Source organism: Pelodiscus sinensis, chromosome 3, assembly GCF_052426305.1.
Source record: "Pelodiscus sinensis isolate ZL-2025 chromosome 3, ASM5242630v1, whole genome shotgun sequence".
Lineage (NCBI taxonomy): Eukaryota > Metazoa > Chordata > Testudines > Trionychidae > Pelodiscus > Pelodiscus sinensis.
The window spans coordinates 44414657-44703014 of NC_143054.1; the positions used below are offsets into that span (position 1 = coordinate 44414657).

The 288358-nt window shown below is 43.4% G+C and overlaps 1 protein-coding gene across 18 annotated transcripts; it reads left to right on the top strand.

Moving 5' to 3' along the window:
* Positions 1-11263: 11263 nt before the first annotated feature.
* On the top strand, positions 11264-169854 carry MLIP (muscular LMNA interacting protein). 18 transcript variants are annotated; one of them, XM_075923625.2, is made up of 17 exons: positions 11287-11434; positions 49664-49961; positions 66684-66842; positions 69545-69931; positions 77102-78733; positions 87282-87353; positions 96047-96112; positions 96202-96285; positions 96385-96444; positions 99838-99882; positions 104177-104221; positions 129198-129323; positions 142820-142996; positions 157172-157225; positions 161547-161708; positions 167987-168020; positions 169223-169852. In XM_075923625.2, exons 4-15 carry the CDS (start codon positions 69671-69673, stop codon positions 161703-161705), a joined length of 2781 nt encoding a protein of 926 aa, XP_075779740.2. In that variant the 5' UTR covers positions 11287-11434; positions 49664-49961; positions 66684-66842; positions 69545-69670; the 3' UTR covers positions 161706-161708; positions 167987-168020; positions 169223-169852. The 18 variants fall into 18 exon arrangements, 16 of the variants coding, with proteins under 16 accessions (XP_075779734.2, XP_075779732.2, XP_075779730.2 ...); XM_075923626.2 differs by lacking the exon at positions 49664-49961 and adding an exon at positions 16578-16618 and having other exon boundaries at positions 11304-11434; XR_012902553.2 differs by lacking the exon at positions 49664-49961 and having other exon boundaries at positions 11266-11434; positions 161560-161708; positions 169223-169847.
* The last annotated feature ends 118504 nt before the right edge of the window (positions 169855-288358 follow it).

Genomic DNA, 288358 nt, shown 5'->3' on the forward strand with positions numbered 1-288358 from the left:
TTTCCACCACAGTTTTCTTGTTGTTTTGCACTTTGAAATTAGGATAATTTGCTAGTGATATGAACATTAATTTTCATTAATTCTGGAACATGAGCATTACTACACAATCTGTTAGTGCTGTAATAATGCCTATATCAGTTCCATAATCTTTCTATTATGACGTGGGGTAGACAGACGTTGGCTGAGGAAATTAAATTTTATAAAGTAACATTTGTTCTCTTTCCCTCTTGTGCCACACAGCTTGTTTCTTCATAGAAGCAATCGTTGTTTCTCCATAGTGACATAGTCCTTACTGAATGCACAATGCAGAAATAATATTAAAAGCTGGCTTTCTACATTAGGCAGTGGTTTTGCAATCCAGTATGTGAGATGCAATTTTTATTAGTATTGAATTATGTCTTCCTGGACTGCAGGGAATAGGAGAATATAGATACTACATAGTTATAAACCAATAACTGGTAGCAGGAATGAACTCAGCTAATCAAGGGAGTTAAATGGAATAAAATGGAATTCTCCTGAGAACTATATATATTTCCACTATCTTGCTCTGCTGCAGGCAGTTGTACTCTTAAGTTCTTCATTATATATAATTTCTTATTGCTTTCTCAAATATTCAAGAAAGGCAGGGTGAGTATATGACAGTGTACATTGTGCACATCATTTTCTATATTTTCAAAAGTGGCTTTCAATTTTGAGTGTCACAAAGTTTTATTTGAATGTTCCTCTTGTGCTCTCTTGAGCCTACACTGACTTCAGCTGGTGTTATGGGTCTGTGAAAATGAGGCTTAGTTTACACTAGGAGTTTAGATAGAATTTAGCTGCATAAAGTCAACTTTTTTAAACAATGAGTCCACGCTACCACACCTTCTCTGTTGACTTTAATGGCTGCTGAAGCTGATTTTTGTACTCCTGCTTTTCATGAGGAACAACCCTAAATTCAACCTTGCATGGTTCAGTTTATGGTAGTGTAGACCCAGCATTGTGAAAGTCAATGTTCTTGGCTTCCGGGACAGTGTGGCCATTTGACTGCTCTGGCCAGAACTTGTGAATCTACTGCTCTCCAGGTGAATAGGAAACTCTAGGGGAAAGTTTGAATTTTATTTCCCATGTATACAGTGTTGCAAGCATACCTCAGAGCAGACAGGACACTTGAGGAGCACACGTGGCTGTGAATTCCATGAGCTTGAGTTCCATGAGACTCTTGGTGTTCAAATTATTTTCCACAAAACAGAAGCAATCAAATAAATAGAAATGCTTAAAATGAATATCTTTATTTGGTTATTTTTAATTCAGCTTGCAAAATTCAGATTGCAATGTGGAGACTTTTGATCTGGTTATGAACATGGATATAATTTTCCTTCTAATGGTTGCAGTGACGACGAGTTAACAGATGACAATTTTATGGATTTTGTCGTATAACATCACTGTATAAGTTGTTCTGGTATACATTGGTTCTGCATTAACGTCATAATAAGTCTTCTCAATTCCTGCTCTTACATCGCGGAAAAAACCCGCAAGCAATTTGTGCAAATGGAAGTCAGCCACGGGAAAAAATTCCCCTCTTTACATTGTTTCACTATACATCCACGCTTTTTGGAATGTATCTTGGATGTATAGCGGGGGCGCCCTGCATAGGCGCACAAATCTAATGTATTATGCATTAGACAGAACCATAAATGTGAATGTCCCTTTAAAAAACATGAAAGGCCACATCTTGAATCCCTTACTTGGGTTTTGCTCATGCAAAATTTTCATTCACTTCAACAGATTTTGCATGTATAGTAACTAAATAAAAAAATAAGAGCCAAAATCTGCCACTGTGACTCATGCTGTGTTATCCTCACTCATTTGAGCCACTGTAGAGAAATGATGGGCAGAAATAGGCCCAGAATAAAGCCTTTAAGTCAATACCGATATAACAATTGCCTAGTTCATACACTGAGGCTACGTTTAGACTGCAAGCCTCTTTCAAAAGAGGCTTTTTCGAAAGATACTTTTGAAAAAGCCTCTTTTAAAGAAGAGTGTCTAGACTACAACCAGTACTTTCGAAAAAGCAAGCTGCTTTTTCCAAAGAGAGCACCCAGGTAGTCTGGATGCTCTCTTTCGAAAAAGCACAGTTTGCATTACATAGCGCCTTTTTTCGAAAGAGCACTTTTGAAAAAAGGCATTATTCCTCGTAAAACAAGGTTTTCCGTGGTCAAAAAAACTGCTACGTTCTTTCAATGTACTTTTGAAAGAATGTGGCAGCAGTCTAGATGCAGAGGAAGTTTTTTCAAAAAAAGACTACTTTTTTTTGGAAAAAACCCTGTAGTCTAGACACAACCTTACTAGTTAATGACCACATAGACCAATTATTGACAAACTGGCTCTTTGTGGAGCACTTGCTGGTTGTCTGTGAACAGCTAACTCCTTGTTTCTAGCTGCAAATTCCATTAAAAGATAATTAAGAATGCATTAAATACCTCTCATGTGTTTCCCTTCTAAGCAATTGTTATGTCTATCATAGGGATGTGATTGTGAATGAGAGGAGTGATTGGGATTTGGGGGAGGGGACAATCTCCATTTAAATGTGGTTCACGCTGTGAAGTAACTTAAGTACAGCTGTTTATGGGAGCAGTTGCTCTATTAAAGCAATAGATGTCCAGTGAAAAAGGGCTTCTTTGTTTCTTAAATGTTCTTACATCCCAGTCAGAGCATATACACTTGGTTTCTATTGACACCGCTGTCTGTAAGTAGTCCACTTTCAATCAATAAACTAACCAGTAATCAGAATGGCGTGCTCTCCTAGTGCCTTCAGTGGAACAAGAGCAGCCTTGGAAGGGTCTGTTTAATAAAGTGCAATAAATAACCATTGCTGCATCATTCCTAGAATCAATACATTCTAAAAGATTCTCTGAGGAAACTTGTCAGAAGAGCCATGTATACATTGTACGTAGTGCCTATATGCATTCATTTCTCTGTACAGGAGGTGGGGATTTATACCGTATGTAATAATTTCCCTCTTTCATCATGCCTGTTCTCTCTCCCTCCCTGGAGTATTTACAGAGTAAGCAGGTTCAGAGAGTGACAGCAGCAGCTGTTAGTGGTGCTGTAGAAATGTGGAGTGTGACCTCTTGCAAGGATTAACTTACCACCCTCACATTCCACGTCAATTGAAAGGTAAGCCGCCTTAGTACATAACTGCAGGACACTTCAGCATGTGTTTCATTTCAGATGAGAGAATGTAAAATACATGCTAAAAAAGCATCAGGAATCTGGATGTTTTGTACATATGCAAAAGACCTAGCATATACATACAGATATTTTCTGACTTGTCCTGTTTGTAGAGGAACAATTGCGAGAAACCAAAAAAAAAAAAAAAAGAAATTAGAAATTTTAACTTGTAATTTCTTCATGATTGCAGAGATAGATGGGTAGATCTCTGAGTATTGTGGTTTTTTTTAACTTTTGAATTTTTAAAATAGTTATATTTCTTTTCAAACCTTAAGAACTCTTAAAATTTCTGCCTTAATTGTAGAATTCTTAACTGATACATATGATTTATTATCTGCATAAGATAGGTGTCAGGATTTCATATTGGTGTGTTTGGACACAATCATAAGACAGTGCCCTGAAGTTAAGGGACAGACTATACATGTAGGACACACATTTCACACAACCTGGGAAGCCAGTGTTGCAGCTGGGTGCATGACAAATGTAAATAATACAAGAAATAGGAGTATTATGTGAATAAAAATGATTCAATGTAACATGGAAATTATTGTTACTAACCTATTTTGTTTTCCAAGCAATGCAGACTAACTGAGCATGGAAAAATATATATCTCATTAAATTGTCAACCTATAAATTCCTGCTATTTAGAGACTGCAACAATTTTTTATCCCTTCCCCCTCCAAATATGGAGTGTTCTCTTGGCCTCCTGCTGTGTTGCTCACATTTTGGTGCCATGTGCTGAAAAGAAAAGTGACTATTAGAAGTACAATGTTTATAGTGTGAAAACATTACTGGAAATAGTACAATAATTTACAAAGTCCATAAAATACATATTACTCCAAACCCCAGGAGGAGTATTTTTCTTTATAAAGAAACAATAGGAAATATAAAAAAGTTGCTGATACAGTATATTAGAAAATCCTTCGCATGATGGCTTTTCATTATATGGACCAAGTTCTCTCCAACCCCTGAATAACCCAGGAAAGAGAGAAAAGTGCTTCTATATCTATACAGGGTCCAACTCCTACAATCACTACCACAGTGATGAAATCATAGAGCCACAGGGTTAGAAGGACCACAAGAGTCATCTAAAAAAAGTCATGTCAAAATGTAGGATTTGTTGTATCTAAAATATTTAAGATAGATGGCTCTCAAGTCTCCTTTTGAAAACCTACAGTGAAGAAGATTCCATGACCTCTGTAGGCAGCCTATTCTATTGGCCTACTTTGCTCACGGTTAGGAAGTTTTTGCTGAGATTTAATTTAAATCTGCTTTGCTGTAGTTTGAACCTATAGCCTCTAATTCCTGCCCTCTCTGGCAAGAAAGAACAACTTTTCTCCAACTTTTTTATGGCAACCTTTCAAATATTTGAAGGCTCCTATCATGTCCCCTGTTAATCTCCTCTTTTCCAATCTAAACATACTGACCTGGACATAGGAGACAAACATGTTGAGAGTCCCTGGGTTAGGCTAAAAGGGATAAAAACCAAGGGTGATGTCACGCTAAGGGGTCTACTACAGGCCACCTACCCAGGCGGAAGAGGTGGATGAGGCTTTTTTTAAACAATTAACAAAATCATCCAAAGTGCAGGATTTGGTGATGATGGGGGACTTCAACTATCCAGACACATGTTGGGGAACTAACACAGCAGGGCACAGACTATCCAATACGTTCTTGGACTGCATTGAAGACAACTTTTTATTTCAGAAGGTTGAAAAAGCTACTGGGGGGGAAGCTGTTCTAGATTTGATTTTAACGAATAGGGAGAAACTGGTTGAGTACAGGCAGTCCCCAGGTTACGTACAAGATAGGGACTATAGGTTTGTTCTTAAGTTGAATTTGTACGTAACTCGGAACTGGCTCCAGATTCAGCCGCTGCTGCTGAAACTGACCAGGAGCTGACTACAGGAAGCCCGAGGCAGAGTTGCTCTGCCCCCAGCTTCCTGGAATCAGCCACTGATCAGTTTCAACAGCGGCTGAATCTGGAGCCTGGGACAGAACAGCTGGGGTGCTGCCCTGTAGGTCCCCCCCAGGACCAACCCAGCAGCACCCCAGCTGCTCTACCCCAGGCATCCACAACAAAAGCCTGGTCTGCTGGGGGGGGGGGCGCACTGTAGTCCTGTAGTCAGCCGCTGGTCAGTTTCAGCAGCGGCTGAATCTGGACGCCAGTTCCGACTTACATACAGATTCAACTTAAGAACAAACCTACAGTCCCTATCTTGTATGTAACCTGGGGACTGCCTGTAAAGACAACAGGAAAGTGCTCCACTTAGGAAGGAACAATCAGATTCACACACACAGAATAGGAAGCAACTGTCTAGGAAAGAGTATGGCAGAAAAGATCTAGGGGTTATAGTGGACCGTAAGCTTAATACAAGTCAACAGTGTGTTGCTGTTGCAGAAAAAGAGAACATAATTCTAGGATGCATTAACAAGTGTGTTGTGAGCAAGACATGAGAAGCCATTCTTCTGCTCTATTCTGCACTGATTAGACCTCAGTTGGAGTATTGTGTTCAGTTCTGGGCACCACATTTCAAGAAAGATGTGGAGAAATTAGAGAAGGTCAAGAGAAGAGCAACAGAATGATTAAAGGTCTAGAGAACATAACCTATGAAGGAAGGCTGAAAGACTTGGGCTTGTTTAGTTTGGAAAAGAGTAGATTGAGGGGGGACATGATAGCAGTTTTCAGGTATCTAAAAGGGTGTCACAAGGAGAAGGGAGAAAAATTGTTGTTCTTGGCCTCTGAGGATAGAACAAGAAACAATGGGCTTAAACTTCAGCAAGGGAGATTTAGGTTGGACATTAGGAAAAAGTTCGTAACTGTCAAGGTGGTTAAACACGAATAAATTGCCTAGGAAGGCTGTAGAATCTCCATCTCTGGAGATATTTAAGAGTAACTTAGATAAATATCTATCGGGGATGGTTTAGACAGTACTGGGTCCTTCCATGAGGGCAGAGGACTGGACTCGATGACCTCTCGAGGTCCCTTCCTGTCCTAGTATTCTATGATTCTTCAGAATTTTGTTTACTTGACCATCTTTGTCATTTACTGCTGGTTCCTTTCTATACAGTGGTGACCAAAATTGTACACAGAACTCCAGCAGAGACCTACTCAGCACCATCTAGATCACTACTATTACTTCCTATGACTTGCACCCTATGCCTCTGTTCATGCAAACTAAAATTGCATTTGCTGTTTTAGCAGCAGCATTGCAATGCTAAATCATGTTGAGGTTGTGATCCACAACTCCCAGATCCTTTTGAACAATGCGGCTGCTCAGCCAATTATCTTCCATTCTGTATATATGCATTTGTTTTTTCTTCCCTAAGCGTAGCACCCACATCCACCAACAGGGAGGGGCAAATGGGGCAGTTGCTCCAGAACCTGGTGATTCAAAGGGGCCCAGGACTCCTGGTTACTACTGCGGCAGTGGCAGCAGCTGGAGCCCTAGGGCCTTTAAATTGCTGCTGTAGAGCAGTGCAATGTGCTCCACATGGCTCTGGGGCCGGAGGAGTGGGGCCATCACCACACTCTAGTTAGTGCTAAGGGTTGGCTGCTCTGGCCCCACTCTTTCTGCATGAGGCCCTGTGCCTTCCAGGGTGCAGAGCCAGAAGCTCCCCTCCATGCCTTGCTGGGGGCCCGCAGAAGCTGTCAGCCCCCGGTAGCACCTTACATTTATCTTTGTTGAATTTCATGTTGTTGTCTGTAGCCCATTTCTCTAGTTTATATACGTCCCTGTGAATTTTAGCTCTTTCCTCCAAACTGTTAGCAACCTCCCACCCCAGATTTGTGTCATCTGCAAGTCAGATCAGTGTTCTCTCAATACTTACATCCAGGTCATTAATAAAGATCTTAGATAACACTTGATCCAGAACAGACACCTTGCAACTCCACTTGAGACCTTCCAATCTGGCATCATTCTTTGTTTTGTGTTTTTTAACCAATTATGTATCCACTTAATGGAAGCTCTATTAAGCACATGTTTTTTCAGTTTACTTATCAGAATATCACATGGGACTGTGTAAAAAGCTGAAGTCCAGGTATATTATGTTCATCGCTTTCCTTTTATCCACCAAACCAGTTACTCTGTCTAAGAAGGAAATCAAGCTGATTTGGACACAGATCTTCCCTTATGTTTTCCTTCAAATCATACAGAGCCTGAGATTCCCTGGGACATTTTGTTTTCATTTCAGCAGATGTGGGAATCCCTCCTCACTATTTCTTGAATTTCTCTCCCCTTCTGGTAGCAGAGTCATTTAGGACCATTGATCCTGATGCTGCATCTGTGCCCTCCTACTCATCCTACTCATCACTTCCAATGTGATGGCTAGAAGAGGTGTTAACTTCTACTGACTTACCCAGAGTTTTATGCAACAGGTCACCAGGGGAGCCATTGCACTCTGGTCCCATCACTATCTCCAATGCAACCTGCTTCCACTCTGTAGCCAATAGAGAGTTAATTGAATGCAATACATGGAAATGAAATACATGATTGCATTTTTATAGGCAGTGGAGGAATAACTGCAGAAAAGTTTTACATTCTGTTATTTTTACCCTTTTTTCCAGGTTTTTTTCTACACTTCCTTTGTATTCTTCTGTTTAGTGCATGGTAGATCCATCTGCATCTAGAGAGATCCAACTGTAGTCCCCCTGGAGTGAAGCAAAAGTGGTAACAATATAAGATACACCAAATTAATAAAAACAGGAGAGGGGGCTGTCTTAAAGCCCAAATAAAGTTTAAAAGACGCATCCACAACCACAAAACAGATGTAAACCGTCTGCCAGTCTGCTTCCATGGAGCCCTATTCTCCAATCATCTTTCTCAAAGTGCTCTGCAGCTCAGTGGTAATTTTGGGCCAGTTCTAAAGCCGATTGAGGTCAATAGACAGCCTTCTACTGACACTATTGGGCTTTGAACTGGACTATTCCTGATGGTTCTGTATTGGGGTAGAACACAAGACAGAAATACAGGGGACCAAGCTTTCTCAGAAGCTGGTTCATGACTAGTGCACTTGCTTTCTGCATGGATTAGGACGATCATAAACTTGGATGCCTGCGCAGCAAGATGCAGCCTGACTTTTTATATTTAACTTTCCTGTAAGAAGCAATAATACATTAAAATACACACTCATCTCAATAAGGGGAGGTATTGAAAGGAACAAGCTCTTCTCAGCTACAGAAAGTGCTCGTACATCATGTGTGCATGGGGCAGGTAGATTTGATGATCATGGGAGTTATGAACATGAGTTAATGCTCAGAAGGAAGCATATGCTATTCTTGGCTGTATTTGACAGAAGGTAGCAGGCATCCTGAGATCCTCTGCAACTGCACTATGTCCCACTCAGTAATATAGCTATAATATTGATTACATGTATAACTTGAATGTCCTGTGTGAGCAAATCCAGACTTTTCCAGAATAGCCTGAAGGTCTGTCATGTAATATATCACTTAGATCCCTAATAAAGTATGTCAAACTTCATCTCGCCTAGGAGCTGATCTTGAACCTGACATAAAAGTCAACAGGAAAGTTTCCATGAACTTCAATAGTCTTTGGATCAGGGTAGTGTGATAATTTATTGCATCTCTATTTAGACCATGTTGGCCTAAGTCTTGTTTTACTTTAGCAAAGGAAATCAGGAGTAACTCCATTAAAATAAGTGGAGTTATACTCATTTAAAACTAGTATAAATAAGAGGAGAAACAAGTTGCCTATACTAACAATGCAGCAAATAAACACTTAAGGGCCAGATTCTCAGTTTGTGTCAATTGGCATAGCTACACTGAAGTTACACCTCCCTCCAACCTGTGCTATGCAGGTAACTTTCTATTCTCTGCTTTGCCTCTACTTTATATTGGCTTTTTTTCTGCTTTTGGGGACTTGATGCAGATTTTCTGTGAATTTGGGGGAAATTTGATTCCCATCCACCTGTGTATCGTTAAAATAATAACTAAGTGACTACAATACTAAGGATATAGTGATATCAAACTATGGTTCCAAGGTAGAGTCTATTTTACTCTGTGCATTGCTGCACATTTATTTTATTTTCAACATGAGAGCAAAATATTTTTAACTTGCAGTAGTTTGTTTACTTTCTTTAATATGAGGGTACTTCAAAATTCCGGATTATAAGTAATGGAGATTGCAGCTTTTCATCTGTGGGAATTTTTCAGAAAGCAAATGGTACAATTTTCTAATCCACTTGGCTCTGGAATGCTCAAATTAGAAAATGCCTGGAAGAGAACAAGGAACATTGTTGGGCTTCTGTGTCACTGCTCCATGGGAGGATTAATGACTTTGGGCAACATTCACCCCTCTGCAACAATGTAATATAAGCCACTGTTTAAATCCCACTTAAGCACTATTTTGATGGCATAAGTGGTGCATAGGCCTTGTGCTAGTCCCTCTGCCTAAGGAGAAGAGAGGTGAGATAGGAACTTTAGTACTTTTCCCAATCAAGAGAGGGCTGATGCTATTTTTTCCGTATGTTTATGCCACTTATTTGTGATTTTTTTGGCCTTAGCTTCCTTGGAAGAATCAATGAGAGGTTGTTGATTTTTTTTAAACTCCCATTTTTTTTTCTGCTAGTCCTGCCCTGTAAATTTGTGTGGTTCTTTACATTTCCCTAGCTTCACTCTTTCACCCACTTCTACAAAGCAAAGATAAGAGATAACAAATAATCATAAGAGATCACTTTTTCTTTGTTATGAACAAAGAAGGAAAAATATCAATTTAGACAATTTTTATTTGAAAGGTTTTTTTAATATTGTAGTGATTTCTCTCCCCCCTTTCCCCCCCACATTGCTCTTTCCTTCCCATCTGAAGATCACATATGTACCATTCACAACAAAATGTAAGCAATACAGGAAGAAATATATGTTTAGCTTGGCATACAAGCAACAATTCCACATAGCCAAAACTAAGTTTTTACTAAATAAACCTGCTTCTGATTCTTAGTGCTAGTGCTTCAGGCAAAAGAGGAAGATCCTCTATTAGCAACTGAAATTACCTTAATATAATCAGAGCATATGACACCTAGAATGTCAATACAATGAAGGAAAGTTTAACTTTTCTGATACGTCTCAGAGCCATCAAAGAATCTATTCTGGCTTAGTAGCAAAGTGGGGTGTGTGTGTGTGTGTGTGTGTGTGTTGTGTTTTTTTTGTTTTTTTACACCTTCATGTTTGCAATTGGACTTTTCCCCGTTAGCTGCTAGGAATTACAGAGCAAACTGTGCATGCGAATCAGTCAGGAGATATCAGCAAATACCTAGTTGATGTAGCAACCAGTGGTTGTGTTGTAAACCTTAGAATCTACAGCACAGCCAAGGAGAGAGACTCCTCCTACTGCAGTTTCTAATATTGGACTTCTGACTTTATCATCATGAACCCGCGCCAGGTTATTCTTCTATAGTTAACTCACTTTTAAAGCCCATCTCCCTGGATTTGTAATAGGCTTTAAATAAACTATTTTATATCTACACTGAACAGTTCTTGAGTGCATTAATAATTGAAGCACAGATATAATACTCTGATTTTATTTCTGCATTTTAGAAGATCACGACTATATTTAATTTAGCATGTCCTATTATTAGAAGGAAATGAAGAGAATACATCTTAACATTAAATTCTAGTGGGACGGCTCAAAACCAGACACCGGTAACTGAGAAAGATCAATGGATAAACTTATGTATCCTTTTTCAAATGTTGCTCTGGTTACACTCAATGTCTATGTAACACCATATCATACAAGCTGATCATTTTTATCATATTAATTGGCTAATAAGCTGTGCTCTCAAGAATAAGTTCTATTGTGATCTAGCTGTTATTTTCAAGTTCCTTTTCAGGGAGTCCTTAAACACAAAGCTTTCTTTGTGGTGGGCCAGGTAACGACAAACCTGTTACAACAGTGCTCATGTTAAATAATTTGCTTTGATGCCAGAATAACATTTATTTATCTGAGGCCAGCTGCCTGCTTTCTCTCTAGGATTCTATTTGTGAAGTTTCTGTGTCTATAAATGGAAACACTAGCTAGCCAGAAATTATCACCAGTGCTGCCTGATAGAGTTCTGTGTCTCAACTTGAAAAGTACTGTGATACCTAATATGTAGTCAGATTAAATCATTTCTGCCCAGGATCTGAGCCTTTTTTCCCTGGGACATGGCATTAGAAAAACATGAAAAAGAAATCTCAGCAAAGCGCACCTTAAAGGAGCAGTTGACGGTAAGACACGTTGAGATTTCTTCTAGAAACATTTTAAACTTACTGCTGAGGAGGAAGGGCAAAGAAGTTGTTGAACCTTAGAAAGGTTCCAGCAATATTTTCATGCTTCCTCTAACTAGTGACCTTGAAGATTAGCAGGTTCAGTGGTGTCTGTTGAAATTAATTATGATGCTATCTTTCAGTGGAATGATGGAATTCAGTGACATTTGTATAGTCACAGAGTGCAAAACTAATTTAGTATAATTATATATCCCAAATCCAGGCCTCCATCAGTTTTCTTCCAGGGTTTCTTTATCAGAGTATTTTCATGCCCTCACAATTTATTTTATTTCACTGGAAACTTGAAAACTAATATAAACTAACGCAGTTGAACATAAGAAAAAAGAAGGGTCAAAAATGCAATTTTATTTTAGAGTAACACAGTTCTACATTGCAAAATAGAACTTATTAATACTAAAGGTCATTTCCCAGGCTTCATTAAAGTGTTAGGTTGTTCTTTATTTTGCAAACTGATAAGCTGTACTTAGCGTAAGTGATTGTCACCTTCTTTAAGAAACAAATCCGCAAGCTACTGTGATGCTAAGAGCAAAACAATACTATTCTTGCCCTATGGTCTATTATTTCACTTCACAATAGGTTAGATATTACTAATGTTTAAGAATAACTTATTTCTGAAGTAACCCCATTTAAATGAGCATATATGTCAGTTGATATGTTACTCAATGAGAATATTGGTATTGGAATCTGACCCTAAACTGGTAATTACACCTAGAACCTGATTGAGACGGGGTAGGTTGACAAATGAGTCTAGGAGACCGTGAAACAAAATATTAACTAATTTCTCCATCTCAACTGTTACAAATTTTTGGGGTAGAAAATTAATGTTTCTTTAAATAGATTATCTGAAGGAATTTTCAGATAACATTGATATTAGTATTTTGTAAAAAAGCTACTCAATCAAAACAGTTTAAATTTTCATTGGATGAATTTATTAACACTTCAGAGTGCAAGAAATGCTGAATCTCATGGTAAGATGCATGTAACTTAAAACGTATCAAAGGTTAAAGCAATTGGTAATTCATACAAGCTATAGGAAAAATATGACTCAGTTCTAATTTTGTATGGAAAAAATAGTATGAACATGTAATTAAAGATTGTAATGTAATGCATACACACAAAGACGACCAATTAAGTTTGCCCAGGCAACTTTAATTCTGGCATTTCCTCACTTTTAAGGCATGACTTTGCAATCATTATGTTTTCCTAATGCAGTTTTTCATGTGTAATTTCCTAGATTCTTTTTAAAAAGCAAAGCAAACTGAAAAATCCAAATTCCATTATGTGGAACCATGTTGACCTCCGTGTGGGTCAGCCACATGGTTGGATCCAAAACACAGATCTTTACTAACAAAGTAAATGATAGAGGATAACAGCCTACTATTTCTGTGTGGACCAGACACTAAAGAAGGATTCATGTTACAGCGATTTTCTTAGTGAGTGTCAGAAACATTTGGTGACAACAAAGAACGGCGAAACTCCAGAATCTTGTGCTCTGTTCAGGTTCGGGAGGGAACTGTGCTGAAGTTGTCACAGACCCTTCTGCCTGTTCCCTCTAAACCTGACCCATTCTGCTCTTGTCACCTTAGGCGTACCTCAGCCCTGTCCCTTCTGTTTCATTTCCATCTCTTCATTCCAATCCCAGGCTGTTTGCCTACCCAGTTCTTATCTCCCAGTCAGGACTCCCTATTTAATTCCCATTCTTCCCTGCACCATGTTCCCAGTCTAAATCTCTTCCTTTTGTAATCCCCCTAAGGCTTCTCATCTGGTCTGAGTTTCTACTCCTTGAAACAAGCAGATCAGCTCAATTTCCAAACAATTATAGAAGCCGTGCCAGTTTTTAATCTAAATATAATGGATAAACATTATAGTCCATGTCTTCACATATTTGTCTTCAGTGTGTAGTGAGTGTGTGAGCTATGATTAATGTTGTCTGAGATACTAATTCTGCATTTTAAACTGAGAGTGCACTGCAATGGCTTATGCTTTGCTGATTATTCTAAATATTTCCACCCATGTATTCACTGTGATTACAACAAAGATCTGATCACAGATTTCTACAGTTCTGAGAAATTTTCAGTGATTCCCCATTTTCCAGAAACTAGTTCATACTCAAGCTACTGTATGTCTCCAAGGTGTACCTTCACTGTACATGAAGGCATCACTGTACATGAAAGCGTCATTGCTTTCTGACACTTCAATAAACAGGAATTATTGTCTCCTTTCACTTCTGGAGTCTGGCTTTGTTGCTGATTCAAACCATCCTGTGGGCCAGATCACCAGCTAGTGTAAATCAATTTACACTGAAAGTGTGGCTTGCTTACTCTGACCACTGAGGATCTAGTCCTACAAGTCTAGCCACCCCTCCCCCCCGAAAAGTTCTCTTTGTAAATGCCTCATAAATATAAGGCAGTCTCTGCCATTTCACTTAATAATTTCCAGACTTGATTTTAAAGAGCTCCCCTTATCTTGGCTCACTAGAAAAAGTATTTTTGTTATCAAGGTCCCTGGGAGAATTTTTTTAAAAGCTGACTGTGGGAATAGAAGGTTATGTTAGTTCTTTTTTGTGGATGGTAAAGTAAAATAAGCTGTATACTGATATTCTAGAAAATCCCTTTATCTCTGTTAATATTCAGTAGATCAGCCTAACCAGATTCCTGGAGCTATCTGTTTACACTTGTGACTTTATATATGCTCCCAAGGCTGAGGCTTTTCTGGAACACCCCTATTGAGATGAAGGTAGATATTGAATTCAGAATAATCTTCCTTTTTCTATTCCTGATTTCTCACTTACTGATACAGGAAGAGCTCTCCTCCCAGCTGTTTGAAGGGCTTTTATTATATTTCACATTTTATCTATTTCTCATTTGAAAAAGTGTAGGAAATTGACACTGGCATTCTTAACAGAGAACCTTCAATCTTTGCCCTTCCATTTTTCAGGTTTATAAAACACATTTGACTTTTAAGGCAAATTAAATAATGGTAAAGAAAAGAAAAGTCACAAAGTGACAACAAATTAAGCCAAACCAATATGCAGAATGGAAAAAATAGCATGTGTTGCTTGATGAGGCATTAGGCTTACGCTTTGATGATGTGCTCTATATAGAAAGGACTGAAGGATTTAGGGTAGAGAATAATTTATTTTTCACAACTCGTATTTGGATTCAGCTAGAGCGGAACCAATGATTTAAACCAAATCCCCAAGTTACTATTCTTTGATAGTGTGAACTGGAGTTTGCTATGACTCTACTGTATAGATTTCTACACTTACATTGTCAATGTATCTGCTTGCAGAGGTCTGTCAGATGGGCCTGAAAAACAGTGGAGTTCCCTAAACTGCTAGCTGTGTAGGTACTCCCCTATTAGCAAAATGATTGCAGTCCCACTTCAATGTTTCAGGAACAGTGGGGAATCTGGAAAGTCAGGCTATGTATTTAGGAGTGAGAAAACTGGGATAATTCTTGATAGTATAATGGGCTGTAGTTTTGCTGATCAACTTATTTACTACTTTCCTCCAAACTTCATCCCCTCCTATACTTTAAATTGCTTCACTGACTCCTTGGGGCACTGAGCCTATTCTGTAAATTGTAATTGTTTCCACAGCACAGGTGAGAACCTAGTTATAAGAATCCTCATGAAGACTTGAGGCAACATACAAGCAACAAACAGCCACAATTAGTGGGGGACCCAGATCCTGTTGCCAGTTAACAGAGGACAATCTCTTTATGGAGTGCAACAAAAAAAACCCAGGGATCCTCCATCACAGAAGAGAGTGCCACACACAGTGGAATAATGATTTACAATTTGGTAGCATTTGTACATTGCTTGCCCCTTCCCTTTATCCTACACTCTCACCACTCCTTTCATCTTTCCATCAAAATACTCCTTACTGTCCCAAGTCTGTCACACTTTGACACCCTCACTTCCATCATTCCTTTTAACCTTCCTCTACCTCCAATCAAAACAATGATCAAAATAAATTGTGCCAGATGTTCATCTATATATTCTATTCCATATCACTTTTCCCCATCTAGTATGGGGACCTTGAGGCTTCAAAATCTTAAGGGTGCAGCTGTTTCCAAGAATGCACTTCATACAGGGCTTAGCATATAAGGGCCAGATCCTGATGGGGTCTGTCTTTTGCTGCTACCATTAACCAGTAAATAACTCTAGTCTGTGTACTCCATCAACGTATGCCCCATCAGCTGAACCTCTTTTCCAGCTTATCTAAATGTAAATAGTGTAACCAAGTAGCTGTACTGGCTGGGTCTGTGTGTGGTACAACTACACAGTCCCTAAAAGATGCAGTGGTTCTCCCACATGGGAGGGGCGCTTATTCAGAGAATAACCCTAGGAAGAAGTTCTGAGGCATGGTTCCTGCCTAGGGAAAGCAGAAGTATTTTGGAGTCAGAAAGGGAGCTGCCTCTACCCCCTCTTCCAGGAGTAGAGATTCTGTTACTGAGAATGTTACCTGTGTCATCCCTCTGGGAACTCTGCTTGAGTTAACCCACCAAGAGGGAGATTATGAGGCCACACAAAAGAGCCATTGCAGGGCTGCCCCTTGTCCCAATGGGATATCATCTTGGCCTTTGGGCCGATCTTATGAATTGGTACAGCAGGCCGTGTAGGTGGAGAGGTGTCAGATGATGGAATGCTTGTGCTCTGCATTTGCTCTTTTCTCTCCTGCTTGCAAAGGGAGCAGTGGCTATGACCAGATGATGTACAAAGCTGTAACTAAGATCAGTTTGTTCAGGAAAGATGGTAGTGGATGTGGTGGTGGTGATGAAATGACAGCTTTGCTAAAACTTTTTTATTTTCTGAGCAGGTCTCTCTTTTTGGCTTTTCTCTCACTCTGTTCTACTTGGGTAGGATTTAAGAGTGGAGCTTGTAGAAAAACGTTGTACCCTCTGTCCAGTCTCAGTTACTTTTACTAGATGTCTTACTGAGTAGGTCGCATTGTTCTGAGAGCTGTCAGCGACCCCCTTTCACAACAAGAACTGCAGTGCTATACTGTCAAAGCACAATGCATATAAGTAATTTCCCATTCAGTACTAGGGCACTGCTAAATTTGTCATCTTTCTTTTAGGGGCTGCTGCGTTAATATTGAATCAATTCTTCAAACACTCCGTAAGTTGTTAGCCAACAAAAATATATTTTGATTTTGAACTAGAGACTTCTGTTGTAGATAATGTTTATTATTATTTATGTTAACACTGGTAAATCCCACATGTCTTGAAAGGAGTCCCATTAAAGTCTCTGGAGCTGCTCTGAGTACTAAAGTGAGCAGTGTTTGACCCTTAGATTAAACTTCCAATATAATTTTTTAGGAATTTCCATGGTCCCAGTGTGATACTAAATTACTGGTGCAGAACAGAGCATGAGCTCATAAAGGAAACTATGATGAGGACTTAACCTAAAATCATTCTGGATTATTTTGGTAACATTTAAATCTATTGGATTCAAGCTAAGCCATAGCCAGATACAAAACTACAAAGGGAAGGGAAGCTGGAACACAATATAAAATGTACAATCAATTTCATTGTCAAGTTGACATGTACAATATATAATAAAAGTCGACATTGCCAGTAAGCAAGCATGCTCTGGAAAGCTGGAGAAATTCAGGTTTCAATTAACTGGAACATTACATATAAAGGAGATAGAATTAAAGATCTTACTGTTCCCAAAACTTTCAATGTCCAGTAGGTTGTTAGTGGAGGGTTAGGGTTTATCTACACTAGTTTTGTAAGTTGAACTAAGTTGTGCTACTTCAGTTATGTAAGTTGTATAACTGAAGTCAACATAACTTCATTGACTTAAAATAGTATCTACACCAGGGGTGGGCAATAATTTTTTATGGGGGCCACTCTGGCCAGAAGAATTACCTAGGTGACTCCTGGCCAGCATCCCAGCATGTTTCTCAGGCAGCCTCCCTGTCTGCTCCGTCCCACACCGTGGCTGCAGGGACCATGTGGGTCTGTGAATAAGAGCTTGAGGGGAGGGGCGCTTTGCATGCTGCCTGTTCTCCCTATAAGTTGGCCGCCCAGGAGAGATTCAAATGCATCCCTGCTTGTTAGCAGGGTGCCCACAGTGTCCACAGCAAGCAGCATGTGTTTCTACTGGTAGCACAAATCTGCATATGCCTCAGTGCACATAACATTTATGTTGCATGTGGATGGAAAAAATTAGAGGGAACACTGGTTGTGAACTACCTTGTTCCAAAGAAGCACAATTGTCTTGGTGGGTGTGGGGGGATATTTCAGACCTTCTTAGGCTCCTTCATGGCCCTGCCATATCCTGCCCCAATAAATGGCAGAGGAGAGGGTCCTCCAAGATGTTCAGAATGACTCTGGCTATGTCTACACTACAAGGTTTTTGCACAAAAATGGCTGTTTTTGTGCAAAAACCGGCGGAGCGTTCACACCTCAAGTGTGTTTTTGCATAAGAAAATCTACAGAACAGAGGGCTTTTGCCAGTAGAGTTATTCCTCTCTTCACAAGGAATAACTCCTTTTTATGCTACAGCTCTTGTGCAAAAAGGCAGGTATGGACACTCCGGAGGGGTTTCTGCGCAAGAAACCCCTATTGGAAAAAGTACAGGTGCTCTGAGGCCATTCTGTGAATGGCAATCAGAGATTTCTTGCGCAACAGTGTCCATGCAGTGTGGATGCTCTCTTATGCAAATGCACATTGCTTTTGCAATGCACTTTGAGGTCTGGATGCACTGTTGCACAAGAAGTTTTTGTGGAAGATCTCTTCCATAAAAGGCTTCTTGCGCAACAATCTTGTATTGTAGACAAAGCCTATGTGGGACACAGACAATCAGGGCCCATCTAGTCGATATAAGAAGAGTTTGCAGGGCCATCGTTAAGTAAGTTCCTTGTTAGAGCTGAGGAATGTGAAAAGATGTGGGAGCTGCAGAACTTGGATGGGGCAGTGCTGCCAGAAGCTGTGGAGTGTGAGGAGCTTGAGCTGTGTGCAGGAACTCCATCAGGACAAAGCCCTGAGATAAGGGTGAAGATGGCACAGGGGCAGGGGGAAGTGGTCCAGGAATGAAAGCAGTGGTGCAACTTAGCTAATGAGACCAAAGAGATGCTTCTGAGAGGTGTGCGCGCCCCATTACAATGAGTCACTGAGGAAGATGTGATCATTGAGGTATTTGGGTAGATACCTCTGAACGGCTTTGAAGATGGGGACCAATGGCTTGAGCTAACAGTGAGGGTGGACTGAGAGTCCAGGAGGGAACTGAGCCATCCAGATGGCATACTCCAACTGTCCTGTCTGGCCCATTCTGTGGGCTGCTGTGCTGCACAAACTGGAGCTTCTGCATTGCTACCCCTGGGAGCCCCTGAGATTAATGAGAGATAGTAATCCTGTCAAGAGGTGTTGAATGTATGGGTCCCTGTAGTCGGATTATCATCTCAGAGGTAGGAGTGAACTTTACTAGCAAGCTGCAGGTGCCAAAATGCTTGTCACTGCGGATACTGATTGTCTATGGTCAGGGATGAATCAAACAGGGACCAAAGTTGTGCACCATTTTGACAGATGAGGGGGAGATTCTTTTGAAGAAAGGGGGAGGATAGAGACTGTGCGAGTGCTTGAAGTGTTTCCTCTTTCATCAGCATGACTTTACTCTTGCCTGAGTTGGGTTAAAGCCAGCTGCCAGATAGTCACTGGTAGGCTTTGTGAACTCCTTGAGATTGTTCTGGTTGCACTGGTAGAAAAGGAGAGCTACAGATGGCATCATCAGCACATGCTTGGCAGTGGGTTCTGTATATTGGCACCAAGTGTTCTCATAGCAAAGTTGAAGAGGAGGGAGAGAAGAACAGATCCTAAGGGACCCCACAGGTGAGGCATTTCAGGGATGATCAGCAGTTGTATATTTGCCATTCTCTGGATTCACTTGGTGAGGAACGACTGCCCTTGTAATTCTGCACCATATGCTTTAGCACAGTCATACAAGTGGAACAGGGACACATTATGAGCCACTATAGTAAATGCTGCAGATATTTTGAGTTGCATTAGCATTGACTCATAGCCTGGGCTGTGTGCGGGTGTACTCTAAAACCTGATTGTGAAGCACTGAGAATGTTGGTAAATGTCATGTCTGTCCAGAAGATTTTACCTGGGACTGTACAGCTGGAGGTAGGGTGATGTTTTCTGTATGCAGTGCTGGCTTTTTGAGGGTTTGTCGAATAAATAATTGAATTTTTTTTAAAAAGGTAGTTTTCATATATTCATAGAGTTCAAGGCCAGAAGAAATCACTGTGAACATCTAGCCTGACCTCCTGTATAATGAAGAATGTCCCCAAAATAATTCCTAGTAATTTCTTTGATAAAGAAACCCAATCTTGATTTTTTTTTTAAATGGCCTGTGTTGGGAGTATCCACTACAATCCCTACTAAGTTGCTCCAGTGGTTAATTACCTTCTCCTGTTCCCAAGCCCTCTTCAGCTATAGATAATAAAACCACACCTGTCATACAGATAAACTCTCAATATAGCTCCTGCATAAACAGATCGCCCCACTTTTAAAAGTGCCCTTTGACTGGAAAAGCACTCAGCAGTACAGTAGCAGTTGCTGCAAGTCTGTCAGTGACACACGCTGCTGAAATGAACTTTTGGAAATAGCCCTTGTGACAGTAAATGAGAGAAGAGAAGGGAGATGATTAATGAGAAGGGAAGGTGCAATCAGGACTGTCAGAGAACTGTGTGTTCACTGTAACATTTATTACATATAGCACATGTGGTAAAAATATTTTCCATATTCTCTTTGCAGCAATTGTCAGATACTGAACTATGTCAAGCCATTTTGCCAAGATTGTTCCCACTGGGGGAGAAGTTTAACAAGACTGGTATTTAGGATAAAGTTAATTTTAAAGGCTGTTTTAAACTACTAGTTTTAAAGGTCCCAAAGTACTTTAAAAACTTGACAAAACTGTATATCTATTTTGCACATTTCACTTCCTGTCTCTTGATGTGTGTCCCAAGATAATTTTTAGACAGCAGTGCTCCTAACATTTCTTCTTAGAAATGGATTGACACTGATTCAGAAAGATAAGACAAAAGTGGCGAGGAGTCCTGTGGCACCTTATAGACTAACTGAAGTGTAGGAGCATAAGCTTTCGTGGGCAAAGACCCACTTCGTCAGATGCATGTCTTTTCCGCTTTTGCAGATTCAGACTAACACGGCTACCCCTCTGAAAGACAAGACGCAGATAGACAGAAAGGAAGTTTTTCTTTTTGTCAGATTAAACATAGGCAGCAAGGCAGTCAGCCACTATGAGCCTCAGGGTAAGGTGTGGGGGTGGGGTGGCTCTGCATCCCTAAAAGGGTGGGATCTTGGACAGAAAGGGGTGGGCTGAGGGCAGTCAGCCCATAGCACCATCCAGACTTCCCCTTTATTCAGCTCTGGTGAGGCCACATCTACAATACTGTGTCCAATTCTGGGCCCCGCACTATAGGAAGGATGTGGATGCATTGGAGAGGGTCCTGCAGAGGGTAGCCAAAATGATTTATGGCCTATGAGGAGAGACTGAGGGATTTGGGTTGGTTTAGTCTGCAGAAGAGAAGAGTGACGGGAGATTTGATAGCAGCCTTCAACTTCCTGGAGGGTGGTTCCAAAGAGGATGGAGAGAGTCTGTTCACAGTAGTGATGGATGACAGAACAAGGAGCAATGGTCTCAAGTTAGAGGGAAAGGTCTAGGTTGGATATTAGGAAAAACTGTTTCACTAGGAGGGTGGTGAAGCACTGCAATGAGCTACCTAAAGAGGTGGTGGAATCTCCGTCCCTAGAGATTTTTAAGTCTCGGCTTGACAAACCCCTGGCTGGGTTGATTTAGTTGGGATTGGTCCTGCCTTGGACAGGGGGCTGGATTTGATGACCTCCTGAGGTCTCTTCCAGCTCTATTGTTCTATGCCTCCCCTCCAGCCCTCAGAGGCTCACTTGGAAGCCTCTCTGATTCTTGTAGGTGCCTTAGCCAACCATTTTAGGCACCACTGATGTTCTTTCTCAAAGCCACTGCTAAGCTGCCTTCAACCCCCTGATGGTGCCTAAGTCTCCATGGTAACAAAGTTTCTCTTGGGAGGCATTTGCAAAGACATGCAAGTCCTGATGTTGTCTGTAGCAAACAAGCAGCTGACAGCTATGGATAAGTGAAAGGAGAGGGCACATTGTACATTCTGTGTGATTACACTATATCATGCAAAGTCTGGGGAAAGAGGCCAGCAAAAAGTGGAGATGTATGAAAGGTCAGGTGGACAACTGCCCCTTTTGTCCTATAGCAAATGATGCCTCTACTAAAGTCCCTGAAGCAGGATTCTCAAAGTAGGTGGAGGAATACTATCTTGCCTCTGGGACCTGATCCTGTCAGAGTGCTCTAAACATGCCTAGGACCTGGTACACATCAGACCCTGCAGCAGTAAGACCAGATGCAGGGCCTAGATAAAGGTAGGTGTGTGTGTGTGTATGTGTGTGTGTTTAGAGGGGGGAGTAGCAGAGCACCTCCACAAGAGACAGATCAGGTCACAGGAGAGAGAGACTGAGCATGAGCAGTATCATGTGTGAGCAGGAGACAGGGAGAAATGGTTTCAGTTGCTTGAGTATGAGCTATCTAAGACACGTGCATAACTCCAGGAGAGGATTTATGGCTGAGGATCACAGGTGGAACAAAGTGTCTCTACCTAGCCCATCATCCTGGGGCACAAGGTCAGTCACTTAGGGTATGTCTATACTACAAAGTTTTGTTGAAAAACAGCCATTTTTCCAACAAAACCTGAGTTACATCCGCACTGCAATTGCATTCTTCCAAAAGTAAACTGAAGGAACAGAGGTTTTTTTTCCAGCATTGGTAATCCTCTTTCTATGAGGAGGAAGCCTTTTTCCGAAAGAGCTCTTTTGGAAAAAGGCGGGTGTGGACAGGGAAGAGGGAGTTCTTTTGGAAGAAGAGGAAAGAGGAAAAAGCACAGGTGCACTGGTGGCCATTCCATCCATAGTAATCACAGCTGAAATGCGAGATAGCGTCCATTCAGTGTGGATGCTATTTTTTTGAAAAAGTAGATCACTTTTTCGATGTGCTTTTGTGTGTGTATGCTCCCTTTCGGAAGAAGTTTTTTCGGAAGATCTCTTCCGAAAAAAAGTTCTTCCGAAAGAAGCCTGCAGTCTAGACATAGCCTTAGGTGCCCAAACTCCTCTCTTCTTCTTATCCTCTTCCTGCTCTCTTCCTTAGCATTTCACTCTTGACTGAGGCAGCTTGCCACTTAGCTTCCCTTCCTTAGGTATTGAACACTCCCAGTACATTGCATGTGGTGCATGGGGGCCTAACTGAGGGCTGAGAATTCCACTAGGTGGTCAGTGCCTCAGAGTCAGGTGCTGCAATGCTGAGCAGATCAATACCTAAGTAACTTTAAAGATCTGGGCCTAGATATCCTAACTTAATAGACACCTTTTACTCTAATCTCTTGGCTCCTCATTTGCCCAGCTATAAAATGGGGATAATAATATCTTCCTGCTTTGTAGGGTTCTTGTGAAGATGAATTCATTAGTGTTTATACTATGATGAGCACTGTAAAAAAGCTCATGAAGAAATTATTAATTCTGATTTAAGAGCAGGGCTTGGATGGTGTGTAGTAAATAAGACCAGTGATCAAACATGGCATGCTTAGCTATCATAGTACTCTAATAATATCACATGATTCCTACATCCCAAAATTAATTTTTATTTTTATTCTTGGTCAACCCATTTTTGTAAGAACTTACTTCTTCATTTTAAAAGCATGTATGATCATTTGAAGTGACAACCAAGTTTAGGTCATAATACATAATTTGTAGAGACTGAATCCTTGTTGCATATTTGTATGTAATTCTGTAAATGAATATGGAATGACAACATTTTCTACTACAAAGCTGTAGTTTGTGTCTGAGTTTAAAAAAATAATTTTTAGAAAAATTTGAGAGACTTAACAGCACCCTTGTCAATGAAGTAGAATGAGGCTTAAAGATGCCAATAGCCTGCTTTTCTTATTCTTAGGTATTAAGAAGCAGTTTGTTTCATTAGTGGTCTCTAGTTAAAATGTCAGCACTGACCTCATCATAGTATCTAATGCTAACAGTATCTTGGATCAGAGTTATACGTTTCCTTTCTTAAATACAGGGAAAGGTATTAAGTCATGCTGGGAATAATAATTGATTACAAAGTGAGTTATACCCCCATTGCCAAATACGAGACCATATAATGGTGGTAAAGTCATTCACAGTAGAATTTTCAGTAGTGCTTCCAAAGCCTACCAGTTCCACTTGAGATCACCACTGCACTCAATGAACAGCATTTAAATGGTGGAATCAAATCTAAATTTATTTAACAACACACAGAGATTCAAATAGTAGTAAGTAGAAGTTATGAAAACAAATAGCCACACACAAATTAAAATTATAAGATGCAACCTTTTCCTCAGTCCCACTGCTATTTCCATTGCCTTTGACTTTCTGGGATGATCTACCCAGGGCCGGCTCAAGCCATTCCTGCACCCTGGGCGGCGGGCGTGCGATGCATGTGCGGCTCCACCCCTGGGCACACTGCTCATGCGCAGCCCTGCCCTTCTGGTGTGCTGCGCACCTTTCAGCTGCTATCAGGTGCTCAGCACCTGATGGCAGCTGTAAGGGGTGCCACGTGGCCGGGCACGCGGTGTCCCTTTCAGCTGCCATCAGACACCCCCCATAGGTTGGCGCCTCGGGCAGCTGCCCGGCTAGCCCCCGCCTTAATCCGGCCCTGGATCTTCCTTTGTTAGCAGCTTACCCAGATGAAGTGGCAGATGGAAGCAGGCATCAATCCTTCATCCATTAACAAAAGAAATCTTTATTCCATTTGTAAATAATTTACATAGAGTTGATAAATAATTACTAGATTTTTTTAAAATGGGGACTCAATTGTTAGAGTCCAATCAATCAATAGCTATTTATAAATGTGGCTTATACCCATCTATAATACCGTCAATTGATATCCTTATAACTGTCTATTACATACAAATCATGTCAGTAAAATGCCTTGACCTCTATTAATCATTAAATATTTATAAACCAATCACAAATCCTCATTGTAAATTGTGACATTCTGCACTGTGCTATATATTGCATGGGAGGTTTACTTATATGGAGGGAAATCCTGGCCCTGTTGGAGGCCACGGATGTTTTGTCATTGACTTCCTTAGGGCCAGGAGCTGCTTTGTTGTTTGGAGTGATTCTGAATAATTATACTTACAAGTTTGCCTTTGAGTTACACACATCATCACTCTTTTCCAAACTGAATTTTACACAAGACTCATCTCCCAACCCTTTGGCATCCCAAATATGGAACTTGGCTGCATTATTTATGTGTCTTTCAGACTCTTCAGACATTGAGGGGTTTTTTTTAAGCATGATGCTTCTTCTTCCAGAGACTCCAAAGATAGCTTTGTCTAGTAATAAATGTTCTCTTGGGCCTTTGAATAACTGCTGAGTACAACCTAGCCCTGTGTGAGGAAAGATGTCAACCTGGCAAATGAACAAGGAATATACTGCAGTATAGACTCCCTTCCAGAAATGAATAGACGGTTTACTTTACTATTATTTCCATTATTAATTTTCCTTTGATTTCAGTTTATATTCATCCTTTGTTGCTGTAATCTCATTGCTGAAGTAGTCTTCTCACTCATCAACACATTGTCACCAAGCAATATATCACATTTTTAGGTGAAGCTCAATGTTCCATTTCTTCTGCAAAGTGCTTGGAGAAGTTTGTAGCACCATAGTTCACCATACAGTTCCACTGTGTATAAATAATTAAATTGAGCTAAAGGTTACAAGAAGGGGTGACACTACCAGTTCCTCCTACCCCAACTATTTTGCACTGGTTAAGATGTGCTCAGAGCACAGCTACTGGATAGGTCCCTGAAAGTGAGATAGGTGGGGGAATGCAAAGCTTTGTGAAATCTGTTGGGGCTTAGGTATAGGTTAGAGGCCAAGCTGCAGCGTAGATTCTTTGGGAACTTTTGTGGTGGAATCTTAGGCAGCAAATGAGTAGGGGAGTTGTGAATGTCAATGACTCCTAAATGTTGGATTTAAAAAACTAAAGTGCTGGTCACTGAATTCCAGCCCTAGTTTTCCCTTCTGCTTCTCAGTCATTAATAGAGGCTCTGTAAGACTCAGTAAGGCAAAGAGTGAGAAAAAGGGTCCATTTTCAGTCTGTTACAAGACTTCACTCTTATTATACATCTTGGCTGCATCTGGATTGGCATGATTTTCCTGAAATACTTTTAACGGAAAAGTTTTCCGTTAAAAGCATTTTCGGAACAGAGTGTCTAGATTGACACGGACGCACTTTTTGCAGAAAAGCGTCCATGCCAATCTAGACGCGCTTTTCCGCAAAAAAGCCCGGGTCGCCATTTTCGCGATCGGGGCTTTTTTGCGGAAAACAAATCTGAGCTGTCTACACTGGCTCTTTTGCACAAAAGCTTTGTGCAAAAGGAACTTTTGCCTGAACGGGAGCAGAATAGTATTTCCTCAAGAAGCACTGATTTCTTACAGTAGGAAGTCAGTGCTTTTGCGGAAATTCAAGCGGCCAGTGTAGACAGCTGGCAAGTTTTTCCGAAAAACAGATGATTTTCCAGAAAAACTGGCCAGTCTAGACACAGCCCTTATGTATCAGTTATTTCAATACAACGGTTCAGTGATGGCTCATGATGTAAATAAGGAGGCTGTGCAAGACATGAGATACTTGTTGACACAAATGGCTCTGAGATGTCCATCCAGAGTGCTCGAGTGCTGCTTTGGTTCGGGTTTCATTATTTTATGCATACTTTTTCTAACCCATGTGGCTATTTTAGTGCATGCAGGCAATTAAATCTGATGGAAACTGCATGGCTAACTGACATGATTGCTCTGAAGTGGAAGAGATGGGGCCAGTTTCTAGCACACATTAAAACACTTTAAAGAGCACTTGTTTCTTTACTTTCCCCCTCCTTTCGTAGTAGTAGGGCTGCAGCAATCCAGTCACAGACTGAGTCACACCAGAAGATTTTAGTGTATTCCATCAAAATAGGCTGTGGAGATGTTCTGCTGCTATTCTTAGCGGTTCCACACCCTGTGCCCAAAAGGATGGAAGATGAGCCTGTTGATGATGAGTCAAACTGGTGACAAGCACGCTGAATAGTATCAAGAAGATATTTGGCTTCTACACCAACTACTGTTTAATGAGTAAACAACTCTATTAAAATAACCAACAGGGAGTAGAGACCCAGACCAATCTGAGGATAAGTTCAGCATAGGAGAATCACTGTGGGGAGTAGAGCAGATGTAGCAGACTTTATGCTGCCCCTTCTTAGGCTGTTCCCAGGTAAGTATGTTGGGACAGAAACCTTTGTTCTCCCTGTGTCCAACACCAAGCCTATTTTGGACCGACCTCAGTCCAGTCTGTTTAACTCACCTGTTTTGCATGAATGAACGTGCATAGAATCATAGAATCCCAGGGCTAGAAGAGACCTCAAGAGGTCATTGAGTCCAGCCCCCTGCCCCAAGCAGGACCAACCCCAACTAAATCATCCCAGCCAGGGCTTTGTCAAGCCGAGACTTGAAAACCTCTATGGATGGAGATTTTACCACCTCCGTAGGTAACCCATTCCAGTGCTTCACCACCCTCCTAGGGAAATAGTTTTTCCTAATATCCAACCTAGACCTCCCCCACTGTAACTTGAGACCATTGCTCCTCGTTCTGCCATCCGTTACTACTGGGAACAGCCTCTCTCCATCCTCTTTGGAACCTCCTTTCAGATTGCTATCAAATCCCCCTCACTCTTCTCTTCTGCAGACTAAATAAGCCCAAATCACTCAGTCTCTCTTTGTAGGTCATGTGCTCCAGCCCCCTAATCATTTTGGTTGTCCTTTGCTGGACCTGCTCCAGTGTGTCCACATCCTTTCTGTAGTGGGGGCCCCAGAATTGGATGCAATACTCCAGATGTGGCCTCACTAATGCCGTATAAAGGGGAATAATCATTTCTCTAGATCTGCTGGCAATGCTTCTCCTAATGCACCCTAATATGCTATTAGCCTTCTTGGCTACAGGGCACACTGTTGATTCATATCCAGCTTCTCATCCACTGTAATTCCCAGGTCCTTTTCTGCTGAACTGCTACCTAGCCAGCTGGTCCCCAGCCTGTAACAATGCTTGGGATTCTTTCGTCCCAAGTGCAGGACTCTACACTTGTCCTTGTTGAACCTCAGACTTCTTTTAGTTCAATCCTCTAATCTGTCTTGGTCACTCTGGACCCTATCCCTACCTCTCCTCCTAGCTTCATGTCATCCACAAACTTGCTAAGGGTGCAATCCATCCCCTCATTCAGGTCATTAATGAAGATGTTGAATAAAACCAGCCTTAGAAATAATCCTTCGGGCACTCTGCTAGAAACCAACTGCCAACCAGATATCAAGCCATTGGGCCCAACAATCTAGCCAGCTTTCTATCCACGTTACAGTCCTTTTATGCAATCCATTTTTCCTTAACTTGCTGGCAAGAATATTGTGGGAGACCTGTATCAAAAGCTTTGCTAAAGTCAAGGTATATCACATCTACTGACTCCCTCATCTCCACAGAGCCAGTTACCTCATCATAGAAGCTAATCAGATTGGTCAGACATGAGTTGCCCTTGATGAATCCATGTTGACTATTCCTGATCACATTCCCCTATTCCAGTTGCTTCAAAATGAATTCTTTGAGGATCCCCGCCACGATTTTTCAGGGACTGAGGTAAGGCTGACTGGTCTGTAGTTCCCTGGATTGTCCTTCTTCCTTTTTTTGAAGATGATCACTACATTTGCCTTTTTTCCAATCATCCGGGATCTCTCCTGATCTCCACGAGTTTTTCAAAGATAATGACCAAAGGCTCTGCAATGACATTTGCCAACTCCCTCAGTACCCTCAGATGCATTAAATCTGAACCCATGGATTTGTGTATGTCTAGCTCACGGGTGGCCAACCCATGGCTCATGAGCTGCATGAGGCTCTTCACCCCTGAAAGTGCAGCTCACAAAGCCTCCCCCATGGCTCGTGAAGCCTCCACTTGCACCCCTACAAACAGCCCCCGGCTCCCTGTGCTCACCGGGTGCAGGGAGCCGTCCTGCACGTCAAAATGGCATTGGCAAGATGGCGGCGACCTTCGGGAGCCTGATGTGGCCAAAAGGCTAACCCGCAGAGGGCGGAGTAGGGGTTATTTTTTTTTGTTTTTCTCAACAATTCTGGTGTGGCTCTTCACATTTTTTCCACCGCTGTTTTGGCTCTCTTCATTTAATGGGTTGGCCACCCAGGTCTAGCTTTTCTAAATAGTTCTTAACTTGTTCTTTCTCCACTGAGGGCTGTCCACCTCCTTCCCATACTGCGTTGCCTAGGAGCTGACTTTGTCTGTGAAGACAGAGGCAAAAAAAAGCATTGAGCTTTTCCCACATCATGTGTCATTAGGTTACCTCCCTCATCCAGTAAGAGCCCCACACCCTCTTATTGCTAACATGCCTGTAGAAACCTTTCTTGTTATCCTTCACACCCCTTGCTAGCTGCAATTCCAGTTGTGCTTTCGCCTTCTTGATAACTCCCCTGCATTCTCAAGCAATATATTTATACTCCTTATTCATCTGTCCAAGTTTCCACTTCTTATAAGCTTCTTTTCTGTGTTTAAGCTCACCAAGGATTTCCCTGGTAAGCCAATCTGGTCACCTTCCCATATTTGCTTTTCTTACTGCACATCGGGATGGTTTGTTTCTGTACCTTTAATAAGGCTTCTTTAAAATACTGCCAGCTCTCCTGGACTCCTTTCCCCTTCATGTTAGCATCCCAGGAGATCCTGCCCATCAGTTCTCTGAGGGAATCAAAGTCTGCTTTTCTGAAATCCAGGGTATGTATTTTGCTGTTCTCCTTTCTTCCTTTGGTCAGGATTCTGAAATCTACCATCACATGAGCACTGCTTCCCAGGTTGCCACCCACATCTACTTCCCCTACTAGTTCCTCCCTCTTTGTGAGCAGCAGGTCAAGCTGCACATGTCCCCTGGTCGGTTCCTTCAGCACTTGTTCCAGGAAGTATTCTCCAAAAACTTCCGGGATTGTCTGTGTACTGCTGTGTACACACAAGCCACTTCTCCCCATCCCTCACCTTGTCACAATACCCAGTCAAAGGCTATGTCTATGTTTTGGGGCTTCTAGCAACAATACATCTCTATTGCTTCAGCTGTACAGTTTCCAATGTAGGTGCTCTTTGCCAGAGAGTTCTCCTGCTGGCATAGTAAAATCACCACAGCTGTCCTGCTGACACACCCTGTCCACACTAGTGCTTCTACCAGTGAAATGTATGTTAACTATTTGTGAGGTTTTTTTCACCCTCCTAACCCAAAATATGTGGCTGACAAAAGTGCTAGTGTAGACAAAGAAAAACCCTCTGAACACATAGTGCAAGTTTATGGGAAGATGTTATTAGGCCTGGTTTTAGGTGTGGCTCCATAAATGTTCCCTTCATCCACCATATATGAAGTGTTAACATGCATTTTAGTAAAGTTTTAACTCAACCCATAACAAAGTTTCACCCAACTCTTAACAATATTTTTAAATGGCTTCAAGTTTTTTTCCACTAATCATAGACATCCCATATCTGGGAAAAATTAAATGTCTACTTAGGAATTTAAAGAAGGTTTTAAGTACAGTTGCTGTAAAGATCACAGAGAACTTTGATTAATGCTTCCTCATTTGTGTGTTCTCCCTCCTTCCTTTTAACCTTTTCTATTTTTGTCCCTGTTGTTGACAGTCATTCTGTCCCTTTCTCCAATGGGATGGCAGGTGAACATTATCCACAAAGGCAGATGCTGCTGCTGGATCAGTGAGGAAAGGTTTCTGTGAGAATAAAAACAAGACTATTCTTTGCCTCTGAGAGCGTGAACATTATCTTGTATAACCCACAGTGGCCTGCTTTTGGCTCTGAGTTTGACAACCCAAATCCATTTCAAAGCTTTTCTTTCTCTAATGGCACAGGAATTAATTGCTGCAGCAAAGGGTTGGCAGAAAGTGCTACTTACATTTTGATGTCAAGTCTTTACTAAGCCTAAGCTAGTTGATGTCTTCTAGGGTATTAGGAATGATATTTTAACTTTAATTAGTTCAAAGTGCAGCAAGGGTAGAGGGATAAGTGATTTAAGTACATTGCAAGTTATCTAATGTTATCCCCTGTTCAGTTGAGTCATCCAGCAAGCATCTAAGAATCTCCAACATTAGCAGAAATCTTGTTTGCAGATTGTCATTTTGTGCATCTACTAGGGTGTTGGCATCCCCTTGAGCAGCTAATGAGGAAGTCAGTTTTACTTCTGGTACACTATTCAGGTGTTCCAAGGATATCCCTCCTCCAAAAAGAGAGAGAAATAATTTATTCATGCCCATTTCTATCCAGCTTAGTTGCTAAAATATAAGGTCTGAGTCATGAAGTTCATATCTCAAACTGTATCCAAACTACCCAAGGTCCAGTTGGGCTCCATCATATAGAGAAGGGTGTGAGATCACAAGGTGATGATCATTTAGATTTACTGTTATGATTCAGGGGCCTTGTATTATAATGATTTATTGAAAAATCGGCAAGAGTTCTGTGCTCACCATTTCAATCAGAGCACTAGTGAGAAGATAATACTTTAAATATTTATGGTGCCTTTCCTCCTCAAGGATACCAATGGTACTTTTCAATGTGTGCTATCTAAGGATGTGTCTAGATTACAGGGTTTTGTCAACAATGCCTGTGTCTACACTACTGCCGAGTTCTGTCGACAGTAAGTCAACAGAATGCGGCAGTTTCGTTGATGGAGTTAAACCTCATTCTACGAGGAATAACGCCTTTTGTCCACAGAGTTCTGTCAACTAAAGGCGCTATTGCATCCACGCTGTGCTTTTTCAAAAGAGTGTGTCTAGACTCTCTTTGGAAAAAGTGGCTTGCTTTGTCGACAGAACTGGCTGTAGTCTAGATGCTCTTTGTTGACAGAGGCTTTGTTGACAGTATCTGTCGACAAAAGCCTGTAATCTAGACGTACCCTAAAGGTTTAGAGGAATAACCAAAAGGTTGGAAGTCAGTATATCATGAACCCTGTCTCTACTAATAATTTAGAGCATAGCTTTGTACAAGTCACTTCACCTTCCTGTACAGTGGAATACTACTTTCACAAAGATCTTAATAATTAGTCACAATGGGTACGTCTAGACTGCACGCCTTTTTCAACAGAGGCTTTGTCGACAGATGCTGTTGACAAAGCCTCTGTTGAAAAAGAGCATCTAGACTACAACCAGTACTATCGACAAAGCAAGCCGCTTTTTTGAAAGAGAGTTTAGACACTCTTTCAAAAAAGCACAGTTTGCATGCAATAGCGCCTTTTTTCAACAGAGTACTATTAAAAAAAAAAGGCGTTATTCCTCATGGAGTGAGGTTTACCGCCATCAACAAAACTGCCGCATTCTTTTGACTTACTGTTGACAGAACATGGTGGTAGTGGAGACGCAGGTATAGTTTTGTCGATAAAAGCCCACTTTTGTTGACAAAACCCTGTAGTCTAGACACACCCAATGTCTGTCAAGTGATTGTAACACATTGAATAAAGCCGCATGAATACTAGCAGAGTATTTGATCCATAAATAACTATTATCTGTGCTCACTTTTATTGCCAGTTTTTAAACTATTTAGTTCACCACAGAAATAGTTACCTTTGGGTCAGAATGTGGGTGGCAGCTGTTTAAGACTGAATATGCACAATCTTTTAGTGGGAAGGTAAGGATACTATAGACAAATGAACCTGCAAGGAAAATTTAGAGTGAAATATTGTCTGGGTACCAGGGGAAATATTCTTACTATTGTGAAAAATGCCAATATTTTCAATAGGCATGATTTTTAATGGTGACCACCATGGTTTTAAAACTTTTCTGAAAGAGCTGAAACTGTGACACTCTAATAGTTCCATCAATTTTCTCTGATGTTTTTTATCCTTTTCTGTTTATTTGTGGAATATTTTTCTTTCATAGTTTTATTATAGTTTATATTTATGCCTACTTATGCACCTCACTTTGTTGAATAATTCATACTGATAGTTATGGAATCAAGTTATGTGGAAAAAACTATAGGTATTATGTCCTTATTAATAGATTATAAGGCCAGAAGTTGGAACATCATGATAGCTGGCCTCACTACATTACACAGGCCTAATTTCCATTAAAGTTATTTTATAGGAAAACATTCAATCAATGGTTATAGCCTATTTTTTATTTAAAAGTTGCCAATGGTGGAGAATCCATACCAGTCTTTAGTAAATTGTTCTTTGCTGTTTAAAAATTGGGCCTTATTTCTTGTCTGAATTTCCAGTTTTTTGCCTTTGGATCTTGTTGCACCTTTATCTGCTAAACTGAGCAGCTATTTATCCTCAAATGTCTATTCACAATTGAGATACTTACTGGAATCAAGTCACACCTTAACTGTCTCTTTGTTAAGCTAAATAGATTGAGTTCTTTGAGTCTATTGCTATAAGGTGTTTTCTAATCCTTTTGTTAGACCGTGTCTGAATCCTGCTTATTTGGACACAGGTTCCACACTTGCACCATATCTGTATCACCATGAATTAATCAAGTCAAAAAGAAATGGCTGAAACAAGTTTTATTTAACAAAATACTAAACTTAGAAAACAAACATAAAATCTGGTTGTCACAAATGAAGCCTGGCGTGAGGCCAGAACCCCAAATAGGAAAGTTTTAAACAGTCTTATCACTGTCTCAAAGTCTGGAGAAAAGAGGCAGGTGAATATCTTCAGGCTGAGAGAAGGAACAAGGTGAGACAGGACACAGTTGCAGAGACCCATGAAGGTAGACAGTCTTCTTGCTTCTGGTCTTCTTTCCTCCTTTCTTCTATACTTGATGCGCCATCCTGCGTGCAGTGTGCAGACCAGAGGATGAGATGGTATGTATGCATGGACGTCTGACTGGCCCTGCTGCAGCCTCCTAAATAAAACAAATAAACTGTGCCAGTTGTTAGCCTGTGAAAGTGGATTGCTGCACCCCAAAAGGCTGTCAGCAACCAGGCTGCCTTCTGCCCAGAAGGCCTACAAAGCCAAACAGACTGCTAGCTGTCACCTTAGCACCACTGAGGTGTGCTGATGACATGCACGCAGAGAGCCCTGAGGAGTGGGTGAACTCCCCTTATGATCCTTCTGGTTACTGGGCAGATTACTGTCATGTGACCTATTTTTCCCGCCTTTTCTCTTTTTTCTGCTCTTTTCTGACAGGTGACCAGAAGGTTGGCTGCCATCTTAAAGAGGAAAACAAAATGGAAGAAACATTAAAAAAAAAAAAACCTGGCCACCCCTCCCCTCAACATTTAGATCATTCTTGTGGCTCTTCAATAAACTTGCTCCAATTCATCAGCTTCCTTCTTCAACTGTGGACAGCAGAACTGGACAGTATTTCAGCAGTGATTGTACCAGTAGCACATTCAGATGCAATATAACTTCTCTGGTCCTACTCCATTTTCTCCCATTTACACATACAAGGATCTCATTAATCCCTTTGGCCACCGTGTTGCACTGGGAGTTGATTACCCATCGTGATTCCCAATTTTTTCTCAGAGTCCCTACTTCCCAGGATCGAGTCCCCCATCCCATGAAGTATGGCCTACACTCTTTGGTTTTATATGTATGAGTTTACATTTGGCATATTGTTTGCTCATCCTTAGATTTCCAACATATAGTTAATATTATTGATACAATATATTCAGACTTCTGTAAAGCATTTGACTTGATACTGCACAACATTTTGATTAAAAAGTAGAGGATACAAAATCAACACGGGGCATAGTAAATGGATTAAAATTTGGCCATCTCCTAGCTCTCAAGGAAATCTGGGCCCCTTTCTCTGACATGGGCTGTGCAACTCCTTCACTCACACCCGCTGCTTTGATCAGACTGTGGTATGATGTTTGGCTTCTCTCCTGTTCCTGCCACTTCCAACCCTTCCCTCTTCTCCCATCACCCAGATCTCCTCTCCTTTTCCCCTCCTTGTTGCTGGTATTTACGATTTCCCTCTGCAATTTCAACACTTGGTTCTCTTGCTTCTCTTCTTCTCACTATCTCACACACTCATGTTGCTGATCCATCTGATGCCTTAGTTTCATGTTTCATTGCCCTCACATCTTTGCTAATTTTCATCTGTCGAGATGAGCTCTACTGCTGAATCCCCACCATGTAGGATGCAACACTCTTTGAGGAAGAAAATTGCCATCTATAATACTTAAAAATTCTGGCGCATGAGACCATTTTCATCTGTCACTTACCTATAACTCCACAGCTTTTTTCCTGAACAATAGGTGCATAAGGAGCCGGTTGTTCTCGGCCCTACTGTAATCTGGTGGTCTATAGCAGATATAAACTAGTGCCCTGTCCTGTACATTTAGAACATTGATCCACAAGCATACAAGCTTATTTTCTGTGTTGTCTGACTCTGAAACAGGCCGTGACAATTATGAAATAGAATGCTACTCTCCCCTGCTTTGGTCCACTCCATCCTTCCTAAATAGGTTATAACCATTGATTTTAACATTCCTATCATGTACATCTTCCTACCAACTTTCAACACCAATTACAGTAAAACTCCATTGGTCCGGCATCTGATGGTCCGGCACTCCTTATGGTCCGGCACCATCAGGAACCTGGAAGTGCTCCGCAGCCGGACCATTGGAGCTGCTCTGCCTCCAGCTTCCCCTATTCAGCCGCTGCTAAAACTGACCAGCGGCTGAATCGGGGAAGCCGGAGGCAGAGCAGCTGGGGTGCTGCAGGGTAGGTCCCCTAGCTCTGCCCCTGGGAGCTGCGGGACCAACCCGGCAGCACCCCAGGCGTCCCCGATTCAGCCGCTGCTGAAATTGACCAGCGGCTGATTCCGGGAAGCCCGGGGCAGAGCTGCTCTGCCTCAGGCTTCCTGGAGTCAGCTCTTGGTCAATTTCAGCAGTGGCTGACTTGGGGACGCTTGGGGCAGAGCAGCTGGGGTGCTGCTGGGTTGGTCCCTCACCGCTGCTCCTCAGCGCTACTGGATCAACCCAGCAGCACCCCAGCTGCGCTGCCCCAGGTGTCCCCAAGTCAGCCGCTGCTAAAATTGACCAGCGGCTGACTCAGGGAAGCCCGAGGCAGAGCAGCTCTGCCTCAGGCTTCCTGGAGTCAGCTCTTGGTCAATTTCGGCAGCGGCTGACTTGGGGACGCCTGGGGCAGAGAAGCTGGGGTGCTGCTGGGTTGATCCAGTAGCGCCGAGGAGCGGCGCTGCGGGACCAACCCAGCAGCACCCCAGCTGCTCTGCCCCAGGCGTCCCCAAGAACAGCTGGGGTGCTGCCTGGTTGGTCTTGCCGCGCCAAGGGTCGGCGTTACTCCGACCAACCCGGCAGCACTCCAGCTGCTCTGCCCCAGGCGTCTCCGATTGAGCTGCTGCTGGTCAGTTTCAGCAGCGGCTGAATCAGGGACGCTTGGGGCAGAGCCGGACTATCGGAAGGGGGGCTATGAGAGGTCTGGGGTGGCATCCCCCCCCACCCAGACCCCTCATAGCTCCCCCTTCCAGTAGTCCGGCATATTTGATAATCCGGCACCCCCTGGGTCCCAAAGGTGCCGGATTATCGGAAGTTTACTGTACATCCAATTTGTGCTCATATTACAGTTCCTCTTGTTTATTACCTAAGCTCCTAGCATTGGTGCACATGCAACTGAAGAATTTATTTTCTTCACATCCTTCAGTGTGGTCATTAATTTAGTTTTCAGCATTTTTATTTTTTTGTTAAATGAATGTTCATTTCACTTTCCCCTTTTGTTATTTCCTTTGATGTCCTCGTGACTCCTCTAGCCAGCCTGTCCATCACAAATTGGTTTCTCTTTTGCTGAGGTGAAGGCCATCCAAACTATACTGACTCTTCTTCCCATAGAAGCAGGGCCAATGTTCCACAAAACTTCAAACCCTCCACCATTTACCTACCTAGTGATTCACTCCCAGAATCTTCTGCCCATCATCTCCTGTCATGAGACCTGAAAGATCTCTGAGAATATCACTGGACATTCTTTTCCTTCAGAACCCTTCAGAGTTCCCTGAAGTAATTTTTATGTGAACTATCCTGTGACATTGATAGTGCCAAGATGTATCCCATGACAGTTTCATTAGTGTTGATATTGCTTCTGAATCTTTACCCACAGACTTTTGAATCTTTACCCACAGACTTTTAAGTTTGGGGATAATAAAACATTGTTATACCTTTTGGGAAATGAAAGTACAAGAAAAATGCATTAAATATGCCTAGGGTGAGGGTGACTCTGCTTGAAACCACAGCCTGGCAGTGCTGGGTACTGGGATCTGGACAAAGTTAAAGAGGGGACTTCTAATTTCTGATGAGAATTTTTTTTGGCATTGCAGATAGCAAAAGCCTTGTTCTGGGTCCTTATACAAGAGGTCAGAGGTGAAAGTAAGTGGGTGCACGTTGGTGTGCAGATCCAGCAAGAACTGGCTGAGCCGTGGCAAAAGGCAGCAGGGAACTATTGGAAGATCTGGCAGGAACCCAGATTGCAATAGGACAGTACCTGTATGAAGTGTTAAGTTAGCCACTGCAAGTAGTGTCTGTCTTGCTGAAGACTTTACAAATACACCTTTTGTGAGTAAGAGGGGGTTTACAGGCTGTTTTTGCTCAAGTGGTAGAGGGTAGCAACATAGCTGAAGAGCTCATGTCATTTCCCTCTGTCCAGCAATCAATAAAAGCTGTGTTTGTTACAACTGGGAGATGTGCTAGTGTCAGAACAGGCCAGACAGCACTTCCCTTGGGAGCTGGAGCTGGTCCTGCCCAAACTTGGAATTTGCCAGCCCTGGACAATAAACTGAGTGGGATCATGGGGGAGGCAGGAGAGGTGTGAAGTGGCTACTGCAGGAGTTCATGGACTTGTTGAATGCTATACATGTTGATGGACTGATGCCAAGACACACTGAGAGTGGGAAGACCTTCACTTAATAACTATATACAGAAGTTGTTGATTAATTATTACCAATTTTCTCAAGTTTATTCTGTGCTCTTTCCTCTCTCCATCCTCCCCAAAATTTTCTTTGCCTCTACAGCACACTTAGTACTTGAGCGAGGGAAGTACTACCTATCAAAGGCTGCTGCAGAGGATTTATTTTTCTCAGATTTCTTGGTGGGGACTTGTACTGCTGCTGTTTAAGTTTGCAGAAGGAACACCTGAATAATTGAACCCAGTCGTTTTGCTGTTGACAACATCTGACAGAAGGGCTGCACACATTTAAAAGTCAATTATTTCCTTCTTCATGGACTGTGTAGTCATCAGTGTCTCAATCCTGAAAAGAGATCAATTCGTGCAGCCCCCTTCTATCCATATGTAGTCCTGCTGATGGCTTTGCCTGCCTCGGAATGGTCACATATGCTAATTCATTTTGGGTATTCAGGATGTCAAGCACAACTAAATGCTAACTTGACAGCAAAGAGAGAGAAAAAAATTGTGCACCAAAGAGTTCATGTAATTGATCACATTTTCAACTGTTTTTCCTAAACTTTTCTGTTTGGTGGCTGAGGGAGTGATCTGCTTCTTGCTTAGTTCTTGGGAATGACTTTCTATTTTTAAAAGATGGAAAGAGATGTAGAGAAGAAATCCAAATGCTAATGACATGTTTCACACAGCTAATATACAATTCTCTCTCAGTAATAACTTTTTGTAAGGAAACTTATCAAAGTAGTTAACTAAAGTTCTGCGCTACATTAGATCAATTGCTCTGTTTTCCTCAGAAGTAGACTGTGCATACCAAATACTCCATCAAATATTTAATTTGAGCTATACTGAAAAATCTGATATTCATAAATATGGGGAACAGAAAGATGTACTATTTAGAGGCTCATCACTTACTGTTAAATTAAACTATAACTTTATATCCCAAACCCAATAGTGAAATGCAAAACCCAGGCCCTGAAAGGCATGTTGGACCAAATTCTCAGATGGGATCAATGGAATTATGCTAGAAGAGACTCTGGTCTATTATTTGTGGCTTATTTTCCATTTCTGTTATAAAATGGAATGCAGAGCAATTCAACGTTTACAGAAAGAAACATGAAAACAGTCTGGCAGATGGGATGCTTTTGATAAAAGATGTTTTTGTTGCACCCGGGGTACTTGGTGTACAAATAATCACCAAGAGTACCCTTCCAGGAGAGCACCTGAGACATATGAAGAAATGTGTTGCATTGTTTCCTAATGCAGTAACGGGTCTCAAAGCTCCTAGCTAGACTGTATTGTACATGCACAGCATCTCAGTGCCATACAAATATTAATTAATTCTCACAGCACACACATGATTAAACACATTTTCCTACATGAGAAACTTGTGCATTGAGGGGTTTTGATTAGCCTAAGGTTATGCCGTGAGCCATAGGCAGGAATAAAATCCTGGAATCTTAGCCCGTCCTCCCTTGCTCCAGGATCTGAACCATGCACTTTTCATGTGTTACCATAGTAGAAGAGCCTATTTAGTAATCACATATAACACAACTATCTCATTCTCTGCATCAGTTCATCTGTCCTAGAACTTGTCTGCTTTGCTCTACAGTTAATTCACATGTAAGAAAATCAAGTGTCCTTGGTTGTACTCTTTTGTAATAGACTGATTTGAAAAAATAGTGTCCCCACTGTGCAGAGGGAAACATTACATAACTCACTAGTAATTGCAAAACCAAAATATGTGAGGTAGTATTGGGAACAGAAAATGCCACCAAAAGCTAGTAATTTGCACTGGTGAGATTCTACCTGAAGTGGAAAGGAAGCAGGATGTGAAGATTCAGCAAATAGCCGATGTGCAGTTTGAAGAGGAAATATATTCTCATCACCAAGCATCAGGTTAGTCCCACGCGGATTGTTTGGTTTGATCTGTAAACTCTATCAGACTGAGTAACTATAGTTTTAGCCAGCAGATGAGCAGTATTGTGCTGACACATATCCATCTAAACAGTGGAAAGCTGCAATTTGCCACTTTGGGAACTTGTGAGATCAAAGTGGTTTTATTTCATGCTTGTGTGGAGGCATAAGACCTCTCTACTGATGGTCTTATGGCACCAGTGTATCCACAACACTTGTAGTGGGTCTTATCTGGGGCTCAGATACTAGACTCCTAGCTTGTTTTGTGGGTAAAGAGGGAGCCCCATTTGTCCAATGAAAGCATCTGAAGGAAACTTCTTAATGGGAATTTCAGAGTTTTCTCTTCCCCTTCATTCCCTTCCCAAAGAAAGGCACAATTTGTCCCATTTTTAATTTGGTATCTGAAGTCTGGTCAACTCAAGCCCCGGTGTTCTTATTAACAGTGTTCAAAGCATGAAGACTTCCAGGAAGTTTTCATTTAGCAGAGCTTACTAATATGTCATGGTTTGTAGTTGCCCACACTGAGAATGGACTGCCTTTGGCCCATTAAGACCAGGCTTATAGTCCAAAATTCCCATTGGTTTCATTGTGTAACAATGCTCCCAGTTGAAGCTTATCTGCAGGGGCTGAACCCCAAGTCCAAAAGCACGAGCCCCTACTTCTCAAACTAATGCTGCATCAGCTTGCATACACCAACAGACTCACAGACTGCTCTCTATGTGGGCTAAGCACAAAGTTTTATTGTAAGTATGAATTCTAATTAGTTTTACCTGGGTGAGGATATAGGCCATGGCTGTACAACACAAACCAAATCATACATGTTGAACCTCTTTAGTCCAACACCCTCTGGACCTGACTGGTGCCAAAACAGAGAATTTGCAGAACAACAGAAGATCAATAATGTCTAGCAGCTTTACCAACACTTACTCTGCCTAGTGGGCTCTTAGTCTGTAACTTAAAAAAACCGTTGTTTTTCTAACATGGCTATCCCTCTGGCTCTTAGAAGATATTTAGGGGGAAATCAGAGCTAGATAACAGCACAGGACACTGAAAGTCAGGACTGGTAGCTGTAACCAAACTTAATGGGACCACAGGAACTTTAGTCACGCCCATGATAAGTGGACATCCAGCTAACTAAAATTATGCCGGACCATAGATGTTGCTGGACCAGAGAGTGCAAGATTAGAGAGGTTCAGCCTAAAAAAAAGGAAAGGAACTGAAGCACACATAGCTCTTGCCCCTTTAACGTTTACTACATACTCATACAATCATCCCATAGGTTGTCTGAGAGAGTAACTGCTGACCAGTGTGAGTAAGAGGATCTGGCTCTGTGTGTAAGAGTGATATAATTGGAGCCCATGTTCAATTTCTCACATTAAAAGCCACACTTAGATTTCAGAAGTAGAACTGAAATACAGGTTGGACTTCCCTGGTCTGCTACTCTCAGGATCTGACTGGTCCTGGATGAGGGATTTTTCTGGACCAAGGGAGGTCATATCTAGCCCCCCTGCTACCAGCCCTCCCCAGCCATAAACCCTGGCCTCCTGGCTGGCTCCCTCCATGCCACACTGCTGCACAGAGCTAGCCTTCTGGTTGTGACATGCCAGGCAGCCAGCCCTCCACTGGGACTCCCTGGTCCTGGACCTCCGTGGTCCGGCTGGACCTCCGTGGTCCGGCTGGACCACGGAGTCTCAGTTAACCAAGGTTCAACCTGTATTCAAAAGGTAAATAAAGGGCAGGACAAAAAACATGCTTAGATGATTACAGGGAACAATGAGCTCTGCCCTCTTTCTTGAGGCTCATAGGATTGTAATCTGGTTATTTCAGGAGGAAAATCTCCTGTTGATATTTGAATGAATATCCAATGCTGTTTATGAGCCAATTTTTGCTACACTATTTCACAGTGTTTGTGCAATAATTAGATAGAAAAGGACCTATTAGCAATGTGTTTTCTAAACAATTGGCCTGAGTTTAGAGCTATTGAAGGCCTTCAGTTCTCACTAATTTTGGTAGCAGATGAGGATGCTCAATCCCTCTCCTCTCTCAGCATATGTTCATAGAATGATTGGCTGAAGGGAACACATTACTTTCCATTTTCTGTTTTTAAAAAAAGTCCCTAAAAGGATCCCACAAATTCTAGGATAAAGCAATATTAAAATATCATGCACGGCATATTAAAATATCATGCACGGCATCATGGTATGTACATTTTAGAATATTATTCTAAATAAATCTAGTTTCTTCCTTTTTATTTTCAAGGTTTATATTACATTGGTTAGAAGTGGCAAAATGGCAAGGGACAAAAATTAAACAGCTATAATATCCATAAGCTGGGTCACTGAACAAGGTAGAGCCCACTTTAGTATTGGTGTTAAAGCTAGCCATACACAATATACAGTGGCTTTTACTCTGCCTTTGCACAGTGTGCAAAGTGGGTATAAAATATTACCAAGTTGGTGTTCTCTCTCACAAGCGTGTTAGAGGTTTAAATTCACCCTGCACAAGATGATACATGGTGCATAGCAGTAGGAAAACTAGGTCTCAGCTTAGAATTAAATCCAGGAAGTTGGCATTTCTTCTGTCATGTTCTAGTCAACAAGATTGCACGTGTGCAATTGTACAGGAATGGCCATATAACTTTAATTCAGTGTTTTCATATGGAAATTCATTCAGAAGCTCTGTATTAAACTCCAAACACCCCAAGGAAGGAATTATCAGCTGTGTTTGTTGAGCTGTGTTACCTTTATCTACCTTTGTATTGAAAATCTCATCACTTATGCGGCAGAAGACTAACTTTGCTGTACAAGTGACTGCAGAATCATATAAGTTATAAATATTACTCATACTCTGATAGTGAAATGTGATGGCAAAAATCTCAGATACCAGCAGTGTTTAGAAAGGGAATGTGGGCTAAATCAAAATGTTTAAAGCAAGATATATAAACCATGGATGTAGAACCATGGGAATTATAGATGGAAAGTATCTAGTAAGTTCTTACCTACTTTCTACTGCCACTAAAGGATTGCTCTGCTCAGTGGATTAAGCAGCACTCTGTCTAGTTTTGAATCACTCTAGCATAAAGCTTTCTTCATATTTCTTGGCATCCAACAGGTGATGCTGTTTGGAAATGTTTCTTGATATCTACTCTCCTCCCCCATTCAGTCAGTGATACTGTAAAGTTTTAGTTCTTTTAAGCTTACCCCAAAAGTTATTCCTACTAAAGTTAACAGTGTTCATTGTTCTTTGAATTCCTTTAATTGGTACAATTTCAAGTTTATTTTAAGATTGGTACTATTGTCATAACTTGAGACCTCAGGAAAAAAAAGACAGCAGCATTATGGCATAAATAGTAGATGAGCTCAACATTGCACTACAATATTCCTGTAACAGCTTATTTAGTAGTCGTAAAATATGTCTGTTCTAAAGAAGCAATGCCCTTCAACCGAGTATATTACCCTCACCTAGGGAAGAGTAAACAGCTAACCCATGACACTGGCTTTTAGTCGATGTTGTCACTTGTTTTCCACTTACTCAATGATTTGTGATAATGAAAGTGATGTGGGTTTACCTGTCCCAAAGGGTTTAATTATTGGGTTCATGTCTCAGCTAGAAATTCCATAGTAGGGTTAATGACTTATCTTGTTAGCTGCATTAAATAACTGACATAGTTTAGAAGACAAAAATACTTTCAAGTCAGGGTGAATACATCAGAGAATCAGATACTATTTGCTTTTCCTTTCTTTGGCATAATCTATCCTGATAATTGAATGACAAAAATTTTGTGATTCAGAGGTGTTAATTTACCCCGTCACACACGCACAAAAGACAAAGATTTTGTACAAGTACCAACGTGAACAGCATGTTGTCAGCAGGAGCACTGTCCTACTGACAACATGAATGCTGCTCATGGGGGGTGGAAGTATGTTGTTGGCAAACTAGCCAACAAAGAGCAGCCACTCTGCCTGACTTTTAGCGATATGGCTATGTGGACACATCTGAGTTGTTAAAAGCTGAAAAAGCCTTTGTTAGTTGTAAATATACAGGGGTGCTGGAACAATTTATGTAATGTGGGGTGCTGAGAGCTATTGAATCCAACTCTGAATCTGTATGTGTCAGAAATCACTTCAAGCCAACATCCGTAGTTCCAGCTCCTATGCAGACGTAGTTCTGATGCAGTTAGATTTACTTTTTAGTCCAGCGCCCTGGCTGGGTTGATTTAGTTGGGATTGGTCCTGCCTTGGGCAGGGGGCTGGACTTGATGACCTCCTGAGGTCTCTTCCAGATCTATGATTCTATGAATATTGTAAGCAAGACATGAGAAGTAATTCACTCTCTACTCCTTGCTGATCAGGTCTGAGCTGGGTAGTGTGTCCAGTTCTGGGCACCAGAGTTCAGAAAAGATGTGGACAAATTGGAGAGAGTTCAGAGAAGAGCAACAAAAATGTTTAAAGGTCTAGAAAACATGAGCTCTGGGGCAAGAATGAAAAAAAAAAGGTTGTTAAGTCTGGAAAAGTGAAGATGGATGAAAGACAGGATATCAGTTTTCAAGTACCTAATGGGTTGTTATAAGAAAGAGGGAGAAATTTTGTTCTTCGTAACTTCTGAGACTAGAACAAGAAGCAATAGGCTTAAATTGTAGCGAGAGCTGTTTAGGTTAGGCAATAGGAGAAAAAATTCCTGTCAGAGTGGTTCTTCACTAGAATAAATTGCCTAGGGAGGTTGTGGAATCTCGTCACTGGTTTTTTTAATAGTAAGTTAAACAAACAAGTTGGGGATGGTCTTGATTTATTCCTGCCTTGAGTTTGGGGGTCTGGACTCAATGTCCTCTTGAGGGTCCTTCCACTCCTGTGATTCAATGGTCAAGAGGTTTCACCGTCCCTCCTTTTCCTGCCCCCCCAAGGACAAGCCCATGGCTTTTAAGTTGCAAGCCTATGACTTCACTTTTCTTTGGGATGGGATCCCACAACACATCTACACTCTAGGTGGGTCTCTAGGTTACACCTCCCTGTCTGCCAACTGTGTTATCTCCAGGTCCAGAGGGACTTGGACCCTTCCGGAGTTCTCCTTCGTAGGCAGTCATTAATAGCATGTTATGGCACAGAGGCAGTTTCTCTAACAGAGTATGATTTATTGGCCCAAACTATACACAGTTTTTTATTTTAAAAACATCAAAGAGACCTTATGCCTATTGTTTTACCTGTTTGACATTCTCTACCAACCTCTAGGTTGACATGACTTTAGCCTTTCTGTTCCCTTTCTCTCTGGGCATAATTATAGCTAATGCTTGTGGCTCCAAAGTCAGCCACTCATGCAGGTCAGCCCTCACTGCATGGTAACACTGTCCCCCTCAAAGTCCAGCTGAGCTGGCTGATCTCCCAACTCTATCTGCCAGGGATATCTATTGATTTCATATGGTCTTCTGATCTCCATTTGAGGAAGAGAAAAACACCCTAATCTGGACAGTGCCAGCCAGGTAGGTACTTCATCCAACTAATAGTTCAGCGATTTGTGTCTTAACTCCTTTGAAGCAGTTTTGTGAGAGGCTTGCCTCTGTCATTGTTTTATCCTTTCTGGGGTCCCTAATAATTCCCAAGCATAGCCTCTTGATTTGATTACAAGCTTTCAGTCAGGCAGCAATTAAAAAATTGAACTGGGAAACCAAGCCATACTTAATATTCCTAACACATGATTCAGACTTCCCCAGTTTGTCATAAGAATGTAAAGTCAGCCATTTGGGAAGGTTATAGCCTTTATGTGGCTTTTTCTTCAAATCCCATTAAATTAATGAATATAATGTAGTATTTTATCTTTTGTTAAAAAAGAGAACGTATTTTCTAATGTGCTAATGGAATTTTGTGTTGCTATTGTCCAGATACTGTGGTGCTTTCTGTGCATGTCAGTATAAAAAGTACAATTGCTACCCCAAGACACCCATTGACTATTGCAAAGAAAATCTTGAACAATTTTGGCAAAGATTTTGTAACTGGCTGTATTTGCTTTTTTAAAAGAATTAGGCTCTAGATAAGTGTAATTAGAATCTGTTACCAATGGTGCTGTATTTCAAATCTTGGGCCTCCTACTATTATACCTTTTGTCATAAAGTTATATAGACTGGAGCTCTCATGAAGACAAGTCTGTAACCAAAGTCCTCTTGTTGCTACGCTGGTGTGTCTGCAATTTGTAGACCTAAATGTTTCCCTGTGTGTTTGTATGACCAGTGTAAAATGTCCAATAATACAAATGTGTTGCATTACTTGGACTTTCCAATAGCTCCCAGCAATGTGATCTTCTATTTCATAATCCTTAGCAACTCTGTTTCGCAGGAGAGCAGTTCTGCATGCTGGCAGTAGTGATTTTATATTTCAAAGTGAGAAAACAAATTATGTAAGTGGATATAAACTATTCCAGTACATTCAACTCAAATCCACCTTATGGGTTTTTGCTCACTACAGAAGGCGATATCCCCACCTCATTAGATAGGAGTACTATCATGAAAATACTTAGGATAAAATTGTAAATCCACACTGCCATTTTATAACCTCATGGCCTGAACCCCATGAATCTGATTCAGCTGACCCAGACCTGCTGCAGATGTGCCATTAGTCTTGAATCATAGTGTAGACATATGCATGGGCCTCTACTGGGTTAGCCTGCAGCTAAGCAAGAGTTTTTAGGATCTGAAATTTGGATTTCGGTTCTTAAAACAGGAGTGAGGCACACACTTCTATGTGGAGTTAGTCCTTAGTGGCTTTGTAAAATTCTACTCTAGGTGCTTTGTAACTGCACATTTCTAATAGGCATCTGTGATTTTTGTCAAGTGAATGCAGTCAGGTGGCACCATTCATGAGAACATATTTCAGAATGTGTCTTTCCTTGTTTCCTTAATACGTGTTCTTAATGTGAGCTCTCTTACTCTACAACTTATTATTCAACAGAATGCTCTACTTGGAATGTTCTTTGGGTTGTTAAGATATTAAATATTTTTAATAAAAATAAGTACTGTACAAACACCTTTGGGGGAAAAAAGAGATTATAGCTGAGGAAAAGAACAAATATTTATTACTATGTTGACTGGTCTGTTTCCCTTCCTTATCTCTCACTATTCAGATAGATTGTAATATTTACTCTCACATGAAACGCTTGGCCTACTTTTGGATACTCATCAGAGCAATTCTAAATCTTTATACTTTTTTTGAGTGGCATACTGTTAGTCACTATGAGTGCAATTCAGATAAGCATGAGAAGACAAATAAATTCTTGAAGCTCTATTATGGCAGGTTTAAGTGTTTCATAGACCTCATGCTGGCCCTCTGCACAAGGATGAATTTCAACTTGAAAGAATTAAGCAAGGTCAAGATCTGATCAGAGAGCTGAAAACATCAGTGCCTATTTATCAGTTACGGCACAAGAGAGCATTAGCAAAAATAGAATTTTTAAGTCCCCCCCCCCCGTGTAGCTAGTATTCTAACATTGACCTCAAAAGGCTAGAGATATAGTGTTGACGCAGTTACTTGATGCTCAGTCATACTCGCTGTAGCATATTGCTGTATGGCAGAGTTACCTTTGAATGTCTTTGCCTTCATTGAGAAGCTTCAGGGGTTAGCTGAGTTAGTCTGATACAGGAAAAAAAAAACAACAAATGGTCTAGTAGCACTTTATGGACTAACAAAACATGTAGATGGTACAAAGCTCATGATACCATCTACATCTTTTGTTAGTCTATAAAGTGCCACCAGACCATTTGTTGTTTTTTTGCCTTTATTGTTTTACACTGCAACTTTTGTTCTAGACTTGCTGCATGCAGTCTGTGGGTTAGCTGCTATGCTCACCCAGAGCTTCAGTCAAGTCACTAGGCAGGAACAGGTTTGGGGCTTTTCTTGTTATTGAAATGCAGTTTGATATGGTTTACTGGTGAGAGACAGCTTTATAACTTATAAGGCACTATTTTTGAAGACTTTACAAGTAATTTACAAGTAATTACCAATTGAATGCATTTTTGTGCACAAAATGAAACTCTGATCCCCCTGACATCAATGTCAAAACTCCCATTGACACTGGTTGAGCCAGGATTTTACCTATATTTAAGTAAGCACAGTATTCAGGGCTGACCAATAGCATTATTTTTCATGTGTTTATATAATATGAGACTAATTCTGCAAGAGAATGCAAAGTGAGTTCTTGTGGTCTGACTTCTGAAGTAAGAAGAGTAGGAAATCTTGCAAAGAAGCCCCTAGTTTAAGCTTGATGATCTAAGAGGTTTAGATAGCTTAGCTAAGCTTCAGTTAAAATCCAAACCTTTGGAGGCTTATTCAAAATTAGACTATATATCCAAACCTTTGAGGGCTCTCATTCACAGAACTGCAAGTGTTGAAAGAAGGTGAGTCATTTAATATCTGATCTACTGACATGCACTGGAATTTTATTTGCAGGATCAAGGTCTTAATTTGTGCTTACAGGAAGTAATATTTTTCATATATTCAGCTGTAACATACACAGTTCACTAGCTCTCCTTGTGACATTACCTAACTGAAATATTAGTCATCTGATTTAAATGTGGCCCATCGCAAGAAAGGGTTAAACAATTCCAGGCCAAATGACCCAGGTTCAACCTGTAGAGGCATGTGTGAGAGAAAAAGTATATAGATGGTAATTAAGGCCATTCAATGCTTGTTAGGCTAGAACTTCGAAATGCAAACATGTATTGTTAGAAAATAGTAATTAAACTAGAGGTAATACTAGTTGTGTTTTATATCTCATAGATGCTAACCATGTAAAGAGATATTTTGTGTCTGTCACTAACGGTGGATTCAGAGACCAAAAGGAAATGTTAACATTTAGATTAATCTTGAGTGAGATAATGTCATTGTCAGGATGTCTTTTTAAAGTTCATGTTAAACAGCTAAATTGATAAATTACCTTATGTTATTTACCTGATGTTTAATTACCATAAGGTTACATCAAGAGACTGTGTTCTTCCAGGCCATGAGGCTGCTGCAAAAGTATGAAGTCCCTATAGACAGGAGCCTTGTTTGGTCTCATATCTGCTTGTATGCTCCTGGGGAAAGCTAAAAGCCATAAGAAATGAGATCCCAGGATATTCTGGAACCCTTTTAATGAACATTGATTCAAGGGCTCTCATGTGCCTGAGGTTTCATATGGGGGAAACTAAGCCACAAGGATTGAAGTCCCAGTCACTAGTTGGAATCACCGTGAATATGGATTTTGAACTATAACCATGGACTAAAATCTAAAAGAACTTTTTGCAACAATAAAATGATTGTTTCTAGTATGTAACCAGAACAAGAATTGAACTAACACCTGTATGTATATAAACTTTTCTTTTTTTAAATAGATTTAATCTAATTAGTAAGAATTAGCTGGGGATAAGGACTGAAATATTTATTGACCTGGAAGGTAATGTGTCAGATCTTTTGGGACTGACAGAACTTTATTTGACCATGTAGCTGAATGGAAGCACGAGGCTGGATACATTAAGGAAAGTGCCTGGTTTGGACAAAAATGAAACTGTTTTGTGTTGGCTTTGTGACAATAGATATTAGAATATCCACCAGCTTTGGGGAACTGGCCACCCCATTTCTTGCAGTGCATTATAATTGAGTGACCCCAGCAGGCTTTCCTGGAACCCCTATTTATGATGTTTATTCTCTACCAGATGATTAATACACATTTATTTATCTTGACTTTTTAAAATGAATTCATCTAGAAACTGCATGACAAGAAGTTGATTAATCACAATCTAAAATTATTCCAAAGTACCACATAAACGAATCCACAGCTTCTACATGAACCAGCTCCCACTGATTTAGGAGGAGTCTATATGAAAGAAGGGATCTGCATAACACAGAGAGAGTTGCAGCAGGGTCATGGCCTAAAACTCCCCCCCTAATACTCCCTCATCCAGAAGCTCTTCCCTCTCACTCCCGTCCCTGCCACCTGCAAATACTCCTCCCAAAAAGCCTGGAAAAATTGTTGAGGGATCTGATGGGGAAGCATATTCAGGCTCTAGGGAACTAATGGGGAAAGTATATACTAATGGGGAAGTGGGTAACTTGGGAGTTCTCTTCCATTGAAGAAGTTACCAAAACCCATCAAAGCATATCTCTCTCTCTCTCTCTCTCTCTCACAATTGTTAAACCTTGTATGTTTATTGTGATAAATATAGGTAACAAAACTAGCTTATGAAATCCAACCTGTGTGTCTTCCTCAGATTCTTACTGGCATGTGAGGATCAAAGGTTCAAGAAAAAGATAAGGAACCTTCCCTGTAAGCATTCCCCTTCAATCTCCTCACTTATAAACTAATTAATTTGAGCACTTGTGCTGATCTCAACTGCTGTATCATACACTTGACCATCTTGAGGCCAACTTCCTCATTTGTGAAAACCAAACACTAAGAGCTGAAATGTCTTCTGCACACTGCGCCTCTTGAGATCCCGCCCTTGCTTCACCAAGAGGACAAGAAGCAAGGAGCACTTTTCCCCAAGCTTGACGAATCTGCTTCTTGGGGTACGTATACACTGCAATTAGGGTGTGTGACTTCAGCATGTGTAGATGTACGTAAACTCACTTTAATCTAATTAGCTTATATACTGACAGCAATGAGCCATGGCAGGTTGTACAAGCCTGTCTGGAACACTGGGTAGTTACTTGAGCTGCTAGTCCCAAAAAAATACACACTGCCATGGCATAAGCTGCTATGGTACACCAGGTATGTTTTCATGTAGTGTAATTATATTCTGCAAGTGCAATGTAGACACACCCTTAGGCTCAATGAAGCTGTCTGGTGCAAGGATAAAGGAAACAGAGTCCAAGGTTATGTAACAAACTCGCATCCAACTTAAAAATTGTGACAAATCTTACTACCTTCTACTCCTAGTGCAAGGTGCACTTATTTGGCCATTTCTGATAACAATTATAGATACAGCTTGCTGTGTATTTGTGAAAAGCAAAGAGCTCTTGGGAAACCAAATCCCCATCCAATCAAAACTTGTCTACTATGCACACAATTCTCTCCTGGGGGGAGAGAGTATTAGAGAGAGAGAGAATGGACCACACTTCACAGATATTTTAATTTCTTAATTCAGTACTGGAAGGCATGAAGATACATGGTGATGAGGGCACTGTAAGAATGTGGATAGAATATAATAGTTGATATCAGAAGTACCTCTAACAGTACAAGATGGATTTTTGTATAGTATGGGAAATTTGAAAGGCTTTTTTAATTGATGCCAACGTCTATTAAAGAAAAAAAATTGCTAGAGTGGCAATTTTGTTTACATGGTTTCTTATCTTGTGCTACCAGCTAGAGCCCATAATTCCCATATTTCATTAGTTTTAAAATTGTCAAATTAAAGCTCAAATATGCAGGGAGTAGACACTGTGGTAAAATTTGTGTTATTTTGCGACTCACAAATTTGTTTTCGCTGAATATTTATATCTGCAAACTGAAAAATACAGCTGCCATCTGGAAAAGAAATAAAATGATAATGATCGACTTTTGATAATTTCAAAAGGGAATTCTATCACCCTTTTAAAACAGTCTTTTTTATTAGTTTAACATCCTGTTTGAGTAGTATTATTTACCCAGATGTGCTAGCCCAAAGCCTAAAGTAAACAAAGACATTTTAATTTTCTGATAAATAATACTGAATTGGTTTTGTTCCATTCAGATAAACAACAGCCATACTTCAATCATTGTATTATGGTTGAGATTGAGTCCAGATATACAGTGTTGTTTTTGTGATTACAATATTCTACTTGACCCACAAAGTAGCTCTTTTTCAGATAAGAACATTGGGTGATTGGAGACAACTATGTATGAAATGCGAAATTTCACAACTTCCATTTCTGGTGCCTTTGTAAAGGTTCATATTTGTCTCATCATTTAAAATAAAGGGAAGCCTCTTATCATTTGTGTACTGAACAACATCAAGACATAGGCATGTAGAATATAGATAATGTTTTAAATTAAATGTCTGAATTTCAAAACTACTTACAGGTCTTGGCACTTGCTTTTGGAAATATCTGCAGTACAAGAATGCTACCAGTAGCATTCCAAAACCAAACATGATTATCCTTTATCAAACTTCCTTTCATCAAATGTACCAGATTCTCCAGGTCTACTTTATGTGCTGCAAAATATGTGTGGCAAAACTCGTATATAGTTTGCAAATTAGCTAGGATCCATTTGGGGTAATGTATTTGACACAATGGAGGGAAGTACGACTAGATGTGGAGAGACTTGGGAAAAAACAGAATAAAAAAGGCAAGATGGATGTAGATGAGGGACAGAAGAGAGTAGTGAAGGCTGTATAAAAAGATGGGGGAAAGGAGAGAGAGGTTGGTCAGATGATAAACTAGCTGATTTCAGAATATGAGGCCAACCAATCAGGAAAGGCCAGAAAAAACAGGAAAATCTGACTGCTGTGATAAGTAACATAATTCATATTTTCAGTCTTAAGGAGCATTCCCTGGGAGATTGAACCTAATGTGTATTGTCCAATGGAAAAGTGGCCACCTTGACTAGATGGAGTTGTCAAGACTGCATCATTTTGTACAAATTGGAATTCTGCTTCCATAAATTATTCTATTCAAGAGTTAGGATTGCAGAAAGATTTGAGTTCTGATCTTTTCTAATAAAACTGAAGTGATTCACCAGCACTTTTATCTAATAGCACTATTGCAGCTGTTACACTAGCACTGGACTGCACACTTATTGGTATAAATGACATGCTGTGTTCTTCAGAGCAAGTGCCACAGTGTGATTACTTGTGTAGCATTGCAAACAATTTTGCCTGTGGGTAGCTAGTGAATTGCAGGCATGCTAGGGAGTTACAATCATATCTGCGGTGGCAAAATACTCTAGGGTAGATGAGTCCAGTGACTTCTCTAGAGTCACACAGGAAGTCTATGGCAGATTTGGGAACAGAATCCCACTTTTCTGGTGACCACTTTTGTAGCTACAAAACCTTCCGCTACTAATTACATTGCTTTTTCCTCAGTACACAATGTACAGTCAGCTTCTTGAAACTATTTCTGGTCTCTCTCCTACTCACTAAAACATTTGGGGAATGGAGCATGACTATGTTTAGTGGACTGATTGAAGCAGTTTGCAAAACAGAAAGTACATCTTTTTCCAATTAGAAAAAATGAAGTTGTGAACAAACAACTGAACATTTTGAACACAGCCATTTTTATATTAAGGAACATTGAGTAAAATGATGCCATCACACCATGTACAGCATCTTTAAAATGCTTGTAAATAAATACATCTATACCCAAAATAGATCCTTTAAGATGCACCACTTCTGTGGTAGTACTTACTTACAGTATATTTTGGCATGTAGGGATATTAACTTTACAAGTGAAAGAGCAAATGTTTAAAAGCCAGCTACTTTTAATAAAAGTCCAGTCAAAGAAGAAATTGAAATTATATGCCCACATCATCTCCTCCCTGTAAATATATTCAAGAAACAAAGAATCAATTACCATGTTATGTTTTAGTAGTTGGGTGCTTTCAATGTTTCTTTGTGTACAAAATTCTTTTAGGCCCACACATACCTATTCAGAAAATATATTGCTAGAAGTCAATCTAGAAATAATTGCTGAAGAACAAAAATATTATCTGTCCATCAATCTATCATACATAATCATATTGTTGTTTAAAACCTATCTTTCCCCTCCCTGAGCTGTATCCAACATATCATGGACAGCAATGTGGAAAAAGAGACATTCAAGTCATCAATCCACTGAGTTCCTTAGCATAGAATGGGTAAGCAGTTTTTTTTTATACAGTGCTCCATTGCATCTTTGTAAAATATCTTGTAGGATTGATATTAGGCTTTATTATGCCTAAATATTTTGAGGTTATTGTTCCCAATATAAAAATCTGGCTTTAAATCTATTGTTAATTACATCTGGCTGCTGTCCTTAATAGAGCGAAGTCCTAAATGACTTCATTTCTGCTCAGTTAAGGACCAAAGAATTTAAGCTCTAGTATTTTACAAAATGCTTCATTAGTCTGAAATAGTGTTAACAATAACACCTTTAGGGCACAGTTGTACTCTGAGACATATGGATTCCTGTTTTGTAAGAACAAGCATTTGTGGTAGATGGTTATAAAAGACACTCATTGCTGCTTAATTATGTGGTAGTTGGCTGTGCACATCCTTAGATTCTGGTCATACAATTGATGTTGTGCCTAGTAGATTAATCCACTGAATTAAGCTAATTTGGAATAAATCATTCTTATTCTGGAAGTAATCATGGGTTTAATCTTGAATAATTCCCTGTGTACCCAAGCCTTGAGACTTCTTTGAAAATCACAAGACATAGTGTTGTAAAAATATACAGCTCTTTCTACGCATTGGTCACTGTCCTATGAATTTGTAGTCTTAACAAAACAAGGTGCAGAAATACAAACATGGCACATGTCTGCAATTCAGACGAGAAGAGAAGATATCTGGGGATATGCTAATGTTTTAAGGAGGGATTGAAAAATGTGTGAATGGGTATTTGGAGATGAGGACAGAGAGACAGTCTAAAGCATAAGAGGGACAGCATGAGCAGCTGAGCACAGAAATAGCTGAATATTTTATCGTATTTTTGGCAAAAAATAAATTTGAGGAAAAACAAACTTAAAAATGTCGATACATTTTCATCAATCCCGCCCCCCTCAAATTCTCAAACCATTTCTTTTTGTTTAATAACAGTTTTTGAAAAATGTTTACCCTCTCATATCAGCTGCAGTGAAAGCAAATTAAGGAAGCAAATGGGAGCAATGGGTTGACAGAATTAGGAATGTTCATAGGGAATAGAAGACATTAAGACTAACATGAGAGCAGGAGTGCAGAGTGGTGCCTACAGTGACAACCAGCTTTTGTGTGACCGTATCCTTTCTCTTTTTGCACAAGGATGGGATTTGCCTTTGAATGTCAGCAAAACAGTACTGGTGGGCATGAATTTGGGCCTGATTCTGCACTTCTTAACTAGGGACAAAATGGACCCTGTTTTAATGAGAATTTTGCCTGAGTAAGATATACTGCACACGGCAATTAGTGGTGTCATCCTTGTCATGACACAGGCCTAATGACTGCAGCAGGACTGAAGCCAAGGATAGGAGCACAAGTCAGGAACTGGAACAGGAAGCTTACTGGTGCAAGACAGGAACACAGTTGAAGCAGGGCTAGAATAAGGCAAGCACCGAAGGAATCACAAGCTGCAGGCAGAAGTGTCAAACAGCCACCAGACTGAGGACAAAGCCTGTTGTTATGGCAACTTACCCTCCAGTTCACCAAACAAGCACATGTGCTTACCAAAACCAGTGTTGGGCTTCACACCCAGAGAGTGGGGGAGTTGAAGTCACTTGGGGATGACTTCCTAAAAAATGGAGTCATTTCCCATCTTTTAACAAAAAATTCCATTGAATTTATAATAGCATCACCAAGGGTACGTCTAAACTACATGCCTCTGTCGGCAGAGGCATGTAGATTTGTTTGTTCAGCAAAGGTAAATGAAGCCGCGATTTAAATGATCGCGGCTTCATTTACATTTACATGGCTGCTGCGCTGAGCCGACAAACAGCTGATCAGCTGTTTGTCGGCTCGCCACTAGTCTGGATGTTCCCCCTGTCGACATCAAAGCCCTTTATCGGCAGCCCCGGTAAACCTCATTCCATGAGGAATAACGGGGGTGCCGACAAAGGGCTTTGATGTCGACAGGGGGAACGTCCAGACTAGCGGCGAGCCGACAAACAGCTGATCAGGTGTTTGTCGGCTCAGCGCGGCAGCCATGTAAATGTAAATGAAGCCGCGATCATTTAAATCGCGGCTTCATTTGCCTTTGCTGATCTGTCTAATCTACATGCCTCTGCCGACAGAGGCATGTAGTCTAGACACAGCCCAATAGTCAAGAGAAAAGTAGTGCCTGAAAAATAAACTCAAATATTTGCCTCAGCTTCATGTTTGCTGAGGCAAACCACTCCCCCTTCCTCAGAAGAGGGGGTCCTACCTACTAGGAGTAGCATGTTGGTATCTCTAATGCTGATCCTCCAGTACTCCTGAACGACAAGAAACAGCACAATATTAGTTCTGATGTGAGTTGCATGTGTGAGGAAGCAGTTGCACATTAGGTAACCACGGTGAAATGACTGACAGTGGGAATATCACAGCAGGCCATGTTAGAAGTCAGTGCTGAGGTGTATGCAGGTCTGGCACTGACTTCTGTGAAAGGAGAAGCAATTACAGTGAACTCCATCTGGTACCCAATCATCAGACATGTTTAGAAACTGAAGTGCAAATGACTGATGCATGCTGACATAAAATTAAATTAGAGTTCCTCATTAACATAATCCCAAAAGATTTATCTCTCGACCATGACAGATATAAGCAGAGATTTATTTCTGATCTCTATGTTAGAATTGATAATTATTGCTCCTTAAGAATGCAGATTAAGTATAGCTTTTAGAAGATGAAAATAAGAAAAATTATCATGGAAAATTATGAGTGTGTTCCTTAAACATTGCATGACTTACCTTGGGAGAGGACAGGTGGAATTACAGCACTACTTTGTAGGAATGTAAGGCAGTTTTCTTACAGGCAATCTTCCAGTTGATATTAATTTTAAAACAGTCACTGCTAGAACACTATTAGAAGAATGAAGGCCAGTTCAAAGCCCTCAGTGCTCCTGCTTGCAGCACTGTGTTATATCATGTGTGTAAAATATATATCTATATAGTGACAAAGTCAACAGGATAGGGAAAAGGCAGCCCTAAAAGGCTGAAAGCCCCTCCCCCATATTAAATAGGAGTGAATTAGTATGGGTCAATCAGGGTCAACTAAAAGGGATTATCTCTGGCAGATTAAGATCATCTGAGACAGGACTACCTTGGCCCAACTAGGATCAGCTGATTTCATTTTAGGGCTACCTAAGATCTTTTAAAACTCTCCTTTGTTGGGAGGTGGAATAGTAGCATGTGCAACTGACCTGCTTCTCCTCTGTTCTCCCCTCCTGCTCACCCTCCTCAGTGGCTACTAACCAAGAGATAGCAGGGAGAAGCTAGGAGGAGAAGCTCAACTTCCTACCCTAGGGAAAGACAATGAACCTAAACTTCTGTTAAGAGGAAGGCTGGGTGCCTGGCTATGACAGATAGGGTTGCTTTATTTGAGGCCCATCTTGCTATGGGGATAAGTGCAGAGGCTGAGAAGGGAAAGAAGGTCACTTACCACAATATAAACGTTTGAGAGAGCATATATGTCTGTCTGTTCAAGAGCTAGGACCACCAAATTGGTATACAGCTTCAGCCCTATACCAGAGAAATGATTTAGATGAAGCATGTACATTTTCATTTTATTTTCCAAATAACTCCCAAAAAAGTGAGTTAAGAACCCAAGTGATCTAATATCAGCAAATTGCAATAGAAACAAGAGGCTTTGGATTATCTAGTGCAGGGGTTTTCAAACTGTTTTTTCTGGGACCACTTTTGAAAATATTCAGGCTGTGATGACCACTGCCTCCCCAGAAGTGATGATACATATTACACTTATTTCTGTGGCACTGCCTTCAAAGATAGGGCCTTGGCCAGAAGCCACTACTCTCATGACCCCTCTACAATGATAGTGTGCCACCCTTTTGGGTCAGGACTCCCAGTTTGAAAAATTCTCATCTAAGTCGGGGGCAGGGAAGTCCTGGACCCATGGAAGTCAATAGTTTTGACTAAAGTTGACTAACATGTTCAACCTTAATTTTCAGTCCCACTTTATAACCCATACATCATATTTGCAGGGTGTATATATTGTTTGAATAATCATTTACTACAGTAAGCAAAATGTACAATGGGGCCTACATGAGCCATTTCATAGTGGTCAGAATCTGTTTTCTTTTGTTATGTCATATACAAGTCAAGGCATGAGCCTATTGCTGTAGATTTCTTCTCTCACTTGAACCAGTAAAAGTCAGAAGATGAGGGAAAAGTATTTTCATCTGTAATAAGAGATGAGCTTAGTATTTTGTTTACAAAAGCCACAACATTGACCCTGAGGCATGCCTTGGACTAAACTAATCACTCCTTTCGCCCATACTCTAGGCCATAGGTTTCCAAACTGGGAGGTGCATCCCCCTGGGGGAGGGGGAAGAAATTCCAGGGGGGATGTGAGGCGACCCAGCCCCCTCCCTCCCCTCATCAACTCCCCCCCAAGAAAGAACCTGGTCCATGGTGACTGTTTTTCAGCCCCAGTCAGTTCCTTTTTTTTCCTCAACAAGGTGTGATGCTGAAAAGTTTGGGAACTACTACTTTAGGCTATTAGTCCTGTTAGAGAAGGAAATTAGGTTGGTTTGGCATGATTTGTTCTTCAAAAATCTATGTTGACTACTACTTATTATCCTATTATCCTCTAGATAGCTTTTACGGTATTGAAACTAGGCTGATGGATCCTCTTTATTCTCTTTTATAAAAATAGATACCAGGTTTGCCCTTCTCTAGTCCTCTGCAAACTCAACCATACTCCCTGAGGTCTTAAAAATAATTGCAAATGGTTCTGAGATTGCTTCAGCTAGTTCCTTAAGTACCCCAGCATGAATTTCATCAGGTCATGCCAACTTGAATACATCAGCATATTTAAATGTACTTTAACCAGTCTGTTCCCTGTTCCATCTTGTTTTCTGTTCCCCTTTTTGTTGATATTAATCGTGTTAAGTGTTTGGTCATAGTTATCCTTCCAGAGAAGACTGAAGCAATTTATGTACAGATGTAAAAATTGTTGATCACATTTCCCCACTGTTTTCCCTCTTATTGCTTCCCTCCTCCCCTCCTTCCCCAACTTCGAATCCTCTAAGGTCATCTTTTTTATTTCTACCTGGTACCTAGTTTAAAACCTTCCTCACTAGGTTGGTGAGATGCTCTTCCCTTTGTTTGTCAAGTGGACCCCATCTCTTCCCAGCAGTCCTCCTTCCTGCTATGGTTGAGGAAGCCAAAGCGATCCTGTCAACATCATCTGTGCAGCCATGCATTCATCTCCAAGATACATCTGTCCCTACCTGGGTCCTTACTCCCAACTGGCGGGGGGAAGGGGCAGGAGGGGAAGGATGGATGAGAATACCATCTGTGCCCTGACATCTTGTTCCCAGGGCCATACCTGACAGTATCATTAGTGCTCACGGGGTTGCACACTATGGGATAGTCATCTGAGCCTCAGCAGCCTTTCCATGTTGTCTGTTAACTGCAGGCAGGCAGCTCCCATCCTGGAACAGGTGTCAGAGCAGCAAATGAATGCTCCCTGAGAAGAGGGCCCCTGAAAACCATCACTATGTCTCCTCCTTTTGATTATAGTGGCCTGAGCCTCTCATCCTTGGGAGGGATGTGCCATTTCTTCCTCAGCCATTGAGATCTGCTCCTCACTTGAGGACTGGGATAGGTGGGTTCATCTCTGTTGACTGCCTGAGGGGGTCAGACACCAATGGTCTCGATGCAGAGGTCTAGCTAGCATCCTTGATCACAGATGTCTCCATACACATTCAGTTGGTGAAGTGCTTATACTACTGGATGCTAGTCTGATATCCTGAGAGACCCCACCTACACCTACTGGGTGGTTTCCTGTGCCTAATTTTCATCAGCAGGGTCATGCTGAGTGAGCTAAGACCAGGGTCTGAGCAGAAGCTTCCATGACTCTCTGGACCCACAGAAGAAGAGCTAACAGTGGTGTGGACAGCATGCCATTTTCTGCCTATTACAGGTTCTTCGTTATATGATATCTGAGAGTTAAAAGGTGCGGGGGAAAAAGACTGTTCCTCCTCGCTTTTGTTTGCTGATGAACTCAGCTGGCTTGTCACCTTACTAGCTATTTAGTCAGTGTGCTTTTTATAACCTGGATTTCATGCACAACTAGAAAGACTCACGCTGTCTTCCCTCAGCTGCCTCTAATTGCTGGTCTATTCAAAAAAGCTAAAAAATGCTCTCATATTAAAAAGATGCTAACCCACCTATCTGCAGGGCAACTTTGCACAGATTAAAGTTAGCAACAAAGCTTAGATTTCAAATACCGAAACCAGCAAAGCAGTAAACCAGACCAGAGTTCTGTCAGTTTTTGCTGGCTAGTTCTCAGCACAGAAAAGAGCTCTGTTTCTGTTCCCCAGCATTACACAATAGCAAGAAGGCAGAAGTGCTCCAGAAATACTCACCAGCTGGCTATCTCCCATGTTGGTTGTTCGTTACTTTCCTCATGAGCATAATAAATTAATCTCTGTGTTATAGCTCACTCTCTCTCCTTAATTTCTTCAATTTGTATTGTTGTGAATTAAATTGAGTCTGTGATTTCATTTATGACTGAAGACTGTTTAATATGAAATTGATGACTGTTGTTGAAGTAACAATCTTTTTCAGCTATTTAAATCAATTTAAATAATAGCAGCATGGCAGTTCACAGCTGCTATCTCAGGAAATCTAACTATTTTAATAGCTAACATGTCTTGTAATGGTTTTTACTTTATACAGGCAGTCCCCGGGTTACGTACAAGATAGGGACTGTAGGTTTGTTCTTAAGTTGAATTTGTATGTAAGTCGGAACTGGTACATATTGTAGGGGAAACTCTAGCCAAACATTTTTTTTAGTTTTGGATAGCATAGGGAAAGGTTAACTCCCCTCTAATGTTTGTTTTGCTGTCTGTTCCCCTGTTCAGAAGATTTCACATCTATTTCTGTCCCTGTGACAAACTCAGGACTAAAGGAAAATGCAGGACAATGTAGCACTTTAAAGACTAACAAGATGGTTTATTAGATGATGAGCTTTCGTGGGCCAGACCCACTTCCTCAGATCAAATAGTGGAAGAAAGTAGTCACAACCATATATACCAAAGGATACAATTAAAAAAAATGAACAAATATGAAAAGGACAAATCACATTGCAGAACAGAAGGGGGATGCGGGGGGGTGGGAAGGGGGAGGAAGGAAGGTAAGTGTCTGTGAATTGCTGATATTAAAGGTAGGGAGAGTGGGATGTTTGTGAGTTAATGGTATTACAGGTGATAATTGGGGAAACTGTCTTGGTAATGGGTGAGAAAGTTCAAAGTCTTGTTAAGTCCTTGTTGGCAAGTGTCGAATTTTAACATGAATGACAGTTCAGAGGATTCCCTTTCAAGTGCAGATGTAAAAGGTCTTTGTAGCAGAATGCAGGTGGCTAAGTCATTTAGAGAGTGTCCTTTCTGGTTAAAGTGGCAAGAAACTGTTTTCTCTTTGTGATCTTGTCTGATATCTGTTTTGTGGGCATTAATCCTTTGGCGAAGTGTCTGAGATGTTTGTCCAATGTACATAGCAGACGGACTCTTTCGGCACATGATAGCATAGATTATATTTCTGGATGCGCAGGAATATGTGTTCTTGATCTTATAACTCACTTGGTTAGGTCCAATAATGGTTTCAGCAGAATGAATATGTGGACAAAGCTGGCAACGGGGTTTGTTGCAAGGGAAGGTACCAGGGTTGGTATTAGTGTGGTATGTCCTGTGGTGGTTGGTAAGAATCATCTTGAGGTTAGGTGGTTGTCTATAGGAGACTATAGGTCTGTCTCCCAGAGCCTCTTTGAGTATGGTATCCTGTTCCAATATAGGCTGTAGTTTATTGATAATGTGTTGGACAGGTTTAAGTTGGGGGTTGTAGGTGATGACAAGTGGTGTTCTATTGTTGGTTTTCTTGGGTCTGTCTTGAAGTAGATGGTTTCTAGGTATTCGTCTGGCTCTTTCAATTTGCTTTTTTATTTCTCTGGGTGGGTAGTTGAGATTTATAAATGCTTGGTAGAGATCCTGAAGCTTCTGGTCTCTGTCAGTGGGGTTAGAGCAGATGCGGTTGTATCGAAGGGCTTGGCTATAGACGATGGATCGTGTGGTGTGTTCTGGATGGGAGCTGGATGCATGTAGGTAACTGTATGAGTCGGTGGGTTTTCTGTAGAGAGTGGTGTCTAATTTTCCATTGTTGATTTGTACGGTTGTGTCCAGGAAGTGGATCTCTCGTGTAGAATGGTCCAGGCTGAGGTTGATGGTGGGGTGTAGGTTGTTGAAATCTCTGTGGAATATCTCCAGTGTTTCTTGGCCATGTGTCCAGATCATAAAGATGTCATCGATGTACCGTAGGTAGAGGAGGGGTGAAAGGGGACGGGAGTTGAGGAAACGTTGTTCTAGGTCAGCCATAAAGATGTTAGCATACTGTGGGGTTATTTTTTTTAATTGTATCCTTTGGTATATATGGTTGTGACTACAGGCAGTCCCCGGGTTACGTACAAGATAGGGACTATAGGTTTGTTCTTAAGTTGAATTTGTATGTAAGTCGGAACTGGCTCCAGATTCAGCTGCTGCCAATGAAACTGAGGAGGGGCTGACTACAGGAAGCCGGAGGCAGAGTTGCTCTGCCCCCAACTTCCTGGAATCAGCCTGATCAGTTTCAACAGCTGCTGAATCTGGAACCTGGGACAGAACAGCTGGGGCGCTGCCCGGTAGGTTCCCACAGGACCAACCCGGCAGCACCCCAGCTGCTCTACCTGAGGCGTCCCGCAACAAAAGCCTGGTCTGCTGGGGGGGGCGGGCGCACTAGCTGCGCCCCCTCCCCTCCGCAGCAGACCAGGGAGACCTGAGCAAAGCCGCACAGGCAGAGGGACCCCGCTGCCCATGAGGCTTTGCTCCTGTCTCCCTGGGGTGCTGGGGGGAGTCTCCCCCAGCAGATCAGGGAGACCCGAGCAAAGCCGCACAGGCGGAGGGACCCCGCCACCCGTGTGGCTTTGCTCCTTTGCCCCCGAGCAAAGCTGCACAGGCGGCGGGATGCCGCTTGTGCGGCTTTGCTCCTGTCTCCCTGGTCTGCTGGGGGGGTCCAGAAATGCCGCTGGACCCCCCCAGAAGACCAGGGACACCCGAGCAAAGCTGCCGCCTGGCTTTGCTCGTAAAGCCGCCCAGGCGGCGGCTTTGCTCGGGTGTCCCTGGTCTGCTGGGGGGGGGGGTCCAGCGGCTTTGCTGGACCCCCCCAGCAGACCAGGGAGACCGGGAGAAGCTTTTCTCGCTCCGGAGGACATGGGTGGCGACCCGCCACCCGTGAGCTCCGGGGCGAGAAAAGCCCCATTCGTAAGTGCGGATCCGACATAAGTTGGATGCGCGTAAGTCGGGGACTGCCTGTACTTGAAACTTCCTGTATAAGCCTGGCCCTATAAAACATAGGAAGACATACTAATTGGAAGTTGGTGCAATCTAGTTTTTAACTTAATTAAAATATGTTGAATTTAAACAAGCATCAATTTAATGGCACCCTCCAGAAAAGAAAACTATGGTGAATGGAAGTCTTGGAGCAATTGGTGAATGATGCTGTCTAGTTTATAACACAAACATCTTACACAAACCTCTTACATTTAATTTTTCAAGTAGAATTTTATCTTTCTATTAATTTTTATGGTTAATCCATTATATATTTAAGTTAAATAGGCTACACCAGTGCTTCTGTCCAGTTATACATCAGAATATACAAGTGGTATACACTAAAATATACCAGTAATATATCAGGATCAGGGACTCTTTGCTGGGCTATATTCAGTACCAGACGGATACCACAGTATAATGCTCCAGGCCTTATATTCTCTCTTCTCGCTTGCATTTGCACTTTGGAGGTATGCACATAAATAATTGTGAGCTTAGTTGTTGTGATGGATAAGAGTGGTGCTAGCCAACACTTAGTAACTAAAGGGTTAAACTCAGATAGCTAAGGGCTAAGAGCCACAAGGTTCTTAATTCATTTAAAAAGGCAGTGGGGAGACAAGGTGCGAGCCGGGACAGCTGATTTCTGGCTTGTGCCTGGTCCCCTGCTACACCTGTGACTCCACTGCCTCCTCACAGAGATGGTGCTGGGGAGGAGGGGAACTGGCTTTTAAGCCATCTCCCACCAGCACGGGGCTCCAGCTTCCCCTCCCTTGCTGCCTCTCTCTAATAGAGGCAGCAAGGGAGGGAGAAGTAACTAGTCGAATATGCATATGTTTATCGGATAGTCAATTAGTCATTTATATTCCTAGGTCCCCACCTTTTGCACTCAGAGTGCCAGAGAGGGACACAGCCCTCGTAGTTGTACAAAATACTTTTTTAATTTCTATAAATGAGGGCTCTGTGTACTTGCTTCGCTGTGCCTTTACAAATTATTTGTCTGAAAGCTACCCAGTAACTCCTGTTAAATATTAATGCTACCTCCATGTCCGATCACACAATATATCTGATATCAAGTGTCCGTCAACTTCATTATAAATGGGAAGGCAGCAAGGGAGAACATTAGCAACTGTGCCAGGTAACAAGGTTGCTACAGAACTTTCATTTCTTAACTAGTAAGGTCAAAGAACAATCACAGATCCATATAAAAATCCATGTTTGTTTTAAAAGAAGATTTGAAAGGCTGTCTGCAGCAGATTGCAATGAAGAGACAGGTGTTCTAACGACTGTGATGGATGGTGTCAGCTTTAGAAAGCTCAGTCAATGGCAAGCTAATATGATGAATGCCTTAGCTTGAGTGAAGGTGATCACAAATAACATCATAAATATTTGCTCATAAAATCCCTGGGTAACAACAGTGTTTCTGTAACTTTCTATACATAATTTTACACATTTATCCCTTAGCTCCTTGAAATGTTATTCAGGGATATTATGGAACAAAGCAGAGCTACTGAAATTCAATCTACTTGAGTGATAATGCTCATTCTGAAAAGTACCAGCAGTCTTTGGTGTGGAGTTTACATACCGGACTATATGCTAGTCAGAGGATCTGGAAAACAAATCTGCCCATGCTAAACTTTATGCGCATGACTAATACCAACATCAACAGGGTTGTTTGCAGGAGCACGTCTTAAGTATTCTGGTGTGTGCAAACTTATTGCCAGCCTGCCTACCTGATAATTGCATCTCTAATTCATGATGACCTAGAGCAAGACTGAAACACAGGCCCTCCCTCAGGGAAAGGCAGCAAGCTGTAAGAAGCATTGTGGCTCCTTGAAGCAAATTACCACCCTGCACTGCCTGTGAAAAGGATCCCATTGGTCACACACCTTGTCCTTCCACACATCGGTCCTAGTAGCTGAGGCAGGAGCTCAGGCTTTGTTTTTCCTATCCCTTAGTAACCTGCATCTGGAAGCAAGGAGCAATTCTAGATTGCATAATACAGTCTAATAAGTTTGTGAACTAAAAGGCCCAATTTGACCTGTGAGATCATATTCTTCATAAACAATGAGGTGACTATGATGTATCCAGTGCTTTTACCTTATGAACATCTTAAAACATAGCTTGCTCGGAAGTAGATGGTGAAATATAAAGTTGTTTGTCACTGTGTTTTAAAGATTAAGTCTCTCATCCTAACTTTAAAATAATCCAGTGGCCTATGGCTGTGCAAACCATCTGATTGCATCTTCTGTATCTGATTCATGTAACATGAACACTCTAATTCACTATTTTTCACCCTTCCTTCTCTCCCCACCAAACCCTATTTATTTTGGAACTGGACTGTGAATGTGCCATTCATCTGAAGAAATGGGTTATACCCATGAAAGCTTATGATACCATCTACACATTTTGTTAGTCTTTAAGGTGCTGCTAGACTGTTCATTGTTTTTTAAGTTTTGCTTTCTGTAGGTCATTTAGAAGGCAGTTTTCTGATAATGAAATCAACATCTACTTAAATTCTTTCAGCTGAAAATCTGTGCTTATCATTTTTAACATCCCAGCAGCTACAAGGCTAGTCTTGTCTTGAGTTATATGTATGTTTTTGTCTCCATGTCCTAAAATCGCTATTTTGTGTACAGATACAAATTACAAAGGAGCATAACAAATAACACGTGGCTCAAATTTCTGTTTCATTGTAAATGAGAAAACCACAGTGGAAAAAATGTCCTAGATTGCTGCTATTCTGCTACAAAATAATTCAATTCAGTTTAGTCCTAATACTTTATTGTTTGTAAATTAGATTAACTAGTACAATCCCGAAGTCAGGTTTTAGGGATAAATTCCATCAATTCCTTCCACCGGGAGGATGGATCTTACACCTGTTACTCACCCATGGATGAATGAATGGATCCTTATTTACAATTCTTCCCAAGTCTGCTATGATGAGGTTCTGCTGAGGTTTCACACCAATGGGGCTGTGGCTTGCGGCTCCTCTCTCCAATTCTGGCAAGTCAGCTTTACAGCAGCTTCACTGGAAGAGCTTTTTCTCCTTACTTCTCCAGACCTCCTATGAAGGGGGATTTCACTGTTTGGAGCAGGATGTGGAAAGTCTGGTGGTGTCTTTTAGGTGGAATTTCCATTTTGTGTTGAAGAAAAACCGCATAGCCCACCCATGTGACTCTCAGCCTGCATTCTTCCTTCCCAGTCTTTGTGTGGTACCCCAAATGGGCAGGAAAGGGGTAAAATGGTGATGGGGCCATGGCTTATCCTGACACCTTCCAATACACCAAGATAACAGAGACTGGATGCCCCTGATGTGGAGGTGAGGAAGGAAGTATACTGTAAACTTTATTTGCCCAGGACTCTCTTGGAAGCAGAACTAATCCCTAAACTCATGCACTGGCTCCATTCCAACTTTTACACTGGGAATTGTGTCATTTGCATGCACATATGCTGTGGCAAAAACAATGAAACAAGTTTGGGTTTTCTTTGTTTTTTCCAAAGTATTTTCACAGGTAAAACTGTGGGTTGTTTCTAGTTAGGATGTAATTTTGTTAAGAGAAAGCTGTGATAAATGAAAGCTATGACCCTTAAGCTTCCTGCTCTATTCCTATGTCATTTGACTAAGTTAAAGGTATCTTGTTTCTAAAAGAACATTTTCAATTTATGTTCAGTTCATAAGCGAAAGGCTTTTTGACCATACCCTGTGTTCATGCTCGTGTAAATCTGCTGAAGGCAGTGAAGTTATACTGTGACACATGCTGACTAGTGGAGTGCTGATGCAGGAGAAATGTGGAACATCAAACTCTGGGCCAAACTCTCCCCTGAGATACCCACCATACAACTGTACTGATTCAACATTTTGTCCTTTATCAAGAGAATTTCTCAGCTTTGATTAGAAAATACATATATTGCTAGGACACACAACCCATCCATCGGTAAAACCAGTGAAATAAGCATAAGACATGAGGATATATGTTAGATCATTTACAGAAATTAAACAGCTTCTTTCTTCTTTGGCAAAAATGATTAAATCAAGATTACAAGATGCATTGCTTGTGTGTCTTGTAGGTCCCCTCTGGAGAATCTGGAACCAAACCTTTGATCTTCACATTTGTTCCATCTATCGGACAACTTCCAACTCATTTTCAGGTTGTAGATGTTTCTAAACTCCTGGTGAAAGCTTCAGAGGAGCCAAACAATGAAAGCAGTCAAGACATTTTAAATAGGGTAAGATTTTATATTGACTTAGTTTGATATTTATTTGAAAGCTATGGAAAAGTCTTCCTGACCATCACTGAACAGTTCCTCCTTAACCTCTTCCCTCTTGGTGTTTGATTGTAAATTCCGGGACCACCAGAAAAGCAGCCACACTGTATACATGGGAACATGGGAATTGTTATAATGGAGCAGACTGGTCTGCTAATAAGGTATTTTGCCTTTGGTAGAATTGATACCTGAAGCAAACCACTCCCTATCTCTATAATGTGTTCTTCCCATTAGGTGATGATATATCATGATGATGTGATGAGGGTGGGAAGGAGACAAACATAAACATTTGAATATCACACTGGAAAGCACCAATAGTAAGTCACAGAATCCTGCCTTCAGCAATGGCCACCATTGGATGCGCCACACGAAGATGCCAATTTCCACAGTTATTCTAATTGTGCAAAACTACTGTGGGAAGATTTACATTTCTTCTATTCTGAAACCCCTACGGTTGAGACAGGTGCTCCACACTATAAAAGGGGAGCTCACAGGAAACAAGTATCCTTTGCTAACTTGGAAAGCTGATATTAGTAAGACATGGCCTCTTCGCAGTTTAGTGGTTACACTTTAAAGCAGGGCTACTCAAAATACCTCCCATTTGTTTGCAGCCCGTAGGTGGGAGCCAAAACAAAAGAGTAGTCAATATAATGGTCTTCTATTGATATGTGTGTTAGTAGTTAAATTCCTGGACTGTCATTGCTCGTTAAAAGTGCTGTTATATGGGTGGAAATAAGGTAAATATTACATTTTATCGATATCAGCAGAACTGACTTAAATGGGGCCTGTGTGTTGTGTACGCTTGCCTTCATCTTTGTATTCATGCCTGTCCATGTGAAAGAAGCTATTTGCATATACTTGCATATATATTTGCATATACATGCAATCACACTTAAGTTGCAGTCCTTGGCATAAGCTGTGAGTATCATTATGGTTCCCGGGGCTTCCAAAGTTGAGTAGCCCTGCTTTAAAGTCTTATCTCCTGAAGGCCAATGTCTCATGTAACTTTTGGATTTAGCTGGTATAACCACAAATGTTCCTCTTGATCGTATATGGATACTTTAAAAAAAATGCTGCTACACTATTTGCCTCAGTGATTTCCTGTGATAGTGAATTCCCCAGGCTGACATTACACTGAAAAGGAAAATATTTCTTTTCATTCATTCCTGCATTATTTGAAAGCATAATTATGATCCTCTGACTAATTTCCATGACTGCTTTGTATGGTCCTTTTGGTCTTGGTGCTTCAAGTCCTTGTATGCTGCATAGCAGGGAATGCATTTTGGTGTTACACTGGTTTAAATAAACATAAACCACACATGGGGGCAAGTAATATGCAATGCCAGTAACAGTTCCTGAACTGAATGGCAGTCTCAAGCACTTTGAATATCTTTTCCCCAGAGCACAGCATTAAAAAAAGCAGTTTAATGTAGACAGAGAATGGGTGTGTCGGAGGAGGATAAGTTTAGGTTGCAAGTAGTTACTGCTCCTTTGGTCATGTCACTGCTGCTAGAAGTTCCTTTAGTAAAGCAGACTCAAGTTGCCCTGATTTCTGTGTCCATTTATCACATTTCAATATTTTCTTATAAAGGCAGCACTCACTTATGCTGAGCAGCATTAAGAGCTTTGTACCTCCTTTTATTCTAATTTCCAAGTTGAGCGTGGCCAAACCTTTTCACAAGTGAATCACTCTAGTTCATATTTAGGCATCTAAACAAATAGCCTGATTTTTTGAAAGCGCTAATTTCCCTTTTTCATTGCAGTCGGTGGGAATCTAACTCTGTAGCATGCCCATCATAGAGCATACATATGGAAGCCCTATCAGTAGGATTTATTTCATAGTCCGGTCCTCTGCCTGATCCCTCCTCCTAGGGAAAAGAATACATAAATAGCTTCAAATATTGGAGGACGCAGAAATGTGTGTGACATATGCAAAGGATAACACTACTGCTGCTTTTATCCAAAGGGCACTTGCAGGGGTAAATACTAGAAACTGAAAAAAGCAGAATATTATCTGCTATAAAAAAAAACCCCAATTGTGCTTTGTGCTAAAATGCTTACCCTTTAACGTACAGTAATACTCCCTGACCTCAGATTCTTTTGTTTCCTCTTTCCAGAAAATGCCCTGGATTCAGGTCCTTTGTTTCTTTGTTGCTATCTATGGATATTGCCCCAGATTTCTCTGTCAGATAGTTGAGAGGTATTGTCTGCTTTTGTGGATCCCACAGTCAGAATTCCAGCCCCATCATGTCTGCTTTAGGCTGGCCTCACAGCTCATTCTGCTTGACTGCCCCCTCCCATCCTGCCTCTCAAATCCCAACCTCAAATTCAATCTCTCATTTTGATGTGAGTCTTCCAGTTCTGTGTTATGTTGTTAGAAAGACAACAAGTGTCTCCCTTCATAACAGACTTAATGTATGGCCAGTGTGTTGGCGGAGGGAAGGTGCTGGGAGTGGGAAAGCATGCTAGTGGAACACTGAAACAGCTTGCTTCTGTCTCTCTGAAACATCCAGCTGAGGCTGGAGCCTTGAGAGCTTGGCTTCTCTTCAGGGAGACTGGTAGCATAGTCCCCAGCTAGTGCTCCAAGCTAAAGGTTCCTTCCTTTCTTAGGGAGAGCAACTAATATTCAGATAAACTAGAATTTATTTTAATGTGTTTTACAGCCTACCATAGCCTCTGATAACCTGGCCTTAAAAAGTGGAATCAGGCAAGACAGTGAATCCATCTACCACGCAGGCATCTACCAGAAGATTTTCCAGCCAAAAGGACATAACACAAATAAAGGAGACATGCAGGAGAGTGACCTTTTCAAGGCTGAGTTTGTCTTTATTACAGACTCTGATGATGGAGATGAAGAGAGTGTTCTCCAAACCAATGTTAAGCAGCCTTCCATAGGTCTTGGCACTGGGCATGTGAGGTGTCAATTATTGGCTACATCCCACATTTCTTCTGGTGAGGAGTCAAGCAAACCTCTTGGTGACTTGAATGTTCCTGGGACACAATGTTCTGTGCTGTCTCACCATGATACCGGTCCCTCAAAACAACACCAGGTATGTTTTTATTTAAACTCTTGTGTGTAGGTATGGGTGTTCCTGTCAACTTTCACTTGTCATCTCTTTTGTGCTGTGGTCATCCAGTTTAGCTTGGGATGGGATGTTGATTGCTGGCTGCTTTTTGTGGATGATTAGTAACTTCTCCTTTTTGCCATAGTTAGTAGCTCTGCATTTCTAGCTAAAAGTGGGAGGTAATGTATAAAGGGAGTAGGGATGGAATTGAGTAGCTGATGCAGATCTGTTAATCTTTTTCTTCTCACCTCTCTGATCTATTGAACACAACACAATCAAAAGGCGTAGGGTTAGATTCTCAGCATGTGAAAATTGGCACAGTTCCATTGAAATCAACAGATTTTGGAGATATGCAGATTTACACTTTGAAGTTTATGCAGCCATTTATATCTATAATTGAGTGTTGTTTTGCATTGGTTTTTGCATGGATGTAAATGACAACTCCAGCTGCAACGCCCATTTTGTGGGCTTGTCTTCACTGCAACGGTTAGTATGTGTGAGTTACTGCGCTTGAGCTAACTCAAGTGAGAGTGAGCCCACTTCAAAACTTTAACACTTGGAGTTAAAAATAGCTATTGGATTAGCAGCACAGAATGACTGGATTAGCAGAGTGATTAGACTGGATTAGCTGCGGATGAGTTGTAACTTGAGCCACAGGACACTCTTCTCCCATTTTCCCATCCCCCACTGGCCAGCGAGTTTGAGTTCAAAGCACTACTTAGCTCATGCTATGAATTGGTTTGTGTGGATGGGAGTCGAGTTAAGGGTAACTCTCTAGTTATAACTCAAGCTAACTGTGCTGTGATGACCCACCCTCTGATATCCAGTATACAGAACACGATTTTATACTGGGCAAAATTTAGGACTCTAGAGAAAAAATAAACAAATGGTGCTGACAGTTGATTTTATTTTGAGACAGGTGAAATAGAATGAGAAGGTGAGTACAAAAATAAAATAAAACCAGTGGCTTTCTCTGCCTGACAAAATGAATAATTCTGGATGTCCAAGGCTCAACTCCTGATGTCCTTAGTCAGTTTTTACTCAAATTCCCCATGATCTCAATGTTCTCATGTGACTGAGTAAAACTTGAAGAAAGGAGCTTAGGATATGATCTCCTAACATGAGGAATTATTCATTGGATATGCCCAGTCCCAGTGAAGTCAATGGAAGTATGATGTGGGTAGACAAACCCTGGCAATACATCAGGTAATGTATGCTGAGGCAGCTCTGCTGAAGAGCATCTGAGAGAGATGTCAGTATTGAAGACGGGAGCTTAAAAGGGAAAAACTAAGCTTAGTTAGTGGTACCTTAGTCAGGAGAGCAGGTCTCTGGCCCTCTGGTCATGGACCAAGTATAATGCTGACAGGCAGAACTGAACCTGGGACCTCTGGAGCTTAATGCATGAGCCTCTCTAGCCTGAACTAAAAGCTAGGTGGCTCTCCACTAAGGCCATAGAACACACTCATTCTTTCTCCCTGTAAGTGGTTTCAGTGCCACTACATGGGACAGTGAACCACATTCAGTAGGTGTGTGATATACAAACACTGGCTAAAGGCAAGAATTCCTCAGATGAACACTGCCGGGAGAGAGAGGAACTCTTATGGATCCATCTGTGATGTGACTTGTTTTATGGTACGGGGAACTTAGCGTGGCCCACAGATTTTCAAAAGCATTGCGAGGGATGAGAGCTTTACCACATCTGTGGAATGATTTGTTGGTGTGTGTTTGACAACTCCCAAGAGGATAAGTTATCTGGGCCTTTGTCAGAGGACAAAGCCTTGTAAGACTTGATTGGCATACAGGACCACTAGACACCACAGAACAGTGGCTTGGGGTGAGGCTTGGGACTTTACCCAGGGCCTAGGAGGAGGTATCCTGGTGCAGGGACCCTGATAACAGGGAGTTTTGCCTGAGAAAAGAACAAAAGATTTGGTCTTCGGAGAGGCAGCTTACAAGAAATGAAAGATTTAGAAAATGAAAATTCAGTTGTGGTACTTTGAGTCCACATAGATTGTGGAAGAATTAGTTAGGAATTTTCTCCAGTAGCTGCTATCAAATATATGGCAAAGCTTTTATAAAAGAAACAGAGAGGAATATATGTGCTGTAGTTTCTTAATGAGTTTTTGATGGTCTGACAAGTAATAGAAGACTTGTTTGCCAGTGTATGGGAAAAATGGAACCTCTGGCCTTCAGTACAGAGTTTGGAAGAATTCAGATAAAGTCTGTTAAACTGTATTAATCTTATATCTGAGTTTATTATAGGGTAAATGTGTACTATGCCTGATATGCATGCCCCAGGTGTACACCTTCCTAAGTCATTGTTCTAAAAATGCATGGCAGACAGATGAACTTTCTGTATGCCTTCCATCTGCTTTATTTTTTAAATATTTGTTGCCTGTATGTGATAAATACAATATATTTTGACTAAGATGCTTTTTTCTGGTGTTCAAAGTCCATCTCTACTGAGCCCTTCTCAGTATTTCTATGGTAAATCTCTCTTAATGGTTTAGTATTAATGGAGTCACAAAACCTAAAACAAAGGAAATTAGGGTTTAATGTAACAATTTAAAATTGGTACATTACTTATATCAGGCAGGGTGACATGTGCCTGTAATCCAAGATGTTTTGAAGGTTAAGGGGGGTAGATCACTAAAACTCAGGAGTTTTGGGCTGAGTTTGTGCTATGCCAATTGAGCGTCTGCTGCCACTGGCAGTCTGGTCACAAATGGCTGAAGGACTGGCTAGAACAACATGTTATGGTGCTCTCTCTCTGAGGGCTGAGGGACCTCTCAGATAAAGTGATGTTACTTCTCTGCTAGTAAATTTACTGGTTTTATCCACATGGGAATCTTCTCTTTCATAGGGGTCTACATTGCAAAAGGATCTTGATTACAAAATCAACATCACGGTGACTGTACATGTACTACATTGGTTTAAAAGAATCTAGCCCAGCAGTTACTTCACACCATCAAAATCTCTCACATTTGTTTCCTGTCAGTGGGGGAAGGAGGACAGTGACTGACACTGAAGTAAATAGATGTTCTAACCACCCATGGGGAGACTTAACTTGCTTGACCAATGCTCCTGGAAAATTGATGTCATATTCAAAGTATGAAAAGTAATTCAGTATTTCAAATTTAATAATATATTAGTTACCACTTCTTCTGCTGCCTTTACTTCTTGTGAGGCAGCTCTGGCTGCTGAAGTAGCTGGGAATCATGTAGCAGGCAGTTATCATAAAGCAGCCAGTTCTCTCCTTTTTCTCATCTGTAACACTCATGCTCCACCCACATGGCATAATGGAGTTTTAGATCAATTAGAAGCTGCTAGATATAAACTCCCATTTTAAAAAATTACTGAGATCAAATGTTTAGTGACTAAGGAGGAGCAAACAAATAATGTTCCATGTTAAGTGATGATTGATGGCAGATGCACATAATACCACGAGGTGGCTCATCCTTTGCACCATGCCTGGAGAGAACATGCCCTCATTTTCCCCCTTGTGCCCCTCTGCAAACCCAGTCACCTTGTGACAGAGGGTATAGGTTCTTCCACAGCCTTTCAGTATTTGCCAGTGAAGCTGGTCATTGATAGATGGGTGTGAATGGTGCACTCTCTCTTTGTACAGCATCTTGATTTAGGCTATAATCTAGCCTGGCGGGAGGGCAATAAAAAAAGGCAGCCTGCAGGGTTAGTCCCAGGCATCTGCCACTATGTTTTCCTGCGCCTCTGCAGGTATCAGAGGATCACAGCTCTGGTTGGCTGCAATTCACCATATGTGGCCAATGCAAGCGGCGGGAAGTGTCACAGACCGGGATGCTACTTCCCACTACTTGCATTGGCCATGCACGGTGATTGGTGGCCAATCAGAGCTGCGATCCTCCAATACCTGCGGAGGCTCAGGTAAACAGGGAGGGTGATGGGCCTGCCGGGGACTAACCCTGTGGACTGCATCTGGCCCATGGGCCGGAATTAGATAAAAAAAGACACAATAATCTGTAGATGATCAGCATTCTTGATTTGGTTCCCATGATGTTTCTAAGGATCTGCTTTTCATATTGGCTATTCCTTCACAGACACAATGAAATTTACAAGAACATTCACTTTTCGGGGAAATATAGTTTCAGTATCAGATCTCTGTGTTTGTGTTTGGGTGATCTACATGGAAATCCTGAGTTATCATGCTGGATGTCTTTTTCTGACCCTATTATGACTCGGGAGTGCATGAAAATAGGGAAGATACAGTCTGCTTCCATGCTCCCACCTTGTATAAGAACCTCAGAGAAACTAACCTCTAAAGTAAAAGATGAATTCTCATTATGGCATTGAATTTCAGGTTAGTAGTCTCACCAACAGTTGTGGTAGGCCATAGTTTGTCTGGTGCAAACTTTCTTTAAAAGTGCGAATGTATATGTACTAAATACACACACATCATATTTATATGCGCATATTTTGAACTCACTTATAAATATAATTATGGAAAACATAAAAAAACCACCAAGATGCCAATCAAACAGCAAAGTGTTGCTTCAACTAGATTAAGATGCTTGAAGTAGGAGACATATTTTATGTTTGTAAATTACCAAACCCATTGCTCACTAGATGATAAAATAGTAAGAAGCAACCCTAGCACCAGATGACATTCTTCCCTCTAAACTGCTACTGAACTAGTTTCTTATCCCGGTGAAAGCACAGTGCTGCAGGACGTGCTGTGTTTAGCATGAATTAATTAAAAATTAAGACCTGATCACTTCTAGTACCCGATTCTCATTTACACAAAAGGTTGATAGTTCTGGCACTGTAGAGAGGCATGAAAGAGAGGATGTTGGCACTTATGAAAATGGGAGCAAAATACACCTACACTCATTTTAAGGCCTGATTACAGAGTGGTGCAAAGAATCTATTATGCAAATGAGAATCAGGCTCCTGATCTTTAGAGTTCCAATAATGTACTTTCTGCAAGAGATGGGGTGATAGCCCTAGTGTTCCAAGTAAATTACATTTTCCTATACGTACCGTCAGTCCTCTCTTTCTACATTTCCTCAATATATTCTGCTTTTCTTCCTTTTAATACTTAAGTGTTGTTTGGCAGTTGCCACAGTCCACCTGAGATAAAGCAAAGTGTGACTTGATCTATATACACATTCAATGGTCACCTTTTAAAAGTGAACAATAGCTACTGCAGAGTGTCACGGTTTTCCCCTGTACTTAACATAGAAATACAATAACTGTCAGAACTTGCTGACTTTGTTTTAACCAATCTGTTTTGTATTTAATTCTTTTCAGCAATAACAATAGAATATAGACATGGTGCTCACTGGAGATAAAGAATCTAGTGTAGGTATAGCAGCTTTCTACATGCTCTCCCATTGATAAAGGACCTAGTCTTGTTCCTATGGAAACTATCGGAAGTTGTTCCAATGACTTCAGGGAAAGGAAACAAGATCAGTCCAGAAGTTTTTTTTAAATGGTTTGGGACCATCAGGAATGAAAGATGTTCTATCTACCTCAGATAATATTAATATTTAGAAGTAATAGTTAATATTTGAAAGGAGATGAATAATGTGTAGAAATTTTGTTATAAGAACTGAACAACTGCCCACAAACCACCTCCTCCTTATTTGTCCAAAACAAATGTTAAGCAGCAGTAGTTATTCAAGTGTGGAATGAAACAAAGATGATTTTTATTTTAATTGCAAGTCCAGCAACTTCTCAACTAATTATTTGACAATTCTAAACCACATGGATTAAATCTTCAAGTAATTACTCAGGAAGGTCATTGCCTGACTAAAAGGATTGCCTAACATCAGTAAATTCATGGAGAATCTGTAAAAAAGAGCAAAAATTGTTCCTGTCCATAAAATCTGGTTTTTTTTTAAAAAGCATCCAAGAAAACCCAAACAAAAACCAAAAATAAATGTTGATGTTAGTAAAAAATTAGCTTTGCAGCTCCACAGAGTCTGCAATTCCTGGGGCAGGGGTGAAGAGGGGAACTCTCCTGGCAGGTATGCATCCAGCACATACCCCTGCAGGGCTCCCTGGGGCTTGTTGGGAGGGGCGGGGGCAGGGAGTAGGGTATGGTGGGTCTTGTGTATCAGCCTTTTACATGCTCCCCACTGATAAGTCACAGCTGGGTGGTCACTGGTGGAGTCCCCCATGCCCTGGTAGGGTGAATGGCTATTGGGTGTCCCCTCCCAGGGTGGGAGGAAGGCCTGGAGAGGCGATGGTTTGGGCCAGGAAAGGGGGAGAGCAGTCATTGGAACAGGATTGTATCCTCATGCCTGACCAACATGCTGCGGGTCTAGTTGCATGTGTTGTGGGCTGACTCAGTTTGCTGTCTGGGTTGGAGTTTCACGGGTGTCATTACTGTCAGCAGCTGAGAGACTAGAATCTTGTGATTTATGAATAAAAACATTCATTTTTGCCCTTTGGAGCCATTTTTATATTACTTAAGAATGTATCTGTAAAAAAGTTTGGTTGCCCATAAGTGTGTTCTATACTGTCCCTATAATCATTTTCAGCAGTTGGGATTCCTGCTGACATCCATACTTAGTCCTATATAAACTATAGGGGGTTTCTACTGTATTTTCAGCTGAGGGAGATCTCTTTCACTTATTGTTTTGCCATTCCAGGGGATAATCTTTTTGATAAGAGAAGATTTGAATTCTGTCACCTTTTTTTTATTCATGTTGAGTAGGACCTTATTTCATGAGAGACAGAACTGGGCGCTTATTATACATATTTGGGGCCATGCCCTGCTCTCAAACAAACATAACTTTATATGTATCAAATAAAATCCATGCTATTGGTGTACCATAATTTCATAAGTTTAATGGCAGTATAATTACTCCAGACTTTGCTTAAATTAGAAATATAATAGCTTTGAACCTAGAGAAATGGGCAACCTGTTTATATCAGGAAAACAAAATCTCCATAAAAATAACTCTTGCGTACATGTTGTTTGTTCTAAGTCATGTTGCATTAGAAACAACCCATCGGGCTGTATCATTGACAGTTAAGATACCCCTGTGTCTTTAGCCCACAATATAGTACTAACATACTCACTTTTATGCATGATCGTGCAGAGATGTATAGGATTTTAACAGTTTCCCTGGTCTCACCCTATTTTAACACTTCTTTTTCTTTTTTCCCCAGTTAACTTCTCCTTCTACTTATGATCGTCTTTCTCATAAACCACCTGCTGTCTGCTTAATTTCTCCAACTAAATTGAAAGTAGAATGTGACATTGTTAATCTGAATCAAGCCTCTTCCCTGGAAGAATCCCATAACAAGTGGCAGTCTGCAACTAGTTCTTCTAAACAAGATTCATCTACGTGTTTTCAGGCTACTGCTCACAGTTCACCTCTTTATGTGTCCCGGAGTTCCCCTTCTGTGTTAAACAGCACTTCTTCTAGGGCTCACTTCTCCAGTAACCTTCAAATGCCAAATATGTCTATGCCTAACTACGTTTACAAAATGTCTGAATTCACAACATCATCTGTTCCACACAAGAGTCCAACACCAGTTTTATATTTTCCCGATTCAGCAGGAATGCCAGATTCACCAAATCAGCCTGTATCACCCTGTTCAAAGAGATTTAACCCATTTTTTGCCACCCCTGTCCAAATCACAAAACATTCATTATCACCTAATCCTAAACCACTGTCCTCTCCATTCTATGGTTCCTCCTCCACCATATGTAGTGTAAATGAGCCTGGTAGCAGAACATCATCGAGTGGAAATCTGCTGAAGTCAGGAATTAGGCCTCCTCTGCCAACCAGACTCTCTCTTTTAACTGCTATTTTGAAGTCAGGTGCATCTCAGCAAAGACCACTCTCCTCTGCATCCTGTCCCCCTACCTTTTCTCCTAACTCCCTTCACTCCTCCACACTCACAATAGATCAAAAGTTTAACACAAGTCCACCTCCTCCTAAGAAATCCGTCTCAAGCTTTTCTATTAGATCAAACTCTCCAAGCGAAGAGGAACATTGGCCTTCAATATTTTCTCACCCACCCATTCATATGCCTTTGGCCACAAAGCCCATTTCTACTCTTCGGGCTAGATCCATTTCCCCTAAAAAGCACCTTCATGCCAGAACACATTCTCCTGACTCTTTATATCCTCTGTCATCTTCTATTTCTTCCTATAAAAAAACAGTTGTGTCCCCACTGTTACAACCTAAATTATCTTCAATACCTCCCGCTGTCCCAAAGCACTCTTCTTCCCTAAACCCTGCATTTTCTCTTACAAAACCACTGCCTTACCCTGTCCGCAAATCCCAAGGACCTGAAAAGTCTAGGAGAGTCCACACCTACTCACCTACTTTCACTTGTAAATCATATCCTGTGTCCTCTCCTGCCAACGAAAGGGGCACATTCTCCCCTACCCTAGAAAAATGTTTCTCCTCTTCTCCAAATCTTACACACACAGCCTGTACAAAAGCAGGTTCATCCCAGTTGTCTGCTCAGGAATTGAATCCTATCTCCCCTACTCCTTCAAATGTGTCAACTCATTGGTCTTCCTCACCTGCTAATTCTACACTGCCTGTTCACGCACCTTATAATATTCATTCCCACTCACCACAACTTACTTCCTCCTCACTGCCCCCAAGATCCAGAGTTTATTCCTCAGCTGCAAGACCTGGGGAGATGCCCACCATATCAGTAGCACCATGCAGATCTCCTGTCCCAGGACAGTCACCTTGTACACCATTATCCAGATCCAGGGAGCTGATTTCACCAAAGACTTTTTCCCTGCCTCTTGATCATGAAAACCTGAAACCTAAGGTACTTGTATTGCATGCTTATTTTCTAATAGACCTTTATCTTCACACAAAAATTAAACCCGGTTTGAAAGGTGATAGTAACATTAAGCAACTGGGAACATTTTTTTAAAAAGAGCAAAACTTACTGTATTAATGGTTTCAAGGGGAAGCTGAGTTAGTCTGTACAGGATAAACTTACAAAAACAACAAATAGTCTGGTAGCACTTTACAGACTAACAAAACATGTAGATGGTATCATGAACTTTTGTGGGCACAACCCACTTCTTCAGATGGTTTGAATTCAAAATCATAACATCACGTGTTACTAAAAGTAAGTTTTACATTATGGAAATTGCTACATCAAGAGTTGGTAGCATAGAAAGATATTGTCAACAGGTGGGAGGTGGGGCTGGTGGAGGTTTACTTGTTGGCCATTGTTTGTCAATAGATACGATTAACTTTAATTTTTATAAAATCCAAATAAAACATTGCTGGATATAATATTAGTAACTAAACATGTTCTGTTCAAGTTAAGAGAGCAAGTCCTCAACAGGTATAAATCAGCATCGTTCCCCATTGAAAACAATGGAAGGGCATCCATTTATATCAGAGAAAGAATTTGCTGTTGGCCCCTCCTGCTGTTATGCCTGACAATCTGCAAGTTTTGTCTAAACTCCCAGCTATTCTATAGCACTGTCCTAATCTATTTGCCTCATTTTGCTGTGTTCACATGCTGAGGAAGAGCAGTGTGTAGCTTGAAAGTTTGTCTCTCTCACATACGTACAGAAGTTGGGCCTAAAATATATTACTGTGGCCCACTTATCTCTCTACTACATAGATACGTTGTCTCCTCTGACTTGGTAGTTAAATCACCCTACTTAGTGCCTCTGCTTCTGTGTCCTTGTTGTAAATTCTGCATTATGAAAAAGGAAACCTCCCAACTAGGTTTGCTGCTGGATAATGTCTGCCATGCACTCTGCTGAGTCAGCTGTGCCTCCATTCTTTGTCACTCCAAGAAAGAGGTGGCAATTCCCAGCAGGAGGAGGACAAGACGTAAAGGCCATTGTTGTAAGAGGATTTGGACCTCAGTGCCTTTTAAAATGCTTGATGTGGAGAGCAGAATAAGAAAGAAAAAAAGAATTGTGCAGGAAGAAAGGGAAAGATGGCTGAACCAAAAAAGGATGCAACACATGTGTATATGTTAGAAAAAAGTTAGAAAATACAAAAGAAGAGATGACAGAAGCAGAATTCGTGGTTTTCTGTCCTCCAGAGCCATGATTCTGCACTGTCCATATTTCTTTATTCCTCCTATTTCTAACGCTTTACCTCTCCTCTTAGAGACAATGTACAGTTACTATATTAGAAGTTATGTAATTTTTATTCATAATCTAGTTATACTGTAGTTTCCTGGATCAATTTGAATCAGGTAGAAGCTCCTAACAGCAGAGCCCTGCATGCACACAAAATTTGTATCCTGTAGCCTCATCCATACCTGCAAAAATGAGCCACAGACATCAGCATCCACATCCACAGATGTGGATACCTGCCGATATAATGCAGATATCCACGGATTTGCAAGGCTTTAGCTAACAGCCTTTAGCAGGTGCAAGAAGTTGTAACAATTGTAACTAAATCAAGCTAGTCAGATTCAGACTAGAAACACAGCACAATTTTTATCAGTAATATTTACCAATAATTAACTACTGGACCAACTTTCCCAGGAGCATTGTGGATTCTCCATCACTTGAACTCTTCAAATACAAATTGGACATTTTCCTAAAAGAAATACAGGCAGTCCCCAGGTTACGTACAAGATAGGGACTATAGGTTTGTTCTTAAGTTGAATTTGTATGTAAGTCGGAACTGGCTCCAGATTCAGCTGCTGCCAATGAAACTGCCCAGGGGCTGACTACAGGAAGCCAGAGGCACAGTTGCTCTGCCCCCAGCTTCCTGGAATCAGCCTGATCAGTTTCAACAGCTGCTGAATCTGGAACCTGGAACAGAACAGCTGGGGCGCTGCCCGGTAGGTTCCCATAGGACCAACCCGGCAGCACCCCAGCTGCTCTACCAGAGGCATCCCGCAACAAAAGCCTGGTCTGCTGGGGGGGGGGGGGGCACTAGCTGCGCCCCCTCCCCCCAGCAGACAAGGGAGACCCGAGCAAAGCCGCACAGGCGGAGGGACCCCGCTGCCTGTGCGGCTTTGCTCCTGTCTCCCTGGGGTGCTGGGGGGAGTCCCCCCAGCAGACGAGGGAGACCCGAGCAAAGCTGCACAGGCAGAGGGACCCCTGTGTGTCTTTGATCCTGTCCCCCTGGTCTGCTGGGGGGGGGGTCCAGCAACGCTGCTGGACCCCCCCCCCCAGCAGACCAGGGACACCCGAACAAAGCCGCCACCTGGGCGGTTTTGCTTGGGTGTCCCTGGTCTGCTGGGGGGGTCCAGCGGCTTTGCTGGACCCCTCCAGCAGACCAGGGAGACTGGGAGACCGTGAGCTCCGGGGCGAGAAAAGCCCCGTTCGTAAGTGCGGATCTGACGTAAGTCGGATCCGTGTAAGTTGGGGACTGCCTGTACTCTGTCTACTGCAGCCATAAGCTGTAGGCTTAATGCAGGAATCTCTAAATGAAATTCTATGGCCTGTGTTTACACATCAGGTCATTCTAGATGATCATAGGGATACCTTCTGGCAGTAACATTTATGAATTCATTAATGGCTGATAAGCATATCCATTTAACACCGCCCTCCCCTATTTTCACGGAGTTGGTCCTAGAGCTCCACAAGCTAGTTGTCGTGGCAGGCCTTTGCTCATTTGTTAATGCTGGTTGCCACCCAGTCTAAAATCTTCCCTTTTTTTGGGAAGGTTTGAGGTGAACTCAAGCAGGATGTGGAGTCCACAGATCTCTTTGGCCCCAGTCAGTTTGATTTTAGCACTAAGTTCTGAACAGTGATTATAGTGGCTGATTATTATTACTGCATGGCATTACAAACTGCATATTTGAGTATGTGCAATGTTGCTGAGCTAACACTGAAGGAAAAATGTTAACTTTTGGACTGTGTTGACTTTTGAGTGCTTGATTTTTCAGCCTTATTGTTGCATCATCACTACTTTTGCATTTAGTAAAATTAATCTTTACTAGCTAATGTGCTTTCTGCAACCCCAATCCAAATAACTTTGGTAACACAAAACCAAAGTGATAATGCTTTTTCATCAGCAGAAAAAGTGTTAACATAACATGACAGGTTTTGGGGCTGAGCCATTTGTGCTGCCATTAATGTAATGCGGATTTGCTACAAAGAGAACAGGTATTATACAGAGCTTATTGGCCTGATTTAATTTTTATTGAGGGGAAATGTCAACTTTAATTCAAAGCATTGATTAAATCATTCAGCTGTCAGTTCTGCTTAGTTTTCTTTCTGATAGGATCGTATCATGTTAGTTTTTACACACACACAGCTGTATGATGTAATTAGATGTATATAGGTATAGAAATAGAATTCTTATTTTAATGTTCTTAGAAGTATTTTGCACAGTATATAAGCTCAAATTCTCAAACCAACCTGAGTAGGCTGGCTTAGTCATGGATAACTGAAGGTATGTCTACTACACAGCAGTGTACACTACATCTACACTACAAGCGTTTATTCCAAAATAACGTTGAGTTGGAGGACTTCTTACTCCGACTTCTGTAACTCTCATTTCACGAGGAGTAAGGGAAGTCAAAGGAAGAGTGTTCTTCATTTGACTTCTTGTTGTGTAAACTGTGCCAAATGCTGGATTAAGCTATTTCGAATTACGCTACACAATTGATGTAGCTGAAGTTGCGAAGCTTAATTCGACTTTAGCCCTGCTGTGAAGATGTGTCCCGAATGGATAGGTAGGGAAAAAGGAAATCTTACCCAAGACTTTGGAGGAGCTATATCAGGCCTGCTGACAGCAATCCAGGGCCTCAAGGCAGAACACTAAATGGGCTCCCATGCTATGCCTGCATGAACATGGTCCCCCCAGTATTTGGACAGTGCTTCACCTGCACTGGGTGGTACCCAGCAAGCTTCCAACTACGCTGCTGGCCATGCTTTTCTGGCAGGGCCAGGGCTTCCACATGTCTGCCCGGTAGGGTTGCCCACTGTCTGATTATGCAAACAAAAAGACCCTTGATCTGCCCCTTCCCTTAGGCCATGACCCTGTCCTGCCTCTTCTTTGAGGTACCATCCCCATTCACTCTATCCTTCTCCCTCTGTGGCTCGCTCTGCCCCACCCTTACTCACTTTTACCAGGTTCGGGCAGGAGGTTGATATGCAGGAGGGGTTGTGGGGTGCAGGCTCTGGGAGGGAGGTTGAGTGTAGAAGGGGATGCAGGCTTTGTGGGAGACTATAAATGCAGGAGAGGAGTGGTGTGCAAGCTCTGGGAAGGCGTTTGGGTGTGGAGGGATTGCAGGCTCTGGGCTGGGGTAGAGGGTTGGGAGAGGAAGGAGGACAGAGTTTACTTTGGGAAGCTCCTGAAAGTGACTGGCAAACTCCTCTAGCAGTGGTTCCTAGGCAAAGGCCAGAGGTCTCTATTCACTGCTGCCCACAAGCACTGACCCTGTAGTCCCCACTGGCCACATTTCCTGGCCAATGGGAGTTGTAGAGTGGGTACTCAGGGCAGGGACTGCATGTGGAGACACCTCCCCCTGACAGATGTACAGTGCTAGGAGCGCATTCAGAAAGGTGGGCAGGGAGCCTGCCTTAGCCCTGCTGTGCTGCCAGCAGTGCCAGAGGCCCCTGGGCAATTATCCTCCTTATCCCTCCATCAGCAAGCCTGAGCTTTAGCAGCCACCATGCCCACACTTAGGCAATGTTCATTTGCTGGTTCCTTACCCCAGTTGTACCCACAGAGCAGAGGGAAGGGTTTGCCATGCAGAGTGTAACTGATGCAGGGATGTAAGCGACTAGTCCACTATCTGATAAGCAAATGCTTATTGGATACTCAGCTCAACTTGTTGATTCCTCACCCCCTTGCTGCCTCTATCAGAGAAGAGGCAGAAAGAGTGGAGGAGCAGGCACCGGTGCTGGAGGGAACTAGTAAAACTGTCTCGGGAGGAGAGGGGGCAGGGGAGGCAGAGGCACAGCAGGGAAACGGCATGAGCAGGGACTGCTTCAGTCCCCACTCATGCTGGTTCCCACTGTGGGTGCTTCTGCTTTTGAAATGTACAAGAGCCCTCCTGGACTCTTGTACATTTCAAAAGCAGAAGTGCCTCAGTGAACAGGGGGCAAGCAGGGACTCAAGCAGTCCTCGCTTGCCCTGTACTCTCTGCAGTGCTCCCCCTTGCTGCCTCTATGGGTATGTCTACACTACCCCGCTAGTTTGAACTAGGGGGGTAATGTAGGCATACCGCACTTGCAAATGAAGCCCGGGATTTGAATTTCCCGGGCTTCATTTGCATAAGCGGGGCTCCGCCATTTTTAAATCCCCGCTCGTTCGAACCCTGTGCCGCGCGACTACACATGGCACAAACCAGGTAGTTCGAACTAGGCTTCCTAGTTCGAACTACCGTTACTCCTCGTGGATTGTCTGCAGGGGTCCCAGCTGGGAGTTGTCCCCCCCCCCCCACAGACGGACTGTTGCCGCCAAGCAACCCCTGTCCGCCATGAACAGGGGCTGCTGGACTCAGTGCGAGCCAGGACAGAGCAGTATTGACTCGCGCTGATCACTGTGCCTCTGCATTTTAAATGTAGTAGGAGCCAAGGACGGACTGGCTCGGAGGGATACCAGGAATTTCCCGGTGGGTCATCGTCTGGTGGGCTGTCATGTCCGTACACTATTGCCCCTCACGCCGAGTGGCTCCACGTCCATGCTGTATGCGGCACGCAGAGCCCGATCTGCCGCCTGTGCTGCATACCGGACATAGCACAGGGGGTGGGGTTTAGAGGCACACAGGGGTGACATCAGGGGGAGGGCTGTTCTCAACCCATTTCCTGGGCCTATTTTGATTGCCAGTACACTCCTGGTAGGAGCCCAGCAGTTCTTACTACATTTAAAATGCAGAGCCGCAGCATGGGTGGCTCTGGAGCTGGCATGATCTAGGCTCGAGTCGGCTCCTCTGGAGCTACCCCCACTGTGACTCTACAGAAGTGCTTATCGACTTATCATGTCATCGATACAAATTGTATTGACTGTATGATTAGCCGAATATTTGCATTTTAACATCCTTAAACTGATGGGCCTCTTGCTCAGCCAGACACTATGGAGTATAATTATTTTAGGGAACATGTTGAAAACATATATTTCAATGTCAAAATATAAATGAGAATGTACAGAAAAATATTTTTAGCTACCACTCAATGACAGTTAAGTAAAAATTGCTGTCTATTTGTAAATAAGTTTGAGAACGGTCAGTACTTAATTCATGACCTCTCGCTTCTATTGACTGACTAAAAACTGGGTCATACCAGCTCACAGTGGCTCTAACTTACTTCTCTCCTTGCTTAGAAAACACTTCTTTACCAAGATCTCTTGAGCATCTGTTCCCATACTTATACCTTTTTCTCTTTTGAGAATCACTTCTAGCGAGGATTCAGAGAGACGAAAAAGTTTGTGAGTAGGAGAAACTCTGGATGTTTCTTTTCCAAAATTTATCATTCTCATCTTTTTTTTCTTGCCAAAGAATGGTTAATTGATCAGGTGGTGATTGATTTCATTTTGTTGACCTTGGCTGTGGCATCAGTTTGCCTTTTGTCTCTGAGGAGCTGGTTTGTGACTGCTTCCCCAGATTTGGAATAAGTCTTCGTAACATCATACAGTAGAATCTTAATGTTGCCACATGTATTTTATCAGGTCATACTTTGTACAAATTTTATCATTGACACAATACCTACTTTTACTTATCCTTTGGGTTGGTCCAAATTTTTCATCAATTTTTCTCCTGTGTTTTAAATAACATGATTTATTTTGTGTGGCAGTTGTCTGCTTTCTTCTACATTTTGATTTTTCTTTTAAAAAACAAACCAAAAGCCAGCCAGACAAACTTCAAGTTTGACTAAAAGACAAAACTTTTGGTAAGAAACAAATGCATTTTCCAATGAGCATGCTTACCAGTGAAAAATGCTTCCATATCCAGAAAGTAAGAAAATATTGGTAGCACAATATTTGATAAAATTCAATGCTAGGAGATTAGGAAACATTGCATGTTGTGTTACATATTGGCATTCAGAAATTGTTGAGCTCTCTTGTCTCCCTTTCTATTTGTTTTTTTTCTCCTTGCTCTTCCTTGTTTTGCTGCAGTGTTGAAAACACTGTACTGAAAGCCTCAATTACTGGGTAAGAGAAGCATTCAACACCAGAAGCATTCAACACCATTGTCTTAAACATGCCTTTGTGAATATGCCTCCTACATGTTTGGCACTCAGTAAAGTGTTCCCAGCATGTATTCTGCTGAGGCCTTCACTCTGCCATTGAAGGGCACTCAGGCATGTAGGCTTATAAAGAATGTCATGCATTTTTAGTGCTTCATAATGTTTCAAATTTTCCTGTCTAATAATCTCAGTGTCGGTTCCTTGTACCCAATATCAACTAAACAGATAAAACACCTCTCTATTTTCCTTTTCTTCATCTCCACTCCCCATTATCATTTTTCTCCACATCCTTTAGCCCTCTCATTTGTCTTAATCTTCTTATTATGGTGGAAGAGCTTGTCTTTTGGCTTGTAAAGTCTTTCCACGGGCTATGTTCTTGGTAAAATGTCCCAGACTACAGACACTGGGTTTTTTTAGCCATTCTAAAGTTGGATTTCTGGAGTGAAATCCTGACAAAAATCTCATTGACTTGAATAAGGTCAGAATTTCACCACAGCAATATTGAATTTTCTGACTAATATTGAATATTCTGACTTGGACAGCTTCTTTCTGCAGCGAAAATTCTCCAAGACACTGTATCTCCCCTGAAATGTGGGAGAGGACAAGCTCCTTCTGTATAAAGCTATGCTTGCTTATGATTTGCAAATAATTTTGAAATAATGTAATTATAGGAGAACTATTTTTTAAAAAAAGATCAAAGCTCTCATAGCTGCGGAGAAAAGCTTGAAAGTATGAACCTTAAATAAACCAGATGGAAAATAAAAACAATTAAAATGCATCATTTAAAAATCACTCAGGATTGCATACCCAATTTCATTATTTTGGGGCCTGATTTTGACAAATCTGTGAATATTGCACTAGTCACAACAGAAGAGTCTACAGAGATGCCTTACAAGGTCTTCCTGGGTTTGGAGATGCCCAGACAGGGATCAAAACAATATTACATAAGCAAATTGAACCATCCAAAGAGCACAAATAGAAGTTATGCAGGCAATAGAGTCTGAGCCTGGCTCATTAAAATCTGCCTCATTATAATCATATAATTTTTTTAAAAAAATTTATAAAATCATGAAAGTAGCATCACGGAGTGATGCCCATGTAGGTCTTCTGTAAGAAATAACTTTTTCACATCAAATGTAATAATTTTATTATCAATAACTTGTCCATAAGTTTGGTAGAATTAGTTTTCATTCTATCATACTTTTTTTTCATACCCATTCCTGCTTTCTGGCTTACCCCTTCTAGCAATACAAGATCAAGACGAGCTACAAGGCTTTTGCAGCAATCCCTACAAACACCTTGCTAATGGAACAGAAGGTTAGTGTTTGCTCGAGAACATGAAAATTGCTTCATATATTCAAGCACATTCTACTTAAGAACATTTCATAATTAAATTTTTCTTGACACTTATGCTGGGAATATTTCAAAACAAAAAAACACTGTGGCTGACTAGTCAGGATTATATATGCTATTATTCTTCAAGGACAGTAGTGTCTTATAAAATATGTGAGACTTCCTTATTCTGAGCTTCTACAAAAATTCTCTATGAAAAATATTTCTTCCCATGAGAATTGCCATTTACATCACAATGTCTAAAATACTCATTTGCAAGCTTGAAAAGGCAAGATTTTCACAGTTCAAAGACAGTGACAAATGTCTCATGGTAAATTTTGATTACACAATGAAGGCCAAATTGTGCAGTCCTTACTTAAGCAAAGCAACCCTTGAAGACGATGCAACTGACCATTTTAATTTTGAATGAAGGGTTACATTTTCAAATCACTTGTGACTTAGAAGCCTTAGAAGGCTCTCACCTTTGGAAATGTTTGTCCAGCATCAGTCATGGTTGTAACAAAGTCACAAATGGGAACAAAGATTCCCATTGATTTCAGTGGGAGTTAGCACCTAAATTGCTTAGATATCTCGCCCTGGGGCACCTAAATATCTTTGAAAAATTGGCTTGTAGGAGTCTAAATCCCATTAACTTTCAATAAGACTTGGGGTCCTTAGTGTCTAACTCACCTTTGAAAATAGGATTTAGAGTTCTATGTCACTTAGGATACGTCTTCACTGCATTGTAAATCTGGGCTTTATGGACTCAGTGTTCCCAAGATCATACTTAAGCGTCCATACTTCATTGTAAATCATTGGACCAGAGAGTCTCCCAGCCATGTTAATGTGTTCAAACTTTACTCTGCAGACCTTCTCACTTGAGCCTGAAGTTCAAACAATATCCACATTGCAAAATGACAGAGCTCGCACCCAGGTCACAGCAAGAATTGGGCTCTGACCCAGGTCACTGGCAAGGTCCTATGATCCAGGTCCTAAGTTCTTGCTGACCTGTGTCATACTGATTTGTGTGAAAGCAGGAATGGAAGGAGGGCTTGGGCTATACTGTGTTCTGGGTTGGGAATTAGTATGCAATGTCGACATACCCATATGTCCTTTTTGGAATTTTACCCTGGTCGAGTACTATTAATTGTAGGCTAGCAGATAACAGCTGGCATATTTAAAAGCCACACCACATTTAACAGATAACAAATTAGACTTTTTCTTCAAACATTTGATACATTTGTTTTTAAACTCTTTAATGCTTGACTGACATTTTTACAGCTTGTAGGTTGTACCTTCTCTTATTGAAATGTTGAATGCCCAGCATTTTTGTGAACATTGATTTCATTTATTATAAAATCAAAGGTGTTACCATTTTAGGAATGGATCTTGGTAACATTCTTTAGAATTTCCACCTTTTTCTAGTTCTATTCACGTTAGTCCTGCTGCACAATATTTTGTTTGGAGAAACTGATGACAGGCTCATCAGAAAACAAAAGTTTCAGATTTTTTCTAAAGCAGGTTTTGGGTTTCGTGATCAGAAAGTTTAGGCTATAATGTACTAAATTATGCCTTTAGGCACAGCCTGACAAAGGGTGGTGTAGAAGCTGTACCACAAATGGACATGGGGAGTATCAAGCACCGCTCTAAGGTACAATTCCCATTCTCCTCCTCCCTCATTTTGGGGAGAGGAGAGGAAATGGTACTGGCCTTTACCAACAACTACTTACAAAATCCTCCTGTACCAGCTCAGCTGGGTTCACTGACACAGAGGGAGTAAGGAGCACACAGCACCTACAGCCCCCAGGGCACACAGTCCTGTAGCCCACACAAGGGTAAGGGGGGTTATTACTCCTGTAGACTAAGTCAGTCTAGCCTAATATGATTGTTGCTATTGCCAATAATTTTATTCTAGCTACCATTATTTACATGTTTAAACCTAATGTTTTTACAAGGAGAGGTACAAGAGAACCAGATTTTAAATATATAAATAACTTTTTCTTAACCTATAATTCTTGACAAGATCAGACCATATTAGGTGAAAAAGCCCTGGGGCATGTCTACCTATTAAGCTGGAGATAAGATTTCCAGTTTGAAGAGACATAGGTGCCTTAGCTGTGATTCTGTGCACACAGTGGGAGGGGCTAACAACCCTGAGTACAAGCCCATTGGAGACACTCAGAACACACATGACTAACAGTACCACCGTGATTACTCTTCTATTTTTAGCACCTTAGCTTGATTGGAGCTGGTGCAGGCATGTCTCCTTCAGCTAGAAATTGCACTTCCATCTCAAAGTATAGACATACCCTTAGAGCTACACTTCTTGCACCATTGTTCCACAACATCCAACATGGGCATTCATTGGTCATGATAGTCTCTACTGAACACAGCATGTATCATCTGCTTATAATTCGATATCACCACTTAGGCATTTTCAGGAAAATAAAACAATCCCTGTTTCACTTCTTAAGCAGTGATATTTAATTGTTCAAGTGATCAAGAGAAATGTGCTTGTCCAGACCCTTGAGATCTGTGATCCAGTCATGGTTCATACGATGTACCAAATCACATGATAAAAAGGTGATTGTGCTTTTGTTTTTATTGCTGATGTGTATCTCTCCCTGAATCTAACTTTTATTTATTTAATCAACCCATCTCTATCTCTAATCTCTTTCCCTCTCTCTCTGCATATGAAATTTGGGTGGGTATATATTTAAACTTCCTTTGATGGATCCCAATGTATTATTGTCAATTTAACACCTCAGAGTCAAGAAAGATAGGAATTTTAATGCTTTTTTCGTCTACAAGACTGCTGGCTGAAGTGGAATCTTTAACTTTCCCTCATTGTTAGATAAATGCATCATTGTACAGCTCATGCTCTTTCTTCCCCTTAGCAGTGCAAACATATATAATTCTACTCTCTCTTCCAACTGTTATGTTGCTATCTCTTAAGCCAGCCCAAGCAAGGTTGGTGGGATACTCCATTCAGTGGCTGAAATTTGCATGTGAATTTGAAACTACATATCAGATCCTTTGTACTATCCAAATCCAAAGGTGTTAGCTCTACAGGGAGTGCTACTACATGGTTGAGCCAAAATAAAATGTGCCATTCCCTCTCCCACTCCTCTAACGGTTTCACAAGCTTAGCTTATTTCCCTAATCCTTCACGATGAGGGTTTGCATTATTGCCTCCTCCCTTCCACTCTTCACAAATCTCTATATAGTCATAAATCAGTTTGTTTCAAAATCCCACCTAGATCAATGTAATTCAGTCCACCTCTTTCTCTGCACCATGAGCGTGACAGCGTGACTCTTATTAAGGCTACCTCCCAATCTGCTACTGGCAGTCATCAAAGGAAACCTAGCAATGTATGACAGTAAAAATGTCTATTTTGAAATGTTAAAAGGTTGTGTCTTCATAAACTTACTACATTAGAATATTTGGCACAATTAATTCTCAAAATCTTTTTTTTTTTTTTTTTTTGTGGACCGCGTGTAGTAAACTACTTCATGTGCTGTCTTGAACATACAACCAACACTGGTATCTTTTTCATTACTGAGACATTTCCTTTAACCTTGTACCACAGCATACTTCAGTGTAGGCTAATGATAGGACCCAACCCTTCAATCATTGTGCAAAAGGGGTGGGGCCTGATAACACCAAGCAACATATTACTCTTTTTCAGCAAGCATCAATAAAGATGAGTTGCCTACTTTAACTGTAGTCTGTTTGGTATTCTAAATTATCCCTTGAGCCATGATTTTTATTCTCCATTATTTAAATATTATGAGGTTAGATTCTAATTAAAAAAATCCAGCTCCAGAAGAGAGTATTTCTTTTTCAGACATAACATATCAATAATTTAGAGATTTCATTTATCAAATATGCTGTGAAGGTGTCTTTCACTCAAAATGGACCATGAGAGAGGGCTTTATTTCACAGAGGACTGAGTAAACTGACTCAAAACTGCCTATGGTGGAAGTCCCCTTAAAGCCACAGTCAAGGCTGTTTCCCACTCTGGCACTCCGAATGCAGAAGGTGGGGGCCCGCAAGAGACCTTAAAAAATATCTTGCCAGTATAAACTTCAGCTTAAAAACCTCTCCAAGGTCAGATTTCCTGACCTTGGAAGGGATGCTGCCACCATCCAAGTGAAAAATAATAATAAAAAAAACCTTTATTTTTGAACCCAGGAAGAAATTACTTGGGAATCTCTTCCAGAGGGGTACCCCAAGCTCTTTTACCACAAGAGATCTTGGGGAAGGGGGGGAAGAAAACAAATTGTAATTTCTGATAGCTGACTTCTCAGTCTTAGGCATGCATACAGAGACCTCCTATTACCTTGTAGGACACAAGAATCAGATCATAGCCTGAAATAAGGTGATTTTATTAACAAAACAAAAAGATATAATTGGTAAAGATTTCTAGAATAGCTAAAAAAACCCAAATTGAAAAACAGAATTGCTTCCCTGGGATTCAGCTTCAGTTATACTGTATTTTGGGAAGGGGGAGGGAAAGAACTCAGCACAGAGTTTAACCAAACAACAAAACAAAGAAAATGACCAAATCGTGTCCAAATAAACATTCCTGATAACTTACATATCTACAGCTTCAAGGTCTAGTGCATTTCTAGGCATAGGCATTCCTTTTCTGGGCATGGGTATCCCTGTGGTTCAATTTATCTTCCCTCTCCCCCCCAGCTCCTGATTAAAAAACTCCCCACAAGAGAAGCAGCAGGCAGATTACCTTTCAATTCAGATCTCAACACTTTATTCCCAGTGGTTCTCTTGGCTCCCTGCCAACACATCCTAGCAGCCTGGGTTTAACCCTTTAGTTGCTAAATGCTGGAATGTTTAGAAAAAACAGCACTCCTCCCATCCATCACATCAGTTAAACATGAAATTATCTGATTTACGCACTCAAATGCACTTAGCACCTTATTTTCTCTCACTCTGTTTTACTTCCATGTCACTGTGAAAATACTGCTCCTTCTGTTTAACATTTGACTAAAAAGGTGAAGGATTTAAGCAGGAATGCTGTTTTTCATACTGTAAAACCAGCAGCCAAGTATGTCAAACTTGGCTTGCATTTGCATATTGCTAATAGCAACAATGCTCAAAGTAAGATTGTTAAACGACACAACCAGTGGTTGGCTAAGAAAAGCCAGATTTAATTTTAAAAAAATCTTACTTTTTAACTAATTTATTTTATATGCTATTAATATATTAAAATGGACCCATTTGGATGCAAGCAATATGTTTCCATAAACCAGTTTCCTCTTATCTCATCCACTGTTTTGGGATAATCTGTCTATCCATGACAAAAGAGAGGGAAAATAGCAGGAATTGAAAAGTGATAGAATCATAGAATCACATAATACTAGGACCGGAAGGGACCTCGAGAGGTCATCGAGTCCAGTCCCTTGCCTTATGGCAGGACCAAATACTGTCTAGACCATCCCTGATAGACATTTATCTAACCTACTCTTAAATATCTCCAAAGATGGAGATTCCACAACCGACCTGGGCAATTTATTCCAGTGTTTGACTACCCTGAAAGTTAGGAACTTTTCCCTAATGTCCAACCTAAAGCTCCCTTGCTGCAGTTTAAGCCCATTGCTTCTTGTTCTATCCTCAGAGGCCAAGATGAACAAGTTTTCTCCCTCCTCTTTGTGACACCCTTTTAGATACCTGAAAACTGCTATCATGTCCCCCCTCAATCTTCTCTTTTCTAAACTAAACAAACCCAATTCTTTCAGCCTTCCTTCATAGGTCATGTTCTCTAGATCTTTAATCATTCTTGTTGCTCTTCTCTGGACCCTCTCCAATTTCTCCACATCTTTCTTGAAATGCGGTGCCCGGAACTGGACACACTACTCCAACTGAGGCCTAACCAGCGCAGAGTAGAGCAGAAGAATGACTTCTTGTGTCTTGCTCACAACACACCTATTAATTCATTCCAGAGTCATGTTTCCTTTTTTTGTCACAGCATCACACTTCTGACTCATATTCAGCTTGTGGTCCACTATAACCCCTAGATTCCTTTCTGCCATGCTCCTTCCTAGACGGTCACTTCCTATTCTGTATGTGTGAAACTGATTGTTCCTTCCTAAGTGGAGCCCTTTGCATTTGTCTTTATTAAACTTCATCCTGTTTGCCTCAGACTATGTCTCCAATTTGTCCAGATCATTTTGAATTATGACCCTATCCTCCAGAGCAATCTCAACCCCTCCCAGCTTGGTGGTATCTGCAAACTTAATAAGCGTACTTTCTATGCCAATATCTAAATCGTTGATGAAGATATTGAAGAGAGCTGGTCCCAAAACAGACCCCTGAGGAACCCCACTTGTTATACCTTTCCAGGAGGATTGTGAACCATTAATAACTACTCTCTGAATTAATTAAACTTATTACTGTGAGTGGTTCTTTTTTCTCAGTAGTGATGTAGTAATTAGGAAAGTATCTAGATCAATGGCCTTCAAAATTTAAATTATTCATCTTTCCAGGTTCAAAATCAGTACAGATTTCCCCACAGTGGCTACCACACCATGACTGCATTCTGAAGGATTAGACATGTTCTCTCAGACTGTCCACTTGAGTGCTTTTGCATATGTGGTGCCTTGTGGAAAGACTAATCAGATGCTGCTAATTAATAGTTTCCTCATCTCAGAGTATCCTCTTAGAGACAGTTGGAGCATTCTGATCATGTAAAAGTCCCCCCCCCCCCACCCTTAGGCCTTGTCTCTACTTGCCATATCAGAAATCGATCTTCTGGCTAAATTTAGTAGGTCTAGTAAAAACCTGCTAAATAGAATGCTGAGGGCACCCCCAGTCAGTAAAAGTACTCATACTCATCAGGAGGAAGGAAAGCCAGCGGGAACATTTGGTCCTGTTGACCTCCCACTGTGGAGATGGAGCCAAACTCAATTTAAGGTACGTTGACTCCAGCTATGTTGGAGTTGCATACCTTAAGCTGACCTTCCGGGTCGAATACAGTCCTGGCCTTAGTTTGCTTAGTATCCAAATGGAGATGGAATTCTTTGAGGAGCTCAGCAGAATCTCCATTCAGAGGTTTTATTTAAGTATCTTAAAACAGGTTGTTTTCCTATCTTATATCCAGACACATCAGCTATTCTAACTGTACAAAGGACAGATTCTGTTTCGTGGAGGGTTTTGAGATCTCAGAATTTGTTTTAATTTTTATATGGAATTAAATTTAAATATGTAAACATTTTCTATGAAAGTTCTCTTTAGAAAACACTTCACATTGATAGAAACCTTTACTTCTGAGTTTGACTTTTAAATATATATTGTAACATAATGTGATAAATAATAATTGAAATAGCTGCAAGCTAAAATACTAGTAACTTTACAGTTTTGTATTGAATGCCCTCGATGGCTGGGCAAAGAAGAGTACTCCAACGTGTCTCACTATCTAACAAAATGGAAATTTTGCAACCACAATATCTTGTGTGATGGATACTGCACCTGTATTATGCTTTGATGTCACTGTTTCTACAGAACTCCCCTGAAGCAGGGAATATGCAGGGTAACTAACTTTAAAGAAATATCTTTTGCTCTTTTCATACTTTTAAAAATTAAATAATAAAAATAAAACTATAAAACACCAATGTAGTTAAAAAATCCACAGATCCTGACCCCTGCTGTCTAACATCATTCTCCAGCAGCTTCTAGAGTAATATGGTATCAGCATGGAAACCCTTTGGAAGTTACTTCAAAGGAGGAGTAGGGTAACAGCAACTACTAGAATGTACCTCAGAGCCTAGAAGAAGAAAGGGAAAGAGGAATGTTGTTCTGAATTCTCCTCTAAGCCTGGCTTTTGTGGGTATTCTGCACTTATTGGTAGAATTAGTGATAGGCAAATTGATTTTCACTAATTTCAAGCCGATACTAACTTTGTGGGTTTGAAAGTTGGAATGGTACTCAAAGCACTTTGGGTTTGTGTTGTGCTTTTGAGAGATTATGTGGAGAGGAAGAGAAAAAAAATCAAATAGAATTTAAACAGATACTCATAAATAAGGTACCCTCTACATCCATCAAGGCTTTAGAAGAGATTTTCTTTCATTAATCTGGAGTAAAGGTTTTCCTTTACCTATACAGTTTTTTTGTTTAGAATCCCACTAAACTTACTGAAACCTTTGTCATATGGGATTGCAGTGCTTCTTAAACCGGTGGTATTTATTAAAGGAAGCAGCCACAGACACAAACCAATAGGATTTCAAAGAGATTGAGTCCCTGTCTTATCTTTAATTTACCATGGACCACACCTTGTCTGGAGTGTTATTCAAAATATGGAGACTGAGAGAGAGCAGCTAAATAATATACAAGTAAACATGGTACACACTTGGTGGGGAGACAATGGGTGTAAATAATGTAGGGGAAAATTTTCATCTTTGATACTGTTCTGAACTCCAAGATTAGGCTCAAAGCAACCTCATTTGCTAGGAGGTTTTCCCCTTTCTAATAATGTGGAGCTCTGTGCAGAACTTCATTAATGATTCAAGAGGTGGTCACTTTCATTTGTCAAAGCTTAGTACAGAATTATCATATTTCCCAGATGATATGGGGAAGTACCAAGGAAGAAAAAGTTCACACTGAAAAACAAGCTTTTATTTTCAGCCAATCTATCATCAGAATAATTTTTATTTATCTCTAGGCATTAGAAGAGCCAATTAAAAGAGAAAAAGTGTCCGAGGACACCACTTTGGACACACATTTAGAGGTAGGGAATCGCAATAAATCTTTTCAGTCAGCGCTTCATTTGAAATCACAAAGCCAAAGCTAACTGAGCTGCTGCATTTATTTTTCCAGATGTGTTCTCCTGCCCAGCTCAGGCAACAAACTGAAGAACTCTGTGCTGCAATTGATCAAGTCTTACAGGATCCCATGCCTATGGTAATATAGAACTAACATGAAATTAAAGTGTTTTCTCTCTCTCTTCCTTCTTTTCTTGCTATTAACAAAGTCTGTGCACTTTCAAATCCCTTTTTTCAGCGACGGTGTGAATCTTCTCCATCTTCCCTGCACACATCAATGGATTCAGACATAGGCAAAGTAAGTGTGTAAGCTTGGCCATATATAAAACCAGTAATGGTGGACAGCTACAGAACATCCTGAAAGATGCAAGATCAATTTAGCTCCTCCCCTTACTGTCCAAAAACACAAAAGAAAGAGGAAGAATAGAACAGTTACAGCTCTTGACCAACACCCTCTCTACTGCAACATATATACTTGCAGGAAAGAGTAGTTATAGTTCATGAAGAAAGAGAATTTGTCCTTTGAAGGTCCAGAAGTCAGAGATGAATCCAGAAATACCTGGCCGTTGATAAGGCAGAACTTCTGAGTGAACAGCAAACAGGATGGTTACTGGACCCAGCTGTAGGTACAGAGCAACCCATTCTTCTGGCAAGCTTCCTACATTCCCTCAACCTAGATAATACAGAGTGGGCAAGCCAATGGGCAATGATGAAAAACTAGAGGTATGGAAAAACTCCTAAGATGTCATAAAGACTGTGACTGTCTAAGGCTGTGTCTAGACTACATGGCTCCATTCATGGAGCCATGTAGATGAGGGTTGTAGGCAAAGGGAAATGAAGCCGCTATTTAAATAATTGCGGCTTCATTTAAATTTACATGGCTGCCGCGCTGAGCCGACAAACAGCTGATTAGCTGTTTGTCGGCTCAGCGCGCTAGTCTGGATGCTCCGCGCTGACCTGAAAGCCTTTTATCGACATCCCGGTTATGCCTAGTAGGATGAGGTTTACTGGGGATGTCGATAAAAGGCTTTCATTTCAACAGGGGAGCTGTTTGTCGGCTCAGCGCGGCAGCCATGTAAATTTAAATGAAGCCGCAATTATTTAAATCGCGGCTTCATTTCCCTTTGCCAAACTAACAAATCTACATGGCTCCGTAGACGGAGCCATGTAGTTTAGACGTACCCTAATTCAGAGGGGAGACTCTGAACCTTTAGGCCCACTTGTACCAAATTATTTGTATTTGGAAGGAAGTTGGCAGCACTAGCATTCCTTCTGTAGAGTTGCAGGAGATTCCTCAGGCAATCCCTGATGCTACATCTCTACCTATATCTTTGATGTAGCAGTGTACCTGCAAACAGGAGGGAACTTATTGAGTTATAACTACAATACGTTACCCACTAAACCCCATTTTTCCCTATAATTTCAGGGAATTAACAGGCCACTTATGTTTCATTGGTCTCTTAAAATACAGGTCTCTTAAACTACTTGGCTACGTCTACACTGGCATGATTTTCCGGAAATGCTTTTAACTGAAAACTTTTCCATTAAAAGCCTTTTCGGAAAAGAGTGTCTAGATTAGCAGGACGCTTTTCTGCAAAAGCACTTTTTGCGGAAAAGCGTCCATGGCCAATCTAGACGCGCTTTTCTGCAAAAAAGCCCCGATCGCCATTTTCGCGATCGGGGCTATTTTGCGGAAAAGAAATCTCTGCTGTCTACACTGGCCCTTTTGCGCAAAAGTCTTTCGGTAAAAGACTTTTGCCCGAATGGGAGCAGCATAGTATTTCCGCAAAAAGCACTGATTTCTTACAGAAGGAAGTCAGTGCTTTTGCGGAAATTCAAGCAGCCAGTGTAGACAGCTGGCAAGTTTTTCCAGAAAAACTGCTGATTTTCCAGAAAAACTGGCCAGTCTAGACACAGCCCTTATGTTAAACTTTCTGTTAGATTGGGTATTTAAATGTGACACTCTCAGGCTACGTCTACACTGGCATGATTTTCCGGAAATGCTTTTAACGGAAAAGATTTTTGTTAAAAGCATTTTCGGAAAAGCGTGTCTAGCTTGGCAGGACGCTTTTCCGGAAAAGCACTTTTTCCAGAAAAGCGTCCGTGGCAATCTAGATGCGCTTTTCTGCAAAAAAGTCCCGATCGTCATTTTCGCGATTGGGGCTTTTTTGCGGAAAACACTACTGTGCTGTCTACACTGGCCCTTTTCCGGAACAGTTTTCCAGAAAAAGACTTTTGCCTGAACGGGAGCAGCATAGTTTTTCCGGAAAAGCACTGATGATTTTACATTAGATCGTCAGTGCTTTTCTGGAAATTCAAACGGCCAGTGTAGACAGCTGGCAAGTTTTTCCAGAAAAGTGGCTGATTTTCCAGAATAACTTGCCAGTGTAGACACAGCCTCAGTGTCTTGCCCAGATCTGAAAAAGAGCTATGTGGAGCTTCAAAGCTTGTCTTTCTCCCCTATCCTCAACAGAGGTTGGTCCAATAAAAGATATTACCTCATCTACCTTCTCTGTCTTATATCCTGGGACTGACATAAATATAACACTGGATACAATTAGCAGCCTTGGTCAAGGCAAATTTGGTGGAATGGAAAGAGCAAAACCAGAATCAAGGATGGAGAAGGCAACACTTAGGTAGTGGAAGTGATCCAAAATCCTCTGTTGTCAGTAGGTTCACTGTGAATGGACAGTGCTCACTGTTGCTCTGCATGTTGTCTGGTCATTTACACTAGTGTGAAGTGGGGGAAAATATTATTATACTGCAATGGGAGTAGACTATATCTGCTCTGTACTGACTTTTCACTGGTATAAGTGATTTCATGAGTAGCAGGGTAATAGGGAAGTAAGTCGTCGGCCTCATGAGAGAAAGTAGAGGAGGGAGATTATATAATAGTTAGAGAAGCAGGTGGAATTAAGGGAAGAGGTTTTTTTTCTAATTTTTTTCCTACAAGGGATACTTACACAGTCTGTAGCTCATTCTCCAGTGCTTATACCTTGTGTAGTTATTTACACAAAGTAAAGCGTCTGTAAAATGTTACTACAGGCATGAGTGAGATTTCTGCTGTGATAGCAATTTATACCCACTTTGTATAGATGTATATAATTATACCAGGTGCAAGGCAGTGGAGAACTGGACCAAAGAAAGAAGCCAGAGTAAAGAGGAATTATAAGGGTGGTAGAAGGAGTGGTAGAAGGAGCTATACAACAGATATCTTAGTTAAAATGCCTTGGAAATGTCATGGACTAGAGAGACAACAGAAGACAGGTGAAAGATGAGAATTCTTGCTGAAAAATAGCACAGAGCAAAAAATAGTTCCAGTATATTTCCCAGGAAAATAGAAATGAAATCTTGTTTAGGGGTTGAATATATCCTGTTTTGTCTACTAACAGATTCATTCTGAGAGTTTATGTATTCCAAATGCCAAGGACAGCTATAATACTATGAAGTCAGATGGAGTCATATCTTAACGACTACTACTAATAATAACAATATGTCAAACAATTACTCAACATAGAGAGCTAAACATTAATGAATTACATTTCACCTCTCTGATGAAATTTTCATAAGGGTTGCAGACTGGTGGTTTTTTTAGAATTTTAACAGTTAATTGCTTGCTACAAAGACTAAAGTTTGTGGAATTGTCAGGTCACTGTTGGCTGTATGTTACATCAATCTATCTTGTGTGCAGATGTCTGCAACACTGCAGAGAGCAGCTGGACGAGAAACCAAATATGTAAGTCCCTTCATAATTACTCTGTGTTTTAGCTACAGAATTGTCTTATTTGTAGGAGAAAGCATCCCTCTTGCAGGAATGGCTAGGTAAATTCAACTAGGACATGAAAATGTCTCTACAGTTGTCAGGGAACTGAATAGTTCCAGGCTTTGGAAACAAGACCTGACACCTCTCACCACTAGCTCAATTCCTCCCCAGACCTTACCAACAAGTGGCTTTTCAGGGAGGTCTTTGTTGGTGATTTCAGTCTAATTCCTTTGTAAACAATGGTCTGTATCACCCTTGGTTGCCATCTATGAGAAGCCTTGTAGAGTTGCACAGGTTAAGGTGAAGAGATGCCAATGTCTCTCCTTCCTCTAACAGTCCTGGGCAAAAATGATCACCACCAAAATCAGCGTGAAGTGAATACCTGGAAAGGGGCGGCCACCCCAGAGAGGGGCATGCAGCACCAAAGTGTGATCCATGATTATATTCAGAGTTAACACGTGTGATGGTCTTCAAAAGATGAAGCAAAAACCACTCTGGCTCGCATCCTTCCAGAACTCACAAGGGTGCTGTGCCAATCCAAAGCAAAATGTCTCACCAGGAGCACTTGCTTGGCTCTACATTCCTTTCTTCTTGTATTGAAACCTCCTCCCCTCCCCCACAATTTAGCTCTAATTGGGTACAAACTGTCCTATCACCTCTAGAACTAGTCCCCACAGAACTGGGCTAAGAAGCATTTTAGGAAGAAAATAGAACCGTTATTAGAAGAGGCAGGAGATATTAAGGGAAGGGTTTCTGTTTTGTTTTATTTTGTGGATTTGGGGGTGAAGATAGGTTACATGCAGCATGCTTGTTATTGTACTTACACTGCCAAATGCTGTCCTGTGACTAGAAAAGCTAACTCTTTGCTATCCTGCCTCTGACACCTCAAAGAGATTCAGAAGGGTAGCTGAGTTAGTCTGTAACTGGAAAAACTTAAAAAAACAATGAATAGTCTTGCAGGACCTTATAGACTAACAAAACATGTAGATGGTAACATGAGCTTTCATGGGCACCACCCAAACCTCTACATGTTTTGTTAGTCTGTAAGGTGCTGCGAGACTATTTGTTGTTTTTTAAGCTTAAGCTTAAAGAGAGACAGACAGACACACAAGTAGTTCTCTTAAGTCATTTGTTTTATTAACTATTAAACCATATTAAACTCAATTAACATGTTTATTCTCCTTAGGATAAGCAGTTAAGGAAGATACCATTTTTTACTTATGCTCATGATTCACCAATCTACCTTTCTACTCACCACAGAATAGGTGTAGTGTAGGCAAAGATTTTCCAGTTTGTTCCCAGCACACTGCTTTATCAATGTAATTTTTCCCCCATAAGCAAGTAGCCACAAAAGAGATTTTCTTACATGCAGTTATGTATTTTTATTCCATACTACGGAATGAGAATGTTATAGGACAGAGTGTGCTACTGTACTTTGTGCTAAATAGGAGACTTTCATTTTTAGTGAAATGCAGGAACAAGCTGACACTTTGTATCTTGAGGATGATAATGTATATTGAATGTATATTGCTGTGCCTGACACATTGCTTTCAGTAGAATTATCCTTACAAGGCATATAGTAACTAGCATTTCTGGCTCAGATATTATTTTTGGAACTCACTTGCGACAAGGCAGAGTTAGTCTGGTTCATTTTCTTTGATCTTTACAAATGTACTGACATTTTAAAGTCTCACGTCAACTCAGATGTATATTGTTTAGCTACTGTCTCTTTAGATACCCTGACTTATGAACAATCTTCTTGCCTGTGTGTAGCTTTTTATATTTTGTTCCTAAACGTGGACATTGTTGGGGTTTATTTGTCAGGGCCGGAGAGAAGGTAAATGCCCTAGGCTGGTGGAAACAGGAGTCTAGAATAATGCACATGGAAGTGCTCACATGGCTGCTCCTCAAGAATGCAGAAGGCCAAGTCTGCTTCCATCAGCAGAGCTGTCCCAGAAGATTGAAGAGCTTTGTCCTCAAGGGAATCTATCCGGGACTGAGGCCCTGGGGAAATGCCAACAAAATCCTGTCTGTCTAGGGGCTCAGTTTCCTGTATGTTTCTACTTAGCCCCTAAATATTGTGTATCCTGAGGAGTTCCTGAATTCCTTTTTGTCTGGTCTGGACCTCCCTATAATTAACCTCAAGTCTGCTTTAACTTACACTCTGAGGCCCAGGACTCCAAAAAACCACAGTGGCAGCTAAGAATAGTCAGGTCACACTATACCTTGTACACCACCACCACTTATAACAGTGTCTGCTGAAGAAGGCAGTTCCAAACCATTAATATGGTTTCATGCCACCTGAGGTATTACCATATGTCGAGGTTATCCTTTAGTACAGCGATTCTCAAACTTTTTGGGCTCCGGAGCCCTTTACACGTGTAAAAATTTATGTGGAACCCCAGCGGTCCACTGATTGTCTGTGTTGTACCTATCGATGTTTCTAGTTTGTCAACCTCACGGAGCCCCTGGAGATGCCTCGCAGAGCCCTGGGGCTTCGCGGAGCACAGTTTGAGAAACACTGCTCTAGTGGCTTGCTTTGACTCTTTTGTGCAACATAAAGGGACTACAAAATAACATACAATTAGATACAATTAGGTACAAGGTTTCTGTTTTCTACTAGCTGTGTCTCTTCTTAATGAATGATGGACCTGTTGGGGCTGAATTTGCCATCCATGGTAAGGACATCTATAGTATCCATATCAAACTCTGAGTTCATTCAGCATGCTCACTTTCTCATGACTAGTGGTCTTGCATGGAGCAATGATTTTTAAATTAATTTAATTTTTTGACAAGGGATTTTATCTGAAATAGCTACCAGGTATTCATTTGGTCAACTGAAATTCAGTTTACATAGAAGAATTAGTGTAGCATTTCAGCAATCCAATTATCATTATTTATTTTCATAATTTCTATAAGTGGAAGCTTCTTGAGAAGCTGTCTGTGCCATTGGTGAGAGAAGAAAAATAGATGATCTTTGCATACTAATTTGTTTGTGAGTCAGCCAGACACAGCAGAAGCTGTCATCCTGTTAAGCCACTTTACATGTTTTCTTTACATTATGTTAGTGTTTGTATACATCGATCAATTAGAGTAATTGTTAATAGTCTATACAAATCGTTGGGGTCAATATTTTCTCAAGGGTGTTAAAAAATGAAAGGGCTGAATTCTCAACTACCAATATTCCTTCTGGTGCAGCACTGGATACCAATTTCGAACTCAACTTCCACAGCAATAAGTGACTGCACCAAGTACAAGGCTGTGAAACCTCAGGCCTGAAAGTGCTATGGTTAGTCCCATGGGGGGATGCTGGTGTAGGAAGGTGGCAGGAGGGAATTGGGAGCTTTCCTTTGTTGTGCCATGTGCAACAATGTGACTGATGGATGACCAGTGGTGGCACTATTTATGTCATTGGGGTTAGTGGAGGTGGGTCTCTGGCCTCAGCCCCAGACAACCCCAGTCTGTAGAGTTTGGAAGAAGCAAGGGGTGCATATGTTCTTTCCCTTCCCAGGGTGATGGGCGGCTGTGTTCCTGGAAACCATTAGGAGGAATTGTGGTTCAGTAAGTCAGTGTCCCTCCTTCAAGCTGCTGCTGTAGTGCCATCCAGTGCAGGCTGTAAGTGTATGCCAAAGTCTGGCCCTTAATATGCTATAGCGGTAACATCAAAACCTAGCTATTAGAACAGTTTTTAATTAACCAAAGAAAGCTCTACATTTAGCAATCTGAAGCTTTGTAGTTAAATGTGTCCTGGAAGAAGGGTAGTGAATTTTACACAGGAACCTACTGAAGTTCAATGGAATTCACTTGAAAGAGAGGATAGTCACTTGAAAGATGCATGGAATTTTAATGTCCTTCCAGCATGGAGCCCTATGAGATGTTAGTGAAGAGTTAATTTCATGAGGGGCTATAATTAGAAATACATTTTAATGATTGTTGTTTTAATTGTCCACTGTGCAGAAGCAAACCTTTACATCAGATATAAAGTCTTCTTATAGGTGCTGCAGGGACTATTCATTGTTTTTAGGGGAATATATTGTTTCTCAGATGCCTTTCTTCCATTAGGAACACAAAAGTGCTTACCAGTGACATGATAAAATGTAAATGTACTCCTTCCATCATCCAGAAACCACTCACAATCTATGGAACTATTCTTTTGCCTGGTTTCCTCTCTGTAGCAAATAAGTATTTCTCTTTATCCCAGACTGTGTGACAGTAGGAATGGATTATGCTAATTTATGTTACACTATATATATTTACTCTTTTGCAGGCTAATCTTTACTTATCGGCACCAATAGTGACAAAGAGTCAACCGGTATGTATCTTGTGTCTGAATGATAGTTTTACAAATTACAGGCATAAAATCTGAAGACATTACTGTGTCCTTCCTTAGGGTGGAAGCTGTAGTCCCTGGTTCCACATGAAAGTAATAAGCAGTATGTTGCTCCTTCTACACTGAACATGAATATAAATGCAAAGTGAGATGGATTCATAAGGCAGGGTTTGACAGAGCCCTAAGTGACTTGTGTACTTGGTGGCATAATGCCTCCTAGTGACAGTATACAGTATTTCTGCTTTGATTGAAAACTTTTGTTTAAACAGATGCAAAAGTCTGTGGCTCTATTCTCCTTCCTTATAGCTGATTAAATCAAGAACAGCTAAACTGGTGAAAAGTGAGATAAAAGCCAGGCCCCGGGTTGTATTTTAAGACTAAAACACAAATTTTATGTAGAACAACTTCATTTTGTCCTCACCGTGGCCTTGTGAAATAGGGAAATCTTATTATCCCCAGTTTACAGATAAGATAAGAAACTGAGCCACAGATTCAGGCTCACGCTGTCAATATAGCTCAAATCCCATTCAGGCACCTACAACTAGACATTTAAAAGTGCCTGGCCCAGAACTCCCCTTACAGCACTTGTTGCTGTACTCCCCTGAAAATCTCATCATAAGTGACTGGGCTCTCAGGATACTAGAAGCTAGTCACCATGCCAACCTCTACCATGCCTTTGCACTACTACTCTAGTGCCTTAACCACAAAACCAGTACTGCATATATGTGGGCAAGGGCACAATATGATAGATCCAGATTCACCATACAATAGACAAGCAGTCAGTGTTTATAACCATCTTCACTGAATGCAGGCCCCTACAGGTTAGTGATATTAAGAGGAATTCTAGATGTGGGCTGAAGAGAAGTCTAAATGTATTTCAGACATGTTTTAAAAAGTGAGAGAAGCCTAGATAGTTGCATGGTGGCATGGCACAATTTGTGGAACAGTATAACTTAACTACCCTTCTGTGTATGCATAGCAGTTCTGAGATGTACTGCATTTTGATTTTAACAGCTTGAAGTTATTTTTCTGAAATTCATTCATAAGAAGAAATATATATCATGCAACTCACTGACTTTCCAAGGTTTAAATTGCTTAGAACTAATTTCTGTGAAGTAACTTAAACTGTGACAGAGCAGAATAGCAATTAAACTTTGAGAATTATGGCATTATAGCTGCCTTTGTGGTAAAGCCATCAGAATGTTTTTCAGCAATCGCTCACCAACAAAATCCTGACCAGTGCAATATGTACTGTGGAACACCTGACTGTTCCAGGGTATAGCCAGAGCATGCTGCAAAAGATTCTTAGGGGCTATTAATTTGCCCAGCTTGACTTCATTGCCTTTGGGGAGTGACATCGGAGGAAGCAGCATTTACATCTATACCAGATTGCCTCCCAACAGTGAATTGTAGCCATTTTTAGGGTGAAATATAGTTGTTACTTTTAAGAACACTATGCATAATTCAGGAAAGACAGTAGAGAAAGTCCAAGACAATTGAAATTGCTGCAAGAAATATAGGTAAGCAGAATATAAATACCATAAGTGGCATGACACAAAGGTTTCTCTTATATGCCAGAGTTGCTTCCTGTATACTAAGGAAGGTACTTACAGTTCTCTCTGAATTTTGTATGGACCCTAAGCGGCTTCAGATAGTGCATATTCCTTCAGCACAGTGTTAGTTGAAAGTGTCTTCTGCATTTGTAAACATGTCTGGGATATGTCCTGCTGCTCCATCAGAACAGCAGGATGCAAAATAAATGTCCTTACTCCAGGATCTTTACAGGGATCTGTGAATAACTAGCCAGAGGGGCATTTTTTGCCCCAGGCATTTACCTTCAGACTTGAAGTGTTCCTGGGAAGAACTCCATTAGGCCCTCATTCATTTCATGGAATGTTTTATCGCATTTATAAATTTAAGATATGGATAAGAAAAAAAATGAATAGCTTTAATTACAGGCAGTCCCCGACTTACGTGGATCCGACTTACGGGACTGAAGCCGCAGCCGTGGCGGGGTCCCGCACCTCTGAGACTTTGCCAGAGCAAAGCCTCAGAGGCGCGGCACCCCGCTGCCGCTGCGGCTCTGCTCCCCATGTCCCTGGTCTGCTGGGGGGGGGGGGGGGGGAAGAGCGCAGCTAGTGTGCCCCCCCAGCAGACCAGGCTTTTGTTTTGGACCCTGGGGCAGAGCATCTGGGGCGCTGACGATTGGTCCTGCAGCGCCGCTCTGGGCACTTCTGGACCAACCCGGCAGCACCCCAGCTGCTCTGCCCCAGGTCCTGATTCAGCCGCTGCTGGTCAGTTTCAGCAGCGGCTGAATCAGGACGCCTGGGGCAGAGCAGATGGGGTGCTGCTGGGTTGGTCCAGTAGCACCGAGGAGCGGCGCTACTGGAGCAACCCAGCAGAACCTCAGCTGCTCTGCCCCAGGTGTCCAAAAGTCAGCTTCTGCTGAAACTGACCAGCGCTGACTACAGGAAGCCCGAGGCAGAGTTGCTCTGCCCCGGGCTTCCTGGAATCAGCTGCTGATCAGTTTCAGCAGCAGCTGACTTGGGGACGCCTGGGGTTCTTAAGTTGATTCTGTATGTAAGTCAGAACTGGCGGTCAGTTTCAGCAGCGGCTGAATCTGGACGCCAGTTCCGACTTACATACAGATTCAACTTAAGAACAAACCTACAGTCCCTATCTTGTACATAACCCGGGGACTGCCTGTATATATCTTATCCCCATTAAAAAGAATCCATGACCAAAAAAGTAATGGCAGGAAAAATACTTTAAAACAATTTAAAATTCAACTAAGCAAAGCGCTAAGATTGTACTGTACTTACCAAAACACATCCTTTTGGCATATGCAAAACTCAAATATCATTATAGGGAGCTCAGCCTGATGGCTTCAGTGCCTCTCAAACATGGTGTGTGCTTGGGGCAACATCCTTTTACAGTGGGTCATTGTAGCGTGTGGCTCTCGTCGCCCTTTTGGTCACTGCCCTCCGGCAGTGACAACCATAGCCTCTAAGCTGTCCCCTTCCGGGGGATGGTTCGTTGTAGGCCGGCAGGCCTTTAGGAGGCGGATCCTCCGCCCTGGTACAGTGGACGGCTAGCCCGTCCTATGGCCCTACTGGGCCTTAAAGTAGTCCGAGTCCTGGCCCTTTAAAGGTCTGATCCGGATCGTGGCCGAGTGCCAAACCCCTCATACGGACGCCCAGGCCCTCGAGCAGGGCAGGGCAGCAGCTGGCGGCCAGGCCCCCAACGCAAGGCGGGCCGCAAACAAACCCACAGGTCTGTAGGAGTTCCTAGTTCAAGGGCGGGGCACGCAGGGCAGCTGCAGCTGTGGCAAGGGGGGGGGGAGAGACTGCCACCCGGTTGGTGGGTGGCAGGGGCGCAGGCCCACCCACTCCACTGCGCCCCGGCCCAGGGGCCCTGGATGCAGCCGTTCAGCTGCTACAGGCTCAGCAGGGGCTCCAGCCCGCAACGTGCTGGCCTAGGGCGGTTCTCAGCCCACGCTACCCCCTGGACCGCCTCTTGTCTCCCCCTTCCCTCTTCCCCAGTACCTGTAGCCCCAGCAGCCGGTCGGGGAGTTGAAGCCCGCATCGTCTCCGCAGGGGCCGGTGGTCCAATCCAGGGGTCCAGAGGTCGGGGAGTTGAAGCCCGCGTCGTCTCCGCAGGGGCCGGCGGCCCAATCCAGGGGTCAAGAGGTCGGAGCTCTGGGGTGTTCCGCGGGGCCGGTCCGGCCCGGCGTTCTCGTACCCACCGGGGGTCCAGCTGGTCCAGCGGCTCGGTCCCGTCCTCTGGGTCCGCGAGTGGTTCAGCTGGCGGGCCCGCCCAGGCCTTAGTAGCCCGGGCAGGGAGGCCCTGGCCGGCCTCTGGGACGGTGGCTGAGGGCGGCCTAGCCCGGGTCTTAGCCTCCCCAGGCAGGAGCTCCAGCCAGGCCTCCGGCTCCCTCGGAGGCTGGGCCCTGACTGAGCTCCCAGGCAACCTTCTTATAGTCCTAGTCCCACCCCCTGACTTCCGGTCAGGTGAGGGGGCGGGGCTAGGCCGGGCCCAAAATGGCCGCCAGAGGGGTTCCTCCGCCTCCGGCTCAGTGGGTGGCCATTCCACCCCACTACACTTGTGAGAAGGAGGAGAGGCAGCAGGGTGCAGGGGCTGCCCTCTTCCCTCTCCCCCCACCCCGCTGGTTCCTGGTTCCTGCTTCTGCACCAGCCGGAGTCCTCCCCACCCAGCTGCCTACCCGCCCGCCCGCTGAGGCCTGCTCCCTGGACGTCACTGCACCCCACCACCACCACCACCACCACCGCTACCACCACCTGCTGCTGTTGCTGCCTGGGGGGAGAGGGGGGGCCTGCCAGCTGCCCTCCCTCTCCCCTCCACCACTGTTCCAGAGGAGGAGGACCACCCCACCAGCACCTACCACCCGGAGGCCTTCCACTGCCGCCTGCCTGCTGCTGCTGCTGCACCCCGCTGAGGGGGAGAAGAGGAAATCATCACCATTAAGAACTGTGGAGGGGGTTTGTTCACAAACTGAGCTTTTCAATCTGCTCCGGGGTGGTGGTGAACTGAACTGTTGAAAGGGGGGCTGGGGGAGAGGCTCGGAGCCCTCCCCCCAGTCCAGCTGCCCCCCCACCCCACCCGCTGCCACCACCCCCAAGGCCCCCTCCACCACCCTTCGCCACCTGGACTGTCTCTTCTCCCCCTGGTGGGGTTTGCTGCCCCGCCTGCCACCTGGGACTCTGCTGCAGCGGTGGGCGAGGTTGAGCCCCACACAGAGCTCGTGGGTGTGCTCCCTCCCCCTCTTCTGGACTTGGCCCCCCTCCCTCAGCTACATCTGGCTGGGGGGCCACCCTTACCCCCGGTCACCCACCCTACCCCAGCAGCTTGTTTTTTTTTTTCCCCCACTGCCTGCCCCTCCCTGTTAGCTTAGTTTGGTTCCTTCCCTCCCTTCCCAAATCCACTTACCCACCACACCTGCTCCCAAAGTCATCTGCCACACCCCTGCCCCAGCCAGCCCAAGAGTGTGTGCCCCGCCCCACCCAGCTGTTGTTTGCCTCCATTTTATCCCTCCCCACCCCCCCCAGCCCTTGAGCACCACCTGATTTGCCTCGCCCCCTCCCTGCCCTGAGCGCTTGTGCCCCCCCTTTTAGTTAGCCCCCTTGTTCACCGCACCTCCCCAACGGCCCCACAACCCCCCCCCCCCCCGTATCCCAGTGCAGCCGGAGGAGCCGGCCCCCGCCCTGTACCCGTTACCTTGCCCCCTGCCTGCCCTGCCGGCACCCTCTTCCTCCGCCCCAGCCTTGCGGGGAGGAGTGGTTGCTGGCCCCTCGGTTCCCCTGCTCTATCCGCCCCTTTTGGTTCTCTCCCTCCCAGCAACCAGTCGGCGGGAGGGAGTAGTTGCCCCCCCCCTTTTTTCCCTTCCCTCCCAATTATACGCCCCCCCCCACCCTTCCCTTCCCTTGCGTGCCCCCGCCCCCGTATTAGCGCCCTCCTCCTCTGCTACAGCCTCAGCAGGGAGGTGAGGCTGCTAACTCCCCCCCCCATATCTTCAGTTGCCCTCCCCAAAACCAACACCCTCCCTCTCCCCCACCCCCCCCATTTCAGACACCCTCCTCCCTCGCCTGCTGTCTGGTAGGGAGGAGCGGTAAACCCCTCCTCCCCTTCCTGCTATCTGTGCCTCCTTCCTACCCCCCTTTCCATGATGGAGGCAGTCCCTACCGCGGCCCCCTCACTACCACCAGGCCCGACAACTGCTGCGGCTGACCTCTCGACCCCAGGCCCGAGCTCCGCCGCCGCCACGGCCACCGCTCCCTCAGACACGGGAGCAACCATCACCTCGGCCGGAAAAAAGGGCGGGGGGAAGAAAAAGGGCAAAAGCCCGGCCCCGAAGGCCAAATCCATCATGGCCAAAGCCGCCCCACCCTCCGCAGCCCCTCCTTCCCCTGCTATCCCCTCCACCAGCTCTGGGGGTGACGCAACTAAGGCCCCCAGAGCGTACGCCCAGGTGGCCGCTGCTACCCCCTCACCTGCCCTGTCATCAGCCCCGACTGCCGCCTCCAGCTCCATCCCTGGCGGCCGCGGCCCCTTTCCCACCATGACCAGGAGGCACGGCGTCCGCTGCCTCCTGGTTGCCGCCTCGCCCCACATGGAAACCTACGTGCGGGCGATGGCGAGGGTGGTGGGGGCCTCGGCCGTGGTGGCGGCCTCCAAGATGTACGGCAAGGCGGTCTTCTTCCTTGCCTCGGAGGCCGCCGCCCAGGAGGCGGTGGAGAGGGGCCTGGCGGTGGGAGGCGTGCACGTGCCCCTCGAACCTTTGGAGGACCTGGGCGTACGGGTGGTGCTCACCTCCGTCCCGCCCTTCCTCCCTAATGCCGCCCTGTTACCTTCCCTCTCCACCCTGGGGAAGCCCATCTCGACCATCAGCCCTCTCCCGCTGGGCTGTAAGGACCCCGCCCTCCGCCACGTTCTATCTTTCCGCCGGCAGGTACAACTGCAGCTGCCGCCGGCGGCGCGTGGCGGGGAGGCGCTCGAGGGGTCCTTCTTGGTGCCCTACCAGGGGGCCCATTATCGGATTCACTACTCCTCGGGGGAGACCCGGTGCTTCCTCTGCCGGGCGATGGGGCACGTCCGGAGGGACTGTCCCTTGGCCCGGTCGGAGGAGGCGTCCGGGCCCCCCGGGGCCCGTAAGGGCGCCGGCCCCACCACCGCCGGCCCCCCTGGTAGTCCGGGATCCGCGGCCGCCCCTCCTCCAACCGACGGCCCTGCCCGGGAGCCAGAGGCGTCCCCCCTGGCGTGCCCGAGCGGGCAGGCGGGCCCCACCTCTGTTCGGTCAGTCACCGCGGGGCCCGAGGAGGAGAGGGTGGCGCGGTTGCCGCAGGGCGAGGGAGAGGGCCCTCCCCGGGTGGAGGTATCCCCTTCCTTCCCACCCTTGCCACAACGCCATCCCCGAACCCCAAAAGTGCCCCCCGGCCTTGCCCTCGCTGACCGGCCCTCCACTTCCACCTCGGAGGGCTGGACGCTCGTCGGGGGCAAGCGCAAAGCCCGCCGGTTGCGGGCTCAATCTCCCCCCTCCGATGAGGAGGGCGGGAAGGCCCCCCTCCGAAAGATCCCGAGGGGGGCCGGCGCTGCCCAGAGCGCCCCCGACGGGCATCAGCGGGAGGCGCCGGCCGAGGAAGCCGTGGCAGCGAGGGGGGACGATGAAGTCCCCCCTGAGGAGCCTATCCATGAGGAGGCCTCTGATGGAGCCCCCCCGGCCCTGAGTTCAACTGAGCCCCCCTCCGTTCCCGCTGAGGTAATTGTTGCCTCGGCGGCCGGAGGGGAAGGCTCCGGGGCCGAGGGGATGGAGCTTAGCTCCATCTTCGAGGAGATCGAGGCCCTGGGTCTGACCCCGCTCACCCAGGGGGAGGACGACCCCCCGCCAGCGGGCCTCGGTCTGGGCGGCGACTCTGTGGCGCCGCCCCCTCCTCTCCCCGATCCCGTGTCCCAGGTGGCTGACCCCGTCCTCACACTTGGGGCGCCCCTGATACTGCCCACTGGCCCGGCCGACTCGAGCGCCGGAACGGATGCCGCCGAGCCCTCCGGGGCGACGGCTGGCGCCGAGCGGCCGGGTCCCGGGGTTGGGGGTGCCCCCTCTCCAGCTACCGAGGCGGGGCAGCCATCCCCCTTTCCCGTTGGGGGCCCAGCAGAAAATGCCATCCAGGCCGACGCCGAGGCATTAACACTTGCCTCTCCACCTGAGCCCGGCGTCGGCGCGGGCCCCCTTCCTGTTCCCGACCCCCAACTTCCCATTCGGGAGGCGCCGCAGCCCGGTGGGATTGCCACAGGGGACCCTTTCCCAGACCCCGTCCAGGATCCCAATTCCCTCCCACGTCCCGATCCTCCCCCTACTCCCGCTTCCGCCCTTTATGAACCCATCTCCAGCCCCGAGTCCTCCCCTGTTCCCGATCCCTTCCCTACCCCTACCTCTGCCCCATTCCCTGCCCCCGACCCACTGTCCGGCCCTGAACCTACCCCTCCCCCCGGCTCTGCCATGGAGGTAACCCCTCCCTCGCCGTCCCCCCCTTCTTTTCCCATCCTGGTCCCCGTTATGTTGCCCGATCCGTCCCTACCGCCCCCCCAAACGTCCGCCAGTGCCACCCCCGCGAGGGCCGTCTCATTCCCGCTAGCTGCGGGCGGCCCTTCGGGGGTCGTTTTTGTATCCCCGGTCCCCAACCCGTTGGGGGCTGCCTTGTTCCCTCCGCCGCCTCCTTCCCTGCCGGGGTCGGGGGCGGGCAGCGCGGCGCCAGCAGCAACGGCGCCGCGTCGGGGATCGGATCCCTGTTTGCCCGTCTCCGTGGCCCGTGAGCTTCATCCGGGGGCCCGGACGGAGGAGAATCCTGGTTCCCCCTCGGTGCTGAGGGGCGAGCTGCGCCAATTCCTCGCGGATAACCGCGGGGCGAAAGGAAAGGTGCAGCTCGCCCTCCAGCGCTGGGGGGACTTCCACTCCATCCTCCAGGCCACTAGAGCCTTGTTGCAGGAGGGGAGAGGGACCAGTAGGCAGGACGACGCGGCCTACCGTCAGACCCGCAGGTTTCGGGACGCTCTCCTGACCTTCGGGTCGGGGAGCGGTCTGCTGCGGGGCCTGCGTGAGGCCGCCGACTCGCCTGTCCGCGAGGATCTACCCCAGCCCTCACTATGAACTGTACCATCCTCGCAACATTGAATGCCCGGGGCTGTAGGGCGGGTCTCCGCAGGAGCCGGGTGCTCTCCTTCCTTCGGGAGGGGGGGTACTCGGTGGTTTTCCTGCAGGAGACCCACACGACTCCAGCCGTCGAGGCTGGCTGGCGGCTGGAGTGGGGGGACGGGGTGTATTTTAGCCACCTCGGCGCCCACTCTGCCGGGGTGGCCACCCTGTTCTCCCCTGCCCTACGGCCCGAGGTGCTGGGGACCGCCGAGGTTGTCCCGGGCCGCCTGCTGCACGTCCGGGCCCGCGTGGAGGGGCGGACGTTGAACCTGGTCAACGTCTATGCCCCGAACGCGGGCCCGGACCAGGTCACCTTTTATCGGCAGGCGGCCACCTTCCTCGGCACTCTGGATCCTCGCGAGGGCCTGGTCCTGGGCGGGGACTTCAACACCACCCTCGATGACCGGGACCGTGTAGGACTCGCGAACTGCCAGGCCGCGGCGGACGTCCTCAGGGAGATCGTGGAACATCACTCCCTGGTGGACGTCTGGCGAGACCACCACCCGGACGACAGTACCACCTTCACTTACGTCCGGGTGGGGAAAACACGGTCGAGCCACTCCCGGTTGGATCGCATTTACCTCTCGCGATTCCATCTGGCACGAGCCCACTCCTCCAGCATCCGGCCGGCCCCGTTCACGGACCACCATTTGGTGTCCGTGAAGGCCTCTCTGACTTCGGAGAGGCTGGGGCCGGCCTATTGGCATTTTAACAATAGCTTGCTGGAGGACGTGGGCTTCGTGGCGTCCTTCCGGGAGTTCTGGCAGGCCTGGCGGGGGCAGCGGCCCGCCTTTCCCTCGGCGCGGCGATGGTGGGATGTGGGGAAGGTGCGCGCCCGGCTCTTCTGCCGTGACTACTCCCGGGGCGCCAGCCGGCGGAGGGATGCGGCGATAGAGCAGCTGGAGCGGGAGGTCTTGAAGCTTGAGAGGCGCCTGGCGTCCGCCCCCGAGGATCCACTCCTCCGCGAGGCGTGCCGGGAGAAGCGGGAGGAGCTCCGAGCCCTGGAAGATCACAGGGCCCGGGGCGCTTTCGTTCGATCCCGCATCCACCTCCTTCGGGAGATGGATCGCGGCTCCCGCTTCTTCTATGCCCTGGAGAAAAGGAGGGGGGCAAAAAAGCACGTCACCTGCCTCTTGGCGGAGGACGGCACCCCCCTCACGGATCCGGTGGAGATGCGCGGAAGGGCCAGGGCCTTCTACGCCAGTTTGTTCTCCCCGGATCCGACCGAAGCCGACGCCTGCAGGGCGCTCTGGACCGAGCTCCCGACGGTCAGCGCGGGCGACCGAGACCGGCTGGAGCTGCCTCTCACTCTGGCCGAGTTCTCGGAAGCCCTCCGTCTCATGCCCAACAACAAAACCCCGGGCATGGACGGGCTGACCGTGGAGTTCTACCGCGTGTTCTGGGACGTCCTCGGCCCAGACCTCGTCACCGTCTGGGCCGAGTCCCTGGAGAGCGGGGTCCTCCCTCTGTCGTGCAGGCGAGCGGTGCTCGCCTTACTGCCGAAGAAGGGGGACCTCCGCGACCTACGGAATTGGCGTCCCGTCTCGCTCCTCAGCACGGACTACAAGATCGTAGCGAAAACCATCTCGCTGCGACTGCGGTCCGTGCTGGCGGACGTGATCCATCCCGACCAGACCTACACCGTCCCGGGCCGTAGTATATTTGATAACTTGTATTTGGTCCGGGATCTCTTAGAGCTCGGGTGTAGGGACGGCTTGTCGTTCGCCCTCCTGTCCCTGGACCAGGAGAAGGCGTTCGACAGGATGGACCACGGGTATCTCCTGGGCACCCTGCAGGCCTTCGGCTTCGGGCCCCGGTCTGTGGGTTTTCTCCGGGTGCTGTACGCCCTCGCGGAGTGTTTGGTCAGGCTCAACTGGACCCTGACCGAGCCGGTCAGCTTCGGGCGGGGGGTACGTCAGGGGTGTCCGCTGTCGGGCCAGCTGTACGCTCTGGCGATCGAGCCCTTCCTCTGTCTCCTCCGTAGGAGGTTGACGGGGTTGGTGCTTCGGGAGCCGGAGCTGCGGCTGGTCCTGTCGGCGTACGCCGATGACGTGCTCCTCGTGGTCCAGGACCCGGGCGACCTGGCGCGGGTGGAGGCTTGCCAAGCCGTCTACTCGGCAGCCTCCTCCGCCCGGGTCAACTGGGTCAAGAGCTCTGGCCTGGTGGTCGGGGACGGGTGGCGGGCTGGCTCCCTCCCACCCGCGCTTCAGGCCATCAGGTGGAGCGCGGGTCCGCTGCTCTATCTGGGCGTTTATTTATCCGCCACGCATCCCTCTCCGCCGGAAAACTGGCAAGGTTTGGAGGCCAGGGTGGGTGAGCGGCTGCGGAGATGGACGGGACTGCTCCGGTGTCTCTCCCTTCGCGGGAGAGCGCTGGTACTCAATCAGCTGGTCCTGTCCATGCTCTGGCACCGGCTCAACACCCTGCGCCCGGCCCCGGAGGTCCTGGCCAAGCTCCAGAGGGCAGCTTTGGGGTTCTTTTGGCCAGGACTGCACTGGGTCTCTGCAGGGGTCCTGTCCCTCCCCCTGGAGGAGGGGGGTCAGGGCCTGGTCTGCATACGCAGCCAGGTCCGGACCTTCCGCCTCCAGGCCCTGCAGAGACTCCTCTTCAGTGCAGGTAGTCCGGCATGGGGCACCTTGGCGCGCGCTTTCCTCCGCCGCCTCCGAGGGCTCCGATACGACCGGCAGCTCCTTTTTATCCACCCGAGGGGTCTTCCGCGAGACCTCTCAGAGCTGCCGGAATTCTACCAGGACCTCCTCCAGACCTGGAAGCTGTTCTCGGCGACCAGGTCCGTTGTGGCCTCCGAGGGGGCAGACCTCCTCGCGGAGCCCCTGCTCCACAATCCAGCCTTGTGCGTGCAGGTGGCGGAGTCTCCCTCGGTGCGCCGGAGGCTGATCCTGGCAGAAACCACCACGGTCGGAGACCTCCTGGACTACGACAGGGGGGACTGGGTGGATCCCCGAGCGCTCGCTCGGCGCATGGGGCTCTCCACCCCCCGAACCCCTCTGCGCCTAATCCAGGAGGTGAAGGCGGCTTTGCCGCGGCCCGCTCTCGACTTCCTGCAGCGGTCCTTGCGAGAGGGTACACCCCGCCCCTCCCCTCCTGCAAAGCCTCCGTCCCTTATTATTGGGCCCCTGTTCCACGGGCCCCCCCGGCCTCCCTACCCCTGGACCCCCAGCCGGCTGCAAAATCTGCAGCCGGTCTGTTTCCAAGCCGCGCCAAGGCAACATCTGTACACGCTCGTGCTCCACACCCTGCATTTCCCCACCCTCGTGTCCCGCCCTGATACCAAATGGCGGGACTATCTAAGACCCGTAGAGGGTGGGGAACCCCGGTGGGCCAGCGTCTACTCCGATCTTATTCCGCGGCCCATCGGGGACATCAGTTGGCGGCTCCTTCACGGAGCCGTGAGCACGGGCGTGTACTTGGCGCGGTTTACCCCCATCCCAGACACCTGCCCCTTCTGCGGCGTGAGGGAGAACCTGGCGCACGCCTACCTCGAATGCGCCAGGTTGCAGCCCCTATTCCGGCTCCTCCAGAACCTCTTATTGAGGTTCTGGCTGCACTTTTCCCCCCACCTATTCATTTACGCACACCCTATCCGTGGCCCCACAAAGTCGCGAGACCTCCTCGTCAACCTCCTCCTGGCTCTAGCTAAGAGCACCATCTACAATACCAGGAGGAGGATGCTAGACGAGGGGGTTCTCTGCGACTGTGGGGCCTATTTCCGCTCCTCCCTTGTGTCACGAATCCGGGCAGAGTTCCTCTGGGCGGCGTCCACTGGCTCCATCGACAGCTTTGAGGAGCAGTGGGCGCTGTCCGGGGTTCTCTGCTCGGTGTCCCCATCCGGCTCCCTTATTTTGAACCTCTAACCCGCACTCCTTGATCCTTTATTCATTATTTGTCCCAAGGAATTAGTTGGACATGGGTCCAGTGTCCCTCCCATAAGGCTGGGGAGGGGCTTTTAGAAGGTGGGCGGGCTTCGCCCGCCCACCATCCCATGTTTTCAAATAGACCCCACTACACTCATCCAAAATGACATAAGACCTCTTCCCTCCCTAGCGTTCAATGATCAACTTTGCCCAGCAGTTGCTGAATGCAAAACAGCCATTTTCCTCCCATATCCTGGGCCCATTTTTTTTTAACCAAATCTATCAACAGTGCTTTTTAGAACAGCCTCAGGGCTTCCTTAACCTGCTCTGGCTTGTATAGCACTCCATTGATCTTTGGAGCAGCTGGAGACTCCCCATGCATGCAGTGCTCCATGAGAGACCGAGGCTAACTCTCTTCTCTGGTTAAATATTGTGGAGTCTAATGATGTGGGAGTGTTGATTATGGAGACAAATTGACGAAAAAACCAAGATTGATTAGAAAGCATTCAAAAATGCAATCCTCTGTGAGGGATTGGAAAATACAGTTCTTGTTTACAGGAAGACTGCTGTAAAATAAATGGATTTAATAACTGTTATGAGCAGTGCACACCCTTTGGAACCAGAGAAGAACCCAGGGTACTTGTAATAATCTCATTTTCTAGCATCCCAAATAAGAGGAAGAAGCATTGATTTCTAGACCTTGTGACAGGAGAGTTCCAGAGGAAGATGAGACCTGAGCACAGGAGAATTGTGAAAGGGCAACTAGGTCCCTCCAGAGCCTGTTTTACCAATTTATTAATTTCTAATAAATTGGCAGTCTCTAAGCAAAGACAATTATTGGGGAAAACACACTGGATTTTACTAGAAGCACGGGGTTCTATTGGGTGATTCCTGGCAACCAAACTCCAAACTTTATTTACTTTTGACTTATGTGGGTAGTCAGTCACCAGCCATGGAAGGATCTGCTAGGCCTCATCTACTCTGAATAATTGTCCCATGCAAATAAATGATTGTTTCCCCACCTCATTTCAATTCACAAAAATCCTTCACTGGATTAGCAAGTGTATATTTAAAACTCCATTTGTGCATACATTCTAAACAGAGAATTTGAGCATTAGAGTTCCTTGGGATAGGGTTGGGTTGCAATCATAGAATCATAGAATAATAGGACTGGAAGGGACCTCAAGAGGTCATCGAGTCCAGCCCCCCGCCCTCAAGGCAGGACCAAGCTCCGTCTACACCATCCCTGACAGATGTCTATCTAACCTGTTCTTAAATATCTCCAGAGAGGGAGATTCCACCACCTCCCTTGGCAATTTATTCCAATATTTGACCAACCTGACAGTTAGGAATTTTTTCCTAATGTCCAATCTAAACCTCCCCTGCTGCACTTTAAGCCCATTACTCCTTGTCCTGTCCTCAGAAACCAAGAGGAACAAATTTTCTCCTTCCTCCTTGTGACACTCTTTTAGATATTTGAAAACCGCTATCATGTCCCCCCTTAATCTTCTTTTTTCCAAACTAAACAAGCCCAGTTCATGAAGCCTGGCTTCATAGGTCATGTTCTCTAGACCTTTAATCATTCTTGTCGCTCTTCTCTGTACCCTTTCCAATTTCTCCACATCTTTCTTGAAATGTGGTGCCCAGAACTGGACACTGTACTCCAGCTGAGGCCTAACTAGTGCAAAGTAGAGTGGCAGAATGACTTCACGAGTTTTGCTTACAACACACCTGTTGATACAACCTAGAATCATATTTGCTTTTTTTGCAACAGCATCACACTGTTGACTCATATTCAACTTGTGGTCCACTATGACCCCTAGATCCCTTTCCGCCATGCTCCTTCCTAGACAGTCGCTTCCCATCTTGTATGTATGGAACTGATTATTCCTTCCTAAGTGGAGCACTTTTCATTTCTCTTTATTAAACCTCATCCTGTTCACCTCTGACCATTTCTCTAACTTGCTACGGTAATTTTGAATTATGTCCCTATCCTCCAAAGAAGTTGCAACCCCACCCAGTTTGGTATCATCTGCAATGAGTCTGAGAGGTTGGTTTTAGATGATAGAATGTTTCAACAACATTTATCATTGAATAAATATTTTTGGTTGAAATAATGTGTCTAGCAACGCATTTGTTCAGCCCCACCCAGCTTTGGAGTCAAGGATAAAACTGAAACCTCTTGGTGAATGGGACCCCATCTACACTCAACCAACATTCTGACAAGTGGTGGTTGTGAGTCAGTTGTCTAAATTAATAAATGGTTTTCAATTTGTCCTTTAGGAGGAGCAGCTGTGAGCTATGGCAAGCTGCATGGTAATATCAGGCATTATGGACATGAGGATGAACCATACAGGCTAAATCCTGAGCGGTTCTGAGTTCCAGCTGAGTGTATGAAGCCTGTTGTGGTTTGTGGGAGTGGTATGTGCTAAGTGGCTATTTATTTAGAATTCTCTGGAATAGGCCGTGTTTGAGTATATACTATAATGGTCAGACACCAAGCAAAGCACAAGAAAGTGACTCAGTTCAAAATAAAATAATAACTGCACTTGACATTTGTTAGTAATGACAAAAGTTTTGTAGGGAGATGCCTGTATAAGAACAATTCATACATAATTCATTCCTTTCTTGATTTTTTTTAACAAGCTCATGATTTGTTTCCAAAAAGTTTATTATTAAGGAAGAAACATTTCACATTTATATTTTAGAAATACTTTTTTATAGTTTGATTTCTGCATCCAAACACTAAATTAGAGGTTAAGATCACCATGCTAGAAGAAGCATAGTAGTGATATCCCCGCCAAACTAACTTACCTTAAAAGAGTTTTATGCTATACCCTGCCAAAATTTTCTAAAGGCAGAATGCAACATCTGTATTAGCACTGAGGATTCTAGAGAGCATGGTAGCTGGAATGTGTTTGCAGAATTACAGGAAGGCCCTGGGAATTAAAGAAAACTAGATTAATTTATTTCTTAGCATAGGAAACAGGTAAAGGAGGCCACTGAGCCATATGAAGACCTCGTGATGGGAAGCTAATTTCTAAAATGGCCAGCAGACTGAGGCAATCATCGTAATTGAGATCCTATCTCCCTGTGCAGGGAGCAGGGAGAGAAGGCAGTTGGATGAGGAACGATCATGGAAAAGGAAGCACCACTGAAGAGGTGCATGGCTGGAATGAATGAGAGGTGTGATAAGGAGATGGAAGGGCAAAATCTAGGAAAGAGGAGGAAAGGGTGTCTGTATTGCTGATACAAGAGAGAGTAGGAATAATTAGAACAAGGAATAAGATAATGGAAAAGACAAAATAATGGAACAAAATATGCAGAAAAAGAGGAGAGGGGCAGGCTATGGGTATAGATGAAGACAGAGTGCATACAGACAACAGAAAAGACTAGGTTGGAATTAGAGCCTCAGGGAGAGAGTTTTTAGAAAGGACCTAGACTTAATGAAAGGTTTTGGGAATTAATAACATGTTAAGAAGTCAAAATAATCTGAAAACCTACCCAGCTTCTGGGCAGGTAAGGAGGGTGGAGCCCTAACTCCAGACCTCACTTCCTAGGCATTTTATCTTTCTGTGGACCCTTTCTTCACCCAGCATTTTCAGTAGGCATAAGTGCTTGGAACAGACTAATTTCTAATGTCATCAGAATGACTGCCTGCACCTTTGTATACTTGACTTTATAGTATCCCATCTACTGTACTGTGGGTGTATATGATCTAGTGAGGTTATTTTAATGATACACCTGTAAAATGCAGATAGGGATTCAGCCCTCCATTGAAAAGAGCTTTGAGATCTCTTAGTGAAAAGGACTGTAACAGAGGCTAGTTATTATGATTTAATAATAATAATAGAAAAAGCAAGAGGTGAATATGTGCCTGCATCCACTTCGTATTGAGTACATCACTCACATATAATGTTTGGCCATTACTGTAGCCTTTAGAATTTTGGGGTGGTGGTATTGTCACTCAGTCCCACGTAGAAAAGAAAAATCTCAGATTGCTTATGGGCACTTTACCTACTGTCAGTTTTCCTGTCTGCTAGCAAAGGAAGAGCTCAGGCATTTGTTTCTGAAGTGAGAGTTTTGTTAGAACTTGATAGGTAGCTAATAATGTATTTCCAGTTCTGATTGCTAGCTGATGTGCATCTTACTGTTGGCAGCATATGACTCATCTGACTGAGGGCACTTGACGTCAGTGTTCTTTAGAAAATGCAGCCCTAAAAGCATTTGTAACAATGTGCTTTTGAAGGCAGTGCTTCATCTGTAAAGACAGCTTATCCTTGATTATTTCAGGTAGCTCAATAGACTTCTAATTACATAGTTGTATAAGACCATTAGCAGACCAAGAGTACTTTTGTCAGTACAGTAATCTGATAAGAACTATGCCATCACAATCCCATATTTTACTTTATTTTTTATATTTAACTTTTTGTTGGAAAACAGACAAAACACCAGCCTTTTAATTTATAACTCATCTTAACTGAAACAAGAGATAAATATGAAAGGTACAATGTTGGGGTGAGCATAAGTAGTATTAATTCAAGACCATCCATAATTTAAACTTGTATCCCTCTAATCAACAATCTCAAATACCACCATTCATTTTAAAGCTCTTCTCTTCTTAAATCACTTTACTCGTAGTACTTTTTGATGGCAGATGATTTAGATTAAATGAATTCAGTTTTGTCAATCTCTACTCATATATGAAATCTCTGGATTTTATTGATCAGTTTTGTGGCCCTACCTTCTACTTTCTCTAACATATTTGTATTTTTGTTCAAATAAGTAGTTTAACCAATTATTTGTCTAACCAATTATTTATAATATTCTTTATAAGGACATATTTATGAAATACTTGTACTATCTCACACAATATCCTGTCAGTCTGTCAAGCTCATTGCCAATATTTTCTGCAGGGACTGAAATTAGAGGACATGTTTGAATTTACTGGGAAAAGAGGTTGTTGGCAACACTGCAATATAAGTCAACAGTTAGTTGACTACAAAGCAGGAGGCATGGAAGAGTACAGCAGGGATGTAGGGAAAAGTTCTGACAGTCAAAAGCATAACTGGGTTAAAAAAAAGAACATCAGTTCATGGAAAATAAATTCATCAAGGGTGTTAGCCCAGATGGTCAGAGATGCAACCCCATCTCCATATGTCCTTAAGCCTTTAGTTGCCAAAAGCTGGGACTGGATGACTAGCGATGGATCACTCAGTACCTGTTCTGTTCTGTTTATTCTCTCTGAAGCACCTAATGCCAACCACTACTGGAAGACAACATACTGGGTTAGATGGACCATTGGTTTGAACCAGGTTGGCCATTCTTTTGTTCTTACGATAGCACAGTGTCCATAAGCATATACTATGTAACCCCCTTGAGTAAATCCACTTCATATTGGGGTTTTTTATTGCATTTGCACACATTGCTATCCAAGATATATGATATTGAGGGCCATGACACCCACCTACATCTTGCTCCCATGTAGAGCTGAGTGAAATTTTCCATTCAAGCAGTAAATTCTCAAATCAAAAAACAAAGGGGGTCGGGGGAGGAAGTACCAAAACTATCTATGTGTTTGGGTTGAATTGTGTATAAAATTTTGTCTGGAGAAAAAAATTAGGGGTTCTTTTAGAAAAAAATATCAGTGAGTTGCTTTGACAATGTGTTTTGAATTAACATAGTATGTCGACACTTAGTTGGCCAAGTAGCCATTTTATTTTGAAATGCCATTTGATATATTGTGTTCAACCTGAACGAAATTTTTTCAGTTTGTTTTATTTTCGCAAGAAAGTGTGATTAAAATCAGTTTTGGTTTGAAGTGAACTATTTTATTTTTTTATTGTTTTGGTTTGGCCATTAAATAAAACAAAAAATCAACTCTTTACTTAGCTCTGCTCCGAGGGGCTGTATCTGTGATAAACGTGATGCTTTGGAAACATGGAATATTCAAAGTCTATTATATTAAGATGTAAAAACTTAAAAAACAATAAATAGTCTAGTAGCATGTTAAAGACTAACAAAATATGTAGATGGTATCATGAGCTTTTCGTGGGCACAACCCACTTCTTCAGGTTACAGGAGTATTGGAAGTCCAGAGCCAAGAATCAATAAGGCAAGGTGGAGAGGGAGAGAGGCAAAGGAAAAAAAATGGAAGAAAAAAAGAGACAGTGAGTAGGTGAACTTCAGAGGGGTAGCTGAGTTAGTCTGTAACAGAAAAAACTTAAAAAACAACAAATCGTCTTTTGTTTTTTAATTGTTAACAAATTGGTTTTTAAGTTTTTCCTGTTACAGACTAACTCAGCTATCCCTCTGAAGTTTATCTACTCACTGTCTCCCCCCCCTTCCCTTAATTATTTTTGGATCTGGACTTCCAAATGTGCTAGGGCAGTGGTCCCCAACCTTTTGGGGCTGCCGGGGGTGGCAGGGCTGCGCACATGCCCGGGGGCGGGGCCACCCATGCACCGCACTCCCGGGGCTGGCGCCACTCCTGTGCCAGATGCCTAGGGGTGGGGCCGCCCATACACCGTGCGCCCGGGGCTAGAACAGCCCATGAACTGCATGCCTAGGGCCGGTGCCGCTCCTGTGCTGTGTGCCCAGGGGCGGGGACACCCATACACCATGCGCCCGGGGCCAGCGCAGCCCGTGCACCATGCACCTAGGGGCAGGGTCGCCCCTGTGCTGCATGCCTGGGGCCGGCTCCACGCCTGAGCCGCGCACCCAAGGGCTGGCACTGCCCATACGCCACGCACCTGGAGCTGGAACAGCCCTTGCGCCGTGCACCCAGAGGTGGGGCCACCCATACCTGCATGCCCAGGGGCCGGCACAGCCCATGTACCACGTGCCTGGGGGCAGGGCCAGCCCCGATCACTCGGCGGGTACACAGAAATGGCCCAGTAGGAGCCATGGTGCCCACGGGCACCGCGTTGGGGACCACTGTGCTAGGGACTCAGGCAATGACTTTAATTGATAATTAAGTGACAAACACCTCAGGAAAGCAGTCAGTCTCTCTGTGTCTCAGTTCTCTACCTGAAAATGGATCTCTGGTCTCCCACTCATTGTCTGACTTGTTTATTTAGATTTTAAGGTATTCAGGACACCGTCTGTTCCTTAAATCACCAATATTCACATAAAATTACATTAAAATATTACAAAATGTTGTATTACAATATAAAAACAAAGATAGAAATAACATAAAGTAAGCACACCTTAAATGATCATTGAATACTGATCACTAAAACATCATCATCACCAACCCTCGTGCAGACATGAGAGGAGTAATATGGTATACAAAATGACTGGCTGTTATGATGCTTTGTCGGCGTGCTTTGGAACAGAAAATTTGTACAATGTCCTCCAAGTCAGGGACATACAATCACTCGGGGACAGGGATGTCGTCAAGGCTGTATCAGAGGGATTTGAGAGGGTGGCATAATGCCTTACCTTGACACACATACCAAAGAGCTGCTGCTTCGTTGCAAAAGGTATATTCGCCAAAACCTTCCAGGACAACACTTCCATCTGGTTGCACATGGATCTCATGCATAGAAGGAGACATAGCTAGTGAAGGGAATATTCCCCACACCCTCCTAAAACAATAATCCCTGAAATATTCTGCAAATTCTGAGCAATACTGCTATGCTTAAAAGAAGTACTCAGGATCTTTTTATAGAAATAAAGGCAATGTGCCTCCTTTATTAAGAATACAATAGTGAAGCAGCTAGCATATGGTTACATAGAGAAATACATACACACACACTGTCTCACTAATCAATGTTATATTTACCAGTCCATGGTCCGTGTCTCTCTGGTGATCAACCAAATTGATCACGGATAGAAGCAGGGCTCTATCTGTCTGGACTGATGCTCCAGTATTGGCAGGAAGCACCCAAAAATTATGACAAAACAGCTCCTTTTTATAGCAGTTTTCCTTCACTGGGATCAGTAAGTTTCACATCATCATGCTATAATCAATTGCCATTGGATGAGTTCTTGTTTCCTTAAGTTATTCTTCTCATATCACAACTATCTTGTCCCAATTGATAGGTGCTTGCCTTATTGTTTAGAGTTGTCAATCTGCAATCTGTCAGTCTTTTAGAGTTGTCAATCTTTGTAGTAAGATGCATGTAGTAAGGTCGTTAAGTTCAATAGGCTGAAATGAAAAGCAAATGGTTTTTCCTTGTGAAGACGTCTGATTTGTGGGCATTAATTCTTTGGCGAAGAGTCTAAGAAGTCTGTCCAATATATATAGCAGAAGGACACTGTTGGTACATGATGGCATAAATTATATTTCTGGATGAACAGGAATATGTGTTCTTGATAATATAACTGACATGGTTAGGTGCAGTGATGGTGTCTCCAGAATAAATATGTGGACAAAGTTGGCAATGGGGTTTGTTGCTTGGGAACCTACCTGGACATAGTCTTAACGACCTTACTACATGCATCTTACTTCAAAGAGACTTTAATACCAGATTACACAGGGAAACTTCAGAACTTTCTTTCATCCTTAAATTTGACACTTTACAAATGGGCCTTAATAAAGATGCTAATTACCTTAATCATTACAAAGATAGCCTCCCAATTATCACCCCTGATTAGCCATTCATTGACTCAAATAGCTATTCCGTCCCTCCCTCCCTCGCTCTCACTCCATCTTCTGTACTAAATCTGATTTGTCAGTTTAATAATGTGTTCACTTTTTTCATTGTATTTCTTTGGTATATATGGTCATAGAATCATAGGACTGGAAGGGACCTCGAGAGGTCATCGAGTCCAGCCCCCCGCCCTCAAGGCAGGACCAAGCTCCATCTACACCATCCCTGACAGATATCTATCTAACCTGTTCTTAAATATCTCCAGAGAGGGAGATTCCACCACCTCCCTTGGCAATTTATTCCAATATTTGACCACCCTGACAGTTAGGAATTTTTTCCTAATGTCCAATCTAAACCTCCCTTGCTGCACTTTAAGCCCATTAGTCCTTGTCCTGTCCTCAGAAACCAAGAGGAACAAATTTTCTCCTTCCTCCTTGTGACACCCTTTTAGATATTTGAAAACCGCTATCATGTCCCCCCTTAATCTTCTTTTTTCCAAACTAAACAAGCCCAGTTCATGAAGCCTGGCTTCTTAGGTCATGTTCTCTAAACCTTTAATCATTCTTGTCGCTCTTCTCTGTACCCTTTCCAATTTCTCCACATCTTTCTTGAAATGTGGCGCCCAGAACTGGACACAGTACTCCAGCTGAGGCCTAACTAGTGCAGAGTAGAGCGGCAGAATGACTTCACGAGTTTTGCTTACAACACACCTGTTGATACAACCTAGAATCATATTTGCTTTTTTTGCAACAGCATCACACTGTTGACTCATATTCAACTTGTGGTCCACTATGACCCCTAGATCCCTTTCCGCCATGCTCCTTCCTAGACAGTTGCTTCCCATCTTGTATGTATGGAACTGATTGTTCCTTCCTAAATGGAGCACTTTGCATTTCTCTTTATTAAACCTCATCCTGTTTACCTCTGACCATTTCTCTAACTTGCTAAGGTCATTTTGAATTATGTCCCTATCCTCCAAAGAAGTTGCAACCCCACCCAGTTTGGTATCATCTGCAAACTTAATAAGCGTACTCTCTATCCCAATATCTACATCATTGATGAAGATATTGAACAGTATGGGTCCCAAAACAGACCCTTGCGGAACTCCACTTGTTATCCCTTTTCAGCAGGATTTAGCACCATTAACAACAACTCTCTGACTACGGTTATCCAGCAAATTATGCACCCACCTTATCGTGGCTCTATCTAAGTTATATTTGCCTAGTTTATCAATAAGAATATCATGCGAGACCGTATCAAATGCCTTACTAAAGTCTAGGTCTATGACATCCACCGCTTCTCCCTTATCCACAAGGCTCGTTATCCTCTCAAAGAAAGCTATCAGATTAGTTTGGCATGACTTGTTCTTCACAAACCCATGCTGGCTATTCCCTATCACTTTATTACCTTCCAAGTGTTTGTATATGATTTCCTTAATTACCTGCTCCATTATCTTCCCTGGGACAGACGTTAAACTGACCGGTCTGTGGTTTCCTGGGTTGTTCTTATTCCCCTTTTTATAGATGGGCACAATATTTGCCCTTTTCCAGTCTTCTGGTATCTCCCCTGTCTTCCATGATTTTTCATGCCAATTCTCTTCCAGAATATGATCTGAGGAAGTGGGTCTGGCCCATGAAAGCTCATCACCTATTAAACCATCTTGTTAGTCTTTAAAGAGCTACATAATTTTTCCTTTTGTTTTATCTTTTAACACACATTCCTCATTCACACACAAAAGAAAATTGAATTCTTTGTTACACAGACACAATATGAATATTTAAACAGGAACATCAAATTACAGACTGGATTCTGGTCTGATCAGCAAGAGCTGTCACTGACGTCTAGCTCAGTCCACTAGGAACAAGCACATGGAACATCTTGGTCAACCCAGACTAACAAAAAAAGCAGAAAAACACGATGGTACATAGGTGACGAGGTCCCAACCAAGTGTTCCTCTGGGGAACTGGGGGAGGGGAGGCTGCTCTCTGGATAGCAGCAGACCACATATGGCACAGGAAGAGTGGGGTTCACCTTCTGGCCTCTTAATTTTCCAGCCTCCTCCCCACTATTCTAGGGTTCCCACATTCTCAGGAACCCCCAAGTCAGCAATATGTGGGCAGGAATCCTGGAAATGACCAGGAAATATTTCACCTTTTGAGAGGTTGCTAACATGATACAATCCACCCCATCCATGTGGTGCTTTAAAACAAGATTCAGGGTTATTTAGAACATCTTATGCCACATCTACCTGGCGTAGGAATGTCATAAAATGACCCACATCATCCCACCAGCAGAAATTGCTTCATAATAATGGCTGAAATTAGACATTTGTGTCCCATTGTGAAGGAAGAGTGCATATTAGAAAAATTGCTTTAGTAGCAGCAATAAACAAGGAGAATACTTGAACAAAATATCCTGGACCTAGAGTCCCTCCTGTATCAAATGATTCACAAACAGCTCTTACACCAGGAAAATAACTCTGGATTTGCTCATTCAAGAGGCAGATTTAATGAGCACAGCCAATAATCTTACACAGACTCAGCGATACCTCCCCCACAGTGCAGGAGGAAGCAGGCACACGCCCAACCCCATGCTTGTGGGTCAAACCACTAAACCCATCTGAAGTGGACCCCATAGAGAAAACCTCACTCCTAAGGGAAAAAGGGAGGGAACCAACGACACCTGTAAAAGAAAGAGAAATCAAGGGACAAAATAAAAACCAAACACAGACTAACAGAAACCCAGCTAGTGCACACAGCACCTCACAAACAGCTTCACTTGAGGCAGCAGAGGAAAAGGAAGACAAAAACAGACTCCATAGGTGGCCACAGGTTAGGTAACTCCTCCAGTACATGGACACCTCAAGTTTAAACCCTTGCTCTGAATCAGGCAGAGCAATAACTTAAGTCCCCCTATACCCAGGATGAGTGCTCTGCATAGAAAGGGTGAACCTTTTTCTCTCAACCACAAATACAGAACAAATTTTGATTTTTTTTTTACACGCTGGAATTACTGTTTTACATCCAGCTGTACTTCATAGAATAAAAAATTACTCTCTCTCATCATTTTCTGCTTTATTGCTTATCAGGGGCTGAAGGATGAGAAAGTTGAGATATTAGTACTGAAAAGCCTGATTACATTTGTGCAAATGGTTGTTTGCTGCTGCTGTTCATAGTCTGTTTCAAGTTTTTTTCCTGTATACTGGGAAAGCTCACATGATATTTGGCCAGAGTTTGCCTGGCCTGGATTTTCTAAAAGTGCTCTCTTGCCATGTGTTGGTGCAGGACATTAGTTAATATACTTGCATCATCTATTACCCTTCTTTCTTGTTTTTTTTTTTTTCATTTTGTGGTGTCTTTTTGAAAAGTTCACACTGCAATTTGCTGCCTACAAACAGATATGGTTATACATAATCCATGCCTTGATGAAGTTGTTAGGATGCAGTTGAGCACCTAGCAAGAGGTGACAGGAACAATAGTTTGACAGGCAGGCTAGTTTCTTTTATTCAATTGATAACAAACAGATGTTAATTAAGAGCTTCCTGTGATTGCAGAATCAAAACATGTGTCATCTTTCTCCATATTCTGAAATAAAAACAGGTCAGTCAATAAGGAAATGAATGATTTTGGTCCTTGCATATTTTTAAATGTCATCTTCTGAAATATGGTAGCTTCAATACAACTGGAATCAGAATGTCCAAGAATAAATATAATGTTCTATAATCTGTTACTCTTCATGTTTTTAAATATCTGTTCTCTTTTCCCCTGTGCGTGCTATGTATCTAGACAAAGCCTGGTGTTATTCGTCCAGGGCCAGTGAAAACAAAAATCTTACTGAAAGCAGAGGAGCCTTATCAACCAAACCCTTTCAAAAAATACCTTGAAGAAACCGGAGATCCAGATATTGAACAGGTGAGTGCTTTATTTAAAATTCACCTCCACCATCCCCAGGATTTGTTGTGGTTGTCAATTTCCAAAGAAACTAATGAAGTTGAATTTTGGACTCTTGTTTATTTTATATATAAACTAAGGGATTTACTCAGTGTTGCTTGGCTCAGATAATTTTTGTTTTTCTTCATTTAAATCATTGCTCTGAGATAGGGCTGGAGATATGGGCTTCAGTATGCAGGCTGCCATGGGAGAAAGGACAACTCCCTCCCACTCTCACCACAGTAGCTTGAGCCCAGATAAGAAGCATCTGTCCATGGCTGCTGCAGCTGTAGTCGGCACAGCTGCGGGAGGGATACATGTCCCTGAGCTTGGGGACAGACAGACAGATACATAAAGAAAAAACTCTCTGAAATATACAGTAAATAGTTGCCTCTTTCTCCACCCCTACCCCCCCTGCTTCCCAATGAAGTTATATATGTCCTGGTTCCCATCTCTGGCCCCTTGCTGCCGTCCTGTGATAATTATACAGTATAACTGTCCCTGTTACCAGAAACGTCCATCTGTGTTTATAAGAAATAATTGTATCCCAGGCACATCCCATTGTCCTGGCATAACCAAACTCTTACTTCATAGAATATAATAATTAGAATAATAGAATACTAGAACTAGAAAGGACCTTGAGATGTTATCAAGTCCAGTTCCCCCGCCTTCATGTCAGGACCAACCACCATCTAGATCGGTGAGCTGCATGTGGCTTTTCAAAGAAAAAATTGCGGATCCTGCACGCGCGGCTCTTCAAGGGGCAGCTGTATAAAAGAGACAGAGCCGCAGCATGCAGTGCATCCTTCAAAATGGCCACCATTAAAAGGACAATGCCTGCTCTGCTGTTAAAAGGGCAGCATCCGGGCCTTTTTTTTCTCAACAACATTTTTCCCTCGTCTATTTGCGTTGCATCCACCACTATTTTGGCTTTTCATTTGTAATGGGTTGGCCATTCCTGATCTAGATCATCTCTGACAGATGTCTGTCTAACCTGCTGTTAAATATATTCAGTTATAGAGATTCCACAACCTCCCTACACAATTTATTTCAGAGTTTAACCACCCTGATGTCCATCCTAAATCTTCCTTGCTGCAGATTAAGCCCATTGCTTCTTGTCTTATCAGAGGTTATGAAGAATAATTTGTCCCTTTCCTCCTTATAACACCCTTTTAGGTACCTGAAAACTTCTAATGTGCCCTCTGTCTTCTTTTTTCTAAAGTAAACAAACTCTCATGTTATCTAGACCTTCAATAATTTTTGTTGCTGTTCTCTGGACTTTCTCCAGTTTCTCTACATCTTTCCTGAAATGTGGTGCCCAAAACTGGAAACAATACTCCAGTTGACGTCTAATCAGCACAGAGTAGAGGGGAAGAATTACTTCTCATGTCTTGCTCACAATATTTCTTTCAGTGCATCTCAGAATGATGTTTGCTTTCTTTGCAACAGTATCACACTGTTGATTCATATTTAGCTTATAGTCCACTATTACCCTACATCCTTTTCTGCTGCACATGTGAAGCTGGTTGTTCTTCCCTAAGTACAGTACTTTGCATTTCTCCTTGTTGAACTTCCTCCTATTTACCTCAGACCATTTTGAATTATGATCCTGTCCTCCAAAGCACTTGCAACCCATCCCAGCTTGGTATCATTTGCAACCTTTATAAGCATACTCTCTATGCCATTATTTAAATCATAGATGAAGATATTGAACAGAATTGGTCCCCAAACTGATCCCTGCTGAACTCCATTTATTCTGCCTTTCCAGTATTACTGTGAATCATTCTCTCTGAGAATGGTTATCTAACCAGTTATGCACCTACATATGGTAGCCCATCTACGTTTTGTTTCCCTAGTTTATTGATAAGAAGGTCAAGTGAGACTATATCAAATGCTTTACTAAAATCTATGTTTACTGTGTCCACCGCTTCCCTCTTATTCACAAGGGTTGTTATCTTCTCAAAGAAAGCTATCAGGCTGGTTTGACATTATTTGTTCTCGACAAATCCATGCTGGCTGTTACCTATCACCTTATCATCTTCCAAATGCTTTCTGATGGATCCCTTAATAATTTGTTACATTATCTTTCCTGGAACAGAAGTTAAACTGACTGGTCTGACTGTAGTTTCCTGTATTGTTCTTATTTCCCTTTTAATAGATGGCTACTATAATTGCCCTTTTTCAGTCTTCCTGAATCTCCCCTGTCTTCCATGACTTTTCAAAGATGATGACTCAGATATCTCCCCAATCAGCTCCTTGAATAATCTAAGATGCATTTCAATAGGGCATGGTGACGTGAAGATATCTAAGTTTTCTAAATAATATTTAACTTGTTCTTTTCCTATTTTAACTTCTGAACCTACCCCATTTTCACTGGCATTCACTATGTTGGTGGTGTCCAATTGCTGCCAACCTTGATGAAAACCAACACATAGAAATTGTTAAGCACCTCTGCCATTTGCACATTTACCATTGTTGTTTTCTTCTCTCCATTCACTTTTGCTTTAAATTATGATAAGAGGAAGCTGCATGCCAAATGTGGTGGTCCTGGCTCTTGCCATTTAGGAGTCATCTTTGGACAAACAGACAGTCAGACAAACTCTCTCAAGTATACAGTAGATATATTGCTGCTGTTTGATATTAATTTATTATAAAGATATATAATATTGTATAGTATTAAACAGCAAGAATATATATGCCACTTTCCCATTTTATATTTAAACACTTTCTTATCGTGGACAGTGGGTGAAGCTGCTGGTTAAGGCTCCCCAGTCTGTCTTCCCCTAATACTCATTCCCTCCTCTGCTCAGGTCCCGCCCCCTTCCATTGTCTCACACTTCTCTTCCCTCTTCCTCCGCTCATCTCTTCCAGCCAAATCCCTGAATCCAAATGTAGCAAACGACATTAGAAAAAAACCCACTCTTCTAAAATTTGAGAATGAAGCATGCTTTCCACTGCATTCCAGATTATGTAGACTAGACATGCAAAAGATACCAATTTACAGAGCCCTACAAATCCATGGATATCTACTTTATATCTGTGGGTTTACTTTTGCAGATACGGATGCAGATACAAATTTTGTATCTAGAACCTTGCAAATCTGTGAATACCCACTTTATATAAAATGTGTGTTTTAGATAAGGGTGGTCTTTGAAGAATTTATTTTAAAAACTATATGTCTCAAGATCCAAGCATTTAAGGTGAAAGCTGAATATTCAGATTATGCATCAAAAATCAATTTTTATAGACTTTTTATAGGTGTGATTTTATAATCTTCAGCAGGAAACTAAAGCAATATTTAAAGCAAATTGTAAATGAAGTTCCTGTAGACATAGTAATGCACAATTGTTTTTGTCAGTAAATTCAGACCAACAGTATATAGGAGGCCCTCGACTTGCGATGTGATTGGTTCCAGGGAAAGTGTTACAAGTCAGGGATGTTGTAACTCGACCAAGGACATAAGTCGGTGGTTTCCAGCCTCTTCTGCACTTATAAAAATGGTTGGGGCCTCCTGTGTCTTTCTTGGTTGGCGCATGCCTGTTAAATGTTTTCATTGCCACTTAATGGCTATTTCACAGGTTCAGTGTTATGCTAATAGATCTGGCAAGCTGGATGTTAAATTAATAGATTCACTGTGGCTGGAGGGAATTCATCAGTCTGCAACAGTATGCTGTGGGAGACTTCAAGAATGGTTAGAATAGAGGGGCCAGATGTAGGGAGAGGTTGAGCACTAAAGCCAACCATGTTTGCTATTAAAACAATATAATCTCAAATGGTGTCCCATTTTGCATTACCTAGTGGCTTAGCTTATTCTGTGAGGCTTCTAAAAGAGGGGACAATAGCCTGAACATGGATATTAATGAATTGTCGTCATGATCATTCTGAAATATCTGTATGCAACTTAGGACTGGAAGGCTTTGTAACCTTCTACAGAGCCGTCTGCCAGCAAGTTTTTGTGTGCTGATACAAAGTATAGTATAAACAGTAACTACATGATTAAATAACCACCCCATATTTTTGATAATTTGTTATCCATGTCAATTTTAAATCAAATTTTGCTTTCAGTATCAAACATACCAAACATTTGTGTAATGTCATTTAAGAATATCTTGAGGGGTCATTAAGAACACTTTTTAGGGGTAACATTTTTCATTTCTGAGCTGTTTGTTATCTTGGATTGACCACTGTATGCAAATGTATCAATCTATATAGGTAAATAAGTGTTTGTGTATATTGCTTTGAATTAAAATCTTTACTGCAATATGTAATTACATTCCTGGAGAAGCTTCCAATTAACTTTTACAGTATGCTGTGAATCATCCATCTGGTGGGTAGTAAAGGATCACAATGCTAAGCAGTTCTCTTGCCAGATGAAAATTGAACAAGGAACCTTTATAATTAAATCCTTCCTAGCTCTAGGGCCCTCTAATTACATTTTAATCACTTTAGAAATAAAAAGTATTAATTAAAAAGCTTTGTTGTTAAAAATACTTAAAAAGAAAGTCTTTCATTTTAATTCTCCTCTTGCTCACAGTGGGCCAAATTCTGACTCCATTGACTTTCCCAATAGAATTTCAGTGTTGTAAATCAAAGCTAAATCTGGCCTATTGTCCATTATATCAATGAGCTCCAACATCCTCTGCATATGTTTGCATAAATGCTACTTTGTGAAATACAGAGTTTGTCTCTAGATCTGGATGATCATGGGAAATAATATATGGAACTTGAATCAACAATATGATGCTATTGCAAAACAAAACAAAACAAAAAAAAGCAAATGTAGTTTTGCTTTGATTTAACATAGCATGCAAGTCACAGGAAGCGATAATACCACTGTTCTCAATGCTGGTTAGGCCTCAGCTGGAGCACTGTGTCCAGTTTTGGTCACTGCTATATAGAAAGAGTGAAGAGAAACTGGAAAGGATCCAAAAGTGATAAAGTTGATCAAAGGGATGGAAAGTAAGACATATGATCAAAGGTGGAAGATTGAAATAGAGGTCATACAGAGGGGACATGGCAGTGGTCTTCAAATACTTGAAAGATTGCCATAAAAAGATGGAGAAAAATTGGTTTCTCTTGCCACAGAGGACAGAACAAGAGGCAGTGGGTTCAAACTGCAGCATAGCAGATTTAGATTAAATCTCAGGAAAAACTTCCTTACTGTTTGTGGAAGTCAAGTAATCTCCTTCACTGGAGTTTTTCAGAAGAGCCATTTGTCTTGGATGGTTTAGTTATAACAAATCCTGCATTTTGGCACAAGGTAAGGCTATATGATCCTTGCAGTTCTTCAAAGTCCTTGCTTTTATGATTCCAGAGGTGAGTAAGAAACAGTATGCCTGTAGCACAAACAGTTCTGAGATGTAAAAAAACCCCTTTCCTCTTCCACATTGGAATTAAACTGAGTCCTTTGAAAATTTTAATGAAAAATAAGAAAGAGGGAGAGACAGAGCCACTCCAGAATAATCAGGTGGTTAGCTACTCACATGGGCTACCGGAGATGCAGGTTCAAATTACTCTGTCTAACCAGATGCCACAAGGTTGAGAGCACCAGCTGTAGGGCTGTAGAGTCACGTTTCTTTCACTGACTGTCAGCCAATGGTCAGGGCAGTGCGTGGTGTGTGTTATACACCAGAGTCTTCAACTGCTAGAACTCAAGGTTCCTTCGCAGCGGGCGGCCTAGGGAAGGCCGACGAGTGCCCCAAAAGTTTTACGTCCGTGTCTTTGGCTGCTAGGACCAGGGTCCCTTCGCAGCGGGTAGCCAACAGGCTGACAGATGCCCCAAAGTTTTCAGGGAGAGCTTAATACGCCCGTGTGTTTAGCTGCTAGGACCGGGGGGTTCCTTCACAGCGGGCAGTCCATGGAAGGCTGACGGATGCCCCTATGGATCTGTGCTCTGGAGGCAACACGATCCAAACGACCACCTCTGCCTGCGTCTGCCCCTATGACCGGCTAAAGAGTTCTTTTAAACTGTGCTTGGTTCTGTTACAGCAACTGAAGGAGTCAGGTTAAAGCTTAATTAGTTACAGGTTTATTAAAGAAGCTTATAAATCCTATGGTTACAACGGCTATTGCTCTATTTCTTAATTATTGACAAATACAGGTCTTAAAAATGGTTACAAAGAAAATAAATATAGAAAATAGAAATAATGGGACCAAGTAAAAGCTTAATCTTTAAAGAGCTCTAAGTTTATGTGTACACTTAAGACAAAGGACACACCCAGGTACAATTTTTACCCCCCTTCTGTGCCTCTCGACTCCAGTGTATCAGGCCAGGGCCGGTCCCTCAATTCCTAGGAAAGATGAATACGAGGTGGGTGTCCCCATGGAACCTAGGGAGGCCAATCACCTAACCCAACCAGCAGATAGATGGTAGATTGACGCTCAGAGTAAGTGTGCTGCTGGACTCATTTTTATACCCATGGGGCCCATATCCTCTTTCTTATCTAAGATGCCAAATTGTGTTGGTCCGTCTTTGTGACGCCAGTTCTTACAAGGGAGTTTCAACTTAATTTACACTTGCAAGAGAGATAACTAAATTGTGAGTACTGGACATTCTTTACTGGGTGGGAGATTCCTCCCCCCGGATGAGTGTGTGTAATCATATCAATATGAATTTCAGTCAAGGGCACTCCTTGGAAGCCTCTTGGTCAGCAATTAGCTCGATCACCCTCATATCTCTGCTTACAGTTGTCCAGGGTCACTGTGAGCTAGCATATCTGGGCCTCCTGTCAAGTCTTCCAAGACTATGCTGATTTTACTGCTCTGTGTGTGCCCTGTATGGTCCAGGCAAGTAAGATGAATATTACAGGGGGTTCCTGTCTGGCTACACTGGCCCACTGAGTATTTAATAATGTGTATGTCATGGAGCAGGTCCAACAAGACAGATCCACCCCAGAATATCCTGATACTCCCCTGGAATATGAGTGAAACAGACAGAGTAGAGATTTGAACTTGCTTCTCCCAATGAGTACCCTAACTATCTCACTACTCTAGGATGAGTCTCTCTCTCCTTCTCTCCCTCTCCCTCTGTTGGTTTTGACCAGAAATTTCATCCTGGACCCAAAAATGGTGTAAATTAAACTTGCATATTTTTGTAAAATCTTGTTTTGATGAATTAGTGTTTTCTGACAAAAAACAGAACAAAACAAATACTTGTTGTGTTGTAAAATGTTTAACAAGCTTCTCTCAGAGCCATATCCTTTACTGTAACTAGCTAAACATTCCTGACTGCTTTATAACTATTTATTTAAAAGGCTGGATGCACTTATATATAAGAATAAGTCTGTACAATCTGAATATGCCTAGTTTCTCAGTGGATATCAATTTATATCAACAGCAAAATTCCCAATTTAAAGTTAATATATTACTCTGTAGTATATCCTCTGATCTGCTCTTACTCTTAGTTAAACCCGTCTTAACAAGTCCACTGGAGGGAGGGATGATTATTTGCATCCTTTTACTTGTTGACCTTAGCATTGACCACACCCAGCTACCACAGTTATAAACACCATAGTCTCTGCCATCCCTAAGTGCTAAGTGGTGTTTTAAACATGGTAATAAATGTACGTTAGCAAATATGTTGGCAAACCACATGTTATCTGTTTAAGTTGGACAGGGCCTTACAATATATGACCATGAGATACAATGGGGTTGTCAGACTAGGAGGAGTGGGGTACATTAACTACCCAATTTTTCTTAATCTGAATCAGTGGCTCTAAGGTTTCAGGCTGTTTAGTCAAAGTAATATAATGTTCATGGTGCATTTATATTTTCTATCAAAGTAAGAGTTAAAAATTGTACTAGTGATAATAATAAATAATTTATTTGTGTGTGTTCTGAGAGTTTGACAGAAAATATTTGACCTTAAATGGTAAGGGTGTGTGGAGAATATTAAATATTCAGCACTCCATGTCTCCCAGGACTGCCTTTGTTACCCTGAGGTGGGATCTTAAGCTACTGATTGAGAAATATTAGTGTAAGAAAAGCAAAGGGGTCTATCAGAATGAGACCTTTTCTCATCTGATTAATTAATTTGATCCAGTGCCATGGGTATTTTGTTGAGGAAGGCAAAATGTAGCTCTATGACTTGAAATAAAAACAAGTTGGACTTTATATCTCTGTTCAATCATCTTTCTTATATTTGAGGTTTATTGTGATGAACTAATTTGTCATAAAGAGGAATTATATGTGGACATAAATCCAATTTGTGATGGGTATACTTTGGTGGGAACATACGCCTACTGCCATGTATAGTCAAATTTTAAATCGAAATAAGTACAGTTTAAAATAGAAAAACATTTCTATTGCATTTTTGTTTTATTTCCAAAATTATTAAACAGTTACCCAGATTTAAGCTACCGTATTTTCCGGCGTATAGGGCGACTGGGCGTATAAGACGACCCCCTATCTTTTTAATTAAAAGATAGGGTTTCATCTTATACCCCAGCGCCCCTCCGCCTCCTTTGCTCCCGGTGTCCCTGGTCTGCTGGAGATGGTCCCCAGCAGACCAGAGGCACCGGGAGCAAAGCCGCCAGGAGCGCCTGGGCTCCCCCCCCCCGCCGGAGCCCCTCTGCGGCTTTGAAAGCCTCGGGGGAAGCCGGCGGGGGGGCATCCCAGGCGCGCATGGGCTGCCCCCCCCGCCGGAGCCCCTCCGCGGCTTTGAAAGCCTCGGGGGAAGCCGGCGGGGGGGCATCCCAGGCGCGCATGGGCTGCCCCCCCGCCGGAGCCCCTCCGCGGCTTTGAAAGCCTCGGGGGAAACCGGCGGGGGGGCATCCCAGGTGCGCATGGGCTGCCCCCCCGCCGGAGCCCCTCCGCGGCTTTGAAAGCCTCGGGGGAAACCGGCGGGGGGGCATCCCAGGCGCGCATGGGCTGCCCCCCCGCGGCGGCGCGGAGGGGCTCCGGAGGGGGGGCAGCCCATGCGCGCCTGGGATGCCCCCCCGCCGGCTTCCCCTGAGGCTTTCAAAGCCGCGGAGGGGCTCCGGCGGTGGGGCATCCGGCGTACAAGACAACCCCCGATTTTTGGGGGATGTTTTTTAACTTCAGAGGTCGTCTTGTACGTCGGAATATACGGTACGTGAGTTGAATGCTCATAAGCTTTCAACTTTCACCTAACCTTCAATAGGAGTTTTGTTGTTTCCTTCAATAGGAACAAAATTAGGCCAATGCTGAGAATATTTGAGAGTCCTACTTGTAGCCCCTTTGAGCCATCAGTGTATATAATGGCTGGCTGCATCTGATTCCAAAAGTTATTTTGCATGATTAAGAATAGCACAATTTAATTAATGTATCTCTATCTCAGGAGTGGCCAATACTGGCCCATAGGCCAGATATGGTTTCCCAGGGTTAGCCCCGGTCAGCTGCCATTACTATATTTTACCTCCACTTCCATAGGTACGGATGATTACAGCTCCTACTGGCTGCGGCTCATCATTCCCGGCCAATGGGGAGTGCAGGAAGTGGTGTTCCAGTCTGCACTACTTCCCACAGCTCCCATTGGATGGGAACAGCAATCTGTGGCCAATGGGAGTCATAATCACTCTAACCTGTGGATGCGCAGGTAAATATAGTGTCGCAGCCTGCCAGGGGATAACCTTGGCAAACTGCCACTATTTTATTGTCCAATCCTGCTCTAACTTATATCACTTGGGGCATTTTAAATTGTTTTAAAAATAATAAACAGAATTTTGCATTCAAGATTCGCTGATCCCACATCAGAGAAACCAAACTGTGTGCTGTGTTTTGCAGCTATCTAAGCAATATATGCTTGCAGCAGCATTACTGATGTTTGGAGAAACTAACAAATATGTATAGAAATATAGTTGTTTGAGAAAAGCCGAAATAAACTAAAGCAATACCAAATGATCAAAGTTCTTTTCTAACAAATAGACTACTGAATTTGTCAGAAGGAAAAGATTATATTTCATGGTGAATGTTAAATTCAGCTTTTTTGGTGTAAGAAATGTCAATGTATTTTAATGGATGATAAAGTGAACATATTCATCATGACATATGAAATACCATAAATCTACCGTAAAAGACTTTTAATTTTTCAAGGATCTTTAAATGTGAAGTGTTTATCTGCTGGAACGGGGAAATGGGGGGTGAGTGATACGTGGAAAGGAAAGAGAATTCAGGCATTTTATGGCATAGTGAATGAGTAACAAATCCTCAGTTGGCATATCTCTACTGAATTTTCAGATAAATAATCATTTGAGCCAAAATTTGTAAATGTTTTGGGATTTGCAGACATTTTCATCAAACTCCACAGTCGGCTGAATACATATGAATAATTTTCACCCCTAAAACATAGTGAATTGACCTTAGTATATATGTTCAATAAAGTTTTTGAGATTTTATTTTTAATATGCAACTACTGCTACTTGTATAGATTCACTGGATAACTATTTGATTGAAGAAGCTCATCTAGCTGTAAAACTTGCCAACTCATCTTATTTCCCCTTTGTCTACTAAAATATGATTGATATCCCATGTTTATTTCCTCACATTTTTCATGCATGGTACTCTTGGTACTTCTGTAAATGTTCTTACCACTGGAGTCTTTGGTTCATTTCCCCTTTTTACTTGCTGTCACAATAGTTAAATAACTTCTTACACAATGAAGTTGATGATCATTTTTGCTTGCTCAAATCTTTACTTCACTACAAAATTTCTAATGTGAAACAGAATCTTACAAACTTATGTTTGATATATTTAAAACAAAGATATCTTACTGCCCCTATCTTTTACCCTTTATCATGGAAATTGGGGCTTTGTAAATATTTAATTTAGTTTTCTGTCATGTTTCATGTTTCTGTTCTCTGTCTCGATTTATTCCTTCCCTGCCCTTACAATATCACAATCTTCCCAAACTGCCTTTTCCAAGCCATGTTGCCAACACATGAGACAAAGGAATTCCTTGGCATGACAGAACTTAAGAGCAGATAGGGTAGCTGATGGTATAAATGATACCAACTGTATTTACTCTTCTTTTCTGATTTTTCTCAGACTTCTGCACTACCTCCTTCCCTTTCCTGTCATGCCTCCCCATTTGATACTGAGCACTGGTAATCATGTGGATGACATTCAGTTTGAGACCTAGTGATGCAGCCAGCTGTATCTGGTGACCTTCAGCTCCACCTTCATGTGTGAATCTCATAATTTTCATGGCAGAGAGGATTTTTTCACTTATAATGGGACAGGCAAAACTACTCCATATGGAAAATATCTTTCTTTGCAACAAAAATACTACATTTTGCTTTTAGTTTAGGATTTTTCATGCAGTTCTTCATATATAGTATATGTTTTTGCATTATTCAGCTTCTGCCTTTACCTTAGTCTTCATTTGTGGGGTCATATTATGTAAAGTAGGAAAATAATATTTTGTTGTGCTTGGATTGACCTGGCATTTTAACAATGTTGAAATGGCGTGCTGACAATTTTGTCAGGCTAAATTTAATGGAGTTTCTTAATTTGTTAAAATTTCTCTGGAAAAAATGTAGAATTATACAAATATGTGGAGGTCTTTTTACCAATAAGTAATTCTTGTTTGTATACTGGTGTGCCAATAAAATGTAAATATTCAGGGAAAACACTGATTTTATTTTGGCTTTTTCTTGCAATGGCTCATTCAGATTGGCTGTTTTTTTTAAAGAGAAGTGTAGCTTTTAGCAGTGGCCAGTCACTGAAGTGACTATCACCACTGAATATCTAATCAGGGAATATACTATTAATTTACCTTTTTCCTTCTGAAAACACATTCATATTTTCATTAATAAAGACAGATTTTAATATTTTATGGGCTGAATAATTATGGAAAAATTGAGGTTCAGTGCCTACATTTTCTGATCCTTTAACTGTTTGATGTTTGAATAAAATACCATAATTTTTATCATTCTCCTCATCAAGTGAATAGACTTTGTTCTTTGGCTGGTACATTTTATTGATGCTGCTTTACAGTAAATAGTGGAAAGTATGAATTATTTACAGACAATAGTTTATATAAATGCTAATGAATGACAGAGACTTAACTTTCACCCTTATGGACAGAATGAGTTGGTTAATATCACATCTTATTCAGCTGTTCAAGGGTGTTTTTTTACATCTGTGGATATGTATTATTCACTTGCATGATTTAGAATGGAAACAGAATAAAGCTGTTTTCTTTTTTTCCCATAGAGCAACTATGAAATGGAACATGATCTCATTAAGCTGTGGACATGCCCAATTGAAAAGAACACCATAAAATAAAAACACATGATTTTAAATTAGGTTTAAAGTGTGAGTGCTACTCCTAACATGTTGGCTTTACCATAAGGTCCACTGGAGGATTGAATTCTGATGTTTTTTCTTTTGAAAATATAATGTATAATGTACTGACAGCAGTTGGAAATGGATCTTGGAGAACACTGAACATTTACATCTCTTTATAAACATAAGTATTAAGAATAAGAGTAGTCCTATACTTTATCTTTAAAAGTAAACCCATTTGTAATCATACAGAACTTAATCTGAAACATAGCCAAAAAGGAACATATGTTCAAAGCTTGTGTCGCTGATAGAATGGGGAGTCTTTTGAAGAACTCCAGCATGCAGTTTTGGTAAACATTAATATCTGCCAGATGTCTATTTTCTTGTACTTTTCTGACTCTTTTTTTTTCCCTATTGGGACTGACATCCACTTGTTTTCTACAGTCATTATATTTCTGTCTCTACACTATGTATGTGAATAGTATATTATCACACCCTGGAGCTGACAGCTATAATTACAATGAATCCTCTTATATGGAGTCTCCAGGCACTGTAAATGGGAAAGCTTTGATGTCCAAATTAAGTCCCAGCTCAGTAATTAGTCTGGAAGTCCAGGAAAGATTCTGGAGAGATTTGGATTTAACATAAGAGGCAAAACATGATTGAGATTTTGCCCAAAAAGCATACGGCCCTGAATCCATTCTAACCTTTCTTTAAAATGTTTAGAGAATCTTTTCAAGTGATCTTAAATGTGTCAGCTTCACAGAGTTTAAAATCAATTTTCTGTCTTATTGATTAAAAACCTGAAAGCATTGAGGAGGGAAGTTTCATATGAGTGTATCTTCCCTAAAGTGTTTACTAAGCATTCAGAATAAAATGAATGGAATTTTTTTGGTGTATGCTATAAAGTTGTTATATTACTGAATATAAATGTGGTTAAACTCTAAACTTTCTCTTGTATGATAAATCAGTCACATTTAGAAATAAAAAAATCATTGTTGTCAAATATTTTTTATCTTCTGAGCATTCTGCTACTAAGGCATCCCACCTCAAAAAGGCTTCAGGCTAGTTAGACTTTGTGCCCAAACTCCTGCCTTAGTTACACAGGTGGAATCATATTAACATCAGTGGCAAAATGCAGTGGAGTAACCAAGAAGCTAGTCTGCCTTTCTGCACAAGGCTTCTTTTTTTGTCCACTAATCAAACACTTTATATGCTTTTCTTCCCTCTAGGATAATGCTCCCTATCCGACTAAACTGATCTTTCCAACTAAGTCCCCATTACATTCACAGTCCATCTGCCATACTGACTGTTTAATCCCTGGGCCCTTCAGTCATTTGTCTTCTATCTTATGTGATGGTCATGAGGGTTCTTGTAGACCGTACAGTGGCAACGCTTTGTATAATAAGGTGAGCCTTCTGTGCTGCAGTTATCTTGTATTATGTATGATGTAGTTCAGAATTCTTTTGTTGCACTGGAAAATAAATGGTCAAAGTGAATGGAGTTTGAATGTGGATTTAAACTACACCCCTATGTGGTGAGAAGTCAATATGCGCTGGAGCAAGATTTATGCAGGCTTAAAAAAACCTCAAATATGAAAATCTGGTAATCTAAACTCTGTTAAACTTTCCAAACATTTTTATTCACTCAGTAATTTACGGTGTAATATTTTCAAGGTTGCTGCTTCATAAGGGGACAATTTTAATGACTGGTTCATAGGACCATAGAAGAAGAATGACTTTTTGTGCTAAAGTGGAAATTTGCTACCACTAATTTACAGCAAAGGCTTTTGTAGAGACTGTAAGAAGCCCTGTATTTGAAAAGGAAGAGGGATGTTCCAGAGAGTTAGGCAATCAGTTCAGAATCCTTTTTAGTATAAAGAACAAGCAACTTCATTGAACTCCTCCATGCTTGTTGGACACTCACTATTACAGGTTGAACCTCTCTATTCCGGCACTCTCTTGTCTGGCAACATCCATGGTCCGACATGATTTTAGTTAGTCGTATGTCCACTTATCATGAGTGTGTCCAAGTATCTCACAGTCCATAAAGTTTATTTACAGCCACCAGTCCTGGTTCTCATGTTCTGTGATGTTATTTAGCTCTAATTTACCCTTAAATGTTTTGTAAGAGCCCTGTAAGCAGTGGAAGTGTTGATAATGCTACCAGACAATATTGATCTCCTGTGGTTTGGCAAATTCTCTGGTTCAGCACCGGTCAGGTCCTGAATGTGCTGGACTACAGCAGTTCAACCTTTATAGACTTCTTGTTTTTCATTATTTTCTTTACTTAAGAACATAGCGCACAGTTTGCTATTTCCTTTGAATTTCTATGGCAGATGAATTTTTTAAATTTAGCACAAAGATTCTAACTAAAATTGCTAGTAAACAGAAAGCAATTCCTCCCTGAAAAACCAACCTCCCCCCAAGCAAATTATGCTTCATACTGCTTTAAATGCCTTATGAATCCTGAGCAGCAGGAGTTGCAAAGTACTCTCCCTGAGTGAGAGCACTCTGTAGATATTTTATAAAAATACAGAGCAGAATGTTTATGTTGCTGCCGTTCTAAGGAAACAATTTATTTTATACAAGGGGCAGTAGCTGTTAATACAGAGCAACATTTTCAATGTTTGGCACCTAAAATTGGGTTTCTATATCTATTTTTAGGCAGTTGAATAAAAGTGGTCTAACTTTCAAAGCTTTTAAAAACTTGCAGCTCTTAGGGTACTTCTGTGTAGTCCATGTCAGTGACTAACTTGACTAACCTGGGCTCATGGAGCTCATGCTACAAGTAGCTGTATAGACACTGCAGTTTTGAAGAAGTTTAGGAAAGAGGTAGAATTCAAATCCCCAGCTCCAGTCCAAACTCCACGGTGATGTCTACATGGCTATTTTTAGTATGGCAACTTGAATCCGAGTTTATTGACCAGGCTGTGGGATTGCTGCTGATATGTAGGCTTATCCTGTATGACTTATTGGGATATATGGGTTCTCAGTATTTCTGAAAATCAGGCCACTTCTAACTGGGGGCCTAATAATAGATTTAGGCGTGTAGCTTTAGGTACCCAGTTTTGAAAGTGTTGGTCATATGGTGTATTTGGAAATTTTCCTACTTGTGTCAGTTCTGTGTTCACCAACACTCATCCATCATTTTTTCTTTTTTTGCATTTTGAATTTAAATGGATCAGCATTTACCTAACAACCTGTCATGCAAATGAGATAGAAGTGTAGACTAACAGAAAGATATCAAATCTACACTGAAAGCTACAATTTGAGAATCTGTCTGTCTTATGTATGGATCCTGGCCCACATGGAACAAAATATCTCATTGGCATACAGCTGGCAGGCGAAGTAGAGCCTGCTTCTGTATAAATTGCATTACCTTCCTTGGGCAGGGGATGTGATGGCACAGGGCATGGAGCAGAGTTTAATTACACCAAGTTTCCCCTTGCTTCAGATCCCCTGCAGTGGTTCAAATAAAGATACTTCATGAACTAACACCTGTGTGTGGCTCAAAGCTAGGTTGAGAATAAGTTCTGCAATAGTGTGTTCTAGAGTTTCCTGTCTAAGAAGCTGTAAGATAAATACCTTGTCTAAACTCTGGTCATTTTGCCATTAGGATTCGTTTATATGTGGGTAGTTGAAGTTTCCCATTATTAGCATTCCCATTAAACTTCGCTGCTGATCATCTCTCTCTTGAAGCCGTGTACCCAATATCTTAATTTTGAGTAGAAATAAAATGCATTTACAAAACCAAACAAACACATGACTCAAATGCTAGTTATGTCATACTGGGGAATGCTTTGATTTTTTGTGAATTAATCTTTGGTACCAGACAACTACAGCAACATTAGAATCAATTGTTTACCTTGTGAATCAACAAATCTCAATGTTCACGTCAGCCATCGTCTATACTTCCTTATTATATTTCTCAAAATAATGAACATCCCCTCCTAGGCATCACCCAGCTAGCATTTATGCTATGTGTTTGTTTTAAGACGACATATTTTAATTTGTTAATGTGTAGATCTAGTAAAGATGGGGAAAAATACAGTAAAATAGTATCAGCTACAGAACCAGAAGGGTAACAAACAAACTGTTCAAAATTGAAAAAAAATATTGAAATAGTAATAAATACGGAAAGTGTGAAATTATGCTCCATCGAATATATCCTGTAGTACTGTTACCTTAAAGATTTTTAACAAGCATAATTTTTCTTAATCATTTTTATTTTTTTCTAATCCCTTTCATTCAGTGATTACTCTTACTTTAAACCTCTAGAAATCAATGACAAGAGCTGACAAGACCTACAGTAGTATGTTAGTTAAAATATTCAGCTACTATATGAGGGTATGTCTACACTACAAAGTTAGTTCGAACTAACAGACGTTAGTTCAAATTAACTTTCATAGGCGCTACACTAGCGCTCCGTTAGTTCGAATTTAATTCGAACTAACGGAGCGCTTAGTTCGAACTAGGTAAACCTCATTCCATGAGGATTAAGCCTAGTTCGAACTTACTAGTTCGAATTAAGGGGTATGTAGCCCCTTAATTCGAACTAGTGGGAGGCTAGCCCTTCCCAGCTTTCCCTAGTGGCCACTCTGGCCAACACCAGGGAAACTCTACTGCCCCCCCTCCCGGTCCCGGAGCCCTTAAAGGGGCACGGGCTGGCTACGGGGTTTGTGCCAGTTGCAAGGCTGCCAGCACCCGTGCCAGCACACCCAGCAGCTGACACCCCATGAGCCAGCCACCCGATTCCCCCCACCCCTGCCCCTCTTCCTGGGACCAGCCTGGTGGCTCCCATGACCCTGCCCAGGGCCACGAGAGGCGGGCGCCTGCGTGGTCTAGTGCAGAGATCGTGGACCTCATCGAGGTTTGGGGGGAAGCCTCCAATGTCCACGATCTCCACACTAGCCACAGGAACGCAGCAGTGTACAGCCGCATGGCTGCCAGCCTGGCCGCCAGAGGCCACCAGCGCAGCCGGGAGCAGGTGCGCTGTAAAATTAAGGACTTGCGGCAGTCCTACTCCCGGGCTTGCCTGCCAGGGGCCGACCCGGAGGCGTGCCCCCACTTCCAGGCTCTGGACCGCATCCTGGGGGCTCATGCCGTCCCTGCCCCCCGGGAGGTGATAGACCCTGGGGCAGAGGGACCGCTCCCAGACACCGAGGAGGAGGAGGAGGAGGAGGAGGAGGAGGAGAAGGGCTCCGAGAGCCAGGAGCCTGCCGGCAGCCTACCCAGAACCCCCAAGGCACCCCACAGAGCCGCTCGCCTGTGTCGTCCGAGGCTGGGGAGGCATCCACATGTGAGTACCATCATGCTCCCCTTATGTGTATAGGGGGCTGGGGCGAGAGGGAGCCCAGGGACCATGCGCCTGGGCCTTGCCCACCACAGAGCAGCAGCTGGGGATCCTCCAGGGGCCCTGGCCTTGCAGAGGGGGGCTGGGTTTCACACACCTGGGCCCCTGGGGTAATTGACCGCTGTTCTTGTTTCACCACAGCTGCAGCACCTGGGACTGCAGGGCGCACCACCCCACCTGCAGCAGCCGCCCGCGCTCGGGCCAGCAGGAGAGCCAGGAACCAGGAGGAGTACCAGAGGTGGCACCTCCGGTTCCTGGAGCACCAGCTCTGCATCCAGGACCACTGGGTCCAGGAGGACCTGAGGCTGCGCCAGAGGAGCTTGGAGGCCCTAGAGGAGCAGGGCCATGCCCTGCGAGGCCACCTCCAGAGCATGCTCGACCGCTTCCTAATTCCTCCTGCTCTGGCTCCTGCTCCTGCTCCCCCTGCTCCTGCTCCTCCTGCTTCCCCTGCTCCCGCTCCTGCTCTCCCTGCTCCCCCTGCTCTTGCTCCTGCTTCCTCCACACCCCCTGTCCCTCCTGCCCCACCCTCCACAACCATTCCCCACTGACACCCCCGGACCCGCAGTGTTGCAAGACGGGAGAGGCAGCCGGACCCCCACCCCTGAGCTTTCCTTACCCTTCCTCCCTTCCCTCCCCTTCCAGCTCCCTCATCCCAGGTTTCCCTCTCCCCTCTCCCACCCTCATTCCTCCCTCCACCCACCCCAGTTATGTTAAATAAAAAGACGTTTTTGTTTGAAAAACAGGTGTCTTTATTTGACAGTAGGTAGGGAGGGGAAAGGGGAAGGGAGGAAGGGTCGAAGAAGGCCCCAGTGGGGTATGCAAGGGAGAGGTCAGTCCTCCTCCTCCACCAGGAAGCTCTCCCGCAGGGCTTCCCGGATCCGGACAGCCCCCCGCTGGGCTTCCCGGATGGCGGCGGTGCGGGACTGACCGTAGTGGCCAGCCATGCGGTCAGCCTCAGCCATCCAGGCTGGCAGGAAAGCCTCCCCCTTTCTCTCACATAAACTGTGGAGCACACAACATGTTGCCACCACGGGAGGGATGTTGTGCTCGGCCAGGTCCAGACGGGTGAGGAGGCATCGAAAGCGGGCTTTCAGTCGCCCGAAGGCCCCCTCCACTACGATGCGGGCCCTGGTTAGCCTGGCATTGAAGGCCTGGCGGGAGGGATTGAGGTGCCCTGTGTAGGGCTTCATCAGCCATGGCTGCAGTGGGTAGGCGGCAGCCCCCACCAGGCACACGGGCATGTCCACGTCCCCGACCCTGATGTGGCGGTCGGGGAAGAAGTTCCCGTCCTGCAGCCGCTGGCACACGGAGGAGTTGCGGTACACACTGGCGTCGTGTGCCTTGCCGGACTAGCCCACATTAATGTCCGTGAACTGTCCCCAGTGGTCACACATGGCCTGCAGGAGGACGGAGAAGTACTCCTTGCGGTTCACGTAACGGGACGCCTGGTGTTCCGGGGCATGGATGGGGATGTGCGTCCCGTCGATGGCCCCCCCGCAGTTGGGGAAGCCGAGGGCACTGAATCCCCGGATGACGGCGTCCGGGTCGGCGAGGCAGACCACCCTGCGGAGCAGCACCCGGTTGATGGCCTTAACCACCTGCAGAGAGACACAGCAAAGTGCCAATCAGTGGCTGGGAGCATTCGTGCCCTGGCAGTGCCCCGCGCCCCACTCCTGGGAGCAACCCCCCTGGCGGCATGTAGTACGGCTGGGACAGACCGACCCCTCCAGTGCGGGGCGCTTTCGCCTCCTCCTGCCCCCCTTTCGTCCCTGGGGCGGCCCATCCCCTCCTTGCAGTCCCCCTCACCCCCGGCGCAGTGGCCGACGAGTGCCATACCTCCATGAGCACCGCTCCGACGGTGGATCTCCCCACGCCGAACTGGTTCCCGATGGAGAGCTTCCAGAGGGCGATGGCCACCCGCTTCTGGAGGGGGATGGCGGGCCTCATGCGAGTGTCCCTTCTGCGCAGAGCAGGGGCGAGCCACTCACAGAGATCCAGGAAGGTGTCTCTCCTCATCCTGAAGTTCTGGGTCCACTGTCGGTCTTCCCAGCGCTCCAGGACGATGCAGTCCCACCAGTCGCTGCTGGAGTCCGGACGCCAGATGCGGCGGGGCACACCGGTGCCGGGGTGCCGCCACGGCTCCTCCACGGCCCCCAGGGCGTCCAGGCGGAGAGGCAGGGGGCTGACATGCACCAGGAGGTGCCAGGCAGCCTCAAACCATTGCTGGCAAGCTTGCAGCAGCAAGTCCAGAAAGTGCACCAGAAAGTGCAGGGCGAGCTCTGGCTCCATGTTGCCACCTGCGGCGGCGTCCCTGAAGGGAAGCACTGACACACACGGGCACAGAGACCAACGCTTTGCTGTCCCTCGGCGAGGTTGGCAAGCAAGCAGGAAAAGCTGAGAACCGGCTGTCCGGGGGGTCCCTTTAAGCATGAGCCTCAGATAGCCTCAGACAGCAGCCATACAAAGCAACTACTGACCTGATGCCGTGCCTGAACCGGTTTCAGCTGCCCTTAAATGCGCCCCTGCATCCAATCAGTGTGGACGCGCTAGTTTGAATTAGCAAAACGCTAATTCGAACTAGTTTTTAGTTCTAGATGCGCTAGTTCGAATTAGCTTAGTTCGAATGAACTAATTCGAACTAATTCGAACTAAGTTAGTTCGAATTAGCGCTGTAGTGTAGACGTACCCTGAGTGAACATCCTTTAAACTCTCATCCTCCAAACACTTATATATGTTTTTTTAACATCTGAGTAATTGCATTGAAGTCAGAGATTATTTACCTTCCTAAAGTTAAATATGTATGTTATTTTTTGCAGATTGAGGCCTGAGTGTATACATTGTTTTGATCTCAATGATTATGTGAAATATTACTGCTACTCTAGGTGCTATCTGCCTACCATAGTCATTTCATCATCAGCACCTAAAATTGCAATACCAAAATGCTGAACACTGTAAATTAGAACTGTGTCACTATTCACGGACAAATTTGGTTGTGGGTTCTGCTGTTTGTGTGTGTCGAGGCTCAAGAGACCTGATCTAATTTCCACTAAAGTCAATAATACTTTTTTCCATTTAATGTAACAGCCTTTGGATAAGAATGTGCTTGCTTGTCTTGGTCAGTAAGTATTTGTGTTTGTGATTAACAGAAAGTGAAACTTTGGTTGCTTTGATATAATTCTGGCAAAAAGATGGTTCTTGCAGCATATTCTAAAGATAGTCAGTCTTTGACTGAGTTAATCCTTTCTACTGCAATATAGCTGCATTAAATGAATTTAGCCACCAAGGGTACATCTACACTGAACCCGAAGCTCAAAATAAGCTACACAATTTGAGCTACGCATACTGCATAACTTATTTCGAGTAAATTTAGAAATAGCTTATTTCAAAATTTGGAGCTGTCTACATAGCACTTATTTTGAAATAAATCACTATTCCAAAATGTCCCTTACTCCTCGTGGAATGAGGTTTATAGGGACGTTGGAATAGCTATCCCAAAATGGCGCTGCAGTGTAGATGTAGCCTAAATATCGAAAAGGTCAGAATATCTAGAGGGATTCATCTATATGTTGCACTTAGTTTGATTATCCACTAGAGGGAAAGTCTCGCTGCCAGAAACATTTAGAAATACACTGAATATCCACAATGGAAAGCATGTAGGATATTTTAGCGAATACAGTTATTATTCTTCACTCTGAAAGTCTATTTTAAAAATCACCTCAAAAGAATACCCTTGTAAATTAGCATTATGGAAAACAGGATGATCACTTTTCTGTGGATTAGTATCTGTTCTGCTAGGTTTTTGTGAGCTTCAGAGCATATATCATTTCATTAGTAGACACAGGGCATGTGCAGACAGCAGGTACTTTAAAATATGAAATACATTTACAAAAAGATGCAATAATTAATAATGTGCTGATTAAACAGGCAGGAGGCAATGTTAATTCTGTTTTAGGCGCTGATCCTTCAACTGGATCTTCACAGGTATATCTCTGTAACCATGTGTAGCCAGCTGCTGGGTTGGGGCCTGAAGTGATAGCTAGATAAAATGCTAATACAGAGTTAGTTATTATTCAATAATAGACCATGAATTTTTAGGCTGATAAACTCATAACAGATTTTACAGGTGTGGAATTTTTTTTTAAGCTCTAATGCCAGGAAATTGCAAGGGCTGTATTTGTCACAGATTAGTACAAGTAGGGGAAAGAGTCTTTGCTTCTTCATCCTGTCCCTGTGCAACTAGTTTTAAAAAAGGACAGGTTTCCCATTGCAAACAAATTGATTCTGCTCTAGCTGTAGTCTGAACTGCTGCTCTCATCACTGATCCCAAATAAGATAAGGTTACTGCACAACTACTTACGATGTCTGCTTTAATTTTCTTCTTCTTTCCCTTCTAAGTGATATCCAGGATGAATTAAGTCACCAGTGTATATGTATAGGCCTTCAAATCCAGGAGTCATCTGGTTATATCAGATTTTTAGCTTTCATTTACAAAAACAGACTTGTTCTTGAGAGTAGAAAAAAGGTTGTGTGACCTGAGTGTAACCAATGTTGTGATGTTGTACATAGCTTGAAGCAAGAGCTCTGAGAGCTGTGAGAAGATGCTGTGTTTGCATCTCAACAGGGGAACTCACTACTCTAGAAGTTCCTTCCACCTAAAAAGATGACACTGCATGCAGGAGAAGAATACAGCTGGCTCCGCCCACCCATATAAGCAGATACAACCCTCCTGCTAGACCAAGTAACTGAGTGAATTTTCTCTAGTTTAATTGTAGTCACATGGCTCATGTGAGGGTGTGATCCTGCAACTTGCTTTATATGCCCTGAACCTGACTAGAGCCCCTTCAAAGTTTATAAAGTGTCTATAGATACACAGATGTGCCTGGCGTAACCAATTGCAGGATGGAAACCTTAGTATGTACAGAAACTATTTTAAGGAACCTTTTAATGTTATTCATAACCTCCCACTGCTATAATGTAATGATCTCAGCAGTGTTTACCCACTAGAACTTAAATTCTGACTCATGGCCTCATACCAGGAATTGAAAGCCTATTTGCTAATTTTATTTTTGCTATGAATGGAAACTGCATTTCTGGGTTCCCACAGAAAAGTATTTCTTTTTCCTGGCATCACACAAATTACATTTTATCTTGGGTGAGAGCTTCTCTCTTTGAAACTTTGATATTTAGATGTTGAATTCTAACTTAAGGACCCTTGTAGACATGTATTTTTATTAATATTATTTTTTCTATAATCCAGCACAATTACGTCAAAGTTGATAAAGCAACTAAAATAGAGAGAAAACTGAGGAAATTGTTAGTGATTTGATGTGTCCTCTGCAGACTTGAACTTGTAGCTGCAAGATGATGTACACACTCATGCTATGTCCTGTGTGTGTTTCTTTCTGGCATTGCTCGAGAGTTTTGGGCAAACAAACAGCAGGCATTTTTCTTGTTTAGAAATCCAAGCTTTGCTGTCCAGTGAGTTCTGTGCTCAAAAGAACTGTTTCCCAGCTTCCTTCCAGGGCCACATTCAGGAATGCTTCCCTTGTCTACTGCATCTCGTGCACAGACACACACAATGGCAAGCAATCCTTGTCTAAAAGTCTCAGAGGAGTAGCCCTGTTAGTCTACAACTTTAAAAATGAGTAGTCTTGTGGCACCTTAGAGATTAATAAATATACATATAGTGTCATGAGCAAAACTCACTTCTTCAGATGAGATGATCTTGACTCCTAACTCTCATTTTTGCAGTCAACCCCGGAGAGCCCCCTAAAAATCACAAGGATGTTTGCACAGGCATTGTAGAAAGGCTCTGTAGTTTCCTATTATTTCCAGTTATCACTGCATACACAGGTTTAATTCCTTCTTCCAGTCAGGGAATACTTAACACATCCATGGATCTTAATGAAGTCTGAGAATGTCTTTAGATTGAAGACCCATATGATAGTGGCCATTAACACCTTTCAGCATAACAATCCCTTTTCAGGGAGCAAAACATTCATATTTAACATCACCAGAGATATCAGGAATTCTGATTCCAACTGATGATTTGCATGAAGTCTATGAATAAATTTTACTGTAGAATCACTAGGATGTGGTGCACCCCTGCTTTCTATGCCCCCCAACCCTCCTATCTTTGGAGTAGGCAGCCTTGCCTCTCTCCTTGGCTGCTGGGGAAGCCTGGGCCGAGACATGACAGCCCCTCTTCTCATTTCCCCCCCACTCAGCCGCAGGGTGAAGGCCGGGCCAGCCCGGACTCCCCCCCCGCTCTCCCCGGCAGTTGGGCAGGGCTGAGTCTGGGTCACCCTCGGCTTCCCTCTAACCTTGCTCAACCTGTAGTTCAATTTGATTCCCCTGTCTCCATTCCTGCACTCACTATTCTCCCTAGCCCCTCCCCTCCCCACAGTACCTATGCCTCCCCTCCCCTCCTTTCTCCATTCCTATACCCACATCCTTCCCAAATCCCTCCCCACCCCCACACTGCTCATCCACATGTCTCCATTCTTATGTCCCCGTCATCCCTACCATCCCTTCTTATCACCCTGCACTTCCCCACATACACCCTGTCCCCTTTGCTCTCTCCCTACACATGCCCTGCCCCCCTCCCATTAATTTGTTGAGCTGCACTCCCCCTCCCCCCAAGAGCACCATTGGGTGGGGCATCACAGCCCTGAACACCACAGCACGAGCCAGATCCCACCCCTAGCCCAGCCTTTCTGCAGGGACCTATTGGGACAGCTTTGCTCCGTGGCAAGCCCAGGGAGCCCGGAGCAGAGTGGCCACCCCAGAGGGCTGGGGTGCAAGACCTGTTCAGCTTGTGAGAGCACACTTGAGCCTGAGCCGCATGGAGTCAAGTCGCATAGCAGGCATGTAGAACAGGCAGGCTGGGGGCGGGGGCCAGAGGCAGGTGGACATTGCTCCAGGGGGTGCATGGGGATGGAGCCGCTGTCCCACCTCCCCATTTCATATATATATATAATAGGGGGGGAGAGAGAGAGAGAGAGAGAGAGAGAGAGAGAGAGAATGTAGGGCTAGCAGGGACCTTGAGAAGTTATCTAATTCTGCCCCCTGCTCTGGAGACAGGACCAAGTATATCAAGACCAGTCTTGACAAGCGGTTGTCTAACCTGTTCTTAAAGGTCTCCAGCAATCAGGATTGTACAACCTCCCATGAAAGCTTATTTCAGTGCTCAACTAGCCTTATACTTGAATTTTTTTTCTAATATCCAACCTAAGTCTCTTTTGTTTCAAACTAACGTTACATTACTTTTTGTCCTATTTTCAGTGCACATGGAAAACAATAGACTACTGTCCTCTCAATAACAACTCTTAACATTGCTTCCGAGAATATCATGTGGGACTGTGTCAAAAGCCTTACTGAGATCAAGATCAGAAGGGACTGGTCTTGCATTTAAAAACAAGAGTTACTCATGGAAGTATAAGCCTAATTTGGTAAACTGTCCCAATAATGAAGGTACAGCAAGTATTATATATTTATAGAAAGCTCAGGAACAAGTTCTGGAGTGTTTTCCTTCCCTATGTGAATTCCTCATGCACTGTGGCTTTTTTACTTTTTACAGGAAAGCAGATGAGCGGCATTAAGAGAAGGAGACGAAGATGGGTGTGGGTGAAGGAAGATTGGGATTATTGTGCTAGCTGAGGAGGGACATAGGATATACATTTTATAGAGTAGAACAAGGCAAATTTGTGTCTGGACTTGGAGAAGAAATGTAAAGATGAGTGGGCATAAGTGATAAGAGGAGAAAGTACAATAAGCTATCGGTAATAAACACACAGTTTTCATAGGTTATCTATCTGCACAGTGATTTATTTTCTTAATGGAGACAAATGATAGCCACAGTCTCAGTATGCCATCTTCTTAGTCAACTATTTTTGCTGAGCATGCTGTGGGCGTTTCATACTTCCCAGAGAACTTAATGACTGCCTGGTAGGTAAATAGAAAGCAATCCATCTACAGCAGGTACCCATGCTGATTGCACACTCCTTACAAATAACATAATTTTGTGTAAGGGCAACTAATGAATTTTGCAGCGTACTAATAATTCATAAGCAGTCAAACTGGCACAACTTTAATGGTGGAACTAACTGTAGCTCACACCTCCTGTTTGTTTACTTGGAATGGACTAGGAGGATGAACTCTCAACTAATGAAATAGACAAGTATGCACTGTGTGTATTTCTCGGTGCCAACATTTTTAGTGCCTGTGTTGCCAGCAATGAATTCTCAACTGGAAGAGTGAAAATATTCTCTCCTGCCCTTATCTAACTTCTCGCCTTGCATTCTTGGCATACAGAAATGCCAAGCCTGTTGAAACAATACTTGATCTACCTTCATTTATTGAAACAGTTTACCAGACTAGGTTTACATTTCTATGAATAATGATTCAAAACTTTCTTTTTTTAAGTTCAGGACCAGGGCATTCTGATCAGATTTATAAATTCAATTAACAGTTTGTGCTATTTATTGACACAGAGCAGTGATTTTGTCACACTGAAAACTAAGGTTTCTAAAGGCTGTACCTCCCTAAACCAGGACCACAAAGCCCAGGAACAGGGAGGTCTGGTGACGGGGCAAGTATGTGGTAGGGGGGACTGGTGACTCAGTTGAGAGCCCTGTGTGTTGGGCAGAGACAGAATGGGCAACATGGCGAAGAACTCCAACCCCAGTGGAAGCTAGGCAGCTCTGGCCCTGGTCCTGCTCCATTCTGGCTCCAGTGGCTAGGGAGCTCCAGTCCCAGAGGCAGTTATGGAGCTCTGGACCCAGCCCCAGCCCTGGCTGCAGAGCTCCAGCCCCGGCTGTGGAGCCAGGCAGCTGTGGAGCTCCGATCCCAGCTACAGAGCTCTGGCCATGGTGCTTAGGCCCTGGCAGCAATGAGGCTGGCAGCAGTAGGGACAGGCTGGAGCCCTAGCTCAGATGCAGCGGGGCAGCATGGGCCATGAGGGGTCCCGAGGGTGCTGAACCAGTGAGGTCCAACCTGTAGAAGTTAAATCCATAAAACTAATATGGGATAGCTCAGTGGTTTGACCATTGGCCTGCTAAACCCAGGGTGGTGAGCTCAACCCTTGAGGGGGCCATTTAGGGATCGGGGCAAATCTGTCGGGGTGGTACTTGGTCCTGCCGTGAGGGCAGCAGTCTGGACTTGATGACCTCTCAAGTCCCTTCCAGTTCTGTGGGAGAGATATATCTCCACATGTAAAAATAATACATTGAGAATTTTTACTGAATAAAACTAAGATCTGTATTTCAGCTGATTATTCAAACACTACAGTCCTATGAACTTGCCATTATCTCTGTGTAGTTTGTATTATGAATTTACCGTGGGCCTGATCCAAAGCCTAGCGAAGTCACTGGGAGTCTTTACATTGGCTTCAGTGGAGCTGGAACCAGGCCTTCAATACTTAGATACAAATCTCACAGTGTTAAAGAATGGCCATGACACAACCCTCATTCTGTATGTATTCATAATTGTTCAATGACATTTTTAAGATGGGTAACTTTTGAAATTCAAGGCTAAGGAGAGCTCTTGTGGGAGCTGATTAGGAAGGTATAAATACCTAGCATTGGAAATACAATGGCCAGAGTTCTAAATGGGTGTATGTGCATTGTCTCGTATTAACCTTTCCTTTTCATAGGCATTTGTCCTTGCTATGATTCTGCCTGAATCATTTTAGTGTGACTAGTGTTTTTTAAAGTTATATGAAAATATGATTAGATAGAAACCCGCCTGTATCTTGGACCAGAAATTTTCAAAGGACAAAAGGGAACCTCTGCACTGAGTGTGAAGGTGAAATTGTAGCTCAAATAGACATACCCACGCTAGCTTGGTGACAACAGTAATGGGCCAGCAATGGGACCACATATCCAGGGTCCCCACGCCCACTTCCCTGTACTCAGGCTCATACTCAGACAGCTAATACATGCTGAAGACTGTGCCACCACTTTAGACTACTACTGTTCCCTGTGCTTGTCTAGCTAGCATGGGTATGCTACAGTCATACCTCCACTTGCAGTGTAGACATACCCTAAGAACAGTTAGGTGCCCAGCTCCCACTAAAAGTCAGCGGGAACTGGATGCTTAGCTGCCCTGTGCACTTAAGTTGTTAAGGCTCTTTGATAATAATGTTTTGATATCTACTAAAATTTAACTAATAAATTAATGTTTATTTTTTCATTTTCTCTCTCTCTGTGACATCCTTGGCATCTCTACAGCCCAGACATCCCATAGTACCTATTCCAGAAAATGAAGCACTCAACTCCAAGGAGGTAACTGAATGACATTTACAGTTTATAACTACATGCATGCTCACAATGAGTACTAGCTCGACTGGCTTTTGCAGCAAATCTAAAGTATGGTGCCATCAGACATACAAAAAGTGTACCCGCAGAGAGGGTTTTGGCCCACCACGTGGACTGTACAAATGGTTGTGTTTCGCTGTTATTACCAAGCAAATATTATGTGGTTTTGGAGCCTGTGTTGTGAAGTAATTGTGTTCCTTGTTTCTGATCTGTGCTTGTGGAAGGTTATATGACTGGGAATGGAAATTAATAAAACATATACAAGGGAGCTCCATCTGAGAACTCGGCTTTTCACACTCTGCAGTGACTGTGATACAGCAGGAGTGCCTGTGCTAAACACCAGAGGAGACTGCTTTCACAGCAGATCCCTGGGTGTGTGAACATGGGGACTGCAGGAAAACACCTACCATACACTCTATTAAACTATGGGGGACAACATATAACTCACTACAACATGTGCTGACCAGCATTATTTCCTCAGTTAAGGATAAAATCCAGTGACAGTTTATTATAAGTATTGGGTAGACTAGGTCCCGCACTTGGTGGGGAATGGCTTCAATGACATATAGGTCTCCTCCATCTCTACTCTGTATGAAACTAATGCCTACAATCCTGGATTGTATTCACTTTATAAGAGAGCTGATGCTATCCAAATTTTCTCAGGCCTCCAGGCATTGGGGTAGGGAGGGACAATCTAAAGGGGAGGGAAAAACAGGGCTGAGTGACTTGGAAAGGTGTCGCATGAGTAGAGGGCTGTGGCTCAGGGGTTGTTAGGTGTCTGGGTTTCAATCAGCATATCCGGTTGAAAAGGAATACTAGCTATTCCAGTTAGCATTGCTGACCAGACTGCTAAGTCTGCTTGGCACGAGGCTGGCAAGCGCCTTACCCAGTTCCACATGGCTCCCTGCAAGCAATGACATATCACTTGAGTTCCTAGGCAGAGCAACAGTCACAGGGCTTCAATGCACTGTTCCCACCATAAGCACCAATTTCACAGTTCCCATTGACTGGGAATTGCAGCCAACAGAAGCTGTGGGGGCAGCACCTGCTGGTGGATGCAGTGCGCAGTTTCTCCTGGCCCCGCCTCCACCTAACAGCTGAGAGAAATGTTGCTACTTCCAGGAAATGAGAAACACAGAGGTGGGGAATGCGTGTGAGGGGGCATGGCCTCAGAGATGGGCTTGGACAGGGGACAGAGCAAGGGTGTTCAGTTTTGTGTGATTAGAATGTTGACAACTCTGTCTGGTGCACTTGGCATCTGTCCCTTGCAACTGGGCCTGAGGATGTGTGTGAAAGGCATGGGCTGATGCTTCTCCAGACAGGCTCTTGCAGGCAGATGCCACTCTGCTCAGAGCAGTGATCTGGAGTGGCCAGTGTGATAAGTGGCTGGGGCTGATCATGCTGGTGCAGCAGGAGAATGACAGAACCCTTCTCCCTCCTTGCTGTCAGGCCAAGCAGAAATGGGGCTGGCACTTAACCCCATATGCCCCAGACGTTGCTTATTGATACATGTTGCTCTTGGGACAGAGCATAACAATAATACTGAGCTCCCATGAAGTGAGTTTCATTAGTAAATCAAGATCATTATCCCCATTTTACAGAGGCACAGAAAGGTGAAATAACTGACCCAAGATCACTCAGCAAGTCACTGGCTGAACTGGGAATAGAAACCTCATTTCCTGAGTCCCAGTGTAATGGGTTAACTGTTGGGCCACACTGCTCAAAGAGATCCACTTGTTTGTTAGAGGAGTGTTGACATGAATTTAAAATTACAGTCCCGCTGTTGAAATAAATCTGAATAATCCAATTAAATATCAGATTCATTAATGTAATCTTTGAAATGAAACAGAACATTCTTAATTCAGAAGGAAAGTTGGAGGTCTTAGCATTTTAGAAATTTACATAAAGGATAACTAGCTTCAAGGAATAGCTAAACATTCACTGCAGTAAAAATTTAGTGATGGTAGATGACTGGATTTTGACTACGGAGGCTTCATTGTATTATCCACACAATTTTGGAAATTATACCAACCCCTCTTAGATAAGTTTAACAAGAGAAATAGGATCATCCTTGACGGTTATTTGCACAGCTATTAACCCAGCTTGTTTCATTTACCGTTGAGAGAGAACATTCTGGTCTATATAAAAGTGCTAAAGATGAGCCTGAATTAAAAGGAATGAGATGGCACTTGTCTATAGTTACCATAAAATACATGGCTTCCTTATTGGTTTGAAACATATTGAGTAGCTGCTTGAAATGAAACATCGATGTATTAGATGCATCACCTGAGAGCTTACACGATGACTTGTTTTGTTAACAAACTCTACTTTTGGAGCATATGGTGGAGTATTTAGTTTTCATTTGATCCCCAGAGTCCACTTCTGCTCCAGGAAGCTGGGGAATGTAAAACCCATTCCAACTCACCTATACTCACACTTTTGTAAAAATTGAGTCAGTGTTGTTTAGGGGTGTATGCTAAATGTCATATTACTAACCATTCCTCAGGTTGTCAAGCCAGCTTTGTGCAGAGAGATGTGATAATGGTGGACAGCAGTCTTATGCATGATGGAAGGATAGGGAGGGCACAAAATAGTGGTTCTCAGGCCAGCCCAATAATTCAAAGACTGGCTTTGCTTATGCTATGTCTACACAACCCATAGTTCAGACTAAGGGTATGTGAATTGCAGCATGCTATTAGCGTGCTGTTCTGTAATCCCCCTGTCTCTCTTTGTGTGGATGCTGTAAGTGGGAACTAGAAGGTATCTAATTTGTGTTAATATAATCATCTTTAATCAGGCTCTAGGGACCCTTTAGTTCATGCAGGAGAGCATACATAGCACACTGGTGTGCACAACAGTTCACACCCTGTCGTCTGAATCATGGGGTTTTGGAGACAAGTCCTTCCTAAATTTTTCAATTTTCACTAATGCTAGCACTAAGCCCATGCTTGCTGCTGCAAGACTTGGCCCTTTACTTCTCACCTACCCCATAACATTGCTGCTAGAAGTAAAAAATAACCTGTAAATTCCTGTCTCCATTTTGCCATACTCCCTCTGCAGTGTGAGGATGTGGCGAGCGGGGAGGATGAAACTGATACATGCTGGAGTTCAGCCCACCGGTGTCTGTCTGCCCAGCCTCATTTTGGATTTGGCCAGCCAGTATTGGGAGGGAACAAGGGCCCCCTGAGTCTCAGCTCTCCCCTGGTTAACCCACTCAGCACCCCAGCCCCAATTTGATTTTCTCTCACTTTAATACATCTTATTTTTAACATGATGATGTGACTCATGGCCCATGGCTGGCTAAATTCACAAAGGTCATCCTGGGAGGAAACAGAGTCTTCAATGTTCTAGCAAGCAGTAGATGCCCACTGAGCCTCAGCTAAAAGGAAATGAATATAGGTGTCCTTTTCCATGGAGGTGCCTTCCCAAAGGTTGCAGGGGGCACACACTAAGGGAGAAGCCTGAGAATCAAGAAAACGATATAAGTTGGTGGTGGTGCAGGAGATATCCCACCTTTAGGTTTCCAGTCCTGCAGACAGCCAAGGCAACTTAGAACAATCTCTGCACTCTTCTAAGTTGCTGACTGGTAATTGCTCTCTTGGGACATTCTGCTGGATGGGGTCTTCCTGGAATGTGGCAGCATCCTGACCTTGCCTCCTATTACCTGCAGACCTCCCATCTGGAGAATTATACTAGTCTCCGCCTCCTTTTCACCTCACTGAGGAAAAGTAAGCAGGACCTGGCCCAGCATGAATAAAGTTGCAGGAGTTAATCCTCTGTTTTACTATTACTTTTTTAGAAAGTACGAAATACAACCACTAACCTTCCCTAATTGTACAGACTATGCTCAATTATACTCTGATGCTCTGTTTCTCACACCACATTTGTAGCTTACATACTCATTAAAGCTCAGCATAAGATGCTGTATCTGTTTTTCAGTGAAGTCCTGGTTATGCAGCTGAACTGACTGAGGAGTCAGTCAACTGGCTAAATCAACATTTCTCTTTCTTCTGGAATGAGCACCACAAACCCTGCTGCCCCCATCTCTCTCTCATCAGAAGGTTCTCTATAGCTAAAATAATCTATAGAAACATACTTTAAAAAGACTAATGAAATGATGAGAAGAAATCAATTATATCAAACACTTTTTTTCTTTTTTTGATGCGGCGCAGTGTGTGTGATTGCCAGTCCCTCATTCCAGAACTCCTTTTTGCACAAAGTATCAATTTTAGAAAAGGTCCTGAGGTGGATATAGAATAACTTTGTTTTGTTTTTCATGTAACTTTAGTTTCATTCTGCAGTGGTACCACGTAAATCAGATCTGCCTTTCACCAGTGAAAGCAGAAAGACAAGCAAAGGAAAACTTCTAGACAGTGAAAGCTCTCTCTGCAGTAAGCACTTTTCACTCAGATTGGAGGCAGGGGATGCTCGGGCAAAACCCAGCTAAGAGGTACATCAGCAATTCTAATTAGTTATCCTTATATATTATTATACATCAATCTATAATGTACCAAGCTTTATATCACCAAGCTTATGTATGATGCACATAGTATATTATAGTGACTTTAATAATGCTTTGAACTGAGTCTGGCTGTTGAGGTTATGAAAACAATAATCATATGGAGTCATAAAGCTTTCATAGGTGTTGTCGTGTACTTTTTATAATCAAATTAAAACATATTTAATGTGGCCATAAAATTCTGTTGCAATTAAGTCCTTTAACAAATTTCCAGTATAAAGATACCTTGGGTACTCATGGTCTTTCCTGAGCTAAAGCACTTGTTCTGTCTGTGACCTATCTTGATGGCTATATTTACACTACAATTAGACCCCTGTGGCAGGCTCTCGTCAGCCTGTGCAGTGCTTGAGATGTGGGGCTGTTTCATTGTTTGGTAGACTTCCAGGCGTGGCCTGGAGCCTGAACTCTAAGATCACTCTTGGTTTGGTGGCTCCCAGTGTTTGGGACCAAGATCAGAAGTATACATAAAAGTGAAACAGGCCTGCAGTCTGAGCCCTGTGAGCTTGAATAGGCTGGCATGGGCCAGACTTTTTTTTTTTTTTTTTGCTATATAGTTGTAACCCATGAGGTACTGGGACACTAGGTCTGAGTCCTGAGTTAGCAGGATTTGTGTGAAGACCAAAGAGGAGTTAGGTCTGAGCCTGAGTTTGAACCCTGGCTTACATCGCAATGCAGACATACCCTAAATCATCTACAATAATTATTAGACATCTGCCATGTGCATGCACACACACCCAATTTTGTGTCCATTGACTTCTCCAGAGACAGGAATTAACCCAGCATGTCACAGTTATTCATGTAGGTTCATGAGGCTTTAAACAAAGCAGCCCAGTCCTGCTCATATTTGAGCCACTGACAATATTTCATGACTGAATGTAATGGGAAAAGTTGTGCAATGTATAAAGCCGTGGAAGTCTGAATTCAGGCCACAGTTCCATTGTTCATTCTTCTTAAGACATGTTGTGATGGATAGGAGGAGTGGCCTTTTCTGAACATCCCAGCATTCAGTAACCAAAGGGTTAAATCCAGGTAGCTAGAAAGAGTTGGCAGGAAGCCAGGAGAACCAATAAGAAGAAAGTATGAGATTTGAATTGAGGGATACCTGCCTGCTGTCCTTCTTTGTCCTTCCTTAAAAGCCAGGAGCTAGGGGAACAAGATGAATTGAACCAGACAGAACTACCATGCCTACAAAGAATACTGGGCATGGAGATGGACTGGATCTTGAAGCACGGATATGTGAGTAGATAGGGAATTAAATGTCTTTTTGGATGTGATCAGGTTATTTCTTTGTTTTGTTGTTTGGTTAAACTTCTCTGTGCTAAGTCTGAGTGTCCCCTCCCCCAAACACTGTATTTTAAGCTGTTGAGATTTCCAGGGATGGAATTTCTCTGTACTGTATTTTAAAATGGTTCTTTTCTCAGTTGCTTTAAAACACCTAGCAGCCAAGTATGCTTTATCAAATATATCTTTTTGTTTTGTTTAATAAAATCACCTTTTTATGGCGATGAGTTGATTCTTGTGTCCTGGAAGGTAATAGGAGGTCTGTGTATGCATGCCTAAGACTGAGAGGTCGTCTATCAGAGATTGCAGTTAGTTTTCTCTTTTTCTTAAAGCTCTCTTGTGGTAAAGGAGTTTGGGGGTATACCTTTGGAAGAAGTTCCAAGTGCTTTCTTTCGGGGGTCAAGAAGAAAGGGGTTGTTTCTCTTGATGGTGGCAGCCTAAAGGCAGGGTGTTATTTAGAATGTCTCTTGCAGGTCTCCACCTTTTGCACTCAGATTGCTAGAGTGGTGAACAGCCTTGACACATGTCTACAAGGTGCTTCACTGGTGGACCAATTCCAGTAGGTGATATTAGCAAAGTGCTCCTAGCACAGATACTGCTATACTGGTAAGGCTGCACTATGTATCAACATAGCTTATTTCAGACTCACATGAGCAAAACATGCTATAGTGGTAAAAGCACAACTTCGATAGCTACATTTCCACTGCAGAGTTCTGCCAGCACAGCTATTTTGGTCAAGGATGTGAGATGTGTGATTGACATCTAACAAACAAAGTGGTACCACTTGAAGTCTGTAGTGTAGACATCATTTTCTTCACCTACAAGATGTGCCACATAAAGGACCAGCATTCATTATTTATAATAATTAATAGGTTCTCTGCATATGGAATCCTCAAAAAAGTAAGACGGGCTCATCATGTAATAGGTGTAATATACATTGAACTACGTTTTTAAATTTCAAATTTTTAACCCAGAGTCCAGTTTTAGATGCATACTGCTCTTCTAACAATCAATGATGGGCACAAATGGTGCCAATAAAACCTTAATTACTTACCTTGGGGGCAAAATCCCAGAGTTGGGCAACAGCTGTCACTAAAGTGCTCAATTTTGTTGTCTCCAGGTAACTTCTCTTGCACTTGAGGCTAGGCTGTAATAGGAAGGGTATTCCCCCACCATCCTGTATAAGCCTAGGGTTGTGATAAAATGATTAGCCAGGCGGCAGATAATGTGAGTGAGCATTGGACCTGCACTATCAACAAACTGGAGTTTCCACAATGCAGGCCATCTCGAGCCTTGTTTGCCTTGATAAAGACCACTGCCGTGACTTCTATATATCTATGAACTGGGGCCACCCCTCTCATTTAAGTGATTCCCAACGCTTCTAGTGAGGCAGGAATTCATCCAGAAATTGATCCAACACTCAGAGTGATGCTAGAATCTCTATTAGCATGCACAACTCCTGCCAGAGTTTGAACAGGCAGTGGGAGAACAGCCTCAAATGCATAAAAGGAACGCTGCCTCCACTAGGTACAATCTTGTTGGCCTCTTCAATCTCATCTTTTTAGTACTGGGTTAATTTGTTTTGGGCTCTGGCCAGTTCTTATGTGCATAGGGATAGGATACTTAGACTGCTCCCTGGGCCTCTTCTCCTACCCCATAACCTTCAGCCCAGCACATGCCCTCTCCAGTTTTCTACAGCAATCCCTTTCTAGACAGGCTATCTCACCCACCTGGCAGCAGGAATTAGGAGTTTGAGTGAGGTCAGTATATTCTACCAGGGGACCTGGGTACAGGGTAGCTTTCACAGCTCTGCTGCTGATCTGTGGAGTATGGACCCCACAGCTGTATAAAGGGATTAGTAAGCAGTCAGGCCTCCATAGATAGTGTGGTGACTATGATTATAGCTTTAGGCACGATGTGGTCCCAGAGAGCAGAATAACTGTTACAACCACCCACAAAACACAACCCAATGAAACAAACAAACCTTCCCTCAGCTTCATGACATACTGTATAAAATACAGAGATTCCCCAAGTACAATTATCTCTGAAATGTGAACTTTATTTTTTTTACTCCTAATTTGGATAAAATATTGTTATGAATTGGATAAAACCTTGTTGTGGGTTGAGTTAAAATGGAATTGAAAATAATGGGTGTATGAACCCTTCCTTCAATGTACCTAACTGTAAGGATACATTAATCCCAATCTCCCACCTATGTGTACCTGCCCAGGAGTTTTGGACTATGTGAGTGGAGGAGCTTTGGCTGTGTAATGCGGTTTAATGTGGAGGAAGGCAAAACACAGAATCAGACAGAGACAGCCTTGAAGAAAGCCAAGCAGAAGCCTTTAAGCATGATGCAACCCTGAGAGAAACCTAAAGAGAGGTTCTAGGTCAGGGGTGCATGCTGAAAAAAAACATGGGCTGGTAGACTAAGAAATTCCTCCTCTTGCCTTTAGTTCCTACTGCATTCTCAGAAGCAGGATTTTGTATATTCTTTGTAAGTAAAGAAGATTGCATCAAAGTAAATATTAGGCTCCATCATCAATTTCTATTCACAACTGGAACATTCTAAGGCCCTGAACTTTTGGCTAGTTGTTTAGGTCAAAAAAGGGCAACTCTTTTTGGGGTTAAATTGTAGAGTACTACCCTGACACAAAACTTTCTTTAACACAAGTGTGTTCTGACTGAGCAAGGCCTGCAGCATTACGTCCACTCAACTTTCCTGTAACTATTTAGCTAAATGAAAACATAATGAACCTCTAAATCAGTGTTTCTTAAAATGGCTTGTGAAACCACTTTGAGAAACCTGCTAGCTGGCTGCTCTAGAGTGTTTATTTATTGGCTTCGCAGCAGCCTGGCCCACGCAGCTTCCTGCAGCACCACTTGACTACAAAGGATAAACAGGAGCCAATGGAAGCCATAAGGCTCTGTGGCTGTGGAGCCGGTAAATAAACACACCAGAGTGGCCAGTTAGCAGGTTTCTCAAAGAGGTTGTGTGGGACAGTTTGAGAAACCCTGCTCTAAATGAACACTAAAAGTTGGAGCCTCCACATTTAAGATAAAGGACCAAGACCCTTGGGTATTAACTGTAGCAGGCTCATTATCTTTTTAAATGGTCTAGCCTCTAGAGGACGACAATGACCTACATTTTCCTAGTGTGCATTAAAAAAACAAAACAAGACAAAAAAACAAGTAGGAACAAATTGTGTTCATTTGCACCTGAATAAATCTCAGATAATTTGCCTGAGATCAGTGGAATTACTTTGTATCTACAACAATGTAATAGAGCAGAATTTGATCAGTGCTTTTTGCCAGCTTCAATTACATATGTAGATGCTTTAGCGAAGCAGAAAATTAGTTCTTCTTATTAGTACATTGTGATGCAAGGCTATTATTAGAACATTATAATATTAGAGTAAAATAAGTATTGCTTTATAGTTTTGTATTTTTATATTTTTTTTAATTCCTAAAAATATTTTCTAGATTAAAAATTACAGGGAAGACTTCACTCAGCTACTTTCTGATAATGCATATACAGTGAATACTTTATTATTTGGCATGTAGAGGAATATGTATGTGTGTGTGTGTATGTGTGTGTGTGTGTGCGCGAGGATTATGTTAGTCAAGCATTCTGGTTAACTAAGAGTTTGGATTATGGGAGGGGGACCAAGGCTGAGGCAGTGAGATGGGGTGTGGGCGAGGGTACAGGCTTTGGGCTGGGGAGACAGGCACCTGGGTGGGGTCAGAAATAAGGGATTCAGAGTACAGGAGGGCAATCAGGGATGGGCAGAGGGTTGGGTGCAGAAGGACAGAAGTATTTTGGCTGGGGGTGGGGATGTGGGACTTGGAGTGCAGGAAGAGGCTCCAGACTGGGCCATGGGTACAGAGAGAGGGAGGGGGTACAAAGTTTGGGCTCAGGGAACGAGTCTGGATTTGGGATGTAGCTCAATGCTGGGAGTTGGGTGTGAGAAGGGTTGTAGGGTATGGGCTTTGGCAGGGAGATTGAGTGTGGGGAGTGGGCAGGGCACAGGAGGGTTTTGTGGTACCAGATCAGGGTGAAGCTAATCTCAGGTGGCTCTCTGCAAGTGGTGACGTGTACCTGCTACTCCTGAGTGGAAGCATAGCTAGGTTGCTCTGTGCACTGCCTCCACCTGCAGGCGCTGCACCCGCAGCTCCCTTTGGCTGTTGTTCCTGGCTCAGGGTGGAGTGGGCAAAGACAGCTTACAGAGCTCTGATGGTTGTTCTTCCATCTAGGAGCATCAGGAACATGTCATCACTTCCAGGGAGCCAGGTAGGCAGCCTGTTGGCTCTGTGCCAGCCAAACTATAGACCATACTTTCAATGGAGATCAGACATACCAGCTTATAGAGCTTTCCAGTTGGCATAGGGCCAGGTAACACGGCTTTTATAGTACTAAAATTGTAAATTTTACATACTTTGTGTGAATCATCAGCTTGTCATCTTAACTGCCATTCTCCTGAATTCTGTTTCTCACACATCACTTTTGTACTGGTTTGACTGCAATAATAATATGAATATTTTATACTGCCTACAAAATAGGTGAACTGCTCTGAAACGGGTACTTTAAAAGATAGCATAAAACCTTCACCAAGATGAATAGTATACTGATGCATAACTAATTAGACTTCACTAAATTGTATCTGTTCATGTGTTCTCTGAGTTAATAATAAAAATAATTTCAGAAGATAAAATTTGATTATACAGAGGATACACAAATACACAGGGGAGTAATCCTATTTAACTCAATACATATAATTAATAGAGAAAATGGCTGAAATATTGAACTTTGTTTTTAAAAACATGAGCTCAATGGGAGTGTTTGTAAAAATAGGCCTATATGCCATATTTCAATTTCTGTTCTCTTCTGCACATCATTTCCCCTCTTCCCTTTCTTTTGCCTCCTACAGACTGCCAATGAAAGAGGTTCTGTCTAGCTGACAGGCAAGTATTGTATTTTTTTAAATTGAATTCAGTGTTGTCTTGGTTATAATCTCACTACTAAAATGTACCCACTACTAAATGTAGGCAAAATGTTTTCATCTGAATCTTCTTTTTCCCGAAAGAAGAAGATGATGATGATGATGATGATGATTGGATCAATTGAAATGCTTTGCAGATTTGTGTTCATTTCATTTAATTTTTATTATTGTTATTATTTGATTAATCAAAAATGTTGCATAACTTTTGTTTTGGGTTGACTCCAAATGATTTTTTCCAGTTTTTTGAAACTGTTAGCCACCTGAAAAACTAGTTCTTTTAAAGGCTCTGACCACAACTTTACCTTAACTTTAACAAAGTTTTCCAGTGTTTCAATAATAGAATGTTTTAGCTGTATATTAATTTTAATCTTAGCTAATTTAATTTTGGTATGTTTCATCTATGATTGACCAACAGTATCTATTCACATATAATTCTACTTACTGATCCTATGCAGTTAAAAATACAATTAATTTACAATGTAAATTAAATATAACTTGGTAAATTAGTTGCATAATTAAAACATGCTTTTAAATAATTACTTAGTTTATAGCTTTTATTTTAAAATTTACAGCACCTAAAAGTGAGGTAGGAACAAGTACTTATTGAAAGGTATGGTCCCTCCTGCAAAAGTGGTACAATATACTTTTAGGTGTGACAGAAATAAGAGAAAGCAATAAGATGAGGTGAGAAATGACAAAAGTTATAATATGAAATTACATATCTATTCTATTATGGTTATGCAAATATTAGGATAGTACCATTAAAGTTAATGATTTATCATGGTAAATTAACATAGCTCTTGCAGGCAGTACATTACACTTGTGTGTAGCTACAGAACACGGTATGTTTATCAGCCAGAATTTTGGGTGGCGTATATTGTGATGACTCTGTTATCATCATGGGAGCTACACTTATGAAGACTATCGGAGGATCTGGTGCAATGTTACCTCTAATCTTTTCCATCCATGTGCGGAATACATTTAATGTGCACCAAGGCAAGTGCAATGTGCACCGCCTGTAGAAACAAAAACCTAGCTCTTGGCACTCTGCTAATCAGATGACCAGAATTTCAAACACTTGAGCAGCAGCACAAGTTGTACAGATTATTGTTTTGGTCCTATATGATTTTACATGCATGTAAAAATTCTTCTTTTCTTTTGCAGCTGTAAATTAATATCAGAAGCTAAAACTGTAGAGTATTTTGAAGACTGTTGCAATGCTGAAATGAAATCAGTGCCTCAAGTGGATTTAAATGTTGGTTTTTTAAAAAATGTTACTTCCTTTTGTATTAACTACAATGCAGCAGAAGCACTCAAATCTGTTTTAAAAGAAATAATTTAGAATGTATCAGCAAAAAAGCCACACAGATACAGTAGTGGATGTGTCAAATTTCTATAGAATGTCCTGAAATGTTTGCTATAGTTTTAATGTGTATGCCAGAAAGCACATTTTTTTTTAGAAAGCAAGTTCTATTTTGAAATTAAATAAAGTTGGACTAAATAAAGTGTGTATCTACATATATTGAAAAGTTTGTGATTCGTTTTCTGCATTAATCCAATTGCAAACATTAAATGCTGCTGACCTTATTGGCAACAGAACAATCCCACTAACAATACTTTTGGTTCTGGTACCATTTCACCATGACCCATATAGTTATGTTCTCTTAAATAGTCAAGGGAATAAGTTTTTCCTCTTCATATTTGTGTGTCTGCCTACTGCACTCAATATGCTCAATGACTGAGGGCCCTTCCTTCCTGCCATGCAATATTTATCTAATCAACATCAATTCCAGCCTGCAGACTGCAAGAAAAATAATCAGTGTTGCAGTAGGTTCTGGTGCTTGCACTGGGAGAGATTTAACTTCCTCCTCTTTTAACTATTCGCTCTGCTGTTAACTTTGTGAGTTGCACTTTCTTGAGTTGTGTCTGAACCTAGGTGCTGTATAATGTACTTTTAATGCGCAGTGGAACGAAGGGTAAAAGACCAATCTCTCTGCCAACCTCTGAGAAAACTGGGCTCGACCCTTATGTATGATCTCTTGGTCCTTGAAAAGGGAAATCACAGATATCTTTGCGTATTGTAGGGCTAGGTTTCATAAGGACAGCTATGAAGAGCTTTGGGAGCTAGGTGGACTAGTGGAAGTCTACTGCATGTCAGGGGTTTGATTAAGGAGATTTAGACTTCAATGGAAATTGATTAAGGCTTAACATTTTTATTAACATAAATTTAATTTAGTGATAAAATGTAAATTAAAGCCTTGATAAGGGCTAAATAAAATGGAATTGGACTTTTTTGGGCTGGCATGATTTTTTGTCACTACCAACTGCAGCTCTGTTTGAGCTATTGGTCCACAGGTGAAAACCCCTATATCCTTTTACCATTTCTCTAGGAAATTTAGTCCCCCCATCCTAAAACCTTTTCCCCCAATTGATCTGTAATATTTTATATTAAAGTACAAACGTCAGGAAATCTGGAGCAAAAATACAGTTGTTGGGTAAAAGCTTTCACAGATAGTAAATAATGCACATTTTTAGGTCACAAGGGTGTCACAATTCAAGGCAATTGTACCTGCATTCCTCTTCTGGGGAATAACATAAAAACAACCATACTGGGTCAGACCAAAGGTCTATGCCCCGGTATCCTGTCTTCTTAAAGTGGCCAGTGGTGCCCCAGAGAGAATTAACAAAAGATGTCATCAAGTGATTAATTCCCAGTCACCCAACCCCAGTGTCTGCTAAACAGAGGCTAGTGACACCATTCCTGCCCATCCTGACTAAAAGAGATTGATGGATGGATCATTCATGTATTTATCTAGCTCTTTTTTTAAACTTGTTGTAGTCTTGGCTGGCCTTCACAACTTCCTCCTGCGGAGAGTTTCACTAATTGTGCATTATGAGAAAAAAACCCTTCCTTTACTTTGTTCTAAATCTGCTGCCTATTAATTTCATTGGGTGACCCATAGTTCTTGTGTTATGAGAAGGAGTAAAAAGCACTGCCTTATTTACTTTCTCCACAGTCTGGGTTTTATAGGCCTCTATTATATCCTCCCTTAGTCATCTCTTTTCCAAGCAGAAAAATCCCACTCTTACTAATTTCTCCTTGTATAGCAGCCGTTTCATACCCGTAATAATTTTTCTTGCTTCTTTCTGACTCTTTTCCTATTCCAATATATCTTTTTGAGAGGAGGTGGCCACATCTGTATGCAGTATGCAAGATGTGCATATACCATGGATTTATAGGAAAGTAATATAAAAGGCACCTACTTATTAATTCCTGGGTCGTCAGCCATCACCTCTCTTGAGCTGAGACTTTCATATCTGACTCCTGAATGGGGATTTTCCAAGCTGCAAGGTCCTCCACACTACACTATGAATTCCCACGCCAGTCAGGCTGCCTAACCAGACCTGCTTTGTTTTTCCCCAGGGCCTATAAACAGCATAATTGCTACAAGATACATGTTAAAATACAGCCTTGTGAAGCAAGTGGAAGCATTACTGAGAAAACAGAGTAAACACCTACATACATGCTAATAAGCCTATCAGCGATCACCCCAAATCCAATCAGGGCACTGACAGGTGACCAGTCTTTCAAACCCCACAAAAGGCTTTTCTATGGTTACAGTTCATAACTGTTTTTACTCACATGAAGAATCCCCATGAATTGGGGAGTTGTCACTCAATGCGGCTTTTGATCTTGAGACCCTGTGACCCAGTTACCAACAGACAATGAGTTTTCTTTCCGGGGCATAGCTTCAAAAGATTGGGTCCAGAGGTGGGAATCTGTATACCTCTCCTCCCAAGGAAAACCACTTAACTAAGACTATGTCTATATTGCTCACCTTGCAGCAGTGCAGCTGTGCTGCACACTTAAGCTGTTGTAAGGTATGCCATGGAGCTGCTCTCTCTTGGCAGGACAGAGGGCTTCAGCCAACAAAATAAACCCACCCCAACGATGGGCAGTAGTTTGTCATCAAGAGAGAATCTCTTAGGCTATATCTAGACTACAGGCTTCTTTTGGAAGAAGCTTTTTCCTGAAGAGATCATCCGAAAAAACTTCTGAAAGAGAGCATCCACACACACAAGCGCATTGAAAAAGCGATGCACTTTTTTGAAAGAGAGCGTCCAGACTCATTGGATGCTCTCTCAGATAAAAAGGCCATCCAGAACCACTTCAGGCAAGGCTTCAGGTCACCAGTAGCTTCCAAGTGCTGGTGCTGGAGCCTTGCAGAGACACGTGCTTAAAGGGACCCCTTTGGACAGCTGTTTCTCTGCTTCTGCTGAGGGCTTGCCTACCTCTTTGAGGGACAGCAACGCTCTCACAATGCCTGCTATGGTTGCCCTTTTGTTTTGGGATGCCACAGCTTTTTCCCTTGTGCCATGGAACTAGTGCTGCCCCTGGGCATATAGTGGCCCCACACAACCATGGTGCAGTTTTTGCAGCACTTTGTTTCAGCTGACTTCCTGGTCCTGCAGGACCTGGACCCCAAGCTTAATCTGGGGACCCTCTCCATGGCTGCAGTTGCTCTACTCTGGCAACTGCACCCCACAGTGGAAAGGCGTTTCTGGAGGCTCAACACCAGTTTGGACTGGTGGCACTAGCTGCTCCTGGAGTGGTGGGATGACCGGCAGTGGCTCCAAAACTTCCACATGTGGAAGGCCACCTTTTTGGAGCCGAAGATGTGACACCCACCTGCGGCCCGCCATCCCTCAGGAGAAGTGGGTCGCAATAGCCCTGTGGAAGCTCGCCACCCCCGACAGCTACCAGATGGTGGACAACCAGTTCAGTGTGGGGAAGTCCACCGTTGGGGCCCTCCTCATGGAGGTAAGGCACTCTTGGGATGCAGTCCCTGCACGGGTGAGAGGGAGGGGAAAAGTACTGGAAAGCGGGACCCTTGGGAAAGTGGGGTTGGAGGTTGTGGGGGGTGGAGAGGGAGTGGGGGGGAAGCCCCATCCCCGAGGGGTTGTGCTGTCCTGCCCTCATACAGCCCCGTTACTGGGGGAGGGGGCGGGAAGACACCTCATAGGGGGTGGCTCCTTGGCTGTGGAGGGTGAGGAGGAAGGGAAGCAGGGTGGGCACCTCTCAAGGACTCAGGCACTCCCTCTCTCATTCTCAGTTTTGTGTGTTTCTTTGTCTCCTTCTTCAGGAGACAACTCTATCCTGCTGCAGATCTATTCTGTTGCAGAGGGTCGTCTGTCTGGGAGACCTGGACATGACTGTGGTCGGATTTTCTGCCCTGGGATTCCCGAACTGTGGCAGAGCCATTGATGGGACCCACTTCCCGATCCACGCACCTGATCATCAAGCGGCCCAGTACATCAATCGAAAGGGCTACTTTTCAATAGTGTTTCAGGCCCTGGTCAACCACTGGGGACACTTTACAGACATTTTTGTTGGATGCTCTGGCAGGGCACATGATTCCCAATTCTTCAGGAACTCTAGTCTGTATTGCAAACTGGAGGTGGGCACATTTTCCCCCAACTGTAAACTTGCCTTTGGGGATGTGCAAATGCCACTGCTCTTCATGGAGGGCACAGCCTTCCCCCTCATGCTGTGGCTGATGAAGCCATACACTGGACACCTAGATCCCAGCAGGGACTAATTTAATGCCGACCTGAACTGAGCCCGGATCCAGGTGGAGTGCACCTTTGCCCACCTCAAGGCACATTTCCAGTGCCAGCTGACCTGCCTTGACCTGGGGGAGCACTACATCCCTGAGGTGGTCGCAGCATATTTTGTCCTCTACAACATTGTGGAGAAGAAAGGGGAGGCCTTCCTCCCAGGGTAGGGGGCAGATGCTGGCCACAAGGGGCAAGCATTCGAGTAGCCAAGGACAGCTGCCATCTGACAGGTCCATCGTGCCAGAGTGCGCATCTGGGAGGTCCTGAGGGAGAGGTTCTCTCAAGTTCCCCAGTAACTCTCTCCAGGGCCTCCCCAACAGAGGGCTTGCAGCCTCACCACACCCTCTCTTCCTTTCCCTGACCTCTCAACAAACACACCTGTTTGATTTTCCAAAAAATGAAGTCTGTATTTATGAAACATTCAGAAAAGGTGGGCAGGGGGATGGAGGTTCATGAGGGGGAGGGGGGACTCATAACTGGGAGGGGAAGGGGGGCTCAGGTCTGGGAGGGGCATCAGGAGGGAGGCTCAATGTGCCACCTCAGGTGTGGGGACTTTGTTGGAGTTGGGGTTGGGTAGGTCTGGGGGATAGACTGAGGGTGAGGGGGCTGGAGAGGGGTCAGGATTGACAATAGGGGCACGGGGAGTGGGTATGGCATTGCTGGGGGAGGGAGCAAGGGCATCACATAGAGAGGGAGGAGAGGCATAGTATGGGGGGCAAGTGGAGAGGGAATGAGCATAGCAGCAAGGGCAGGAGTGGGGAAGGCAGGAGGAGCAGCATTAGGTGAGTGTGCCATCATGTACGACATGACAGCACACATGTTGTGTCACTGCTGCATCAACTGGTCCCATGCGCAGTTCTGCCACTCCAAGTCTTCACAAACCTTGTGTGCCAGGGTCTGGTGGATTTTGCTCAGCACACCGATGTGCTTGCACTTGAGGTCTTCTTGGACCCTGGTGCATCTTCAGGTCCCTTGGGCTCTGGTGGGTGGCTACGGTGGTGTGGCTCGGCTCTCAGTCCCGGCTGGTCCGGCTGAGGAGAACATACACAGGGAGAGGCAGATAGTCATCCCTCTAGACACTGTTCCTTAGGCTGTGCCCTCCTCTGTGAGCAGTGGACCAACAGTCCGCGGCCCAGAGGATGGGGAAGTCCTGGGAGCAAGTACAGCCATCAAAAAGATGGCAAAAATGACTGAGATGAACACTTTAGGGAGTTCAAGAGGCTGTTTCAGAATATAAATTAAGAAATAGGTATAGGAGTGCATAAAGCAACACAAAAAAGAAATGTAAATATAAATGGGTTGAACGGGCAAATATCAAGAGCTCCTTTGTTTGTTGTCATTCAGCCACTGAATGGGAATGAATTAGCTTGTACACATTTTTATATTTATTTTTAATATAATGCTTACTGTAACTTCAACACAAAAGATCAAATAACCTCTGCGCTCCATTACTGAGATCAATGGTTCTATGACTCTCAATTTCTGGACTGTTAGTGAATCTTCTTTCCCACTCTCCTAAGGCTTCACTTTTCTTGTGAGATTCTTCAGACACCGATTTCTTCATTATGCTTGAATTTTATCTTTATAAATCCTGAATCCCCTTTGGCTGATCTGTATCTCTAGCAGAGATTATTATTCTAACAGTATGTTTTAAATTTTAAATAAGTGAATATTTACAAACTGAAGCTCATAAGTGGAGGAAATTCAAAGAAGATAAAGAGACATTGAAGGCACAATAAGTTACAAGAGATAAATTTCTTCACTGGCTCCTTGTTTTCGTGAGTTTCTTTATCTATGTATATTTAAAAAATTCTGTAGCTGTAGAAATGCCTTCTTTCAACCAATGAAAAGGCAGAGTATATTGGCAGTTACAGTCTAATAAGCCTATCCCTAATAAAAAATATAAAAATATTTATTTTAAGTAAAGATTATGAAAAGCAAATCTCAACCAGAATAAACTGGATTGCTTTTTCAATAGAACTATATAATTAATAGATACAAAGTATAACATATTTGGTCCAAGTTTTGGTCTTTACATAGTGGTTAGTCACTTTTTTATTAGGTAAACACTCATTGATAGTAGTGAGCATTTGTTTTTCTTTCTCTCAGTCTCTGTCACATACATAGGAAATGCAATTTCTGCATTGTGCTGGAGCAAACACACCTTGAACACACTTCTGTGGTGAGGTGGCTGCTTTGAGCATAAGCAAGCCTTAAAGCTAGGGACTTTACAAGCACAAGGAAATCCCTTGGTGCCATAGAACTGGCTTAGGGGAGATGAAGGTTGTTTTAAAAGGTTCATTTGGGGATAAGGTCAGAGTTCTGTATTTCAGCTGCGCCAGATTGAGGCTGCTCTGACTTATGCATGGAACTGAACATAGCCCCAGGTGTCAGAAAGGTGCAAAGGTGATGTAAAGCCCCCTTTCATTCCACCCTTAAGTGCTCTGCCAACCACAGCACTGGTGGACTTGAGGGGGTCAGTGCCCAGCTCCTCATGACCAGAAAGTTATTAGCAAAATGGAGGGGTCCAGAGAAGAGCAATAAAAATGACTAGGGAGTTTGGAGGAAATGAATTATGAGTAGAATACACCAGGGCTACGTCTACACTTCTCATTGTTGTGCAATAAGATATACAAATAAGGCGCGGGGATTAATATTGCTGTGCCTCATTTGCATACCTAATGAGCTGCCATTTTTGTGGCACGGGCTTTTGTGCAAGAAGGAGCTGTCTACACTGCTCCTTCTTGCGCAAAAAAACCCTCTTGCACAGAGCCGTTCTGCAGCTTATTTTCAGGAGAAACAGCTCTGCACAAGAGGGGATTTTTTTGTGCAAGAAGGAGCAATGTAGACAGCTCCTTGCGCAAAAGCCCATGCCGTAAAAATGGCGGCTCATTAGGTATGCAAATGAGGTGCAGTGATATTCATCCCACGCCTCATTTGCATATCTTATTGAGCAACAATGTGCAGTGTAGATGTAGCCCAGTTGTGTGTCAGCCCTTTTGTGTTCACTTTGTGAATGTTCTAGCATATGTGTTGAGAGGGTTACACAGTCACGGAACTAGTGCATTTTGAGGCAATGGTAACAAATGTCTGTGGAAAGTAAACTTTACCTTAGTGAATGCTCATAATTCCACCAGCAATGTGACTTTGTGCATCATGTTCATTCACAGGGCTTGCCAAGCGGCGGCGAGCCCTGCTTGCCAGCCGCGCTGAAGCGCACGCTGCACATGCGCAGACTGCGCTGCACGGCCCCACTGGGCTAAAATCTACTCACCCTGAGCTAACCATTGTTTGCATTGTATTAGTGAATGCCAAATTAGACATCCACAGACATCCACATTATGGTAAGTTGTGATCTATGTATGGGAAAGAGAAAGAGAGATGCTGTCCATGGGCTTTGTCTAGACTGCACAGTTCTTCTAGAAAAAGATATGCAAATTGCAAACCTCAATTTGCGTATTTTTTTCCACTTCTTTTTTTGGAAAGGCTTTTCCAACATTTGGCCCATCTACACGGCCAAATGTCAGAAAAAACCCTTTTTTTGGAAAATCCCTTCTTCCTCCTAAAACGAGGTTTACAGGGATGCCGAAAAATGCGTCTGCTCTTCCAAAAAAATTTTCGGAAGAGCAGACATGTTCCTTGGACACAGCAGAGGTGGTATCCGGGAAAAACTCTGCAGTCTAGACGTACCCTATGTAATGGTCATGCACTGAAACACTGTACCCATTTAACGTATAGTGGGACATTAACAACAATAATTAGGGACACCATCTGCAGAGAATGTGACTATTTTGTATTACAGTATATGCAATAAGTCACCTGCCAGTTTTGCCCTCAAGTTAACAGCCTAGTGCTAGCTCCTTTCATGGGAGAATTTAAGCACAGTAAAAACAAATATGTGAAGGTGAAGGGAGGTTTCTACCTGTTATACTAAAAGACAGTATGGCTACGTCTAGACTGGCATGATTTTCCGCAAATGCTTTTAACAGAAAAGTTTTTCCGTTAAAAGCATTTGCGGAAAAGAGCATCTAGATTGGCACGGGTGCTTTTGCGCAAAAGCACTTCTTGTGGAAAAGCGTCCGTGCCAATGTAGACACAGTTTTGCGCAAGAAAGCCCCGATCACCATTTTCGCCATGGGGGCTTTTTTTGCACAAAATGGTTCTCAGTTGTCTACACTGGCCCTCTTGCGCAAAAGCATTTGCACAAGAGGGCTTTTTCCCGAACGGGAGCAGCATTGTATTTGCGCAAGAACACTGGCCACTTGAATTTGCGCAAATTCAAGTGGCCAGTGTAGACAGCTGGCAAGTTTTTCCACAAAAGCACCTGCTTATGTGGAAAAACTTGCCAGTCTAGACACAGCCTATGTGAGTCAGAAGTGCTTAACAGTTAGGTGTTGGACTGGAGCCATAGATTATATTCTTGGCTACTGACTCATCACTTCACTTCACTTTCTGGACTTCTAGTTTCCTTCTTTCCCTTTGTCTGCCCTCTTGTCTAAGCATGATATCTGTTCTTCAGAGACAGAGATTGCCTCTCATTGTATTTATACAGTGCCCAGCACAATGAAGCCCTGATCTTGAGCTGAGGCTTCGAGGTTCAACTGTGCAAATATACTTAACAATAGCCACCAGGCCACATCAGAATGTGGGCTAAGATGAAAATGAAAAACTTCCTGAAAAATTAACCTTGCCAATGACTCTGCTAACAGCTGCCTGGTGGAGCCTTCGCTCACAGGAAGACAGTCTGCCCTGGCACCTGATGTGCTTGTGAGAATCGGATGGAATTTTCAGAGCTCCCACAATGTCTATTTTTAGCTCTGAAAATTCTTCCATGGAGGAGAATATCAAAAACTGAGCACTCCTTTTTTGGGCCTTGTTTCCAAATGGTGCCATCTGCAGTGTTTCCTTTAGCAACTGTAATTCTTTGCTCCCAATGTGCCTCTTCTGGATGTGAATTGTAGGCAAGAGCTGACCATGATGTTGCATTCTAACTGTAATGCCATGATACAATTCATCTTATATTGATGTACAGTACAGTAGCCTGTGTGCAAAAGAAAGGTGTTTGGAAAGCTTTCATTTGTACATTGCTTTTATATTTGCAAGCTAATTCACTTTCTTCACTGTAGTCTTCACCCTGGAGCAACTCTGCCAAGTTTCAGCTTTGAGCATCTTTCAACTATTGAGTATACGTGTTTTTAAAAAGAAGTTTGTTATTGGAAATACAAACATAGCTTTTTGTCTATTTGTGCTGGCTGGCACTGCTTTAACTTAGGATAACTGTGGAAGCTTGCTTTTATTCCATGCTTACTCAGGGCAAAGTACAGTAGACTTCCGATAATCCAGAACCTATGGGACCTAGGTGGTGCCGGATTATCAGATATGCCGGACAATCAGGAGGTACTATAAAGTGGTTATGTATATACTGCATACATTATATACTGTATATAAAGTGTTCTTAACCCTTTTTATTGTACATACTGTATACAGTATACTGTAATGTTTTAGTTTTTTTAAGCCTTTTTTACCCTTTTTGCTCAGTTCAGCTGCTGCCGCTGTTACCTTGTGACTCATTTTTTGCCAAAGCTCACTCACTAGGCTCTTGCCATTTTGATGCTGGACTATCAGGAGTGCCGGACTATTGGATGCCAGACTATTGGAGTTTTACTGTAGTAACTTTGCAAGATTTTTTTTCCTAAGGAAGCATAGAAATAGATTGGAAACCTGATTCTACCTCACCTTAAACCATGAGTAATTTTACTGATGTGAGGGAATCAGGACCATTATGCCTAGGAAGCAGCTCACTGCAATTCCGATGAACATATCTTTTCTGAGCTCCAGTGCACAATGTATACACAGTGAATCATTGCACTTTAAGAACAGAATCTTAAAAAAAAACCCATCTCACTGTTAAACATGTATGCCTTGTTTCCAGTCTGAATTAATCTAGCTTCAACTTTCAGCTGTAACTCTCCAGCTTCATGCTGCAACTCTCTCTGCCAAAGTGAAGATCCTCTTATTACATGTTTGTTTCCCAATGGACTGTAATTGTGTCACCCTTTAATCATCCGTCTGTTAAGCTAAATTGATAGATCTCCTTCAGTCTGTCACTGTAAGGCAGGTCTCTAATCCTTAATTATTTTCATGGCTTTTTTCTGTAGACTCTTCAATTAATCAACATACCTTTTGAATTGTGGACACCTGAACCAGACACAGATTTGTAGCAGCAGTCTCACCACTGCTAAATACAGAGGTAAAATAAACTCTGAGTTCCTATTTGAGATTCCCATGTATGCATCCCCAGGTCACATTAGCTTTTTTAGCCAGTGTCACACTGGGAACTCATGTTCTGGGATTATCCACTATAATCCTCAATTCTTTTTCAGAATCATTGCTTTTCAGAATAGAGTCCCCCAGCATGTATGCCTGGAATACTAGCTATATACATTTACTCTTAGCTGAATTAAATTGCATATTGTTTACTTGAATCCAGTTTACAAAGGCAACCTAGATTGCTCAGTGTCAGTGTCCTCGCTAACTCACCTCCAAATATTGTGCTATCTGAAAACTGTATCTTGAGGCTTTTATGTTTTCTTCCAGGTGATTAATAAAAATGGTAATTAGCATAGGACCAAGAACTGATCCCTGTGAGTACTCACTGGAAACACACTCATTCAATGTATTCTTGATTCCCTACTTACAATTCAATTTTGAGAATTATAGCAGTTACAATTTTTAGTCCATTTAATATGTTCCATTTTAATTTTAGCTACAATGCAGGTACATCTCATCTGTTCTTTGAAAAAAACAATCTTTAGCACTCACATTGTGGTAGTCTTTGGTTGCTTGGAACAGGACTGAAGAAGTAGCTTAATATTCTGGTGAAAATCAATGGTCTAGAGACCCGGAATTCATAATAAGAGAGACAGAGCACAGTGAAACTTAAATTTGATGCAATTTTGAGTGATGTAGAGCAGTGATATATAACCCATGGGTTGCGACCCCCTTCCTGGGGGGTCACCACACTGCATGGCTGCCAATGGACAGGCCCAGCCCACGATCACCTGGATCTAAGCGTTGCGTGGCCGCCAATGGTCAGGACCAGCCATGGGGGTCACGGTTGAAAAAAGGTTGCGCAGCACTGATGTAGAGAACATATTGGTTAGATGTGGAATAGCTGGCAAAGAGTGTTGCAGAGATGTTAACAGGCAGAATGAATGGTGACTACACTTGCATCATGTGAGCTCAAGATATTTTAATTTTGAGAGTTAAAATGTGGAGAATAAAAAATGGCTGGATTTTTTTATTGTCCCATGTAGAGTGCTTATGTGTATCACGATCCTTCTCAATTGCTAAAGAATAAATTAAACAGTTTAAACAGATGGATAGTTATCCTCTCAGGATAAATAGATATGCTCTGTTTCCAACAGACTTTTCTTTATCTTGGGTAAACAATGTGGTTTATAGCAGCTCTGACTAATGGTGAATGTATAAAGATTTTGCACTTTGAGGAAAATAAATGTTTTAAATTTCTGTTCAGCCTTCTTTCTGAATAAGAAGTTTCTTGCACTTAAATTAACCAGTCAGACATTTAAAATATTTGAAATCATTGACATATAAACCCCAATTTATAGACTCAATGATTCAGTTCAGAAGCCAGACCTTGATCTTATGTTGCATCTTAGTAGAAATTTGAATGCAGTAACAATTTGTCTCTAGAAGTATCAGAGGGATAGCTGTGTTAGTCTGAATCTGCAAAAGCAGCGAGGAGCTCTGTGGCACCTTATAGACTAACTGAAGTGTAGGAGCATAAGCTTTTGCGGGCAAAGACCCACTTCGTCAGATGCATGTAGTGGAAATTTCCAGAGGCAGGTATAAATATGCAGGCCAGAATCAGGCTGGAGATGACGAGGTGGATCCAATCAAGAAGGATGAGGCCCACTTCTAGTAGCTGATCTGGAGGTGTGAACTCCAAGAGAGGAGAAGCTGCTTTTGTAGTTAGCAAGCCATTCACAGTCTTTGTTTAATCCAGAGTTGATTGTGTCAAACTTGAAGATGAACTGTAGCTCAGCAGTTTCTCTTTGAAGTCTGGTCCTGAAGTGACCATTTGAGTGACTCTCATGAGCTCACAAACTCATCAGGAATTTGATCTTTATAAAATCAGACCTATTCTTAATGCTCAATAAATAATAAATGCTTTTAATAGGAACTGCACAAAGAGTGTCAATAGTATAACATACATTTGATTTACAAGTGTTCTTAGTAATCTTGAGTTTTAGTATTAACATAATTAAAGACATTTATTTATTATTTATATATTGTGCAACATGGCCTATTGGCCTCATTCAGGTCAGGGTCTCATTGTAGTTGGCTCTTCACTTCTGTTGTGATCCTGAAACATGTTTCACATGGACCCCTTGATTTCAGTGAGACTCTGCATGGGTGCAAAGATCTGATGAAGTGGAACAAACTATTGGATTGAGGTCTAAATGGTAAAATATAGGTGAAGTAAGCAGGGAAGAGGGAGAGGATTTTTAACCTGTCCCCCAATCACTATAAACATTTTCTTCCTTGCATTATTATTGTACTGTTTGTTCATGTGCCATCTGGAGAACAGACAGCTCTGTCTGTACAGGCAGCAAATTATCGCAATTAGCATGGCATTGCTCTTCTATTCATCAAGGGGAAAGATTTTGCTTCTGTCCTGTTAGCCTGAATTGCTGATCTCTAAAGTAGCAAGAGAAGAACACAAGAAACTGGCATTACTTCTGGTCATTCTATGACCCAGCACATCTTCATAGTCTATCAGCCTTATTTAGAAGGCACACGAGTTCAGGCATTGAGTTCACATTGCATTTGTGGATATCAAGGCTGCAATTGACTCTGACAGGGAATCTCTTTGGCTGATCTTGAAACACACAGATCTCCCTAACGTGCTCTGTCTCCTAGATGCTGACTCCTCAAGCTGCACTCTTATAAATGGGAAAACATAATTAAATACTTCTTCTGAATTAGGCTGGATGTTCCACGAGGATGCAGTGTCTGCCCACAATTCTTCCATGTCATCACAGACTATGTACTTGGCCAGACACCAAACAAATGCGTGTTAGGCATACGCCATGCTGATAAGAACCTCACTAATATTGATTTTTGTGATAACGTAGCACGAGTTGTGTAATCAATGGATGAGCTAGTTGTGTCACTAAAAGTCCTAGAAAGCTCTGTGGCAATAGTTGGTCTGAAAATGACTTAGGGTTAAACCAAAATTCTTCCAGTTGGTAATTTTGAACACCCTGTCAGTTGTAGCATCATATGGACCAACCTACGATTTCACCTACCTTCAGCTCTGTTGTCCTTAGCATGGATGGCATCAGGAAGGAATGTGAAGCTTGCAGTGCAAAAGCATAAACAGCAATTAGTAATTCATGGAGAACCTTTTTTATGCAATCCAAATAACCTGAAAAGTAGATGAAGTGAAAGTGGTCAGTATTAGTGACGTATGGTCCCACACTCTCAAGATTACAAAGTTTGTAATCATTCAGATTACATCTCCAAATGATTGAAAACATCAAATGGCATAAATTCACATAGAATGTGATCAGTTTTCTGAGTAAACTGGTCTTGTTTTCTCAGACTGTTGCCCAATGCTCTCTGCTTCAAATGCCTACAGAATTCCTTGAAAGAATTACCTTAGACTTTGACCCAAAGAAAGCAGTTGGGTAAAGACACCAAGAAGACCGAAAACATGATGACTGGACATCATCAACAGACAACTGTGCTATCTCACAGGCATCCTGCTTCATAATGTGCCAGATTTGACCAAGGACAGAATGTTATGGAGGTGCATAAAGCACTCAGTGGCCTCTTAACTGTTTGATCAATGGCACAAGAAGTAGGTAATCACCAACCAACCATTTGCACATATCAAGTAGTGATTTTCAACCTATTCTTCCTGTCCTATTTATGGTGAGCTTGAAGTTTGTTTTTCCTTGTAATAAGAACCTGATCTTCCTGCTGAGCAAAATGGTGTATCCATTGAAAGTTAGAAACTTTGTATTTGTGTTTTGTATGTTTGTAATTGTATAAAAGCTTCAAAATATAGAAATGGGGGAAGAAAATAGCAAAAAAAACTCAATGGGAAAAATCTAAACATACTCAAAAGGAATGTGCAGGATTGCGGGGCTGCAGACTCCCCTCCCCTCCCAAAAAAACCTCGAATAATTAAAATAGGAAAGGAAGAGAGGGGAAAAAGAAGAGGGAAGGAAAAATAAATGAATGCCCCGGGATAGCTTTTAAAAACAATATTTCAGCCAGCATAGCTGTGACGTGAAGAAACCAGATGACGCCCTAGAAAATAATACAACACAGATATATTAGCCCAAGGCCTAACAAATCCCAGTTGCCATGGCAGACAAACAGCAGTTGCTTCAGGTTACTTAAGACACCTGAGATCAATTAAGAACTTCCTAGAGCTCTGCTGAGGCAGTTAGGCTGATTAAAACACCAGGAAGCAATCTAGAACTTGCTAGAACTAGTTGAGACAGTTAGGTTTGATTAGGACACCTGGAGCCAATCAAGGACTGGCTGAACCTGGTTAAAAGCCTCCTCATTAGCCAGTTTAGAGGCACAGCTGGAGTAGTGGGAGGAAGATGTGTTAGAAGCTTTTAGGTACCAGAAAGGAACCTTGCAGGTACAGAGAAAAGAGACCGGGAGAGCCCTGCCCGGAGAACAGCTCCTTCAGGTCCCAGAAGTCTGAAGAAGGAAAACCCATAGAAATAGGGGAGAGACTACAATACGAAATCTAGTCTTTTGCCTCCATGTCTAGGAGGTCATGCTAACTAGGAGATTTTCCATTCCTTCCCCACCCCTCTTCTATGCCAATGATGATAGTGGCTAAATAAAACTACAGCTTGCTCCAACATAAAAAAGTTAGACTGAGAGCTATAATGAAGCCACTGAGGGGTGAAATTAGACAGGGAATAGTCATTTTTCCCACATGGAAAAATATAGTACTTAACCTATCAGCTACCAAGAAGTGCAGGACTCATTTGTCACATGTCAAGTGAAGTGTAAAAGCATAATTATACGGACAAAAAAAATCTGAAGAGCAACGAGTAAAAGATACAAAAACTAACCATTTTTGACACACATAAGAAACAATAATCCAAGGGTGGGGAATGTCAGGCCCAGGGGCAGGATGTAGTCCCTGGATTGCCTGGATCCAGCTCTGAGACTCAGGGCCTCCCCCTTGCATTGTAGAGACCACACTGGCACTCCAGCTCCCCCCCCCCGGAGTGCCCTACCGTGGGGCTGGAGCACACAAAATCTGCTAGGCTTGGTCCCCCAGGCTCTGATGTGTGAGGAGAATGTGGGAAGTGTCTTCTCCTTCTCATTGGGAGCCATGTCATTGAGGTATTTTTGTTTTCTGTTTTTGCTTTTTTTTCCCTTCTGACTTTTGTGTACCACCTCCCACTGATTTTTCTATGGGTCAATGGCCCCCAACCCAAAAAAGATTCCCCACCCATAGAGTAACCCTTCCAAACAATCAGTGAGGCAACTGGATGAGAGAGCACTCAAGAAAGACTAAGCCATTGGAGAGAAGCTAAATTAATTTTTTCCACTAGTCTTCACTGCAGAAGATGTGAGGGAGAGTCCCACACATGAGCTATTCTTTTTGAGGTGTCCCAGATTGAAATGTTAATAGAGAAGGGATTGAAAACAAAATGACAAATGAAATAGTAATATATCACTAGAATTAGATGGTATTTACCTGAGGGTTTCAAAGGAATTCAAATATGAAATTGCAGAACTACTAACTATAGTATGTAACCTTTTGCTTAAATCAGACTCCATGCTGGATAGCTAATGTAATGCTGATTTTACAAAAAAAGATTCCACAAGTGATATTGGCAATAGAGGTTTATGAAACCTCAGAAAGTTCATAGATGACACTAAGCTAGTGGGAGAGGTAGATACACTAAAGGGCAGGGAAAGGGTCCAGAGTTACCTGGACACATTAGAGGATTGGGCCAAAAGAAATCTGATGAGGTTCAACAAGGACAAGTATAGAGTCCTGCACTTGGGGTGGAAGAATCCCAAGCATTGTTACAGGCTGGGGACTGAATGGCTAAGTAGCAGTTCTTCAGAAAAGGACCTGGGGATTACAGTGGATGAGAAGCTAGATATGAGTCAATGATGTGCCCTTGTAGCCAAGGAGGCTAATGGCATATTAGGGTGCATTACGAGGAGCATTGCCAGCAGATTCAGAGACGTGATTATTCCCTTTTATTTGGCTCTGGTGAGGCCACATCTAGAATATTGTGTCCAGTTCTGGGACCCTCACTATAGAAAGGATGTGGATGCATTGGAGAGGGTCCAGCAGAGGGCAACCAAAATGATTAGGGGGCTGGAGCAAATGACCTATGAGGAAAGACTGAGGAATCTGGGTTTGTTTAGTCTGCAGAAGAGAAGAGTGAGGGGGGATTTGATAGCAGCCTTCAACTTCCTGAAGGGAGGTTCCAAAGAGGATGGAGAAAGGCTGTTCTCAGTAGTGATGGATGGCAGAACAAGGAGCAATGGTCTCAAGTTACAGTGGGAGAGGTTTAGGTTGGATATTAGAAAAAACTATTTCACTAGGAGGGTGGTGAAGCACTGGAATGGGTTACCTAGGAGTGGTGGTGGAATCTCCATCCCTAGAGGTTTTTACATCTTGGCTTGACAAAGCCCTGGCTGGGTTGATTTAGTTGGGATTGGTCCTGCCTTGGGCAGGGAGCTAGACTTGATAATCTTCTGAGGTCTCTTCTAGCTCTATGATTCTAAACTAACATGAATAACAGGCAGATTGGTTGAAGCTTTACTAAAGAACAGAATTAGCAGACACCTATATGAAAACAATATGGCTACGTCTACACTGGCATGATTTTGTGCAAGAACTCTTTTGCGGAAGAGTTCTTGTGCAAAAACTCTTCCAGAAGAGAGCGTCTACACTGGCATGTGCCTTTGCGCAAGAGAAGTGCTTTTGCGCAAGAGCATCCATGCCAGTGTAGACGCTGTCTTGTGCAAGAAAGCTCTGATGGCCATTTTAACCATAGGGCTTTCTTGCGCAAGAAATTCATGTTGCCTGTCTACACTGGCCTCTTGTGCAAGAAAAGTTGCACAAGAGGGCTTACTCCTGAGTGGGAGCATCATAGTTCTTGTGCAAGAAGCACTGATTTCATACATTAGAACATCAGCGTTCTTGCGCAAAAACTCGCGGCCAGTGTAGACAGGCAGCAAATTTTGGCGCAAAAGCGTCCACTTTTGCACAAGATCGCACCAACATAGACACAGCTTATGAAAAGGGAAGAGTCAACATAGCTTTTGTAAAAACAAATCATGGCTCGCCAACCTATAATCATCAATCTTTGGATATAGTATATTTGGACTTTCAGAAAGCCTTCAACATGATTTCTTACCAAACACTTTTAAACTATAAAGGAGTAATGGGATAAGTAGGAAGGTCCTCTTGTGGATCAGTAACTGGTTAAAAATAAGGAACAAACGGTAGGAATATACAGTGGCTACGGCTAGACTGGAACGATTTTCCGCAAATGCTTTTAACGGAAAAGTTTTTACGTTAAAAGCATTTGCGGAAAAGAGCGTCTAGATTGGCACGAACACTTTTCTGCAAAAGCACTTTTTGCGGAAAAGCGTCCATGCCAATCTAGATGTGGTTTTGCGCAAGAAAGCCCTGATCACCATTTTTGCCATCGGGGCTTTTTTTCACAAAACAGTTTTTAGCTGTCTACGCTGGCCCTCTTGTGCAAAAACATTTCCTGAAAAGGGCTTTTGCCTGAACGGGAACATCAAAGCATTTGCTCAAGAAGCATTGATTTTGGACAGTAGAATGTCAGTGTTTTTGCACAAAAGCAGTTGCTTTTGCGGAAAAACTTGCCAGTCTAGACGCAGCCAGTAAGTTTTCATAGCAGAGAGAAGTAAATAGAAGGAGTCCTCAAGGATCTATACTGAGACAAGTGTTTTGGAATGTAATCAGAAATGATCTAGAAAAGGAGGTAATCAGTGAGATGGCATAGGTTGCACATGATATAAAATGACTCATGGCAGTTAAGACCAAAGCTGACTGTGAAGAATTACAAAGGATCTCAAAATGGAGGGTGGGGGAACCGAACAACAAAATAGCAGATGAAATTCAGTGCTGATAAGTGCAAACTAATGCATATAGGAAAACATAATCCTAACTATACATATAAAATGATAGGACCTAAATTAGCTTTTATTACTCATGACAGAGATCATGGAGTCATGAGCAGTCCTCTGAAAATAATGTGCAATGGCAGTGAAAATAATTGACAGAATATTAGAAACTGCTAGGAAAAGGACAGATAATATGATGGAAATGTCATAATGCCACTATACAAATCCAAGGTATGACCACACCTTGAATCTAAATGCAGTTCTCGTTGCCTCCATCTCAATAAAAGATACTTTTAAAGTGTACAGCAAAGGACAAAAAACTGCTAGAAATATGCAACAGCTTCCATCTGAGGACACATTAAAGACTATGACTCTTTAGTTCAGTAAAACAATGACTAAAGGCAGGGTTGTCTGATAGAGGCCAATTCAATCATGAATGGTGTGCAGAAAGTGAATGGAAAGTGTTATTTACCCCCTCACATAACACAAGACTCAGGGGGCAGCCAATGAATTTAAACAAATCAAAAAGAGTATTTATTCACACAGTGATCTATTAACCTGTGGAATTTGTTTCCTGGGGATGTTGTAAAGGTCAACCATATAACAAGTTCAAAAAAGAGCTGGATTAAGTTCATGAAAGATAGGTCCATCAATGTCTATGTCTACATTGCACCAAGGGTATGTCTACACTGCAAAGTTAATTCGAAATAACAGCTATTATTTTGAATTAACTTTAATAGCGTCTATACATGCAAACCTCTATTTCAAAATTAATTCAAATAGTGGAGCGCTTAATTCGAATTTGGTAAACCTCATTCAACGAGGAGAAATGCCAAATTCAAAATAGCTATTTCAAATTAAGTGCTGTATAGACACTTAATTTGAAATAGGGGCCTCCAGCTCTTCCCAGGGAGCCCTGGTGGCCACTCTGGGCACAACCAGGAAAACTTACTCTCCTCTCCCTCAGTCCTGGAGCCATTAAAGGGGTAGAGCTTGGCCACAGTGCCTGTGCCAGCTCTAAGCCTGCCAGCCTAGAGTCAGCAGTGGCCACTGGGGCCCCTGACCCCGTGGCCCCAAAACACGAGCCAGCAAGCCACTGGTAGCCAGCCTTCCACCGCTCCCCAGGAGCAGTCTGCCAGTTCCCAGGAGCCTGATGGGCTGGAGAAGGCGGGCACCTTCCTGGTCCAGGGTGGAGATCATGGACCTTATTCAGGTTTGGGGGGGGGGATGCCTCCAACATCCATGATCTCCACACTAGACGGAGGAATGAGGCCGTTTATGGCAGGATAGCTGCCAGCCTGGCCACTAAAGGCTACATGTGAACCCAGGAGCAGGTTTGCATGAAAATCAAGTTGGTCCAATGAGACTCCCAACTCCGAGCCCTAAGCTTCCCCCTTCCAGTTCCCTCCTCCCAGGTTTCCCCCTCCCCTCTCCCACCCTTCTCTCTTCCCCTCTCCCACCTCATTTTCCCAGTTTCCCTGAGATTCATCCCCCCCCCCCCCCAAGATTTGTTCAATAAACCCAGTTTCTATTTTTGAATATACGTGTCTTTTGTTTTACATCAGGAAGGGGGATTAGGGAGGGGTAAGTGGAAGGACGTGAGGGAGGAATGGGGCATGAGCCCCCGGTGGGGATGACCGGGGTGGCCCTGGGGGCTCCGGGGGGTGGACGCTCTCCCGCAGGGCCTCCTGGATGCTGACAGCCACCTAATGGACCCCCTGGATGGCAGTCTGCAGCAAGCACAGCCAAACTGATGGCAATGACCCCACGAGACGCACCGGCATGCCCAGGGGCAGCTCTGGCTCCATGTGGCTGAGTGCTGTGGTGTCCCAAGTGCGGACACTCAGGGCATTCCAAGACAGGACTGCTTGCTGTCCCTCATTGAGGTAGACAAGCAAGCGGGGAACCCTAAGAACTGCCTGTCTGGGGTGGGGATAGGGTCCCTGTAAGCACGGAGCTCAGTTAGCCTCAGGCAGCAGCCCCACACACTAAGTCCTAACCTGATGCCCTGCCAGCACTGGTTCCAGCCAGCCTTAACTTCGGTTCAGGGTCCACTTAGTGTGGACACGCTATTTCGAAATAGGTTTTGTGTATATATATGTTATTTGGAATTAGCTTAATTCGAATTAACTATTTCGAATTAAGTTAACTCGAATTAATGCTGTAGTGTAGACGTACCCCAAGGGAGTAGCCAGCAGGGTTAGCGCTCTGCTATCTTGCCCGCCAGGACTCTGGTAAGCTCCCACCCCTGGATCCTGACAGCCTACTTCCTAAACCTGGAGCCTACCCCCACCCCCGTGAGGACCCTGCAGGCTGTAGGAGGCAGTCCCCAAAGCCTGCTCCCCCATGGAAAGCAGGATGTGTGTGTGTGTGTGTGTGTGTGAGGTGTCATTGGAGGAGGGGCAGCCCCCAGAACCTAACTCCCCCCCCCACTGCAATAACTCTGCAGTTCATAGTGGGAGGCTGCTGGAACCTGGGGCCAGCCCCCCAGAGCCTCGCCCCAACCTCAACAGCTTGCAGGCGGGGCTAGGAGTGGCCACTGCAAACTGAGGCCATTTCAAGAAACCTGCAGGCTGTGGGGGGCACTGCTGGAGGGAGCCTGCCTCCCCAGAGAGCCTGCAGGCTGCATGACAAGGAGTGCTGCTGGAGGGGGCAGTCCCCAGAGCCTCACCTTTTTTGTGCACGATCCTTATGCCTCTCCAGCATAAGGGTTTTTGCACAAAACAGAAATGTCTATACTGCTTGTTTTTGCACAAAAACCCCTAGCGCAAAAATGGATCAGAAGAGATTATGCAAGTGAAGCATGTGAAAATACTAATCAGTGCTTCATTTGCATTGCCTCTTCTGGCAAAACCTGTAGTGGAGACATAACCTCAGGGTGTGTCTACACTACAGAGTTTTGTCGGAAAAAATGGCAGTTTTTCTGACAAAACTTGAGGAATGTCCACACTGCAATTGCGTTCTTCTGCAAGAAAATCAAAAGAACAGAGGGGTTTTTATGGCATTGGTAATCCTCATTCTACGAGGAATAAGCCTTTTTGTGAAAGAGCTCTTTTGCAAAAAGGTATGTGTGGACAGGGAAGAGGGAGTTCTCTTGGAAGAAGAAGAAAGAGGAAAAAAGCACAAGTGCCCTGATGGCCATTCCATCCATAGCAATCACTGCTTACTTGCAAGAGAGCGTCCATGCAGTCTGGATGCTCTCTTTCGAAAAAGCAGATCACTTTTTCAATGCACTTTTGCAATGTGGACACTCTCTTTCGGAAGAAATTTTTTCAGAGGATCACTTCCAAAAAAAGCTTCTTCTGAAAAAAGCCTGTAGTCTAGATGTACCCTTAGAACCCGAACAATGCCAATTACATCTGCTAGTATTACACTAAATGACATCACCTCTCTACAGCTTAGAATAAATCAAATACTAGCTGAACTGCTTGTCACAAAGAGTACTTTGATCTTTTGGTTGACTGTGTCTGACACAGTGCTATTTGTCTATTTTAGTCTTTCAAATAAGTCTGAAAATTGAAGTATTTTAGATGACATAGAATGTGAAATACTTAAACAGCTCACTGTTTTATTTTGAACTCTGACTCTTCAAAAATGTAGTGTGCGGCAATAATAGGTGCTTCTTTATTCTTTTGTCTCCTTGGCATTCAGTATTTTCAGAGCCAAACTCATTCTTGTACAACTCCATTGATTTCATGAATACATTATTTATCTCAGTGTTTCTATTATACATTGTTAGAAGAAGTTTCACACAGTAACATGTTGGATGAATTTGCTATTGAATAAAAGTTCTGGTTCTTTATTCACAAAAGCTTAACAGTATGATTAATCCTTTTACTTGTCAATTATTTCTTTTTCAATTTCAATCGCTTTAGTGCTGTGACAAAATATGCATGTGTTGCCAAAGCCATTACATCAAATCTCTATATGTAAGACAGTTTTCACAGTGACAATGGAAGTGATGGGTTTTATACTTCCATAAAGGAGGCAGCTGTCAGTTAAATTTATACTGTAGGCCAGGTTTAGTTACATATCCGTGTATCTGGTGTACTTCCAATGACCGCAAATCATTCTGGATTGATATTGGATGAACTGAAATAATAATTAATTTGCTATTAATGTCCTATTTTGATTTGGTGGCAGACTGTCACAAACTATGAGCCATGGAACAATTAACTGTTTCTTGGGTGTACTGCTCATTAGGTGTTAGGATAGGTCAGTGGTTCTTAACCTGAGAGTAATTATCCCTTGAGTGGTAATTTGGCATATTTCAGGAAGTAATGAGCTGGTCAGCTACACACACTTCTGATAAATAGAGTAATACCAGTGAAGAAGAATATGTATTAATTATATTATTAAATTAAACTAACACAGATTAACTGTGACATCAGTAAATTGTTTAATTTGCCTTATTCAACAATATTTTATTTTTGTTCCTTCTGAGGTGATTTAGTATGAATCATGCAGTAACAGTGCACGTCGCAGCACAACTTGATCTGACTTGCAGAGACATGTTCAATCCTATTACTATTCAGCTCCTATAAAATCACTGGCAAACCCAATGAAACATCATTTTCGATTCAGCCTTGGTAGGGAAATATAATAGCATCTCTATAATAGCATCTGCAGTTCTAGAATCCTGGGTCTGCTCCCCTTGGCCAGTTATCCCGGTGGAGCAGCCTCCCCCTTCCCTCCTCCCTGGTGCTCTGGGGAGGTGGGAGCCATGTCCCTCCCCCTCTCCACACTCTGAGCCTCCTCAAACATCCTCTCGGCCAAGACCACACCCCCAGCCCTCTCACACACCCCTTTCTCTGAGACCCCACAAATTCAGCCCGCTCACTCATACTTCCCAAACTGAGACCCTGGACCCCCTACCCCCTCACGCACATACATCACACATCTCCTCCACCAAGACCGTGCACCCTCACACACACCCCTCCACCAAGGCCCTTCACCCTCAGCCCCCTCACCTCTTTCATTGAGACTCCACGCCCGCTGCCTCTTTCTGCACCCTCGCCCCAGCCAGACATCCTGCCCACAGCCTGCTCCTGCTCCCTCCCCCAGCCAGAAACCTACCCCCAGAGAGGAGGGGGTTGGCAAGAGTAGCGTGCAGGAGTGCAGCCCCCTAGTAATGGTTAATAGTTAAATTAAATACAGTTGTTACTTGAGGTAAGTCAATCTTTATTAATATTTAACTAAATTTTGTATTAATTATAAATTAACATTCCGACTTCTCTCTTTTAGACTGTAAAAGAGAGAAACAATTTTTAAAATGTAGTCTGTGTAATATACATTAATGTAGTTATTACAAATAAGAATAACACACTATAATTTATAATTTTACATTAAATTTAAATGATTTAATTAGTGTTTTATAATATAATAGATATTTTAACATTGTATAAGGTAATTTACAATCTGGTGAATAATCATATTAGTTTTTCACATTCTAATCAATAATAACTTTTTAAAAATTCATTTTCAAGGTTTCTCATTTTAGATTTTTAATTTCAATTCTGGCTTCAGCAAATAAATGATCATATAAAGAAGCATTTTTACAATGAGGATTTTCTAGCATTATTGACAATTCAGTTGAAAAGCTTCAATGCCGTCTTCACAGTAAAGTATTTACTGCAGAGAGTATGAAGCCCAGCAAATGAAAGGACCATTTTGAACAAAGCCATAAAGAGTTTGTAGGAAAATATATTGAATAGTTTTTTTAAAAAAGAACACAGGTTGAAATCGTCTCGTTGGAGTCAACCAATCAGTTTGTGAAGACAAATGAAACTGTTCTTAAAGCAACTTATCGTATTGCTCTCCAAATTGCTGAATGTAAAAAACTTCATACAACCGGAGAGGATCTCAGCAGACCATGTCTAGTTAAAATAGTGAGGCTTGTTCTTGGGGAGCAACATGTGAGAAAGGTGGATAAGATATCACTTTCAAACTGCACCATGAAAGGGCGCATTTCTGAGATGAATGATGACATTTTGGATCAAGTAGTTACAGAGATGAAAGCTAGTCCTTACTTTGAAGTCCTTACTTCAATTGGATGAATCAACAAATAGTCCCTCACCAGGGCCATTCTAAGTTATTCCTCCTGGGGCTCTAAATCGAGATAACATGTCTACACTAGGGAAATCTGCCTCGGATTAATTTTGAGGCTTCCCTGTAGTGTAGATGTACAATTTCAAAATAAGCTATTCCAGAAAATCTCTTCCAGAATAGCTTATTCTGAAATAACTGCAGTGTAGACATACCCTGAGGCAGCAAGAATTGTTTGGGAAAATAATGGACCATACATTCATTCTAAAATTGGCATACCTTATACATTTTTTTACTGACATTAATCAGCTAAACCTCTCACTACAAGGAAATAAGGTGAATATTCTCATAGCCTAAGACAAGGTTGTTAGCTTCCTCAGTAAATTCCAGCTTTACTGATGTAGGGTTGAAGCTGGTGATGTCTCCATGTTGTTAGAATTGACAACTCTGCTTGGGACAACTAAACAGAAATGTTCATTTGCTAATGATATCATAAGACACTTATTGTTGGTAACAGAACCCACCAGCAGATACTTTCCAGATATAGAACAGCATCACATAAATGCATGGATTCTGAGACCATTTACAGTGGGAGAAAAAGTAGTTGAAGACTAGGATATCAAGGTGAAAGCAGAATTCATTGTTCTGTGAGAAGATAACACATTGAAAGCAGATTTTCAGGATTCTGATCTGGCATCTTTTTGGCTAAAAGCTGGTTTAGAATACGCAGTTCTCTCTGGCAGAGCTCTCAAGCTTCTAATCCCATTTGCCACTACGTATTGTGGTGAAGTTGGCTTTTCTACAGTGGTCAACATTAAAATGAAGGCAAGGAATAGACTGGATCTTAATCATGACTTGAGATGTTCATTAACTGAGACTGAATAATGAACCAAATATATGTTTAAAATACAATAGGTGTTCAATTTTCTTCAGCATAATGTTGAAGAAAACGCAAAACAATAAAAATGATTAATTGTAATTTTTTTTCTCTACTGCCATTTAAAAAGGAGAGAGATAATTTTGGTTTATTGGGGTACGTCTAGACTACATGCCTCTGTCGCCAGAGGCATGTAGATTAGGCTACCAGACATAGGAAAATGAAGCGGCGATTTAAATAATCACCGCTTCATTTAAATTTACATGGCTGCCGCGCTGAGCCGACAAACAGCTGATCAGCTGTTTGTCGGCTCAGCGCGATAGTCTGGATGCGCAGGTGTCGACATCAAAGGTATTTGTCGACCACCCAGGTATGCCTCCTGGGATGAGGTATACCTGGGTGGTTGACAAATACCTTTGATGTTGACACCCGCGCGTCCAGATTATCGCGCTGAGCCGACAAACAGCTGATCAGCTGTTTGTGGGCTCAGCATGGCAGCCATGTAAATTTAAATGAAGCTGCGATTATTTAAATTGCCGCTTCATTTTCCTATGTCTGGTAGCCTAATCTACATGCCTCTGCCGACAGAGGTATGTAGTCTAGACGTACCCTTGGTTACCAAAAAGATTAAGAACCACTGGGATAGCTGGATTCTTCTAATTTTGGCTGTTACGCTAAAGTGATCAACCTAAACCTCAGTCCCAGTATTTAAAACATGGGACAACCATCTTATTGGTGTTAAAAGCCCATGAAATAATGTTAGTACAGTGCAGATAAATGCAAGATATTGTTAAAGTTAGTGGAGTGAATAGAACTAGAGTCTTCTTGGCATGGAGCACTGTTTGATTTCTGAGGCCAATGTGATGTTGTGCACTCGTTTTATGTAGGATACTTTGTACTCCGAGGAAGGACTACCTGCTGACCTTAGAGAACTGGTCAGAAAAATTTTCAATCCTAATGAACTGGAACTTGTCTTTGTGGAAGTAAAATATTCGGTATTGCTTTTCTACTGAGTGTTGGAGAGCCCATGAAACTTTCTTTCACATCACATTATAACTTGTGTAGTTAGTACTTTGAGAATTAAATAATTGTTTTTGAAAAACTTCCCCGTAAGTAATAAATTACAATTGATTCTGAATAGCTGTTAGAACTCGGTAAAAAAGAAAATTTGGAATTATATTCCATTTTATTAATCATCAGAAAATATGAATAATTTTGTTTGAAGGATAATGATTCACAGTTAACCTAGATGATGGTCTTTTTTCAGCATAAACTATTAAAATCAATTCCCAATTTTATTCATTACAGATGATAATGTTTTAAAAGAGAAAATTAAAATCCATCATATGGTCTTTGTTATTTGGCACAAACTGGAAATAGATGTTGTCATCTTTGATCAAAATAATTTATGCATATGACATACAAGCAATTAATTCACTAATAGCAAGAAGTTTGAGCTAATTTACTTCAACAAATTATTGCCTTTTTCACACATCCATTTTTATGCTGGCAGGTTGTTACAAAGACGGTCAACATTACGGAGAAGCAGCAATAATTAAAGACAACTGCAATTATCGTGATGTCTCAGAGAAGAGCAAGCTGAATTTCATTTATCATATTTAACAAAAAAAGTTTGATCCTGTGAGGTTGCAAGTATCTTAACTCACATTAAATATGCAACTCCCATGGAAGTCAAAGTGACGAGAAGATTTGTCTCCATGTTAACTTGTTCAAAGGGGCAGATTAACCATCGAAGTAAATGGAAATACAAATATCAATGGGTTTTTGATCTAAGCCCTCCAGGCTGTTTTATATCTGCTTCCACTGAAGTTTATTCCACTGACTTAGACTTTAATGGAAGAAACTTCAGTAAGAGCAGAATTAAGACAATGCTCAGTGCTTTTGAAACTTTCACTTTATGGCATTTTAGGCTCAATCCGGCAAAGTGAGTGGGAAACCTGGAAATATTGCACTGAACTTCCAAGAGTATATACCTCTTTGCTTGCTTGATAGATCCCCCATACATTTGAACATAAAAAAGTTAAAATTAGAATCTCCTAAATATTTAAAAGGTATCTTATCATCTCCTCCCTCTGTTTCTTTCACACTGATGAATTATCCAGGGTTTTAGATCTTTAAACAGATCTTTAGATCTTTAAACAGAATGCAGCAGATTGAATAAAAGTATTTTAAAAGGCCATCCCTTCATTTCAAAAGTCTGAAGCTCTGTTGATAAAATAAAAAAGAATTTTTTTGTTGGAGACCAAATAATTTTGGCAATGCTACTGAACCAGATTCTGGATAGTCCTGATGTGGGAATGCAAAGAAGAGGTATATAAAAGGAATCTCTCCTCTTTCTCTTTTGCCCTGCTTTTGTCAGGGAAAGGCACATTAGAACTCAGGATGACACTGATTTCAGTGAGAGTTAGGTTTCAACTGAAGGACAGCCTTTGATTTGGAAATGTTAGCCATGGAGATGACATTAAACAGGAACATTTTCTTATTAGTAATGTACTAATACATTTTTTAATATTTTATTTTAAAATGTTTTTTATTTTTATTTGAATATTTGTCCTTTGTCAATGTATTCTGTGCTCACTAGTTTTCTGGTCCCTTCACAACATGCACCAACAATGAGTGGGAATGCTGAACTTTGTCCAGCTTTAGTTCAGTACATCAGTACTGGAGATTGAGTGAGAATGCTCCTTTTTAAAGCTCTCTTCGAGATATTTCTCATGATACATATGTGCAAGTTACAAATTATGCCCTTTCTCCTGTTTGAAATCCCAGAAAGAGAATAGCTTCAGAGATTTCAAGGGCAAAAAGTACCATTGTGATCATTAATCTGACCTCCTTATATCACAGACCATAGAGCTTCCCTAAAATAATTCCTAGAGCAGATCTTTTAAAAAAAAATCCAATTTTGATTTAAAAATGATCAGTGATTGAGACTCTACCATGACCCTTGGTAAACTTGCAAAAGATTTACAATTTACCAAGGGTCATGGTGGATTCTCTGTTACCATTTTTCAACCAAGGCTACGTCTAGACTGCAAGCTTCTTTCAGAAGAAACTTTTTTTGGAAGACATCTGCTGAAAAAACTTCTTCTGAAAGAGAGTGTCCACATTGCAAAAGTGCATCAAAAAAGAGATGCACTTTTTCAAAAGAGTGTCCAGACTGATTGGACTTTCTCTTGCATAAAAGGCCACCTGGAACACCTCCGCCAGGGTTTTAGGTCACCAGTGGCTTCCCAGTGCTGGTGCTGGAGTCTTGCAGAGACATGCACTTAAAGGACCCCTGTGGTTGCCCTGTTCTTTTGTGGATGCCTAAGCTTTTTCCTGTGAGCCATGGAGCTGGAGCTGCCCCCATGGCCGTGCTGCAGTTTTTGCAGCACTTTGTGCCAGCTGCCTTCCTGGTCCTGACTGAGATTGACCCCGAGCTCATTCTGGGGACCCTCTCCCTAGTGTTGGAGCTACACTTTGGCAACCACATCCCACAGTGGAGAGGCATTTTTGGAAGCTCGACACCAGTTTGGACTGGTGGGACCAGCTATTCATGGAGCAGTAGAATGACCAGCAGCGCTCCAAAACTTCCGCATGCAGAAGGCCATGTTTTTGGACTTATGTGCCTGGCTCGTCTCTGCCCTCCAGAGACGCAACACCCACCTGCAGCCTGTCTGGAGAAGTGTCGCAATAGCCCTCTGGAAGCTGGCCATCCCGGACAGCTACCAGTCAATGGGGCAACCAGTTTGGCGTGGGGAAGTCCACTGTCAGGGCCCTCCTTATGGAGCTAAGGCACTCTGGGGCTGCAGTCCCTGCATGGAATCCTGGAAAAGGGGAACCATAGGGAAAAGGGGGCTATGGGGGGTAGAGTGGGGGTTGTGGGGAAGCCCTGTCCCCAGGGGGGGTTTGCCGTCCTGCTCTCACACAGCTCTGCTGCTGGGGGGTTAGCCTCATAGGGGTGGCTCCTGGAGTGTTTGAGAGGGGGCTCATAACCTGGATGGGGATGGGGGCTCAGAGTGGCTTCGGGACTGGCTAGATGTAGCACCTCAGGTGCAGGGACCTCATCGGGGTTGTGTATGTCCGGGGACCACAGGGCAGGAGGAGGGGCTGGAGTGGGGTCAGGGATGGCAGGTGGAGCAAGGGGAGGGGGCATAGGCATCACTTGGGTATGAGGCATGGGCATCACCTGGGGAGGGAGCAGAGGTATCGCATGGGGGGCAGGCAGAGGGGGAATGGGCATAGCAGGGAGGCAGGATGGTGGAAGGCAGGAGGAGCAACAGCAGGCGGATGTGCCATCATGCATGATATGATGGCACACATGGTATCATACTACTCAGAGTCCTTGCGTATCTTGTGTTCCAGGGTCTGTTGCATGCTGCACAGGATCCTGACATGCTGGCGCATGAGGTCTTCCTGGACCCTGGTGTGCCTTTGGGTCTCCCAGGCTGTGGCAGCAGGCATGGGTGGTGTGGCTTGCCCCTCAGGCCTGGTTGGTCCATCTGTGGAGAACAAAAAGAGGGAGAGGTGGTCAGTCATCCATGCAGACACTGTCCCTGAGGCCATTTCCTCCTCTGTGAGCAGCAAACAGTCCTCGGGGCAGAGGAGGGGGATGTCCCGGAAGCAAGGCCATGTGTGGGCTGCATAGTGGGCCATGCTCACAGGGGCCCTGAGGTGCCTAGGGGACTGTGTTCCCACCCTGGCCCATGGACAAGCAGGCAAGGGAAGTGTTCGGCCCCAGTAGGATTCTCCCATGGGCAGCAGAGGAGCCAGGAGTAGCCTGGCCTTCCCTGGGCTCTGCACATACACCTGAGGGTTGCAGGCATGCCTGCGTGCTGTGTGTGCAGGAGTGGTCTGAGGCTGGCTGCAGCAGCTGGCGCCCAGGCGGAAGATGCGATCGGCTCCCCCTCCTGTACGGCCATCAATGATATCTTTATTTGTGAAGTGTAAATGTTAAATTTGTCAAGTTTTATGTTTCAAACACGCTACACTAATTTGAACTAAATTCTGGCTTGTCTTACTCATGTACTCTAGGGTACAGGGTGGGTGAGGAGAATGCAGGGGACCCTTGTTATCTGCACAGAACCCAGGCAGAATGTAGCCAGTGGTGTTTTCTGAAAACCTAGGTCACACCTAGGGTACGTCCACCTTGCAGAGTTTTTCGGAAAAACAGCTGTTTTCCCAAAATAACTCAAGTTACATCCACACTGCAATTGTGTTCTTTCAAAAAAAAAAAATCAAAAGAACAGAGGGTTTTTTCTGACATTGGTAAAACTCTTTCTCGAGAAAGAAGCTTTTTTCCTAAAGAGGTCTTTCGGAAAAAGGCATGTGTGGACGGAGAAAAGGGAGTTCTTTCAAAAGAAGAGGAAAGAGGAAAAAGCACAGGTGCCCTGGTGGCCACTCCATCCATAGTAATCACAGCTTACATACAAGATAGCATCTATTTAGTGTGGATGCTATCTTTTGAAAAAGCAGATTGCTTTTTTGATGTGCTTTTGCTGTGTAGACGCTTCCTTTCGGAAGAAGTTTTTTCGGAAGATCTCTTCCTGAAAAGCTTCTTCTGAAAGAATCCTGTAGTCTAGACATAGCCCTAGAGTTGTGCCACAGCCTCAACGCAACATGGCCCACTGCATGTGGCCCTTAATTCTCTATTGGCATCTGGTTTGAAGAGTAGTTTGAGTATGGCTTCAAGGAACAGCAATTGCTACAGTTGGACATCTGTTTCCAGCACCTCTCTGTGGCATTATGCCTGCAATCTGCTCAGAGCAAACAGAATGTCTTCCTTAGACCTCCTCCATTCATCCACTGACATGCTGCTCCACCCTTGCACTGCTCATAGTTCAAAAGCTAGAATTCAGCCCATACTGTAGATAACATCTCAGTATTTAATAAAATGTATGAAAAACAGTTTTCAAATAAAAGTAAATTTGAACCAAAATCTCTGCAGCTGAATTTGTTGTTAGTGGTGCAATAATAAGAAAAGTAATCCACTATTTATAGGAACAGTACTTTAATCATGCACTCATTGTGTTGTTTTGCTTGGGGCAGATCGAAAACTAACAACTGAAGCCACTTCTGGGGAATGACACTGGAAGAAGGTTTCAATTATCACCTTGTCATGTTACCTCCATCAGCTACACTTACGGGCCTGAATGAAACTGAAGTTTGTACTGTACAATTTCATTTTGTTTATTGGTCACAGGACAAAAATATGAATTTTCACGATTATAGGAATATGTCTTTTGGGATTTAATATTCTCTGCCCCAAATTGTATATCACTTTTAGTTAATGCTCACATGGACATGGACATGGAGTTACCATTGCTGGTATTAGTAGATATAATCCTGTGAAACTTAATAAGTAAAAAAAAAAGAAGCTCTTCTATGAAATGAAAGCTGCATATCAATGACAGCTAGGATTTATTGATATTTAGGAACCACTGACTATTTAAGACTTTATCAATCATCTCTTTCTGTTCTACTTGTACATTCTAGCTTAATAATGTAAATACCACACAGGCGTGTTCTGAATATAAATACAACAAAATGCTATGAAATCTACTGATGTACAGTGCTATATAAGAGTTAGGTATTAATTATTATTATTTATTATTAAATAAGGCTACCTAAGGCCTCAGTTCAGCATATGCTTGAATGCTAAACTGATTCAGGGATCTAAATTGTTTTTTTAAATTCATTTTGCAGCACTGTGAACTCTAAACAATTCTTGCCATATTTCATTATGCTGCCCCTGAAAGAGCTCTTTCAAAACAGTCTGACAGCCCTGTAAGGTGTCTAGATATGAAAAAAAAAATACAAAGACAGGAAACAGGGAGGAATATTGGGGCCAAACAAAACGAAAAGATCTGGCAAATAAGAGGAAATGAGAGCATACGTCTGTATTTTTAAATTTATAATCTTCTTGGAGGGACAGTTCTCAAACACTGGCTGGCAACTTGTGTATTGCACATGGGGTGCTCAAATCAACTCTGAAACAAAGTTAAGTACATTTTAAATGTTGGGGACAGAGCAAACATTTTAGTAGAGGAATGCAGATTTATTGAAACCAAATTAATGATGACAATAGTTTGAAAAGAAGAAACTGGAAATAAGTTAGCAAAGTGGCTTTCAAAAGGGACTGGCTAGTTTTGTGGATTGGCAACAGGACACTGAGCATATCACTTCTTGATCTGTGGCTTCCTTTTTTGAAGCATAAGGGAGCTTGTGCAAAAAGGATTTTTTGCGAAAAATGAACCCATCTACACTGCTTGGTTTTGCGCAAAAACCTCTTCTACAAAAATTATTGGCAGAGATATGTAAATGACAGTGCAACAAATGCAATGAGTACTTCATTTGCATTGTCTCTGCCAACAAAAGGCTGCAGTGTAGACATAGCCTCAGAGTTTTATACCCCTTGCAGGTTGTTCAGTAGTCTATTTGAATTCATTTATTGAGGCAGGTGATGTATATGGGTTGCCTCATTATGAAAGCCCATAGGAGGATAGCAGAGATAGTCACACCATTTGATAGGGAGTGCTGAGACAATTTGTGCTTTAACCACAGTTTTAATAGCCTTAGACCTTTGGGGGGTTTTTTTAGGGGGGAAAGGGGGGAATATTGTGAATTCTGTGATGGTCGTATTGAGCTTAAGCAAACCACTTCTACTATGCTATGCTATGCTATAAAATTACTTAAATGACAGTTTTACTAAGTATTATACAGTAATGTATCAGTATATTACTATAAACTTTTGATTGCAAAAGTACACAATGCATATTCTACAACAAAGTACTGAATAGATCAGAATCTGTCCTTTTTTTCCTTTTCTTTCCTTCCCCACCCTCCCTTTAGTTTTTCCTTCTATTATTCTGAAGCATCTGTACCACAGTTCTTCAAAGTGCGTTTGTGCCATACCATGCTCCTGGAAAACAAGTCGGAGTCAATGCCCTCATCTTGGAATAATCCGTCACCTGCTGGATAGGCAGCTAGGTAGGCATCTATCCCTGGAATGTAGGATACCAATGTTCAAACTGCTGCTTTGCCTGAGTCAGTCTTTCTCTTGAATGTGAGCACTCTAATCACTGGGTTATTAGATATTCAGAGATGGGGCACTTTTGCTCCTAGATTTATTCATGAGGAAGGTCTTGGGTTCTTTCTGAAAAAGCAACATTTTTGTTTTCCAATCAGCTGTAATGCACATACATTGGTTAAGTAAGACATTATTTGCCTAATAGCAAATTGGTGAACCCTTCTGTGTGTAAATCTAGAATTTTGCTTCTTGGGTGTGCAACTCTGAACAAAATCTCACTGGGAGGGCACAATCCCTGCTGCTGCATGACACCAGTCCCTCCCAGTGATCCCCAAAGCCACAGGCTCAGGAGATGGGGTGCAATGGTGGACAGAGCATGGGGTGATGTTGGGAAGGGGGCTGGTAATGGACAGGCCCTTCCCCACCGAGCTGCAGGGAGTCTCAGGCCAGATTGAGCAATCACTCGGCTGGGGCTGGCCCACAGGTTGGGAATTTGAGACCTCTGATCTACAGCCTATGCTGAAAAGCCTGTCTGGACATGACTGCAAATTGATAACCAAATATGTAGCTGACATCTAGTATCTCCTAACAAAGTTTAAAATACCCAAATATGAATACTGCACTTTATTGGCTCTATTTTGAAAATAAATATCAAGAAAATCTTTAAACTTATGTTAGCAACCAACAAGTTAAACTTCATGCAGTAGAACGCACACAGCTGGCTTATTAAAAATATGAGTATTTTGATTTTTTGTGTTCATGAATTTTCATATTTTGTCTCAATAGGGAAATTATTCCAATTTGCTATAGTTGAATAATTCTGGGCTTTATTCCATTGCCTGCTTGAATCCATAGGATGAAATGTTGAATAGTTGCGCTAGTTTAGTTTTGACATTAAAAAGCAAGACCTATATGGAGCAGAGTGTGTGTTATCCTTTAAATCTGTAAGTTCCAGAAATACTGTTTTTGGGAAAAAAAAAAACCCCACCCTCTTTACTCTAGTCTAGAACTCTCATTTGACATAAAGGGATACTATTTCTGAATATCAGAGCAACTGCTCCATGGGCAACAGTTTAGGTTTCTTCTGGTTCTTAATGACGAGAGTTATGGGGGAGTGGGTCGTCACAGTTTATGATTCACAGTTTGAGGCTATTAGAGGCATTTGCAGCAGTTTAGGAACATGGAAATTTTCCAACTCAATCAGATCATTGGTCCATTAAGTTCTTTATTTTGGTTTCAGCTGGATAATTTTCAATGTTGTTCAAGGTTATTGTCTATGTAGACATATTAAATAAGCCTTATCAAATTCTACTTAACCATTTGTCCGCACTGAATAATTTTTATCAAGCAAATACAGTGCTATTTTTTTCAATATCATCAGTCTTCACAATGAAAGCACAATGCTTGTGCTGTTTACTTTTAATAATTTTTCAAGGCAATGTTCAAATCCACCAGTTGTCTTTTTGTGCCATTGGGAGTTGTCAACCAGAAATTTCTGACAGATCTTTGAGGAAATTAACCTTTGAAGCTGTATGGAACTATTTAGAATAATGGCTTATCAGGAGTCAGAAATGATTTGGACTATTATGGAATGGGATATATCTTTCATTATCAAAAGTGACATAGGCATTACGGTGTTAAATCTCAGGTGCTGAAGGCCCAGGTTCACTGATTTCAATAGGAGTTAGGAACTGAAGTACTTTAGAGAATCTAGGACTGAGTCAATTTTGAAAATGTGCCTTAGGTGCCTTTAAAAATTTACCCACCAAGAAGATCCAGAATTGTCAGAGTAAGGATTAACCTGCCACCCTCAATGTAGGAATTATAGAAACCCTCATGCTTCAGAGCATAAGCCAATTTGTAGCTAAGGGCATGTCTATACAGAACTTTCAATATGCCAGTATCCAGCACGTATATGCACTGCATGCCTCTTCATGCATAGGAATGTAGACAGCAAAACACTGCTTAGATGAGCATGGGGTATATGAGACAGCGGAAGACAATGCCTTCCTAAACAGCCTGGCTGGCTCTGCCCATATTCCACCCCTAGCTCCCTCCCCAGTTCAGCATGGCTCCCCCAGTCTGATGAATCTGCCAGGGCTTTAGCCACACCAAGGCTGGGACCACATGCTTCAAGCCCTTCCAGTGCTCTGAGGTCAGGGAGGCTGGAGTGGAGGGTATGGGGGAGCCAGGGAAGGCTGGAGCCACAGGCCACATGTGTTCTAGGAGAGCTTTTCCACAGGCCACAAGTGCTCTGTGTGGGTGAGCAGGCCACTATGGGTTCAAGGAGCAGAGGCTTGAGTGGAAGGCATTGGGCTTGCATCCCCCAGCCCTAGGTTAATCCACCGCCCATGCCTCTAGATATGTGTAACATGGACAGACTCCAGTTGTTTTCAGACAGGATCAAATCTGGAACATCTGGATCTTGATGCATGAGTTAAAAGATGGCTTTTTCTTAGCCAAGGTGGTAGCTGGCTTATCAATCTCTTGCCGGTCTAGCTGCTCCTAGATGCAACGAAGTACCTCACCAAGCCAGCATGGATTATATATATTCCCTACATGGCTATCTGCACATTTTAAAAGTGCCTCCCTAGTCTACACTGTGATTTTCAGTAGTGTAGTGTCCCACTGCCTAACCACTGCCAAAGTCTTTCCCCAAAACATGGAAAGGTTGTGGCAACAGAAAAAGGCTCCAACATCTCCCTGCTCCTGGAGACTTTCCTTGTTATCTGCATGCTACCCAAGCTTTTCACATTGAGCTGAACACTGCAATGTGGACAAACCCTGCTTTTCTCTGCAGCGTGTAACTGCACATGCTGCCATCAGTGCTGTGCAGTGTAGAGGTACTATAAATGGAACTAGAAGAAAGCTTTCCTTGGAGTGTGGTGGGAAAGCAGGTTAACTCAAAGCACCCTACTTCAGGCTTTCTTGTACTTTCCTCTTAAGCAGCTGCTACCAATTACAGTTTAAGACAGGGTACAGTACTGATCTGATTCTGTATGGTAATTCCTTTGTTCCTACACAAAATAAATAATGGTTTCATAAATGTCAACATAAAAGTGAAATGGATCAATAGCTTAGATATTTCAAATATAGCTATCCCTGGTGGATTATGAGCAGCTGTACCAGATGGTGTTTGTATATGTGAATATTTAAACAAATGTTGGAGGAAGCAAATTGAGACAATGCTCAAAATACCATCTCAGGTGTGCCAAACGGAGGTATCATGGAGGTATTGAATTCTCAACAGCTTAGTATCACATTGTGAAGCAGAAGAGAAATACCAGATTTCAAGTTCCGCAAGCTGGAAAATATTAGTGAAGGGTATGTGGATAATCATAAAATCATAGAACTAAGGAACATCAAAGGATCTTTTTAGTCTAGTCCCCTGAACTCATGGCAAGACTGACTATTCCTGACAGATGATTGTCTCACCTTCTCTTCAAAATCTCCAAAGACAGAGATTCCACAACCTCCCTAGGCAATTTATTCCAGTGCTCAACCACCTTGTCAGGAAGTTTTTCCTTGTGTCTAACCTAAGTTGCCCTTACTGCAGTGTGTGTTGTGGAAGCGTGTGTGAAAGACAGTCAGTGTTTGTGTCTGTGTGAGAGAGTGTGTGTGTGTTGGGAGAATGCAAGAGACAGAATATGTGTATGAGACAGTGTGTGCGCGCGCGCTGGGAGAGAGTGAGGCAAACACACAGAGAGAGAATGTGTATTAAGGAAGTGTGAGAGACAGTGTGTGTGCTCTGAGGGAGTGTGTGAGAGAGACAGCATTCTGTCACTGTAAGCAGAACAACACTCACCAGTCTGCAGTTGCCAGCAGATCCTACTTTTTAGCCTGTCTCCCACTCTAGCTCAACAGAGATCAGGGATACAGAGGAGGGAGGAGGCCATCCCAACATCAGTGCCCCCCCAGCTCTACAGAGCAGACAGCAGGGTCCTGGAAGCAGCTTGGCCAGGCATGACTCAAAGGCTGGAGGGCAGAAGCAGCCATGGCTGCAGGCAGATACTTAAGAACAATTAGTACCTCTCTATTAGATTCACCTATCATGGACACTGTAATTGACTATTTCTTCCCCCTTTTTTCTTTTTTCCCCTTCCCCCCCCCCCCCATCTCCTATGTCAGGGGTTTCCAACCTAGGGTACGTTTACACCCAGGGGGTACGAGAAGCTTGTAAAGAGGGTACAGGGAATATTTGGTAAATAGATTATCCTAATTGAAATATTCCAAAAGTAGTAGTATTAGTGAAAAAAGTTGTGGATTCTAGAGCCTAGAATTTATTTCCTTTCATATTGAATAGGGGATATGGGAAGTTTTACTAAAAGCCAAGGAGGTACAGGAACAGAAAAAGGTTGGGAACCCCTGCCCTATGTATTTAGAAATTGGACCTTTAATAACTCTATTCATCTAAAGAAGTAGGTTGTGCCCACAAAAGCTCATGATACCATCTACATGTTTTCATAGAATCATAGAACAATAGAGCTGGAAGAGACCTCAGAAGGCCATCAAGTCCAGCCCCCTGTCCAAGGCAGGACCAATCCCAATTAAATCAACTCAGCCAGGGCTTTGTCAAGCCGAGACTTAAATACCTCTAGGAATGGAGACTCCACTACTTCCCTAGTTAACCCATTCCAGGGCTTCACCGCCCTCCTAGTGAAATAGTTTTTCCTAATATCCAACCTGGATCTCTCCCACCACAACTTGAGACCATTGTTCCTTGTGCTGCCATCCATCACTACTGTGAACAGCCTTTCTCCATCCTCTTTGGAATCTCCCTTCAGGAAGTTGAAGGCTGCTATCAAATTCCCCCCCACTCTTCTCTTCTGCAGACTAAATAGACCCAACTCCCTCAGTCTCTCCTTGTAGGTCATATGCTCTAGCCCCCTAATCATTTTGGTCACCCTCCGCTGGACCCTCTCCAATGTGTCCACATCCTTCCTGAAATTGGGGCCCCAGAACTGGACACAATACTCCAGATGCGGCCTCACCAGAACCGAATAAAGAGGAATAATCACATCTCTGGATCCACTGGCAATACTCCTCTTAATGCAACCTAATATGCCATTAGCCATTTTGGCTGCAAGGGCACACTGTTGACTCATATCCAGCTTCTCATCCACTTTGTTAGTCTCTAAGGTGCTGCAAGACTATTGGTTGTTTTTTAAAGTTTTTCAAGCTATAGACTAACTCAGCTACCCCTCTGAAGCTTTCACCTTTTTAAGTTAAACTTGTGTGCGTGCACATGTGTATAGTTGTCTACCTGAGTGCCAGCAGAGGTCAGAGCCATAGGTCAATCCATTTGTGCATGAATATAAATTAAGAGTTAATATGCATTCCGACTAATTCATTCACATGCTAATTAGCATGTCTTTTGAGCGTGGGTGTTATTGTATTTGCTTAGGTGGTTGTTGTTACATTATATTTGCATTATATATACTCCTATAATTATGTTTATATTATGTATACCCCAGTAATTAAATAACCCTAGATCAAAGGTATGTTTAGATAAGAATGTATTTTATGCAGAAGTTTCATGAAAACTAATGACATGATATGTGTATTGTTCTAATTTATCAGTCTATGTAATGGCAGGCATTTGTATTATGTGTATCTCTGTTGCTAAATTACTTATCAAAGAAGAGTGTTAACTTAAAGCAAGGGTGATTGAGTTCACAATGAGGGTGATTGAGTTCACTCAATCTGCATTGGAATCATAGAATCATAAGGTTGGAAGAGACCTCAACTCCCTGCTAAAAGCAGGACCAACCCCAACTAAATCATCCTAGCCAGGGCTTTGTAAAGCCAGGACTTAAAAACCTCTATGGATGGAGATTCCACCACTTCCCCTAGGTAACCCATTCCAGAACTTCACCACCCTCCTAGTGAAATAGTTTTTCCTAATATCTACCCTAGACCTCCCCCATTGCAACGAGACCACTGCTCCTCATTCTATCATCTGTCACCATTGAGAACAGACTTTCATCATCCTCTTTGGAACCTCTCTTCAGGTAGTTGAAGGTTACTATCAAATCCGCCCTCACTCTTCTCTTCGTTAGACTAAATAAGCCCAAATCCCTTAGCCTCTACTCATAAGTCATGTGTTCCAGCCCCCTAATCACTTTTATTCTCCTCCACTGGACTCTCTCCTATGCATTCACATCCTTTCTGTAATGGGGGCCCCAGAATTGGATGCAATACTCCAGATGGGGTCTCACCAGTGCTGAATAAAGGAAATAATCACTTCCTTAGATGTGCTAGCAATGTTCCTCCTAATGCACCCCAATATTCCATTAGCTTTCTTGGCTACATGGACACACTGTTGGCTCATGTCCAGCTTCTCATCCACTATAATCCCTAGATTGTTTACTGCAGTACTTTTGCTTATGCAGTCAATCCTCAGCCTGCAGCAATACTTAGGACTCTTCCTTTCCAGGTGCAGGACTCTGCACTTGTATTTGTTGAACCTCATCAGATTTCTTTTGGCCCAATCCTCCAATTTGTCTCGGTCACTCTGGGTCCTATTCCTATCCTCCAATGTATCTACCTCTCTCCCTAGCATTCCTCATACACTCAACAAAGGAAGGCCTGTGTGGGTACAGCAGTTGTCAGCTACGTGAAAAAGATGGATTCAAGGAAAGACCCCACCTCATTTCTGAAGTGTTTGGACATTCACAGGGATGCATTCCTGATGGAAGACAGAGATCCCTAAAGTTACTTTGGGACTTATGGAAAACTAGCTTATTTTATCTTTGCTATCATTTACAAACTTAGACTCACCTGTTAATATATTTTACCTGCTTTAGTCTCTTAATAACTCTCATTTCCTTTTCTTAGCTAATAAACCTTTAGTGATTTTACTAGAGAAACTGACTGCCAGCATTGTCTTTGGTGTAAGAACCGGAATATCTATGGACCTGATGTAAGTGACTAAGCCTTTGGGGCTGGGAAAAACCTAATGTGATATGATGTTGGGTAAAGCAACCAATACAATGAAATTTAATTTATCTGGGTTGCAAGGTTGGAGAGCCTAAACAAATTGTCTGTGACTCTATGGTAAGACTAATATAATGATCCAGGAGTGCACATTTTTACTGGCTTGGTGAAATCTAATTATAGACTATAATACCAGTTTAGGTTGTCTGCCCTGTTTTCTGGCGGTCTGACATTCACAGTTGTAAGCCACTCCAGACAGTATGAAAGTGGAGAAAAGAATGTAGGGGTAAAAGGAACATATAGTCCCAAATCCAAGTAGGTGGTAAGCACATGTGGAGAGGAATGAGCTGATCTCCTTTCTAGACTAAGTCCAAATATGGGAGGCCAGGTTACAGGGCCAAAATATTTTCTTTTGACTCAACGATCTATGATAAACAAGAGTTAGAGTATATATAGTTTTATGTGCTTGTACAACACTGAAAATTTCCTGAAAATATGTATAAAACAATGGGGACTAAATTAGCTGTTATCACTCAAGAAAGAGATCTTGGAGATCATCATAGCTAGTTCTCTGAAAATATCCATTCACTGAGCAGCAGCAGTCAGAAAAGCAAACAATGTTAGGAATCACTAAGAAATTGATAGAGAATAAGACAGAGAATATCTTATTGTCTGTATATAAATCCATGGTATGCCTACATCTTAAATACTGTGTACAGATGTGGTTACCTCATCTCAAAAAGTATAGGAAAAAGTACAGGAAAGAGCAACAAAAATAATTAGGGGATTGAAATGGCTGTGATATGAAAAGAGATTAAAAGACAGTGACTTTTCAGCTTAGAAAAAAGAGCCTAAGAGGGGGTATGATAGAGGTCTGTAAAATCATGACTGGTGTGGAGAAAATGAATAAGGAAAAGTTATTTACTTGTTCCAATAACATCACCAAATTAAATTAATAGGTAGCAGGGTTAAAACAAACAAAAGGACGTACTTCTTCATGCAACACACAATCAGCCTGTTTTGAAGGTCAGGACTTTAAAAGGGTTCAGAAAGGAACTGGATAAATTCATGGAGGTTAGATCTATCATTGGCTATTTGCAAGGATGGGGAGTAATAGTGTCCCTGGCTTGTCAGTGGCTGGGAATGGGTGACAGGAGTGGGATGGCTTGATGATTACCTGTTCTATTCATTCCCTGTGGGGGAACCTAGCATTAGCCACTGTCAGAAAACAAGATACTGGATTTGATGGGCCATTGGTCTGACCCAGTATGGCTGTTCTTACGTTTTAGTACTTGGAAAAATCATGGAGCAGGTCCTGAAGAAATCCATTTTGAAACACAAGAGGAGAGGAAGATGATCAGGAACAGTCAATATGGTTTCACCAAGGACAAGTCATGCCTGACCAACCTAATTGCTTTCTGTGATAAGATAACAGGCTCTGTGGATATGGAGAAAGCGGTGGATGTGATATGCCTTGACTTTAGCAAGTTTTATATATGGTCTCCCACAGTATTCTTGTCAGCAAGTTAAAGAAGTATGGGTTGGATGAATGGACTGTAAGACAGATAGAAAGCAGTTTTCAGCAGAGTGTGTACTGCTTTATTTAAGCCTTCTTAAAAACAATTAAAATGCATGCAGACTCTTCCTAAAAGCCCGTGCAAAATAGTCCCTTCCCTAAGCATGTGTCTCACACCAGCAACAAGATTTCCTTGTCCTTACCTATAGAGAGGAGCATTTTAGCAACTAGCCCGGGGTCCAAGCCAATGGCCATTATTGAGATGAACTGTCATCAATTATTCTTTTTCCCCCCAATTAACAATTTAAATGGCCTATGCAAGAACTTAGCAGAACTAAGGCAAGTTATGAGAGAGAGACATGAAGTGAGCTTGACTCTACCCCCTTTCTGATATTCTCGGATGTCTGTGAAAAACAGGGGGTCTTAATATATTTCAGGACTACTGTTATAGGAAAATACAATGCCCAGATTAACTGTTTGGAAATTGTTTGGTTAACTGTTTATTTTTTAGTGATATATATTTTGTAACCCCTGCTTCTTGTAAGACTGATTTTGTTTGGTCAGCTATGTAACTTTTTATTATTAGCATATCTCTAAATGTTTTTGAGTATAATAGGGGAAGTGTGGCTTTGGGTCAAGTGGATTGCTTCATAGACACTTCTAGAAGTTCTCCAGTCATAGATGTGTGGTTGGTCACCTGAACTTTGCAACTGAATCTTGTGAATACTGTTCCAGACTCCTGAGAGAAGTTTGGAATGGTAGTCCTGAGAGATAATTATCAGTTTGGAATGTTCCACAACCTATTGTGTGTAATTGAAATGAAACAAAGCAGTGACTTCAAGTAAAGATATTTCAAGAGGAATAAAGTACTGACGCTAAAGTGAATGCACATGGTTTTGATTTGTTTGTGCTAGCCATCTGGCAGGTAGAAACTTTGCATCACCCTTGATTAGTCCTGATATTACCTAGTGGAGAAAAAAGTTACCAATAGCTTTGGGATCAGTGGAACTTAGTGTAACACCTCCAAGCCCCAGCAATGAATGTCTCCAAATAGTTTTTCTAGGGCAGTTCCTTTCCTTTATGCAATAGCAGCCTTTGGGAGCATCACCCCTACTCTTTTCACAGATGATGTGGTAGTTTGTGGAGTTAATGATAATTAAGGTTCAACTGCTTCTCAGGTGCAGCTGAGAGGATTAATTAAGTAGCCAGGCAGCTCCAGGCCTCTTACCCCAGAGAATGGTGTTTCTTTTTGACCTTTAAAAGAACCCTGTTAGATTATAAACAAATAATAGTTATAAAAATAATTAACCTAACTGTTTAAACTTAAAAAACAACAATTGATCTGGTAGCACTTTATAGACTAACAAAACATGTAGATGGTATCATGAACTTTCATGGGCACAGCCCGCTTCTTCAGATGACCGGAGTTTTGAGTTTAGGATGTGGAGTCCCAAAATAAATAGGGGAGAAAAAGGCGGGGCGGGGGGGAGAGAGGACAGGAGGGGGAGCGGGAAACAAGGAGCAGAGGGTATGGAAATATCAAAGGGAAAAACAGGAAGGCAGAACTGGGAATCAGTAAGCATCTGAAGAATGGGTAGTTAAAATGAAGCAGATAAGAATCAAAGTCAATAGATAGGAAGGGTACTAATACAGGATTCCTATCTATTGACAGGATGCCTGGGACAGGAAGGATTGAAGAGAATACCACCTTCACTCCAAACTCCTTCACTGGTACTCCCAGAGCCCTGTAGCCATTCTTGATCTGCTCAAGGTCACACCTTGCAGTACCATTAGTGCCCACATGGATGAGTAGCACAGGGTAGTAGTCAGAGGGCCTGATAATCCTTGACAGTGCCCTCATAATGTCTTGGGTATGGGCCCCTGGCAGGCAGCATACCTCCTGAGATGACATGACAGGGTGAGAGATGGGTGTCTCCATCCCCCTCAGAAGAGAGTCTCCAGCCACCACTACCTTACGTTTATTCCTCTCAGTGATGACTGCAGACTCCCAGGCTTGGGGGACAAGGCATCTCCTCTTCTGCTTTAGTGAGTGATTCCTTATCTCCCATATCCAGAACAGCATAACGGATCAACAGATCTGCATCTAGACTGCCATTTTTTTCAAAAAACCTCCATTTTGAAAAAAAGTGGTGGCCATGTTTATGCTACTGAGGCATGGGATATTTAAATCCCTGCTTCATTAGCAATTTCAATGTGCTTGATTTGCATCCCTCTGTTGACAGAGGGATGCAGTCTAAACATAGCCAGAGAAGAAAGATGTCATCCTGCCATATTTTGTAAGATTACAAAATCTTACACACATCCAGTGATAATACTGTTCTTGGTTACAGCTTCTGTGTACTGCAAGTCTTGTCAAAGGGCCCCTTGGACTAGACAGAACTGGAGCTGAATGAAATTTTCATCCTGCCCAAGAAGAGTTTGTTTAATTACCTGTTACATCTCCAAGCCAAGTGCAGGGACTGAATCCCATTGTCAACACATTCCATAGGGAAACCTAATAGAATTTCCTTTCCTTCTAGTTAAGTCGCAGTAGGGAGTGTGACAAAGTCCCTCCCCCATGATTTATGAGATTGGTTTATGAATATAAATATTCATAACTAGAAGATGCTCTGGACAAAATACCCCATGTAACCTATCAATTTTAATGTTACAACCTGTTGGATCTGTATATCTTATTTGGGTGCAAGTATCGTTCTTGTATATGAAGTTAGAAATATGAGGTATGAGCCTATGCAAATGAGAGCCATCAATGGTGCTCTGGAAGCCTTAATGACTGCGTGATCAACTTAATGACTTGAATACAGCCTTGTTTGTCCTTTAAGTCTAAGCAGTGGTTGGTCCTAGGAAAGCTTGTGACCAAACCACCTAGCAGCAGGATACCAGTTTGACCAGGTAATTTTCTGTGGAAGAGGGGATAGAAAACAAAATTCCTGCCCAAGGAAAGTCTATAAAAAGTCTATGGGAAGCTATCAGTCCCTTTTTCTTTGGTTAGTGTGACTTGAAAGCATGCCTGAAACAAGAGCAGGTTTTAGTGTAAGTTTGCAATAATCTTTAGTGTATTAAAACTAGCTACACATTCCTTTTTATTTTAAATCTGTAATTTACTTTTATCTGTCAGTTTTCACTTTCACTTGCTTTACCCTAAATTCAAATCCATTTGAACTTCCATTTGAAAGTTGGACTCAAAGTCCAGTGAAGCTGAAATTGTTGCATTCTGCTTAGCAGAGTCTGGCGGCGGAGGAGGAGGAGGAAGAGGAGCAAAAAGGAAAATCCAGTGATTCATAAGATGAAAAAAGCAATTTGTACAGATGTGTGTTTAGTATGGTTTGGGTTTTATTTATAACTCTCACTGTAAAATGGATTTTGTATTTGTAAAAGACAGTTACTATGACAAATGGCCATATTTGTAATCTGTAACAAAAGTTTTAGACAACGTTTCACACAGCCCATGCATTGTATTCAGTATAAGGTGATGGAGTGGTACAAAATGTAAATAAGCTTAGAACAGCTTTACAAAGCTATTTGTAGAAAAAAACCCAAATGTTCATATAAAATATTTAGTGGGTTGCCGAATCATAATCAGACTTTTATTAGGTTTGTAAAGTACAATATATAATTTAGTTGTTTTGTTAAGGAAGCTGTTAGCTATTTGCAATAAATGAAGAGCTTTTTAGTTGTGCATAATCTCTTTGTATTTGCCAACAGAAGGTACTAAGGATTTGGGTTTGCTATAGGCTTAAGGTGGGTATGAAAGCAGAGAAGCTGCCACATGGCGTGGAAGAACTGAAGATAAATAAAGGGCAATAATTGTGAAGTGGCAGATCATTTAGAAGTCATTAGGGTTCCTTGTCTAGATAAATAAGGCCATACCTATACTGACATGCAACTGACGAAGTGGGTCTTTGCCCACGAAAGCTTATGCGCCAACACTTCAGATAGTTTAGAAGGTGCCACAGGACTCCTCGCCACCTATACTACAGACTTTGGTCAGTGCAAGTTATGCTGCTACACTTAGTATTCACTAATGCATGTGCATATTTGGCAGCACATTCTCATTAAGAGTGTTTGTATTAACAGGGCTTGACAAGCGGCGGTGAGCCCTGCTCGCCAGCCGCGCGGTTTGGCACGCTGCATGTATGCAGACCGCGCTGTGCATGCGCTGATCGTGCTGCAGCTCCATGATGGCTTAAAATCTACTCGTCCTGGGTGAGTAGATTGACTAATTTGTCGAGCCCTGTGTATTAATGCACAGTGCATGGCACAATATTAGGTATCGCAGTGTGCAACCCATCACCTTCCAGTGTGCTGTCTTTTGAGTTGCATAGGGATGACTGGAAGCAATGGGTCAATTTCCCAGCCTTTTTCAAGATCCTGCGAAGCCCTTCTTGTTATCCACCATCTCTCATAGCTCTGCATTATGATCATAAGTGTTGCAAGCACAGCATTCATGATCCTTTGGTATTTGCACAGCCTACAAGAATAACCAAATCATCATGAGGGACATAGTGAGAACCAATTCAAGGTTGTTGGTAGAGTTCATGGAACAATTGGAGACAGTGGCGTGCCAGTTCTGAGCCCAGGAAATGAGCATTGAGTGGGTGGGATTGTATTATAATGCAGGTATGGGTCAATGAGAAGTGGATGTAGAACTTTTGGATACACAAAGCCATATTCCTGGCTGTGCATGCTGAGCTTGCCCCAAAGTAGGGGCACCTGCATGAGAGCTGCACTGACAGTGGAGAAGTAGATGGCAATCACACTGGAAACTTGCAACTCTTGTTTAATATCATCCAATGGGAAAGTATTTGGAGTTGGAAAAATCTACTGCAGGGGGTTTTGTCATGCAGGTGTACATGGCTATTAATTACATCCTGCCACACAGGACTGTGACTCTTGGTATTGTGCTGGACATAGTAGATGGATTTGCAGAAGTGGGGTTCCTGAACGACAATGGACAATATATGTATCCCTATTTTGACTCCAGACCACCTGGACCCACAGAATATACCAACACAAAGAGCTACTTTTCTATGGTTATGCAAGCACAGGCAGATCACCCAGGTCACTTCATCAACATCAGTGTTGGTTGGTCAGGGAAGCTGTATGATGCTCACATCTTTAACTACACAGGATTGTTCATAAAACTATAAGCAGGGACTTTCTTTCCCATGATGAACTACCATTGGGTATACTGAAATGCCCGTAATGATCGTGGAGAACCTAGTTTACGCTTTGCTCCCTGGCTCATGAAACCAAACTCTGGACACCTCAACAGCACCAAGGAAAGAGTCAGCTACCATCTCAGTAGATGCATGACAGTTGAATGCTCTTTGATAGATTGAACAGATATAGTTTACTCACAAGACTGGATCTCAGAGAGAACCATCCCAATGGTTACTGGTGTTTGTGATTGCTATGTCCTGCATAACGTTTATGAAGCTAAATGGGAAACATTACTGCCAGGGTGGAGGGCAATGGTGGAGCAGCTGTCTGCTGAGTTTTAACAGCCAATTGCAGGGGCTATCAGAAGTGTTCAGCACTTAGCCAGGCTTTGAAAGAGCACTTTAAGAATGAGACACAGTAATTCATTGTGGTGTAGTGTGCTCTACCTGGCCCTTCTGTTTTGAGGTCTGTTAAGAATTTTGTGGTGTATGAATGTAACACTCTCAATGCACCTATAAATTTGCAGTGCTTGCTGTACATTTACGATTGTTACATTGTGTATTTATCACCAATCCTTAGAGTTGTGTCATGCTGTACAGTAACAAACTAGTGAGTGCTTTCAGAACTGGTAGGCATTTTGCAGACTATGTTGGGAACTAATAAAGATGCATTATGTTCCAAAGAATAGACTTTTATTCATTAAGAAAACCAGCTCTAAGAAAAATCTGTGCAATGTAAAAGCAAACATGCTTAAAACTCAATAAATCAATAGAACAGAATAGAACTTATCAAGAATAGAACAGAACTTATCAAGAGGACTGAAAATATCTGTCTATTTTAGCTACTTACTGCCATAACTTTCACAGGTCAGTTCAAGTTCAAGTGAAGCTGTAGTTGTCCTTTATGACTCAAGAAGGAGTGGTAAGCGTAGGGATGTGGTCACTGATGCCATGTGCACTGTTGAGGATTGCTGACTGTTGTGGGAAAATGTCTGACCACAGAGGAAGAATTAAGGCTGCTATTCCTAAAAACCATAGGGAGAGGATTTCAGAGTATCCCCATGAAAGTTTCATCCAGATCTCTCAGGTGCTTTTTAAGGGATATCTCTGTGTACATAAACAATGTACTCTACTGCTCTCTCCCTCCCTTGCTTACTTCTATAGGGGAATGAAAAGCAGATACCAACTCTACTTCTCTTTGCTATTCCAGTATGAGTTAAATAATGACAAGTCAACCTCTGTGTCCTGTTAAATGGGAGGGTACCATCACCGTAATGGGAAATACATTTACAAAGTTACCTACAAAGTCTTCCTGTGCATCAGGATTGCCAGTGCTTGACTGTTAGAATTGACTAAACTGCACTGATGTCTCAAATGGGTCTTAGATTGTACATAGTTATATGTCCCTCCACCTTCTCCTCTTCTTCTTCCTCATCCTCACTTGCCAGTGGCTTGGACTCCTTGATAATATCCACACTGATGTGCAGGGACAGTTCTACAGGCAGGTGGAGGAACCTACAAATTGTGTGGCATTTCAATGGATCATATATTTTAAGGCCAAAGGGACAATTAGATCATCTAGTTTGGCTTGCAGTATTCACCCATTTACCTCTGTGATGAACCCAATGATTTGTCCCTGACTGAAGCCCATTGTCCAGAAATACCATTCCCTCAGTGAGAATTTTTCCTGAGTAAAAAGGCTTTTATTTCCTGCCTCTGAATTTCTGTAAAAAGTCGTGGATACATTGATACTGAAATAGAGACTTGACACTTCAGAGAAGGGTTTGAAGCACTGATTATATTTAGTGATTCTTGGGAATTTATTTTTAGATGTCTCTGAAAAAGGAAAGGGATCTAGCAAATCTTCTTTTTAGTCTTTTCCTATCACTATCTATTCTGATATGTTGAAAATACATAACAAGTCCTAGTCAAACAAAGCAGTCCTGGTCATCTGAAATTGGTACAATTTTCAGACACAAATGGCCACAACATAGAGTTCAATGTAATTACAGCAGAGACTAATTTGGCCTCAGATTTACGTCCGGTACACTCGGGTAGGTAGGTCAGTGTTGCCCAGCCAATGTGTAATGCATATTGTCTATAACAGGAAATTAAAAAGACTGACACATTTCTCTCTGCTGAAGGAGTCTGGAGCACATGTAGTATTCTCCTCAGTCCTTCCTGTCAAAGGTAGGGGCCTGGAGGCGAATGCCTGGCTACAAAGATGGTGTCACCAGGAGGGCTTTGGCTTTCTCAACCATAGGATGCTATTCCAGGAAGGACTGCTAAACAGGGATGGTGTTCACATTTTGAGGAAGGGGAAGACCGTATTTGAATGCAGGCTGGCTAACCTAGTGAGGAGGACTTTAAACTAGGTTCGATGGGGACAGGTGACCAAAGCCCACGGGTAAGTGAAGAACATGGAGACTTGGGAGATGGGTCAGAAATGGAAGGGAGTGTGGGCTATAATAGAAGACAGAAAGGAGGGACAAGGCAGAACTGGGAGGCAAGATCAAATTAGATGCCTATATGGAAATGCAAAAAGTAGGAAGAACTGTAAGTGCTAATAAATAAATACAATGACATTGTTGGCATCACAGACACTTGGTGGGATAATACACATGATTGGAACATTGGTATAGAAGGGTACAGCTTACTCAGGAAGGATGGGGGGAAGCGAGGGGGTGTTGCCTTATATATTAAAAATGTACACACTTGGACTGAGGTGGAGATGGATGTAGGAGATGGACATGTTGAGAGTCTCTGAGTTAGGCTAAAAGGGGTAAAAAACAAGGGTTATGTCTTGCTAGGGGTCTACTACAGGCCACCTACCCAGGAGGAAGAGGTGGATGAGGCTTTTTTTGAACTACTAACAAAATCATCCAAAGTGCAGGTTTTAGTGGTGATGGGGAATTTCAACTATTCAGATATATGATGGGAAATTACCACAGCGGGGCACAGACAATCCAATAAGTTCTTCGACTGCATTGAAAACAACTTCTTATTTCAGAAGGTTGAAAAAGCTAATGGGGGGAAGCTGTTCTAGATTTGATTTTAATAAATAGGGAAGAACTGGATGAGAATTTGAAAATGAAAGGCAGCTTCGGTGAAAGTAATCATGAAATCACAGAGTTCATGATTCTAAGGTAGGGTAGAAAGGAGAACAGCAAATTAGAGACAATGGATTTCAGGAAGGCAGATTTTGGTAAGCTCAGAGAGCTGATAGGTAAGATCCCATGGGAGGCAAGACTGAGGGGAAAAACAACTGAAGAGAGTTGGCAGTTTTTCAAAGGGATATTATTAAGGGCCCAAAAGCAATCTATTCCACTGCATAGAAAAGAAAATATGGCAAAAGACTGCCTTGACTTAACCAGGAGATCTCACATGATCTAAAAATAAAAAAGGAGTCTCATAAAAAATGGAAACTAGGACAAATTACAAATGATTAATATAGATTAAAAAGTTCCTAACTGTCAGGGTGGTTAAAAACTGGAATAAATTGCCTAGGGTGGCTGTGGAATCTCTATCTCTGGAGATATTTGAGCATAGGTTAGATAAATGACTATCAAGGATGGTCTAGACAGTACTGGGTCCTGCCATGAGGGCAGGGGACTGGACTCGATGACCTCTCAAGGTTCCTTCCAGTCCTAGTACTCTATGATTCTATATTCTTCCCCACAATCCCCCTGGCAATTTCTCAGTGTCACCTGAGGGAGAAATTGCCATGAAATAAATATAATTTAATGAGGTCAAGAGAATAATGAGGCATGCCCTCAATTCATGTAAATTTGTTTTATTGCCTTCAGTGGGGCAACATTAGTTTACAACAGTCGAGGATCTGGCCCAGAATAAATATTCTTTTTAAATTAAACATGATGGAGTCAAGAACTCAAGACTGCTCTTTGCCCCCTACCCAGACACAGTGTATTTTATGTATGCTCTGCTCTATTACCTTTAATGTCAAGGTGACAATACCTGAACCACTGTGATGGTAACTGTAGCCAGCCGTGCTTACTATTCCTCTGTAAATGATAAAATTTTGGAAGTAGCTCCGGGGCCTGAGAAATCCATCAAAGACCCATGTCTCAAACCACAAGCCAGGTCAAATATAGTTCAATAAGGACCAGTATTTAAGATGGGGCACTATAGTAATTGCTTTCAGAACAAGTCTATACAAAAAGTACTATTTACAGATGCTTAGAAAAGTGGTTGGAAAGAGAAAATCCTTCACAAGTTGAAAGAGGAACATATCCATTGATGAGAAGCTAATTGTCCCGCTGTTTTCTTCACTTTTGAAGACACTGCTGTCTCCCACACTGTGCTCTTCAAACTCAAAACAGCAACTAATAGAGTATCTTGTATCACAGAAAATCATGACCTGCAGTATTTTCTCCTTTGACACAGAAACCTTGAAATGTTTGTAGAAACTGTAGAAACCATTTTGTATTTAGCTAGAAGCCATCTTGTATAACAGAAAGCACGTAGACCAGAGTGAACTTTCTGTCACCCCGTGAGAAGAAGCCTACAAGATGGGCTACTGGTATGTGTTAATTGGGCTGGTTGGGACAGGAGATGTACTCCCTTGTTCCTGTCCGCCATCTTGCTGATAAAGCTTTGTTTTTCCAAGTTTAATTGAAGATTTCTGTAATTGGACGCCCTGACGTCGGACTGTTTGGCTAAGAGTATAAAGATACTAGGATTGATTATATTAGCCAGCCTTACTGGGCCTGGCTTTGCTGGGACCACGTTTGGCTCATGCTTTATTAATTAATAAAGCTGTTTGTTAGCTGCCTAAACAGAGAGGAGTGTTTTTGCTTTGACATGTTGTTTGTAAACTATTAGATGATATAAAAGGCCACTCACACAACTGAGTCATACAGTTCATGGTGGATCACAACATTGGAAAGTTATTACAGAACCTATTCTCATTCTCTCTCTCTTTTTTTTAACAAAAATAATTATTTCCCAAACAAAGTCCAGTCACTATATACACATGCATGCACATGCATGTTTTGTGGGCCTATGGGTATCACTTAGGTGTTGACCCACACTGATAATTTCAAACATCTTGCTTATGCTACAAAGCCCAGACAAAACTGTTTTGTCAGATTCCAGGTACCATTCTCAAAGCAGATTTACCTGAGAAAACAATACTGAGCAGGATCTCTGATGCTTCTTTTTAAAATAAAGATGAAGATTAAGTACTTCTCTCCTTTCAAATGTACTAGATAAAAGTACTCTCCCTCAGTCAGATTCATTGTATTTGATTATTCTCGTGGGAATAGGGTTCATCATGCTAAGTTACTATGGCTGTGTCTACACTGACTACATAACCCATAATAGCTATGGAAATGAGAGAAGTCAGAATAGGGAAATGCGCGGGGGATTTAAATATCCCCCGCAGGATTTAAATAAACATGGCCACCGCTTTTTTCCGGCTTGGGGAAAAGCCGGAAAAGAGCTTCCAGACTGGCGCGATCCTCCAGAATAAAGCCCTATTCCGGAGGATCTCTTATTCCTACTTGCAAGTATGTGGCCAGTGTAGACACAGCCTATGACTATAGTGAGAAACCAGGACTAATCTATAAATTGAGTCCAGAGGGGAAATACATTTCTGGTGGGACAGGTATTAAAGATTTAGACTCTGTATATTCCCCAGCAAAACAAACCAAACAAAAAACCTGAGAAAAAGTGGTTACTCCTCTTCCCAACAAATCCTATGGTTGTGGCACTCATGTGGCTGTGGAAGACCCAGGTTCAAGTCCCCACCTGCCTCATTGAGGACATTCTAGGAGTGTGCTCCAACCATTGGACTATAGGTGCTTCTGCAGAAAGTCTCACTGATTGTTGCCTGTTCAGTCCGTGTATTATTAATTAAATATTCATTGGACCAGAGCAAGCGGATAAGAATGTCTCTATAGCCTGCTGGTTAGAGTCTCATCTGAGTTCCAGTCCTTGTTCCAATGCACATTGAATTATTTATTCAAAGTGGAACAGCTTCAACTGGAGCACTTAAGCAAGACATATTGCATCACCCATTGGTCATGATACTCACCTGCAACAGGGGATGTTTATGCTCAGGCCTTTTCTCTGAATCAGGCAAAACTTGAATGGATCAGAAACAATGTGAGTACTCTACTCAAGGGATGATGAGGCATGAAGTAGGGAAGGGCTGCTCTTCCTCCAGTTTTGTGAATTGGTGCATATATCCCCAGAGGAATTTAGCTTGATTTTGTTTTCTAAAACTAGTCCATGAAGTTGTGTGGAATTCACAAGTCATTGCAGCCAACCTGAAACTTATTTTCCATGAATAAATTAGTTATCCAAAAATGTTCACCCAGCTCTAATATCTTCTTTGGAATACCTTCAGTCCAATGAGGCTGGAGCAAGGAAGAACACACTTTCTGTAGCACATCTGCTAATTGGTGAGATAATGTATAAAAACAATCAACTTCCTTTCCTGGTCCATGCTGATTTTTTGTTTAGCAGCTTCTTGGTATTCAAGGGCCAAACCCTTAACTAGTGTTAAACGGCATACCTCCGCTGAAGTTATAAGGCAATTTCCGGCCATTACTCCCTAAATTATTAGCCCCGTTTGATCATCAGCACTTTTGATCTGGGACTATGAAAGGGCATATCACAGGCAATAGAATTTTCCCCAGTTACCTCATCATATTCAGCCCAGACATTTCTAATCCTTTCATAATCCCAGATAAAAAATGCTGATGATCACACAAAGCAAATGGCCTATTTAGCCCAAAATTGCTGTTTTTTGTTGATATTTCAAAGAATTTTGCATTTCTGATTTGCTGTCCATTATCACTCTTTTGTCTCTTTCAGCATTTTTCCCTGCTAATAGATGAAAACTGGCCTCAATGAAATCACTGTCTACATGGAACAAAAAACATGCAGCATGGCTACAGCTGGCCAGAGTCAGCTGACATAGGGTGTGTCTAGACTACAGAGTTTTGTTGACAAAAGTGGACTTTTGTCGACAAAACTATACCTGCGTCTACACTACTGCTGAGTTCTGTCGACATAACGTCGACAGAACTCAGCAGTTTTGTCGACGCTGGTAAACCTCATTTTACGAGGCATAACATCTTTGTCGACAGAGTTCTGTCGACAAAAAGGGCAGTCTGGACGCGGGGGTTTCTTTTGTTGACAGAAAAAGACCTCCAAGGGAAACCCCCTGCTGGACAGTCCTTCTTCAGGAAAAACCTCTTGTTCCTGTCTGTAGCCATGTTTTAAAGGCACAGACATCCCTGGCAGGCATTGTAACAGGAAGCTGGCCACAGAGAGATCCTGTCAGCACACAGCTCTCCCAGCTTCACCTGCATGTGGCCATGTGTGCAGCTCCAGCGCCACGAGGCCCCCAAGAACCTTTGAGGGAGCCAGCCCTGGTGCCCACAGGAGAGAAAAAAAGAGCCCCAGACTGGTCAGGGACAGAGGTCCTGACACTGCTTGAACTGTGGGGGGAGGAGGAAGCGGTCCAGGCCCTGCACACCCGGCGCAGAAACGCCAGCATCTATGGCCGCATGGCTCAGGGGCTGGCCGATTAAAGGGCACCACCCCAGGACACTGCAACAGGTCCGGGCGAAAGTGAAAGAACTTCACCAGGGATACCTGAAGGCCCAAGAGCAAAGCTCGGCTTCAGGTGCAGCCCCAGCACACTGCGCCTATTATCAAGAACTGTACCGCATCCTGGGAGGCCAGGAACCTATGTCTGCACCGGTGCTCATGCAGACAGGGTTGCACACACCGGTGCAGCAGAGCTGGCAGGAGGTCCCCAGGGAAGATGTAGAGGAGGAGGAGGAGGAGCAGACGGAGGACACCCTGACCCTGACTCTGCAGCCTGTCCTGGAGGCACAGGAAGCCTCGCAGGCATCCTCCGACGCTGGAGAAGGAACATCAGGTGAGTGCAGGCAGGGTCACAGACATAGAACAGGGGAGGTGGGAGCAGAGAGGATACAGAGCAGTGTTCACATCTTGGTCCTCCCTCCTGGACAGCTTGCATCTCTCTGTGCATGTACAAGCAGGCGGGCAGGTGGTGGGTATGTGGGTAGGGGCCATGGGAGACCCAAGGTGCTGCAGGCCCGTGTCCTACTGTGGCTGCACACTGGTCTGGCCTGGACAGCCACAGTGGAGGGTGGGAGGATCTAGGGGGTGGAGGTGGACATTGTCCTAGCCACAACGGGGCCCCTGTGCAGCCGAGGTGGCTGGCAGGGCCAGATGTGGCCTACCAGTAACAACATTCCCATCCCTTATTGTAAGGACTTGTGTGTGAATTGCTAACACTGATCGGTTCTCCCTCTTCTCCTCCACAGCCGGACCTGCTTCTGCTGTCTGCCGAGCAACTCCTGTGCCACCACCCACCCGGTCACACAGCACCCGCAGGCATTGGAGGACCTACAACGACCTCCTGAGGAGGCATGTGGAGGCCATGGAGAAAATTGAGGGCACCATGGCCAAAATGCATGAGACCATGGCCGAAAGAGCCAGGGAGGAGGCTCGCTGGCATACTCGCCTGCTGCAGGACTTCCTCCCACAGTGGAGCACAATGTCAGGAGCACAATGGAGCACAGTGGAGCACAGGAGCACAGGAGCACAGTGGAGCACAATGTCGCCTGCTGCAGGACTTCCTCCCACAGTGGAGCTATGCCAGGTCCTCTACCCCTAGGGACTCCTCCTGCCCATCCAGCTCCAGCCCCCTCTCACCCCCCCCTCCTCTCCCTCAACCCCCTCTGACCGCCCTTCTTTTCCCTCAGCCCCTGCCACCCCTTCCTCTCCCTCAGCCCCTGCCACCCCTCCAGCCCTGCCCCTCCTCCCCCCCGCTAGAGCAGAGTCATTGTCAGCCCCAACTCGAGCCCGAGGATGGCAGGGTCCACGGACAAGGGGTGGCAAAGCCTTGCGGCCCAGGCGAGGCCGCCACTACCCTTAAGTTGTCTGCCCTCCCTCCCTCCAGGTTACAATACCCCCTTCTACCACAGTTTCAGTTCTACCACAGTTAATAGTTCCAAAAAAAGTTTATTTTTAACAGTTAATTAACATTATATTTTTCATATTTAACATGATGTGTGTATCTTAACTGCTTGGAGGCTGATGCAGGGATGGATTATGGGAGGGAAGGTGTTGGGACCGGGGGCCACAGTCCCCATTGGGGATACCTTGGGGAGTCATAGGGCTCCAGCTGAGAAGTGCTCACGCAGAGCCTCCCGGATGTGAACCCCCACCTGATGGGCTTGGCGAACGGCAGCTGTCCGAGGCTGCGCAAACCGCCTCCCCTTCACTTCAGCCATTGGCCCCCAACCTGGGAGGAAGGCCTCCCCTTTGTTCTCCACCAGGTTGTGGAGGATGCAACATGCTGCCACCACCTCTGGGATATTGTGTTCCCCCATGTCAAGGTGAGTTAGAAGACACCTAAACCTTCCCTTCAACCAGCCAATTGCACATTCCACCTGTAAACAGGCGCGTGTCAGGTGTGCATTAAACACTTCCTTGCTCGGGGTCAGATGCGCTGTGTATGGCTTCATAAGCCAGGGCATGAGGGGGTACACCGCATTGGCCACAATGAAGATCGGCATCTCTACGTCCCCAATAGCAGAGGTTCGCTCGGGGAAGAAGGTTCCTGTCTGCAGCCTTTCATACAGGTGTGAATTGCGGAAGATCCGATCATCATGTGCCCGGCCCGACAACCCCACACAAAGGTCCGTAAATAGTCCACGATGGTCAACCAGGGCCTGCAGCACAATGGAAAAGTACCCTTTTCTGTTGATATACCGGGTGGCTCGATGGGGTGGTATATGGATGGGAATGTGCTTTCCATCGAGTGCTCCTCCGCAGTTTGGGAATCCCAGCCCTGCAAAACCAGCCATGATCGTGTCTAGGTCTCTGAGGCGGACAATCCGATTCAGCACCTGTGAGTTGATGGCCCTCACCACCTGCAAAAATAGACACATACAAACACACACAGATTATGAAGTAAGAGGGGTTGACCAAGTCCTTTGGCAACCGTCCCCCCTCTCAAGAACCCAGAACTCCCCCCCCTCCAGTGATTGCTCCCAGTAGTATGATGGTATAAGGCACAGGAGCCCTCCACCACCTCCCCTCCATTGCCCCCCACCCACCCTTTTTCAGTTACAGTCCCCTTACGGACTGCCCCTCCCCGCCCCTAAGGGACTTACTTCCATCAACACAGCACCAACAGTAGATCTCCCCACACCAAACTGCTGTCCCACTGACCGGTAGTTATCAGGAGTGGCCAGCTTCCAGAGGGCAATAGCTACCCTCTTCTCCAGCGGGATGGCAGGGCGCAGGTGGGTGTCCTGTTGTTGCAGGGTGGGGGCAAGCCAGTTGCAAAGCTCCAGGAAGGTGGACTTCCGCATCTTGAAGTTTTGGAGCCAAGCCTGATCATCCCACTGCTCCATTACGAGCCGGTTCCACCAGTCTGTACTTGTTTCCATCCTCCAGCATCGCCTGTCCGGGAAAAAGTTTGGAGGCAGGAACAGTGCTGCTGCATCCTGAAGGAGGGGCTCCAGTCTGGGCTCAGGTTCTGGACCAGGCATTAACAGCATGAAAGTCTCATGCAGTTGCAGCAGCATTTGAAGCACCGTGGAGTGGGGCCAGCGCCTGGCCAGGGGAAGCTCTCGCTCCATGGCAAACAAAGGTTAGGAAAAACCTTAAAAAAAAAAAAAAACCCACACTGCTGTGCTGTGCCAGGAAGCAGGGCACTCCAAACAAGCACTGCAAAACCTTTGCTATCCCTCTAGGAGGTAAGCAAGGCAGCTGCAGCAGCAGAGCAACAGCTAGTCGGGGGGGGGGGGTGTCCCTTTTCGCATGCGTCTCTGCAGAGTGCAGGCAGCAGAACAAGGAAATACATGCTGCCCCTGTGACCTGGCAGAAGCAGTTCTGGGTACTTTCTTCTGTCGACAGAGCGTCCTGCAGTCTGGACGCTCTCTGTCGACAAAGCAAATAGTTTTGTCTATTGCTTGATTGTAGTCTAGACGCGCTTTGTCGACAGAAGTTTTGTCGACAGATTCTGTCGACAAAACTTCTGTCGACAAAACCCTGTAGTCTAGACATACCCATAGGCTCACAGGGCTCTGGCTGCAGGGTAATAAAACTGCAGCAGGCTGGTGCAAGGCCTCTGAGATCCCTTAATCCAACCCAAACCTGGATGTCCAGGACTGATCCCAGTGACCTAAAAACAGCTGACTAGGCTCTGATACTCAATACCACAGATATTTTTATCACAGTGTATACATACAATGGGAATTTTGCCACTGATATCAAGAGGGTCTGGATTTTTTCCATTGAGTGTATTTGCTTTGGGTAGATTTTCCTTAGGAAACCGCCTATATTATATTATACTGATTGTGGTGAGCAGAACCATGTAAGCTACTCACATACTAACTCCAACAACCAAAATTAAATTAAAATAATAATGGTTTAATTTTGAGTTGTATGGCTTATAGTCACAGTATCAGACTATTGAAGGGGCTTTTTTTTTGTTCTGTCTTTAAGATTACTTCACTAAAAAGAAAGCAGCAATGGTATTTACCCCTGCATTAAGTCATTTTCATCTACAAAAGCTAACACAATGGGGTCCAGTTCCATGAGTAGGGGTCCTAGGTATACAATAATGTAAGTAATTATTCATATTATTTTATGTTTATCCACTAAGAGCAGACTTACCCAGTGTTGCTCAGGTCTGTAATTCGGGAATTCCATCAAGTGTATTTTGTTTCGTCATCCCTATAAATGCTTATAATTTACCATGTTTTAACAAAAAAAGGAGTATTTGGTTTTCAATAACATTGTCTTCTAATTTTAAAATCTTAAGCACTGATGTAGCTGTGCCAAAAAAAACCCCAGTACTCCAAATTTCTCCATTTGATCTCTTTTGTGTAAGACTTCTAATTCAATCATCTCTCAGATGTCAGTTTTTGAGGATTTTACTTGCTTTGGTTATTCTGTCTCATTTCTCTTTGGTTTTATGGGAATCAATCCCATTCCAGACACATGCCATTTTCCTGGTACAACCTAACCCTTATGTTACAATAAGAGGGAACTGTATACTGAATTTGGTGGTCTTAGCTGTTACTGATAGGGAGAATTCTTGATCAAACAGACATAAAAACTCTCTAAAAAACATAGTAGTTTGTCTGCTTTTAGCCATTTTCTTTATCTACTCCTCAGTACAGTACTACTTTCCCAGTCTTCTTTTAAAACCTTACATATAAAGAATCATAATCCTGACATTTACTGTCATCATCCTGTATTTTTTGTAATATGGTGGTTTTATTTCTATAGACCCTGACTTTCTATTATTTTTTTATGAAAACGTATGGTTACACTTGTGTAACTTTAGTCTCTGGTACTTTCTATTTCCCCACTGACCAGATAAGGACCTCTGCTAAAATGAAATTGCTTTTTCCACCTTTCAGAACACCAAGGTAAAATCACACTGTAGAGTTTTATCTGTCTTTAAAAATGTAACTTTAAATAGGACTTTTAGTAATTTTTATTGTGTTTATGTTTTCACAATGTAGATAAATATATTATTTTCCATTTTCTGGTTCTTTCTCTGAATCTTCAAATACAGATTTATTTTTTCTGACATATCCTGTTTTTACATTTAAAAATTTCTTTTACTATCCTTCGGTGATCAGATTTTGTTGTTATGTTCTTTTTACTCATTTAAATACTATTTGTTTTATTTGGAGATTTCAAAATAAGATTTTTCATTTTCTTATACTAGCAGGTCAATGGCAGAGTCAGGAATAGAACCCAAGGCTCCTAGTCTGGTGTCAATACTTCTTACAAATAAACTGTCAGTTTTTAGTTGTTTCTTCTACATTTCACACACCCCCTTCAGCAAATGCATTTTTTGATTTATTGTTTGAGAATGGAACTGTTATTTAGGAATTCTTGTGTACTAATTTCAACTCAGACAAAGACCCTGCTTCAGTTTTGCAATCTTTAAACTCAGGATAATATATATTTTAAGTATCTTTCAGAGAAACTGATAGGAAAAAATTGCCACAATTGTTAAGTTCTTGAAAAGTGAGATATAATGCAAATACTAAGTGTTCTATTTTTCTTTTATAAGGTTCCGCTTGTCCACAGCATTCATAGAAACAATTTTACTTTTAAATAACTTCCCCATTGCCCATTTGACTTCAGTGAGAATTGCTGAGCAGTCAGCATTTTGAAAAAGGAAGTAACTTGTTTAGAATTTAATATAAATAAGGTTTTAGCAGCATAACTTTAGGTATTCTAGGTTTTAAAAACTTGCCTCTGAAGCTTCGGAAGATCATCTAACACCTTCCTTGGACTACTAATCTCCAGAGAAAATAATCTAGAATACTAGCTTTTAGCATTATTATTGTTGATATTATAAGAATGCTTTTAATTTCTAAGAGGCCTATTGTCCAAGTGCTTTATAATGTATTATTCAATCATATGTTGTAAAGAAAGAATTAGTCCCATTTTCCAGGAAAAAAACAAAAACAAACAAACAAACCCCATGAAGCACAAAAACCCTGATTCAGGAAAACACATACACTTGTACTTAAGTTCACCCTATTCAGGAAATACACTCAATGATTTCTTTAGATTTAAAAGTGTGCTGAGAGTAAAGCACAATATTAAGGGCTTTCCTCAGTTGGCATCTGGAAGATAGATGAATTTACAGTCCCAGGGTCACACAGGGTGCATCTCCACTGTGCCCTTAGCTTGAAATATGCTTCACAATTTGAGCTATACAAATTCTGTAGTTTATTTTGAGTTAATTCTAAAATATCTGATTTCGAAATTTAAAAATAAAGTGCTATGCAGAAACAATCCTTAATCCTTGTGGAACAAGATTTACAGGGATGTTGGAATAGCATGCCTGTTATTTCAAAAGCTATTTTGAAAAATGGGAGTGCTGTCAAGATGTGGAAAATGCTATTTCAAGATACCAGAAGTATTCCCAAATAGTGTCCCTGTGACGAGGTGGAGCAACCCTGCCACTAGGCACGGGCGGAAGGACCGCCCGGGGCTATTGGAACCGCCGGGTCTGCGGCGGCAACCCCAGAGAACCCACCTCTGGTCTGGCCTCGAGGCGGGCAGGGGCCGGGGAAGGCTATGGCCGGCCGGTCCGAGGGCGGGGAAGATGGCGTGCCGCAGCGCCCAATGATGACGTCGGCTGACATCACTGGCGCGACGAGCAAAATGGCCGCCAGGAACCGGGAAGTCAGGGGAACTGCCCAAGGGGAGCATAAAAGAGGCCGGAGGGACCAGCAAGGGAGGGGAGGGGAACAGGAGAGGAACGTAGGGGTAGGTACTGGGTGGGGAGAGGAACCGGAGGGCGGAGGGCTCGAGCGGTTCACCTCGGGGTGGAGCGGGAAGGATTGAGTCCGCTGCCGGCGGGGTCGAGAGGCCCAGGGAGGGTCGCGGAGCCCGTGAGCAGGCGAGTTTAGGGGCAAGCCCCCACCTGCTTCCACTGGGAGTTATAGCTCCTAGTGTTAGGACCCTGGGCCGGGGTTCGGGAGCGAGGGAGGGCCCGGACCCCACCCGGCCGGCAGCGGATGGCACCTTAACCCCAAGGCCTCCTCGGCTTTGGTTCTTTTTTTTTGTTTTTTGTGATTGGTGATTCGGTCGAGACGGGGGGGGGGGAGGGGAGAACCATGACAGTCCCTGTCTAGAAACACCCTCAGATGCAGAAGAAGAGCTAGAACCCAGCACCCCAGATGCCTTGTTCTGAATTCTGAAATGTGTCCCCTCAAGTTTGAGAGAATTTTCCATAAAAATGAAATATTATGGTTTTAAAAAGCATGTTTTCCCCATCCTATTCATTGTCACATCAGTTCATTGTGGCTGCATTAGGTAGGGCATCAATAAATTGATTTCCATAAAGTTCATGGGATGGGCAGACATTTCAGTGTTTTTTTGTGTAACCAGAACTAGTATAGCAGTGAATGCAACAGCAGTCAGAATGCAAGCTGAATTTATTACTATTTATTTATTTTACGTGTTTCTTTATAACGTGTAATATAAAGTCACTTATACCTTCAGATGGCTGGCTTTAGCAATAGCAAGAGTATTTGAATCCTTGGTGAAATAAGTCAACTAAAGAGGAAGCTGTGACTATCTTTGCAGCTTACATTTGACAGCAGCAACTGAAGTATACAACAGAAAATAGATTTATAATGTAAGTAAAGTTCGATTCATGAAAGCTGCTTTTTACTCAGATATTATAACATAGCCTAGGAAAAGAAGTCCCTGTAGGGAACATTTAGATAAATTTGAGAAGACCAAATGACCTAATCCATATTTACCTTATGAAATGTATGTAGTGTCTGATTCATATTTAGAAAAATAATTAGTCAAATACTTATTTATAACATCCTTGCCACAGAAACTCGTTTTAAAATGTTCAAACTCACTGATAAGGAGGAAGGATGGGTAACAGTTTTATTTTATTTGTCTGGAAAAGTTTTGGATGCTTTGAAATCACATTCCCTTTGAAAGATATATTTTTATGGGGCCAGATGTTAAAGTTCCAGAAATGCTGATTCTCTGAAGATCTCCATCATAACCAGATGTAACATGAATGATGTCACACTGAGCTGGCATGAACATTGTCATTAGACAAATAATACATGCATAGAACATTTCACACAACAACAGAAGCGTTCAGCTAAAATGTAAACAGCTGGGATTTAGAGAAACACATTATTTTGGGCAAAATGAGAAAGGGGCTAAACCTTAGCTGATGCCTTGAACCAAACCTGAACCAAAAGAGTTTCTAAACCAGTTTTCACCTGACTTTCAGATTAATGTAGCAATCAAAAAGTGTTATGGAAGATGGTCCCTAAAAGAACATTGCTCTTTACTTGTCAATTTTGCCTAACCATTTTCAGCTGTCACCAGTCACTTATTTCGTATCGGGATTCTACACTGACATTGTGTCAAGTGATGTGATTTTTTGAGTAAACTGCCCACCACAGCAAGAAATAGATATGAATTTGTTATGAAAATAGATGTTCTATATTAACTTTTATTCATGATTATGAACTGCTTATATGTGAAAAATGACAAATGATTTTAATAATCTCAGAACTTTTACTTTGCTATGCAAAGGAAAAGAAAAAAGGGGATAGGTTTTTAATGAGAGATTTTATTCAATGATCTGGATCACCAACTTATTTCTATGACTCATTACATTTAATGAACAGCAACATTTAATAAGCTGCTTGACACTATGATCAAAACTTCTTGTTACTGTTCAACAGTCACAAGATATTGAGTTCCAGAATATATTTTTTTTATTTAATTGCCCTTATGTTTGAATCCAGTGCTTCCGCCTGGATAATTGACTCCTGAGATCAGGACTGGCAGTACACACAAGACAAACAGCAGACCAGAAACATGTTTTATCTATACTACTCCCATGAGTATTTGGGAAAAAGAAACCCCAAATGACCCCCTCAACCAACCAATCAAAAACCTCCATCTATTTAAACTCATGCAAATCCTGCAAGAGAGAAGACTCTGTTTCCTAAGCTGCTAGAAAAGTTGGTACTTACAATTTTGATATTTGATTTTTATTTTCTCTAGTGCATTAATACTGCCCCCATGCCTATGGTAGGTAGGTGCCAGACTCTCCTCCTTAATAATTTTATACTTAATTAGAAGCTTACATATCCTTAAGTTCATAACCTGGCTCTCAGTAATTACTTTTTCCATAAAAACATGGAGTCCTCTGACACCTTAAAGACTAACAGATTTATTTGGGCATACTCTTTAGTTTTTACCCATGGAAGCTCATTCCCAAATAAATCTTTAAGGTGCCACAGTACTCCTTGTTATTCTTGCAAATACAGACTAACACAACTACCCTCCTGAGACTTGTCACTATACATTTTCCATGATATTTCTGGTATTCCCCTTTCCAAATATAGAAAATGCTGCAAATAAAGCCCAGTCAGAGGGAGATGAGAGTGCTGAGTATCTTTTTGGGGGTATGCTAACTATGTGAAGATTGACCTAAATTGTAGTGCAGGAAAGTACCACATTGCAGTAAATGGCAAGACCTGGAGTGCTCTGCTTGCTTACTTGTCTCTTCTCCAGACACCATGTGCCAGGATTAAAAGTTAGGTCTGTCTTTATTATCTGAGCACAGTAAACTGAACAAGGTTTGTTCATGGATTATCACAAATGTTTTATTCTGCATTCAGATGCACACTTTATACCTTTAAAATATACTTAAATCATACAACTTAATTGTCTTCCCTCATGGGAATGTTTTGTACTAGCATAAACACCTTCACACTAATTGCAGACCCACAGCAGGGGAACTGCTGTAATTATATTGGTATAGATAAACCAGCACAATGTTTTTGTGAAGAAAAGACCTAATAAGAAATCAAGGTGGAAGATGACAAATCCTAGAAAAAGCAAATATCAGAGTAGAGCTATGTTGCTTGTAAGCCAGATATGTAAAGGTATTTTAGAAACAAGTGTGATCCCATGCACTTGCAAATGTATGTCAGCAATAGCTATGCGGGGTCCATCCCTGAACCATTCCCCCCCAATTCCAATTAATGTTTGTCTGGGAGGCAGGATGGTGACAAGGAAGAAGTACTTTTTTTTTGCTACTGTTTCTTTTGCCATGGTTGCTCCCACTCTGTCGATAGAGGTGTGACAGTAATAGACTGAATTTGGTTATGTTTTGCTGGGGTAAGCAGTGGAAAATTCTCTCACTAACCACCCTCATTTGCTACAGTTGGGTGTGCTTGTTAATATTTTCAGTCCTCTCTGACTTCACCTACTACTATTGCTGTGGGCAGCTGGTGAAAAAGGAGCTTCAGCCTGTATCCACAAAGGGTCCTAGATGTTGTTATTCCTGCTTGTAGGTGCTTTGAAAATCATTAACAGCCACAAAATCTGAGTTAGGCACCTATGCTCTGTACTCAGTGCATGGAGAGGTGCCTCTGAATGGGAGTTACAAAAGCCAGCTCTTCTCAGGTGAATGCCCTAACCACTGGACTACAGAGTGTTCTCATTCTTTATTCTGAGCATGCCGACTGGGACCTACAGGAAAGGTAGACGGGGCCTCTATCTCTATCTCACTTCTATCTCCACCTGGTTTGGGGATTGTTTTAGGGATTCAGTGAGAGGCATGTCCCTGAAGCAGCATTGTACACGACTAGGGACAGAAAGATATGAACCAAGGGAACTTCTACAGCTGACATCTAGGTGCCTAAGCAGTACGATAGCAGTTGAGGAGTGAAGGTTTTGTGGACTGCAATAGTTCCGAACTATAGGATTTAGACACCTATGGTCCTTTGTAGATCTGGGCTTCCCTTCAAGTGCTTTCCACAAGTGCTTCTACATGCATTTGGAAGTGCAGAAGAGTGGTCTGTCTCTGTGTGCCCTCTTGTGGTCAGGATGTCTCTGCTCTACCCTTAATTCTCCCTTTTCCAGGACTTTTTATGGAGACTATACACATCTACTGATCTACTCATTAGCTATAAGGGTCTGGAATTTGTTCAGACAGTAACTGAAAAATAAAATGTGGAGTCTACAAAATCTGTCCAAGGCATAGCTCCTCCCTCAGAGCATGAGTGAGCAAAAGGGTTCCTACTTCTAGGCTCCTCTCTTTTTTATGGATTCTTGGGGGTAACCTATTTGGCAGTTCGGCTTGCAGCTGTCCTGCTCAGTGCTGATTTCCGAGTCAGCTCCCTCAAACACCTGCTTTAACTCTTTCATAATGAAATGTCTGCTTGTAGTTTCCTCCCAATATCAGGCATCTGTATAGATCATTTAGCAAGCTTGCCACAGGCTTCAAGTTTCCTGCATACCTCTCTCATTCCCTTTACTCGCTCACAGTAAGACACACAGACATGTCTCTATCCACGCTCCTGTATTTTCCTACACCAAATTCCCTCTCTTTCTACACCAGCTAGAAGAGGTTTCTGGCAGTCAGAGAAGATTTGACAACCCCATTAACAAGAGTAGACCCATTCTCCAAGTGATCATCCTGCTCACTTCCAAATGGGAACCCATTCCCCACCCTGCTAACCAGCTAACCAACCTGCAGAAAGTGACTAGGAAAACTTGCCTGTGAACTTTACTGCTTTCATGAGGAATAGCTTTAAGTAGGAGAAGTACTTCCTAAAGAAGTGTCCATGAGGTGCTGGGAAGCATGGTGAGGCATGGGCAGCAGGGCTGGATTGATAGATTTCTGAGAGGGAAGAGTGGAACAGATGGGTGGATATTTTAGGGAGAGAAAGAATATGAAACTAATGGCTTTTTAGGGGAGAGGATACAGACTGGGGAAGAAAGGCAGATTTGAAGAGGGTTTTTTTGAGGTGAAAGATATTTTACCTCAGGATTATTATACACCTCACTGGCACAGGCAGAACATTTTTGAGCTCCTTATTTGCTGCTCAACAGGAATGAGCTCTGCTGTTTTGGCCTTTAGTTCCACATAATCAGCCCAATTTAGACATAAATATAGATCAGTACTGAAAGTGGCTTATTAAAGTATTGAGATAACAAGGTCTTTTGGGGTGAACTGTTCTGAAATGGATAAGGCCTCTGCATGAGGAAATACTTTTCTTAAATCTAATGAGACACTCAGTACTTGTGAGATTAGTGAACTAATGTGACTGGATTGAGCTAGATCTATGGCCAGCTCCTGACCTCCTTACCCACACAATTAATCTTACTGATTTTAATGGGACGAAGGTGAGAAGGATTTGGCCTTCAGATGGGTGATGCTGTATAATGTTATCACACAGCTCTGGCAATTCAACTCGGCAATTGTCATGCCCCCACTATCCAGTTGTGGTAGATTTCATGGGCAAATGTACTAAATTATATTGTGAGTTTCTTGTGTGGACATGAACAATGTCAAATGTCATATGATAATTGTAAAGAAGTTCAAAAAGGGTCACTTTCTGCTAATGCTTAACAAGGAACTTTGTTAGATTAAGGAAAAGATATGAATGTCTCTGTGACTGATATGGCAAGTACATGTGGATTATTTTATTAAGATTATACATGACTTGGTTCTATGTAGGAGAGTGACAACTCCTTTGGGTATTAACAACTGTGGGTGGGTGGGGGGGGGGGGGAGGATGATTAAGGCACATGACTGAGACTAAACAAATTCAGAGAAGTCCCACTCCCAGCTGATTTGAATATAGTGGTTCAAATTAGGTATTCCAGGGAGCAAAAGAAAAAAATAAAGGATTTTGATATTAAAGGGCTGAGTTTGAACTGACAGAGGGCTTTCTTTTTGATCCAGCAAATGGACATGAAACTTTTGTCCATGGGAGCCTCAATCCTGCAGAAAGTATTGGAAAGACTTTGGCCTACTAAGGCCCCACAAAAATGATGGGTGTTTCCTGGTAAGTTTAATTCACGTTTACATTGATGTATTGGTTTTGTATGTGGCTATGTAATGCTTTTACTTTAGGAATGAATGCACAGTTGAGAAGGCTGGGTGACAGCTTCTTGTATCTGCTGACAATAAGCTGTTCCAAGGCCTTGGAGAAAAAAAGATGCACAGCTGCTGGCCACTAGACAGAGGTTATGTCTACACTGCAATTAAAAGCCCACAACAGGCTCATGGCAGCTGATTCGGGCTCCTGGGGCTGACACTACGGGGCTTTTTCATTGTGCTGTAGACATTCGAACTTAGACTGGAGCCCAGACTCTAGGATTCTGCAAGGTGGTAGGGGTCCTAGAGCTCTGGCTGCAAGTCCAAACCTGAACATTTACACTGCAATTGAACAGCCCTTTAGCCCAAACAAGGTGAGCCTGAGTCAGCTGGCATGGGCCAGCTGCTGGTGTCTATTTCAGTGTAGACACATAGCCAGCAAGCCAGACTGGGTACCACAGTTCTGGCAAGGGACCGTGCAGTCTTATACTCCCTGGTCACAAGGATGTGGGACAAGGGTCCCTGCCCGAAGACAGTTGATGATTGGAGACCTGACTGGGCAGTCCTGGAGTGATCCATTGAGGGAGATTATAGGTGCAGTCACCCTTAAACTGTGAGTCTTTAGCACTCACTGTCCTCTATGAACTTTTAACCTGTTCATAGAGAGAGTTGGAACTTTTGGGGATACACGTGACTATTCACATCAGCAACAAGGCTCAAGGAAGAATAATTTTAATAATGATTTAATGGATTTCTGCTGCAGTTTTTAAATAAGTTCATTTAAAGTATTTTTGTCATTTATAGATTTGCTTGACTCAAGAGGTTATAATACTAGCAATCAGTAAACACACTGTGAATTAAAATTCCCAAACACTCCACCTTTCCCCCTTCTAAAAATTTGGGTTCAGAAACAACAATATAAATATATAACATACAAATCATGCCACATATACTGGTTTGGGGTTTTTTTTGTGAACAAATTATAACAGTAGGCACTTATAACAATAGCCTAGCAGGCCTGGGATGGAAGTTTCCATCTCTGCTGTACCCAGCTTAGCATAGTGTGGGACGCTGCAAGCCCAGACAGCAGCGTGGCTTTATCAGCTCTAACCCATGCCTTGAACTGGGAAACTACTGAGCAGTAAACAAGTTTGATCTCGGTCTCAGCTCATAAGAGTGATAAGAATGGTGTTGAGCCAGGTACATGCACACCCGGTAAACAAGGGGGTTACATCTACACTAGCATGATTTTCCAGAAATGCTTTTAACGGAATAGTTTTCCGTTAAAAGCATTTTCGGAAAAGAGCGTCTAGATTGGCACGGACGCTTTCCACAAAAGCACTTTTTGCGGAAAAGCGTTCGTGCCAATCTAGACGTGCTTTTGCGCAAAAAAGCCCCGATCGCCATTTTAGCCATCAGGGCTTTTTTGCACAAAACAAATCTGAGCTGTCTACACTGGCCCTCTTGCGCAAATGATTTGCACAAGAGGGCTTTTGCCCGAACGGGAGCAGCATAGTATTTCTGCAAGAACACTGATGATCTTACATGAGATCGTCAGTGTTCTTGCAGAAATTCAAGCGGCCAGTGTAGACAGCTGGCAAGTTTTTCCGCAAAAGCAGATGATTTTAGACTGGCAAGTTTTTCCACAGACACAGCCCTGTAGTATAACTAGAGTAGGAAGCCTTGTGCCCATTGAGTTTCAACTGGGACCTAGACCTTGAAGGGTGTCCTGAATCCCCCTAGCTGGAGCCACGTCCACTGTGGCTGGGTGTTAGGTAACTGGAACGGGACTCCCCGCAGACCTGAAAGTGCAGAAGCATTTCCAAGTGCCTGTTACTCTTATATGCATTGTTTTGCCCGTGCTGATTTTTGTATTACTTTGCAGTAGCTGTGTAACCATCTGGCAGTATTAAGCCTGAAATAGTAGTGATGTAGTGAGATTAATAAAAGCAACTATCTATCCCTAATCAACTGTGTCCTAAAGCGAATCCACAACCCTGTTGGGCTCTGGCCTTCTGACTTGACTTCCAGCACACTCATCTGTAAATGGTTAGGTTTATGTTTATAAATACTTACACTAAAACCAATAAAGGGAACTTTATGGTAGAAATAATGTTTCTTCAATTTTGTTATTCAACATTTGATTAAAAATAAAATCCTTCCCCGGGGTTAAACTAATTAAACAATATTGGTGATGCAAACCCTCCAGAATAGATACAGCAGCCAAACACAAGAATCAGTTGAATACAGAAAAGAAAGTTTCTACCAGAAAACACATAAAAAAGAAGAGGCATGATGACAGAAATATCAGACAATTGACAATTCCCACACATTGATCACAAAGCTGAAATTCAAAAATAAAACAAAACAAAAAAATTTGAAGTGCAAATTGTTTTCTTGTCCATGGAAAGGAAGTTTCCAAAATGGGAAAATGTTACCAAAAGACCCTTCAGTTTTGTGAAAAATGTATTTCCGGAAATCAGCCAGTTCCTTTCACAGGTATAGAAGTAGCATAGAGACCCTCCACTCCACTCTTGTCATCTCTAGGGAAGAAACTCTGCTTTTAAACCCAAACAACCTCCCTGTCTCACCAAAATACCTGACTTCAATAGTGTAGGTGATAATGCCAATCTTCAAGAGCCTGATTGGTTATATCAATCCCTTTCCTCCAGAACTGAGACCTAAAGTCTGAGTCTTTCTTCTCAGCCCAGGGAAAAGGATTTAATATATTTTGTAGAATAGTCTATATATAGTACATTTGTTTCATCCCCACGTCTATTAAAGTGATGCATCTTTCTAAGAAATGAATTCTGGGTCATTTGCCTGCTATTATTACAGTTATTTTCTGTGCATATCAGTGTTATAAAATTCCAGAGGCAGGTGGAGAACTGCAAATTGAAATTTATTTTAATTAATATTTTGCCAAAGGCATAAAATAGATGAGTACTCCTGATCTTAGTCCCTATGTGATGAACTAACCACTCAAAAGTAGCATGCTCCAGCACATTAAAATAAATTAAAATGTAAAGTATTCATCTAATTTATGTAATTACTGGAATATTTTTTCATTGAGACTGATAGGAGCTGGCATTATAGTTATCTTTCTTGACCTCATGAGTACAATCACTCAGAGGCCCAGAAGACCTATCATGTAATTTACATTGTATCCTTTTCTCAAGAAGTGCACAATAAACAAGTGAAATTTTGTTTCTAGAAACCAAGTTTCATGGGGTTTTAATTTTTGCTTCAAGCATTTTTGTATCTTTCTAGCTCATGACATTTGTCTCTGATTGTGCCACCTATTGTTATGCTTGTTAACCCTGTTTGTGCATCCCAATGTTCATGGTCTCAAATTAATCTTGTCGTTGATACTTTGGAAGTATTTCAACAGGAGCTGCCACAAAAAACAATTGCTTCATTGTCGGCCCTAAGCTGTTTCTGACTCTGCATTACTTTTATTGTATTGAGTAGAATGAAAATGGGCAACATTGGTTTTTTGGCTAACAACAAAGACTACTCCAGACAAATTAAGCAGCTTAATTGTTCTTGTTTTTAACAGGTTAATTGGTCCTCATTAGCTTTCACTCTGACTCTTGGCACTTTTAAGAATTAAGAAATATCCTTTCTCCTCTGCCTACAAGAACTTGCGTCGTAGGGTCTTATAGCTGGCAGACTTCACCACTGATGCAAAATTCAGCTTCCCAATTCCTGCACTACGTTTTTACATTAGCTTTGGGTCCCAAGCTTTGAAAAGGCATGAATCTGGACTTAAACTTTGCACCTCTGTCTTTCCCAGGTCCCCTTTAGCTCAGCACAGCTGTTTGTGTCAGAGCTTGAGCTGCCATTTTTATCCAATGGAAGCACAGTTTGGTGACACACATACAAACAATTTTATCAGAGGAACTACACTCAATTAAAAACCCTCACAATTGCCCAGTATTCCCTCTAATTCTTTCCATCCATGTGTGGAATAAATTTTATGTGCACACAGGAATGTATGGATGTGCATCACCAGTAGAAAACCATGCTCCTGGCTATTGGCGCTCTGCTAGTCAGCTGGGCAGCATTTGAATCTCTCCTGGGTGGCCACCCAAGCACTCAGCTTACAGGGAACATTGCTGTTGTCTCTTTCCTGACACCAGTGTCCTGCTCTGCTACTTCGTCTGAGTGATTAGTAGCAGATCCCTGAGCCATACATATTGACTTCCCAGTGGAGGAAATTCTATGATGTGGAGTCTGTGTACGTTCATCACCATAACTTGTTTCATTTTCACAAAAGACACCAATCCTGAAACTAAAGTGGTCAAGTAGCACATAAGTGATCATTTGTTTCGGGGAGCATAGCCCAGCATCACTGACCAGTTGTCAAGGAGCAAATTTGCCTCCAGGATTGATTCTAGTCAGACTGTGGTGAGGAAATAAGACAGAAAATAAACTCTCCTGCTTCTTGCACAGCTCCCTCTGCAGGCTGTACTACCCAGAATCTTCCATTATCAAGTTTCATGGAGACTGAATGCTTTCTCCCACCCTGAGAAAAAAATCAAAACAAAATGAAACTTGGATGGTTCTGTGTAAGAGCCTCACCTGCTGACACCTGCCAGAACAATTCTTCATTTCATGCAATTGTCACAGTGCATTGTCTGAAAGGACTGTGAACACCAACTGTGAGATGTTCCTGCAGCTGTGCATGTGACATGGCTTTCAAAGAAGACATCCTCCGCAGGAAGATATTCTAGTGGAGGAAGCAGATCCTCTACCACCTGTTGTGTCCTCAGAAAAACCCAAGTGGCTGTTTGGACGCTCCTCACAGCTCATTACTTCCTGGTTGCTGGACCCTCCCCCTTAAAGCCACACAAAGCCTGCAGATGCCGCACAGCAGCAGCAGCTCAGCCAGCAGCTTCACCATGCAGCTCTGCCCTGCTGCACCCAAGAGCCCATATGTCTGCTCTACAGGCACCCCAGGAACCTGCACCCTCATCCCAACAGCCACCCCAGGGCTCCCAGCAGGCCTGGAAGGGCACTAAGCGACGTGCCCCTTGCTGGTCCCGGGCTGAGGTGGAGGCCCTGTTGGACCTGTGGGCAGAAGAGGAAGCCCTCCATGACCCCGTGCCTGTTGCTGCAATGTGGACATTTTCAGCCACATGGCCCAGGTACTCTCAGACCAGGGACATCCAGCCTGGAACCCTTGAACCAGGTCCGGGCCAAGGTTAAGGAGCTGTGCCTAGGCTATATCTGGGCCACCAAGGGCGAGGTGGCAGAAGCCAACACTATGACCACCTCCACGCCATCCTCAGTAAGACAGCAGTCCCAGGACCCTTGGTGCCAGTGGACACCGGCCTGCGCCCCCCAGTGACCAGGCCACCAGAGGCAGAGGAGGAGGGTGACCTGCCCACCGGGTCCAGGTCAGAGGATGAGGGTGATGACCGCAGCAGCACCGTCACCCTGCACCTGGAACCAGTGCTTAGCAGCCAGAACGTCTCCCGGGTTTCATCTGAGGCCGGCGACGGATCCTCTGGTGAGTGTTGTGCTTCTCACTCGTAAGGGAGAGGGAGGCGGGTGCCCAGGGAGGAGCGGGAGGGAGTGTCACTCAGGCAGTTCAAGCTGCACGCTGTGTAGCAGTACACAGCACGTGCAACCTCGTGCACATGCCAAGTGGCCAGGACCCAGACAAGGGGTCTTCATTCACAGTGATGTCTCCCAAGGGTTACAATCCATGGAGGATCACTTTACTCCCGGGAGTCCTTTATGCGAACTACATACAGGGGACCGAGTGGGTCCAAGCCAGAGTTGTGTGGTGTTGCTTGGGGCTCAGGGATAGTGTTGGCAGGACTGCCTGACCGCCTCATCATTTTCTCTGTTCTCTGCAGCAGGACCACCGAGGAGGGAGGGACCTTCCAGCGCTGCGGTGGTGGCACCACCAGCCACCCAGGTACCAGTCTGGTGGGCCAGGCAGCAGGACCGGCTCCTTCAGTGGCACGTCCAGGCCATCGAAAGGTTCGAGGCGGCAGTCAGCAGAAAGATCGAGGCTGACCTGGAGTGGCTGCAGCAAGCATGGGGGAAGTTCCTCCAGAGGTGCGACCGGATGTGCTATGTGATTACCACCCTGATGTCGCACATCGGTCATGCTGTGCACTACGGCATGGCCTTGCCACATTCTCCTGCCCTCCCTGCCATGCCCATGCCCCCTCCAGCTGCCATTGCCATGCTCCCACCTGCTGCATCCTGTCCTGCCCACAACTCTGTGCTGCCTGCCCCAACCTGGCCTGAAGGATGCCGAGGCCACCGCACCCACTGAGGCACTGGGAAGAGCTGCCCCTCCCAGCAATAGCTCCCCCTCCCAGTTCAAAGCCCCCTCCCACTGCCCATCCTTCTTCCCTATTGTAAATAAAAATAAAAGCTTCCTCTTGTTTGAACAAAAAAATGGTTTTGTTTATTGGGAGGTGGGGGGGAGGAGATGTAGATGGAAGACAGAAGTGATCCTGGCAGAACATGTCCTTCAGGGACTCTGGGATCCTCACCCCATTGTGATGCACCTGGCAGATGGTGGCTGAGTGGAGCTGCTCAAATGCCCGGCCCTCAGCTGCCATCCACGCCGGGAGGAAGGCCTCCCCTTTCCACTCCACTATGTTGTGGAGCACACAACATGCTGCCACAACCTCAGAAATGTTCTGCTCACCCATCTCAAGACGGGTGAGCAGACAACGGATGTGTGCCTTCAGCCGTCCAAAGGCGCAGTCAATCTTGTTGCGGGCCTGGTTCAGGTGCTGATTGAAATGTTCCCAGCCAGGGTCCATCTGTCCGGTGCATAGCCTCATCAACCAGGGCATGAGGGGTGGGCCGTGTCCCCCACAATGCAGAGAGACATGTGGATGTCCCCAACTGTAAATTCCTACTGGGGGAAGAAAGTTCCTGCCTTCATCCTGCGATACAGGCTGGAGTTATGGAGGACGCGGGCATCATGTGCCCTCCTGGACCACCCCACATAGATGTCTGTGAAGCAGCCATGATGGTCCATGAGGATCTGGAGCACCACGGAGAAGTACCCCTTTTGGTTTATGAAATGGGCCACTCACTGTTCCAGGACACGGCTGGAGATGTAGGTCCCATCAATGGCTCCCTCACAGTTGGGGAACCCCAGGGCACCGAAACCAGCCACTGTTGCGTCCACGTCCCACAGGCGGATGACCCTCTGGAGCAGGATATCATCGATGGCACGGACAATCTGCAGAAGGGCACACACAAACACAGGGAATGTACAGAACGAGGCAGGGTAGGTGCATGATCCTTTGGGGGGTACCCGCCCCTCTGTGATGTCCTCTGCCCCCAAACTCACCAGGGCTCCCTTGCCCCAGAGCCCCCCCATACCAGCAGGCCTGTGTGAGGGAGGGATGGCACAAATCCCTGGGTGATGGGGCTTCCCCCAGTCCCCCCACCCTCCATAGCATGGAGTCTTCCCTTCCCTTGGGCAGGGAGTGCAGCACTCCCCCAGGACTTACCTGCATCAACACAACACCTCAAACTGGTGTGCCACTGAGCGGTAGTTGTCTGGGGTAGCCAGCTACCACAGGGCGATGGCGACCCTCTTGTTGACCGGGATGGCGGGCCGCAGCTGGGTGGTACATCTCAGGAGCGCAGGGGTGAGCCAAGCACACAGCTCCAGAAATATCTGCTTTCGCATCCTGAAGTTCCAGAGCCACTGCTGGTTGTCCCATTGCTCCAGGACCAGCTGGTCCCACCAGTCGGTACTGGTGTCCAGTCTCCAATATTGCCTCTCCACAGTCAGGTGGGGATGCCACAGGGATGCCACCGCATCTGGGGAGAGGGCGTCCAGAGCGAGCTCGGTGTCGAGCTCCAGCAGGAGTAGTGCGGCAGCATGGAGCAGCAGCTGCGCACACTCCAGAATGGCCATGCAAGGCCAGAGCAGGCACAGGGCCACCGCTGGCTCCATGGCACAGCAAAAAGGCAAGATGAACAAAAGGTACTAGGGCACAAAGCTGTGATGTCCAATAAGGCTGAGAGCAACCACAACTAGAACTTCTACAGCTTTCAGTCCCTACAAGAGGTCCCAAAGCACGCAGCAGGAGAGAATCAGCTGTCCAGGGTGAGCCCTTTAAGCACGTGTCTCAAAGGAGCTCCAGCCCTTGCCCCCAGAAAGTCCTGGAGTCCTTTTGCCCTCTCCAAAGTAGTTCTGGGGGGAAATCTTTGTGCAAAAGTGTCCCGCCAATGTGGATGCTCTCTTGCGCAAAAGCACATGGCTTTTGCGATGTGCTTTGACCAGTGTGGATGTGCTCTTGCGCAAAAAGCCTGCAGTGCAGACGTAGCCTGACAGTCCGATAAAAAGTTATTGGTTTACTCTGCATCATAGGTAGTTTGTTAGATTTTTTTTTAAAAAAATTCCAACAATAAGGCTAGTTAAGCTCTATAGTAAGAGGTTGTAGGGGAATGTTCCTTCTAATTTTTCCATCCGTGTGTGGATTTTTCCATGTGCACTGAGATGTGTGAATGTGCACCATCAGTAGAAACAAAAAGCCTAGCTGTGTTTCCAGGCCGGGTCTGGGCACAGCTGAGGGCATCTGCTCAGGGTGAATTGCTCAATTTCGGGGCTCCTTACAGCCCCCAGACTTGAGACCTTCCCAAACAGGCCACAAACCAGTCTCACAGAGTGCTTCAGCTGCCTGCCTGAAGCCTCACAAGCAAAACCCCTCCGACACTCCAGTAATATCCGGGCCCCAGATGGCCCAGAGCCTCATACACAAGTGAGGGGTCTTAGAACCCAATCTCACCTACCCCGAACAAGTTCTGTCTGGTTCCAAGAAACCAGCAACAGTTCCCAGATCAATTTACACTCTAGATTTTACCCACAAATAACGCTGAGCCAGTCCTTTAGAATCTGCAATCTAAAGGTTTATTACTACAAGAAAGAAAAGCATGAGAGTAAGGTTGCTAAAGTATCATACATTACATGCATCGAATCTCTCAGTTCTCAATGCAGGCTTGCAGCAAAGATGTTATAACTGCTGGCTTAAAATTCCTTGGTGTGCGTCCTATGTCAGGATGGGTCCACAGTTCTTCCCGGCTCCTGGATCCCTGCAAGGCCGCATCTGGGGTCAGGAGCAGATCTGAATACCAACATGGAGTCGACCACCTGGCCTATTTATCCCTCCTTCTAGGTTTCTTCCAAGCTGGCTAGAGTCACATGGCCAGTGGCCAGGTGTGTCTTTGGCCTTCAGAGGCCCATTGTTCCCTGGAGCTTCGCTCATTAGCATGTCCGTAGGCAAACATTCCTAGCCCATTACTCAAGCACATTCAAAGAGACTTCCAGTCTCCATACAGATTACAGATTCCTAACTCCACACACAGACATTATAAAGATATATGAAGAGCAGATATAGAATCAGAAGAAAGTAAGCTGTTATTTGACCCCTCACATGGCCCCCTTTGTACCACTTTTGGGAAGAACACCCCCCCATGGGTGCAGCAGTGACCCAGCTGCTCTCCTCACAATCCAATAACGTGACAGTTCTGCTAATCAGCTGCGTGGTATTTGAATTTCTTCTGAGAAGCCACACAAATGTAGAGCTTCTAGGGAACACTGGTTGTGGAGCACCTGTCACGAGAGGTTTTTAAGAACAGGCTGGATAAACACCTGTGAGGATAGTCTAGATTTATTTGATCCTGACTTAATACATGGGACTGGATTTCAAGGTCCTTTCCAGCTCTGCATGTCTATATTTGCATTACAAATCTATGAATAATTTTTTTAGATCATGATGCCACCGCCCAACTTCTTTTTAGCTCAATGAGGCTATATCTACACTATGGGGTTTAGCCTGGAAAAACACCTCCATATCCAGGGAACATGTCTGCTCTTCTGCTTTTTTTCTGAGGAAGAGCAGACGCGCTCATTTTGAAGGCTTGTCTTCCTCCTCCCATGAGGAAGAAGGGCTCTTCCGAAAGAGGGGTTTTCCCTGAAATTTAGCCCAGTGTAGAGGGGCCAAATTTCAGAAAAGCCCCCTCCAAAAAAACTATCGGAAAAAGGTATGCAAATTGCAGAGTGCCATTTGCATACCTTTTTTCCGATAAAGTCCCGTAGTGAAGACATAGCCAGAATCTTCAGCTAAATCATGTATAAAATACAAATGCACTGGCAAGTATAGAATATCAAATGGTAGTAATGAGAGTTACCTATAGGCCAAATTCTGTTCCAGTGGCAATACTGTCATAGACTTCAATGGCAGTATGGATATAGCAAAATGACATACCTGTTAGCTTATCAGATAGGAGCATAGCTTTTGGTTCGACCTGAAAGTTAACCCTAACTGCGGAGCTTAACTTTTGTGGAAAGTGAGTACAATTTATAAAAGGTTACTTTAAAAGCCTACAACATTAAGTGGTAATGGGAAAAGAGTGTAAAAAAAAAAGGGTGGAATTAAAAATTAGTTGACCAGAAATTAGGTTCAATTGGTAAATGAAAATATTGACAGGAAGGGCTATTTGTATTATTTCCTCTTACTGCTTTCAATACACTTTTTTGGGGGGAAAATACAAATAAACGATAAAGGGCTGCTGCTGCTGCATTCACTGTGAAAAGGGAAGGAAATTATTTACTAAACCAAACTTTGCCATTAAGGTTGGCATGCCACCATGCCTGTGAACTCCAGATCTTTCTTTTAATTTAAAAAGTGGGCAAATAAGACCAGGTCAGAGAAAGGAACCAAAAAACAACATCACTTTCAGTGGTTTTAGCTAAATCTTCAAATATCACTTGGAATGTGAAATTTTGGTTCCTCCCTCATGCCAATGTGTCTTTCCTGTCAATGGTATTTTTTTGCATTTTTTCCGAACAATTTTGTATAACAAATTATTATGACAATTAAGAGACCATATTTACTCTTCACCACTTTGGCTAACAATAAAAATAGATCTGCTAGATCTCAATTATTACAGCTCCGTTTTTTAATAAATTAGTTTCACTTACAATTGTAATTGTATGAACCAACATCCAAATACAAAATTAAACAAAAATAAAAATTACATGTTAACTTTATACTTATTATACATTAATTATACCATTTGCAAGTGGATTTAGTGTTTTATTAAAGATGAAAGTTATATTGATTTAAATACTTTCTTGGTAAAAAAGTGGTTATAAGATAACTTGATGTTATTGCTTCTTTTTACAGCTTTGAGAGTTGGTTATAAATGTGCAAGTGGTGCCAAAAGAAAATCATCTTTTCACTTTGTAAAAGAAAGAAATACATTTGATAAAAATGCCATCAGGGCTAAAGTTATTTCTCCAAGTAAACAAGTTTATCAGCAGCATATATAATTTTCATGGTTTGTGTAAATGGGCAGCTTTAACTATATAAGCAATAAAAGGGAAGTTTCTTCTATCTTTACCCATTCTGGGAGGATAGCCAAAGAAGTTTGTCTCTGAACATTTTACAAATATTAACAGCTGAAGTTTTAAGTTTTCTTTTAGATATGAATAAAGTAAATTATAAATTCTTAGCTTTGTTAACATTTAAAGGTTTAACTCTAATTTTTGTAACATCAGATTGAATAAAATTTGTAAATCCCAATTTTTGAATAAGGAATTTGCAAATCTTAAAATATAACCAAGTACCATTTTTCTTTCCCTTTTCCTCTCTATCCCTAAAATGAAATAAGGATTTTTGTCTGTATCTATAATTTAACATGAAATTTTGCCTCCCAGACCTCATTGCTATATGTCCTTTTCTTTCCTCACTTTATTTCTTCTTCATCCATCCTTTTTATTCTTCCCTCTGTCTAACCCACCAAGACAGTGTATTTTACAACACTTCTGTAAGCTTATAACTAAAAAAGAGGCAACTAAAAGCAATGCCTAACCAACCTAATGCTGATACAAGTTTGGCAGGTCTATATTTCTTGGTTTTAGATAGCTGAACTTGTAAAGAATACCAAAACTGGGTGAGTTGTACCTGGTTTTAGATTTCATGACAAAGCAAAAATTCAGGCCAGATTCATTCAGCAAGGGCAAGCTAAGTTTCAAACAAGCCTGAACAGAGAGATCATTTTTACTGGAAACCTCTTACAGTCATTTTAAACACTAAAAACTAAAACCTGTCCAAGCTTTATCAAAATTCTACTTCTATTATCTGTTTTGTACTAAGCTGAAATGAAAAGGAGCTCAGGGGAAGGATTATTAAATTGGAAGGATTATTTTTAAAGAAAAAGGTTTGCTTGAAGTCTGGTGAACTGATATTGCCAAGTTTCAGACTTCTTTATTTGATGCATAAATAGTGAAAGACCCCGAGGATGGTAATGCTTGTGGCATTTTCAGTCCAATCAGAATGATATGACGATTCATTCAGCACACAAGCCTAGACAGAAAAACAGAATTACCACAAATCTCTTAAGTTTCTTTAGATCAAAATAAATGTTATTCCACACTGAATCAGACCTTTTCATTTTACAATTTTAGACTAACAGCTGGTGTTTTGCTAATTGGCTTTACCAGGATTTTCATTCATTGTGCATGGGGTCCTCCACCTCTTTGTGAAGTGTTCCATTTGATTATGCCTGTGGCTGTCTATTTCCTCTGGCATTATTGACATACTCTTATATTTTGAACCGTAAAGGACATTAAAATGTGATTTTAGGCATACCAGCTGTCTCTATTTGAAAGCTCCCTTTGCATATTTTTCCATGGTGTTTAAGGAAAGAGGCTGATTTGAATTCAGTCCAACAGAACAGGAAAACAAGAGAGTTTATAATAGTTTTGAGGTACTGAATTATTTTAATGGGCAGACCATCCACAGGCCATTACAATAGATTGGAAAGAAGATTGGATATTGGCACTTTTTCTGTTTAATTTACAGGGAGGTTAAAACGTCCCCCTCGGGGGTTTATATGTGCTACCATTTCTGATGTCTGATTGTGTCCATTTATTCTTTGGCACAGAGACTGTCTGGTTTGGCCAATATACATGGCAGAGGGGCATTGGTGGTACTTGATGGCATAGATAACATTAGATGATGTGCAGGTGTATGAGCCCCTGCTGTTGTGGCTTATATGGTGAAGTCATGTGATGGTGTCACATATAAATATGTGGACAGAGTTTGCAGCAGGATTTGTTACAGGGGTAGGTTCTTGGATAAGTGTATCTGTGATGTGTTGTGTGGCTGGTGGTAAGTATTTGTTTGAGTTTGGGGGCGGTATCTGTAGGTGAGAACGTGTCTGTCTCCCAAGATCTGTGAGAATCAGAGATCATTTTCCAGGATAGGTTGTAGATTGTTAATGATGTGCAGGAGGGATTTAAGTTGGGAGCTGTAGGTGACGACCAATGGTGTTCTGTTATTTTCCTTGTTGAGCCTGTCTTGAAGTAGGTGACTTCTGGGTACTTGTCTGGGTCTGTCAATCTATTACCTTACTTCCTTGGGTGGGTATTTAATTTTTAAAAGAATGCTTGACCAAACTCTTGTAGGTATTTGCCGCTATCTGTGGGATTGGAGCAGATCCGGTTGTAACTTAGGGCTTGGCTGTAGACAACAGATCATGTGATGTGTCCTGGATGGAAGCTAGAGGCATGTAGGTAAGAATAGTGGTCAATAGGTTTCTGGTATAGAGTGGTGTTTATTTGGCCATCATTTATTTGTACTGTAGTATCCTGGAAATGGATATCTTGAGTGGACTGGTCCTCGCTGAGGTTAATATCAAGTTGGAAATTTTTGAAATCCCTGTGAAATTCTTCAGGGGTCTCCTTCCTGTGGGTCCATATGATGAAAATGTTGCCAATGTAGAATAAGTAGAGGAGGGATGCTCAGGGACAGGAGCTAAGGATACTTTGTTCTGGATCAGCCACAAAAATGTTGGCATATTTTGGGGCCATGCAGGTACCCATAAAAGTGATGCTGACTTGAAATCAGCAAATAGTTATGGGTGAGGACAAAGTCATGTAACTCAGCTACCAGGTGTGATGTGGCATCATTGGGGATAGTTTTCCTGACAGCTTGTAGTCTATCCTTGGGTGAAATATTGGTGTAAAAAGCTTATACATCCATGGTGATCAGGACGGTGTTTTCAGGATTACTGATTGTAACAGGGTAGCTGCCCTGTACTGGCCCCTTAAGAGCCAAACCCCAGCCTGGAGCAGGCCCGGGGAGTTCAGCCCAGCTGGGCGGCATTGGCCAATTAAGGCCCAGCTGGGGGCTATAAAAGGGCGGGGCTGCTTCAGCCCAGGGAGTGTGAGCCTGGCTGCCGAGGGAGCAGGACGCTCTCTGGGGCTAGGGCAGGGCTAGAGAGTTAGGCTGGGCCAGGGCGCGTGGACAGCCAACCGGCCAGCCTGCTAGGCCTGCGGCAGGGCTGTGAGCCTGGCTGCCGAGGGAGCAGGACGCTCTCTGGAGCTAGGGCAGGGCTAGAGAGTTAGGCTGGGCCAGGGCGCTCGGACGGCCAGCCTGCTAGGCCTGCGGACAGGCCTGCTGGAGAGACACCAATCCCCTGGAAGGGGGGCTCAGAGCGAGTGACTTGGGCACTGCCGGAGGGCAGTGTGGCGAAGAGAGCAACGCGACTAGAAGATTCCAGAGGGGAAGCGCCACGTGAGCGGAGGCCTGTGCGGGCGGAATGGACTGATTCCGGGGACAGATGCCGGACCCCCGCTACGGTGGTGAGTGACCCCCTCACAGATGGTGGAGAATGTGGGTGCTTGAAGCTACGCGATCCCGGCCCTGACGTAAGGGCTCCGCGGGTGCCTCAGTGGACCCTAATCCAAAAAAAAAAAAAAAAAAACCCTCACGCAAAAAGAGAGAAGTTTGTGGGGTTTCCCTCCTCTCCTCTCGGCGAACTCGGGCGGGAGGGCCATGGAGGGAGAGGCAAGGCCCGAAGGACTGACTAAGGGGCAACAGCCGCCAGTGAAGCTGCGAGCCCAACGATTGGCGGCGCAGCTCCGACAACAGCAGAGGCTGGTACAGCAGCTGGATGCCCAGTACCGCCAGGCTCTTCAGGAGGTGGCGGAGCAGGACCAGGCCGGTATGGGGGCCGCCCCGACTCCACCGGCTAGCTCCCCATCCCTGACCACGCGGGGACCCGCGGGGGACCCCGCGGTGTTTGCCCTCCTTGACTCAGGATGCAGCCAGACGCTTATCCGCCCTGACGTACTGCCTGACACCGCGGCGCCCGAGGGGGAGATGCAGCTGCGGTGCGTCCATGGGGATGTGAAGACCTATCCTCAGGTCCGGCTCCCCTTGAGTGTGCGGGGAGTCACCCGAATGATGCGAGTGCCGCACCTACCATACCCTATGGTGCTGGGTCGCGACTGGCCAGGTCTTACAGCTCTCATTACAGACTCACCAGCGCCGACCGAGCCCCATGTGGAACTCCTAGGGGAGGAACTCCAGGCAGATCGACCGCCGGGGTCGCTCGACTGGGAAGGCCCCACCCAGCACGACGCATCTGGCCCGGCCGACCCAGGGCGCTCAGACATGGAGGACGTGCCGATTACACTGGACTCGGCAGACTTTCCCCGTGACCAGCGGGAGGATCCCACCCTGCGGGAGGCCTACGTCCAGCTTGCTTGTGTGGATGGGATGGTGGTGGATCCACAGAGGGCGGCTCACTGGCCCCGGTTTGAGCTACGAGCCGACCGGCTCTATCGGGTCGGGCGGAACCCGCAGACGCAGGAAGAAGAGGCCCAGTTGTTGGTACCCTGGGTCCATCGACGAACCGTGCTGAGGTTGGCGCACGACCTTCCGGCCGCCGGGCACCTCGGGCATGAGAAGACCCTGGCCCGAGTCTTGGCCCGCTTCTTCTGGCCCGGGGTGTACAAAGAGGTCAAAGACTATTGCCAGTCCTGTCCAGCCTGCCAGCTCGCCGCAGCCCCAGGGGTGCCGAAGGCTCCCCTCGTCCCTTTGCCCGTGGTAGGGACCCCCTTCGAAAGGATCGCCTTGGACATAGTGGGGCCCTTTCCACGGAGCGCGGCGGGATTTCGATATATTTTAACGATCATGGACTATGCAACCCGGTTCCCTGAGGCCGTCCCCCTTCGAAACACCCGTGCCCGCACGATCGCGAATGAGTTGGTGAGGATTTTTGCCTGGGTGGGGCTACCTCGGGAACTACTGACCGACCAAGGAACGAACTTTACCTCCCGGTTGCTGCGTCAGGTCTGCGACCTCCTGGGTATTCACAAACTACAGACCTCCGTCTACCACCCCCAAACCGACGGGCTGGTAGAGCGGTTCAACCGCACCCTGAAGGGGATGCTGAGAAGATTTCCGCCACCGGACATGAAGCACTGGGACCAGCTCATCCCCTTGCTCTTGATGGCGGTGCGGGAGGTGCCACAGGCCTCCACTCGATTTTCCCCCTTCGAGCTCCTGTACGGCAGACGACCTCGGGGCGTCCTCGACCTGGTCAGAGAGACCTGGGAACGGACCCCCTCCTCCTCGGTTGGGCTTCTGCAGTACGTACTCCGGCTTCAGGAGAGACTCACGCAGGTGGGGGCCTTGGCTCAAGAAAACATACAGGCGGCCCAGGAAGCGCAGGAGCGAGCGTATAACCGGGGGGCCCAGGAAAGAGTGTTTGAACCCGGGGATCGGGTGTTGCTGTTACTCCCCTCAGAGGAGTCAAAATTGCTGGCCCGCTGGCAGGGGCCGTATGAGGTCTCCCGACGAGTGGGCCCGGTTACCTATGAAATTCATCAGCCAGACCGGCGAAGGAAAAACCAAATCTACCACGTGAACCTCCTCAAACCTTGGCGAGGGCGAGAAGGCATGTTGGTCGCGCCCTACCCGTCGGAGCCCGTGTTAGGTCCCCGGGTCCCTGACACCAAGGAGGAGGAGATACCCCAGCTCGCGGATACCCTGTCTAAGGACCAACGGCGGGTAGCCCAGGTGCTCATCGAAACGTTCACCAGGACCTTTACTTCGCGTCCGGGCCGAACCTCAGTGATAACGCACACCATCCGAACCCCGCCCGGACAGGTTGTTCGCGAGGGAAACCGACCTCTTCCCCGACGGATGCGCGACGTCGTGGAACAGGAGGTTCACACCATGTTGGAGCTGGGAGTGATCGAGCGATCCAGAAGTGAGTGGAGGAGCCCAGTCGTGTTGGTTCCTAAGCCAGATGGAAGCATTAGGTTTTGCATCGACTTTCGAAAGGTGAACGCGATATCGAAGTTTGACACCTATCCGATGCCCCGGACGGATGAACTGCTGGAGCGCCTGGGAAAAGCCAAGTTCATAACAACCCTCGACTTGACCAAGGGCTATTGGCAGATCCCGCTGGATCAGGAGTCCCAGGAGAAGACAGCGTTCACCACCCCGTCCGGGCTCTTCCACTTCGTGCACATGCCATTCGGCCTCCATGGGGCACCCGCCACCTTTCAGCGGATGATGGATCGCCTGCTCGCCCCTCATCTGGAATATGCTGCAGCTTACCTGGATGACGTGGTCATCTATGGTCGCGACTGGGAAGACCACATAAACCAAGTGGCGGCCGTGTTACGGACGCTCCGCGACGCGGGTCTCACGGCCAACCCCAAAAAGTGTAAAATCGGCGCGCAAGAGACCACCTATCTGGGGTATCGTTTGGGGCGTGGGCTAGTCCGGCCCCTGGTGGGGAAGGTAGAGGCCATACGAAGTTACCCCACACCGACCACGAAAAGGAAGGTCCGACAATTTCTGGGACTGGCGGGGTATTACCGCCGATTTGTTCCCCAATTTGCTAGCATAGCGGCGCCGCTCACCTCTCTGCTCACAAAGGACAAACCTCAGAGAGTGAGGTGGGACACAGAGTGTGACTCGGCCTTTCAACAACTTAAAGAAGTCCTGTGTAGCGAGCCCGTTTTGCTTAGCCCAGACTTCGATAAACCTTTTTGTCTACAGACAGACGCCTCCGCCACTGGGCTGGGCGCCGTACTCTCCCAGGAGGTCGATGGAGAAGAGCATCTGGTGGTCTTTATCAGCCATAAGCTGTTTCCCCGAGAACGCCAATACTCCGTAATAGAAAGAGAGGCCCTGGCGATCAAATGGGCGGTTGAAGCCCTAAGGTACTACCTGCTAGGGGGGGAGTTTACGCTATGGACAGACCATGCCCCGCTAAAGTGGCTACACACTATGCGGGACACCAATAGCCGCCTCATGAGGTGGTATTTAGCCCTTCAACCCTATGTGTTCTCCATACGCCACAGGGCAGGCAAGGCCAACGCCAATGCGGACGCATTGTCCCGCCTGGCCGAGGAGCCGGGATCCAATCCCGAGGTGGGGGACCTGGACTTGTGGGGGAGGGCAAGTAGCAGGGCGGACTGGCCGCCCACTGACCCAGAGGAGGAGGAACCCCTCAGGACACCCGGGTGGGCGGAGACGGACCCCACCCCGTCACCTGGCCGGAACCCAGAGGGTGGGGCGGGGAGGATAAGAAGACGGCGGGAGAGGGCAGTCAGGGCCCAGCCGCTGGAGGAGCTGGAGGCAGACCCCAAACTCCTGCCTGGGGAGGCCAAGGCCCGGGCTGGGCGGCACCCAGCTGAGTTCCTGGAGGCCGGCCGAAACGCCCCAGACTGGGGCACGGAGACCTGGCCCAGACCAGCGGCCGGAGCACCCCTGGATCCCGAGGACGACCCAGATGGGCTGGACCAGCTAGATCCCCGATGGGTGCTGGAACGCCGCGGCCGACCCACCGGCGGGACCTCGCAGGACCCAACCCTGGACCCCTGGAGTGGGCCACCCGGACCCTACTAGGATGACTGGGACAGCGCGACAGCCCGACGAGCCCTCAGAGGAACAGGTACCCGGGAAGGGGGGGAGAAGAAGGGGCCCAGGGATCGCTCAGGCGGGAGAGCCACCACGGCCAGCAAGGCCCGGACTGAGCCAATCGCAGCGGCGCGGCTGCACTCAGGGTCCCTGGGCCGGGGCGCAGTGAGACGGGTGGGCCTGCGCCCCCCTCCCCCCCCCTCAGCCCCGGCCGGGCCGTCCCGGGTTCACTCCGGGAGGAGGACTTGATATGGACACGCCGGGAACTGTGGCCTGCCTCATAGCGAGATGGGGGCTGGGGCTTGCGGAACAGGGCAGGCAGCAGGGAAACCCCCCCCCCCCCCGGAGATATTTAAGGGGGAGGGTGTGTAACAGGGCAGCTGCCCTGTACTAGCCCCTTAAGAGCCAAACCCCAGCCTGGAGCAGGCCCGGGGAGTTCAGCCCAGCTGGGCGGCATTGGCCAATTAAGGCCCAGCTGGGGGCTATAAAAGGGCGGGGCTGCTTCAGCCCAGGGAGTGAGAGCCTGGCTGCCGAGGGAGCAGGACGCTCTCTGGGGCTAGGGCAGGGCTAGAGAGTTAGGCTGGGCCAGGGCGCGTGGACAGCCAACCGGCCAGCCTGCTAGGCCTGCGGCAGGGCTGTGAGCCTGGCTGCCGAGGGAGCAGGACGCTCTCTGGAGCTAGGGCAGGGCTAGAGAGTTAGGCTGGGCCAGGGCGCTCGGACGGCCAGCCTGCTAGGCCTGCGGACAGGCCTGCTGGAGAGACACCAATCCCCTGGAAGGGGGGCTCAGAGCGAGTGACTTGGGCACTGCCGGAGGGCAGTGTGGCGAAGAGAGCAACGCGACTAGAAGATTCCAGAGGGGAAGCGCCACGTGAGCGGAGGCCTGTGCGGGCGGAATGGACTGATTCCGGGGACAGATGCCGGACCCCCGCTACGGTGGTGAGTGACCCCCTCACACTGATGTACAGTTTCCTAAGGATGTCCAGTGGTATCTTGAAGATAGCTAGGAGTGCTGGTATCATAGGGTATGTCTACACTACAAAGTTAATTCGAACTAACAGCCGTTAGTTTGAATTAACTTTAGTAGGGGCTACACATACAAACCGCTAGTTCGAATTTAAATCGAACTAGCGGAGCGCTTAATTCGAACTAGATAAACCTCATTCTACGAGGAGTAACGCCTAGTTCGAATTAAGTAGTTCGAATTAAGACCAAAGGTCCATCTAGCCTAGTAGCCTGTCTGCCGACAGCGGCCACCACCAGGTACCCCGGAAGGGATGGACCGAAGACAATGACCAATCAATTTGTCTTGTGCCATTCATCACCAGCCTTCCACAAACAGAGGCCAGGGACACCGTTCCTACCCCCTGGCTAATAGCATTCCATGGATCCAACCTCCATGAATTTATCTAACTTCTCTTTAAACTCTGTTGTAGTTCTAGCCTTCACAGCCTCCTGTGGCAAGGAGTTTCACAGGTTGACTATGTGCTGTGTGAAGAAGAACTTTCTTTTATTAGTTTTAAGCCTGCTACCTATTCATTTCATTTGGTGTCCTCTAGTCCTTCTATTATGGGAACTAATGAAGAACTCTTCTTTATTCACCCTTTCCACACCACTCATGATTTTATAGACCTCTGTCATATCCCCCCTCAGTCTCCTCTTTTCTAAGCTGAAAAATCCCAGTCTCTTTAGCCTCTCTTCATATGAGACCTGTTCCAAACCCCTAATCATTATAGTTGCCCTTTTCTGAACCCTTTCCAAGGCCAAAACATCTTTTTTGAGGTGAGGAGACCACATCTGTGCACAGTACTGAAGATATGGCGTACCATAGTTTTATACTTTCCCTCCTCCTTCTTCTCCTGGCTTCCCTCTTCCCAGGTTTCCCCTCCCCTCTTCCACCCTCTCTCTTCCCCTCTCCCACATCCTTTTCCCTGTCTCCCCAGAGGTTAATCCCCCCCCCCCCAGTTTTGTTAAATAAAGAGAGTTTCGATTTTTGAACACACGTGTCCTTTATTTTTTACATCAGGAAGGGGGATTAGGGAGGGTTAAGTGGAAGGAAGTGAGGGAGGAATGGGGCATGAGCGCCTGATAGGGAGGACTGGGGTGGCTCTGCGGGCTCCTCCGGGTGGAAGCTCTCCTGCAGGGCCTCCTGGATCCTGACAGCCCCCCGATTGACCCCCCCCTCCCGGAGGTCAGCCTGCAGCAAGTGCAGCCGGGCTGATGGCCAAATTGCTGTGATGTGCTGAGTGTGGGCACTCCAAGACAGGACTGTTTTGCAGTCCCTCATCGAGTTAGAGAAGCAAGCGGGGAACCTGAGAACTGTCTGTCCGGGGTGGGAGTTGGGTCCCTTTAAGCACAGCCCTTGGCTAGCCTGAGGCAGCAACCCCACACTCTAAGTCCTAACCTGATGCCCTGCCGGCACTGCTTCCGGCCAGCCTTAACTTCAGTTCAGGATCCACTCAAGTGCAGCCAGGCTTGCAGCAACGCGTCCAAGAGAAGCACCAGAGTGCCCAGGGGCAGCTCTGGCTCCATGTTGCAGAGTGCTGTGATGTCCCGAGTGAGGGCAACCAGAGCATGCTGAGACAAAAATGCTTTGCTGTCCCTCATTGAGGTAGGCAAGCAAGCAGGGAAACCTGAGAACTGGCTATCCGGAGGGGAGGGGGGTGTAGAGGGAGGAGCCTTTAAGCACAGACCTCAGTTAGCCTCAGGCAGCAGGCCCACACAGTAAGTCCTGACCTGGTGCCCTGACCCAGTGCCCTGGTTCCAGCCAGCCTTAAATGCGATTCAGAGTCCACTCAGTGTGGACGCGCTATTTCGAAACAGCAAAATGGTATTTTGAAATGCATTTAGTGTGTAAACACGTTATTTCAAAATATCTTATTTCGAATTAACTATTTCAAAATTAGATATTTTGAAATAACGCTGCATTGTAGACATACCTTTAGAAAGTTTTTCCTAATATCCAACCTAAACCTCCCTTGCTGCAGCTTAAACCAATTGCTTCTTGCTCTATGCTCAGAGGCCAAGGAGAACAATTTTTCTCCCTCCTCCTTGTAACACTCTTTTGTGTTTTGTTAATAGCCTTAAGAAAATTGATCAAGAAAAATAGATTCCCAAGTCTGATTGTCTTTTAATGGGAGTTGGACACCCAATCCTCTTGGGTTCCTTTGAAAATCCCACACTGGATGCAAAATCCCACACTGGATGCAAAACTCAGTTATGTGAGATACTTCATTCCTCACACACAAAATCTTAGCTGAAAAGAGGGTAAGGCTAAAAGCATTTCTTAATAGAATTCAGCAAACACCTAACATCAGTATTTCATTTCCCTTACAGGAATCTACACTTATTGAACCCCCCCAAATGTTAGACTCTTTGGAAATGAACAGATGAGGCACTGAGCCCATTTTTACTGGTATATGAATTCTCTACTCAATATCACTCCCACTTGATTTACAGCTACCCAAACTTTGTCATCTTGAGTTGTTCTAGGTCTAGGATAAATAACAATAATGTTATTTAGAGCCTGATCCAAAGTGCACTGAATAATTATATTTTAGTGTAGAATGTTAGTTTTTTAGGCTCCAATATGGAAAAAGAAACCCTACAACAAAAGCAACAAGAAGAAACCCAACCCGTAAGCACATGATTAAATCAAAACTCTCTTAAAGAATATTTTTGGTTTTGATTTTCCCTGTGTTTTGTAGGTATCAAATGCTCAAAGGGAGTGAATCATACTCTTTGAGACCTTATAAGGTGAATCAAATCAGGGATTCACTCCTTGCAGAGATTTGCAAGGAATTCTGTCTAGATGTGTTTGTCTGGGAAGGCAAATCCATAAGTGGAGTAATCAGGATAATGTACTATGAAAGGGAATGCTAGCAGATATTTACTTCACTATAAATGTGTATATGAACTGTATGTATGTATATGAGTCTTGCTGGATTATATGCCCATTCTGTTTACCTGTTGGATTATTCAACATTGTACATTAATTTCCACTCTGGTCATGTTTCCAAGCTTTTCTCTCCAGGATCTCTTGATTCCAGAAGCGGAAGCCTTAAATATATCCAAAATCTCAGAAGACTCGCAATAACTTCATGAAAGTTTGCCATGCTGAGTGAACTTCTGTAAAGGTAAATTAATATTCTTTTATACAATCTTGCAGAGAAAATAGAATTCTGAAGACAGGACTTGACGCGTAATTAAAAGAGGAAATAGCTTTCTTTTTTCTCACGCTCTATCAATGTTATATATTCAGTAGTATTAATAGTAACCGTTATACATAGCAATTATATAGTCTTTTTCATCTTCAGACTGTTTTGCTAGCCCTTTGATAATGTGCATGTTAAGCAATATTAGGTAGCTAATTTAGACCTCTTCAGGCAACAATAGGGATGGTCTGTGCATGACAGTGGAACTCTGCGCAGGCCAATGGTCTGCCTATTTCCATATCTTTTCACAAACTGAGACCAGCAAGAAACTCCTGAATGGAAGATCAGAGAATAACTTCTTTATAATTAGCAAACTGTGGGCTATATAGCCATATTAACAATAAAAAGGTGATCAGGAAAGAAGTGGGACCCTTACTGGACAAGGGAGGTAACCTACTGACAGATGATATGGGAAAAGCTGAAGTACTCAATACTTTTTTGACTCTGTCTTCGCAGACAAGGTCAGCTCCCAGGCGACTGAAACACAGTATGGGGAGAGATGAGCAGTCCTTGGTAGAGAAAGAACATGTTAAGAACTCTTTAGAAAAGTTGGACATACATGAATCCATGGGACTGGATCTAATGCATTGGAGGGTGCAGAGGGAGTTGGCTAATGTGATTACAAAGCCATTGGACAATATCTTTGAAGACTTGTGGCAATCGGGGGAGGTCCCAAATGACTGGGAAAAGGCAAATGTAGTGCCCATCTTTGAAAAAAAGGGATGGAGGACAATCCAGGGAACTACAGACCTGTCAACCTCAGCTCAGTCCCATGGAATCCATTTTAAAGCACTTGGAAGAGAGAAAAGTGATCAAGAATAGTCAACATGGATTCATCAAGGGTAATAGTCATCATGGATTCATCATGCCTGACCAACCTGATTGCTTTCTATAACAAGGTAACTGACTCTGTGGATATGGGGAAGGTAGTGGATGTGTTATACCTTGACTTTAGTAAAGCTTTTGATACGGTCTCACACAGTATTCTTGGCAGCAGGTTAAGGAAGTATGGATTGGATAAATGGACTGTAAGATAGATTGAAAACTGGCTAAATTGTCAGGCTCAGTAGGTAGTGATCAGTAGCTCAATGTCTGGTTGGTGGTTGGTGTCAAGAGGAGTACCCCAGGGGTCAGTTCTGGGGCTGGTTTTGTTCAACATCTTTATTAATGACCTGGATGAGGGGATGGATTGCACCCTCAGCAAGTTTGCAGATGACACTAGGCTAGGGAAAGAGGTAGATACACTGGAGGGCATGAAGAGGGCTGAGAGTGACCTAGACAAATTGGATGATTGGACCAAAAGAATTCTGATGAGGTTCAACAAGGACAAATGCAGAGTCCTGCACTTGGGATGGAAAAATCCCAAGCACGGTTACAGTCTTAATAACCTTTGGTGGCAGCATGACACCAGGATTCCATGCACTAGTGGGGCTTAACACAAAATAAGCTACGCAAGTGGAGCTATGTCAATTGTGTATCTTATTTCAAAATAGCTTATTTCATAACTGGGAGTGTCTACACAGCACTTATTTCAAAATAGAGAACTCTTCCTCTGAATTCCCTTGTACAATGAGGGTTACAGGAGTCAAAGTAAAAAGTCCTACAGCTTGACAGTGTATTTTGACACTATTCTGAAATAACTCCTGCTATATAGACGCAGACTAAGTTATTTCAGATTAGTGTAGAAGTGTAAACATACCCATGGAGAGGCCTGTAGGGAGCCGGAAGAATTCTGCTGAGACAGAGAAACTCAGAAAACTGTCCTGCAGCAGCACCAGGTAGGTGCTGGAAAGTGCTAAGCTCTGCAGTAAGCCTGGGGATGAGGCTTAGACAGGAAAAAATCAATACACTGAGAGTCTAGGATGCTAATGAGGCGTAGCTCAAGGCAAGAAGTGCTAGAGGAAGGCTGCAAAGGACAGTGAAGTAGGGCTCTGAATAGACCCACTTTAGTGTGTCTCGACCAGAACCCAGTGGAGACTGAACTTGGTTTCCCCTACTAACCCACTGAGAAATGTTGAGCAGAAAACCCTCCTGACAAAGGGCTATTGACACCCCTTGGCATTAGGTATAAGGACTAGTGAGTCCTGACTCAGACTACCAGTCCAATGTGAGGTTGATAGAATACTATTTAGGGGATTGTTAGTTTACCCTGGAAAGGGGAGCACTATATATGACCCAGCCTGTAAGCCAAGTCACAAGAAGTAGACTACCACAGCACTCAGCAGTGGGCATAAAGAGGGAAAGCCTCCATTGTTACACCCAGCCACCAGGAGGAATGCTGGACAATGAGTCAGGCTTACAATAACATGAAATTAAGTGATGTTTCAGGAGTATTTCCTTTCCATACCGTGGGAATATGCAAATTAGTTATATAATCCAGAGTGTAATTTAAAAAAATATATCTAAATGATTTAGAAGCACAGATTTCCTTTGATTGCTAATGAGGTTTGAAATACTGGTGGACTTTTTTATTATCCTATCTTTGGTGTTGAATTAAGTCTACTAAATTTACAAAAATATTAGTCAGGCTGTGTAACCATTATAATTTGTAGTTATCACATTGTATAACACATATATAGTAATATAACTTCATAAGAACAGAGGAAGAAAAAGGTAAAGTCATTTCCCCAAGATTCCACAAGGAGTTGATGGGAAGAGCTGGGAATAGAAGTTTCTGCCAAATTTTGTACAAGACAGTGTGTTGTCATTTGGTGTAAGAATATGATAGAAGTGAGAAGAGTGATTTGGAATGTCAGCGTATTGGCCAGAGCGTATCATGGGTACTTGAGATTAATTATTATTAAATATTACTGTTTCTATATTGCACCAACAGATTGCTCTTTGGTCTTTGATTTTAGGTTTCTTGGAATGAGGACACCTGTGTTTGGGAGATAAATTGGCTATTTTGTGTTATTCCTGAACACAGGTGGCAAGGTGCTCTCTGGTATTCCTGGATTTACATAATTACAAATTATAATTAGATACTATTTATTGGTATGTATACTACTATATTACTATATATTCAATTCTAATCACTTTTCTTCTGCCCATGCACTCTCAGAAAAAAAAAAGTTCTGTCCTTTGGGCAGTATCAATCTATTCCTGTATTATTATTTTTCCAGATCTTCTGCTCTACACTGTCCCTGTCTAAGCATAAATTAATTTATCTACATGATGATGCCCCCCGTCTTCTTTCTGCAGTCCATAAAGTCATTAAGCATCCACAATGCAGCTGCTTTCTGTTCGGAGTACTTGAATTCCAAGCCGGGACTGAGCCATGGTGCTGAATAATTGCACTTTACGTAAGTGTTTATGACATTATGTTCTGTTGAGTAATACCATACACGGCAAATGCCATATACTATTCACTCATATTGTCTTATGTAGAGATGAGGGAAAAACAGCTTGCTGAAGTGTAGGTCATATAATGTGTATGATAAGATATACAGAAGAGAGACTTCTGACTTGAATGGAATATTCTGGAACTGAACATGCAGAACATTTTGTTGACAAAACATTTTCCTTATATATACAATAATGGTGTGTCTACACAGCATCCTAAACTCGAAATAAGATATACAATTTGCGCTATTTTGATTGTATTTCAAAATAACTTATTTCAAAATTAGGTGCATCTACACAGTACCAAATTTTGAAATAATGTACTATCTTGACACATCCCTTAACTCTTGTGTAATAAAGCTTTCAGGGATGCTGAAATAGCATGCCCATTATTTAAAAATATTTCAAAATAATGAGTGCATTTAAAAGACAAAGGGTAGCTACTCCGAAATAGTCCCATTGTCTAGATGTACCCTAAGGGATTACAAAACAGTTCACCACAACTGGGGAAAGCAACATTTTAAGCATAAGAAGGCAGTGCTGAAATTAAAACTTTGGAAATGCATTATGCTGCTCATTCCAAAGGTATGTAAATGGATACATAATTTCTGCGAGTTACTCTGCTGAGATCTTAGAGGGAGATTTCTTTGTTTTTATTTCCCACAGAGTTCATCATCTTCTTCTAGCATCTCGGTAGTAATCAGTCAATATTTGAATGCAACAGCAAGACAGTTTCTCTGGTTCTTTCTTTGAATAATTGATTGTCTAGCCATGGGCTGATGCAATAAAGTTGCTTGGCTGGTGTTTTTTAATTCTGCGCATTAGCTCAGGTGCTAAGAAAAGCAACACAAACTCGACACCATCATCACATGGCAGATCCTTACACTTAGTGCAAGACACTGCTCTTGGTTGAAAATCTCTATTCTGCAGACTGTACTCTGTATTGCACTTGGGGCAGTAGTCTCCCATGTGTTCATAACCTCAGTGAGAACATGTTGGCTTTCTTCTATCATAAATCCATAGGTCTGAAATGTTCTTGTTTGGACTGACTTACATAGCTCACTTGTGGCTTTGCATCATGTATGCAATCTAGTTATATGAGCACAGAGGTGGTCATGCCAATAGAACATTATACCACAACTTACCACTGTGTGCTACCAAGTAAAACACAGCAACTCTATGTTAATTATGGTTGCAGTATAAATAAAAAACTTTTCACCAAGAGCCAGCCAAGACCTCTGAACCTCAGAGAGGATCCTGCCACTGCCCCTCCATGGGCCAAGACACTAAACAATACTTTTGTTGTTTAAGTCAGCAAATGTTCATAGAATTGCAGCACTGATCACAAGACTCATCCTTTGTGTATCTCTGGCTCGGGAAAGTGCATGGGGTAGGGAAGAGACACGAATGATAGGAGATGATCTAGGCTTCTTGGCATGGCATTGAGTCCTAATGTAGAATTACATGATATAGATGGCAAAATAGTTGAGAACCTCATTGCTGGATAGTAACAGAGTATGAAACCCAGCAACGTTTCAACCTGGTGATATTCTGAACAAAAAGAGCCCTCATCTGTGTTAATAGCTGTTTTCACTGCTTCTAGGCCTTAGAGTGACACACAGACAAGTGACAATCCTAAAAACTTTTTCTAATTAAAGGCCTGATCCAAAGCATACTGACATCAATAGAAAGATTTCCATTAACTGCAGCTGGCTTTCGAGTAGACTCATACAACAAGAATGAATAGCATTTAAGAATATGAATTAATTAAAAATTAACTACATTTTAAAAAAGCCTCTTGTCAGATTTTCCTTAAGTGCTTCTTAGAGACGTAGACTTTGCCAACTTAGCAGTGGCCGTGAACAGTATTTTAGTTCCTAAAAAGAATCAGAAAAACATTTTTATTTAAATAAATATCTACTTACCAGGATGCCAAACAGCTCACCAACTACTTTGTTCAATACGATCTTTTTTCAATTCCATTGTCAGCAGCATTTTCAAGTCTCAGTACTTGCATCTAAGGAGTTTATTTTGCAGTGGAAAATTGCTGGATCATCTTATATTGACAGCTGAGCCACACAACAATAATGACATCAGAGACATTAGCTGATGGTCTTGGTAAAAATACATGACCAGAACTCTGAAGAGCTAGATGTTCCGAGTCTGACACTGACTTGCTGTCCAAACTTGAGAAGACATTCAAAATTTTCTGTGTCAATGTCTTCTGCAAAACAGAGATAATTGGGCTTGCATACCATTCCAGAGGCAAAGAGAGAAGCATTAGCAGGACATATCGGGTACATCTACAATGTGGTGCTATTTCAAGATACTTTTGGTATCCCAAAATAGCTATTTTGCATTTGACAGTGCGCCCGTTATTTCGAAATATCTGTTGAAATAATGGGCACGCTATTCTGAGGACCCTGCAAACCTGAAATCCATTCCACAAGGATTAAGGGACATTTCGGAATAATGGTTTATTTTGCTGCACAGACAGTGCCAAATTACAAAATAAGCTATTTCAAAATACACTAAAAATAAGCTAAGTAATTTGTATAGCTCAAATTGCATAGCTTATTTCAAGCTAAGGATGCATTGTAGACACACCCATCCTCTCCTTTTCCACCCATGGAGCCAGTAAACTCTCTCTTTTCCATGAGGGACTCAAAGTAGTGGAGTGCCACTGGCCTACCGTTTCTCCCCCCTCTGTGCTGTATCAGGAGAAGAAAGTTTGCCTGACCCACCTGAAAGTTCAAAGGATCCAGGCAGCTAGGGAGGAAGGATATTTGTGTCACCAAGAGATTAAGATTTAAAGGATTTTAAGTGAATTGTTTAACATCTTTAGGCCTCCATGCCCATCTGTAAAGTGGAGATAATATCACTTTTGTATGTTGTAGGCATATTGGGTATGTCTAGACTACATACCTCTGCCGACAAAGGCATGTAAAATAGGCTACCCAACATAGTCAATGAAGCGGGGATTTAAATATCCCCAGCTTCATTAAAATAAAAATGGCTGCAGCACTGTTCCACGAGGCATAAGGGAGCAGTCAACAACGGCTTCTCTTGTCGACCAATCTGCGTCTTGACTCGCGTGCTGTGCCGACGACCAGCTGAGCCAGCACAGCACGGCAGCCATTTTTATTTTAATGAAGCCAGGGATATTTAAATCCCTGCTTCATTGACTATGTCGGGTAGCCTATTTTACATGCTTCTGTTGGCAGAGGCATGTAGTCTAGACATATCTATGGTGTGGATAAATCTATCTTTGGGCTGTGGAATTACTGCTGTAGTTGGGGAGAGGAAGGAATATAAATCAAGGCAGATAGAACAAGCAACAGTTATTCAGCCAGGTAGATAAGAAGAGTGAGGAGCAATTTGATCATCTCCCAAGAGTAACTGGCACCACTCAGTTCAGTTTTTTATCTCCCTAGAAGCTATATATTTCTCATTGCTTAATCTAATTCAGTCAATCCAGGGCGCCAATACATTGAGTAAAAAGAGCATAAGAACATAAGAATGGCCATACTGGGTCAGACCAAGGTCCATCTAGCCCAGTAGCCTGTCTGCTGACAGTGGCCAACACCAGGTGCCCTAGAGAGGGTGTACCGAAGACAATGATCAAGCGATTTGTCTCCTGCCATCCTTCTCCAGCCTCCAGACAAACAGGGGCCAGGGACACCATTTCTATTCTCTGGCTAATAACTTTTTATGGTCTTAACCTCCATGAAATTATCTAGCTTCTCTTTAAACACTGTTATAGTCCTAGCCTTCATAGCCTCCTCTGGCAAGGAGTTCCACAGGGTGACTATGTGCTGTGTGAAGAAGAATTTTCTTTTATTAGCTTTAAATCTGCTACCCATTAATTTCATTTGGTGTCCTCAAGTTCTTCTATTATGGGTACTAATGAATAACTTTTCTTTATTCACTCTCTCCACACCACTCAAGATTTTATATACCTCTATCATATCCCCCCTTAGTTTCCTCTTTTCTAAACTGGAAAGTCCCAGTCGCTTTAACCTCTCTTCATAAGGGGCCCGTTCCAAACCCCTAATCATTTTAGTTGCCCTTTTCTGAACCCTTTCTAAGGCCAAAATATCTTTTTTGAGGTGAGGAGACCACATCAGTACAAAGTATTCAAGATGTAGGCGTACCATAGTTTTATACAGGGGCAGTAGGATATTCTGTGTCTTATTTTCTATCCCTTTCTTAATAATTCTTAACATCCTATTTGCCTTTTTGACCACTGCTGCACACTGTGTGGAAGTTTTCAAAGAACTATCCACGATAACTCCAAGATCTCTTTCCTGATTTGTCGTAGCCAAATTAGCCTCCATCATACTGTACGAATAGTTGGGGTTATTTTTTCCAACGTGCATTACTTTACACTTATCCACATTAAATTTCATTGCCAATAATTCCATATAAATTTCAGCAGCATAATTTCAAATAAACCTTGCATCCCCTCAGTGATTTATATTTAATACACATTAGCCTGTGTTCATCACGGAAGCAGCTGTGTGCCTTACATCAAAACAAACAATTGCATAATCACATCAAACTTTCAGGCTGCATCTAGACTGGCAAGTTTTTCTGCAAAAGCAGCTGCTTTTGTGGAAAAACTTGCCAGCTGTCTACACTGGCTGCTTGAATTTCCGCAAGAACACTGACTTCCTACTGTCTGAAATCAGTGCTTCTTGCAGAAATGCTATGCTGCTCCTGTTTGGGCAAAAGCCCTCTTGCTTTTGTGCAAGAGGGCCAGTGTAGACAATGCGGTATTGTTTTGCGCAAAAAAGCCCCGATCGTGAAACTGGCGATCAGGGCTTTCTTGCGCAAAACCGCGTCTAGATTGGCACCATTGCTTTTCTGCAAAAAGTGCTTTTGCGGAAAAGAGTTCGTGCCAATCTAGACGCTCTTTTCCACAAAATCATGCCAATCTAGACGTAGCCTCAGTGTATAGGCTCAATAACAGAAGGATCTACTCAGACAGAGCAGCTCATCAAACTGCTCTGCTAAAAAAATAGAAGTGTGCTGTGGGATGTAGTGGAGATAGATCAATGGTATTAAAAAGCTTAGTTTGCAGAAGCCCTTCCCTGAAACATAGTGAGGTGATGGTCAATGTAATTGATCTCTATTCCAGTATGACAACTTAGGTCAGGGTATGTCTACACTACCCCGCTAGTTCGAACTAGCGGGGGTAATGTAGTCATCTGCAGTTGCAAATGAAGCCCGGGATTTGAATTTCCCGGGCTTCATTTGCATGAAGTCGGCCGGCGCCATTTTTAAATGCCAGCTAGTTCGAACCCCGTGCTGCACGGCCACACGCGGCACGGAGTAGCTAGTTCAGATTAGACTTCTAATCCGAACTAGCTGTACTCCTCGTGGAAGCCTAATCTTAACTAGCTACTCTGTGCCGCATGTAGCTGCGTGGCACGGGGTTCGAACTAGCCGGCATTTAAAATGGCGCCGGCCGGCTTCATGCAAATGAAGCCTGGGAAATTCAAATCCCGGGCTTCATTTGCAACTGCGGATGACTACATTACCCCCGCTAGTTCGAACTAGCAGGGTAGTGTAGACATACCCTCAGAGAGGAGGAATAATAATACTATATCAAAGAGTTTCTGTAGAGTCTATTGAAATTAAAGTTGCCAACTTTCGCAACTGGATGGACCAGACACCCATCCATCTGGTCGGGAATGTTGGCAGTCCAAATTGAAATAAAATTTGAATGTTGGCCTTAGCTTTTATTTTGATTTTTCCTTGTTAAAAATAAGATTACAGATGTGAAGTGATACAATTCAATTGCCAGCCTGAAAGAAACATGCAACATGCGACTGGACTACACTTCTGTAGGGATGGGGTGGAGTGGGAGCAGGAGAAGGGAAGGCAAGCTGAGAAGAGAGGGAAGGCTATTTTGTATTTGGTCTCAATTTCTCTTGGAAGAAATTGAGGAAATATTATAGGGAGAGAGAAGTGCAGGCAGGAAGTGCAGAAGATTTAAGGAGTGATCCTAAGATGGTGAAGAAGCTGCTGGAACTATTAGCATGGGATTCAGCTTGGTTGAGAAGTAGATTTTTCAGTTCACCTATTTTCCTAGCTAAACAGGAGAGAGAATGAACAAATCTGTAGCGGAGGAAGATGGTCTGATTGCCAGATTTCAACCAGAGAAGATGCTCACCACAAGTGCAGGAGTGAAGTAAATAGATGTTGGGAGTGAGTCAGGGTTGGGGTTTGGCAGATTGGACCTTGTAATAGGAGAAGGGGACAAAAAAGTCATCAGTGGAGAAGAGTGAGAAATGGAGAGTCTCCACAACCAAACTGGTAGAAGAGGGCTGAGAGCAGACAAGAAAAAAGCATTTGCAAAGGCACCTAAACACCAACCATTACAAAAGAATTGATGAAAGCTAATACTTCTATTGAAATTTCTTTCAGCTTGTTGAAAATGGGGGAAATAATCTTAAATAAAGGCAAAACCATTGCCTCACTCTTTGGAGGCACAAGGTTGGGGGGTAAGTTTGGGGTGAATCTGCCCTGGTTGTGTGGTGTGTTCCAAAGCAATCTTGCCAGTTTAGGATAGACAGGGTAGTTCAGGATAGTGGAATTCATCTTACAAATGCACTGGCCTGTTTTAGCAAAGTATTAAAGAATATGCCTAATTTTAGGTGTGTGAATCAGAGGTCAGTGGTATACTGAAACATAGGCATATATAGATCACTATTTTACTGATTTAGGGCTTAATTTGGTACCCTGGTTGCTTCTACATAGGTGACCTGGAATGCATGTAGCAATACTTTGTCCTTTTCCTCTTCTAGATCTAATATAATACAGGACAGAATTTTAGCTCTGATTATTTATAACTCAATTTAGGCAAGTTTTAAGCAAATAAATGTGTTTTTAAAAACAATAATGAAACTTTGTATTACATTACAGACATAAGAAAGGCAATTTCCTAATGGAAATAGTGCTTCGTAACTGATGTTTGTTTGACTTTCTTCTGCTTGCTGTTTAATGGGTTTTTCTATTTTTAAAGCATTGAGGGTGTTAGTGATGGATTTAGTTAATTAGCTGTCTTTGTCATTGCAAACAATGATAGCTTTCTGGCAATTTAACGGTAGGCTGAAATAACAAAGTAACAATTCTAAATAATGTTTTAAAGTGAATTTGAAAGTCAGTAATTTCACTGAAAGAGAACTAACCCATTTAAGTTAAGTAGTGGCGAAGAATAATTGCAGTTTTATCATTTGCACCAGGCTTTAATTTAGATTCATATACCCCATAGTCATGACAACAGCAGTTTTATATGTGTATTCAATCATTATTTTCAATCTAAAATGCAAGAAACATTTTTCTTTTCAAAAACAGAAGATTGATTGGACAAATTACAGCTTTCTATTGTCTTTTAAGTCTTCCAGTATTATTCCAGTATTAATGAGACACATATAGCCCGCTGCTAAATATCTTTATAAGAGTATTCATTTAAAGTATGTCTACTCAGCATAGCTAAAGCAAAAATAAGCTTAGCAATTTGAGTTATGTCAATGGCATTGTTTAAGTCGAAAGAGCTTATTTCGGCTTTTGGTGCTGTCTACACAGCAGGAATTCTGAGAGAGAGAGAGAGAGCACTCTTACTTCTTGTAAAATGAGGGTTACAGGAGTCGGAGTAAGAAGTCCTCCAGCTTGACATTATTTTCACATTATGTTGAAATAACTGCTTGTAGTGTAGATGCGGACTATGTTATTTTGGAATAATGCTGCTGAGTAGACATAGCCTTAGAGAACAAGAGGAATTCTGTTTGTATCAAGAGGATTATTGTCTGCGTGACACTGACGTGTGATATAAATTTAAAGATTAGGAAGATGAGAGATTGATTTACAGCATAACTTTGGGCAAGTCAATGGAAAGTTGAAAAGAATGTGGAAATTGAGCTACCTTTATTTGAATTTTCCATAAATGCCCTGACACATACATACCTATCCACCCAATTAACTTTCCCTTCTTTTCTGGTATTCTGTCGAACCAGGCCCTCCTTGAACACCCCTTGAAAGAACAATGGACCCCAAAGTGTGTCTGCTCCTTTTGCAAGAGTTCAAATGGGGACTGGATTTGTGCCTGTTCTACTCAGTACCAAAGTTAAAAAGTTTAATGAATCATTAGCAACTGTTACACCAGGATTAGTCAATGGATATTTTGGCTCTTATATGCCTTCTTTAATGGTGCTTTCAGGTTTTAGATTTGATTACGATATTACTTAACAAAGATTAGTTAGCATCCTAGTGTTCTTCAAATTTGCTCAGAGTTGGTTGTTTGATTTTAATGCTTATTCTAAATATTAGTTCCACTGCAACTTGATTATTTAATCTGCTTTAGAAGGTTTTATTATAGATCTTCATTTTCATCATTATAATTTGGCTAAGAACTGTAGGAAGCAAGATACACTCTCCTGAACTCAACGCTAGAACTTTTAGTAGTTTTCTAATTTTAGATAATTATGTAACCATTCATTCATTATGTTTTATTCTATAGAACAGTGTTTCCCAAATGGTGTTCCATGGAACCCCAGGGTTCCGTGAAGTGAAAATAAGAGTTCCGCAAGAAAATTCCTTTACAATAACATTTTATGATTTAAAAAAATAATAATTAATATTTCAAAATTTATGAATTTTATTTAAAACAATTTTCATTTGTGTTTGCCATGATAAATGTCCCTGTGTAATGCCAGCATGCAGTCAGTGGTACGATCACCTATTATATACCATATATAAGACTGTTATTAGGGGTTCTGCAAAATTCTTTTGCATTTAAAAGGGTTCTATGGCCAAATAAAATTGGGAAACACTGCTATAGAATATCATCTTCCCTACTGAAGATGCCAATTTCCATAAGATTAGATTTTATCATTCGAGGGCAAAACCTAGAGTAGAATACTCTGATTGACCTCAGTGGGCTTTGGATCAGTTCATAGCTTTGATTTGTTCTATTGATCTCATGCTTTCCCCACCAAGAACTTTAGGTAGTCTCGGATGTGAATTTCATCCCTAGATACACGTCTGCTACCTTCAGGACCTGACTGGTGCTAAACCAAATAATTTGCTGAACCATGGGAGGTCAATATTGTCTAGCAGCATTACCAACAGTCCTACTACTTATTGGGTTCTTAGAAGATATCGAGGGGTAAATTAGTACTAAATAACTGCACACAAAATAGGAAGCCAGGACTGGTGGCTGCAAACAAACTTTATGGAACAGCAGGGAATTTAGCCACATCCATGATAAATGGACCATGGGTGTTGTCGGACCAGAGATTGCTGAGCTAGAGAGGTTCAACCTGTTACAAACTGGCATATAATCCTTGCCTTACACTTTCTTTGCAATATTCTGTATGTTGTACAAAGTAATCAGCAATTCAAACACACTCAATGGTATTGGACATTTTTTTTATTCTCAAAACTGTGCACAATGTAAATTCAGCGCTTACCACAACCAAACCACCAGCCCATAATACTCCTGAAGTTGGGGGAAGTTAAAATCTGAACTATGAGTGTTAGAAGTTGAAATTATTTTTTTTAAATGTTGGATGGTTTGTTTAAAATAAAGTTTATTTGGGAAAACCTCAGAGGGGTATCCATGTTAATCTGTAACTTTAAAAACAACAAGCCAGTGGTACCTTAGGGTATGTCTACACTAGAAAGTTAGTTCGAACTAACGGACGTTAGTTCGAACTAACTTTCCTATGCGCTACACTAGCGCTCCGTTAGTTCGAACTTAATTCGAACTAACGGAGCGCTTAGTTCGAACTAGGTAAACCTCATTTTACGAGGACTAACGCCTAGTTCGAACTAGCTAGTTCGAACTAAGGGCTGTGTAGCCCTTTAGTTCGAACTAGTGGGAGGCTAAGGCTTCCCAGGTTTCCCTGGTGGCCACTCTGGCCAACACCAGGGAAACTCTATTGCCCCCCTCCCGGCCCCGGAGCCCTTAAAGGGCCACGGGCTGGCTACTCACTTCGTGCCAGTTGCCTGCCCGGGGGCGCAAAAGGCGGGCGCCCGCCTGGTCAAGTGCGGAGATCGTGGACCTCATCGAGGTTTGGGGGGAAGCCTCAAATGTCCACGATCTCCGCACTAGCCACCGGAACGCGGCCGTCTATGGACGCATGGCTGCCAGCCTGGCCGCCAGGGGCCACCAGCGCAGCCGGGAGCAGGTGCGCTGCAAGATTAAAGACTTGCGGCAGTCCTACTCCCGGGCCTGCCTGCCAGAGGCTGACCCGGAGGCCTGCCCCCACTTCCATGCCCTGGACCGCATCCTGGGGCCTCATGCCGTCCCTGCCTCCCGGGACGTGATTGACCCCGGGGCAGAGGGACCGCTCCTGGACACCGAGGAGGAGGAAGAGGGCTCTGAGAGCCAGGAGCCTGCCGCCAGCCTTCCCAGGACCCGGGACCCCCGAGGCACCCCACAGAGCCGCTCGCCTGCATCATCAGAGGCCGGGGAGGCGTCCACCTGTGAGTACCCTCGTGTTCCCCTTATGTGTATGGGGGGCTGGGGCGAGAGGGAGCCCCGGGACCGTGCGCCTGGGCCTTGCCCACTACGGAGCAGCAGCTGGGGATCCTGCAGGGGCCCTGGCCTTGCAGAGGGGAGCTGGGTTTCACACACCTGGGCCCCTGGGGTAATTGACCGCTGGTCTTCTTGCACCACAGCTGCAGCACCGGGGACTGCAGGGCGCACCACACCGCCTGCAGCAGCCGCCCGCGCCCGGGCAAGCAGGACAGCCAGGAACCAGGAGGACTACCAGAGGCGGCATCTCCGGTTCCTGGACCGACAGCTCCGTCTCCAGGACCACTGGGTCCAGGAGGACCTCAGGCTGCGCCAGAGGAGTCTGGAGGCCCTGGAGGAGCAGGGCCGTGCCCTGCGAGGCCACCTCCAGAGCCTGCTAGACCGCTTTCCATTTCCTCCTCCCCCTGCTCCCCCTCTTGCTCCCCCTCTTGCTCCGCCTGCTCCCCCTCTTGCTCCCCCTGCTCCCCCTGCTCCTCCTGTTCCTCCTGCTTCCGCTCCTGCTTCCGCTCCTGCTTCCTCCACACCCCCTGTCCTCTCTGCCCCCCCCTCCACAACCATTCCCCACCGACGCCCCCGGACCCGCAGTGTGGCGAGACGGGAGAGGCACCCAGACTCCCACCCCTGAGCTTTCCTTTCCCTTCCTCCCTTCCCTCCCCTCCCCTTCCAGCTCCCTCGTCCCAGGTTTCCCCCTCCCTTCTCCCACCTTCATTCCTCCCTCCCCCACCCCAGTTCTCTGAAATAAACAGACGTTTTTGTTTGAAAAACAGGTGTCTTTATTGTACAGTAGATAGGGAGGGGAAAGGGGAAGGGGGGGGGGTAGGGTGGAAGAAGGCCCCGGTGGGGCATGCAGGGAGAGGTCAGTCCTCCTCCTCCTCCACCTGGAAGCTCTCCCGCAGGGCTTCCCGGATCCGGATGGCCCCCCGCTGGGCTTCCCGGACGGCGGCGGTGCGGGGCTGACCATAGTGTCCAGCCATGCGGTCAGCCTCAGCCATCCAGGCTGGCAAGAAAGCCTCCCCCTTCCGCTCACACAAATTGTGGAGCACACAACATGCCGCCACCACGGGAGGGATGTTGTGCTCGGCCAGGTCCAGACGGGTGAGGAGGCATCGAAAGCGGGCTTTCAGTCGCCCGAAGGCCCCCTCCACCACGATGCGGGCCCTGCTCAGCCTGTTATTGAAGGCCTGGCGGGAGGGATTGAGGTGCCCCGTGTAGGGCTTCATGAGCCAGGGCTGCAGTGGGTAGGCGGCATCCCCCACCAGGCAGACGGGCATGTCCACGTCCCCGACCCTGATGTGGCGGTCGGGGAAGAAGGTCCCGTCCTGCAGCCGCTGGCACACGGAGGAGTTCCGGTACACCCGGGCGTCGTGTGCTTTGCCGGACCAGCCCACATTTATGTCCGTGAACTGTCCCCGGTGGTCACACACGGCCTGCAGGATGACGGAGAAGTACCCCTTGCGGTTCACGTACCGGGACGCCTGGTGTTCCGGGGCACGGATGGGGATGTGCGTCCCGTCGATGGCCCCCCCGCAGTTGGGGAAGCCGAGGGCGCCGAATCCCCGGATGACGGCATCCGGGTCGGCGAGGCGGACCACCCTGCGGAGCAGCACCCGGTTGATGGCCTTGACCACCTGCGGAGAGAGACACAGCAAAGCGTCAATCAGTGGGGCGCCCGGGTGGCTGGGAGCATTCATGCCCTGGCAGTGCCCCGCGCCCCACTCCCGGAAGCAACCCCCCTGGCGGCGTGTAGTACTGCCGGGACAGCCCGACCCCTCCGGTGCGGGGCGCCTTCGCCTCCTCCCGCCCCCCCCTTTGTCCCTGGGGCGGCCCATCCCCTCCTCGCAGCCCCCCTCCCCCCCGGCTCGGTGGCCGACGAGCGCCGTACCTGCATGAGCACTGCTCCGACAGTGGATCTCCCCACGCCGAACTGGTTCCCGACGGATCGGTAGCTGTCCGGCGTGGAGAGCTTCCAGAGGGCGATGGCCACCCGCTTCTGGAGGGGGATGGCGGGCCTCATGCGAGTGTCCCTTCTTTGCAGGGCAGGGGCGAGCCACTCGCAGAGCTCCAGGAAGGTGTCCCTCCTCATCCTAAAGTTCTGGGTCCACTGTCGGTCGTCCCAGCGCTCCAGGACGATGCGGTCCCACCAGTCGCTGCTGGTGTCCAGACGCCAGATGCGGCGGGGCACGCCGGTGCCGGGGCGCCGCCGCGGCTCCTCCACGGCCCCCAGGGCGGCCAGGCGGAGAGGCAGGGGGCTGACGTTCCCCAGGTAGTGCCAGGCAGCCTCGAGCCATTGCTGGCAGGCTTGCAGTAGCAAGTCCAGAACGTGCACCAGAAGGTGCAGGGCGAGCCGTGGCTCCATGTTGCCACCTGCGGCAGTCCCCCCCGAAGGGAAGCACCGACACAGACGGGCACAGAGACCGACGCTTTGCTGTCCCTCGGCGAGGTTGGCAAGCAAGCAGGAAAAGCTGAGAACCGGCTGTCCAGGGGGGGTCCCTTTAAGCACGAGCCTCAGATAGCCTCAGACAGCAGCCACACAAAGCAACTGCTGACCTGATGCCCTGCCAGAACCGGTTTCAGCTGCCCTTAAATGCCCCCCTGCGTCCAATCAGTGTGGACGCGCTAGTTCGAACTAGCAAAACGCTAGTTCAAACTAGTTTTTAGTTCTAGATGCGCTAGTTCGAACTAGCTTAGTTCGAATTAACTAATTCGAACTAAGTTAGTTCGAACTAGCGCTGTAGTGTAGACGTACCCCCAGAGACTAACAAATGTATTAGGTTATGAGCTTTCATGGATTAGAGAGGAAATTATAGAATCGTGGGTATATATAACAGCAAAGGAAGTTACCAATCAATTGTAGGACCAGTTTTAATGAAGCTAATTAAATCAGGCTGGCAACACCATGACATAAGACACACCATCAGGAGCTCATACACCTGCATATCCACTAATGTGATATGCCATCAGGGGCCAGCAATGTCCCCCTGCCATGTATATTGGCCAAGCTGGACAGTCTCTGCACCAAAGGATAAATGTACACAATCAGACATCTGGAATGTTAACACACATAAACATGTAGGGCAGTGGTCCCCAACCATTTGAAGTTGCCGGGCGCCAGGGGGCGTGACCGTTCATCTGCCGGGCGCCAGGGGACGGGGACACTTGCACGCCCGGGGGCACCCCCCCCCATAGCTGCATGCCCGGGGACGGGGCCCCCCATAGCCACGCGCCCGAGGCCGGTGCTCCCTCCAAGGGCTGCGCGCCCGGGGCTGGTGCCCCCTGCAAGCGCCCCACGCCCAGAGCGCGGTGGCCAATCCATGGCCAATCCGCAACCCGGGGCCAGTGCTCACCGTGCACCATTTGCCTGGGGCCAGGCCAGCCCCGGGCACTTGGCGGGCGCATACAAATGCCCCCGCGGGCGCTATGGCGCCCGCGGGCACCGTGTTGGGGACCACGGATGTAGGGGAATATTTTAACCTATCTAATCACTGAGTCATGGATTTAAAAGTAACCATTCTTCTACAAAATAATTTTATCACCCAAATACAGAGGGAGACATCTGAACTGGAGTTCAAGTTGAACACTATCAACGTAAGTGTGAATAAGTTCTTAACTGGTTAACGCACTACAAAGGCAATTTCCCTGATTTTGATATGCACATTTTCACATGACATGACATGAATGAGACACATCCAACCTGACTTAATTAGCTTCATTAATACTGGTCCGTCCCACAATTGACAGGTAACTACATTTGCTAATATATATGCTGTGTTCTATAATTCCTACTCCAACTCATCTGATGAAGTGGGCTTTACCCACAAAAGCTCATGACATAATACATTCATTAGTCTCTAAGGTGCTACAGGACTGCTCATTGTAGGGAAAACCTATCCTTCTTCCAGAGCTCAAATTTTTAAAATTATACTATCAGCAATGTTAACCCTTTACACAATAGGTATTTAATATTGGAAGCCCTTCTGGACATACAGTAGTCATCATTATAGGGTAAATATTTGTTTACTCTATTGTTTGTTTCCCACTGTGTTCGGTTCTAGGTGTAAAAGGATCTTGTAGGTGAAACCCATCTATTTTGCCGAATGGCATGTATTGTGAATGACTTTTAGAACTGAGAGATAGTTGCTCTGAGATTACCAATACAGAGAGGAGAATGAATTTGGTAGTTATAATGAAAAGAGGGGAAGGAGGGTGGGAAGAAGAGAAAGGCAAACCTGCCAGTAGCACATGTAAATCTCAATTGGAGTGCAGCTGAAAACAGCCTAAGAGTTAGGGGGGACTGTTTACAGGTGGCAGGTGTGTACAGGAGACACACAGAGAGTTGATAGAGAGCACAAGATAACAATGAAATGGTTATGAATAGAATAATAAGCAGTGATCACAGCTGCCTAAAAATCCTGTCAGTGGCAATACCCATGTTTTGGGGATAGAATAATGCTATCTGGATTAAGACAGAATTGTAAGTGTTCTGCAATTTGTTCCCTTGTAGCTTTTGATTTATATGATTGCTACTTCTTGGAGGAAAACAGCATGTACTGGAATAGTCTGTACTTTTCTACTGAAAGTCTAGTCCCCCTTGAACAGCCTTCCTTTATAAATTATTGTCATGATTAAGCAGTCATCCAAGTCATACATTCAAAGTTGTTCTTAAAAGCTTTATTACTAACTTGAATCTATTTCTTTTATTTAAGAGTTTCTTTACAAAAGCAATAGCCAGAATACAAGGGATGGCAGAATTAAGCTCTCTGTGATCAACATTAATAATCTGGTTTGCTCTTCAGAGGCAAAAGTAATTTGTTACTCTGTAAGATGTTTGACAGGTACCGCTGCAGGAGCAATAAAAGCTTAGAATGGAAAACACATAGAAAAGTGGTACATTTGGAAGTCATTCAAAGGTAAAAGTTTGGAATTTCAGGTTTCATTCGTGCTTCAGAAAGGTGCAGGAAATTAAGAAGAGGAAGATGATCAGAATGATTAGAAGAAGGCAAAAGGAAAATAGGGTTGGAAGGAAAGAAAGTAGAGGCTACTACTTTCCACAGAAACAAATCTGGAAAAAATTAAATTAAATGTTAACTATAAGGTAATTAAATAACGGGGAGGGGGGGAGGGAAGGGAAAGAAGTTTAATTTTTTTTATAACTTAATCCGTTTACTGTATTTAAATTGATGAAATGTAATTAAAAATAAGAAACACTAAAAAAAAGTTCATCTACTTTATCGTGGTATATATTCTGACGTGCCTCTTGTTCCAGTTCATTTGATGATGCAGCCCACAGACTGTAGTATCAACAAGTGCTACATCATTTTAGGCATGTAACACACAGTGGCTTGTGTTGCACCTTAACCCCTTTTTGTTGCTTTCTTTTATATGTAGGAATTTGTTACAAGCCAGAGCAAAATAGAGCAGTCTTAGGGTGCATATATACTCCACCCTTACCTTGAAATAAGTTACACAATTTGCGCTATGAACATTTCATAGTTTATTTTGAGGTAATTTTGAAATAGCTACACAGCACCAAATTTGGAAATAAAGCACTATTCCAAAATGTCCCTTAGCCCTCATAGAACAAGGTTTACAGGGACATTGGAATAGTGAGCCCATTATATTTCAAAATAATGGACTCGCTCAAAAGACACAGAATAGCTATTTTGGGATTCTGCTGCAGTGTAGACTTAGACTTAGGGAGAATCAGATCCTTAATGGTTGTTAGTTGGTCTGTGGAAATAAATGTTTTTTCCCTTTCATGCAGTTAGTTTGTCTTATAACAGAGGATAAGCATGGAATGAGGATAGGGACTTTCCAGGTTTCATTCGCACATCAGAAGGAAGCAGGAAATGGAAGTTGCTCAGATAAGTTTGTCCAACAGGCATTTTCTGCAAAATAAGAAATAAAATCAGAATTGAAAATTCACACCAAAAATACCATCGTTTTTAATATCATGGCTCCAGGAAGAACTCTAGATCAAGTAATAATTGATATAGCTTAGTGAATATATTTTAATGTGATATTTCAGAGAGTTTTTCTTCCTAGCCGGAAGCCTCTTTTATTTCAGTGTAAATATGTTGCTCCATGATCAATCTTGGTTTAAGCAATCAAATGGGTATCACAAATTACATCAAGGATGAATCTGATCAGTTTCTCTGAATATAACCTGCCCTAAGGCTCTCACCACATTTCCCATTCTTTGCCTGTGACGTATGAGATTGATTTGCTGGACAATCACTATGCACTGCCAATGTCCTTGAACCACTGTAGCTTTCATTAGTGGGTGAAAGGCAATTGTTTTTGCCTTGTCCAAACTGTGGCAGGATGTTAGGAAGATATCCTGACACTCACATGAATCACTTTATCTTGGTCAGAAAAGAACAGTTTCTAAATTCCTGGCTGTTTTCAAACCTATGCATGGTTTAGCAGAAGAGTTAATTTTATTTTCTATTATAACTTAGTCTTAATTTAGTGCCCCAAATCCCTCTTCTCCCCCCGCTTTATTTTCAACTTGTATTTCATACCACAATATTCTGTATTGAAGTACCTTCTAGCAGGAAAACATGATTGATTGTTTAGAGTTTGAAGTTTGTCTTTTTTGAAAACTCATATCCAAATATATTATCGCCACTAATTTCTTTGTCAAGTGGTTTGAAAATTAAAACATGATAAGTAAATTATTAATTGCTTGCTATTGTGTAGGGAAGCAACATGATCTAACGATCTCAGCCTAGAACAGAAAGTCAGATGTTTTGGATTTTACACTCAATGCCACTGCTACTTCAATGCATTCTACTATGTGCCACTTAAACTATCTGTGCCTCAGTTTATCCTTATGTAAAATGCGATAATAACACTGTTCTCTCTAAACGGAGAGATTAGTCTTTGTTTGTGGGATAAAGTCTCAAGATTATAGTATACATTTCTTTTATAGTAAAACAGCAAGGTATCACATGATGAGGAACTATTTTACTATCTTGAGAAATTATCCCTGGTATCCTACTGATAGTCACCTGTTTGGTTGTCCACCTCTGGAGTATTATGCAGTTAACTGTAATGTGCTTTCTTTAATCCTAAAAAGTGAGTGAGGATTTTTTGGATTGGCTGAAAATGTAAACATAATCATCAGATCTTAATTATGCACACCAGAAAGGATAACTAAAGCCAATCTGTGCATAATTTTATTCATTTAGTTTTAAGGATCTCGATATGTAAGCAATTACAGTAAAGCTCCAATTGTCCGGCATCCAGTGGTCCAGCACTCCTGATAGTTGGCACCAACTGGAACCCAGAAGTGCTCCGGCCAGCTGGACAATTGGAGCTGCTCTGCCTCCGGCTTCCCCAAGTCCGCTGCCAGTCAGCAGTGGCTGACTTGGGGAAGCTGGGGGTAGAGCAGCTGGAGTGCTGCCGGGTTGGTCCCGCAGTGCTGCCGGGTTGGTCCTGCAGTGCCACTCAGGTGAGGGACGGCACTGCGGGACCAACCCGGCAGCACCCTAGATGCTCTTCCCCCAGCTTCCCCAAGTCAGTTTCTGCAGCGGTGGACTTGGGGAAGCCGTGGGCAGAGCAGCTGGGGTGCTGCTGGGTTGGTCCCTTAGTGCCGCCCTCTCCCATGCTGCACAGTTCCCCACTGACTCCCCCACCCCAGCCCAAACCCCTCATAGCTCCCCTTCCGGTACTCCGGCATATCTGATAATCCGGCACCCCCTGGGTCCTAAAGGTGCCGTATTATCGGAAGTTTACTGTACATGGTTCCAGATAGAGTGGAGTGACTCAACATATGGGGGGGGGGGAGAGAGCTGCTCTAAATCCTAAGATATTGGTAAAATCTAATTTATTGTTGCATATCATAACAAATGGCAGTGGATACTAATATTTTTAATAATTTGGGGGGATGGGAGGAGAGGAAATTGCTTGACAGATTACCTGCCACTCATAGGTCTCTCTCTCTTATAATTCCTCTTTGTTCAGAAGACTTACTGTGCCATTGGCCACTCTAAAGCTTGTTTTTCTGTAACAACACTGAGCGAAATAGTAATCATGAACAGCTTTTCATTAAAAAAATTGTTGGTTTTGAGTCCTCAGAACAATTGTGACATGAAAACAATTTTCCAACTGTAATTCTGTACAATTGCTTTTCAAATGTTCTAAATGAATTTCACAAGCCAATATGTTTATAAATAAGGTGTTTTGGGGCCCTTAAAATACAACATTTGGAGGACTTAAAAGCTACATAAAATCAAATATTTGTGTGAAATTACATACAAAATATCTTCATTATTTCAACCTGCCTAAGAATGAATATACAAATAAAGGTCTTGGCCCTTCAATGTGTGGCTTCAGTGGGTGAGTGCCTGAGTACATCACACTTTAGGAATGGGGATTAAAGGATAAATTGTGTAGTTGCTGCTTCATGTGGGTGAGCAGTTATTCACATGAGTCATCCATTCACTGCAATGTGCGCTCATTTGAATAAAGATTGTACATCCTAGACCTAAAGGGAGTCTCTCATTATACTCATTGTCTTTGTATCAGCCCCTCATTTAATTTTTTTCTTGTTAAAACAGAAAAATTGAGACTATTGTGCTGATGCTTGCAGAATTTGGAATAAATACAAGATATTTAACTAGGGAGTTTGTCTAAAAAATGGGTTGCATTTTTTAAAATCCATGTGCTATAATCCATAATATAAATAGCTGGACTCCAAATATTGGTAGCTATTGAACCATCTGCATAGCATTCTATGGGAGGATCTTATAGAATTGTATCTAATGATGACCACAAAAGAATTGGTGGCAAAGCTACAACATATGTCCCTGTAATCTCTTAAAGTGCTAAAAACCTAATAAGAGCTAGGGGCATAATTTCTAGATCTTGCATTTATAATTGGCTTCGGAGCTGTTCAGTTTTGTAATCTCTCTTTCTACCCCCATTCACTAACATTATCATCTCCTCTGTTCTAGGGAAAAAAAGGAATATTCAGCTCCTGAATGATCAGCATTTTGCAGTTTCATGGTTGTGAGATTTAAAAAATCGTACATTTCATGATTTAGACATTTTAACTCTGAAATATCATGGTGCTGTAATTGTTGGGGGTTCCATAAATTAGTTTGTGGGGACTGGAAAGTTATTAGAGGGTGGATTACTTTACTGCTACCCTTCAGCATTGCTGCTGGAAGGGCTGGGCTCCTAGCCAACAGTTACTGCTCTCCAGCCACCCAACTGTGAAGGTAGCACAGAAATAAGGATGGGAATATTGCAACTCCCTCCCCTAAAACTAACCTTTTGCAATCCCTGTCCTCAGGGCCCCCAGTTTGAGAAACACTTGTCTTTCTTTATGAAATGTGTAGCGCATATGGTAAAAGTGGACAAAAAGCCAGATTTCATGGGGGAGACCAGATTTCCATGACGTGTTCATGGCTGTGAATTTGCTAGGGTCCTAGTACTTAAATAAACAGATTAATTTTGTGGTGTGTGTGTGTGAAACCCATTCATAATCGTCTCTAGGCATATCCTCAATTGGCATTAATCATTATGCTTCACTTATCTGCTCTCTTTATAACAAAGTGCCCAGAGTTGTCTATTTTTGTCCTTTGCAGTATATGGCATAGAATGATTTGAAAAGGTTAGAATTATCACTTTGCTTTACTTTCAAGGTAACCTTATAACCTACTTCAATATATTGTAAAACATTTGGTAAATGGATAGCAATTTTCAGGATCACTTTTTATCCACATGAGATTTAGCCTTCTGAAAATATAAATGGAAGACAAAGACCTAATCAAGACCTCCAGAAAGCCCAAAATAATTTTGACCTCACTTTATTTAGTTTTACATGTCATTGTCACCTCTAGCTTTTCAATTATAGGCACCTTTGACACGTGGATATTTGTAATGTGGTCTTGAAATGCTAGTTCTTTATAACTTTCCTTATGTTGCTCTTCAGATATTAGGCAAAACTACTGCTGCATGTGTATTCAAATTTAAAATCAAAGGCTAATATCCTCTTTCAACCTTAATCATAATCACTGGAGGGTCTTTAGTTTAGGATTATATAATTATTATATAGGAGAGTGTGCTTTTTTAGAAAAAAAAACCCTAACACTGTCACATTCTATATGTAAGGGGTTGATTTTGGTAGATGTGCATAGGTTAACTAATCTTAATTCTCCTTTTTTATGAAGAACAGTGAAAACTATTTGAATCTCTGCCTAAATTGATAGCTGAGTGAATAACATTGTTTTCTTATTCTGTTATTGTTATGCAATGTAGTAATTAAGTTCAATAACATGTTTCAAAATGATGGTAACAATGAATATAAAAATGGGAATGAGTTAAATTTAAATCACAGTTCTCTTTTTAAAAATTCTAGCTTAATGAAGGATGGTTTATATATCCTTTCAAAAGCCATACTTTCAAAATGAACATTTCAGCTGATACTATAAATTGCGGTAGCCCTTTAATTTTTTTTCTGTCACCATAGTATGTTTCAGGTTCTTAAAAAATGTTAGTTGATTATACTCTGTTTAACCCTTGAAATCTCTCGCAGCTAGGTTTTTATGGACTATATCATGGGGTAGTACCTAGTTGCACTAGAGTTAAACACAAATTCTGCTGCAACCTTAAAGCCCAGTTTTTAATAATAAAATGTTGATACTCGTTCTGAAAAGGGCGGGGGGGGGGGGGAGGAAGGAGGAGGGCATTTTCAAAGATACTACGGGGAATTGTAAATCCAGCTCCCACTGATATGCAATGTGCCTTTGAGCATCGCCTCCACAGGTCAGACTAACTGGCCTAACTTTTTGATTTTTTCAGAGGCATCCAAAATTACAGATACTATAAATACTAAGTGGGCTCATATAGAAAATATAGGCCATGGAGCTGACCTTTCTTCTCTTCTCAGGATACAGTGAAATACAAGGATCCTTATCTGTCACCAGTAGGGGATTATGGGTTGACACAGAAGAGGCCAATAATAGGGACAAATTGCCTGCTGCACTTTGAAGAAAAATGTGCTTCCACAACAACTCAAGATCCGTGTGCACTGGTAGTCATTTTGCAGTAGTATGCCATAACTATTCATGTCCTCAGCAGCATGCTATGCAATAATTTTGAAGGCAAATACTGTAGACGCTCTGATGTCAAGTCTTATAGAACCTATATACAGTTGGTTCTCAATTTACACTTAAGATCAAATAGAGACAGGATTACTTAATAGCACCACTAAGAAAGCAAGAGTGAAAAGAGTGTAGTGGTTTAATCAGTTACAATAAGATAAGCACACACCTGGGGTAATCTAATAGAGGAGTACTAGAATAATTTAGCCCCTTAGGGCTTTTGAAACCTGATATCTGAGGTCGCACCTCAGGCCTAACTGTTTACTTATCTCTACATCTTTTTATTTTCTGCAGTCTTGAAATCTCAGCACTTTCCCTCAGCCAGTTCATTTCTGCAGGAAAAATCTTTATTCACTGGCTTTCCTCATACTTTAGCATTCTGATCCATATTAGTATTAGGATGACAGTTGTCTCATATACAGTGACTGCAAGCTATTGCCAGATTTGTTCAACAGGATACTGGAAGGATAGTAGCTGTAGTACTGAGATGAAATGGGAGGAGTCAGATTTTGTGGTATAATCTTAGATTTACAGGTGATATTGACATTATTGACTGAGGATTTACAGAGAAGAACTGACAAGGTAGTCCAGGAAAGCAGGAGATTTAGACTGAAGTTCAGCATAGAAAAAAGACAAAAAGTATGGTGATTGGAAGAGGAAAGAAAGCTCAAACGCTAAGACAAAAAACTAAATAGAACAAATGAAAAAAATCCTACTCTGTGGAGGATGAGTATCAATGAATTATTAGGGTGGCAAAGTATCAGATTAACCCAGTACCACATTTGGAAAAGTCTGCAAGATCTGGAAGGCACAAGATATTTTGATTAAAAACAAAAATCAGTGTCTTTTAGAGACATTCTATTATTTTTACGGCTATTATATCTACATTGTTATTGCCATTAATTTGATTGTTATGATCCCTGTGAGTAGACGGGATCCTGAAGAGTCTAATTCCATCCCAGGGAAAGAGACAGATCCAGGCAGCTATTTAATCAGCAGCATGCAATGACTTCCAAGCGACAAGTAACCTTTCATAAAACAGTACATCATCTGCAGCTGCACAGCCCAGGAGGCCAACAGAAGCTTCACTTCAGCAGTCAGACAGTTGAATTTAGAGATGGAAATTGAAATTAGTGTGAAATTAGTTTTGTTTTCCTGTGATATGAAAGGATTTTTTTTGGGGGGGGGGGGAATTTTAAGAACAAAGTCTACAAGCTATTAGCTGGGGAATAAAATGGCACATTTGTAAGAAGAAATATAAATATATTATAAAAGAGTAATTAATATGCTGCAGTTATCACCTCGCCTTTAAGAATATTTTTTCTATTCACAATTGATAATCTAACCCTACTATAGATACACCAGTGTTCTTCAGTAGAGGAAAACAAGAATGACATTTTAAGAAACACTCCATGCATGTATAATTAAGAGGCAGTGACCTGGGTCCATTGGTTTTACCCATGCATGCAAAGAAATTCTTTTGATTAGAAAGGATTGTGCAGTAGCATAAGTGTGGCTTTGCTAAAGAGATTATAGCATCATAATCCAATCCAAAGAAAACTGAAAAAGAACATGATGCAAGTGAGAACCACAGAAATGCATAAAGTCCTACAAGACGGGAAACAATGCAAAAATGAGGGCAAATCAAGAATGCTGAATATAACCCCCAAAACAAAATATAGGCTCCTCTGAAGCTGTTCTTAAAAACTGTTCTCAATGATGTATGTCTAATAAGTATCTTTGCACTTTCCATTACTCTCTTACATTAAAATTGCAAACTCTTTGCGATATGAACTGTCCCTTACTAAGGCTACATCAGCACTTGGAGCTAGAGCTATGATTCCAAGATCACTCAGACATACTAGCGCTAGCTTTCATTGAGTAACAGCACTAGAAATAGTAGCATGGCCCTGGTGTCCTGAGAACATACCTGTGGGATCCTAGTGGGTTGCATTTGGATGGTTAGCCCATGCTGCTGCTTGCCACTACCTGTGCTATCATGGCTACACTGCTATTTTTAGGTCTCTAGCTCAATGAGAGCTAGCATTAGTATGTCTACATAGGCTGGAAATTACATGCTTAGCTCAGTGGAGACAACCTAAATGTCTGCACAGCACCTTACACAATCGGGTTTCAACATGATTGGTGCTTCAAGGCATGGATGTAATACAAGCAATGTAATACAGGAAAGCATCCAATTTTCTTTTTAGTCCCCCATCCTCTTCACACTACCTCACTGACTTCCTGTCTCTTTGTAGTGTCTCTGGTTCAAAGCTTTTTTAACACTCCTCAGGTTGGACCTACATCTCTGCGGGGCAGTGAGTTGCATGGGCCTGTGATGCTACGGTTCTACCAGTGTTGGAGCCCTTCTACCAGTGTTGGAGCCCTTGCTCTACCAACAGCAGCATCAGGGCTCTCCCCTGGCCAGTATGCCCTCCCCTGACCTTTCCTGATCTGCACCCTGGGCAACAAGTGGCTGCCTCCGGACGTCAGCACTTCCTCGCCAGTTGCGTCACTGCAGCCTGATTGTAAGGGAGCAGGGTTGGTGGCAGGTTGACTGCTGTGTCTGTGGAAGGAGGAGGAAAGGAGGCACATGGCAGTTCCCTCCTCTCCCACACACAGCAGGCCACTCAGGTTATATCTAAATAGCAGTTTTATTTTGGAATAACTGACACTATTCTCTGACTGCTTACTCTGACTCTTGTTACCCTCATTGTGTGAGGAGTAAGGGAAGTCGGAGGAAGAGTGCTCTATCTCACAATAATTGCTGAGTAGACAGCACAAAAGTTGAAATAAGCTATTTTGACTTAAGCTACGCAATTAGCCTACCTAAAGTGGCATAACTTATTTTTAGTTTAGCCCTACTGTGTAGACATGCCTTAGAGTGGACTCCTTTTGAGGCTTGGGTTAGTTCAGGGAGGAGGAGGATTGGGGAAAGTCCTCTTCTTTGGCACCAGCCCTGGGATAGTCTGATTGCTTCAGCCAAAATTTTGAGCTCCTTCTCCTTGACACCCCCAGGCTCTAAACCTCTGTCCAAGCCCTTCCCACACCCCAAACCTCTCATCTCCATCCCAGAGCCTGCACCCTCCACACCAAACCTCTGCCACAGCTCTGAGCTCCACCCATACTCAAAATCCCTCATCGCAATCGCAGAGCCTGCACCATACCCCAACCCTCTGTCCTAGCCCTGAGCCCCTCCTGTACCCCAAACCTCTCATCCCCACCCCAGAGTCCACATCCCAACCCTCTGCGATAGCCCTTAATCTTTCACACATCCCAAACTCCTGATTCCCATCCCCACCCCAAAGCCAGAGCCTACATCCCCCAACCCTTACAAGACAAGTGGGGAATGAGGGGAACTTAGATTCATTCTGGACACCACCAGAACTTATACAAACCTGTACTCACTGCATGTCTGCTCTCATTTCCCTGTCACTGCTTCCAGAGCTCTTTGATTTCCTATACTCAGTTTCCCATTCTTTTCATGCCGCTCTCTGTACTTGGAGCAGCCTTCTGCTTGTCCATCACCT

Excerpts from the sequence above, each read along its gene's own strand:
- MLIP (XM_075923613.2), top strand. The coding sequence starts at position 11,372 with ATGGCATTAGAAAAACATGAAAAAGAAATCTCAGCAAAGCGCACCTTA. Across the intron at positions 78,734-87,281 it reads ATGAAAACCTGAAACCTAAG|CAATACAAGATCAAGACGAG; the intron begins GTACTTGTATTG and ends TACCCCTTCTAG. Across the intron at positions 142,997-157,171 it reads GCAACGCTTTGTATAATAAG|CCCAGACATCCCATAGTACC; the intron begins GTGAGCCTTCTG and ends GCATCTCTACAG.